The sequence below is a fragment of the Gallinula chloropus genome (genome assembly GCF_964237585.1).
Source record: "Gallinula chloropus genome assembly, chromosome: 2".
Taxonomy (NCBI): domain Eukaryota; kingdom Metazoa; phylum Chordata; class Aves; order Gruiformes; family Rallidae; genus Gallinula; species Gallinula chloropus.
Genome location: NC_140086.1, coordinates 113,875,681 through 114,164,038, shown reverse-complemented (window position 1 = coordinate 114,164,038; position 288,358 = coordinate 113,875,681). Strand labels below are relative to the sequence as shown.

Here is a 288,358-nt window from a genome sequence, read left to right as displayed (position 1 = left end):
GTTTAATAGTCTACTGGAGCATTAGCAGCAACTGATCCTTGTTCATAAGATCTAACTAGCCTTAGGTTACATCAACCTGACAGACAGGACATTAGCTGAGGGCAGCAACTCTTCCATTAATTGTTTATGCAGATGACCCTGTGGTGGAAAGGTGGGCATTCTCTGATTTGCTTTGGGCAGTGTAAACCAGCCTGAAAAAGCCATCGCAATTACAGGATGTTAATGAGGAAGCAAAGAGAAAGCGGGTGGCATGGAGAGCTGCTACTGTGAGCCCAGCAACAGCAAGGGTTTTTTCTTGTTCCAACTGCAGTCAATGGTCAAATCCTTATTGATTTAAAGAGGTGAAGGAGTCGCACTCCTGGCTGAGATCCAGCATGATAGCTTCCCGTATCTCATATAAGCTGCTGTCGGGGCATGATTGAATGATGTTCTGTCCTGCCACAGGGCTGACATGGTAGATGACTGTTCTTTTCTCTAATTGCTCTTGCTACAGACATTTGGGTCATTAAAGATGCAAGGACGAGCTGAATGTTTCTCTGCCCTATAATGTTTACTTGGAGAGTTAAGGACTGAGAATATTGGTCAGCTCATAAGTTGTGAGCAGTGAAGGCTGTGGTTCTTTTAACTTGCTGGAGGAGATGGCATGTACTATTACATCCTCTAGTATCCAGAGACAGAAGTGGCCAGGTAGCCCTGAGGGAGTGCTTCAGCACTTGTCTCAGTCCATTCAGCTTGCTGTGGTATCTGAATCTCCCCATCGTGGAACTGTTTTTGAGGAAGAGTTAAGAGGATTATCAGGAAGAAAACAGGTAGACCAAGAATAAAATCACCATGGGATCAGGATGACATACCTGTTGGCAGAACTGAAAGCAGTGTAAAAACTGCCTTCCACATTGTGAAAAATGAGTCCTTAATTACTTTTGTTTCATTTTATCAGATCAGAAAAGCAAAGAGCTACTGCCTGTTCTGAGCTCTGTTTTGGGTAAAGGTGACAACAAAATTAACTTTTGCTCTGTTAAGCAGTGTAAATCTAATGGTATTTCTTTTTGAAAGAAAAATCAAATTTGTGCAGATCTTAGTCTTGTTTAGGCACTGGAAAAGTTGATGCCATGCAATTCTGAGATTCTATCAGCAATCAAATACTGTAGTCAGCTTTACAGGAAGAATCTGGAGAAGGAGATTGCTAACTATGTGCTATTTATTTTTAACATGCAAAATTTTGAAACTGTTCCAGGAAGCTTAGGTTCAAATTTTAAAAGATTCATTCTCTGTTCCTGAAAGTTTTCAGATTGATAGCCATAGAGATTACAGTTTCCCAGGAAAATCGTAGCCAACTCCCTGATGTGGTTTTGTTCTAATATTCATTGTGCTGCCAAGTCCAGAAGGGCCTCACATACAAGACAGTTTTGTGCTCTTACAGTTATCCCCCTCTTCGACAGAACTTTGAATTGTGATGATCCATGTCCCTTCTTCATCTATTTATAGAGGCATTTCCTTTTCTAGTTCCAAATAAGCAGTCCTGAGCACTTGCACACCCTTCAGTGAGTCTGGCGTACCTGCAGAGCCTGAAACTTCAATTTGCAGGGAGAGATTTCATTTTAGCAATAAAATGAGGATTTTGCTAGGGACGGTTTGTGTTTGGATGGACTAGATGTTAAAATCAAAACTGTGAGCTAAACCAGCTGCTAAACATCACCTTTAGCAAATGGTTTGCTTTTTCTCAGGAGTCTTTTTAGTTATTCTCCGTCCTTAGATGATGAATCCTTCATGGGCAAGATGGCCTTCCCCCCGGCTCATCCCCAGGCCGTGCCCTCTGGTCCTGCCCCTGGCACTAGGTGACATTCAGTGGACTGCACACTGACAAATGAAAATCGTACTTGTAAGAGAAAACATAGATAACTAGTAGGACAGGTGCTGAACTCACTTTCTACAAAGGCTGAAACTGGAGCAAGACAAAATATTTAATGAGTAAACAAGGCCTCTCTGCTGAGGAAGTAACATAGGTGGTTTCTCTCACCCTTCAGAAAAGGACATTTTTCCTGCTGCAAAATGTATCTCCCCCACCTCCTAACAAGCACATCTATTTGATAAATTTTATTAACTAAACCCAAAAATTTGTCTTATACCTGCCTAATAAGAGCAGATCTCTACATTGCTGAAGCTGGGGTAAGACTTCCTATGGTTTTCTTTTTGCGATTCTGCACTGAATCTATCAAGTGACAGCTGGCTACATTGAATCTTGGGTTGCATATCCAAAAAAACCCCAAAGAAACAAACCAGTCCGAGAGGGAAGGAAAATTCCCTGTGCATAATCCAGAAATACTGAAGTGAGACATTCAACCAGCTCAGATCATTCCCTCAGCCTGCACTCAGCTGGAAACACAGCTAATCTGGTGCAGGGTAGGCAAGAGGAGGTGGCTAATAATTGCTGGCTAGTCTGTACCTTCAGTAAATTACTGTCAGACAAGAGGGGAATGGTGACTCAGCCGTGTGTGTCTGAGTCACAACGCCTCCTGGGTCTGCTCTGCCAATGTCATTTTAGTGCAGGGTTTTAGGGTTTGTGGGTTCTTTTTTTTTTTCTAGCGCTTTTTCAGAGCTGTGCCTAGAATCAGACACTAGCTCTAGTGCAAGTTGCTTCATAACACTTTCTCTTACCTGCTTTACAAGTGAGTGAGCTGTATAAGGAGAGGTGAAGAGTGTTTTCTTTAGCATGGCAGTAGTAACACAAATGATTTAGATACCACTGCTTTATACTGTAGACTGAGGTTAAGTGCAGTTGACTGGTTCAATCAATCAGAAGTGCAGGAATTAATATAAATGGACATCATAAATTGGACATTTCCTAATCATCTTTAAGGAGCTAGTACATATGACATCTGTTCTCTGTCACAATTGCCTCTAAACTGTGGTCCTTAGGGAGCTAAAGACCTATGGGTTCAGGTTCACTGAACTAAAAGTCCAGGTATGTTCCTGCTCCAAGTGTTCTTTACTTCTTGTGGCCTGAACAGTTGAATGAGATAGTGGGACACACTCTGCACAGGGTTTGAGTAGCATATAGGCCTATGGGAGCTTGACTGCAATTCTGGCTTTTCTTTTTTTTCTAGTTGTGTTTCTAGTCCATCCCTTCTATTCAAAAAAGTACCTGGGTGGTTATACAAAGCATCTGGAAAGAAGGACCCTGTGTTTCTATTCAGCTATGGTTGCAGTAAAGGAGAATACTATAGATGCTGCCTGTGATGCAGTCAAAATACCTGCAAAATTCTTACCTTGTCTCTGTCTACACTGGTAACAGAATACCTCACGTTCATAAGGATAAGGTGGCTTTTGTCAGGTAACGAAGAAAGCCGTCATGGCCCGTTTGTACTAGTACTTGCTTGTCCTTCAACCTTTTGCATATACAGCTTCCTCCAGCATTATTAATAGTATACTGGGATGATGCAGCCTGTACACTTACTTACGACTGGCACGTGAAATATAGATTTGAGGGTGCTAGGAGTGACTCTGTTATAATTCCTTCACACTTCAGCTTTGAATCACAATACATAGATATTGGAGTCCATGACATATCTTGAAAGTTTGGGCAATGTTAGCGTGAAGAGGAACGTGATCATTCTTGTCCATGTTCTCGGTTCCCACAAACAGCAGATTTGCATAGGCTCATTTGTTGAGATGGGATGGGATGATTGGACACTCCTACAGTGCTGGCAAGGCAGGAATCTGAAACAAAGTCCTGATCTCCTGATTTCATTTCATGATTATGTTACAAATTCTTTATGTTTCTGCTGTCTGGGTTAAAGCAACAGCTTCTACTGTTGCTTCTTGTGGGTTTGACTTACGTGACTCAACAGACTGTAAAGCTGGCAACTGTCAGAATAATCTTTCCATTAAACTGATGGTCCTTTTTAATGTAGTCTGTTTCCTTTTAGTGGTAGACGGTATAGCGGTGCAATGGAAAGCAAATTATTTTTTCTTTTTAGTTTAATCTTCTTAGGGAAAGAGGTAATCCTCTGCTAATTTCCTCCATCAGAGCAAGCATATGTCTCAATCACATTTGTAGCTGGAGCAGAACAGCACTCAGCACTCAAATTATGCTAATAACCATTTAGATTACTTCTTCTCTGGCATTTATTCATATTGGGGATCCAGCAAGTAAGTCTTTCCACTATGTGAATTTGTGTGTTAAACCCACGTTATTTTCATTAATGCCTCTGCAAGCTTTGGCATGCAACTCTCCAGCTCCTTGGCCTCTTGTCAAGTACACATGAAGCAACACTGCAGCGCTACCCCCAATGCATCCGAACCCCAAAACCTGACGACTCAGTCTTTTTTACTTCGACCTGGTAGAGAAAAGTCTGTGAGAGGGGCTGCTGAGCGTTGTCTCAAGCACCGAGCATATTTTATTAAGAAGGTTATGGAGGTAGATAAGGTTCAAGTCATGTGGTTGTGGTGTTCATGTGAGATGGTACAGTTATGTCATCCGAACTGCTAAAAGAATACTGAGGATTGACTGCACTATGCTTAGAAATGCATGTAGAAAGCCAGAAGAACAAGAGTTATAATCTGTGGGCGAGAGTATCGGTTCCCGTGCATGCTCAGTGCTTCATTTGGAGTACTGAGCTTTTACAATACAAACTTTTACAATTTCATTTCTTCTGTGTCTAAACTGAAAATTTATTTCTTCTGACTGGTTTTCTTATCATTTCTAAGTATGAACATTGTTGCATGCATGTATATATAATACAGTATGTTACGAGTGATTGAGGCTAAGTCAATAGGATTGTCACTCATGTTTTGATGTACCTTTCCCTTTCTTGTCAACTTCCTCCTCTGAGCAATTCTTGATGGATTTGTTCTGCCGCTGATAAGCACAGCTGAGTAGTAGCTGGGAGAGTGACACTAAATACAAATTTCTCTGCAGCATCTCCTTAACAATGCAGAACAACAGGTATCAGTCATTTGTAATTATGTTCTTTGGATGAAAGATCTTTTTTTGGATCAAGGTGCACATGAATTGCTGAACTCCAATACGATGGGTACAAGGATCAGTTGTCATAATCCAGGCATTTTATTTTTTTTTTGAAGCTGATGGATATTGAAAAACCTGACCTGAGGGTTTAAGGCAACTGTGTATGCCTCAGAAAAGGCTAGGTAGAATTTAGGGAGGATTTTCCTTTACTCAGACTAGGCTTCCAAAAGGTACACTGAAGCCAGTTACAAGCTCTCTGTGGAGTGAAAGGTTCTGCAATGAAAATCTGTGTTTAGAGCTAAACTTAGGTTGATGTTTCTGCATGTATACTTCAGGCCCTTGGCATTTTTATGTACAACAGAAACGGGATACATCCTTTGGCCAGAAAAGTTGCAGACTAGCTCTGACCAGACAAAAATATGCAACGAGGACACATCACCACCAAAGTTAATAGGAGGGTTGCCTATAAAAACAAGATAAGGTTAAGTCTTTGCAAATGTGTAGTTTTTTTAACCTCTGTTTCATATTTACTACCTCTCTTTTTTTCTTTTTTTAAGGATTAACCGTTTGAAATCTTAATTGAATAAAATACTTGTCTTTATTTCATGCTAAAATTTCAAGTTAATTGAAACAGTTTAAAATAGTTGGGTTGCTATTCTGTAAATAATTATTGTTTAGCCTTCTTTTCCCCCATAATATTCCAAGTCAAATCTTCTGCAACATTAAGAAGTATTTTCTTAATTATGCTATGAATAAAGCATTAGATATACTTTGTTGTTAGTATGTCTAAGCTGTGAAACCATTCTGTATTTCTTACCATAGGAGCAAATCTTCCTCTAAGACCCAAGATCAACAAAACACTTAAGCAGCTGCTTATGAGATGAAATCCCATCCCAAGGCAGTTTTTAAAATACCACTTTTAATCATCTTCTCCAGGATTCTCCGTTACTGTTTTACTTAGGCTGCTTGGGAATGAAGGAAAACAGAAAACTTTGTCACAACGTTGTTCACAGATGCAAAAAAAGAATCCCTGAGGAGAAGCACACCAATAGTTTCCAGTTTCATTCCAGTGCTGCAATGCTTAGATGAATGGATGTTGAAATACAGAGATAATTTACTGTACCAATTACTTCGTTCATTTTATTTTTTTCCAAATGTTCCATCGAGCGAGTCCACTAATAATTTCATCAATGGTGTTCTCTGTCTCTCAGTCACTAACCTAATTCTTCAAAAATTTGCTTTTACAATAGACGAATTGGGATGAAGGATGCATTGTCAGAGATGATTTATGTTGCTTTGGTACTGATTCAGTGTGCTTAGATACTCAGCAGAAATTTACCTTGCTCTTTCCCTTGCATGGCATACAAGGAATCACCTCCTTGCATTCTTGTGTGATAACAGATCGTATCCATTAGGTTTATTAATGTCTCTACCAAGGTAGCCGAAGGCTCTGTCTAACAGCAAGGATAGGGACAGATGACCCTGGTTCTGAGGAACTTTTAAGATACACTGACAAAATGTGGGCAGCGAAGCAAATTAGGTTTATTTAGGCTTATCTAAAATCACAGGTAACTGGCAGAGTTCAGGTGTCTTCTCAGGGCATTGCCTATTTTGGACAGTCATGTATTTCCATCTCCATACAAACTCAATCTATGCTGATGTGCAATCCTGTTCTTACAAATTGTTCTCTTTCTGAGTATTATAAGGATTATCACATCCTTAAGAGGATGACTGAAATACCCAACGATCTGTTAGGGGGTGCCAATTAAAGTTTTAATGCTGTAACAGCTGTTGTCTGCTTGTAAATGATTTCTCCTAATTTTGGGATTTTCTGTTAGCACATAAAACGCTTTGTTAATAAATGTGAAAGTCCCCAAGGAATTCTTTGCATTAAACTTTAATAATTGAGGAGTGCAGAGGAGCAGCTGAAATAAAAGTGACTGCATTATAGAGCAACTTTTAAAGTGTGCCAGATATGATATCTTTAGCATAAATTCCCATGATACAGCGTCTATTTTATTTTGGTTTGGTTTGCTTGTTTGTTTGTTGTGTTTTTTTTTTTTTAATTCTGGAGTGATTAGCGCTCAAATCCTAGAAGCAAATTAGCCAGGATAGATTATTTGGAAAATTAAAGTTCCCCTTTAAGTCTGAGTCTAATAAGATATTCTGTTACCTTGCAGTACAGGTCTACAAGCTTCAGCAAAACTACAACTATTTACATCATCAGAAAACTTGACCCATTGTATGCATAAGGGTAGCTCTCATATAATATTCAACTGATGTCTTGAGCAGTCTCCTTTCAAGTCTTCTTTTCCCAATTCCTTGAACTCCTCACATCAAGTCAAATGTGACACAGTGCTGGGAATTGCAGCCTCAATGAGTGAGTAGCCTGTAGGTGATATGAAGTATCCAGCAATGAGGATTACTACGGGTAAAAAGTTTCTGTATCGTAAACTACCTGTAAGGAAGATTAAAGAGTCAACATTTACGAATGATTCAGATGACCAGGCTCCCCCATGTTTCTTTAACTAGGCATTTTATCAACCTCAGGATTTGCAGGGGCTGTAGAGCTGTATGATGCTGATGATGATAATATTGATAAAAATAACAGTAGTTATTATAACAATGTATAGTTAATATAGCTATAATGTAACAAGGACAGTAATAGGATATTAAGAGAAGTAACATAAACAAATGTAATGAAATCCTGTGTATTCCAGGCTTATGTTATCTGCAGCCAACACAGGACTCTTGCAGGGCTGCTCCCTGTATTAGCAGACACCAGCCTCACCCAATAACATCACTGTTCTCTTTGGGCCTTGCTAGCAAGGCTGGCCACGATTATGTATTTATTTTTCCTCAGAAGTTTGTTCGCCTTGTAATTCAGAGAAGTTTGCAGCACTAGCTGTTGCCCTAGGAGATGCACCTCTGGATTGTTTCCGAGGGAGCTCAGCATATTACGTGCTCAACAGTGGCTTCAGAGTGATTTTAATTTAGGCGAGGTGGACTGGTGCGTATCTCTTCCGCTACAGCACTCATTTGTATACCGCATCATCCCTGTCTCTACGCTCGTCACATACATTATGCATATAGTACATGCTGTCAGATCACTGCGAGGCCCAGAGGTAACCTCTCTTAGATAGGCTAGCAGGTTTGAAACCACCCATGCTTGCACAGGAGCAGCTTCTCTGTGAGAATCAGTGCTTGAGTGGATCTCCATCCATACGCTGGACAGCTTTGTCCCCCTATGACTTCGGAGGAGATGTATCCTAGGCATGGGCAGTAGCGTGGGGCACTGCTTTTGTCCCCTTCTGTTCCTTTGGCAGAAAAGCAGCTCAGCAAATCTGCTGCTGCATTGCCCAAAGGTGGGGTGCATGGTGGAGCTGAGGTGGGCTGGAGCCACTTGCTGTGCTCTATCAAAACAGGCACTTGAGGAGCTGCACTGGCAGAGGTCATTCAGAGCAGTGGTTCTCCACACATGGGGAATTTCATCTCTTCAGAAGTAGTGTTTGGGGCATTGTGAAATGCAATTGTACACCAGGTTTGCAATTTTGCCTTAGAAGCACATGTTTAGGAGGGTACTTTCTTGCAGGGGCTACGCAGAGGAAAGAGAAGTGTCTCCTAGAGTGTAAAGCCTTGGAAGGATAGACCAGTCCAAATTGAGAGGACGTTCACACCTTCTTAACGTGACATAGAGGATGTTTGTTTGGGCTGATTTCTTTGGTTTGAAGAACAATCTTCTTACCTTTTTCAAATGGCATTTAATTGCACACTTCAAAAGCTTTTACTTTGAAAAAGGAAATTGTTAAAGAAATAACTTGATGAAGTAGCTTTTATTTGACTTTTTTATAGTTAGAACAAAAACAAATCAGCCCAACAGTGTAATTATGTGTTAATTATTCTAATAACTTTCACTTTCGTTTTTTTATTTTTAATCTTGATTTCTTTTTCTGTGCTGAAGTATAGGAAACAATCTAAACAATGAATTAATTAATTACTCTAAGCCCCTTGATCTCTTCCTTCTTCTTTCCACCCCCTCTTTTCAGATGGTTAGAACTATGAGATAATCAGGGCAAGATTTAATTTGCTAGCTCAATCTTTTTCCCAACCCCTCAATTTTTTATTTCTCTCCTCTAAATCCTATTTTATCTCCCTCTTTTAGGCACACCTTCTTATCTATAAATAAGTTACTTCAAGAGCTGGTAAAAAAAGGAAGAGGAGTAAAAAAGACCCCTATCTATTATTAGTTTCTCAGTGGGTGAATATCCCCAGTTTTTGATGTAGCCTATTGAAGTCAATGGAACTCTACTGAAATGTTCTTGGGGATCTCCTGTCTTCATTAGTGTTGTCAGAGACATCGTTGTGCTTTGCCATTTGGAGCTGCTGCATGTAGTTGTTGTGTAGTACTGAGTGGAGGGAGGGAAAAATAAACCCGTGCCCCCCACGTGGTTCATAATTAGCAGTACTCCTTCTTTGTACCTGCTGCAGCTTTCACCCTCAATTTCCGCTCCCTGGAAAATGGGAATTAAATCTGGTGATGGAGAGGGAATTATCTACTGCCTGTAGCTTTGTAGCACGGGCTTATTCAGACACATCAGATTAAAACTTCCTTTTCTCAGCAGACTGCAGTGGGGAACTGTTGCTGGTGCTGTGCAGGACCAAGGGGTCCAAACAGGATCTGGAGCGAGAGAGGGTTGCTGTGCTGAACATCTCCCAGAGCAAATAAATCAGACCAGTGAAAAGCGACAGGAGAGAAAGACAGGAGGGTACATTTGCATTGCCTTTTGCAGGCAGGCACAAGCATGCTCTGCCTGTGCTCCAAGTGTACTAATATATTCTATGTTTTGCTGGGCCTTTGAAGCTCGCAGGCTGCTTCTGTTTCACAGGTGATTTAGTCAGGGACTTGGAGTTGCTTGGGCAGAGCAAGCTCATGCCTGTATCTGCAATGGGGACCCGAACACCGTGGATGCCCGAAGATAGATATTCCTGGGGGTAGTAGCAGCATCAGGGCTAGTGCCTGAGCTCTTCTGATGCACAATTTACTTACCTTGTTTCTACCATGCACATCATAAATAGGTAGTGAAGTTTCTCATCCACTGTTTCAACTATTGGTACTTGTACCTTGAGACCACTTGAAAAAAACCCAACAGGATCCCTCTGCCATCAGTTTTACAAACACTTTAAGCTGCTTAATGCAGACCACCATTTCCACTACAGGAAAACATAGTTTCCTCTCACAGGCTGACATTCATTCCTGACTCCATGCTTCTCCCTCCCTTCAGCAGCATGCTTGTGCAGCAAATTGAAACAGAGCACCAATTCACATTAGAAACCATCCAGCAAAAAATGGTTAGGTGGACTTCTTTTGACAGCGGCACTCGTGCCATCTTGAAGTGTGCATGAAAATATGGTTATAGTTTTGCTAGGTAGGACAGTGATTAAAGATCCAATTAGTCTTGTGTTTCCTTTTAGCCTGTGCTCTTTTACTGGGAGCACTGAAATATATGTCTTTAATGTAATAAGTTATACTGCTGTAAGCTACTTAATATATGTAGCAGTACCTAATGATGCAGAAATTCTGAGCCCATTACAGCCAAAGAGAGTTTTGGCATTAACTTCAGCGAGGCTAGGATTTCACGTGGAATTTCTGTGTTGCTGAAAAACAGATGAGGATAATAACTATAAATTCAGCTGGTAAATGGTGAAATCTGCAAATCCCACTCAGCATTTACTGTGATATACTTTTTGCCTGAGTAAGATTTGCAAGGTTTGACTCAAATGAAATTCATATTAGCTTGCAGTGTTGTTGTTTAGATATATTTCATGGTCTTACAAAGCTGTCATTATGTAACTATATATATTTTTTTTTCAACTCTTTAACTTGTTTGTAGCATCCTTCTCATCTTTCCTCTTTGACCCTATGGAAATATTCTTCCTTTCTCTCTTCTCTGCTGTCTTCTTCTTTTTCCCTTCTCCTTATCATCATTCTGTCCCTATTCTCACCTCACCTCTGCTCCTCTCTTGTCTTGCTACTTGAAGAACATGCACACCTGTGTGCTAAATCCACAGCCAGTATCTGAGTAACTATATTAATTGAGACCATATTAACTATATTAATCTGAGTAACTATATTATTTGAGACCTGTGGTTTTAAGGGACGGTTATGATGTGTTCTGTGAAGAGCCACACCTATACAAGTCACACTGACATACGTGTGTTTTAAACATTGGCTTAACAATGTTTCTCTCTACTGATAATTATAGGCCCAGTCCTGGACTGGTGGGCTCCAAGTTGCTGAGCCAAGCACCGATTACCAAATCCCACTGATGTGGAAGAAGAGGCACAAGATATGTCGGTGTCACCCAAAACCCCCTTTCACTTCTGATCAGAGGGGTGTATGAAATTGCTCACTTACCATGGAGTCGATAAGCAGATCTGTCATGTTTCAATTTATAATGCATCTGATGGTGGGTTTGCATTCATTTGTTTTAAAAATTACTCTACAAAATTCGGGGTATTCTGTAGGAAATGGCAGGTGCTTTTTGATACACTTGACTTCAGTCTAAAAGTACGCATTGAATAATGAGGTTTTTTTCTCCACTTCTGCTTTGCATTTCTCCAATATACTTCCCTGGCATACTTCTTCAGTTTCCCAGTCTAACTCTACACTGAATAGGCAGGGAGGAATAAACATTGAAAGAGGGCTGTGATTGCTGCTTACACAAGTTACATCCAACCCAAAGATTGATTTTAAAGTGAGAAAGAGTCTGCTAAGATGACAGATAACTACAGCTTGGCTTCTGAGCCCTTGAGTGCTTCCCAGTGCTTTGTGGCAGATTTGGAAGTGAGACAAGGCTGTGAAATGGTGTTGATAGCGTCATGAGGACAAGAGGGGGTCAAGGGACTAAGGGTCTCACTTTGTGGGTGGGAAAGGGGATGCAGGGACATTGGAAAGTCATAGCCAGATTAAAATCATGGAAGGCAAGTCTTAGGGTCAGGAGCTTTTGTCCGCTGCCTGGGTAAATTAGCACATCGTTTTAGCAGTTTTCTAAAAAAATGCTGCTTTTTAGGAAACTGCAGACAATTACTGAGGTTGAGTCTTGAAAAATCAGAAAATTATGTACATTAATGCTGAAATTAAGCTATTTCATCTGTGTCCCGTCAAATTAAACGTAAAGTGATATTTTTCATCTTTGAATCTTGATAAATTTGTATTTTTGCAGAACAGAAACTATGTAGCATAATAAATCTCTTTCTCGAGTATTTGAGCTTATTAAAATATTGACATCTAAATTTTGGATCTTTTTAGGCAGATGAAGTCAATATTTGTTTCTGAAATGGCAGTTATATTTGAGCTTAGGTTTTTCCTCTGTTATTCTGAAATACTTTTTTCTGTAAAGAAAACTGGTTAGAGTTTGTCTTCATGAACAGCATTCTGTTGGATTCAGACAAAAAGTAAATAATTCTGAATTCCAACCACTTCCATACTCTTCCAACAATCTCTGTCTTATATTCCAATGCCTTTGGGCCTGGCAACCAGTTTTAAATGCCCTTGCTTAAGCGGGACATCTGACAAGATGACCTCCAGAGGTCCCTGCCAACCACAACCATTTTGTGGTTCTGTGAATGTGGATTTTCTCTAGGCTTCAAGTCATTGTATTGGACCTTTGCAATTGATGGAAGAGCACGATCTAATTAAGACATCCATATCCAAATACTTCAATCTGATACCGTGTTTGTATTTGCAAGTTTTTGGAGAGACCAGCATACGCTAAATCACACTAAGGTGCTCTGCCTTCTTTGCCCTTCTCTCTCTTTTTTCCTGTTTATTCTATTGTTGTCTCTTGTTATGTCCTATTTACAGTTGAATTGTGAAACCTTGAGGGCCTAGGATGCATCTTCTCTTCTTGCTGACAGCTAGTCAGAACTTTCCATAATGATCCATCACATTGCACCATGCTTGGAGAGAAATGCCAGGAGCGGAGAAGCAGCAGTCACAATTACTGTGTGTGCCGCCAGTTTTGGTGGAATCTTCTATCTGAATATGAAAGATGCACTTGCCAAAGTCAAGAGTTTGCTGCAGTATCTTCAGCAGGGAAAGGCCTGTTCTGTCCTTTAGCACTTACTTTCTGTGTGATTACAGACAGGTCATACGGTTTCTGCTCCTCAGGTGACAAATCAGCATAAACCTCTCTACTCCACAGGTGGGTCATGAAGATCATAATACTAGATTTTTGGTGATACATAGGGTCTAAACACACTCAGTATTGTTTATCTGCATCATGGAAATGCCTGTGAATTGAGACTGAGATCAGAGTCCCATCCTGATGAACACATCCATCAAGGGAGTCAATCCCTAGGAACTCAAGTCACGAATCCTGAGTCTTGATCTTGACCTCTGGCAATACTGTATTCTGCCTTGGCAAAATGACAAAAATCACAAGTATTTGGACACAGAGCAATTCCTTCTGGGATGCCTTTTAATGAAAATGTTTTCATACATATAATTGAAAAGGTAAATCAACCAGACAAACAGATATTCAGAGAATGGATAGAAAATACATCTTTCTCTCCTCTTTTGCATGTTTACATTTCTTTGCTATAATGATGCCACCTGCTTCCTTTTAGGTGAATAACTGTCTTTTATTTGCAAAGCTTTTTCTTGAACATATTCCAGTTCCAGGAAGAACATGTTCTTATGCTTCTGGTAAAAAATTCCTCAAACTCAGGACTTACGTATGTGGACAATCTGTCTGTCAATATGCACCAGATGTGTTGACCATAAAGTTGATTTAGTATTCTGCACCCATATTTTCTCATGAGGCGGACTAATGAGAAAGGAAAATAGATAAGGGAAATGTCAAGGAGAATTGCAGTGAAAATTTAGATTGTTTTGCAGACAGGTAAATAGAAATGGGGATAAAAAGCAGGAACTTTCATTCTGCCACAATTGCTTCTGCTGTACAATACCAGACACTTTCAAAAACAGAATTTGTGAAGGAAAAAACCCCTTCGTTATAGAAACCTGGCTGCCTCCATCAAATCTGTAGCTAAACATATTCTTATACTATGCTTGACAGGAGAGGTAATCACAAACATGACTTGTAGCAAATATATGTTATTATCAAGTATATTCTAGTTCATTTATGGTGGGTATCCATGAGAACTTGCACAGTTTTAAAGAATCTATTGTTGCAGCAAAATTCTGTATTGCTGAAAATACAAACACCATAGGAAATGGTGCCATCTTCAATAATGGACAAACTAAATGTTACTGCTGCATGGTTCTGAATGCTGACTGATGCTCAAGTTACTTTATTGGTCATCATTCAAATGAAATTGCATACTCAGACAGGATGTGCTAATGAAATTATTTGTTGCCCCAAAATGATACAATGTAATTGATCACTGTATGCTGAGTAACTCCATTCTTGTCTTCCAGGTTGAAAAAACATATTTCAGCCTTTTATTACAGGAAGATAGTGTAGAGTGAAGGAGAGAGCCATGAACTAGGATGCAGGAGAACTGGTGTTTATATTAAGCTTTCCCACTGATCTGGCGACTGATCTTGGCCAAGTCAAGTGGTCTTTTTTGCTTTTTCTTTTTTTTTTTTTTCTTTTCCTGTTTCCAAGATGGTGATAAAGATACTGGCCTCCTTCAATAAGGTGCCTTGATACCTATTTGCTGAAGACCCACATAATGTTAAAGTCGGGCATTTCACCAGCTATGCAAGGCAAACAGTCAGCTCCTGCTGTTCACGGTCCCTGAATCCCTCTGACTTGAGCTTAAAAAGTTAGATTAAAAATAAGCGACAGTAGCAGACAACCAGTTGCCTTATTCATGCATACATACATAGATAATCTCAATCAGATGGGAATAAAGAACAGATGTTCCCTAAACATATGTGCAAACAAAAAATTGCAAGTGTGAATCTTCATGAGCAATGAATAAACCAAGAGAAAAGAAACACCATATGATTTCAGGATGTAACTATTTGCGTGGCCTGATTTGGAACTTTTCAGGTAGCTCTAAAAATGTCCCATTCAAGAAAATGAAAGGATTTAGGAATGTATTTATTTTTAACTCTGAGCCATGAGGACTTATGTCTAAGTCTCCTCAGTCTCTTCTGAGCAAGAATGCTAAAAGGACATTGTGCCTGGACATGCATCTTTTTGCATCTAGGCTTCTATCCACACAGCTGAGTTTGTAATGTAGACAAAGAATTAACTTTCCATATTCTTTCAGTGCTAACTTAATTTTTTCATGATTTGGTTTCAGCCACCTTACAGCCTTCTAGGACATTCTCTTTTTTTCCAAAGAAAGCATTAAAATGACTTAGTAAAAACCCTACTGTTCTACTACTGTTTTCCTTCCTTCAAAAGATCTGGCTACATTGGACTCAAACTTTCTCTTACCTGACTTTTAAATTATTGTATCATAATGCCATTCATTTCAGGATAGATCTACAACATCCTGCAGAAGAAAATTGGGGTAAAGTCAAGCCTCTCATTGTAAAGGTATTTTTCTACTACCTGACAGGCTACTCATTATCAATATTACAAATAGGAGATAAATTGTTGAGCCTGGATTAAATGTTTTAAATCATGAAATGCTACCTTCTTTTGTTATTGAGTAGAATGAAAAACAACTGTGATCTTTCCTGAGATATAAAGAAGATACAAAACAGATGTAAGGTAAAAAAGGTATTTTTCTGTAAACACAATTGTGTTTGTACTGTTAAGGTGTTGATCTTGTTCATGCTTCTGGAATTTCAGAGACAGTTGTGTTTTTGTTCCAAATATGCAAAAACAAACCCAGAAGATGTTGTTCTCTCCCATAATATGCATTTATAAAATGTCATGAAAATATGACTCTTTTGAAATGATGCGGAGGGCATGCCTGAGACGTGTCTGTTAAAATACGTGTCGTTCTCCACATCCTCTCATGCAATTACAGTTTTTCCTTTTGGTTGAAGAAATCCCAGATTCCAAGCAGGAACAAGTGTTTTTTTCCTTTGATGCACGCTGACTTTATAAGATATTTCACCCTCGAGGAACTATGCGCACGATATATTGTGTACACCATCGGTAGCCAATTCATCTCAGTGAGCATTATTCTCTCTACTTAGAAATGTTCACGTTTACGTACAAAGGCTGCTTTGTGAGGTCAGAGGTACCAGTTCTCTTTTCCACGCTAACTTAAGCAAAGCTGAAAGCTGTAAAATATCTGCAAGCTTGCTTGGCAGCTGATCAGCTCTGATTTACAAGGATGCTCATGCTACTGTTGTCGTATTAATATATTTGCACTAGACTGCTTTAATTTAGATGTGTTCCAGACCAGTTAACTGGAAGAGCTAAATAGGTGTTTAGTGTCTAATAGATATCATTATTAGTTTTATTTAAGTAATTAGTAGAACTGGGTAGAAAATAGTTTTCCTCAGCCTCTGAAGTTTTTTAGATTTAAGAAGAATGTTCCTGTGCCACAGGAGGAAAAGGTTATGTAGTCTGCTGGGGTGTGCATGTGTCTCCATGCACACACACACACTGTCCTTGTAGGGAAAGAAGTTGGTGAAATTCTTGATGCATAGCCTGCTGAGCAAATGGGCTGAATTTAGGTATTTTTTCATGTCTGCGATACTAAGTACTGTGGGATGGGTTTCTCTCCTGTCTGCTCAGGAGGTCTGCACTGTACCAGAGGGCCTCTACCTGAGAAATGCTTAGTCATAGCCATGCTGTGAAAGGTTTCATTTCTGTGAATCACTGAGAAAGCATCTGTTTGAAACAAAGTCCCAGTCATTTCCATTTAGTCATTCGCTCTGGTGATAGTTTTCTTCTTGCAGCTTCCCTTCTTTATCCCCTCCCCTCAGAGGAAATTTTAACAACAGTGTTTCTTCAAACATCTGGCACAACATCTGGACTTGGAGTCCTGAGAATAACTAGCACCCTCCCTCCTGTCCTCCTCATTTGTACTTAAACATCAGAAGGGGTATCTTGTGTTTTTTCTGCTACCTCTCATACATCATATGAGAAACTCCACGAGACAGAAGCCCGCTTAGAGAAGGTGGACAGTGCTGTTGGGATATTGGTCCTGGCATATCGTGTGCCACCTCTGCCTCTGCAGCAGCTCAGCTTTTTGCCCTTGCTTGGCTTTCCTCCTGCTTCGTCTTGTTCCAGCTGCTTTTCCCATCCCCACAATTGCAGGTGGCTCTTGTGTTCAGTTGCTGCCTCTGATTCTTCAAAGTGGTTTCAGCCTCTTGTTTCTCTGTTTTTTCTTCCATGTTGTGCAGCTGCAGGACATACACAGGAAGGTCCAGGTTGCCAGATGTGTCCAAAAGCCAAGTTTGTCCCAACAGCCTTTTTTTCTGGTTGGGCTGAGCTAGCTATGCTTTTTGTTTCCAGCCACATCAGCTCATCTGTCCAGGAAGCGTTTTGCATGGTGTGCTTTAATGAACTCACAGAAAGCTTCAGGCTGGTTCATCATACCTAATTTAGCTAACTTTGCAGTCATTACTCCTCAGTAGACAATGCCATGATGTCCAAAACTGATGAGACAGCTGCTTTTCCAGGCCAAACATTCAAATCTTCTTAGAAGAACAAAGCAAAATCCATTTCTAAATAGCTTTATTGTTCATATTTACTTCTTCTGAGTAAGCCACATGCTTAAGTGAAGAAATGTGGTTTGTATTTTCTGCAACTTCATTTCTTCATCTTAAAAAAACAATAAGAAATTCCAGTATATTTCCAAAACATAGCGGGTTTTGTGGGTGAATTCGGAAACGGAATATGAATTTGGTGAGAAGGCAATGAATAGCATAAACAGAGAAGATTGTACTGTACTCTCAGACTTGAGTGAGCATTAACCCTCCAGGTTCAGCACACATTCTTCTTCCTAAACTCACCAAGCCATGGATCTTACCTTGCTAACAAAGCTAAGTACCTTGAAACCACCCTTAAAACACAAGGCAAAACTGTTTGTATAGAGTTGACCTTGACTAGACACCAGGTGTCCACCAAGCTGCTCTGTCACTCCCCTCCTCAGCAGGACCAGGCAGGGGAAGAAAATAGGATAAAAAGACCCCAAACCTCATTGGTCAGGATAAAGGCAGTTTAATTTAAAAAAAAAAAAAAAAAGGCTGCATGCAGAAGCAAAGGAAAACCAAAAGATTTATTCTCTACTTCCCATCAGTAGGTGATGCCTGGCCACCTCCCAGGAAGCAGGGCTTCTGTACACATAGTGGCAGCTCCAGAAGAAAAGTGTCATACTAATGAATGTCCTCCCTTCCTCCGTCCCTCCCTCCCTCCTTCCTTCCCTTCCTTCCTCTCTCCCTGTCTTGCAGCTTCTTATTTTTGGGCAGACATCACATGGTACAATATATCCCTTTGGTCAGTTTGGGTCAGCTGTCCTGGCTGTGCCCCCTCCCAAGGTCTCACTCACCCCCAGCCTGCTGGTGAGGGGGGATATAGGAGAGACAGCCTTGGTGCTGTGCTCAGCAGCAGCCAAAACCCCGGTGCGTTACCAGCATCTTGCTCCCTACACATACACAGCACAGCATGATAGGGGCTGCTGGGAAGACAATTACCTCCATCTCAGCCAGAACCAATACACTGGTATAAGTGTGTATTTATTTAGTGGGCAAAAGAGGCTGTAAAGTTACCAGGTTTATAAAGGCACAAAAGATTCAAACAGTTAATTTTATTTTTTTAAGAGCTGTAACATTTTATTCCACACTCAACTGACAAAACATTAGATGTTTACAAGCTCCTGGTCAAGAATCTTGTTCTTAAGAACCTTTACTGCATTCGTGGGAGAGTGTTTGAGTTGGGGACAAATGCTTATTTCTGAACTTCTCCTTCTCAGTTGTTAACCCCCCTCTCTTGTTTGGAAATGCTAAAGGCGAAGCAAGGGCAGTCATGACATGCACTTAGCTAAACTATTAGCAAGCAGTACCTTACTGAGGCATAAAGCAGCCTTGTCTGTGTGGTGAAGCAATGAGCAAGTCCCAGAGAGGAGCCTTTCCAGACCCTGAACCTTGTATTTCACATCAGCCTGGGAACTGACAGCCAGCTTCTGTGCTTTTGTAAAAGCCTAACTCATACTTGTGATACTGTGGCACCACCCATTTGCCTAATCTGTGGGGAAATTGTCACATGTTCACATTGGAAGGACAAAATTAAGAAGGTTTCTAAGAAACCTTAAGAAGGTTAGAAAAAAAAATTATATATATTTTGAAAGCATCTCAGCTATGGTGCCAACAGAAAACTTTGATGGTTTTCAGGCACTGGTGTCTTCTGGCCACTGCTTCTTCTGGTGTTCGTTGCTCTCTTGTGCTTTCACCATCTGTTTGACATTTGCTTGTAGACTGTTAGGTTTAATGCTACGCTCTTTTTGGGGATGGCAACATTTCCACTGCTTTTTGTCCTCACAGTTCATAGACACAGCAGACTTCTAGGTACTAACACATGGACGTGTATGGGTTTACTTACATATTTATTTCCAAACGTTGCAGATCTAGACAAAAACCTTCACCTATTCTATTACGTTCCAGCTCTCTCCTGCTGCCATCTACATTGGAATCGGTGGTTTAAAAGTTTAAGATTGAACTGTTTTTTTTGACACCTCGCCCACACACACCCAGCAGCCCCAAATCCCATATAGTTTTTGAAGCCACTCGGTCTCTTTCAACAGCTATGTCATCACTTGGTCAGACACAGTGTGTAGATTAACCACATTAACATAATCCACCATCGATAGCTGACACATTTTGCAGCCGTAGGATGGATCGCCGTGCGTATGGCTGGTGTTTATCTCTGAAGAGATAGGAGGAGAGAAAGGGATGAATGGACATAAAATTGTGAGCTCTCCAGCTCTCAAACCCAGAGATTTTAAAATCAATAATTCTACTGTCTTCCTCTGTCTTCTGAAACGCCTACAGACAACAGCAGCGAAAAGCGTATGTAGAGACTTGCTATTGTTAATAAAGCTGTGCTAATGCGTGTATTATGAAAATGAGTAAATGACTAAGGGAGCTGCCTTAGTTAACCTGACAGAAGTGTGAATCAAACACTGCTCTTGACCTCCTGTAGTCTCCTTGCCTCTGTGTTTTAAACATCTGAGGACCTTTTTGTATTGCACATTGTACTTGAAGAAGTAGTAAACTTTGTGGTGGGGTTTATCAGGTCAAAAGCCACAGCTGATGCCAGGCTCTCTTTCTCAGCATGAGCGCTACAAGGCTTGTCTTTCTCCTGCCTGGAAAGATCAAAGGACACCTGTGGCATCTTATTTTTTCTTATCTGTGCTATGCCCACCTGCTCTGCCACCACTTTGGTGTCACCAGTGTGCTGCAGTGCGGTAGCTTTGCCCTGGGGCTCAGCAGCATCTGCAGCTGGAAACTGACTGGTGCCAGGGACAGTTCTTACCTTGTGGCACATGTCTGGTGGCTGTCAGTGGTGTCAGCATAAGCACCTCACACATGTGTCCCTCAGTCATAGGCGCAGCATTCTCCATAATCTTCTGTGATTGATGTGAGACATTTTACTTCATGCCTCAGTGTCTGACATCCTTGTACAGCTCTTTCTAAGTAATCCTGGGTAGGAATAAACACCAACTCCACAAATGACCCTTTGTATAGTGTTTTCAGGGTCATTGAGAAAAAATAACAGGCAAGGATCGCCTGTTGCCACTGTTGCCGTTTTAGTCATGTGTTCCTTTAATGCTCTCTAATAATAATCAATAAGTGTTAGCTATTCCTAAGAGAGAAGCAGCATGAAGAAAGGAGTGAAAATACCATTGTTTGGTAGCACCAAATTGCTCATCGCTGGAACTGTAAACATGGATTGATTATTTCTCTTTTTGTTTAACGTGAGGAATTTCAAGTTTTCTAGCAAATAGATCATATTTCCTCTCCTCTTAGCTGCATATACTGTGTGCTGCTTTTAAGCATCTTTAAGAAAAACTTACATTTTTTTAGTATATTGTATTTACCTTACGAGGAGGTAGTCACCGTGTACATATTAACAGTGAAAAGGGATACCCAGAGAAATCCCAAATAGCTTAGATATCCTTAACATGTGCCTTAACCCATTTCCATGAATAATGTTATTAGAGACATTGCTTTAAAAAATATAAGTAGTCTAACAAGGGAATAATAAGTCAAATATTTTACAGGGAAAATCTCAGTATAGGATGACCTCTGTTGTAGATTGGAATGTGGTAGAATGAGGAGTCCATCAGGATCAGTAGAAATGACTAACGGGTTGGGTCACATTTTTCTCTTGTCTAGGAAAGTTGCCATATCAGGAAAAAGCTGGACATATGCTGAAACACTCTGAAACTGGAGCTGAAATAAGTCAGCTCACACTTTACCTGTGCTTTGGCCACTCACTGACATCCTATTGGAGTATGCATGTGTCTGAAGAGAAGTTGAGGCGATGGTGCAAAGTATAGACAGCAGCAAAGGGCAGAATGAGGTGAGAAGACAAAGTGAGACATTAGGTGGGGATGTGGGAGGTAAACTTTCACACTCAGGTCTACAGGGATCTAAAGGCAACTAAACTTAAACCAGTGCTTAAAGGCTTTACTTAAATGGGTCAAGGAGAAAATTGCTGAAAAATGACTTAAAAGAGAAAGGAAATGCCTGCGGAATGTGTGACTGTGGTATAGCTCTGTTCCTGGGTACGGAGGGTGTGAGTCTACATGAAATTTCCTATTATACATAGCCTGGACAGGCTGGAATGATGTTTTTGTTTGTAAATTATGTTTTCAAACAAGGCTAAGCCAGACTAAAGCTATTTCATACAGATTTATGATTAGTGTGGAGAAGAGTTGTCTTGTAATGTCTCCAACCCAGGCAACACACAAAAAGGCAAGCCAGTTTCTGTACTATTACTCTATCATTTTTAAGCTGGTATTAGCACTATGGAGACACAGATTTGCAGACATAAGGATTGCCAGTGCCGGATTGGAGACCTGCCTTAAGAGCAGAAGTATGGAATGAATCAGGCAGGAAACAATAGGCACAAGTTGGGTTCTGTCCTCCTAGCAGAAATCAAATAGCATGTCTTCAAAGTGCAATTAACAGAGCATGTACACTGTGCCTCCCAGGCCATTAAATACTGTATTCCATAAGAGGCAGACCAAGTGTATATACTGTTGCTGTCACAGTACAACTGATCTCTCTGCATCTGGATGTGCTGAATAAATTTGAAGTTTAGGCATTATTAGTGCTGGGTTTATCTTTTTTTTTCTTTTTTTCCCTTTCAGTAGTATTGTAATTTGATGTTCATGTAGCATTTTGTATTCAAATCTGTGCAGAACATCAGACCAGGCAGTCCCTTGCATTGTGTTTCCCTGGAGTATTTAAACGTCTGTCTAATGTTGCATTTCTTTTCTCACAAACAGTGCTACATATATTACTAGGGCATAGCACTAAGTCTGTCTAGTACAACATACAGCTGTTTAATCAACACTGAAATTTTGCATCATTATAGAAGCAAAAGCAGTTCTTATTTTAATTAGGAATTCCTCTGCATACTTAGAAGGGTTTTTAACAGAGGCTGTATCTTTTGGGGCATTTGATCTCCATTTTTTCATGTTACCGTTTCACCTGTGGAGATGACATCGTCTTGGCTCAAACATTGCAAGGATGTCTGAGGTATTTACAGGGAAACAATTGGAGAAAGTCAGAGCTATTGAAAAGAAATCCAAAGCAAATGGATAACAGAACAGGATGAAGTGGGTTGAAAGGAACTGAGTCAAAAAAGGGGCTAGGACTGGGATAAAAGACAGTTTGGAAAATGGCTGAAATACTTTGAAAGACAGAGGAGAAAACTGAACAAACAAAATATAGAGGGGGAAAAAGAAAAAAAAAATCAGTAATGAAAAGAAATGAGCAAAATACATAAAAAATATTAAAAGTGGAAAGAAGGAAAGAATGAACATGGGAGGGAAAATAACTGAATGGATTGATGACAAAGGAAAAAAGAGGAAAACAAGTGGATGGGTGTTAATTTGGAAAGCGATTATGTCCTTAATGTTGTCACATCGGCATTATGTGAATTTTGCTGACAATTTCTAAGTGAGGAAGGAAAGAAGAAAAAGGAAGAAAAGTTCTATACTCTGGGCAACAAAGATATATGAGTATTCAGGAGTCATAAAGTATAGATAAGCTTGGTGGTTCAGAACTGATGGTGTCAGGTTTTGGAAAGAGTATTGTGAGATATTTTTTGCATCTGAAGGAGAAAACAGATATACTGTGACCGTTGCCACTGTTTTGTTTTGGCAGACAGAATTCACATCTCATGCTGTTCTACTAATGAGTCAGTGTTTATAGTCTGTTTGGACTTTCTTTAATAAATTCTGCAAAGGGAATGAAATTCAAAATCAGTATAATTTTTGAGCTTGAGAAGACTTGTGTTTCTTGAAAGGTGTACCTTCAGTTTAAGTAATCCAGGCCTTACCTAGAGTCACTATACCCTCAAAATTAAACTGGAAACATCCTTTGAAGGCTGAGATCAATGTATTTAGCAAAAAAAATTCCAAGTTAGTGTTAGGGTAGCGAGTCTCATATGTAAGATCAGGGTTGGAGAATATCTCAAAGAATATTTTCCATCCTTCAGCTGCTCTAAGTGGTGGTTTGAAAGAGCCCAGTCAGCGTATGAACTTTATTTCAACACAGCACAGTGATTTTTTTTTTTTTTTTTTGGCAGTCTAGTGGACAAGAGCTGTTGTCCCCTTTTAGGAAAGTCAGACTTGGAGTTCTGCTGGTTGTTGGTGGACAAAAAATGCAAAAATTCTATTTTCCTAAACATACAAATAATGGAATAGGGCATATTTCTTTGCCAACAACTTTTAGACATAATTCTGCCCAGATGGTACTCTTTCTAGACTGTTCTTCATAGCTACACTCCTTTTTCAGTCCATTACCTTCACTTTATTTCTAGTTTGTGCTTCCCTGAGGCTTCTGCTGCTCGCATAAGCACCTCTGCTAAAAATAACTGTCCTAGAACCCTGTTGTATGTGTGCCTGGTATGTACTTCTCTGTTGGCCAGAACTTCATGTTTTGGAAGCTGCAAATTATTCCCATCTTTTTTGCTCCATGAGAAAAAATATTTCTCCTGTTTGTTCCTTTCCAAATGAAGACCACTTGTTAAATCATTAACTTTGTAATAGAATTATAGTGAATCATGACAGTACAACAAAGATCACTGTTAAGCATTACTTTGTCATTTTGAAATGCCTTCTCTATGAATGTTTGTTACCAGTTTTCCAAATGCTTCTCTCAGCTCTTTCTAGTAAGAAGAAGGGCTGAGCTTTATGCTGAAGTCGTGACTGAATTCTGGGTAAAATACCACCCTGGTTGCAAGCGACATCAGACCAAGAATTACTTCCTTTATGTCTCTAAGCCTATATATATATGTGTGTATATATATATATTCTTTGATACTTTAGTTCACAAGATAAAAATGCAAACAGTCGTTTTCTCCTGTTATTTATATTGACCTTTTAAACAGTTTACTCTTTCCCATAAATATTTGGACAGGATAAGCTCTGGTTTATCTTTGGTTATCTTGTACCCGGGCATAATTCTCACAGGCATTTCAAGGCCATTGTCTTCCTGGTACGTAATATAATGATGGAGGAGTTTTCATCTTCTCGAGAAAACCTTTGGGCAGTCGCAGATGAAGTTTGAATGTTTCTGAAGTGAAGCGCAGAGCTGGTCAGGTGGATAGATGAGTCTCATGAGAATATCGTATATACATGCAGTTTACTTAGGAACAGGCTCCCTCATGAGGTAATCCCTCCTGCTTCAGAGCTAGGTAGTAGCGCCACAAAATCAGCCTGTCACTGATGTGTGATGATTTCAGCTATTTGTGCTGGTTGGGATTCAGTGGGAACTTTTAAATGCAATATACCAGTAAAATAAATAAATCACTAATTTAACTTAATTCACTGTTGCTCACTCTCTACCTGCCTTAGGATAGGGTTAATATTTTTTTCCCATCAGGACTGCAGTGCATTTTAATTAACGTTGGGGATACTTGTGCAGTGACTGTGTGCTTCACAGCCACCTAGACTTCAATGCTTTTACGCTTTCACTCCTATTAGAGTCACTGTTCTTGTTGAGGAATGGAAAAGAGCTCTACACTATACCTGTGCAAATTATTTAGTTTATATTGATTTCAGAATTGTTTTCTCTTAATTTCTGCAGCTTTTTAAATGCCTCCCCGTGCTGCTGTACAAGCAAAGGGGCTTACTTTTTTTTCTTAAACAGACCTTAACAGTTCATCATGCTTTTGAATAACAAGTGGTTGATCATGTACCTTAATTACAAGAGCAAATTGAAGGCAGTTGTACTATTCATCAAAATAAATCGCATATTAGTTAACTAATGAAAAAGTCAATAGACAGAAGAATAATACCGCAGCAATGTTAGTAAACACAGGGGCAAAATTTGTAGCTGGTGTAAATCAGCATGACCTCAATCTCTTCAACTGAGGTGTGCTGGAAGATGCCAGGTAACGATCTGACCTTTTTTTGGGTAAATGTGTAAAGAATTATGTGCACTAATTTTCCTTCGGGAAATTAGGGGGCAATATTCATTGATGCTTGATACTTAGATGTGGCTTTTTATCTGTCCTTTTAGATGAAACAAAGAATGATGTTGCTCATACAATGGGAGACTTTGGCTTCTATGCTGGAGAATGTGATTTGCAGTTCCCATCTTACAAGCCATTTTGATATGCTTACATACAGAGATTAAATGTCTGGAATCAGGCAATTCAGTCATTAGATGAAGCAAGAAAACTGTGAGTCTGCAGATATAAGGTTTTGAGGTCTAGCTAGATAAAAGATTAAAGGCCACAGTTATTCAGTGTACAAGAGGACACACATTTCACACATAAGGATAATTATTTTCTTTTAGGGGAGGAGTGGAATAGCTGTTCTTGGTGCAGTGCTGGCTCACATAAACTGGAATGTTTTATCTAAACACTACTTGGGTCTCTTGTTTTTATAATTTTATTTGTTGAGAATAATTCCAATGCTGCAGGTGCTTTCCAGATGTACAAAGTTCCCGTCCCTCCAAACTTCAGCAGTAAACAGAGGTCAGAGGAAGGAAGTAACAAAATGGATTTTCTATAGGAATCAATACATTGTGCTATAAAGACAGCAAGGCAGAAAATGGATTTTGAAGCAGGGAGAGAGAACAGAGGGCAGAGGCAGCTTCCAGATAAATCAGTAAAGGTCAGCTGATGCAGAGAGGGACTGTAGAAGGGTGCCACAAGGTGACTCTTCAGGGGTGTCATAAACGGGCAGGAAGAGATCGATAGTGGGGCAGAACAGAGGTAATAGGAAGGGCAAATCTGTTGCAGGGAGCACACAAATTTAAAAAGACCTTCAGTGCATTTGGTTATGAGAGTATATACCAGCACTTTTAATGTAATGCTCAAAGAAAGCAACACAGTACTCATAAAGGTGGACGGACATTTTAGTGAAAGGAAGTACCCTAAACCTCCCCTGCATGGAGAAATATAGAGTGAACAAAAGGAACGGCTTTAGGGGTCAGGCTAAGGGTTTATCTGACCAGGATTCTGTCTCCATACATATTATTGTATGAAATAATACCTTCCCTAGCATATTCTTCCAGTTTCTGTCAATCTGCATGATAAAATGGGCAAAACACGTACTAGATGCTTTTCTGTTTTTACTAAAACGTACACAAGTGTAGCTACTTTGGAAGTTAAGAGGGAAGACTGAGGAAGAACAGGCTGAAGTACCTTCCATTCAACATTCAGATGTCATATATGTATGACCTTGTGTTTGAGCAATAGACATCTTTACAAAAGATATACTTGGCTGCTTTGGCCACTCTTTCTCAAGAGCTTCTGATTTCCATGCATGGCATTGTCAGTGACTATCTGTCACTACTCGGTGAACAAATATGTTGAAGTGAGTTGCATTCCATCAATAGATGATTTGTGAACCTAAACAATAGGTGATACTGTCAAGTTGTTTATGATCATCTATGAAAGAATAGGAATTTAAGGCAGCTTAATTTATCAGCTCAGCAGAATCATTGGCCAAGTCTCGAAGATATTTCCTTTTAAGATTTCCTGCATGAAATACTATTTTGCTGTATTTGAAAATGGCTATTCAAGTAATTTCAAAGATTGTTCCTGTGAGTGCTGCATAATCATGAACATTTGTATAGGGCAGAACTAGCAGATTCATTTAATTATCCTTTTCCCCTTCCTTTATATATCGGAAAGCTTTGCTTTGTTTATATCGCTTTTTCTTTCTCACAAAGGAGAAATGTTTTAGACACTGGTAATAACTGATGTTTGTGTGAAGAGTAACCCTGATGGTGTTTGGCCGTCTTGAAAGCTCCTTTTGGTTGTAGGGCTTCTCCACTCCTGGAGCAGAAACAATACCCTGTGACTTAGACAATCAATCACACAGCATGAATAATGAGCAAACACTCAAAGCAACAGTCACATTTGCATAAACCATTCATTCCGTACATTTGAATAACCACCAAATTAATGAAAATCAAAAGGAGTCCACGGATCATTTGCCAACAGGAAGGAGGGCTAAACAGTTGAATAGATGGCTTGCTGAAAAAAAAAATTACGTGGCTCTGGCTTTCTAGAAGGAAAAAGAGGAGGCAGATTGGACTGAAAATTATAAGGAGATGAGCCTGTTCTTGCATTCTGATGACAAGGTTTCCCTCTGTGTAGTCCCTCCGCATGACTCGGTTTCTTCCCTTGACTGTTGTTTTCAAGGGAAAGAAAATAAAATTAAAAATCCAGGAACCTCACTTTGCAGCAAAGTCGGAGAAAAAGCAAGGAGGTAAAAACATGAGTTTAATTGACTTTTTGCAGGTGGAGAGCCAGATGTAAACATTGTCAAGAAATACTCGTTTCCACAGATGCTTGCACTAATGAGGGTGTTTGGGGTTTTTTTTATAGTATGCTACATGCCTGGCAAAAACAGTTATACGAGGGTCTCTTTAGGTATGTTCAAAACAGGACAGTTTTGAAAGAAACTAAAAAAGATGCATACTTTTATTTTGTCTATCCAATTTCTTATTTTCCTTCTCCTTGTTTTAGAAGGTGCTGACAGTCCACTGCCAGGAGACTATTCAGTATGAAGAAAGCAAACTCTTCCATCTGTCACCCCTGAAAGCAAAACCTAAAATAAACAAATAGATTATCAAGAGGTGCTTTTCTCTCTGCAGTTCCTACCACTGCTCAGGCTTTCCATTTCTTAATAATTAGAAATCTTTTATTTTTTCATTTTTTCCCCCCACAGGGAAAAAGAAATCCTCAAACCATCCTAACCTCACCCCAACAAGAACAAAAAAAACCCCTACCAAACCTATGCAACATTCAAATATGGATGCAATTAATTTCAGTAGGAAATTTTGTAATCCTGACATAAGAGCAATTCCATGTAGGATAGAAGACAAAATAATGTGTTTCTCTGACAATATTTAAATTAAACAAACCAGTCTGTGCATCGTTACTGGTTGCTGAACTCTGTATTACATGAAAACGCTTTCACCTGTTCTTCATACCTTTACAATATGATATCAACAGAGATTTCATGCATGCCAAAATAATTACCCAAATTACAAGACACATGTTTATTGCTTTGGTAGCTCCCGTAAGTAAGAAGAGAGCTAGATGTGCTTCAGAGAAGTCAAACCCTATCAGAAACAGCTCTACCAGACAGGCTGGCAGTCTATGTCTCTGTACAGTTCTTCAGACCCAGCTCTTCCACAACGTCAGTATTGATGCTCTTCATTGCTTATAGCAACCCGTGATACTACTTCCAGAAGATTTTTTCCCCTTGCAGCACAGGCATGTTCCATGACTGTTCCAGAGAGAACTTTTAATGTAAGGCCTGTGTTAGCAAGTTAAACAGGTCTTTGGTTCAACAACCAACATCCCGTTACAGCAGTCCCTTGGAAGGCACTAAGCCTGACAGCCTGCAAAATCTGAAGAGCCACCAGTTCCTTTGGGAATTCCATTTGGGGGGAAATGGGAAAAGAATACTTCACTCAGGAAGTGCTTGCTCACTCCTAGAGCAATCTAATGTGCCTCATGCGTTTGGATCTTCGCATCATCTTCTTCACTGCTTCTGGGGTTCTTCTGGCAGGTGCTGTGTTTGGTGATTTTTATTAAGGATTATGCATGGAAATACAACATGCCTTCTTTACCGTTTGTATCAGTACAGGCTGGAGGATGACCTGTTGGAGAAGAGCTCAGTGGAGAAGGACCTGGCGGTCCTGGTTGATGACAGGTTGTCCATGAGCCAGCAGTGTGCCTTGGTGGCTAAGAGAGCCAATGGGATCCTGGGATGCATCTGGAGGAGTGTAGCCAGCAGGTCAAAGGAGGTGATCCTCCCCCTCTACTCTGCCCTGGTCAGGCCCCACCTGGAGTAATGTGTCCAGGTCTGGGCTCCTTGGTTTAAAAAGGACAGGGATCTCCTGGAGAGAGTCCAAAGAAGGGCTACAAAGATGATTAAGGACCTGGAGCATCTCCCCTATGAGGAAAGGCTGAGTAAGTTGGGACTGTTCAGCCTTGAGAAGAGAAGACTAAAGGGGGACCTAATTAAAGTTTATAATTATCTGAAGCAGGGGATGCAGGGGGAATCAGCCAGCCCCTTTTCAATGGTCTGTAGGGACAGGACAAGGGGCAATGGCTGCAAGTTGGAGCACAGGAAGTTCCGCACCAACATGCAGAAGAACTTTTTCACAGTGAGGGTGACAGAGCCCTGGGACAGGCTGCCCAGGGAGGTGGTGGAGTCTCCTTCACTGGAGATATTCAAGACCTGTCTGGATGCCTATCTGAGTGATATGTCCTAGGGAGCCTCCTTTGGCAGGGGGGTTGGACCCAATGATCTCTCGAGGTCCCTTCCAACCCTTACAATTCTATGATTCTTTTACGGAGCTTGTATGGGCACAGTTCACTTGAATGAACTGGGTCTGTCCCTTCACATGCTCTCAGTAAAGGCCTTCGGTTCAGAGATGTCACCACTCTCCCTGGCTTGTTTGATTACTGTTGTTTCTGCACCGAAATCTCTGCAGGGTCAGTCCCCAGAATCATGAACTCCTCTTTCCACAAAAAGAAATAAGAGATGAGGAAATCACCTTCTCATATATTTTATGTGCTATTCTAACTATAGCCACCTGATGTAATGTTCAGTTCCAGCAACCCAGAAATGAAATGGTGTAAGAAGTCATGCAGATTTCTCATTTTAAGCTTGAACTGCACAGGCCACTTTTGCTTTCTCTGTAGGTAAATCAAAGGCTCACTGATCTAACTGTTCCTTCTCTTGCCTTATTTCCTTCACAGTCAGAAAGCAAAACCTGTGCCATCTAAATACCAAATGCTAATGACTGCATTTTGGGACAAGTACATCTTAAAATGAGTGCCCATGAAAATCAGTTGAGTTGTAAGTAATGGAGTCATATAAACCAAGCTGCCTGTAGGTATAAAGCAGGTGAGTTTTTGTGGCTTAAGTTGCTAGAAACATAAAGTTATTGACATCTGGAAAATTCGTTGTTATTATGCTTTTAATATGTTAAACTAGATCATAAATGGGATATTTATTTATGTTTCTTTGCTGTTTGTTCTGCAAAAAAAAAGCTTGCTGAGATACATACCAGATGTCTATCTAGGTCCCATATGACTATTTCTCATACCTGCATTTGCCATGGCTTATTGCTTGCCTGGCTGCTACTTTCTGTTGATTTCTTGTGTAGTTTTAAACTTTTTTGGGTCATATTCTTTGATCTCACAGCTGCTCATCACTCATCTCAAAAGATATGACTTCTAGGTGGTGCCTCTCTTAGTGCTCATGTCCTATGCCTCTGATAGCAGAAAGATAGTGGAGGTTTTGCCCACCTCCTGCATGTCCAATGCTGTTCTGATTGTAAAACTTTAGGTCATCATAAGTGAACTGTTATTATCATTTCTTCCTTGTCTGCAGCTGAGGATTTCATCAGTACATCTTCTTTTGCACTCCCAGAACACAAGTGTTTCAAATCAGCAAAGCACAAATGAGAACAGTATGGTAGAAATCAACAGGAGAGCTAGAAGAGGAGTATCAGTAAAACAAATAAACATAAATGAGTCACCAGGGGACTGGTAGCTCCAGGGAAGATTCCAGCTACCTGAAGTCATACCCACCTTGTCCTCACAAAGTCTCCCTCCCTGCTGCAGAAGATTGAACTCACAGTTATGGTTGGTATGGTTGTCCATGGCCACCTGACCTCTCTCATCACATATCTGATACCTCTGCAAGCAACCTTAGTTAATACCGCCTTTCTTGCCTACTTTTTAAACTGCAATACCCCTGCTGTCTTTGCCTTTTAGGAACTATCACTTTCCTTTACTATCCAGATTTGTTTTAATTTCCTGCTGCATCCATCAGCTGTGCTTTTTGTTTTGCCACTTTAGCATGCCCTGATGCTCTAGTGCTTGTGAGGGGATCAGCTGGCTTTGGTGGGGACTCCCCAGATTCTTCAGTGTCTGCTCCATTTGGAGGGTCAGGTAAACTCAGCATCCAACTTCCTTATCAAACCTATCAGCTTTTAATAGGAATCCTTCGCCACTGGTAACTTCCCTGATTTAACCTTCTCAGATTTAATATTCACACTGAAAAAATGAAAGACTTTTGGTTTTTAAGTTAATGCTCCCTATATAGTAATGTACATAGTAAAATACATTGCTTTGTCCCACTGTAGTCTCTGACTTTTAGCCTCCCATATGCTCAGATTGAGCCCTAAAGCTGTATGTTGCTGTCAGAAATTTTGGTGTCTGTATGAAAATTCAGAGAACCCATACTGGTTTTCAGGTTCTGTTGAACAGCATGTAGGACCAAATCCTTAAGGCAGCAGTATCAAGAAAGGTCTGTCCTACTACTAAATCATAGAATCACAGAACTGTAGGGGTTGGAAGGGATCTCCAGAGGTCATCGAATCCACCCCCACTGCCAGGGCAGGTTCCCTAGGACAGGTCGCACAGGCAGGCGTCCAGACGGGGCTTGAATATCTCCAGAGGTGGAGACTCCATGACCCGCCCTGGGCAGCCTGTCCCAGGGCTCTGTCACCCTCACTGCATAGAAGTTCTTCCACATACTTGTACAGAACTTCCTGTGCTACGAGTTGAAGCCATTGCCCCTTGTCCTGTCTCCAGAGACCATAGAAAAGAGGCTGGCCATTTCCCCCTGTGTCCCACACTTCAGATATTTATAAACACTAATCAGTCTTCTTTTCCCAAGGCTGTACAGCCCCAGTTCATTCAGCCTTTCCTCGTAGGGGAAATGCTCCAGGCCCTTAATCATCTAAATCTATGAAATAAATGGAGTCAGAATAATGTGAAGACTTTGTCAGAAATCCAGAATAATGTGGAGAATTTCGACACATCTCCAGATTGCTTTGAGATGGAGCCTGTTCCATGCCATGCCTGCTCTTATTTCGACCTTCCAGCTCCTTCTTTTAACCACTTCAGTGCGTTTCTCCATATTCTTGGAAGCTGCACAGTAGATAAAATCACCCAGCTGTATTTGTTCTCTCCCTAGCTAGATACTTGTCTGAATCTTTTACAACCATCTGCTACCTTTTCAGCCATGTAACAGAGCAGAACATCAGCAAAAATTAGATATCTGTGCTAGAGATTTCAGCTTTATTCTAAGATCAATGAATAGTTTTATAATTAGTGATTTTTTTTCAGTTTAACACCATGAGAGCTGAAGGGCATGGTATCATGCAGACTTCATTCCCCCGTGAAAAGTGGTAGTACTTCTAAATATTCATGACATCATTATGCAGTTTATCAAATCCAAAGGTTTTGCCAGCTTTTAATTTAGACCACATCTCAGTCATATTTCACTTATAGCCAGAAGTGGGTTTTATTTCTTCTAATGTTTGAATCCAAAGTATGCAGAATGGGTAGACTGTGAATTTTAAGCTTCTCTCGTTTCTCCTCAGATTCGTTCATTTGCACTATTTTGGTTTTATTTCTTAAATAGATTCTGTTTTTGAGCAACCAATCAACGCAATTCAACAAGATATAATGGGAAAGCAGTTCCTGACTGTTACTTCCCATTTTTCACATCCATAGTTAGGTTCATCAGAATAAAATCTTCAGGCTTGAATGATAGGTTCTTTAGGGAATGAGATAGGTACTTACCAATGAAAACTCAACCTACTCCAGTTTAATCAAGAAAAACAGTTATTTGCTCCAGTCAGCCCACAGCAAGGAGAAAATGAAACTTAGCTGAAACCAGTAAGAAAAATATCTTTATAGCTTACTGGTATCCGAACTACTGCAAATTTTTGCAGCTCTACAGTCCAGAATTAGCGATGGGGATCTACTGTTGCTTCTCTTCCTGTGTGAATTTCTTTTTTATTTCCAAGAACCTGGAAGGTATGATTAGGTTAGGTATGTTGGCATAGGTGGACAGCAGCTGTTGAATGTTGCCATATGAACATGGGCAACAAGGAACTCTGTGATTGTTTTCCCTGTAACCACAACAGCAGAGCTGTTATGAGCATCTGGGGGATTGGAATACACTTTTCATACCGTGTGGAGTTCATCTATCTCCTTCCCAGTTTATTTTTCTTTAATAGCCTGGGAGTGTGAGAAGTAGGGCCTTTCCAAGCAGAAGACAATGATGGATCACGTAGAGGAAGGGCACCACTGAGTAGTGTAATAATCTTGAGGCTTTATGCCCTGTTTCACTTTGGGGCACAACAGGAGCATTATGTTCCAGTTCTGTTTTGGTAGGTAGAGGAAGAGTGAGCACATTGTTTTGAGAGGACGTGTGGTTGTGCTGTCTTTTGTCTGCTTGTGTAATTTTACATCCATATCACTTGAATGCCTTCATCTGAAATCAGGTGCTTTGAATGAGCAGAGCAAAGGATGTCCCCTGTCCTTTTGTCTGAATGGACAGAACAGTGGAATGATGTTAGAAAAGTTACCACAACCACATCCATATTACAGATGGAGAATTCAGGCATAGCGGTTGCTGAGTTTTGTTGACAAAAGGCCACCCGTGACCTGTGACTACATTGACAAGGCAACTACGTGAGAAGCAGCAGCAGAGACACGTTGCATGTATAACAAAAAAGGGGGTGGTAGCTTAACAAAACTGCTGGCCAAGACTGAAATCACTATAACACCACCACATAACAAATACCTGGTAAGAGTGTAAAATCAGCAAAACTGGTCCCATGGGAATAAATAGAGGTTGTCTGTTTACTAGGTAAGGGTTGAGGGTGGTGATGGAGAACTCGTGAGGGAACAAAAAATGTAAAAAGATTGTATTAGGGTACAATTGAAACAGGCTTGATGCTTATGAATCTTAGGTATTTGTGACTGATCACTAATCTTTGGTTTCTGTGACAGCAGCTGTGGCTATTCTGCAAACACAGACAAGTCTGCATTGCGTCAAATCATCAGCAGTGCCTCAGATTGCATTCTACCTTGAGAAAGTTTATTTCTGAATCCTCTAGGATCATCTTAAAAAGGTTAAGCTGTTGCATATTGATGTCTATGTTATTTTTGAGGGCTTTTACTTTCTATAGGTCTGAGGTTATGAATTGCAGTGTTTTTTTGAGGTTATGAATTGCAGTGGGTTTTGTACAGCAGAGCGGCAACTTCAGATACGCATTTCGGGGTGCCTTGTCCAGTCAGGGAGAGAAGGATCCATCCTGTCTCAATCCCCTTCAGGCTTCCAGAGTTTTAGCATGTACTCTTGATGCTGAGTGTGACCTTTTTTTGGCACAGACAGTTTGTATCTGCTTTTTAAAACGATTGCCTGTTCTTTTGGAAATGGCTGCTATGCAGTGCAAAGACCTCTGAAGTCCCTTTGCAATCCATTAAGAGATTGGTTTATTTACTGTCTGCTATTGATTATTACTTAATCTTAGACTTCTTCCCTCAAGGAAAAAGAAATGGTCTTTGCGGAGTTTCTTGTTTGTTCTGTGGCCAGAGAGAAGGGAGAGCTGTGATGTGGCTGACCAAAGAGGCTGCTCAGGTTTGAATCAAAGTGCATTCGTTTTCATTTTCTAGCTGAGTTACATCCCAAAAAGATTTATTTTGAGCTAAAGTGTGGTGAAAATTGCCAGATTGATGTCCCTAGGGCCAATGTTCTCTGTTTACCTGTAGGACAGGTGCAACCAAGGCAACTCTGGCATGTTATGTTCCTCAGATCTCCTTCCCCGCTTGAAAGAAGAGCTTTCAGGTTATAGACCATGCTTAAGCACCCATAGTCTGTTTAGGCAACCAGAGAAATGACTAACTGTTGCTGTTGTGTGCCCCCCACTGAAATCATATGTGGTTCCCACACTGCTGTTGCTTTGAACACTTGGTTGCTGCTGATGGTAGGTTTGGTGTAAGCAACACGGTCTACTGGGCAACACACAAAAGCAACCATTTCATTTTGCTTTTCCCACTGTGCTGAACAGCTACTGAATGGCAAAGATCTATGCCAACCCTGTGGTGGGCTAAACTTTCACTGCCCCTTTGGGGAGGAATAAGAACCCTCAGGACAGAAATTTCATTTTACAGCAGAGGGGAAAAAAATCCCCCTAAGCTACAAAGGTTAGTTTGTGAGGAGAAAAACTGAGGATGCTGACTTTTCTGTGCTTTTGTGTACTAACCCCTGTGCTCCTACCCACCAAAGGGGCTCCTCACAGGCTTCTCATGACCATGCTTTCCCATGGTTCATACTCCTGTTCCCTGACCACCTGGTGAGCAAAAAGCTGTAGGTACGGGGCACAGATCAGAGAGATACACAGGCTGCCAAGTTGCAGAGTAGGTAAACTGCTGGCTGAGCGTTGGCAGGTGAAGCACAATAGATGAGGGTTAAGTTCATCCTGCAGCCCTTTTCCTCCCAGGAATAACTTGCTTGGCTCTCTCCTCAATCCAGCCAGCCATGAATTTGTACGAAACTCTCAGGAATGTAATTATCTTTAAGATTACTGCTACTTCGTCAAATTTGCTTCAAGTTAGCTAACAGGTCCAAAGGTTCAGAAAAAGAAAATAGACTGATGAGTAGAGATTGCTGAAGGTTTTGTTCCTTAAAAAAACAAGCTATCAAAAAAAAAAAAAAAGAAAAGAAAAAATAAAAGGAGAGGGTGAAACTAACAGTAGAGATTTAATTACTGGTAATTTTCTTGTCCAAAATTATTCTTGAGCTGCACTTTGTATTTAATTATGACAAATAATTCTCAATATTTCTTGTAGATTTTGTGCAAAGATTGTGATCATGTATTCTATGGCCTGAGAACGATAAAAGCAAATCTGAGCAGCTTGACGCAATATTTTAATCTCATAAATATGAAAAACAACTCATTACCCATAATTATGAAGCACAATAAAGAATAACAACTATTTCTATTTCTATAGTTGGGTTTTTGTTTTTCATTATTTTGTATGTTGTGGGTTTTTGTTTTTATTTTTTTCCATAAGTGGTGGTTTTAAAGGGCTCTTAATTACATACTTGTAATGTACACTAAGAAAGCTGGCAGCTCCTTCGCATCTAGCAGCATCCCACATATAGTTGTAAAGTTTGAAAGGGGCTTTTTTTCCTCCCTTCTATTGTCTCTAGGACCCAAATTTGGTAGATCTTCTGTCAGACATTCCTAGAGACTGAAACCCTTTATTTCCTAAAAGAGGGGTGAATTATCCCATCTCTTCTAATCTCCATGCCCCAGCTCTCCCCTGGGCAGATGGAAATGTCGGAAGTGCTCGGCACTGTCCCAGCTCTGCTCCCTCACAACTAACAAGGGTTGCTGGTGACAAAGGATGTAGCTGAAAGGGACAGTCTCAAAAATCCCATCTCTTACCAGCACCCCTGCACTTACCCAGATGTGTAAGGAAGGAAGGAAGTAATGGGATTTTTCTACCTAGAAGAAAACACAATAGCAATAACCCCCCTGTATTGGTAGAGTTCAGAATACTTCCCCAATCCTGACTAAGGCTTTAAATCCTGCTGGTTTGGTTTCATTTTTCTATCTCTGGGGTCACAGGACTCTGCCAGGCAGAGCAGAAGGGGATGGGCTCAGTAGCTCTCACTGGCAGGTAAAGGATAAAATAAGATGCTGATGAAGATAGCAGAGATACCCATTTCCCCTTCAGGCCACTTACTTATTAATACTTTATTCTCTTTCAGTATGGAGTATTAATAAGCAGAAAGCCTCAAGTCATTTGCTTAGGAAATTTTTATGAAAAGTAAAATCTGCTCTTCTCTGTAAGTTATTAAACATAACTTTCAGGAAAAGATTGGCATCGACTCTTTCAAACAAAATTTACAACCTCTCCCTGTTACCTAGATGCGGTTAACATTGTACCTAGCAGAGTGCTGTGCTTGTGCAGTGATGGCCAGACCTGGAAGGGCTGTTCTTGTAGTCAGTGAAACCTTTCACAGTGTCATCAATTAAGCACACATCTGTGAGCCTCGCAGTGTATTTACTGCAAAGGAGCTGAAGACAACCCTTTCTGGTTAGTGTTTTCTGCTGGAGTGCATGAACTCCGGATCATGCACTAGAAAAGGAACCACCTGGCTGCTCAGCCCATTCCCTTCTCTCCCTTCCCCCTTACCCCCCACAGCACCTGGGCTTCCAGCTGTGTGAGTGAGAAATTGTGGGAGCCAGCCCAGCTCTGATTCTGCATAGGTCAGCATTACCTGTGCTGTTATTACATCTCTTTTTTCTTTTTTTTTTTTTTTTCTCTTTTTGTGAGGGGGAGAGGACTGGTTTGTGTACTTGCTTTACAAGCCTTCATTTTTCTTGCAGCAGAGAAACTTCCAAGCAGATCATTCTAGACAGAACAGTTTGTTAGTTTAGCGAGATATTTTCACAGCCATCTCTGCAGCAATGGCCCCAGGTAACCCTGATACTCTCCAAACCCCTCAAGTTTAATGTGAAAGTTGCCAGACTGTGGCTGTGACCATGACCAAGCACTGATTTGGGATGTCCAGCCAGGCTGCAGGATCATAGGGGGCTTTTTTGTGGCAGGCAGCCCCCTCAGTGCTTAACAAGTTAAAGCTGTTCCCACAGGACAGCTGGAGCTATGTGTGTGCAGCTGAGCCTTTGGGAGAGAGAAAGAACACTGCAACTATGAGGCTGCAACCACATTGTGGGTTGGTGGAGGATATTGTGTGTCTCTCTGACTCACAGCCAGGAAATCCTACAGGAATGTGAGCACCTCCTCTGATCCTGGTAGCCAGGTAAACCCCAGGCAAAGATGGTATATTGCAGCTTGTTGGTGTGCAAATGTAGAGTTTAAAGCCTGATTTAACTACTTGCAATGTTTCTGTTCTGCCCTGTACACAACTTTTCTTCTTAGGGTACTACTTATTATCTCTTTGTATAGCTTATGTATTTTTGAATCTTATTCTTAGATATCTAATTGCCTCTGTGTACTGAACAAGGAGGGGGGAGGGGGAAGAAGTAGGAGTGTAAATATAGGTAGACTTGTGGACCACCTTAAGGCACCTAAAGTAACGCTTAAACTAAGATACTTGTTTAAAGTACCTTGCCTAGCATAGGTTACCTCTTATATCCACTAACTCTGTATGGATGCCCCAGAAGCCTAGGGATACCTAAAACAATGGCAGATGCTTGAATCTAGAAACATGGGTCCCGCTGTGGAGGTCTGCCTGTTATGGATTTCACTTCAGAGGTCTCAAGTTACTTATTGGGGGCTTGGTGGGCAAGCCTGTGTGCCTTTCTTGGATCTAGCTTTACTACTAAGGTGCTGCTGCTAATAAGGGTCGTGTATCCCTCAAGTTAATCAGGTATGTACCAGAGCAGCACCTACTGCTCAGAGTGATAAAATTTCTCAATTTAATGAAAATATCCATCTATCAGCTGAAAACCCCCCTGATTTAAATGTTCTGCCCCAGTGCCTCCAGCTACTTGCTTCATGATCTCATTTAATGTCCCTAGTCAAGTCTGCCTATTAGAAAAATTCTGTCATGAGGTTCTTGGAGAAAAAAGGTGAGCTTTTTTAATTCCCTGTGGGGATCCTTGACCCAAGAAACACAGGGACTAGGTAAGAAAAATTATTTAACGTGCTGGAGAAAGCAAATGGAGCTCATACAAACTTTGAGGTCAATAGAAAATCCATATGTATCACTGTGATTTATTAAGAAAAATGTTTTAGTAAATAAGTTTTCAACAAGTCAATTATTGGGTTTTATTCAGGTGAATGTTTGTAGTGCTGCTTTATTGTGTAGATGCTGCTGCATTACTTTTCAATTTGATTTTAGTATAAATTAACTTATCTTCTTGCAAGTGGCTTTAAAGTGAATAATCCAAAAAGAATTAAGATTAGAAAGTAATGCTATCAGTGACAAAGCTCATTAATGGCTTTTTATCACTACAAACTGGTGAACTATAACGAAGATAATTGGCATAAACGGAATATATGGTTTCTTCAGCCAGGTATCCTTTACTCTACTTTACATTAATTACTTCAAGGTTTTGTTCTGGTTAAATAAAATTTGGATGGCTTGTCCACCTCTTTTTCTGAAAAGCTGAGCAAATGTCAGGTGTGCTGCTTTGTGAAGTCAGAAGGGGTAAATCTGCAGCAGGCAAGATAAGGAGAGCCAGAGGAGGTAAATACTAAGATGTGAACAATTGCTGCTACTGATCGCTTTCAGCAGGCTGCAGGGAGATTCAGGCAGGATATTCCCATGGAAAAAGGAACTTGGCTTTCCAGAAGGAAAAGGTGCTTGAGTCGGAAATTGTACTTGCATTTTGCTAGTGGATCAGCTCTCAACTCAGGTTTGTTGGGGGAATAGGGATTTTTCCTTTTTTAAAAAAAAAAACCCTTCATAAGAATTATGTTACTATTTTGTAGGTGTTTTGAAGTCCAGTAAAGGCTGGACTGCTACTGGCTTCTCTGAGAAAGCACCAAAACAGATAGGTTTTTGATTGTGGACCTAAAAGTCTTCACTGAAGGAATAGCCTTCTCTTGTAATTCCACAAAGAAATTAAAGCATAACATGTATCAGCATGCTTTGATGCCTTTAAGAACCCCTCTTGGGGGCCTGTAAGCACTAGATAAAGACCCCTGACCTAAAGAAAGAGTATTCAAGTAAACTGTCTGGTCTCTGCCTGGAAATACTGGTTTGTGACACTGGGCAGGCTGAAGGGACATATGCAGGTTTCTGAACCATTTTCCTGCCAGTAATTTCTGAAACTGCTCTCCTTATAGCACACATTGCAGCAAACTCACATTGTGTAACAGCCTCTGCTTTGTCTTTTCTTACGTTATCTAGCTTCATGAGGTAAGAAGAGCTCATCTCTTTTGTCCGCTTAGCTGAAATACTGATTATTGCTGTCTGGAAAATGGGATTGCGTTCAAACAGGAGCAAACCAAAGTAGCAGGGCATCCTTTTCTTCCCTTCTCCTCCTCTCCAGTCTAGATTAGTTGAGGTGAGGGAAACTGCTTTGCCATCTTCCTGCCTGGATTTGTGCCCCACTTGACAAGCAGGAAGGATGCTATGGGGTTTAGGTTTTGAAGGCATAAGAATAAACATTTGTATGCTACTGCTTCGTGGCAAAAAGTGAGAGAAAGGAGATTTTTGACTAGTTTAGAGACTGGTACAGTACCCTCTTATTTTTCCTTCTTTTTGTTCCACTACCAAAAAAAAAATTAAGCTGGGGGGAAATTCTGATAAATATTTTCTGAAAGTGAGCACAAACTTCTCCTGAGTGGGTTTTGTTTTGTTTTTTTTTTTTTTCTTTCCTAGTTTATTTAGGAAAAAAAAAGTATTGCAGGGGTCGGGGGCATAGTACACTCTTCCAAGTTGAGCCAGCTTTTACTTTGTATTCTTGTGGCATTTCTGATGGGTAATAACTCAAAGGGTCTATTTCTTCTCTGTACTGCACCTCGTTTACTGAGCAGCTCCTGCACATGGCAGACAAATCAATTCTAGACCAACGGATTTCAGGGAGGTTTGGTGGCGTGATCTATGCATTTTTCAGCAATTCAAGTAGAAAGAGCTCCTTAACCCATCCTAAAAGTTTGCTGCATTAGTGCAGTACCCCAGTGAACACCCTGGGACTGAGGACGTGTCCAACTAAGTGGAATGAAATAGGTACTTAAAGATTCATATAATGCATTAACCATCTTTATAACTTAATTCAAGGCATGATATATACAGCTGACATCAAAAGTCTTTCATAGCTGTTCTTTAATTTCAGCTTCAATAATGAATATAGATCCAATTAGAAGGGAGCTGATACACACTGAAAAGAATTAACAATACCCCTAATTTCCATGTTGAGGTAATGGCTGCTATTATGGACTGCTTGATTTTAATCAGATGTTCCCAAAAAAGACAGCGGATGTGGATTCATAATGCTCAGCTGATGCTACAAGGGATCACACTCTCTTTGTCCTTTAAAAAATAAATTAAATCTCACAGGCATAGAACAAAAGCTTCTTCCATGCGTTACCTGTTTTTATGGCACAACAACATTTACCAAAGCAGATGAGAAACAGCATGTCTGCTGTCTAGGGTGGGGTTCCAGTGGCTGTCCCTAAACTCCAGCTATGCTAGCCAAAAGTTTAGTCAGGCTTGTTTTGACCCTTGCTGAATGGTTTACAAGGGGTGGGTGGGACTATCTCTGAATCAGATCTGAGGTTCCAGGTTCAAAGCATTTTGTCTTTTTGATATTAAAAGAGATATCAGAGCAGTTGTCACAACTTAAACTGGGCCAAACCTTCGTGACATTTGTGCCACCGACTGCAGTGACTGTGGGGAAAAGTGCCCCTCTGAATTGACATTTTCAGTAAATGGCAATGTACCTAGTTTCAGAAATACATGGTAAACTAAACTGGCTGAGAGCCTTACAGTGATGCCGGATTACTCTCTGTCCTCTTTGTAAGGCTGTGTGCTAGAAATCTGTCATCAGGGTTGCTCTGATTTCTATAGTTTTTGCTGGTTCAAGTGAGAGGAAAGAATTATGTGTAAATGCAACACATGGGGAATGAATCCACTTGCATGGGTTTTCCCTCTCATCCATCTATCCTTCTGGTATGTCTGTGTGACTGCCTTTACCTGTGCCTTTATGTAGCCCTTAGGATTTGGTATTGCAAGGAAGCATATACTACATGAATAATTGCATGCGAATAAGCTTTTTGATACGGGCAATATCTAAGGCTGCAATGTGAGATCTCTTCAGTTTGGCTTGTTTCTCTGATATTTTTGAGTTGGTCTGTAAGGCAGCTTTGGTATGCGTGGGAGAAGGTGTGGTAGGTGGCATCTTGGGTAGAGGCTCTGGAGAATATTGCATTTTCGGAAGCAATAAAGCCAGGCAGCTTAACTGGGCAAATAAACCTATTTAGAGGAATTGAAAGTGTACTGTTTTGTTGTCACTGAAGAAAAATTCCCCAAACAGTCTCACCTTTTAATAAGTGCTTGACTGACGCACAAACTCAAAATGAGAGCTATTGATAGTGTCTGGCTGCAACATCTGTAATGCAATATGGGATAAATCCATCCGAATCTGTGGTGGAGGATACCTTGCATGCAGCTGATCTGTTAATCTAAAGCATATATTAGTCACAGAATTTTAATCAAGTAGCTTGAATTAGAAAATTTCATCAACAGGGACGCAATCCTTAAATTGAGAGCGATATTGCACGCTGCTGAATGGATGTACTTTTGTGTTCAGGTTTAGCTCCATTTACAAATGGCTTTTAGATGTGCTGCATTTATTCCGGTTATGAAGCTTCTGTGGGTTCTCTCTGGGATGTGTTTTCCTTGTCTTGGCAGGCATTGTACCCCATAATTAATGCTTCCTACCCCAGTGCGGGCAGTATTCTTGCTGCTTGCTGTTCCCATGTTGTTGTGGGAGAAAGTAAGATAAAGAAGCCTTCATTTGTTATATGAGACGGTGCAGAGATGGCCTGGCTTGTGCCTTTGTCAAGAGCCAGCCTCAACACTGTATTGAACATGGGTGGAACAGAGGGTAGTGGATACACGTGGGCATAGTGTCAGTAGGAAACAATGTGGGGAAAGTGGCAGCTGCATTCTGCATCAGCGTTGGGAAACAAAAGTATTAAAGCTTTATTTCCATTTAATAATACTAATGCATATGTCTCTGGTACTTGGAGAGGTGCTACTTCTACATGTAGCATGCTTGCCGTATGAGATGTGTAATTTGGTCATATCCAGTGTTGTGTCAGACATGTATGAGGAAAGAGAGAATATGAAGCTAATTTTTTTTTTTGAGCAGGTTTGTTAGTTTTTTTTTCCTATCAGGCAGTGAAAATATGCCTGAAAGCAAAATTTCTGAAGGAAGATAAATACTTGATACAGGCTGATATGAGCCTGTAATGGAAACTCTTAATTCCTTAATATATTTCCTTTCCTCTCTGTCCCTTATTTCATGCTGCATTGTGCACAGCATCAATTCAAGTGTTTCAGTAGATTTCTGCTTAACCTTTTCTCATCTCTTAGAAATTCACAACTAACTCAGGCTCTTACTCTTCTTGTGCTCTCTTTCAATCTCTCTACTATTTTCCAGTTCAAAAATGCTTCATTGTTACTTAAATCACTTACCTGGAATATATTAAAATTAAATCTGTTTTGTTTTGTGGTTTGGTTTTGAGTTTTTTTTTGGCAAATCTGTGAAGCAATAACATTTGAGTGGTGTTAATATCCTCAGGAGTTTTTATTTAGCTTTCTGGCAAATTCTTTTAATTTGGATTCCACTACCCTATTTAAAAATGTAAAACTCAAACTGTTTTGGAGATGTTTCTTTATGCTAAACAAATATTTGGAAAGAGTTATTATTAATTCATATTGAGATGCATGAAAACTTAATTGTTGCTGTTAAAGGTTTGTATCTCAGGTCTTGTTTATAGCATGACTTATAAACGTCTATTTACAATGTGCACAAAGGATCTCCTGTCCCTCCTGATATTGTGACTGTAATGTGTGGGTAGATCATCTATCATAACTGTATTAGCTATTAGAAACATACCCTACATATAAGGAGTGATTCTCTAGCCATCAAGCTTTAGTAATTGTTCCTGTTGAACATTGGTTCTTCTATCTCACATACTAATATTTCCAGTAACCTAAGACTGTACGAGAAAAAAAGCCCCAAACCAGTCACAGATGAAAACCCAAAGGTCACAGATGAAGAAATAACATTAAGATTTTGGCTTAGGTCGGAAGACTGGAGACAACACTCTGGGTATGGATCTACTGAAATTGGTTCTACGTGCAGAATTTAAGATTAGCCTCTGTTGCCAAACCATTTCATACCTAACTTCCTTTCTTGGGCATGTGTTCTAGTGTTGATCTATAAGAGGCATTGCCTGTGCGTTCCTTTTCATGCTTGCTGTATCTATCAAAATAGCACATCCAAAACTTGCCAGACTCACCAGAGATAAAACCTATCCTTACTGAAGGCTGAACTCACAGTTTACAGTAAAATTGAAGGCCAGGCTTTCAAGGTTGGAAACAAAAGATAATAGGTAACTTGGTGAATCTTCATCTTAGTCCAGTTCTTTCCAGCTGCATGCCTCTCTGTTTGCATAGCCTCTCACATTTCCTCTAGCTAGACTCATGCTATGCAGCTAAGAGACTCTGTTAATGTTACCTTAATGTTTTCACCATTGGATGATGCATCTCTTCTCTAGGGCCTCACTGCCTAATCTTTATCTAAGAAAATAACTGCAGTCATGTAAGATATTCTTTTCTGTCTGGCTATTCAGTGAGAGGAACCCTATGTCAGAGTCAAGAGAGAGCAACAAACTGCACCTCAGCCATTAAAATTCTGTCAGGTGTTGCAGTCCAAGACTATTTTTGCTGGGGGTTTAAGCTGGTGTAGTGAACGAAATCAGTTTTCACAGGGACAAAATGTGTGGCCCTTTCCATAACCCTCATAGTCTTCTCATTTCTGACAGTCTGGTTGGGTCAGAGACTACTGTGGACACGTTTGCCGAGCGTCCAGCTCAACATTCATCCTTCCCAGCTGAGCTCAATGATGATGCCGTATCACCTGAAGCTCTAGCAGATATCAAGACAGTTATATTCAGCCTGTTCTCAAACTGCTCGCTTGAAAAATTCTGCAGCAGAATTTTTCTCTAAACTCCAGATTTGGAATGGATATAAGCAAAAAGAAATATGAATGTACAGACATAAATAGCTGTACTGGAAACCAGACTCCAGAAAATGTAGGTGGCTGTCATGGACACAAATATCTGGATTCAGGTTAACTTTAGGTGTTCAACTTCACCACTAATGTAAGAAGGCTCATTCTTCTGGCTTCTCTCCAGACAAAGAAAGGGAACTGAGGCAAAAATGGGATGCATCCAGGACTACCAGATTTATCAGGTCAATTTATGCCAACCTGTTCAACTTGAACATATCTTAATCACTGGACTGCTAATATTTATGGAGTTGATCTGACAATATCTTCTCTTCCTCCTCAGTCAGAGAGGAGTTTTGTCATGACTTTGTTTTATTCTTTTATCTCCTCTGCTCAGCAAATAGAGTGAAGACTGTAGATGGTATTTGTTTCAGATCTGAGCCTTCAAAATTATGATACATGGCTTAATTTTACTATTATGCAAGGTCTCACTGAATCCCAAGGAGATTACTCATGATAGGGGAATGCAAGACAACAAATGCTTGCAGGATCAGGGGCTGTCCTGCAATGAGAAGCATTGTTGTTTTATTGTGTGATGCTGATGATTGGTCTGCCTCAAAAGTTTTTCTCCTCCTTTTTACGTATTATACTTCTTTGTAAGACCTAATTACTGTGCTTTTCCTTGTCAATGCGTGGGAGTCAGGACTCAAAGTCATGCTGCATTAAATGCTCTAACCAAGCAAATCTGCATTCTGATGGTGTTGCGCAATAAGCAATTAAGCTTCGCTGCTGGGCCCAAGCAGGTGGCTCAATTCAAACCTAGCAGGCTCGGCGCTTTCCTGGGTCAAGGGCTCCCTGTAAGTGCTCTGGTGCAAGTTCCCTTCCTATACCTGCTGGGCTAACTATATCATTCATTAACTACTCTCATCAGCTTTCTTGCTCTTTGGCATGTATCCTTTATCTGCGCTGTCCTCGCTCAGGCGCTGTCGTTTGTGTCCAGTTCTGGGCTCCTTGGTTTAAAAAGGACAGGGATCTCCTGGAGAGAGTCCAAAGAAGGGCCATGAAGATGATTAGGGGCCTGGAACATCTCCCCTATGAGGAGAGGCTGAGTAAGCTGGGACTCTTCAGCCTTGAGAAGAGAAGGCTAAGGGGGGACCTAATTAAAGTTTATAATTATCTGAAGCAGGGGATGCAGGGGGAATCAGCCAGCCCCTTTTCAGTGCTCTCTGGACACAGGACAAGGGGCAATGGCTGCAAGTTGGAGCACAGGAAGTTCCGCACCAACATGCAGAAGAACTTTTTCACAGTGAGGGTGACAGAGCACTGGAATAGGCTGCCCAGGGAGGTGGTGGAGTCTCCATCTCTGGAGATATTCAAGACCTGTCTGGACGCCTATCTGAGTGATATGTCCTAGGGAGCCTCCTTTGGCAGGGGGGTTGGACCCGATGATCTCTTGAGGTCCCTTCCAACCCCTACAATTCTATGATTCTATGATCTTCAAGGTGGAAAAAGGATGTTTTTCCCCAAGTAGAAACCTCTGTGCTCTTTTCTCAGTAAGGAGAAATGAGGGCCAGCTTTGAATGTGAATATTAAAATGTCCTTTCTTGGATTTAGCGCTGTATTTAATAGCAATGAAGAAAGATATGACAAGCTAGTTTCTCTGGAGGGGAAATGCTAAACTTTCAGTAGGCAAATTATGTCAAATGATGATAATCAACAGGCTGGGGTGTGAAAAGACTGATTTCTTTTGGGTGCAGTGATATTAGGTATTACAGCAGCAATAACGAGATTTTTAAAATTTTTATTCTTAAATGACCGTTCTTAGTCTTAAATTTATTCCATCTCTAAATCAGCTTTGTCTAGCTGCAGATCTACTGTTTCAGCTCACACCATGGAAATGTGAATGGAAGTATACTGTTCTTGAACTTTTGAAGGGGGAAAATACTTTGGCAACAAGTGGTTCAGAGCTCTTGGACCTTGGTGACTTCCTCTAGAGATTTTTGTTTCTGTTTTCTTTCTTTTTCTTCTTTTTTTTTTTTTTTTTTTGTAGATTAGCTTTGGAATATGCTTCCTTTACTGTTAGTGGCACCCTAACTATCAGATATATGGTACAATTATTGCAATGTCCTGCAGATAAAACAGAATAATTTCACTGAGCCAAGAAAGCAGTAATTGCTCATGCAGACAAATTGTCAGCTAAGAAGAATTTCTTATGAGCATTTTCAATTTTTAATGTCATGTAAATTATTCCTACACTAACAGAAACAGGAAAGCGAGCTATGATTTTCAGACCCTTTTGAGTAACATTTGCTCACATTTCTTTCATTCACCCTGTGTTTTTATTGTACCACCCAATAACAGTTCCCCTCCCTTTACCACCCCGTTCATCTATTAACGCATAGATAATGACCTCATTGCATTGCCACGAAATATGCTTATCGCTAGGATTTGTTATGCTGTCATGGCAAGGCTATTTTTAGCCCAGTTTCCAGCTGGCAACTGAGAAGAAACATAGGAAAGGAAATTGCCTCAGGTGCTATTAGTGCTATCTAGTTGCCTGTAGTGTCTATCGTTTAATGTGAAGTGCCCTGGAGTGCATGGCTCTAAAATAAATTGTATTTTATTTCTTTAGCCTAAGAAGCAATATACCAGTTGGGGACAGGGGGGATCAAAATAACAAAAAAATAATGCACAGCCTTGCTTTGAGGGGCAACACTTCAAAGCTGATCAATAAGGGCACGTATAAAGATGTCTGTAAACCAGAGTTGTGGTTGGGTTTGTTCCCTTGCTGTTGTGCACCTTGAGACTTAGCTGTGCTGGGCACATGCTCACCTCAAGTTGGTGTTGCCAGATGGTTGGAAGATGTTTCTCTGGGCACTTGTGCTTGGGAATGCCAGATAAATTTTGCATCTTTATTTTTTTCACAGCATTCAAATTTAGTTTTTAAGGGCTCACCTGTAAAAGGTTTTCCTGCTGATGTCAATTGAGTTACTAATATCTTTAGTATTGTGTCCTATCTGGGGAAAAGAATCTGCAGAGATTCTCCACCTTGTCTGACTTATCCCTCTAGGTGTAAGCTTTCAAGTGGGCCCATTGGTTTACTATTTCACCAACAAAAGGTTTCAGGATTTACTAACTCCTGGAGTAGAAAACTCACAACTCTGATCTGCCTTTAAGTCAGAAGAGAGTGAAACTAGCTGCCATGTGCCTGGAAGTCTTGCCTTAGGAAAAAAGGAGTTTAAAGGCAAAAATCCAACCAATTCACCACTTCCAATAGAGAAGGTAAATGAGTGTGAAACATGAACTACACTGGAGAGATCTTGGTTTATTTAGGGAAATATTTTGGAGCATGAACAGTCTTTCATTGCTCCAGCATGTAGCCTGGGTCACCTCAGTCCAGGATTCTTTCTCCTGAAGAAATATGTGGGAGCAGAACTTGATTGCTTAAGGTGTTCTGGTCAACAATTTAAGGTTTTTATCCTGATTCCTTATATTGCTAAAAACATTCATAAAATTGAGGTTGAGAAAAATTAAAATCTCCATTAGAAGTACCTAATCTCACACCAACCTGTGGTGTATAGTTTTTCTATGGAATACACATTAAACCTAATTATTTTAATACAGTCCAAATACCCTTTTTGAAAGCATAATTTAAATGGGATATATATGTATTTCCCATTTAAACCTTCATGGTAAGGTTTATATATTTATATATGCATATATTTATATATATGTTGGAAACCTTCATAGTAAGGTTATGCATACAAAATTAATTCCACTTCTAGCTTCAGTAGGGCCTGAGAGGTTGGGTGAAAGGCAGGAACTATATAACAGAAGAATGAGCTTGGACACAACACCCATGTGCAAATCTGTCACCAGTCCTGCAAACCATGCTGATGCCAGCCAGAGACTGCAACTCAGTAGTGCCCATATCCTTATGTCACTTTTTGCATATCAGAGCATGGTCTGACATGAGTGTGCCTTGTGACTCAGTCACAACCCCACCCTGGATCATCTTCAACATCAGACTCAGGTGGTGAGAGCTCTTCCTCTTGAAAATCCATGAAACTGCAGTGTGTCTTCATGGAAATTAGTTGGATGATTAGTGGATGAAATTCACCTCTAGATCTTCTTTATTCAGTGTGAGAGGTTATTGTGCTTCTGCAATCCTCATGACTAGCTTGATAGATGTGGCATACAACCTGCATCAGGGGCTGTGTGCCCCTGGGAAGAAAACCTTATGCCCACATGAAGTGATTTTGAGACATGTTATTAAGAGAGGAAGATAAGCATTTACAAAATGCAACTTTATCCTGCTGAGACGCATGGCACCCAAGAAATTTAAAAGTGCATTTGTTAGGGAGGGGGGCAAAGGGAACTACCAATTATTTCTGAAAATTGTGATAGTAATAGGGTCTGTTTGTAAAGGCCGCTGCCAGCATTTGTTTGTTGAGTTAAATAGAACTCCATGCTTTGCCTCAGGCATCGTTACTTCCAAACTACTCTAAAATGACTATAATATTCTCCATTATATCCTTAATTAAGCATCACAGGACAAATAACAAAGAAGCTTTGCAAACAAAGAACATTTCTGTGTGAATTGTTGTGGAGGAGGGGATTGTTGTGCATGGCATCTCCTCATTGTTCTGGTAAAGCGTGACGAGGAAAAAAAAAAACCACCACTCTTTCAATATTTTTGTAAAAGGTTTAATCATATTATGTGTTATGAACCTGTGACTGGATAACGGCTTGACAGTGACTGTTGAACTCTAAGGCGATTACGAAAAAACAAAGTTTAAGGAGATAAATAGAAAACGATCACTATGTAGAAATCCATTGTCATTAGTCCAGGGATGTTAAATAATCGGATTTAAACAATAGGCAGCGAAATATTGTTGAACCAACAGCCTGTTTCTGGATTTTTAAGCTCCTAGAAATCTCATTTGGCAGCAGTTTTGGGGGTGGGGGTGGGGGGAGGAACACACAAATGAATTTTAAAATTTAGACCATTTAAGACCAAATATTAACCCAGGAAAGAAAACATGTATTCAAGTGATGAATAGAAATACTCCAACTGGCTTGGAAAAAAAAAAAGTCTTTTTCTTTCAGACACTTGGAAACTAGTATATTCATTAAAAAAACAACCCAATCCAATTAAACTAAGCTAAAAATATGTTGGTTTCCAAGTAGCTAAAATGCCACCATATTCTCTGTGCTCTTCAAAAGTTCTCCTCTAAATGAGACTGGCTGCACTTCTGCTTTGGTGCATGTTTGGGTGGTGTATGAGGCAGTAATGCCTGGAGATGCCAGCCAAGTCTGTTCCTCGTCCTGTCAGGCTCATGCCCGAGAAGGGAAGCAGCCTGTGCTGAAGAGCTCATGAAGTAATGGAACCAGAGAGGCAAGGGGCTGTGAAATGCATATTTATGAATGTATAAGAAAGTATAAAGGCAGAGAGGAAATAACAGCAGTTCCTTAACCTGGAGTGGGTGAAGCTCATCTGGAAAAGGCAAAACATCACATTTTGCACCTGTGTGGTCCAAAGGACCCCTGGCAGAGGAGCTGCTAGGATATTTCTGGAATGACTTAGGATCTAGCTAGGGAAATGGAGGCTGTTAAACAATGGTGGAAACTCAGCAAACCCCAGAACACTTCCTCCTCCATTCAGAGTTTCAAATGTTATTCAGAAATTTAAATAGGAGGGAGAAAAACACCTGCAAGGTGCTTCAGGGATTATATGCTAGTCATTAAGAAATCATTCAGTGGCCTTTGCTAATTCAGAGCAGAAATAGATTATTGAAAAATGTGAGACAAAAAAAAAAGCAATTGCAGCTAATAGTTATATTTAACTATTAGATTTCAAGTAGGGAAGTGGAATATTCCTCATCAAAACCTGATGTTTCTGAGGAGTTTCTTTTTTCTCAAAGTGGATTAGAACTGCTTTCCGATAGTCCTTTGCTTTAAGGCAGGTAAATCGAGGTATTTGAAGGCTGTGCTGCATGTGAACACTTGAGGTGAGTGCTGTACAGCCTTGGGGCGCAGCTGGAGAGGGTGGCTGCAGTGCACCGGGTACCCATGTTCATCCCAGGCTGTTGTAAAGTGGTTGTCAAGAGCAGAAGAGGAAGAAGGATGCTGGGGCTCTTCTAAGAGTTTGTATGAGGGGGGAAAACTAGCTGGTTTACTTTATGAAAACTGGGGAATGGTTTAAGCTATATCTGTCGCAAAGTCCAGGCTGGTTGCAAATATTGATATGAAATTAATGATTCAAGATTTATTTTCACTGACTAAAATTTCCTGTTTTCACCTAAGAATTAAGCTACAAATGGCCATAGCTCACTGATGATTTTCTGGTTCATTTTAGCCTGGCTTTTTTGGTTTTGGTTTTTTTTTTTCAATAGGATCATTGGGATTTTCCTGAACCTCTTTGCTAATTTTCCCTAACTTTATTAAAGGCATGGATATCTCAGAAATACAGATTCCTGTGCACTGAGTGAAACCTGATGAAAAGGGAGAAGGGCTTACTGATGCCTAATAAAGGGAAAAAATACCCAAACCATTATGCCTGCCACCTACGAGATAAGACCAAATGTGGTCATAACATGGTCTATTGAAGTGTAATCAATAGCTGAGGGATGTAGGGAACAGCAGAAGGATTGGGGGGCATGGAGGAGGGGAAGGGCATGTAGCAAGGTAGCCCAGGAACAGGAAACACTCAAGATAGCTACAACTGTTAAGGGCAATATGGTAGCAGTAACGTGCAAATGTATGGCAAAACCCCTTAAGAAAATGGGCATCGTTAATTCTGAGGCGTGCAGCAGAACTTGTTCTGCATCACGTTTCTAGCATTAGCAGTGAATATCTTTATTACCAGGGAGCTCTGTTGCACTGTGCTGATCTGCAGTTTGTGTTACATTGCTTAGCTCTGACTGGACTCGTGAGTCACGTGGTATTTTTCCTGTCTCAAATCAGATGAAAATAACTCCTTGGCTGTCTGCAAGCTTGTCCCAGCATGGACATCCCATGGTGCCTGCCTCGGTACATCCCAATTGAGTTTTCTCCAGTGTTTGCTTCAAACGATTAGCAAGCACGTTTTCAGAATTAATGTATTTGCTGGCATCACTGAGAAAAAATGAATGCAACATGCAGCTGGAACGAATTGTTTCTCTTCTTTCAGTGACTGTTCCGTGCATACATATTTTCCCCAAATATTCAAAGTGCATAATGTAGCTATTGTGCTTGTTTAATTTCATCACCTAACAGTTTGTACATTATAGTCATGTTTCATGAAACCAGTAACTTGAATCACAAAGAAGAATTTTATTTTTCTTTACCCCCTCTGGTTGATTGAAAAGCTCCTGTATGTGAATCTCCCTGGTTCTTCCTCATTGCAGCAAGAATCAAATGAGCAACTCGCTGCCTGCTTTTCTTTTCTGACATTTCTGGCATGTCCTTTCTTTCCCCTATTTTGAATGATATCCTGAGGTGTTATAGCTGAATTTTTAATATCTAATTATTTCCTTTAGATAGTTGTCCACAGCAACTTGTCTTGATTTAGAATTTATTTAGGCCGTTATATTGAGGGCAGGCTAGGATTGAAAGGTCAGAGTTGAGCAAAAGTCATGCTGCAGACAGATCTGCTCATTTCAAATCGTTTTCCGTATACTTCGGTGTGGTTTAGAAGTCTTGTCCCCTTAATAAACCCTCTGCTATTTTTCTGACTTCCCATTCCTTTTCAAATTGCCTAAATCTGTCATGCTGAATTGAAATGGTGATGCAGCATTACTGGAGGGGTGGGATTTTTTTTAGTTCATGGCTAGTGTTTTGTTGTTTTTTTTAAATTGGGGTTAAAATGTTTGAAAGTACTACCAAAAATAACAAAGAAAGAAAGAATCTACCCCCATAATATAAAATTTTGCAAATCTCAGTGATGAGTGAGGTTACTTATTGTTGTGTGCAGCTGTGGGATGAGGAGAACTGTCATGTCAGTGCCTAATGTACTGAATAATGGGCCTTCTACATAAAGTGCATTTGCTTTGTTCCTATAGTGACAGATGCAAGGAATTAATTTCTCTTAGCAAGAAATGTTCATTGAAGATAAGGCCTGAAATAAACACTGACACACGACTGTGAAACGCCCTGAAACTCTTTCTTGGTGACAAATTACTGCTGAGGTATATAGACCCTTCCACAAAAGTGACACCTATTGAATTTATTAGACAGATTATATAGAGAGGACTGAATCATTTTTTGTCCTGTTTGTAGGGCTGACATTTACCAGCTTCTGCTAATGAATTGGGTATAGACTGCTGAAAACAAAAGTCAGATGGTTATGAAATCAGTTGGACTGACTGCTGTGGATCACACAGCCACCGACAGTGTTTGTGCAGGAGCATTTTTTGTGTGGAGGTGGACAGACCCTCAGTTGGATGTTTAGGTCTTTCATCTTTTAATGGGAAATTGTACAGGAGTTGCAATTGGAGCCGTGAAGCCTCAGTGAATACCGTGAGGCATGCAAATGGTTTGTGCATTGCACAAGCTGAGGCTGGATGCAATGACCGTGGTGCAGCAAAGGAGGAACCTGGTGAGCCGAAAATCATGCAGTGGGCTAGTAGCAAAATTGATTTTTGCCAAGGGAAGGAGCCAATGCAGTTAGTGAAGTGCAAGCTGGTGTGTCAAAGTCAGGTTTCTGTGGAGGAATATTTGCTGCAATGAATTTATTTTATAGGTGTTTGTCTTTGGAGACTTTTGTTAAAACGCTGCTTTTGGCAACCAGTCAGCCTGAATGTGGGCTAATCTTAAATTCTGTCTCTTACTTACATGTAGTCAGAAAAGATTGTATGTGGTACTTCTCATCACTACTTTGCAAAGGAGATGAGTATGATTTCTGGTTTACCGAGAGGGAAAGAGATGCAGAAAGTGACTGAGATGCAGTCGTTCCCACCTCCCTGCCGACCTGTTGACAGAATCAGCAATAAAACCAAACCTATTGATCACAACCCTGTGTTGCTTTCTCTGGCCCGGTTTATATAGCTACAGTTCATTTTAGTCCTCTAATCCTGTTATTTTGGGATTTGAGTCCAAGTTGCTGTGGCAGAGGGAATAAAGGCTGTATCTCCTGTATCATCATGTCATCAGTCACCCAAAGTTTAAAGATCGTGGCAAGGGTGGCTCAGTGTGCAAAGGCACAAGTTCACTCAATTGGTATGCAATTAATCCTGTACTTAAAATGCAAGTGAGCAAGCTCCTAATTAAAAGGCTTCTTTATAATTTGCAAAAGCATAGAGAATTTCCCTATTGCACCTCCACCGAATTATTATCAATGATCTTTTAAAAGGTAAACAGAGAAGTAATCCTCCCTCAAGGTATTCTGAAGGAGAGGAGAATAAAGTATCCTTCAGCAGCTTAGGAACAAAGCATCCATGAGACAAACAACTTCTGGTAAAGGCAGATTTGTGAAATTATCTCTGCTCTTTCCTCAACAACTTTGTGGGATTTTTTTCCCTTACTTCATATTCCCCTTCTGTACAACAACCCTGCTGTAAGAAGTATCATACTGACAGCTGGGCATGAATGCTTTGTGGAACAAATTATACTGATCATGTACTATAGATGAGCATCGCATGACGTGGCCCATGGTAGTAGTTTCCCAAGGGTTAAAATGACCCTTGCTTGGAATGCTTGTAAACCCAACCGTCTGCTTTGATCCTGCTCTCCTGCCTGGTTTGCTGGAGTACTTGGGTGACTTTGCCCCCAGGGTAGGCATGGAAGGAGTTGTGGTGAATAAAACATTACAAAGAAGTATTAAACAGCAAAATCTTACCGTTTACCTAATTCAGGGTCATCTCTGCAAATAAACAAACTGCTGACTTGGGTTCAGCTTGCTAGCATGGGAAGGTTTGTCTCACTTGCAGACTTCTGCACAAGCTGTCCACAGACGTGTAGGTGACGCAAGAGTATCTGAGTAGCACGTCCAAGAGGCTTTGGGTCTCTTTGGCTTGATGTATGTGAACACCACCTGAGGCTATCCTGTTTCCACAGTGAAGTGCTAGAAGAAGCTCTCCATCATGTTAAACAAAGAAGAGAAAAATGTAACTCAGATCTCTGTTTTATTCCCCTCAATCCTCCCTACTTTAACATCAGGGATCAGCTAGAATTTGTCTGTCTCTGCAGGTCCTACCTCTTTTTTTTGTCTACTCCAAGGCATCACCTGTATCAGGGAATTGCAGAAAACTTTTTCCTTTCAGCCTAAAAGCTTTCTGAACCCCAAATCTCTCTGCCTCAGAGGGACTTTGAGGCCGCAGCGAATCTAACTAATGCCCTCTGTACCGTTGCACTTGAGCAAGATTGTCCATGTATCGTGCAAAGTGGAGGAAAAAAGAAGGAGAAAATTTCAGCCTAGCAATGACAAGCCCCAAAGTGCTTTGGATCTTGAAAAGGATTGTTTTGATATTCTGCCGTAAGTGTAATTTTAGTATTTTTTTTCTCCCCAGTGATTTAAATTAATTTGAATCAAATCATTAGGCCCCAGACTTGTACTGAACATAATGACTCATCCCTAAATTAATATTGTCTATCCTGAACTACTCCTGTCTAAATCACTGAAAGATTCACTCTCTTCACAAAGTCAACTACACTCAAATGACTTCTGCAACAGTTCGTTAGGTAATGATGTAATTTATACATCTGGGTCAGCAAATGTTTTCCTGCTCTGACTTAAAATGGACAAAGTGTAGATAACTAAACAGGTCTTTTGTAAACTTTAGACATTACTTACAAAAATAAGTAGAGCCTGAATCGAGAGCAAGTGCAGCATAAGGTACCACAGGAATTTCCAGCTCCAGCCTCACTTGTTCCATGTGTATCTGGCATTTTATAATAAACCTGCCTTGCTTTCAGCAAATTCTGCCTTATAAATGATGTGCTTGACACCAGCACTTGACAGGGGCTATACTAAAGGGATCTGTTAGCATGAAGAATAAATGCACATAATTAGACTGAGTTCAGTGGTCTAGGTGAAACCTTTGTACAACCAAAGTCAGTCATTTTCGGTGTGTGCTGTACATTGGGACCTCTTGCATGCCTTACATCACTGTGCCACGCGCTGTGCTTCCATCATGGGAAGAGACTGGAAACAACACAGTAAATGCATCCTGCAGATGCTTTTCTGTGGCGATGGAGCCCACACGTTAAATGGTCTGCAAGCAAAACATGAGGCAATTTATCTTCTGAAGGTCTTAAGTAGTATGAAACTGACTGAGAACTATTTTTTTTATCAGTTGAACATCAAATCTTTTTTTGGTTGGTTTTAATTGTGGGCTTTTAAAAAAAATTATTATCAATTTTGGGCAGTGGCTATTTTTATGTATTACCAAGCCTGTCAGTAGATGAGTTTCTTTCCTGTACACCTATGTTGACAGGGTGCAACATTTTAGACTTAAGTAATCTTGGCCTCCTTAGGGGAAGAAGCTGTCAGTTGTTCCCTATAATGAATGGTAGTTTGTGGTATGAGGCACTGCCTGTAGTATTAAGCAGCAAAGAAAGCATGGCTGTCCTAGATTGTAAAGTGCTGGCTTCTGGTTATGGTAGCTGCAATAATGAATAACTGCATGATACGACTTGACAACTGCCCCGTTTTAGAAAAATGTGACACTATTTTTGCTTAATTTCTCTGTTTCCATGAAGGCTAGAACTCCCTATCTTCTTCACCCAAAAAAAAGAGAGAAGCAGCAGTAATGGAAAAAGAAATAATATAATTATTTCCTTCTGCCTTCCCTTTGCTGGCATAAGGCGATTATGTAGCCATTGAATCCTCTAATACAGGTCTCTTCTGAAACAATCTCGTGGTGAATTTTTATGATCAGCCTTGCTGGCATCACTTCTGTAACCTGAACACGCTGGATGCAGCACGTTTATTTCTTTGTGTCGTTCTGTTTGGAGGAAGTGAAGGAATAATGATAAAAATGAGTGACTGAGCTGACGGAAGTCACATTGGAGGCAGCAGTTCAGAGGGGTTTGGAATAACTCAAGTATTATGAATGTGAATCATACCCAGATCAGCAGATTTGATGTCTCGAAGCCGGTTTACTGAAACTCTTACCCAGTTGCATCTCTGTAGCTTCTGGATTGTTGGCGATTGTGCAGTCCCCAGGGCATCTGGGGATTGGCTTACAGACCACTTTTCATCCATCTGCTCTTCTCAGACCACTCGCCACCAGTGGTCCTGTCTTGCTGCCATCCTTTTCAGGGTATTGATGTTTGAAATTTCTTACCATACCAAGGAACAGTCCTGGGGCTATTAGTAACAGTTATTTTCATGATAGATGGAATCTACAAGGACCCTAAATCCTTGAAAAATTTTCAAAGTGGTTTATACACTTTTGATTCTGTTTTTTTCCTAAGGCTTCCTCCATTTCCTCCATGTGTCTGGGCTTCTTGTGGTTTTTTTTTTTCCCCAGATCAGATGTGTTACAGAACTGAAAATTCAGAGAAAAGTTAAAAGAACATTTTTAAACACTCAGTAAGAGGTTACTTTGTATATTAGGCCTAGAAAATGAGCAATTACTTTTTTCATTTGTTCTTTGTTTAACAGGAATTTATGAAGTATGTGTGGTTGGGCAAATTGTTGGACAGATCAGAATAAGCTCACCGATTAAATTTTTAAACAAAACACTAAACAAATTCATTAGTGAAATGTTTTACTTTGATTCTATAAAAGCTGTTGTTCAATCATGTAATTTTCTCCTTTGGCAGATTTTCAGAGTTTTCAAAATATCGATTGTTCTGTAATTTTAGTCTCCACAGCTGTGGCATAGAGTTAATTTCCTTACAAGTGAAGCCAATCTGCATAATCAAGATCTGAAACAATGGTATTTTTTTTTTTCTGCTTTCCCTGCTGAATGTCTGCCTAAACTAATTCTTGTGCTATCATAAACTACTTGCAGGAACAGGGAGCATAATGTGCAATAGAGAAGTTTAACATGAAGAATAATATAGTGAATGATTTAACGTTCCTGCAAACTGATTGTATGCATAAATGTATGTACTTCTAGTACCACTGGATGAATAGTTTCTAGTGTTCCCATCTCCCAGAGCGACGTTCTTTACACGTAGACTTCTCTTCTGCTTGAAATCCCATGCATCCTTCATTTCCCACAGATGGCCCAAGGAAGAATCCCACTTTCCCAGAGGTGAGGAAAGAATTATATTTATCCAGATGCCCAAGAAAAGCCTCTCTTAGAATATGTCAAAAGAATGACAGGCGGGAGAGCTGACAGGTGTGTGCTGCAGTGAGCCTCTGTGAGGTCTCAAACACCCCAGCTGGTGAAAGCAAAGTAGTAACTGGGCAAGATAAAGCAGCGACAATAAAAGAACTTAGATAATAAATATTCCTGCATACGTGACTTGCTGTGCAATGTCAGTGGGGACTGGTGAGATGCAAAGGGATGAAAAAAGCAGGAGAGCGTTTCTGGAGTGCTGATGATTTCTGGGCAGTTTCTTTTGCAACAGAAGTCCAGGAATCAAGTGGCTTCCCCATGCTGAAATCAATGGGTTTTCCTGGCTTGGAGATTTTGTGCCAAGGTTGCCTTGTTTTGAGGACCTAATTGCTTCCACTCAAGGAGCTCACCACCAATTCAATATAGGTTCCTTTTCATGTAAAGAGAGAAGATACTTAGCAGATAGGCTTTTTGTCCACTATTTGCCCTGTGGCCAAAATTGAAATCTGTGCCTGAGACAGTTGTTGAATTTAGGAATTAAACATATCTTGGGTCTTAAAAAATAGGCAACTAAGCCTCTTCTCATGTATCTTCCTCTGCCTAATGTCACACATCTAATGACATTGTCCTGGTTCTGGCCAGGCCAGAGTTAACCTCCCCAAGCAGTCAGCAAAGGTGAGCTCAGTCTTGGGGAGGTTTACTCTGGCCTGGCCAGAACCAGGACATAAATTTGCAAGGATGACTGGAGTTACTCAGCTGTATTCTCAACCACCACTTTGAACAGCTCCCCATGACCTTTTGCTTTCTCTTTAAATACTGGAGGAATGTAATAGAAAAGATACTTGGATTTCTCTTTCAGGCTGAGATTTGCCCAGCAGTGTTCAGGGCAGAATATGTTTGTGCTGGAAGCAGCTGTCCTCTGAGGGCTGGGTGCCCTTCATGCCTTTCATCACTCTTCTGGGATGGGTGGCTTGGTCTATCAGAACCTGGCAGTGAAGTGGGTCCTGATTTTTAAGACAGACATGAGTAGAGAGGTTCATCATGGTTCCCACTTAGCCGTGTTTTAAAAGATCTCTATGACCCATTCATCCTTTGGTGAGCGTCACTATGAAGAATTCTAGTTTAGAGAATATATGAATGGCAATGGATACATACACATATATGTCTCTGCATGCATACATCTATTCATACATACACGACAGCCTTGACAGATGTGAGCAATAGGTGCTATAGATGGCTGTAGCATGTTGAAGAGATAGCATTACAAATTGTGATAAGCCTGATCTGCATTTTGATTCCACAACAAGCCGCAGCAGTCGAACCACCGTTTTCAAAGCTGTGGTTAAGAAGAGCAAACTGCATCTAATTCACACCACACATGGCAAGCTAAATCTCCAAAGCAGGAGAGAACCAAAGAGCTGATTCCTAAAAGGGAAAGTTACAGACTCTTTGGAAAGCAAGGGGGAGGGAAACAAACCACAAAACCCAATAAAAAACTTGAAAGATATGAGAAATCTCTGTGTGCAAAATGTAACTCAGAGGTAATTTACATTGTGGTTACCTGAGTAACCATATGAGCTCACAGTGGTCTTTCAGAGCCTAGTGCAGCTCTTCCCATGTTTCAAGAGTTTTCACTTTGGAAAGCAAAAGCTATTTGGGTTTAGGAAGTGCTGAGCTTGACATTAATATATGCATTAATAAGCCTGAGCACTTTACAGATTCAAAGTTTTATCATTCCTATGCTACAGTTGGGGAAACTGAAGCACTATGAATATATAAGAATAGAGGGTGGTGGTCAATGGCTCCATGTCCAGATGGAAGACTGACAAACGGTGTCCCCCAGGGGTCTGTGCTGGGACTGGTGTTTTTTAGTATCTTTATTAATGATATTCACAGTGGGATTGAGTGCACTCTCATCAGGTTTGCTGATGACAGACACCAAGCTGAGTGGTGAGGTTAAACTGCCAGGGGGACGGGATACCATCCAGAGCAATCTGGACAGGCTGGAGAAGTGGGCCTAGGTGAACCTCATGAGATTCAGCAAAGCCAAGTGCAGGGTCCTGCACCTGGGTCAGAACAACCCTCATTATCCATACAGGTTTAGGAGATGATGTGCTTGAAAGCAGCCTTGAGGAAAAGGACTTGAGGGCACTCATGGATGAAAAGCTGGGCATGAGGCACCAATGTGCATCTGCAGACCAGAAGGCCAACTGCATCCTGGGCCGCATCAAAAGAAGCGTGGCCAGCAGATCGGGAGAGATTCTGTCGTTCTGCTCTGGTGAGACCTCATCTAGAATATTGTGTCCAGCTCTGCAGCCTTCAACACAAGAAGGACATAGACCTGTTAGAGTGTGTCCAGAGGAGGGCTACAAAAACAATCAACGGGCTGGAACATCAAAGGGCTGGAGCCAGGCTGAGAGAGTTGGGTTTGTTCAGCTTGGAGAAGAGAAGGCTTCTGGGGGACCTTATAGCAGCCTCCCAGTACCTGAAAGGTGCCTGTAAGAAAGCTGGGGAAGAGCTGTTCACAAGGGCATGTAGCAATAGGATGAGAGGTAATTGTTTAAAACCAGAAAAAAGTTGATTTAGGTTTGATATTAGGAAAAAGTTCTTCACTGTGAGGTTAGTGAGAGACTGAAACAGGCTGCCCAGAGAGAGTAGTGGAGGCCCCATCCCTGGAGACATGCAAGGTCAGGCTTGATGGGTCTCTGAGCAACCTGATCTAGTGAAGATGCCCCTGCTGACTGCAGGGGGGTTGGACTAGATGACCTCTAAAGGTCCCTTCCAACCTAACGCATTCTGTGATTCTGTTCCCCATTTAAGGTCACAGAAGGAAACTGTGACAGACCCAAGAGTAGAATTCAGCTCCTTCCTTATCATGATGCTTTACCCTCTGGATTATTCCTCCTTCCTGAAATACAATTGGTTCATTCAACCTGATACCCTGGCCCAGTTTCTTCCATTTTTCTTCCATTTTTACGATTTTGCTTGTTGAATTATTTTAGATTTTGGGATTTTTTTTCTTTGACAAAGATTGAGACATGTATACTTAATGTAAGAAATAAAGCAAAACGGCCTTCAAACTATTATTGCATTTTAAAATAGTCATTAAATCCCAGGATCTCTCCAATATGGGTGATCCTGCTCTGGCAGAGGCGTTGGAATAGATGACCTTTCGAGGTCCCTTCCAACCCCTAACATTATGTGATTCTGTGTGATTCACTGTTGAATATTCTATTTATCCATATCAAAGTTTAGGCTTTTACTTGATGAAGCTGAGCTGCTCCCTTTTCAAGTTGTTTTAATATATTATTTTAATTGACCTAAATAATTGAGCCGCTTTGCACATAGAAATACCATTTCTTTGTTTAAATTCTGTGAAGTTTTTTTTTCTCCTTCATTTCTACCATAGCTAAGATCCAGAAGCAACTAGATAAAACAGTGTTAGTTACAGATGATAAAAGTTGAAGCCTGTCTCTTTTTTTCTGAGCCTAATGTGGTTGCAGCACCACTCATTAATTTCAGTTTGCTGGTGAATTTAAATATTGAGTGTCATCATTATATCCGTGTCTCCTGCTGCTCTCTGCTGTCCCACTTCTTGAGACAGCAACAGGAATCTGGTAGTGCCTCCATCTTCAGGGACATGATGTATTTCTCTCAGTGAGACACCATTGTTGTTCCTGTGAACAAGAAAGCAAACAAACGCAACTAAAGGGTTTGGGAATGACTTTGGCACTTAGGAAAACAGTCTCTATCCTGCTCATGCCATTTTTTTGTCAAGGATGTAACTCTAAACAAAATGTCATGTTTTCAAAGGCGTAACTCTGAACAGAAAGGTTCTCTTTCTCTTATCATTGCTTTGGGATTATAGTGATTGTCACATTCAAAGCCAACACTACAGGGATTCACGTCTCCTGAAAGGCCAGGAAACCTTCTGGAGGCTTTACTTCTGATGGAGAACTGATGAAAAATATACAATGCTTGGAAAGGAAAGCAAAACCTGTTTTATTGTAAGAGCGAGGAGGGGACTGCTGTCCACCCTCTTTCATTAAGAAATGACATTTGGTGAGTTCATGTCAGGGTTTGTACCTGCTGCACTAACTTTCTGGCACAGCTAGACATGCAACAGTGTCTTTAACCTCATCCACAGAAACTCCTGCCTTCACTGCATGCCTGTATGCCTCCTGGCCTTTATATGTGGTTTCACAGTATTTGGTATACATGAGAAAAGGTTGCTGATACCTACAAGTTAATACATAAGGGTGAAATTTTTAAGCCTGTTTGGGCGTGTGGAAGCCTGGGGGTGGAGAGGGACATGGTCTCCTGCTCATGGCATTAGAAGTCTTGGCATGTTGGGAAAGGAGGTGAACAGTGGTGGGACCTATTGGGTCAACCAGAAAGTGAGCTTAGCTGTGATTCTTAAACTGATCTAATGAGTTTTAGATGCTAAACAGCTTTGCCACCACATAGGGCATTGCTGATTTACAAGAAGAGTATGACAGAGCTTTAGACCTGTTAAGCTAAAGGTTGACCCTGAGCACTGTTTCTTGGCATCTGTGTGCAGCATGCTTTTTGGAAGTGATGTGCTCCAGACATCACTGGGGATTTTGCACATCTAGGAGTGTACTAGTCTACATGCCTGCTCTGACAGCCCAAAAGCAGGGGTTTGTCTTCAGATTATATCCTCAAAGACTGAAGAGTATGTTAGGCTACAGAGATGGTTGCAAGAACCTGTTAAATGGTGATTGTGTGGTAGGTAGCGGTGCCATGTTCAGTTCCTTAAATATGAGTTCCTACGTGTAGGTCCTCAGCTTGGGGCTCACCGGGTCACAGGACCCCCTTCTCTAGCTCCTCCTGGCCTTGTCCACGCTGGTTGGCTGCCAGAGGAAGGCAGCCTGAGAGGGTAGACCCCAAGAACCATGAGCCCTGCTTTTGATCCCCACTCACCCCAGGCCCAGTACCACTGGGTAGGGTCCACCAACTCCCTGGAGACCAGTGTGGGACATGCCAGGGTGCTTTCCTCACCATCATCCACAAAAGCCTTTTCAATCCATTTTTCAGCCCTAGATCCTTTCCTTTTCCTCATTAGTTCTCTAGTCTCAGTTTTCAGCTAGCCTGTTCTCATCCCGTGAGGGTTTAGGGATTCATTAGGTGGCAGCGAGACCCTTGAAGGGCTGTGGTGAAAGATACGTGCAGATTGCCAGTGGAAAGCCTTTGCTCTCATTAAAATCACAGCTGAATCACAAGCGTGCTGTCTGCAGAGGATGAATTTCCTTTCTTTTCTGCTTTCCCAGCCCCTACCCGTGGTACAGGATGCTCGACTCCTCTGCTTTTCAGTGCTGCTGTAGGACCATCAGGACTTTTCATTATCCAAAAATGTCCCTCTGTCCCGTTCTGCACACCCTGGGAAGCTTCAGACCGCCTGCTGCTATACCACTGTGACTTTGAGTCGTGCTGTTTCCCTCATCCTCCGCTGCCTGGCTGGCTGCAAAGGCGTATGTATTATCCACTCCCGCAGCCTCCGAGTGCGGCAGGGTGGGCAGAGCTGCTGGTGGAGTTTGCTTGCAGCTCTCGGGGCTGAAGTGGTTGACAGATGTTTGGAGGATTTCTTGTCTCTGGACCAGCGCTTCGTCTGTTCTGAGTTATTCAAAACACAAACAGTGGGTTGGCAGGAGTGAAATATGCTCACAACCAGGACGTCAAAACAGGAATATATTTTTTAAAAGACAAGTGTCAAAAAAAAAAAAAAAAGAGGGGAAAAAACATTTTTTAAAAAAAAGGTGTCCACGCATTTTATAGCAAGATGTATTTAAATTGTTGAGATTTTCTTCTTTTAACCCCTTGGGCTCCCACCTGGCATGCTGTTTTTCTGTATCTATAGCAGTTTCATGCTTAAATGTTATCGAGGGCATTTTGAGTCCCAGGTCCCTGCTCTGCTGACGGATGGATTGGTCACGGTTCCAAGGTGTTTGGAGTACTAGCTAACAACATAATTTGAGAGTATCCTGTGAGTGATACTGTTGAACGGAGTGGTGTAAGGGGGGCATTTACTGAGGTGTAAAATTGTGTGAGGGAAGAGACAGGGAGGGAAGGATGGCAGAAGGAAAAGAAGGCTTTGCTTTAGAGGAGAAGTGAGGCGGTTCTGTGTATTTCAAAATCCTAATGAGTATAGGAAGAAGAGTTTCAAGGTCCTGTAGCAGAGACAAGTTACCTGTGGCCACCTTTGGCTGCAGGTGCATAGTAAAGCCAGGGTGGTAGCCGATATCAAAATGAATCAGCAGCAAAGCCCTCTGAAAAGGTTTGTGCTCGTCTGGACGAGTTGCTGCGGGCCGGCTGGGTATTAGTAACTCCAGTTGCCAGAGAAGAACAAGCATTCCTTTGTGAGATCTCTGGAAAATAATAAAATTCAAGTGGAAAGGCAGAATGCAAATGTTTAAATAAGCAATGGAAACTGAGTCACAATACAGAGGATAAAAGTGAAATTATTTAAATTACATTTATATTTTCTCTTCTGAGTGTGATGATTGTTTGAAAAAAAACCCCACCCTCCCGAAAAAACCCAGAAGACCAACATTCCAAGAATGTTGAACGTTCTCATGTCCTGCCCAAATATTATTTGGTCAGCATAAGAGCTGTTTCTATTAGAATAAGAGTAGCATAGGATAAGGATATAATCTTGTTATTGCTCTGCACTAACAAATCAGCACAGTTATGCTTTGCTGGCATTTTCCAGTTGCAGAAATAGTTCTTTCTTCAGCTATTGATGCCACTAATATGGGTATCATCCACATCATTTTTTGTTCTGGCTGTAATCCTTGTCATCAAGGACAGAGTGATGCAGTAATACTACCTGATCTCGCGATAGTCTTTGACCTGTGAATTAATCTGTTGCTGTGGTTTATTTTGAGCACGCTTTGGGTGACAGCATATTCTTGCTGTGTTGTCACTGCTCATTGTCATGACAATGTGCTTGGTAGGAACACTGTATTATTTTTTTTTTAAGATTTCTGTTCTGAGGGTGGATAGTACCAATGCTCTGGTATTTTCCGTTTCTGTTGAGATCTGATGTGAAACTGAAGGCTTCAAATGTACATGCATGGTAGATTTATGAATTCTAGTTTTGAGCTTGCAGCACTTTTATTACCTTTATAACAGTCTAGACCATGACTGAGTGCCCGCTCCTTTTTCTTTCCAACAGATGGATGACTGTGCAGCCAGGGCCCAAGTTAAAAGTGATGGGTCCGCTTCTCTTTTTACAGTAGTGTAACTCAGCTGACTTTGGCCCAGATGAACTTGACTCATATTAATGTCAATCAAGAATTGAGCAAAATCTGCTTGTGTTCAGTGGACGTTTTACATATTTCTTTAACATCCTAACTTTTTTTTTGTTAATATAAGCTGATTTTATGAATTCTTACTGTCCATAAAGACAGCACAGAGCCAGGGAAGATACTGCCTTTTTTTTTTCCCTGAAATGAAAAGGGTGATATTTATCCATGTCAAATTTGTAACGAAGGCCAGTTTTGATCTGGTTGTGTGCATTTGAGGGTGAACAATACTTAAACATGTATACTTGAAGCATTAAAACAGTTTGCAAATTATTGTGGCCTGGGGCATAGCTACTCCTACCCAGCTAGTGTAAGAATTGGTGATAAAAAAGTAAATCTGGATGATCTGTATTTCACATAATTGGATCCAAAGAATGATCTGCTTTTATACTTGCCAAGGCCTGGGTGCTTTCTGTCATTAGAGGTATGTTGGCTTGGACTGCTGTAGACCTGAGGGAGAGATGGTTTGTAACTGGCTGTGTTGCCAGTTTCTTGGATGATCATAGAACCTGTTCCAGTTTGGGTCACTGGACAGTTTTTGAGGCAGACCCAGCAGTCTGAAGCTTTGATCTGAGTATGGAATACGAATCCATCATGTTGGGTACAGACTTCTAACATGGGAAGTTAGAAGACATGTTTACTGTGAGAGGGCCCAGACTTATAACTCGTGCTCTGCCATGGAGCTGGAAACTGGGGCCACTTTCTATTTCTGTCTTGGTGGCTGGCAGTACGCCCCTGAAATGTCACAGTCCACACCTAAAGTGTATTCTGATCTTTTTTTTTTTTTCTGTTGTTGTTGTTGTTCCCTTTTCATTCATCTTTCTTTTAGGAAGACTTTATTTTAAATTGATTTTGTTATTAGTGGATCTGCTCAGAGGCAGCGCACCTGTTACATGTATTGAGAACCTGACTCCTGACTCTAGCGGCAGCAACTGACAATGTTTTAAATTAAGCTGTCCTCCCTGCAACTATCCTTCTTTCCTTTATCTCCTCACCCAGCCATAAATAACCAGGCAGCAGAAGGCAGGTAGTGTTATAAATTGTCAGGCTACACAATTGCCTCATGTTCTGCATTCTGTTCCCTTTCCCCACTATCATCCATTTTAAACTAAAAGTTCATCCATGTGTGGTTCTGCTATGAGAGGGTGTGAAATAAATTGATACTGTAGTGTTTAAAAAGTATTAAAGTATACAAATATATACCAATACACTGATAATGCTCAGCAGCCAAAAAGCCTACTACTGACTGGACAGTAGTGCTTTACTACTGTCATTTAAAGACCAAGGGGAGTCAAGTATAATATGGGGAAGAGTGATTATTACTTGTGGTCTCTCATTTAGAAAGATGAGTGCTGGTTTCACTCTCTGTAGTGGCCCATGATCTATTGGCCCTCTGTCTCCCTTATACAGTAGGTGCTCTTCCACTAAAGAGCTCACTATTTACTTCTAAAATGTCAGTGTATCATCCATCCCATGTCTTCATGGTGGTTCTACTAAAGAGATGCAGGCAGGGGCTGTAATGAGATACGTCCCTCATGTTTTCCTAAGCACTCAGCCAGAAATGCATGGCACAGCATCAGCCAGGCAGTCGAGGCGGCTGGCAGGGGCATCATTCTTGGCTGGTCCCATCTTGTTTTTGGGTTTGTTCTTGCTCTCCATTCTTTTCTTATGGCACTACAGACTGCCTCACTTGATTCTGCTCCTCTCAGCTGGCGCACTGCTGCTTTTCCAGAGGTGGATTGTCACAAGCATAGCTTGTTTTGCATTGTGGTTGCTTTCTTAAACACAGCTCCACCATCATGTAATGTACAGTGATTAGATCTGAGTTGCAGAAGTGTGTTCACGCTTGTACCTAGAGCTTGTTCCCTACACTGGGGCTATGAGGTGAGTGTGACCTCTCAGGAGGAGAAAGAGACAGAATAACATCTAGCCCTGTTAGAAAACTTTCCACACTTTTACTGTGCAGGCTATGACTGACATCTCTCATTTGTGTCTCAGTGAGTGTGAGAAGACAAAGAGGGGGTCAGAACCTGCTGTCAAATGTCCACTGTTTGCCCTGAACAGTCCCTTTTCCTGACACAGCAAATGCATAGGGGACATAACTGGTAAGGAAAGGGGACTTAATGGGGGAAGGCAGGTGGAGTTTTTTGGTAGGTTGGTTGGTTTGTTGTAATTACTGGAAGCTTCTAAAATATCTAGTCATGCATTAAGAAACCAACATTTTTTATCTGCGGTGCCATAGATTTTTCTGAATGATTCCTATTTTGGCACAACCTTCAGGCATTATGCAGGAGCCTGCAGACCGTATCCTGCTATCTGTGTTAGAGCTGAACTCCCCTCCCATTGCTGCTGTAAATGGAGGGTGGCGGTTCGCATAAAGAGCGATGGCACAATATGGTCCGTGATCTTGTTTTAACAAATCAGGCTGACTGGCCAGATGGGTTTCTACTGTTGAGAGCAGACAATGTCACACTTGTTGTGTCTGATTTTTGGAACTCTGGGGATGGAGATTAAAAGTACTGTTATTGAAAGTAGTCTGGCACTGGTCAACTTCCCTTGCATCTTCTGGAAATTTTTAGAACTCTGCATGTTCTTGATAGGGAGAAATTTTGCATGCATATTTTCTTAAGCAATCCTGAGAATTAAAAAATAAAAAAAAGGAAAAAATGTCTACTTTTGCATACTTGGGCAAAGCTTTGAGCATATCTTTCATGCCTTCCTTTTTGTGCAGTGCCAATCTCAAAAAATTATACAGAGCTGTTGAGAAAGCAAGCTGTAATACATTGCTGCTGCTCTATAAACTAACATCTGAGGGAGAGCATGATCTGTTGGGCAGCATGACACTCTTCGTGTTCTTGTGATTTCAGTGGTTAAATCATAGCCTTCAGAAGCGACTTTCACAGAAATAGTCAGTTATAAAACCAGCTTCAGTAGGAGGATGAGAATAAGCCTTATTATATTTGTGCTGCCAACTTCCAGGAGAATACAGAACCATTTAAATAGATGCTCTGATTCCATGTAAGGAACCTCTGGCCATGAGATATGGATACCAGGATGACAGCAATGATGTATTCCAGGTTGGAGATTAATATGTGTTTGTCCAATTCAGTTTTAGTCTTGCTAGTTAAGCTGACTAATGACAGATATACAAGGATTTGTTATTCACTGTAAAAAAAATCTTGTAAACAAACATGTGACAGAATAAACCCCATGAATTGGGGAAATAGATATTTTTAGAGACACAGCAATGCCTTATTCTACCCAAAACTGTAGGCAGTCATGCTAATGAGTGGGAGATGATTGTGATAGATCAGAAACCAAGATTGGAGTTAGTAATAATCTTTGTTTGCTCTGTTTCTTGCCTGCAAGTAGGAAGCTTACTAAGTAGGGAACTGAGTGGTAAAATGTTAGTTGTTGGCCCTGGAAAGTGATGCTAAGGGTGGATCTGGCAGCAGCATGGGATGAGCCTCACGCATAATTTGGGGGCGGAAGGGAGCTGTGAGTGAAATATAATTATGGCTTGCCTGGCTGGTAACACTGCCTTGAAGTTGCTCTCCTCCCTGTATTGTGAAGACATTTTCAGTGCAGCTGGAAATGCTGTTGCTAACCAACACACAAATGTGAACACTAAGAATATAAAACCACTGGCATTTTAGAAGAGAAAAATCTAAAGACTCTTCATCTGGAAGATATTTGTACTTGCTAATAGCTTCTGACAGTGATAAACTTGTGGGTAGTATCATTTCACGAATGAGAGGTTAAAAATTCCAAAGGATCCTCCAAACAGAACCCAGAGTGTGTTTTTAAGGTTGCTGTCAGCGAAGAGGTCTAGCCCAGCCTGCCTTGCCATCCAAAGAGGGACTTGCTCATTTCATTGCAGACCTGCCTTTTCTGCTGGTGAGAAGTGGTATGGGGGGAGAAGAAATTGGTAGTGGTTATATTTCATGCAAATACATCTTGCTTATAAATAAACGGCTTGTCGTACCAGCAACAAAGATGCATCTAGTAAACGTCCTTAATAAGCTCCTGACATTCTGCTTCATTTTTGCCAGACGTCAGCCAGACACAGGCATTGGAAATGAAAATTGCCCTTCAAAGCTGGACCCCTCTGACTTACTGGCATTTCACCTGCCTGTTCTGCCAAATGATTGTGCTGTGCAGGGGCCCACCTCTGCACAGGGACTGACTTCTTGCCACCCTGCTAGTTTTCAGTGTCACCTCTCCCCTCGTGACTTACAGAGACTCATCCTGTGTTACCAGAGGAACAAAGAAGGGCATTATTGCAGTATGGAGATGTCTGAAGAGCAATTGGAGCGATCTATTCCTTTATGTAGTGTTGTTTTCAAGTCCACATTCTTTTAAGAGACAAAAAAATGTCTCAAGGTTCTCCCAAATGTTTTTGAGAGACTGAGAATTAACTAGGTTTGACCTAAAGTTCTTTTTTTATCCTCCCATCATTCAGAATAACTTCTTTCTGCATCTGTTCCCTTGTATAAAGCAGCATAAGGTATATGTAAAAGCAACAGGAACATACACACACACAAAGAAGTACTTGTGTAACAATGATACAATCCTGTTCCCTACCAGGCAGATTTCAGATGTACCTTTTCTGGTTAATCTTTGGTTGCTAGCACCTCATCTTTCCACCCTTTGGCTTTGCTGGCAGTTTGTATTCGTGGAGTGTTGAGGCCAGCCGCCTGAACCGAGCCCCTGTGCCGCACTGGTGCTTCCTATTCCCTCTGCTCATCCCTGAAACCACGTCTGCTCTCTATCTGGGGCAATTCAACACACTTTCTCCTCCTCCTCCTGCCAGGACTGCAGCGCTCCCTGAATCCGGGTCTGCAATCTGGGATAGCATCATGGTGCCTGTGGTGGGTTATCCCAAGTGGTCTTCCCCAAAACCTCTGCTGCAGCAGTCTGCCTGTCTCTTTTCTGGGTGAACTGCTTTGTGAATGGGCTGGGGATGGATGGGGGGGTTGGGGCACAGGAATGTCCACTTAGGTATCTGTAAGGGGGCTAGGTGCACCCCCATCTGTGCTCATTAGGACTTCTTAATTCTCCCTTCTGCTTTAGTTAGGCTCTGTCATCATTCAAGAGCATTTTTAGGTACCTTTCTGATGACAAGCTGCCATCATCTGATTTTTTTTTCCTAAATTTTCTTTTTTTTTTTAGCAATCCTTTCTGTTTAGGGTGAAAACAAGCTGTGCTCAAGCCCTGCTTCATGTCTCTAAAAATAAAAGTTGGCTTTCTAAGTGCACAGCACTCTCCTCTTTCTGCCTCCCTCTCCCCCTGCTTCCCTCTCTCCCCTTGTGTCTTTCTGCTGGAAAGACTGGGAGGGGGGCATTCTTGGCAACTACCGAAGATGGATCCTAAGCGGTGCACAAGCGCACACATAGCAATTTGGCACACAGCAGGGGCTGGGGGTGGAAGGCATTTTGGATTTGTCAGCTCATCGGCACAGCTAGGTTCTTGTCAAACAGCAGAAGTTGCACAAGTCCCTGGTGTCTGAGATGCAATCGGCGAAGCTGTGTTGGTCTGGAAAAGCAAAGATGTGAGGCCACAGAATCATTTCTACCCCCCATGCAGTATCAGAATTTACAGATCAGGTGTTAACTCCTCAACACCCATTCCTTTTCTGTGTGTCCTAAATTTTATGTCAGTTTTGATATCTGTTCTCTGCCCACATATCTTCATTTCCCTACCCTTGCATGTCAGCAATTCTTTTAATCATGATTCTGTAATATTAATCCTCAGAAATTTTAGAGATCCTTATTGTAGTCAGCACAAGTGTGTGCCTGGAAAAGCTTTTGACAAGCACAGGAATTTCCAAAAGGTGATATGTATACCATGGGGGTTACACAAGCTGCTGCAAAGCAGTACCCAATGCAGGGCTGGCCCAGGAGTTGCCTTTGCCAATAACACTGCTGCTATTGATGCAGCATTAATGACCTGTCAAAAAGTATATAAAAATTAACTGTATTGCATTCTTGGTCAAGGATGTGAATATATGCTGCATAGCATGACACAAATTTCCTCTGATGGGTTACTCATTGCCGGCTACCACAGGTTGCCTTTTACTTTCCTAACTCCTTTTCTTACTTTTCTTTTCCCCTTCACTGTATTTTTGCATGAATTGGAGACACATTTTGTATTTGGGTTTGCAAGCAAAAAGCGTCAGAGCTTTTTACCTCTATGCTGCTTGGGAGATCCACTTTCATCTGCAGGCAAAATACATAGTGTAGTTTTGAATATACTTCTCTCTCTTCCATGACTGTCAGTTGCTTCAATTCATGCTATATAAATTCCTTTAAGATATCTCAGTAACAGACCCATGTAACTGTGTGATTAGGTTCTTGCCTTGACCTCTGCAGTTGTAGAAGAGGAAGGGAGCATGAGGATGCTGACAGATCCTCGCTTCTGTGGGTTCATAACAATTACTCCGGGTGCAGCACTGCATTCTGAAATACTGAGGGGCTGATTCTCCCAGAGTAGGTTCAGCAAAGTCCTGAGGAGTTATTTTAGAAACCATTAAGCCAATGGGTCACCTAAGGCTTGGCCTGGAATTCAGTTTGCGCTAACCTGATGATCAATCCAGCCTTCCCCAGAGCGAGAGAGATGGCATAATTACAGACTTCTGTAGGAATGGAGCTAGGATGTTCTGGAAACCTTGCTTCAGGACTCAAGCAGTTCAGAGAAGCTACTGCTCAGCCTTATCTCCCACAACACAGCCCTGCACATCACAGACGCCATTCTGCACACTGGATGGAGAACTCTGTGTATTGCTTTTTTCCAGATGAATTGATAATAGTTAAACATCAAGTTTTTGTTCTGTTTCAGGTTTTTATTAGTAACCAAAGATGAGACTAGATCTGTGTGCATCAAAACTTTCAAATTTTTGTTTGGGTAGTTAAAGAGTGTCTGGCAGAGTTAATCATTAGACTAGAGGCTTATTTTTTAAGGCATTCTGCCAAGTTGAAGTCCTGTTGCGGAAATACGTGAATATTCCTTTGTATATATAGACTGTCTGGAAACTCACATATTGCTTTTGTCTTGCTCATAAGAATTTATTCCGCATATTCTAGTGAAATAGCAAGAGCCTGAAACTGCAGACATCTGCAGAGTGCTTTGTAACTCTTGCTTGGGGAGTAGTGCCTTTTGTTGGGTTCAGTTCCCTTTAGACAGAGAAGGGAACCTAACTTATATTTTCATATACTGGGTCACAGATCTAACACCAGGTGTTCTGGAAAAAAACAAACCAACCAACCACAAAAAAAAAACCCAACCCAGAGAAAAGAGACACAAGCCGTAACCTTGATTGGCCTCATCTTCAATATAAACCACGGTTCCAGCTGTTTAGTACTGCTGTGACAAATTACAACTGAGTGCACCTGATTGCAGCACTCGGAAGAGTTGTAGTGAAAACCGGAGGTGCCTCTGCAACACGGCAGAGGCCAGGCGTGGCTTTTGAGTGTCTAGCTCTTGTGGATCTGATCATATCTGGTTTTGTCCTCTTATATCCTTGGGCGTAAGTTTTGAAGGTTTTGAAGGGCCAGACTAAAAAATGCTATTCCTTTCATTATTGTAATATTGATTCTTGTGACAGTGCATAGAGAGCTAGGTGGAGAACATCACAGGAGAGTGTACACTCACTAGAAAATCTGTGATACTGTATACACAAGAAAACTCAATAGTAGGGTAAAATCTCTGTAGGAATTGCATGCAGGCACGTCCAAGCCCAACACTCGCCCTCATGCTGGAGCCTGAGCAGCTTGTTTTATGTTGTAAGTGCTCACGCAATATTGAGTGATGATACCAGCTGTGCCTCAGGTTCTCCAATTACAACTGGACAGTGGCCATAAGGGCACCCAGCGTGCCTGCAGGGATGGCTGGCTTGCTGCTAGGCGAAAAAGCAGAGGGCTGGAAGCTGAGACTGAGGAAGGTGTAAGTAGTTTCCTGAATCTCTCTATTTATTATAACTCTCTTGGGGAACATGGCTTTGCATGTCAATTATTTGTTCTGATATGCTCACCTTCTCATGGTATATGCTGGCATATTGTCCCACGTACAGTACAGCTAAATCCCAGACTGCTCAAAGGTGAGAGAGTCTCTTACCTGCACTCAAGCTTTACAGCTAGATTTGGTCTCCTCTTGATTTTGCATTATTTGCCATGAGAAGTCTAGCTAAGAACATGCATTTCCTGAAATGGATATGTGCCTCAGCCACAAACAGCCCTCACGAAACTGATCTCTGGTGCCTTCCTCTTTCAAGGAAAACTGTAATTTTCTTCCTTGCCTTCAACAGAAACCAGAGAAAGCAAAGAACAATTAAAGTTATCTGTTTATATAGGTGGCCTCACACAGTCGCTTAAACTGATTGTGACATGTCAGGACAAAGAAGCAATCCCATGTTCCAGTTTGGTACATATCATAAGGGTTGGATGAAGTGGATCTGAATCCATGTTCCTTAAGAGAAATGTTCCCTTCTCTAGTGGGCTGGATTGCAAACTTTCATCACCTGACAGTTTTTCTCTGAAAGGCTGTAAAATGCAAAGCAACTTTTCCAAATCTACCAGTAATGCTATTTGAAAGGTTTAAATTTGAAATATTTGATATAAAGATCTAGAATAAACAATGATATTCTGATTAAATTGGTTTTTTGTTTTGTTTTTTAAAGCAAAAGATGTGAATGGTTAATTGGGGAATGAGTAGAGAACATTGCAGTCTGGTGAGCTGATCTTGATTTGGTCGGGTAAACAAACGATGCAGTTAGTAGGGAAGGAGAGATCCTCTCCAAACCTTGGCCCAATCTATATATTAATATAAAAAGAAAGACTTGTCTGTGGAAATTAATCACGTCGTTTTTCCCCAAGGATCAAAGAGGTTACTCAGAGGATGCAAGGCGAATGTTGGGATTCAGCTGTGTCACATTTTTCTCTCTAATTTAGCTGTCTAAGGAACCTCCCACGTTTTGCAGAAGTGGAAACATCCAGTCTCATTTTATCTTTCTCAGACTGCAGCAGCTCTCTTCATCAGGAGCCAAGGTCTTTCTACATTTACTTTTGGTGTTTGTCCCTTTAATTCTCCCACAGTTTCACAAATGCTTCTGTGGTATTTTTAAATTTTAGCTATAATCACATTTTTTTAAAAGGCACCATCTGGTCCCAGACGTGGTTTAAAATAACAATCCAGCCAGCATGTAGCCAGCAGAGAGACTTTATACCTTTCCCAACCCAGTATGAGAATTTCCCCCACCTATATCTCTCCACACACTACCACCATTGGGTCCCATTCCCTCCAGATAGGCCTTGCAGCAAACAGGGCCTTGCAGCTCTTACTTTCCATCCATTCTATCTTGAACACTGTTGTTTTATGGAAACAAAATGGATGCATCAAAGCAGCTTACAGCTAGGACTGTGGAAGATCTGCTGTAAACTGCTCGGTCGGTGCATTAGGAGTAGGATCTCACGTTAGTATTTAAGCTGCCCTCTGGTGCCTATCGCCGATGCCGTGCCTGCCTTCATCCCGTCCCACGGTGCCTGGAGACTTCTATAATATGCAGGGAGCAGAGGGAAACAAGCACTGCAAAAATTCCTTTATTAAAAAAAAAAAAAAGTGGCCCAGTTCTGTGGGTGTTTTATTTTAAGCAGGATGTTAACATGCTGTGTTATCATTGCAAGTTATGCAGGGCGGGAAGGTTTTCTGGATTTTGGTTTCTATGAGTCACTTGTAGCACTAGCTTATTTTACCTTCTTGTTCTGTGCAACAGCACTGTCAGTCACGCTGCTTGCCCCGTAGCCGCAAATCAAAGCATGCCACCAAGTAGCGCGATCGTGTGACCAGCGCCCTTGGCACGGCTGAGGCTCAGCCTGGCTTTTCTCTTTTGACCGTTGGAGAACCTGAGGTTGTCAGTGCTGAGGTAGCAGAGACCTGAAATACAAATATACCCTTTCCTATTCGCAGACAGCAGTTTTGGAAGGACCAAAACCACTGCTGGAGAGAAAAGCAGGCTAATGTGAAGAACAAGAAAGGACTGTGTAGGGATCTGGGACTTGTGAGTGTTATTCGTCCAGTGGGGATGAATATTCACTCTTCTATGTGTTTTCCTTTTTAACTAAAGACCGAGACGGACAATTATTTCCCTACAAGCTGCTCTGTGTCTGGATCACACTCCCATCCCTGCTGTGCTTCCCCGGTGCCGGCAGCGTGGGTGGTTAATATTAGCTGCGCAGCTGATTGTCCCGGTCGGTGCCCTGCGACAGGTGCAGGACGGCCGCTGCGCTGGAATCCCGCCCGGACCGATGCCGGCGCTGGCACCGGCCTTCCCATTATATCAGGAAGGGCTGCGTCCCACCACCGCAATGCCCCAGCCCCCCAGGCTGGCTCCAGCTGTCCGCAGGACGTGGAGCTGGGCAGTGGGTGCCCAGGGAGGCTGCTGCGGGGAGAAGCAAACTGTGACTCCTCCGGAGAGCAAAGCTGGGAGACTCCTGGATGGGACTACTGCTGCTGGGTGGACGGGGTAAGGAGAAGGTCTCAGCAAAACTCCAGGCTGGTGTTTCTGTGGTGCTTCTCTTAGATGAGGGAAAGGTTGCAAAAAAAACCCCCAACCTTAAAACTCAAGTGCCAGCACCGTGAAATGAGTGGATATGGGTTGCGTTTGCTCATTTGTTGGCCATAGTTTCTTTCCAGCGCAGCACTTTGGGTTTGCATTAATTTTAATTGGTGCTCTCTAATTTTGAAATGCTCCTGTGCAAAGTTACTTTCAATTCCAGTAGTGATTAGATGGTGATGATGGGCTTTAATAATAAACACGGGAGAGATATTGAAAAAGGAATTGAATGTGCTGACTGCACTTGTTGGGAGGGGAAGAAGTGCTATTGCTCTGCTCTAAAAGTATCTGACCTGTCTGCTCTGGGCTTAAGGTTTCCCTTCTCCTTTCTTTTTTTCTCTCTCTTTTTTTTTTTCCTTAAACCATAATAGCTTCTTTTGGTAAAAGCAACAAAATATTTAGGTGGATTTAGCATAAAAGCTGGAGAGAGTAAGGGGGGAGCCGCAAGGCTTGTAATGCTTCATGGGGTCATTTCCAGTGTCCTGTTCTCTTCATGTGAGCCCTCTCTGTTAATGGTGTGAGGGGAGGCAGGGCTGTCAGGCAGATCAGAAGAGATCCGTGTGCCACAGCATGACTTTCTGCTCAGTGATGTGCGCGTGTGCCCACATGGAGCCTATTGCTCATGGATGGAGAGAGGCAGGTTTGCTTAGGAAGCCGAGCAGGCTCTGCCTGCAGTGTGATGATAGTCTGCTGTGTGCTAAAAGCCCAGTACTGCTGCTGCTTCTAAAGTAAAGAAGCAAAAATAAAAAGGAGGCTTGTCTCTGTAATTCAGCGATTTTCAGTCCGAATTGGAGTGCTACTGAGGGCAGGAGGTCAGCCCCAGCAGCGCTCCTGGAGCGGTAGATTGATGCAAAAGGCACACAAAAAAGAAAATGAGCGGTAATCTCTCCCGTGGCTTTGGTAGGCTTTGGATCAGACCTGTTCTCACTACTTTCATCTACGAGTAGCAGTGAAATAGTTTTCTGGAAGTTGTGGAATAAATACGTGCTGTCTGGGCCAAATAACTACAATGAGGAACCGATGAGGTAGCTCTGACTTCACAAGTGTCAGATGTCACAGGCGTCAGGTGCAGTCCAGATCTGAATTTCTTTCCAGGACAGGTTTTCAGTTGAGTCGATTAAAATTTGAACATGTTTTTGACAGAAAGAGAGAGAAACTACCTTTTCTCAGTGCTGCTGGTGACAGTTGTGCGTGGGGTTGTGCCTCACAGCGTGCTGGAGGCCCTTTGCTGCAGGAACTGTAGGGTCTTATGGGGGTTGTGAGATCTTTCCCAGGCTGGTACCTCTGGCTGAGGACACCGCGCTGCTGTGTGTAACGTTATTGCTGCCCTGCTGCTCCCGACCTCTCGGCAGCCAGCACTGGGCTGGGGACTTGACGTGGTTGGTTGGCAATGAGGACGCTATGTAAACTATGATAATCCCATACATCTCGTAACACCCTGACTCACGCTTCCAAGCAAACCTTTCTCCAGCTCCCTCTCTGTTTCTCACTGCCCATCCACCCACCCTGCTTTCTGTTTGTCTTATTCTGATATGTGAAGCAGAATTTGCTGTGCCTCGAACCGGTGCTTCAGCCATGGCAGAGCAGGGATTGGCCAGCACCTGGGGCCAGTGTTTTGCTGAATAGAGATGTGGAGAGGCACAGGGAAAACACATGGCTATCTCCCTTTGAAAGTCCTTTACCTGTGGCTTTGAGAGTGCCTCTCTCCACAGCTCACGGAGAAGCCATCTGCAAATTCAATGTTGGTTTTTAAATGCAAGATGAAAGTGGATTTCACTGCCACTAAACTAGGCAGTCTTTCAAGAGAGGTGCCGCCACCTGCATCCCTGGAGAGCCAGGTCTGCTGCTTTGCAAAGGGTCTTGGAAAGGTGGAAATGAGCACATGCATCCCCAGCGGTGCTGAGGACGTGCTAGATTAGAAAAAGTAGGAGACCCAGGACAGCAAGTTAATAAAAACTTGTGTTTATATTTTTTTTAAACATTATGAGAAAAAGCTCACAGTAACAAAAGTCTGAGAAGAATAAAATGTTTCTCCTATTTTGTACACAAATCACTGATCTTGAGTAGAAGTTAGAGGGCATATCTAAATAAGTTTTACAGTTGACCTTTCATAACCAAGCAGGTCATGCAGTCATTGCTGTATCTGCACAATTTTATTTTTTTTAATTAAAATTATGTATCAGTTTCATAGGAAACTGTCACCGTGGTTTTATGGGCTCCTGTATTACATTATGCACTGCATCACACTCATAACTTATCCTCCCATCATTCTAGTAACTTCGTGGACATTTAGCTTGTAATGACACTGCAACATGTGATGAGAAAATCCAGTTACATTTCTAAGCACTATGGGAATCCCCTCTGTTACTGCAAACACATTACCTGGTCAGAGCTGTTTTAATTTGGTCATAAGGAAATAGAAGAATGTATGCTAATGATGTGCACATCTAGTTGGCAAGGAAGACAATCACTTTTGCTGCTTCAGTTATTACAAACATCTGCTTTTTATGACACCCTATGAGAGAGTGTGTGTGTGTATACATATATATGTATAAATCTCTGTGTGTGTATATATATATGCATGCATTAAAGAGTATGATTTCTATAACCTACAAAAGCATGGGCTAGCTACTCCTAAAACTGACCCTATTAGGATCCTGCCAATGCTGCTGGTGAAGCTGGTGATAACTAGGCATGCGAGCAAGGTATTCGATGGCCACGTATTGACAATCCTGCACTTCTGTGGGTTTTTAAAGGAATGTTTCTTTCCCTTTCTGGCATAGAAAATTCTGATGATGGTCTGTCCCTTCCCCACCAGGGTCTAGAGATAAAGAGCAAGGGAGAAATGCTGTTTACCAGGGAGACTGGGAAGAGAAGACTGGGACAGATTTTATACCAGATGCTCCCCAGAGCAAAAGACAATTTCCAGGCAACAGCTATGGTTGTGTATTGTTTACAAACTCTCACCTCCTAAAAAGCAAAAAAGGGAGGGGAAATTATTTGAAACACAGAAAAAGAACACATGAACAGTCTTACTGGAGGCAGAGAGGGACTCAAGTGAACTGCATGACCCATCCTTTGGGGAGGTCTGAGGAGGACATACCTATGTGGAGTTGGGTTTGTTGCTATCCAGGTGCCTCCTGTTCTTGTCTTACTTGTTACTGACAAACTTCATTGGCAAAGTAGGGTAATGTTACCATGTTATCACTATTAGCGATTACATTTAGATGTCTTTGTCTTGAGTCTAGATCTGTCTTAGATCTCCCTGACACTTGGTTTCCTTTGTTCCTTTCCTGGCAAGTTCAGTCATCTCTCCAGGTGTTTCTTCTTAATGGAAGAAGGAGGTGAGGTGTATGTGAAACAGGCAGGTTGACATCTTCAATATCAAGGGGATGTTGATAGGGAACGCTCATAAAGAAGGTGCATTGTTGAACCCTCAGCAACATGATGGGAGCCCTGGACAGGCCAAATGACAATGGAAGAGTGACGAAACAGAAAACAGCAGCAGACCAGGCCACTGGAGTCCACACCGGCAGATCCCCATGCAATGTAAAGGCCTGCAGTGGGAGTGGGGTAGATGCCTACCAGTGATGGATAGTTTTGAGACCTCCAAGGGAAAAGATATAGTAAATGGTTGGTCTGATACAGTAAGAAATGGTTGCTTAGAAGCAAGATTGTACAAATAAGATTGTATTGCTGTAGATCCTCCAGGAAGTGCTGGAGCAAATATACTCTCTCTCTTTCTCTAAGACAAAAAGGGAGGGAGGCAGGGGCTCTTATTTGTAATAGCCAGGCATGCATAAAACTCTGTTTGCTGCATACAGTCGGTGTAATCTAAAGCTGATCCAGATCCAAGTCAAGTACTGCTGCAGCTGTAGGTTCTCAGTTGTCATAGCTAAGGTTACAAAACAACTTCCCTTGCAGCTTGTCTAATGTCACTGTCTGGAGCTGAGGCCCCACTGCCATATCTGTGGTTAAAGCACTGTCTTCTCTTGCACTTGTTACTGGGTTACAGCACCGTCTTTTCTTGCACTTGTTATCAAGGCTGCCACAAAGATGGGGACAATCAGATAGTTTGCCCCAGGCATTGACTCGTTATATGTGACACAGGGTAACACACAGAGGGCCACAGGTTCAACTTCTGCCATGGAGTTTGAGTCAACTTTCTTTTTTTCCCTTCTTCTTATATGAGTTTTTCTCTCTTTCTAATTTTCATTTGAATACCAGAAAATAGACCTCTATTGCTGCTGCTGCAGTGGTCAATTAGGTAAGCTCTCCATGCTAGTTTTTGCTGGGTAGATAAATATTACCTGGATGCAGCATTGCAAAATAAATAAAGATTTTGATTATTAGATTACTTAATTTATTTTGCAATTTGGAAGGGATTGTTCAAGAAAGAGGTTAGCACCTCTTGCTTAAAAAAATGAAAAGTGGGGGAGAATACTCTGGCTGTGGCTTTAACCTATTGAGGTAGCTTCAGAAGTCTTACTCACAACCCTCTGAAATCAATCAAACAATGTCCCATTCTATTCATTTTCCTTGTACTTGCCAAAGGAATGCATACGAAATTTCACACTGAAAACATCTTTTTCAGCATGTGTCTGAGGGTTAGTGAGCAGCCAGGGAATGAGAGTACTAAATCTATCTGCCTAGCCTCAACGTTTAAGGTCTTGTACGAGGCATTTCAAAACGCTTTCTGCAGGAGGTTTATTTGGGTGGCTTTTTTCCTCTCGAGAATCCCACTCCATGTAACTACAGCAATCCAGCTGTCTGCATTTAAAGGACAACTATCCTGCAGGAAAAATCATATGCAGAGTGGCTGAGGGAGCTGGGGATGTTTAGCCTGGAGAAGAGGAGGCTGAGGGGAGACCTTATCAGTGCCTACAACTACCCGAAAGGAGGTTGTAGAGAGGTGGGAGATGGTGTCTTCATCCAGGTGACAGGAGATAGGACAAGGGGAAATGGCACAAAGCTGTGCCAGGGCAGGTTCAGATTAGATGTTAGGAAAAAAAAATTCACTGAAAGAGTTGCTAGGGCCTAGAACAGGCTGCCCAGGGAGGTAGGTGAGTCACCATCCCTGGATGAGTTTTACAAAAGGGTAGATGAGGTACTTAGGGATATGGTTTAGCATAGGACAGGAACAGTTGGACATGATGATCTGAAAGGTCTTTTCCAACCTTGTAGTTCTGTGATTCTGGGGAGAAAAAAAAAAAAAAAAAAAAAGCCAAAGCAAAAAAGCAAACAAAAAATCCCAAGAAAAAACCTCTTATACAAGTCAAGTTCTACTTTCCAAAGATTATACTGGAAAACTGTGAGTTCCTGTGAGCCCCTGGTCATAAGGATGAATGGTGTTAACATATAAGGGAAGAGCCAGAATAGCATTTAATGTCCCCTCCCAGATGAGGTGCTGGTGTCTACAGTGGGAATACTGGGGCTGTTCAAAAGAGTTAGCACTCATAAAATCAGCGCTGGTGTTAAATGGAATAGTATGGGTGGTTTTGTTCATTTGTAATTTTAGAAGCTTTGTCATTTCAATGCCTTCTTGTGCACCTGATTTATATCTCCTGTTTTCTTATCCATGATAGGTGTTTCTGTGACTTAAGACTTGGCAGGGAAGGGAGGAGGATTATTTTGGAATAGTGACCTATGAATTGACTTGCAATATTAGGCAATGGCCCAAGAGGTCTCTATAGACCTACTAAGTACCAGCATTTGGAAAGTGAGTTCTGCAAAACAAAACAAAGCATTTTTTCCTAAATATGTCCCACAACTATGGTAGCTCAATGTGACTGGATAGATTATTGCTATTTCCTGTGCTTCTGCAGTACACTAAACTTAAACTAACTGGATTTTAGGATTACTTGCTGTTCAGTACACCACTAGCATCATAGGATTATAATGCAGGATTTTCCAACCATGGGAGTACACAATATTAAATCCTGCAACATAGTTTCTATGGTATTGCATTACATTCTCTCCTCATTAATCCATTGTTACTAAACCCTGTATTTTTAATGATCAAACAATTGTTCTATTACAGATAAACCTAATAGGGCTAAAACTAGTTGGTAAACCAGACTACTGAGATTTATGGAGAAGAAAAAAACGAGGGTGGAGGAAATATGTGGGGGAAGTAGATAATTATATACAACATATATCGGTTCCAGCATCATATTTCTCTTAATTATAAAGATTTGAAAGAGTTTCCCTAGAAGACAGCTAACTGATAGCAAGGGGGCTTTCTGGATTCATAAAATTGTAGAATGGTTTGGGGTGGAAGGGGTCTTAAAGGTCATCCAGTTCCAAACCCTTGCAATGGGCAGTGGCACCATCCATTAGACCAGGTTTCTCAAAGCCCCGTCCAATCTGGCCTTGAACACTTACAGGCCAACTATTGCCCATCTGTTGATAATACTATTCCTTTTATTTCTAGATTTTATATGCTGGTCGGTTATATGAGTGGTTGCGCATACGGTTACCCCCACTTTACAGGTGAGGATGATCCAATTTCTTGAAGATCAGAGAAGTTAGAGGGAAGCACTGGGTCTACTGTCACCTATGCTATGTTCTCTTCGACTTTCTGAAGAACATTTTCACAGCCACCCATAACGCTGCTCCCCATTGCAGGCTCCAAACAGTGCACATGTGTCTGGGGCTTGAATTTCAGCCGTACTACTCTCCTTTTGCTGACAGCGCAGTAATGAGCTGAAACACCACCACACTTTTCCCAGGGCTGCATGGACATTGCTAATGCCAATGAATAAGTAAAGCTTATTTGTTGTGACAAGGTGATACTTGTGTATTATGCCAGATTTTATGCTGTTAAACAAGAAAATCTCCACTGATTCTCATTTCACTTTGAAAAAAACCCAACATACTGAGGAGGGAAAAAAAAAAATCAATATTTTCAAACTGGGAATCTGTGTTTATCAGGTTTCTGAGAGAGACTGAAAGCTAAATACAAAGCCTCGTGTAACAATTAAGTTTGAGGATTTTTTTTCCTCAAAATTAAAAACCTTTCCCTTTTTGCACCTCTAGGCACCGTGGGCATAAGAGCAGCATCAAGCCAGCAAGTTGGGGAAGGGCAGGGAGCTGACATGGTTATTATCCTCCAAACTGTTTATCAAGCCCTCAACAGCATCCTGAATTTAAAACCCTGTTGGATGTGTGAGAAGATGACATGTGTAGGGTAAAGAGCAGTTCTTTTGATTGGCACCAGTTATTTGTAGTGGTGGTGTTGGTAGGAGGCAATGCCAAGTTTCAGGCCTCAGCTTGCTGAGATGAGTGAACAGACGTGAAGAACATCATTGGCTTTGCAGCGGTGCAAGTGATACAATCATAGTCCCAATGTCCTTTACTAAGTCAGGCTGCCAAAAGGTGGGAAGATTTTTTTAGAGGAGGATGTAAGTTTGTGCTAGAAGAAGTCGGTCAGGAAAACTCAAGATCCCTCTGTGGATGTTTAAGCTGTGCTTGATTATGGGAGAGAGGAGCTCTTGGTGTGTTTGAGAGAAGAGGTCTTGGTGTGGACCCTCCTGCTCTGATAGTCCAGGGGATTAAAAAAAAGGGACCTGAGAGACTGCAGTATTTAAACCATGTGCTGTTAGAGCCTGAACTGAAGTCCCAGGATCATATAGCATATTTGGATTAGTAATATTTCTATTTTTACAGCAATACTTTTATCAGGGGGTCCATATGCTTGAGAATTTGCAGAAGAGATTGGAATGTCTGTTTTATGGGATGGGGAAACAGGGAGGTCTCTTGCTGGTCACCAAGGCAGCCTGCTCAAAGTCTTATTCTGACTCCTCATAAAACTTTACTCTGCATTTCAAGAGGCTTCAGTGAATGCCACAGCTGAGATGGGGATGGTTTTGAGTGGCGGGTTATGGGATAAAATTATCCAACCAGAGCTTTCGTGAGCAGCACAAGCCAGAGTAGACATCCTCACATCTGGCCTCTGGAAAGGGAGATATATCAGTCTTAAATGGGCAATTTTATTGACAAATAGCTCAGTCTGTGATGTGTGAAAGATCTGGTGCATTTTACTGAGGGAAACTGATCTGAGTGCCAAAGGAGCCAGATGATTCACCACACAGAAAAAATCAGAAGCCAGAAAATGCCTTTGTGACAACTGGCCAAGTGCAGCACAGGTCTGATCCCCTTGGTGTGCTGGGAGTTCCCCTCCAGGTCACCTGCCAGGGTCAGAGGCATTTCTGCACGGTTCAGATTCGGAGCCATCAGCTCCACAGCTCAGCCCAATTTTTCTGTTTGTTAACACACGGTGAAGAGGTTGAAGACTATGTATTTGTCTAGCTTGGGATTCCAGGGAACAGCAGGGACTCTGGGAAAGAAATAAGGCAGAAGTACAAAAAACTCCTCTCCAACAGCTCCTCACCCTCAGGCATTGAGAGGCCTTCCTGAATGATGTGGCCCAACCATCTTGTGGGTTAGATGTGTCCTTCGTGAATTTGTCTAGCCCCCTTTTAGGTTTATTTTATACTTTTGGGCCTCTGCAGCATCCTGTGGCTGTGAGTCACAACTTAATTACACCTTGTGCGAGTAGGTTCAATGCTGCACTGGAACTGGCAATTAGTACTTGCGGTGGTGATGCAGAGAGACATTTTCTGTGTGAAATGTACTTTTCATCAGCACTACCCCATGAGGGGAGCTGCCTGTTGAAGCTTGCAGGAGATAGCAGTTTTGAGGGGGGAAGGGGCCAGTGCCAGCCATTGCGTCGCCGATGAGCAAGAGGAGATGGTTAGGTACTGTCAGCATGGTGCCACACACCTCATGCTACCTGGCACTGGAACAATTAAAAAAGCCATGTTTCTCGATGAACCCCAACTGCTTATTTGGTTTGCTGTGGCCATGGAAACTCCTGATCTATTTACACCTTCACCAGAGTGAGTGGCGGTTGGTAGAAATGAGGTGGGAAAAGGGGGAGTGCTTTGAATGTGGGTTTTGGAGACTTTTAATTAAGATGCTGTATGTGAATGAGCGTGTATGCATCACTGTAAGCCAGAGGAACACATCCTGAGCAGGCATGGGGTTCCTGTGTCAGGGCATCTGTGGCATCAGGTACTCCTTCAGCAAACACGATCCTGTGTTTTGCATACGTAAAATAACGTTTAACTTCTCATCTGTCATTCCCAAAGTTATTTTTTTTCATGGATTTCTTGGGGTTTATGGAAATATATTCTCCTGTCACTTTGACAGCAAACTACTTCATCCTCTCTCTACCAGTGTTCATCCCTGCAAATGTTCCTGTACATAGGAATCAGCTTGCTCTACCCAGGAAGGAACAGAGATGAGTCTCATTCTGCCTGCATGCCTTAGGGCTCTCATCTGCTCCTTGCCCATCTCTCAGTACAGCCAGGAGGATGGGAACAAAGAACATAAAGTTGTTTTGCCACATCAAACAGAGCAGGAGATTTCCCTTAGTTGCAGCTGGGGCTTTTACTTAGGCTTGAAGATTCCAGTGACAGGATAATGCTGTGTAAGGTGATGGAGCATGGGTGCAGCAGATGTGAGGCTGAGCTTCCAAATTCTGTTCTTCTGAGGGTGCATATTAATATAAAAGGGCGAATTAGGTTTTAGAATAGCAGTTTCCTGAAATGAAGCCCTAGCTAAAAGGAGATCTTTTAGAGAGGGTGTGAAGGAGAACTTTGCAGATACAAGATAATCACGGTGCCTACTAAGAATGAAAGGAGCTCCAAGCCTTTAAAGTTCTGTTGGGAAATCTTGAGGAAGAAAGGATGCTCAGATTTGATATTGGTGAGAGAGAGTCTTTAATATCTCCAAAGCATCTGATTAATAACCATAGTATCAGACCTCGGGAATGCAAATTTAGTAGCTCTTTAAGATGAAAGCTCCCCCTCTGTAAGCTTTTTATGAATTTTTTTGATTGCATGTTTCAAAACTATTCATGTTCTGGCAGGTAACAGTTTTTTTATCCTGAAAGTAGGGGTTGACTGAAGAACAAACTGTGCAAATTCTGTTCTCAAACACCAAAATTAAATAGAAAATACCATCTGTCTCCTCTCCAGCCTACTTTATCTGGTTCCAGTAATGCCTTCTAGTGGAAAAACAGTCATGAAGCTACCAAGAGGACATGTGGCAATCCACCATCATGCAATGGTTTGTGCGTGTGGGGATGCTGCTGCTCCTCCCCGGAGGACACAGGTTGGAAGACCTGTCCTGGGCCAGATGGGGCTGATGTTCATGCTGCCCTGTGCTGCTGGGCCCCTGCCTGGCCTTGGTGAGACTCCTCTTCCTAGGCAAAGGCTTTCAGGTGGTGTTCCTGGGAGCCTTCTCCTCATGCTGCTACAGCAATCAAACTGATGGAGCTTTGACAGCAGCTGTGACTCATTTCAGGAAGAAATCCACTTGAGGGCTGTTTCCTTCGCCCTGGGAAGCCAGTGCAAACAGACTTGCTACCTGGAAGCTCCTGCCAGAAGCTTTGCAGCTGGCTGTCTTTTGTTTCTGACTTAATTTTTTTTCTTTTCTCTCCTTCTTGTCCTTAATGGCTGTCTGGGTTTTGGAGACTAGTTACACAACACTGTTTTCTCCCTCCTCTAGTATCGCTTAGCAGATTTCAAGGCTGCGGAGGAGGGGGAGGAGAGACTGATGTGCTGAGCCACCTTTGCCCATCCACTTGTGACTGGGGTATAATAGGTACAGTTGATTTGAGACTGCCAAGAGTTTGCTGCCAAATTGAATTTTTCATAAACTGATTATTGCAAAGTGCTCTTGGCAGAGGAAAGTTTAACACCTTTCTAACAAGCTCAGCTCAGCACAGCTCATAAGAGGAATACTGTAATAATAATCCCCTTCTGGATCCTCAGCCAGGATTTTGGATTTACTGAGAAACTGTTTCCACCCCCATTCCCTCACCCACGAGTAAACACATTTAAGGTTTTTTTAACAGCTATTATTGGTGCAGGCATAGGAAGACTACTTCTCTGTTGGTATAAAGTAGTCTACCTCCATTGATTTCAGTGCCCTGAGTTACTTCAGTACTGTGGGGGTGATCACATGGTTCAGACACAGTCAATAAAGTTGATGGTAATCTACCCTCGATAACTTAATCTTAGCATTTTCCTCCAGAGAGAGCTCTGTAGTGAGGGAAAGGGGCTGGCTGAACTGCTCAAAGAATTTATCTCACAATTTCTGCCTCTCATTTTCTGCTTGCATAGTACCCATCCAACATTTCTTTTTGTTCCTGATCTGTCTATTCTTCATTTTGTTTCAGTGGGTTAATGGAACAGGTAGGTAAATCTGGTTTGGTACTCAAGATGTAACGTTGCCTTTGTCACCTGGTAACTGTCACCCTACAAAATGGGAGAGACCACTTCCAAGGAAGCAGGACAACCCCCTACCTATGGGCGAGTAGACATGTGCTAAGTGGACAGAGTCCCCAGAATATACTTATCTTGCATGGGCATTCAGGGAAGGATAAACGGAAAACAGCGCAGTTGGAGCAAAGCTGCTATTTCCAATTAGCCTGAATCACATTTACAGCTCAAAAAAATGCATGCCAGGAGTATTTCTTTTTGCGCAAACTGCCTCCCTTCAGTTCAGCTGCCCTGTGGTGGACCTGATTTGTGGTGGGGGCATGATGTGAACTCCAGCCAGATAGTCTAGGGTCTGGGCAAGGATCCCACGGTGTGAACACATCTGCTTGCCACACATGGCCAAACAGATGCTGGGTGTAAGTGATGCTTTTTTAAAAAAAAAAATCATAATTTTAAACCTCCCACCCCTGAGATCACCTTTTTACCAGGTACTCCTAGTTCAACATAAATAGTACTTTAGCAGTAGCAAGCAGGGGAGAGCACGTCCTTACTTATTATTCTATTTGCTTTGCCTGTCCTTAATATTTATATTATTAAAACATGGCAGGGCTTCACAGATGCAGCAGAAAGCCCACACTACTCCAAAGGGAGTGGAAGCACCAAGGAGCAGAACAAAGACTTGAGGTGCCTCTGGGTCCACCACCAGCAAGTGCCTGTGAGGAATAATCCATACGATGTATGGGAAACACACAGATAACACGGTCACAATTTAAAATGATGCCATCTGTTTAGGAAATCTGAACATTTTTGGTCTGCCCCTGAAACAGAAAAAGAAGTAGAAGTACCAGAGCTTTGATTCTCTTTGGTGTTGCAAACAAGAAAGACGTTTCCAAATGTCTGAGCAGACCTTCTTCTGCTGGGAAGAAGGCGGCTGTGCTGGTTCATGGAGCAGGAAGGGGAATTGGCTTCACACTTAAAAGAATTGTGAATGAATTAAGGCAATGTTGACATTTATAATTCAAAAGCTTTTGCTGTAATTATTTACAAACATTGCATAACTTCAAAACATTTTGAAGGCCAAAAAGTTTCTACAAAAACTAGGGGCTGGGGGGGAAACCCAAACCTACATGAGGTCAAGTCAGGGATTCTTTTTGTTTTCATTTTACCCCAGGAAAATTTCTTTTTGCTCTCCATTAATATCCATTTTGAAATGAAAAGTCATTTGGATTTGAAAAATGAGCTTTTGTAATTAAAAGTGGATTTCATGAGACGTTTTTAAATGATGCAATATATTCTCCGAAAATGACCTACAGCTAAAGCCAAAACTTCTCAAAAAATGCTTCATCGAATACTTTCAGCCAGCTCTTCTCAGCACATAGACATTATCAATAGCAGTAGGAGTCTTGGTGTAAAACAGAAAGTGCATATAGTGAAAAACTGTTGTTTCAGTCAGATAATTCATAAATATTAAGGATAGTTGTCTGACTTGATAAATGATAATTGAAAATCACTATGTGGTAGGAGAGGAAAAATGGCAGCTGTGAATGTGCTATAGTTAGGTGGCCAAAGACTTTGGTAAAAAAACTGAAGTATTTGCTGATTTAACAGGAAAAGCTGTTATATTCTGGTTTTAACATTTCAGACAGACAATATGCCGGCAATGAAGATCTTTAAACAAACAAGAAAGCCAGTATGATCAATCACTGATGTTTTGTTGTCGTTCCAGGGCAAAGATAGCAAAGATAGCTGAATGTAGGTTACCTCTTCTGGGGGTGAGAAATTTTGGGGGAGGGGAATAAAAAAAAATCTGTGTGGTTTTTTTTTTTTTACAGACATGAAAAAAAGTTCATTTTACTCTGAAAATAGTTTGAGGTTTTTTTTTTCCTTGATTTTCTCTTTTAATGAATTAAAATGGAAAGAGAAGCTGCAGTTGCAAAGTTTGACAGTTTCGTTATAAAAATAATTTTCAAAGATATTTCATTTCTTCAAAGAACGTACTCTGCTCCTAAGCAGCAGTGTATGAAGATGGCCCAGAATAGCCAAACCTTCTGTTGCTTCTTTGCAAGAACTCCTGTGTCTACAATGTAGCTTGAGAGAGATGCGTGTGTGTATATCCGTCTCTGTGAATGAGGAGTCTGCTTCTTTTGGTGAGAGCAGGGTGAGGAATATTATGGCACATTTCACTACTTGCCATCCCTCCTTCCTGACCCTGGTGTGTGCATATACATAAAATGCATTTTGAGTTGGTCTGTAGAAGGAGGGTGCCTTGTAAGATGCAGATGTCAGGACGTGCCCTGCCTGGTATCCACATACCACACAGTTCTCTCATTGAAGGAGGGGGTAAGACCAAAGACTAAGATGCTTTTTCTCTTCACCCACAACTATCCTTATGAGTGTATTGCGGGAGCAGAAGAAAACAGGTCTGTCTGGGAAAGGGCCTGCAGTGGTTTCCATAAGCTGTTATTTGTCCTCACTGCTTTGATCCAATCTCCTCCCTGTCTCCTTACCTCCCCCAGCTGGTCTGGGGACACAGTACCTATCCAGAGTCACTCAGGTATGGTCAGGTGAAGCAGGGACCGTGGCATTTTGGGTGTTCCCACTCTGTCTTTACTAGGTCTGGGAGAGAAGACAGCCAGTGATTTGGTTCTTCAGGTTCATTCATGTCATATCGCCTTTGTTAACACAGATATCAGATTTAGGGGAACGAAAAACACTGTTCCATATTTACTTCAGGGAAAAACGCTCAAGTGTTGTTTTCATTCTGAACTGGGAACAAACATGCTCTTGACTTTCTCAAGGCACAGAATTCTAAAAATTCACTTAATGTCCTAATTTACTGGCTTTTCAGTTCTGAATTTATTTTCTGTATTCTCCTCTGGTATGTCAGTAGCACACAGTGCTGGTTTTCATCTTTCATTTGGACTTTTTTTTGCAATAGCTGAAATACTTATTTTAATTGATTCTTTTTTTAAACCTTAAGAGCAGCTGTTACTTGGTGTTGACTAGCACATCTTAACATTGCTTGTAGATCACAGAGTTTCTTTTTTACGTTATAGCTGAAAGTGTTTTCCACTTAGCTTCATCTTTTCTATAGGTATGTTTAGATACCATTCATTTGGATTTATTAAAAAAAGAAAAAAAGCAGGCTCTCTATTTTAATTTGCATGGCATTATTCTCTTAGACCATATAATGTGGCATCAAACATTTCTTTAGACACATGCCTTGCCTAGTTTCATTCAAAGCATTCCTCGGCTTGGAGGCATCAGGCAGACCCCTCAGGCAATTTGTTTCCAGTCAAGAGATATTAATGTTTCTGTGTGATAAAGTGGTGTTGTTTTCTTCAGCTTCATCTTTCCGTGGCATCAAGATTGTAAATGCAACAAGTGTTGATGAACAAGGCGCTTGCAGAGCCGAACAGCAAACCCACGCCAGTGAAAATGGAGTGACATGATGTAGAGACAAGAGTCATCTTTTGATCTATTAATATATGCTTTGTGTGCATGTATAGGTTGCTGTATGGGGCAGGCACCCATTAATACATACTTCGTGTGCACATATAGGTTGCCAGGTGGTGTAGTCTCATTTACTGGCTGGCTATATAACAAATGTGGTACCCGTGTCATCTCTGACCTGTGCCTATGGAAAATGAGCTTTTAAGCTGTGATCCTACATATATATATATATACATATATATATACAGCCCAGTTTGCTGCCAGAGGATGCTGCATATGTGTATGGCATCATCACCTGACAAACAAATTGTTTTTGCAGTTTGGCCAGCATGATTAGTAAATTAGACCCTGGCTGTTCAGGCACCTGGAACAAGCCATGGGAATTTAAATTCTTCTGATAGAAGGATTTATTTATAATGAGTCTTGCCACATAATGAGTTCCAACCGGGGGAGACTGACCATTAGCGGATGACTCACAGCATTACCGTAAAGATCAGAGTCACATATTCAATTTTATAAGACTTACATGCGCTCGGTGAGAGCACGGATTCTAGAAACAAATCTTTTGGCTCCAGTTTTTTTTTTTACCACGTTAAATTTGATGCAGTCCTCCCTATGCCTGAGAGTAAACACACAGGACACAGCAGACTATTTATTTTATTTCATTTTTTTATTGCTCTTCCTCTCTACAGTTTCAAGAGGAAAAGAAGCTGAGTTTTTAATATTGCGAGACTGCTCAGCCCTTTTCAGCTGGGAGATGTCAGAAGCAGCTGCAGACCTAAATGAAAGGAGCTCATCTCTGAAAATTTGCTATGCTGTAATAAATGCAGGGTTCTGCTGGTGAGCTGCTGATGGCCCTTTAATGTCTTTATACTTTAGCAGTACTCAGAGGCACTGCCGTTCCTCCTCCTCCTCCCTCCCCAGCCCCAGCAGCTCCCTCCCCACCCCCCGCTTCCCTGCCCACCCAGGCTCAGGATTTCATCATGTGAAGGCGAGAGTTCACCATAACACGTTCAAGGGCTATGCTGAATTTGAAGGAAAGGGCCATGCCTGTTTTTATCATCCAGCCAGCAGCTTCCCTTCAGCTCAGATTGATGTTCTCCCTTACTGGCATATTTGCTTTAAACATTTGGCTCCCTGAGTCACGTTCGTATACTGAGCGTTGTTGGTATGCAACACAGGGGTTGTTATCTATTTATTTTATTTAAGTAGCATATGCTATGCAAGGGAAGAATGTGTTTTTCCAGCATCCTTATGATGTATTTTCACAATTAGAGGTACACAGCACGTTAGATTAAAAACCAGGAGCTACCTTTCAGCCTCCATGTCTCTGCTCTTTTTTTGCACTAATCTGTGAGCATTGGCATCTGCCAGTCTGGAGACTGGGGAAAGTGTTAAGAGCATGACAGATTCCCCAAAAAACATGTTTGCAGCTGGGGAGGTGAGGATAGCGTGTGTAGAGCTTGGTAAGAGTATCTCAGAGTTTGAAGGAGGCTCTGGGAAACCATCTGGATGTGGTGCAACCTGCTGTTTAGAAACCTTAGAAAGCCGTTTATCCTTGAAGTTTGAGAGATGTTGAGTCTAGTCACGCTGTACTTGAGCGCAGGGCACACGAGGTGTAGTGTTGTGGGTTGGTGGGTGAGACCCCAAGGAAAGGGGGGAAGCACGATTGACGGGCAAACCAAACGTGTCCTGGAGCAGCTCTGGAGAGCTTGGGCTACCAGACACTCGTAACAGCCCAGGGAATCACTTGGAGGCAAATGGGCATGTGCAGGCAGATGATAAAACAACAGGACAGTTTGGATTATTTGGAGATTATCGCAGCTGAAAGGCAAGAGCTGTTCACTGCTGGGTAGCAATGGGACTAAACTCAGCGTAAAACCCCAAATTCCTCTGACAGAGGAGAAAAGAGACAAATTGTTGGGATCCTTCTCGGCTGGAGCAGAACACAGGGATGTTTCCAGGCATTGATGAAAATATGGTTAGAAAAGAAGCCGTATGGGGTTTATGAGACCATAACGAATGTGGGGCTTGGGGCCCTGCAGGAGGCACTGAAGCTGGCAGTGCTGCGGTCATGAGCCGTCAGTGTACTCGTTAAAAGCAACAGTCCCCGTTACAGCAGGATGCTGGCCATTTGGAAAAGCCGCATTTTCAGGGACAACAAAGGATATGATACCAAAAGCAACTGCAGATTTACAGCAGTTGCCATCAGTTGACCTGCCCCTGGAAGGCACAGGTGAGAACGTGCACAGTGAGGAGGAGTCTGACGTGAAGGCACGCAGGCTACTGTAAAACAGAGGCGTCAGACAACCTGACAGTGATAAAACCAATTTCCCTCAGGCAAGTAATGCTCTGGTAACCTCTAACACTGCACTGCCAGACCACGCCTGCGTGGGAGACTTAGCAACAACCCCTGAAGACAGAGGTAGTCCCTGGAGTCCAAAGGAAAGGATTTAAGTGGTGGGAAGACCGCCCGTGTCCCCACGGTCAGCAGGTGTAAGGCAGTCTCTACCTCATGGAAAAAGCTCCTTGGAAAAAGCTAATTTTGTTTTAGAAGCTCAATGAGCTCACCTGAGCTTGTCCAGTGCTCAGCTGGCAGGTGGAGTGCTATAAAGAAAAGAATCAGCAATCATCATTATAATGAAACTTCAGTTTTTCTATCACTTGGAATATTGCAGTAAAATACCACCAAAAAGTGAGCTGCTATGGCTGAAATCATAAGCATTAACTCTGGGAAATCATCTTCTGTCTTAAAATTCCCTCACTTTTTTTTTTTATTTCAGATGCTGTTTTTACATCAGTTTGATTTTTTCCAGACATAACTAGTCCTTTATATAAGACTTTAGCTGCCCATTTTCTTCTGAAGCTGATCATTTGTTCTTCTTCTATTGTAGAAAACCTGTTTGTAGCTAGGATATGCCAAGAAAATAAAATGGTCCTCTTGCTCCTTTTTCCCAGCATGCTACCCAGCTGTCCCAAAATCTCATTGCTCTTTAATACTGAAGATTTCAAGGCAGAGAGAGATAAATAGAAAGGAAAAAGTACCTTTATATGGGGCAGTTTGCCATTTGGCACAAGCTTCAGTCTGAGTCAGTGTTTAATTGTGTTTGCCGATCATATTTCTGGCCTGGATATTTTAAAATAGATGTTATCTATTTAAGAAAAAAAAAAAAGCAGGGAGAAACAGCAGAAAAAATCACAGTGTGAGGTTCCTGAAATGCTTTTAAAATTTTATTTTTCCTTTTAAAATAAAAAATCCTTGGAAATTGAAAACATCCACGTTACATTAAATGCAAGTAGAGATTTTGCAGTGCCAGTTTACCACATACGTGCAAAATCCAGATGTGATTCATCCCTGATGTTGCAGCCAGGATGAATTTATTCCAAGATCTATACAGAAACCTTTAATCCCCTGGCTTGACAAAGACTGGCGAGCAGCCAGGTTGTGTTGGATGTGCCAAGCATTTTAGGCACTGGTTGCTTTTTTGCCCAAAGTGCCCCCAGTGACCTCATCATTGTGAAGTATTTTCTGTGGTATTGTATGCATGAGCGGCCAACACAGTCCATTCAGTGTAAAATATAGCCATTAGCTAATGCTGAAAGCTTTTGGGGTTGAGTCCTCTTTTTTTTTGTTTTGGGGTTTCTTGTACTCCTTCAGCCTGTGATCCCACAACGTGAAATTCCTCTGCCAACCATGTTGTGAGAGCAGTGCACATGCCTGTGATTTGGAAGCTGAACTACAGAAACATTTCTGGGGCTTTCTTTCTCTATACAGCTTATTAAAGGGGTAACGTGCATTACTCAGCTGGGATGGAAAGCAGCCTGTGAGTGAAGAACTGCTGTGGAGCGCAGTAGAAGAGGCAGGCTGATGCTCCCAACTCCATGCTGCTCAGAGAGCCAGCACCACTTTCCATAAAAGTTTGGCAGGTGAAGTGTGGCTCCCAGCAGCCTGAAGTTTCTTAGTGGAGTGGTTTATCCACTCCCCCCTTGGGGAGGTCCCATGCAGGTGTATCACACTCGAGCAGAACAAGAATCCAACTCTTTGTGGCTAAACTGCTTCCAGGTGCGGGCGGCAAACTCCACGCTTGGTTCCTTGTGCTCTACCTTCCCCAGAGCCGCCTGCAGCAGATGTAGCAATGCTGCCAAAAATAATAATATTAATTGTTTAAAAAAAGCTGTCCATTCTCCATAGTTCATTTTCTTTCAGAATTAATAACGGTTGTAAAAAAAACCCAACCCCTGAACAAAAAACCCCACCAAAACCCACCCAGAACATCAAGCTCCATTTCATGTGAGTGTGTTTGATAGGACAGTTCTCCCTGTGAAAGTGATTCCTGGCTTTGTTTTCTTATTTTCAAACTTAGTCTCCAAAGGAAGTGTGAGGAAAAGAATAGATCACGTATAAAATGCCTGAGTGGAGTGTCGCCAGTTTAGGTCTTTCATCCTCAAATTGACAAGAACGTTGTGAGTTTCATAAAACCTGAAGGATACATCTGTGTTCCTCCGGCAGCACAATAATGAAATCAGCAAAGGCTGATGCCACTGCGTGGATACATCGCTCACAATAAGCATTTGAAAGGCATTACGTCTCTCCAGTAAATGAGGCTGTCAAAGAAGGCCACTTTCAACAAATCATACTAAATTATGGCATGTGAAAAGTATTGCAGATTAGCTACTTTTACTTCGTTCAGCCCTTAATGGCTGGTCTTGAATGGAAGGCAAGAAGGAGGAGGCTGGTGGTATTCAGTGTTGTATTAGATGTGTAAATACAGGGGAGATGTCGGGAACCTAATTCTGCTGCTGCCTGTCCTGAACCTCTGGAATGTAAGGGAGCTTCAGCCGCCTCCGAGGAGGTTGGCAGCAAGCACTGGAGCAGGCTCAGGGCGGCTGGGGCACACCGTGCTCCTCACTGCGCTCCCCCTTTGTGGAGACACGTCGGGTATTTTCCTCTTCCCTGATCTCATCGAACCCATTCAGGCTGAAAATATGTTTTGCTCTTTGTGTATCGGTGCGACGACCAGCATGAATGTCTCGCCGCTCTCAGTGTTAGCGGACGACCAGCAGCCATCCATCCCTGCCCACCTCTGCCCCCTCTTCTGCCACCAGCTCCCCTTGGTTAAAGCAGCCCTTCTCTCTGTTCAGGGCATGTGCCAACTGGCGCTCCCAACACCTGTGTCTATTCGGGTATGGATTGCATGGATGAAAACCTCGATAGAAAGGATTTATTAGTCTTTGTGGAGTGAATGATTAGTATTTATAGTGCCTCTGGCAAACTCTGCCTTTTAAAGGAAGTGCCAATAATTAGTTAGGGTGTTTTAATTAAAGAGAGCAATCTGTAATTAACAAAGGGATGCTGTATTTTATATCTGATTTTTATTATTTTTATTAATCAGCGGTACTTCACAGATGTTATATTTTCAGTTCCTTGTAATGCTCTTTTGCATATTTTTTCCACTTAAAGGAAGAATAATTGGGTGAAGTATTTTTGTCATGCTTTAAGACATAGTCAACCTGGTGGGGAGGCTCTGTTCTTCTCGTGTTGGTGCTTGCGGCAGTGTTGTACAAGTTACTTTGGATGCTCTTGAGAGTAAGTAAATTTCAGTTCTTGTGCTTTAAGGTTCAGTCCTTTGCTGCTTCTGTGGTGCAAGTGACCTGCTGAAAGTAAAGCATGTAGGCTATATAGAAGCTTAGTTAACTATCCAATTTCTTCTTGCCTGAGTGGTTGTTCTGTTAACAGGTTAGACGGCATCATGCAATAATTAGTCTGATCAGAATGTGTGGAACTGACCACAGAAAAAATATTCTGTTTGGGTTTTTAGGGGGATTTTTTTGTTCTTTTCTGATTAAAACAATAATTACCTGAAGTTTAGTTTTGTGATTAACTCAGATATTCTTCGTGATGACAACTGTACATCTCAAATGACAGATTTGAACATGGAATATATTTTGTTCTAGTAAAAGGTGGTTCTTCATGAGTTTTATCTTGGTGTGAACAGATTCAGTTGGTATTAAAACCTGGTAAGGGTACAGTGATGACACCTGAGCAGCTTTCAAAGAGCTTTATTCTTTATATTGCTTTGGAGACATGTATTCAATTGCAAGTGCCTAGCTCAGAATGGCCATGGACATTAATTTCCTACAGGATGTTTGTGACCATTCATTTGTTTGTGTGTGCTGTAGAGACAGCGGGAGATACAGACTTGAGGATCGTGTGCTCCTTAAATAGGTTGCTTAGCTGCAAAAGCTGGCAGAAACATTCCTGAACAGCTTCACACTGTTGGCATTAGCAGTTAACACCCTTCTTGTGTATGACAGGGCATGTGAAAGAGGTGTATGGCCACCTAAGCTCGCTGTGAAAAGCAGAGTAAAATGGTTCAGAGCTGTCAGTACTACAAGATTATATCCATTCCTTGCCATTGTGTCCCACACACACTGTGCAACCTCTGAGCTGATGGCCCCTGGATTTTAATTTTCAGGCTACGTCCCTCGACGCTTTCACAGGCCTCACAGCTTCAGCAGTAGAGCTGTTCCTGCAAAGTGTAGTGTGATGGAGAGGTTGTAGCTGCAGATTTAGGCTGAATCTTAATGTGAATGTGAAATTGATGTAGAAGGGCAGGGCGAGGGGAGGAAGGTATTCTTTTTACAACCAGAGATGCCTCTGGCCAGGTGAAATTGGTGTGATCCTACCAGTTTCCTGCTAAAAAGGCTCTTGCTGGGGCTGGTAGAAACAATGACCTGGCCTCTACCTTAGAGCAAGATACACGTACATGCACTGTGTATCCATCCAGGCTTCGGGGGGGAGGGGGAAGCCTTTAGCCGCCGTCTTCTTCTGCCTCTCCTCCCTCCCACAAATCTGCATCTGGATCTAATTGCTGTTATTTGTTTTGAAATCATTTGGGAAACTTTTAAAGCCAAAAAGAGTTTAGCATATCACTATTTTACATCATCCTATATTTCTTTATTTATCTTTAAAGGTATCATTGGAAAGAGTTAGCCAGGATTTAGGATGCCCATGTCAACTACAAGCTGAACCTTCTTAGATATCCTTCCCTCCTACCTCCCCTCCTACCTACTGATTCAAAATAAGAGAGACCTTCCTTGAGGGGAGTGCTTACCTGTGCTTAATTAGAGATTTAACTATAGCCTCAAATGCTTTTCCAAACAGGAATTGTCAAATGAATCACAACCTTGTGAAAATCCCTGGCAGGGAAATGTTATTTCTGAGGCTTCCAGATGGTTAACCATGCCCTTGTTTTGAGCTTCGCTGAAGGGAGCATGAAAAGACTCACAGCTAGAAATACTAGTGCTGGCGTTTATTTATTTATTTTATTTCTGGCTATACTCCTGTGCACACAGGTTTGAAACGAGATTTAGTGCATGTTGGCGTTTGCTAAGGAGGAAATACTTTATTGCACCAACGTGTCTATAAGCTAACATGGATTTCCAGGGCCCAGGAGGGAAGGTCCTGGAGTTCCCTCTTAGTTATTGTTGCTGAAAGGAAGGATGGAAAAGTAGAGGAAAGATAGCAACAGATAGAAAGGGGGGGAGAAAGAGAATTAAGAAGCTAATAACTGTGAAAGCTCACTGCCCGGGCTATGCCTCTTGCTGTGTTTGAATGATTTTCCTTTGTAGACAGCTTTGCATGGCACTATTTTTAGAATCTCTTTAATAATTGAGCTGTAGCGATTGTGCTCAGCAGTTAGAACAGGCAGGGAAAACAGCGTCTCAAAGAAACCCTGCGCCAGGGTAATAATTTAAATCAAACCGCATTATACTGCGCTCCCCTCTCCCCCGGAAAGGTGAAACGCTGCAGAACGCTGAACACGGGGGGAAAATGAAAACCGGGCAAGTTTACAGCACGTAATAAAACCCATCAGGAGAGTTTATGTTTTAGAGGTGGAGCACAGGAAGCGGAGATCTGGTCAGCTGTTAACGAATTGCCGTTACCAAGGGGTTTACGAGGGGAGCGCCTCAACTTCCCACCACTCGCCGTGAATTAGGAGAGAGCAGCCGGCCTCTGCCTTGTGGTGAGAGAAATTCTCGTCAGAGGAAAAAATATCTGTCAAACCATGCCAAAACAAGCACAAAGTGCCAGCCCAGTGAAACACAGGTGCCTTCAGTGGTACCCTTATTGTTTGGTGAGTTTGACTGGCACCTGGCTGTGCAAACACACCCGTGGCAGTCACCAGCACAGAGCCGAGCGCCCACTCTGCTCCTACCAATGGCACTGTAAGGGCAGGTTTGCCCATACCAATTGCAACATATTGTCCCTAAAATCTCTCCTTGCAAGCAGCAAACCTGTGGACAGTAAAGCCAGGATAAATGAATCAGTGTCTAACATCTCTTGAAAATACAGGGACAGCAGCTACTATGGCAATTTGTAGATTAATACCACACTGTTTGGTTTTTAGTGAGCCCTGTCCATCATAATACTCTTATTTAAAACACAATTTGATAGTTTTTTTAATTTTATTTTTCATTATATTGTCGTAATGTTGTTATTACTTGATATGGCCAGGCTGATGGCATGGTTAAGTCCTCTTTAAGGATTTTTTTGGTATTTGCTTTGCATTTCCAAGTTGGTTGTCTTGTTTTATTATAACATGCTTCATTACTATACAGACAGAAAAATTCTTTGAAACAGGAAAAGAATACGAGCATCATGATTAGCACTAAGTAGCAGCTGTTTTTAAAGATAGAAAAATAGGAAAATTTTGGTTATTGCCTCACAGTGTAATATTACAACATGGAAAGAATTAGAATCCGTTTCTGAACAAAAATGTGTGTACTTGCAACAAATTCAGAATTTCAAAAATTTTAATTTTACAAACTCCTACGCTCTAGAATTTTTTCTTAACTCTCTCTTAAGCAGACTGAAATGAAAATACTGAGAATTTTTTATCAGTCAAAGAGTCTGAGTGTTGACGTGATCTGCTCAGGATGCCTGAAACACAATAATCCACTGGATTTGGGAAATTGGAACTTTACAGATGATGACTATAAAGAAGCTATACTTGTCTCTTAGGAAGTTTGATTTTCCTATCAGCACATTGAATATTGCCTCCAGCATTTCTTTATTCAAACTTTTAGTTACTAGAATTTATTCTTTTAATATTTGTACTCGGATTCTTCTCTCATAACACCTTCTTCTTCTGCTTCTTTTTTGTATAAAATAATAATATTGACATTGTTATATGAGAAATATCCCTGTGGTAAAAAGCTGATGTTGAAGTTACAGCTTCTCTTCAAATTACAACAACATGGATTTCAGAATGAAAAGACTGTTTTCCAACAATTATAATAGCTTAAGTGATAAAGGTCCATTCAAGTATTAGAAATATAATTACACAGCGTTAGCCTTCTCTCCCATTCTGACCAAATTTGGAAAGGAGTCCCTTCTTTGTGCTGTCTTTGTTAGTTGGCTATTTGCTTTTTAAAAATGGCGTGTGCTTTTTGCCTTCCTTGTTAAAGGACTGTTTTTTAAAGAAACTCAGTTGCAACTAAATTTTAAGCTCCTGTTTTTTGACCAGATTGGAGTTGGTGTATCCTAGTTCATGAATTCTGTGTTGACCTGGTTCCCAGAATATTCAGTTTAATTTGGGAGCTGTCAAGAAGAGCAAAAAAGGAAGGGAGAACATGTCTCAGGATAAGTTGCTCCTCAGTAAACATGTAGATAGCATCCAAATTGCTAGTGCTGAAGTGTCTATTGCCTGTCTGCAGGCAAACTAGTTTAAAAATTAAAACCAAAAATGTCACATTCATAAATAAAATAAACCTAGCAAGCTTGTGGAAGGGGTTGTGTCAAGAACTGGTAGTTTGGAGACTAGGCTGAGACTGTGACTGCTAGATCCAACTAATATGGGCTTGAATTAGTAATGCAATGTGTACCTAAGGACAGAGTGTGTATTTTCAGATATCTGCGATGGTCAGGCTGCTTTGAGGCTGAGATGTGACTGAAGGACTCTTTGTTAGGCCTGTGATCCATAATTATCTGACATGTCATCATGGGAAAGGGTTATGTCATGTCATGACATGCCATCAAGGTTGGATTACAGCACATCCCGCTTTTGCAAAACATGAGCTAATTTATTTCTGGGTTGGTTTTGGTGGTGGTGGTTGGGGTTTTTAGCTTAGAAGTACTCTATGCTTTCCAGTGCTAACTCAGAAATAAAAATATTGAGCCTAAAGTGTTTGACATTGCAGTGAATTCATTAGTCCCTGAAGAACAAAATGGCTTTACTCAAGATTTCTTCTTTTATCATCTGTCTGCTCCTTAAAGTGTCCCCTCCCTGTCCTCTCTGGTGCTCCTCACAGGTAAGGGAGATGTGTTTGGGGCTAAAAGAGTTGTCTTTGGGGCTGACAAACACCACTCAGCTGCCTGGCCACTACCCAAAAGAACAGACAACAGCCAACTTTTACCTGTGTGTTTCCTCAATACAAGCAGTGACATGGGCTCTACCTACCTGCCCTTGTCTGTGAAACTTATAGGACCCTAAACATTTGAGAGCTTTGTCCCAGTGGCCAGGAGGAGTTTGTCATTTCTGTGGGGAGCGGAGGGAAGAAAGGGAATGGCATCAGGCAGCATGCAGGTAATACCATTGCGTGATCAAATTGGTCTCAAAAGTACACCAAAAGACAAATTTGGTCTTCAGTTTTAGAAGATAACTTTTAAATCTTGTTAGTCATATATAACAGAATATTTATAGCAGTCTCTAAATGTTGAGCAGAGAGAAGTATCATTGCTAGACAGTGGGCTTTTATATGAATAAATAAAAAAAAAGTTTTTGGAGACTTACCAGCTGATAAGGAAAAGTTACTGATGTAGTAACTGACGAGTATGAATAGACAATAAAAATTAATTGTACTGTTTTCTTTTCAGCCTCATATTTGATTTTATGCTTACTGAATATTGGTTTCTATTTATTGTGGAGCGTTAAGTGCTGGAGTTATATCTAAATATGAAATATATTTTTTTAAATAAAATAGTAGCATGAATTCCTTGGCACAAAAAATTCATTGTTTATGGTTTACAGGTTGGCTGATATGCAAAGAATATGTGTGAGTAACATCTCTCCGCAGAAAGATAGAAATATACATATATCATTATACTTGCAGGCATTCAGCAGAATGGCAATTTTCAACTTCACAGACTTTCCTAAAGCTCAGCTGCACGAGCCAATTGCACCCATGAAATTGAAAATGAGCTCAGATTGGTTTGGAGGGATTAGAGCTACAAAGAGCATCCACAGAACAGTGAACTTGGCCTCCCTGAATTATATGAATCCAACCTCAGAAATTCTAGTTGGAAACTTCATTTGATGGAATTTGCAGCGTGATGGAGACAGTCAAGTGGACCTGTGGTCCCAGAGGCGGCTTTGTGGCTTAAATGTTGTGAGCTCTCAGCTCTAGCCCCGCTCCTCTGAAGCTTGAACAGATCTATTCAGTATTTGGGGGTATTTAGGTGGATTATATGTCAGCTGGAAAGTCCATGAGTCCTAACTGCTCATGTAAGCTTCTAACTCTGCTTCTGGTCTTCTTAACCTTCTTCTTCTGAGTTTTGAGTGATGGGAATTAGTGTTTTATTTATTAATTTTGTTTTCAGTGGAGGGAGAAAAGGAGGAAACTAGCATCTCCAGTGTTCTCTGTGTAAATACAAAGACATCTACCACCACAGATTTCTAAAATAACAACAGTAATACCTGCTTTTGCTACATCCTGGTGTCCCCACAGTGAGAAAATATCTCCGGTGAGAAAATATCTTCAGTAAGAAATACGGTGGCTGAAATACTGAAATACCTCTGTCTTGGTGGCAGAAATAAAAGCTACCTGCTGCTGGGAAGACACCCATTGCCTTTTATAGTGTATGACATTCTCATCTCTTCAGTGTTTAGCCATTAAGGTATAATGAACTTCTTAATGTCCCTTTGTTTATGGAGACGACTGACAGAGGGAACATTTAATCTGATCTTCAGTGTATTATTTTAAAAGCAAAAGCCTACCACTCTTCCTACTGAGATCTTTTCTTTGTGCAACTTGCAAAGGCTGCTGTCCTAGAGAGAAAAAAGAGCTTTTTACAGATTTTAGGATCACTTGAGTTTTTAAATTGTGACTGCCAGGAATTGTATCAAAGCAGAACTCTAGTCACAGCTTCATTGCACCATCTGTGCGTTTCATGAAAGACACGTTCGTTTCAGGATATGCTGAAAGGGAGAGAGGTAAAAATATGAAAGACTCCTGTATTCATGGACAGTAGACTGCGTTAAAACGCAATGGTGTCTTTGTATGTAATTTCTACATTAAATCTTGTTGCCAGTAGTTTTATTTTTATGAAAAAGATTAAGAATTAACAAAATATAACATAGTCTATTTCCACATATGGCTGAATATCTGTCTTTCTGCAGAGGCTCATGCTGCTCTTCCCCCCTACCCTCCCCAAAAGCTTGAGAGAAGCTCCTGTTTTCATAACAGCATCTTTCTGCTGTTGTTTTTAATCAGGCTGTCCTTAGCTAACATGCAATCATTATCCTCTCTTATGATACCCATTACAAAATGCCCATTGCTTTCTGTGTCAATCAGGAGAGACTGAAATTATTGTTCATCTGATTTTTAGTGGTCCCGTAGCAAAAAATAAACCTTTAGAAATGGAGAGTAATGGCAAGAAAATGACCATTTCATTCTAGCCAGGTAGACACAGCAGAAGACATCTGAGTGCTAATTACATAGGAAATGCAAAGTCTATTCATTGTTATGTTATCAGAATTGCTTGGGAAAAGGCAAGAGGCAATAGCAAGATGCTAAATTTACTGAAGGATCCATTCCAAATTATATTTTAATTTAGAAACTAATCAACAGATTTACTTGTAAACACATGGAAATATCAATTATGTTCTGAAAGTGAGAGTACATCAATATTAGGAGCCGGAGCAGTGTTCTTCACATGTGGTAATGTAGTTAAATCCAACCTGAAGTGCAACAGTCAGTTCAGACTTATCAAGGGGACATATGAATAAGCTATCAATACAAGTATATATATACTTGCAGAGTATGTACAAATGGATATTTTTGGTGCTTTGTATGTACTCACTCCTTTGTTCTAAAATGTTTCTTTGAAACAGGAGGGTATTATCAGACTAGTAAGCAATTTAAGACTTTGCATTACATTTGGGCAAGTATGTACTTCTTGCTAATTTATTTTCATTAGATACTCGGATGTATAACTGCACTTACAGCAAACTTACCCAGCTTTCAGGAAGCAAAAATTGCCTCATGTTGAAGAAATTTTATGGTACCATTAAGGGTGACCCTAGATAACTGGTTAGGAAGGTTTTATGCTATCACTGCACCACTGAAGGTAAAGTGCTAACATGGCATTGTTACGGCTTCTGCAGTTAGATGGAATTCCTGATAGGTCTTTGCAGTTATGTTACAGTTGTTATTCGTTAATATGTAATGATCAGATCTTGCATGCTTCACTATCGGTACTTTAAACAGAAACAAAAATAAGGGATTTAAGAGCACCATAAATACCCAGCGCTGACATACCAGAGTGCTAATACACCGTGAGCCAAATTTTCAAAATATTTGACATTCGGCCTAAATTCTCGAGTTATCTAGATCCCAGGCCTACACTTCACTCAGATAGCAAAGCTGCAGGGGAAAATCTAGCCCCAGTAACCATTCTGGGGAGAGAACCAGTTTAGTTTGGCTGGAGCCCCCATGCCATCCCAGTGTAGTGACCAGTGGCATCACCTAGCAGTCTGGGGAGGAAGGAGGAATGCACAGTCATGTACCACAAAGGCACTGACGCTCTTTCTTCGCTCTGCTAAGGTTAGGAGTACTTGCCTACAACTTTCAAGGTTCGAGAGCAAGACTGAATTATTAAGTATTAAATAAAGTATTAAGTGTTAAGGAGCAATTACTTCCTAATTCAGCAAATTCAGGAAATGTGAGGCTTTAGACCTAAAGTGACTTTTTAAAACAAATATGTCTTCAGATAGTGCTTATGATGGATCTCTATATAAAAATACAGATTATGACTATGGAAGGAAGGGAGCAAGGCTTGTAGAACAACCTCTTGATCCCTATGCTATATTGTTGCCTATACACAAATTCATGGAATAGAAAGGCAAGAGTGTTTGTATTCGCAGCCTTTAGCTAACAACTAAGAGGAAAAGGAAACAGAAACCAAACTTCTGACACCTTCTCTAGTACAACCCTCAAAGCACTAGCCCCAAATTGCCACAGCATTTCTTCAGAAACTGTATATCTTGTACCATAAGGAAGACGACCCTGAAATGTATGCAGCCACTGTCATCCAGTCAGATACTGCTGGATAAGGGTAAGGTAGAACACTACCAAGGGTAGAACCCTTGCTAAATAAAACTCTCTTATTTTAGTTGTTAGTAATGCTGCCTAACCCTTTGCCATCTTCTGGATAGAAACCTTCCAAAGTGTATGCTTCTGGCTTCAGTGCCATACGGCTCTTTCTAAGAACAAAGCTAAGCAAAAAGCTGGCTGTTTTTCCTGTACTGAAACTGAGGAAACAGAAGAACCACTCTGACAGACTTTCCTGAAAAGCTCCATTTCCCCAAAGACCTGAATCAGATCTTTGAAAATAGCAGTTGTTTTGGAGATGTGCGTTTCTGCTCTTCCCATGAGCATCCGCTAAAATCGCAAGTTTTGTAGCTGCTGCTCAGACACGTGCAGTAGAGATTTCTGTAATTCTAGTAGCTAATTTCCCTCATGCTTTCATAACATTTTGTAAACTAAATACTCTAAATAATTTAGCTGTCCGAAACTGCAGCTACAAAGTGAGTTTAAGCAGCCAGTCTTGGCACCGCTGTGGATCTGTTAAGGAAATACCGATGGACTATTGATTTTCCGTCCCTCTCAGTCTGTTTTTGGGTCATAATTTTCTGCACAGAGGTTTTGGATCACACTGTTAGTATTTGAAACTACCTGACATGCACAGATCATATATGCTATGTTACTTGGGAAGGTCTTTTACAAGTCATGGCTTTCCCAAGAACACAGTATGTGTGTTTTGTCAACTCTTTAGCATGTGTTGCTGCCTATAACATGTTTAATTATCTGCACAGATTTTCAGTTGGTCTTCGTTTACTTGAAATGGTTGATCAGTCAAGTCACTGACAACCGAACAGCTGTGTTTACTTCTGTTGGTACTTTGTTTGACCAATTTGCTTTGATCTCTCTAACAATGAAAAAGACATTTTGATTCTGGTTTTGGCTCAGAAAAAATGAGTTTGGTGAACACAGGCCTCTATCCTAACTACAGCTCTGTCCTCCAGGCATATCTCAGATGGAGGCATGGGTGGAGGAAGGTGGGTCTCAGTCCCTGTCCCCTAACATTAAAAAGATGTTGGAGGAGCTGAGAGGGACTCTCTGGATTACCAGCAGTGACAGAAGGGGAGCCAGTGGGGGTACAGCTTAGGTGAGTAGAAATCAGTCTGCAGGAGAAGCTGAGGAAAGTCTGCAGTGAAAGGGAAAAGACCAGGAATAACTGGTCTGTGTACTCTAAAGGGTACTCTAAGAATAAGCTTGCTATAATTGGGATTTGATGAATATTAGGACACTAAGAAAGAGGAATAGATCTGTCGTAAGTCTTAGGTTTGGAGTCTGTGCTTAGCTATGCAGGGAGAACAGTCATGGGATGAGGAGTCCAGCTGGACAAGAAACAAGTCAAGGTCACAATCAGGAGCTTTTAACAAAGTGTCACACTTGGATCCATGCAAATGCACTGTTTCGAGAACCTGAAGTGGTACTTCAAGGACTTTGGATACAAACTTTGCTTTCAGAAATTCCTGTGAAGTTCTCCTAACCCCAGCAAAGTATGTGTTTAATTCCCTTTCAGTGTTGTTGCATCTGAACAACGCAAACCTACTACATCTCCACTAGGAAATGACAGAATTAGCTTTGCCTGTGCCACTTTAATTAGCCCATCCCTGCATTGCACATAAATAATTTACTCCTTGCAAAATAGCCTTTAACTGCATGATCAAATTTTTCCCTCCGGACTCATGTTTCTTTCATTGCAAAGAATAGATCTGATAAAGCGACAAATATGTACTGTGCAGCAAAGGATGCTGTTTATCTGCAGATCCCCTGCCTCATCTGTTGCAGAAATTAGGGATTGTACAGAGGAGCTGAAAACGAAGAAAGAAAACTACCACAGCAAAATGCTTTCCTGAAGGCTTTTTTTTCCACTTGCCTCAGCCATGTTGCTCTGATGCAATATTAATTAAAACAGGACAAAGGCAGAGAAGCTTTTACAAGTCCCATTTGAATAGTTACACAAACGGTTGCCTTAAAACAGAAAATGCTGTCCCCTTAACTGAGATTCAGCTGCTGACTGTGTGCTATGGTACTGTTTCATTGGTTGTTACTGCAGTGGATCCATTGAGTCTCTTCTACATTACACTGAACAGGAACCTTAGCGCTTATGTGGTCACCTGCTCCTTCTCAGCTGAAGGCGTAGTAGCTTCCACGTAAGCTGCAGTAACTGGGAGCTGAGAGGGAGTAACATCAGAAAAGACTTTCAAATTCAACTGCAGCACCTCACTGAAACCAATTGTTCAGTTGGGAGTGAAAGGTCTTCACTGTACCGGAAACCGGAGGGTCTCATCTCTATGAGCATTTGAGGACTCACAGCATCAAATGAAATCAGTGAGAGACGTGCTTTAGACATAAAAAATGCCACTGAATGCTAAGTACACTTAAATTCTCTAAGCAAGTTGGAAGCCTCTTTAAAAAATAAAAATAAAAAATTGAGGGTGAATTCCTGTAATTTTTAAAATGGAGTTAGTACCACCATAAATCTCCCACACTTTTGAAAATAAAACAATAGTATTTCCAAACCTGCTTAAATACTATAGTGGTACGTGCCAAAGAAAAGCCTATAAAAAAATGTTAACGTTTAATGTACAAAGCCAAACCATTAACACTGATGTGAAACAAAAGGCTGACCAGTTCAGTGAGTGCCACCCATCTGGTGTGATCAAAAACTCTTTGGTAAGGCCTTCTCATAAAGGGAGCAAGCACACTGAAGTTGCACAGGCCATTTGAAGCTGCTCAAAAAAAAAAAAGCACAGGTTGGAGTAATTGATAAGGTGCAGGTGAGCATGCTATTTTTAACACTTCTTTGCAGTTTATCACATGGCTGTCATTGCTACACATGCAGGCTTACCTGTAATTGCAGAAGACTTTTCAGTAAGATTCTTTCTTTACGAGGATGACCTCCATTTGTCTTGTTGGGTTTTGCTAACTGTGACTCTTCGTGGTGAGTTTTTAATGTCTGCCTCCTCTCAGCATCACTAAAAAAATTTTTTCTTAATGAAATTTAGTGTTACTTTTGGAAGAAAATAAGGAAATCCAAATTTAACCATTATTCTAAGTGTGAATACTAGAACCTGCTCCAGCTCTGCTGTAGGCTGTTTTGTAATAAACTGTTCTAATTACAAGTAGTCTTGCTGTCCATGACAAAATTCCATAATTTTGAGTGTGACTGATACCTCTGTGTCTCTCTTTCCCTGTTGTTTTCCTTCCCTGGACTATACTTTTGGCAAGCGTTGTGTACTTGCACTTAGTTGTTTCAATGTGCTGATGTCATAATTTAACCCCAGCCAACAACTGAGCACCACACAGCCACTCATTTGCCCCCTCCCCACAGCAGGGTGGGGGAGAGAATCAGAAGGTTAAAAGTGAGAAAACTTGGGGGGTGAGATTAAGACAGGTATGGGTGAAGCAAAAGCCACATGTGCAATTAAAGCAATCCAAGGAATTTGTTCCCCATTTCCCATGGGCAGGCAGGTGTTCAGCCATCCCCAACGCAGCAGGGCTCCATCATGCATAAAAGTTACTTGGGGAGACAAACGCCATCAATCCAAATGTGCCCCTTCTTCCTTCTTCTTCCCCAGGTTTATCTGCTGAACGTAGTGTCATATGGTACGGAATATCCCTTTGGTCAGTTGGGACCAGCTGTCTTGGCTGTGTCCCCCCCAACTCCTTGTGCTCCCCCAACCTCACTAGTGGGGTGAGACGCAGAAAAGGTCTTGGGTCTCTGTAAGCACTGCTTGGCAGTAACAAAAGCATCTCTGTATTATCAACTCTGTTTCCAGCACAAATCCAAAACACAGCCCCATGCCAGCTACTATGAAGACAACTAACTCCATTCCCAGCTGAACCCAGCACAGCTGAGCAGCTGGTGCTAATAACCAGACAGTGAGTAGGTCTGAGTGTGTGATTTTGGAGTTCAACCTGTGGGGTAACACAAAGGAAGGTGAGGTACATGAGGGGAAAAATAATCTCACAGCATTAAAAAGAAAACCAAAACAAAACCAAAAAACAACATAAAAAGGTAGAAGTTCTCCCTTTACCTTCTGCATCAAGTTAGAGTTCAGGAGACAGTGTTGAATAGTCTGTTACTGGCTGGAGTGCAGCAGAAAAGATTAATAAATTTATGCAGTACTTCAACTCGTCTCCCAGCCTAAGCTCAAAGTCTTGTTTAGCTCCTTTGAACTAGGAAGTACTTTTATTAAACAACAGATAGCATATCATTACTCATGTTAGGTTTCTATAACCAGAGTGTCCAGACTACTCAATACATTAATTAATCTAAAGTTTTTGGTTTTTTTGAGGCTATGGTAATCAAATGCAGTATAAAACAGTAAATAAAGTCACTCTGCAATTTTTCTGGAGCTTCTGAGTCCTCTCTTCCTTTTACACAGCTCTATTTTCTTTTGTGGGAATGTGTCAGGACTTAATAAAAAGGGTAGGAGCGTTACAATTTTGCTTGTGATCGAGGGAGACAAGCAAAGCAGAGGTTGATATGCCAGGAGTGATAATGGCCTATCCCTTTCAGTGAACGAGCCTTGAGTAATATTGTCCTGTGAGTGAGATTAAAGTTTGTTTTAATTCCCAGTCAGGATCACCTGAGTATTTTCTGCCACTGGGTCTAGTGATAAAAGGGAAAAATAAACAAGGCAACAAGAAACAGCAGGCAATGCGTGAGTGTGAGTATCATATGAAAGCCAAAACTTCCTCTAGGTGGTTTGGGTTTTTTCCTCCCTAATAACTGTCTGTTCTCATGATACCGAAAGCCATCTCTGCTCCTGTGAAGAATGTTTGAGAAGCCATGTCAAAGAAAAGCAGAGCCAGTTTTATAATGAAATTTGTTGGCAGGTAAAAACCCTTAAGAGAAAAAGGGTTCTCACAAGGAATATATATATAAAAAAGTACTTTTTAAAAAATGAAATTGATTTATTTTCAGTTAGCACCTCTTCTGAGAAACGTTATTTGCATAACAGCTGATAGCATAGAAGGCTTAGGTGTGCTCTCCAACCATCAAGCATTGCCCACAGCACAATCAGTCATTAATATGGTCGCGTTTTAATTGTTTTAGGAGTTAGTTCTAATCATGAGATTATGGAATATCTCAAGTTGAAAGGGAGCTATAAGGATCATCCAGTCCAACTCCTTGCTCTTTGCAGGACAACCAAAAACTAAACCATATGACTAAGAGATTTGTCCAAATGCTCCTTGAACTCTCTTGTACACATTTACCTTGGGACTAAGGAAGAACGCATGAAAAAGGCTAGAAGTGACCACTTTACAAGATACACTGGACCTTCTTGATTTCTTTCTATGGAATTTTTGTATCTTAATGTTATTAAGATTGGTAAAGGAAAAAAAAAAACAATAGACCAAGCAACAACAAAATACAGCCCCAAAACAAACAAACTGTAGTTATTTTTCAGTTATAGTACAATCTCTGAACAATTTAGACATCAAGACCTAGTTTCAGCTAACCTGAATTGTTCAACATCATAACAGGATCCAGCAATTCTCATCAGGAGGTTGGATACTTTTGTAGGCAAACCTAGTTTGAATATGATCTTTCACGCCTTCTATGAGAGGCGCCTCGTGTGAGGGAAGCAGTGCTGTTTAACAGTGGGAACACAGAAGATGCAATAGTATTCAGATTTCCTGTTAAAGATTTTCAAAACCTGGCCTTTAGCAATGTCATTACCACAACCTAAGGATATTCTCATTTCTCTGGCTTCACAGCTCTAGAGATGACTATCAATAGTAGAAATAGCTATCAACAGAAAATTTGGCTCATTCCCACTCCTTTTGAGCTGACCAACTCTTTTCAAGCCCCAGATTAGACTTTTGTATGGCAGTACTGATGGACTCCACTGGCAAATCTAGCCTATATGCAATGCAGGTTTGGCTTCTCTGGTAATGTTTCTGTACAGCTTCCTGGGAAATTGCAGATTGTATTTAGGCAGTCAACGGTATTGTGCAATGCATGGGGCCATTGTAAGTGCAGAACTTGGATGAAACCAGCTGTCACCCTTTATTTTGTCACTGTTCAGGTAATCTGTAACCTTCTTGGACGTTCTCTGTCACTTGGCAGTGTAATGAATGTGTAGCAGGCTTTTTTCTCCTCTTCTTTTCTGCTGGAACAGCATTACGGGAGGGTGTTGTTCTGTCCCAGAGCATCTCTAAGGCTTCCTGTCCACTGGTATCAATACTCCCTTCCCTTGGGGCTTATTTCTCTTGGCGGGACTGGTGAGTTACCTCAAGTAACCTTCAGATCACCATTCAAGGCACATCTGTGTCTTTTTCTTTGGGGCTTTGAAAACAGCATACATAATTCATGTAGCAGGTGCATTTTTTGTTGTCATTGCACTACAATATGTTGTTAAGGGGTAAAGTAACAAAAAACACTGGAAATTAAGAGGCTACGGTGGGAAGTCAAAATACGTGGATATTCTTAGAAGGTAAGCTGGAAATGAAATGCTGCAGTTGTACGCTACTACTGCCATTCATGGTGTTCCCTCTACTTATTTTTCCTGTGCGTCATGCGCTGAGGGTCACCTCCACCAATTAAGAGTTTAATTGGATCATGTAATAGAGTTGCAAGCTTAAGTTAGCCACAAATGCAGAGAGACGTGCTTAAAAGTAAAACCAAGAAAGTAAAAAAAAAAAACCTGGAACACAGCTTAAGATGCTTTTCAGTTGCTCAGGGAGGCAAACAAGTTCCAGAGTATTAATTAACATTTTAGGGCAAGCTGTATCTAAATAGCAAGAGACTGTATGTGTGTACATGTGTGGGAGGTGTTATTTCACCGCAGAAAGATAGAATTAAATAAAAATGTGGTCATTTTCTGAAAAGTAAGATTTTACTTACATGGTACATTGAAAAAGTGATAAGCATGTTTTTACTATCAAATGAAGAATTTGGGTATTTTGGCAAATGGTATTAGAAAAGTGGAGAACTAGAAGTCGAGGAAGAACATGAGGTGTACGTGCGTGTTGCTCTCTCCTTCTGTTGTTAATTGCCTCTCCATGTCTTTGGCAAACAAGCTCTCCCTCCTCTATTTTACATGCACGGAAGATGCCAAGAAAAGTTGCTTGGCCCTTTCCCCTTCACTCCACAGATACAAACACTGAGGCCTACAGTGGGGCTTCTGCTCCAGCACAGAATTTAGGTTTCTCAATCAGTGAAGCCTCCCTCGCGGCGATCTTTATCGCCCTGTTCATCATCAATCTCCTTTGCACACTGATCACTTGCATCCCAACCGCATGGCCACAGATACCAACCTCAGCCCCTTCATGCCGAGATTCCTCTTTCCAGTGCCTCCCCTGACACGTGGAACCTATGTGTTGGGGAGGTTCACACAACTGCTCCCCTCTTCCAGGTGTCTTGCTTCGTTGGTCTCTTCTAGACGCAACATCTATTTTCTGGAAAGGTCATGGATAGATGAAGAAGTATATCTGTGGTGGAAAAATACCATGAAATCTTTAAAATACTTGATTACCATTTAAAGTACAGTTACCACCTCGCCACATTTGTTTGAGTACATTTTTTTATGTGTGTGTGTGTGCTTTTAAGCCCTAAACTTGTGTTTTGTTATGCCAGGATAGTTATTTACAAGATAAAAAATATTCAGTAGGTGTTCCTAATGCAGTGGGTAGATATTTTTAGCATCTGGCCATTGCAATGATCCCGCTTAGGCAAATAAAAGGAATTTGGCATGAACTGAAAAAAAGCTGTGACTAAGAAAACATCAGTACCAATGAGCAATTGAAAGCAGTGGATTGTAAACATGAGGAAGGAAATTTGCCTTGCTGGAAACAAAAAAAAAAAAAGGCAGCTAACTTCCCAAGATTTAGGTAAGTAATAAAAGAAATGGTGGACAGAATAACTACATAATAAAAAGCCTGAAGAGAAATCCTGGTATCAGCAGCAATTACATATTTTAATATGCTATTTCTAAGATAATGGTGTTGATTAGGACAGGTGTCTGATTATATATTCTGTTGATAATTAAGCCTTTATTTGGTATCACTTTAAAACCAGACAATAACAGAAATTGGAGAACGCAGCAGCAGGGTTTTTTTGTAGAAGTCTATTCTTTGTGAATCTTTGTGGCCAACTGTGTATTGATGTCTACAGTTTTGTTGTTAAAGAAATCATCAATCAGTCATTATCATACAACACTGGATGTACTTCAGCCTTACATTCTTACGTGTTATAGAAGTTAACCAACAATTCAATAACTCAGCAGCTTCCTTGAACATACACTCTCCATATTGTCTTGCTCTCCTGAAGCAAAGTGGAAGGAGAAAAACCCAACTGAGATGCTGCAGAGTTCCAGCTAGCTTTCCTGCATTTTTCAGGAAATATTCCAGTGAAGTGTGTTAGAAAGTTAAACAATAGAAAACCTCATCAACTCGCGCTCTTCGCTCTGCCATTGTTTGTGCCAGATTTGGGTATAAAGGGAATTTTCCAGCTTCTTAGGATTCTGAACAAGAAAAAAAAGAAAGGAATACTTTTCATTTAACTGAAAATGTATGCACAGAGCCATCTATTACAGATCTCTGCATCGGACAGATTATGAAAAAGTAGAAGTTTCAAGTCAGAGCGCATGGTCTAAATTCAGAAATCTGAATGTAATTCTGAAAAGAACAAGAAATGTTTTTGAGAATGGTCTGTTTACAAACAAAGCAGTTAATTATAACAAATGTTATACCTTTTAAATTATCTTTAACATTTCTGATGTGTTGGACTGATGAAAGCTAAAGCTCTTGTAAAATTTTTAGAAATGGTGTTGTGCTTTTAAAAATTTGTTTTAAAGATAAATAATGAAATAGGTGGCTATTAAGAAGCTGGTCCAGAGATACATTCCAACAGCGTGACTCAAGCTGCTAAAACCCTTTCTGTGCCTGATACATCAACATTTGCTACTCTACATAAGCCCGGAGCTTGCCTTCTATTGAAAGATGGAATAAGACTTTTAAAGTGAGAGATAGGAGACCAGATTTTTGTGACATGTATGGCAAGATCTCCAGCTGATAGCGTTAGCAAAGATTTGCTGAGGGTTTGGAAGGACTGCTGCCAGGCTGTTAGCACCGCTAAGCACAGCGTGTTTCCTGTCTCGGAGACGGCACCGCACAGCCGTGTGTTAGAACCGCCAGCCATGAATAGCAAGCCTGGTTCTGTGTTCAGGGATACACAGAAACTGGGCTCCTTTCTGGATGGAAAAGATAAGCTGTGCTGTGGTGCCAAACATTTGCATGATGACTGGGATGGCGTGATTAAGCAAGAAAAAGGAGGGGGAGTTTCTACCTTGTCTTTGCGCATGTGTTTGTGGGTATGTACTCACATCCGTATGTCTACACCAGCCTTCAAATGCGCTCTTCTGCCAGAAGGTTTGGAAGTCAGAAAGTAAACAAAGATGCATTTTTTTATCTAAAACATCACTAAGTTGGTTGAATAGTTACATTTTGGATCTCTGAACATCAGGCACATCCATAAACACTCCACTGAGTTGCTACCATATTACTAACTGCCTTTGGTGAAGTCTGTGTTTCAGTAAGTCACAAAAATAATATAGTAAGTAAGTATAGATTCATGCCAGGATTTTTTTTCCTAAGCTGTTTCACATGTTCCTCCAGCCTTAAATGAAGGTTACCTAATACAAACGCTATGATTATACACACAAGATTTTAAAATGTCATTTAGCAATAATTAGTTTTTATGAAACAACTGAAAGCTAACAGTTTTCTCTGTAACTCTCTCCGGAGACAATCAACTGCTTCACTAGAGCTCAGTCTTTGCTGTGAGTTCATTTTCCTTTCATCTTTTGCCTCACGGAATGAAAATTAAAAAAATAAAAATTGAAAAACACAGAAAACTTTAATGTTGAAAAAGTCACAGAGTGAACACTTAGCACACAGCCAGATTATATCAAAGGGCACTGGCTTTATGTTAAGAATGTCACTGGTTTCTCATTACCCAAACCCAACTGTTTTAAGAAAAGGCCATTTTGACTATTTTGTTTAAAACTGTGTTTTGTATGAAGGTTAAGTTCAAATCTTGCTGCATTATCAACTTCCCTATATTCAATACTAATGTATATATTATATACATTATACGCGAGACAAAGAAAAGATTTGTTCCAAAAATTTGGGCTGAAATTGCAACATATACAACATAATAAAATAGTAGGAGGTCTGCGAAAAGATCTAAAGAACTGTTCATAAAAAGAAAATTGCATCTCAGTGATCTGTTAGTCTTTATCAGAGAAGAGAGAGAGAAAGAGACTAAGTTGGGTGGCTTTGCTTCACTCAGGCAATGATCCTCTACAGCAGAGCCACTGGTGGCTTTATGGTCACTGGGAGACCACGAAGACCCTCAGGAGAACATTCAAGCTTTTGTGTCTGGTTTGTGCAGCTTTCTCTCATGTTTCTTCCTTGAAATATTTGAGATTCTTGAAGTGGAATGTTGAAATCTTGGCAATCTTGAAAAAATTGCCTCGTGTTTACTAGCCAGCTCTTACAGGATTTTTGCATTAATTAGGAATGTGATGAATTAGCAGTTGTTAGGAATGTGATTTGGAATGGTAAAGATAAATGTTGACATGCTGTTACATGGCTCATAAATACATTTTCACCTGCAGTAACCTGTATGGAACAGGTCTCGGCATTAGAGAGGATTCTGTGGGGTTAGAGGGTTTTTCAGAAAAGAATGACGACAATGAATAAAGGCATAGGAAAGTCCTCATGTGAAGTGAAACACATGATTACTTTAGGAATAAGAGAACTCGGAGGTGGCATAAAAGTACATAGAGCAGTGAATGGTCATAAACAGGTAGATGAGGAGACTCTTTTTTGCAGTGCGGGTGGAATTTATAAATGGGGATATTCAACATTACAAAAGACATACTCTTCACCATGACATCTGTCGTGGCTTTACCCCTGCCAGCAGCTAAGCTGCGTGGCAGGATGGGGGAGAGAACTGGAACAGTAATACTGAGAAAATGAAATAAAGATGGTTCAATAAGTGAAGCAAAAGTTGTGTGTGCAAGCAAAGCAAAATGAGGAATTCATTCCCCACTTCCCATGGGCAGGCAGTTGTCCCCAGGACAGCAGGACTCCATGAGTAATGGTGACTTAAGAAGACAAACATCATCACCCTGAATGCCACCACCCCCTTCCTTCCTCCTCCCCCAGCCCCTTATGTTCTGGAGTCAGCTGTCCTGGTTGTGTCCCCCCCAACTCCTCACTGGTGGGGTGGTGTGAGAAGCAGAAAAGGTCTTGGCTCTGTGTAAGCACTGCTCAGTGATAACAAAAACACCCCTATATAACAAAAAAAATCTCTGTATTATCAACACTGTTTCCAGCACAAATCCAAAACACAGCCCCATGCTGGCTTACAACAAAGAAAAATTAACTCAATCTCAGCTGAAACCAGGACAACATCAAAGTTCATGTTAGCAAAATTCATACACTTGCGTCTTGGCCATGTACACAGATAAAGAAAAATACCTCAAGTTTAATGCTACAAAAGAGCTTGGGAAGAGTTATTTAAATGTTTCTTTTAGTTCCCTTCAGGATCGGAAGTAGGATTCTGGTAGGATCAGATCCACTATGGTAATTTCTATGTGTGTGTATGCATGCATGCACATCTCACAAATGCCACTTTCTTTACAGGAAATATAAATGCACTAAACCAAAAAAAAAAATTGTTCCCCTTTCCTGCACCTCCCTCCCCACCCCCCACCAAGTAGGCCGTCATAGACACCTTATTTTTCTAGTTTTTTACCTAGAGCCAGAAGAAATTTCTCAGTTGAAATTGTTCCTGAAACCAGAATATAGCATGGTATAGGGACTGAGGTTATTTGCTGGCCATAGAAGAGGCTGGACAAGACGACCAGTATCACTTACTTCACTTATGAAATCCTTTAATCCTCTTGAGTTGGTAGATGCCAGGAGTGTGACTGATTGCATCTACATAATACACAGAATCTAGTTTGAATCTTCACAGGCTTCCTCTGGCACCTCTTTGGCAGAGACATGCCTTTTTTTGAGGTAGAATAAATCACCTAAAATGAATAAAATAACAAGAAGGTAAAATCACAGATAACCAGAGAGGTGATTTTATGACTCGATGCTGCGTGTGCACAGTGTGGCATGATGGTATGATGAGTTATGTGGAGGATGAGAATAGCTGAGATAGCTTTGGAGCTTTTCACCACTCAAATTTGGTGCAGTGTAGGTTCATGTTCTCTGTCTGGAGCAGGCACAGGCTCAGACACAGATCCTGTAAAGGGAACCCATCACTGGGTTTTGTCCTGGAGGGAAATGATTTACTCCTGGAGAAAGCTATCCTTTCTTCCAGCCCAGCAGGGAAAGCTCACCTGGTTTTAGTGGTAGAAACAGAGTATGTTTCCTTCTATTTCACAGTCCTTTTGGACAGAACAATACAGAGGGGGAAAAGAAAAAAAAAAGGAGATGAAAGTTCATAGCAGGCCCTTTGCAAAAATGAACAGATGGGGGGAAAACTTTCTTACGGCAACTGATATCAAATAATAACAAAACACTTTCTGGAAGGCTTGAGCTGTGTGGGGAAAATGAACCCCTTCGTCTTCTCAATGAAAATGTACAGTCTGCATTATATCCCAAGAATATTAGGAGCCTCTTAGAATATGAAAAATTAGAAGGTGAGACATAGCTAAATGTTTCTTTTTCTGCAGAATTACAAGTAAAATGCTCGGATTTCCCACAAGCTGCAACAACAAAAAACACAATTTTTTTTTTCCTTTGGTGCAATAATCGCATGGACTGTGTTTATATTGTATGCACGACATTCCAGCACATTGTTCTTCTTTGTTCTCAAATTGCTTTGTTTTTTCAGCAAAGCTTGGCTTGTTAACAGTGACTTGTCATTCATCTGAACTTCATGACTGATCTTGTCTGCCTTTGATGAAATTATATTTGAAAACATACTTTCAGTTGGACTTTTGTAATTTTTCCAGCTGCTGTTTCTCGTCTCACCAGCTTGCTGATGCTATTTCAAATGTTTTTACTGGAAAACAAGTCTCACGAGACGTATCACATAGCTAAACAGCAAAACAAAGGAGAATCTAATTTACCTGAGGGAATAATCCTAGAAGAACATCTATTGCTGAGTATCGAGTAATGGTTTAGTGGTACCCCAGATCGACAAAAGAATGCATTCCTCTGTTCCTGGGACTCCTATGTGCAGGACATCACTGGGAGAGGCAGAGCTTGGGAGTTTTCTGATTCCATCAGAAACTGAGGTTTGTTTGCAAAACTGGTAGTTCTTCTATTGCAAAAATAATATCACCTTCTAATTCACGTGCAACAAAAGCAGTTGAGGACTGACCTGAAAGAAACCCCAACTAGTTATTACGTCTCCAAAGTAAGCTGCTATAAACATTTCTGCCATTTTACTGTTGGAACTGAGCAATTGTTTTGGCCTGTAACCCATTGCTTTTCTTTCTTCTATTTTTCCTTCCGGCTCTCGGAGAGGCCAGCAGTAACATCTGTTAGAGTTAAGATACACTGCAATGACTCTTCTGATATTGGAGCCCTGTAGCATATTGGCTATGCAGAAGCAAGGAGATAGGCTCTTCTGTCTACATGATCTATAACACTGTGCTGCTAATTCAAGAAGAGTGAACTATTTTTAGAGGTTACCAAATGACTCAGAATAAAGAAGCAATTGTATAACAGATGCAAACCCGAACATTCAGATTATCTGGCTGTTAAAAAAAAATAAAAAAGGAAGAAATCAACCTAATTTCAGTTCAGCTGGAGGCAGTAGGCATCTTTAGCAGTACCCAAAGTTAATTTAAAGCATGTTCCTGAATATAGAACCTTTGCTATCATGAGCTACAGGTGCTTTAAAAACAAACCATCCCTTTCCCCCCCTTCTGATGACAAACATGAATTTTAGTGCAAGAGATTTATGCCAGTCTTTGATGTCGACCGCATTGCACCTCAAGTTTTAAATGCCATTAGAAACTGCTTATCTTATTAAATGAGGACTTTAATAGTATGCTTGGATGGTCGACAGCCAAAACAAGATCAGCACTGTTCTCACAGAATAGGAAAAATGATAAAAATTATGATGACTGAGTACGTACTAAGTGACAGTTTTGTCAGGATCATGGGCTTGAGATTGAAGTTTTAATATAATATTTATCAAACCTTATTGATTGCCACTGCTTAAAATTCACAGGTTCCCCTCATAATGCTTCAGGAACATTAAAAATGTCACTACAAACTCAAAACCCGGAAAGTTTTGCATTAGAGTTTAAAAAAAAAAAAAAATCACTTCAGTGTTTACTCTTAAAAAACTGAGACAACCTAATAGCCTTAATATTTCAGCAGTTTTCTGTGGCAGTTTATGAGGTGCACTGCATGAGGTTAAGACAAAAGTTTTTCATTGCATAACAGGAAAGAAGCAATTTTAAAAACTTAGCCAAAGTTGTATAATACTCCTGTAAAGATGGGTGGTATATAAAATAGGCTCAGGTGAAATCAATGGCATGGATTCAGCAGGGCTTTGATTTCGCCCCAGCTGCCAAAATTCTGCTTTCTACTACCAGATGCTGGCTTTAGAGGAAATACTGGTAGTAAAGCGACTCTTCCTGTATTGTAAGATAAAGTAACCTGATGCAAGTGTGCTGAGGGGGGAACTATGGGATGGAGTCAGTGGTGATTACCTTTGCATCTCCAGGGGAGAAAAAAACCCTCAACCTGCATACACAGGATGAACTAGAAATGCTGGCAGAGTGAAGGATATACCCTGCTTTGGCTGAGGTGAGGGCTGACATCAAATTTGCACTGATTGAGTGGTGAGGTAGAAATTTTCCTGCTGTGTTAGATGTTTCAGGTTAGTGTGGTGGAGCTCCTTACTGCTTCTGTGCTAGAAGCTGGGTGTTAGAGAAGAAACTAAAGCTTGCAGGGCAGTGACAGTCACTAGAAATGATCTTGGTGTGTGGTTTTTGCATTTATGATACCTAAGTACAGAGAAAACTCTGCTGGTGAAATGGGGGAAAAAAGAGTTGCATTGCATTTACTTTTTTTTTCTCTAGCTGGCTTTCCAACTCTAATGAATGAAAATTCATCTGGAGAAACACTAATTGGGTTTGACACCACAAACACAGCGGTAATGGAAGCAGGTTTCTCAGCTAAGGAATCTGATGATCTAACAAGCTGTCTCAATGAAATTAGCTAGTTTAAGGTCTTGTGACATTATTCATTAGTTTTCTAACACAGTAATCTTTACAGTATGCTTCCTAATTTGATGCTGCATCTCCTTCTCTAGCTATGGGCTCTGTTCTTTTATACCCAAGATAATGCTTCTTGTTAATTCACTGACCATCAGCAGTAAGAAAAACCCAAGGGAAAAAACCATACCCTGGCACTTTACCCTTATAATATCTCTGAGGAAGCTTGTTTCACATTGATGTCATTTTATTGTCGGGCAAGGTGACCAGATGAATTGATCAAGAAGGCATCAGTAAGTATCTATAAAGGGATATCTGGGAAATTTGTGAATGCTAAAATCAGTTTTATGCAAGAGAGCTGGATGATTATTATTGTTCTTTCAGGAATAGTCAGAGGAAATATCAAAATTCTGTGATTCACGAGTTCTTTGTTCATGCCAGCACAGGAATATGAAAAAGGCAGGAGGGTCTGAATGTCTGCAGTTCCATGGTAGATTCACAGAATCATAGGGGTTTGAAGACACCTCAAGAGATCGTCGGGTCCAACCCCCTGACAAAGCAGGTTCCTTGGGACATATCGCACTAGTAGGTGTCCAGATGGGTCTTGAATATCTCCAGAGCAGGAGACTCCTGGGCAGCCTGTGCCAGGGCTCTGTCACCCTCACTGTGAAAGTTCTTCCACATGTTGGTGCAGAACTTCCTGTGCTCCAACTTGAAGCCACTTCCCCTTGTCCTGTCCCTGCAGACCACTGAAAAGAGGATACATGAGCATGGCAAACGAAGAGAAATAGAACTAATGGATGTGTCTGTAAATAATACTGGATGTGTTTAGGCATCATTAGGATTGCAGCGAAGTATCCTCTGTATATTGTCAGACTTTAAAATCATTTACAGTTCTTGTTGTGATGACTCTTACTGCTGTTGGTGATAATTCCTTATCAGCATGAAAAATTCTTAGTATTCAAAGCAAGTATGTTGCTTTCACATCAATGTAAAATAGAACTTAGTTGCTATCACAAAATAACTGCATGTAACTGAAAGGGCAAATACTAGCTTCAGTTGCAGGGACACAGGAGCTGCAGAGAGCAAATCTGCCATGTTACTCCTTTGCTCATCACAAAACTGTAACATGGAAGAAAAAGTGTTTCATATGCGTAAATAAAAGCCAACAAACAAAATGCATCTGACAGTATTTGTTTGTCTTGGCAGTTTCACACATTTCTTCTTTTATAGTGCATCATAATATGAGTGTAAATATCAATTCCCACCTTTCAGGAATTAGAAAGTTTCAACCACTACTTTTTGTCATTTGCTGTGCAAATGAACACTGTGAGTATCACAGGAAAAGCTGTTGATAAATGGAGCACTCCTCGGCTTGGAAGTGCTCTGTCCTATATGGTTTTATTTAGGCTATACCTAAAAATAGAAATGAGCTGCTAAGAAATGAGTTTACTGTGCTAAATCATACCGTTTCATCTTGCTACCCAGCTAATCCTAGCAAGGCTAAAAAATGGTTAATAGGCAGTCTGTAAGATCTTATAAGATGACATTTGGAAATCCTGCAGTTGTATTAGTCATTAGCCATGGCAATATTCTGCCATAAGGCAATGAGTCAGACGATTGATTAGAGAACCTCATCATGATATACCCTCCAGCATGAATATGGAGAGAGAGAAAAGGAGAGAGTGCATGGGACGCAGGATAGGAACACAGAGGAACAGAAAAACAAAGAAATTGTAAACGAGCTTATTTTTTAGAGGTAAAGGGTGATGGAGGTAATGGAAAGGAGGCAGACAGCGTAACTCACCAATCTTTAGGGCCAACGAGGTGTGCTAGCCTCGTGCTTTCTGAGCGAAGTCCAACATCACTGGAAAATATTTTTTTCTTGTGCTCTTAGCACAACATCTTGCTTGAGACATTAGGCATCTGCCAGCCACCTTCCTCGCAGGTGCTGAATAAAAGTCGTGGAGAAGACAGGCATCGAAACACTGCCTGGTTTTGATTCCGCCCATTTCCTCATGTGGACATGTGGATCCATGTGGTTTTACCAGCTCTTGGCGTGTTTGCTGAGGAGCAAAACAACCGAGAGCCTGCAGAAGCTGACAGAAGGTCCATAGGGACACTGGAGAAATGCTCACCCATGGAAAAAAAAAAAAACAATCACTGGGCACTGCACTTAAAATGAAAGAGCTCTGCTGTTTAGGGGGTTGTGATGCTTTTACTGGTGGTGGTGCTCGGTCCCCAGCTGCTGTTTTGGAAATAAGCACACTGCTTTTTGCTGCAATGCTCAGGTATGCAAGGCTGGGTGCCTGCACCATCTCCGCAGTCAATCCAAAAAGCTGCCAGCTCCTTTGAAAGACAAAGGCAGGACACTGAAAATGCCAATATTCTATAAATGGTGAGAATGACAGACACAAGACAAAATCATTGTACAGCATAGATTTTACTGCAGCATCTATTTGTTTTCAAAATTCATCTCCCTAATGTGTGCTTTTCTTCATAGCAGAGTATGATGACTTAAGGACCTTACTTTCAGTATTTCCAAGTGTCTGGGTCTATCATGATTCATTCTGAATCAAATTTGTGTAGGTCATCAAGTGATGCACAGTTCTATCAAAAAATGGTGAGCCTTGTAATTTTACTCCTGCAGATTTAGTACCATTCGTCCAGTGTAGTTGTATTATAAACAGTCAGAGGTAGTTGTGCCTTTAATGAGAGGGAGATACAAGATACTTTCTGTGAAGGCACTATCTTCTATGGGGTTTGCTGGCTTTCTTGGTCTGTAAGGCTCATCTCTTTCCTCATGCGTTTCAGGAAAAAGGTTCCCAGTTTTGTTTCTGTTCCCAGGAAAGTGATTAGAGTTACAATACAAGGAAAAACTGTTCTGTTTGGGGATTTTTTGGCTTATTTTCTAAGTATTCTGATTTGTATGAAAATATTTTGCCTGTGATAAACACTACACTACTTTATAAATCAAAATGAATAATTTATTGTTTGTGCTTTTAAAAACCGTGTTAATCAATACCAAACATTTCAAAAGAATACATACAGATGATATTATTGGCAAACGAGATTGCTGCTGAGATCAATGTAAAATTCCCATCATCTTCAATGAGACTGTTTTTAGACTGGGATGTAGGATGTTACATTTTTACAGGCTGCCATTACGTAAACTCATATTGATGGATAGTCCTTTCCTGAGAATTACAAAAGCCACAAGAAAACTCAGAAGAAACAGGTGTGAAGAATAAACAAAGGCACTGGGAGATGGATTGAACTGCTCAAATATATCTGTTAAATAAAAGGTAGAACCAGGATCAGAACCCTGATATTTGAAGGCAAGACCTGGCTCCTGCTTAATGATGTTGCTTCACATGGAGCTTTCTCAGGTGATGCACAGCTCATCTTTCTTAGGCTATGGAGAGCTCATATAGTGTGCAACAACAAAATCAATTGTACGAACAAGCTTCAGCAGATTACTCCCCATCGCCACTAATTACTTTTCAGAGTGGCATCTCTCCTTTCTCTCTGCCCTATCCCCATGCTTACAAAGCGTTTCCCCTCTCTGTCAATTACTTATGTGAGCCGTGAAGCTCTCCCAACACTGACAGAAAAGGCAAGGCAGAGAGACAGCTTCATGCCTCGCGTGCTCATATAAGCAGTGGTTCACAGGGCCAGGTAATAGAGCTACAGAGGAATCTCAGAGGGCCTGTGCCTAACTCCTTTTGGGGGGAATGTGGCAATACCAACACATTTAATTATCTTAACTAGAATTTCATAACATAAATATTGCAATAAACAAAATGTTCTTGAAAGCTACATAGCATAAGGATAATGCCAAATGTCACTAAAATACATTTATCTTTTACTTGTCATATTAATCAGATGATCCTGTGGGCTGTAAACTTATCACATGTTTGGGCTGTGTGAGAAATGGGCCATAAAACTGTAACTGCAAACACTCATGCCACTTACTAACCTGTGACTAATTTTACCTGTTCTGACATTATCATCAACCTTCTCCAGTTGTTTGAATATCATTGTATAAAGATTAGCTTGACTGTTTTATTGTGTTTCTGCCTTGCTCTGTGACGTCTCATTTCTTTTGTGTAAGTGCTGTTACTAATAGTCAAATACATGAGGAAGTCCAAGGACTATGCTGTTTTCTTTATGTTCCTGGATAACGCTGGGAAAAGCATGGGCTTCCCAGATGAATGTGTCTAAACACAGAAACTATTTTACATGGAAAGAATCATCAAAATTAACGGCTACTGTAGTTCATTACTTGCTGTGTTTTAAGGAAGGTTATCTGCAACATAAACCACCAACAAATAAAACAGAGGCTAGGGTCACAGTCCAGTCTTTAAAGAGCATATAGGACATCTCTTGTGCCATTCAAAGGACTTTTTGTGAGCATATATTCAACCAACTCTCAAACAGGATTGTTCTGAAATTTCTTGATGGGCACATAAATGTGATTGAGGAGTATAATCTGGCTCCTTGTGAAAACCTGACACTCTCTGCCCAAAATGTCAGGAGGCTTTGAATGTGAATTTACATATCCTATAGATGTCCAGTGCTCTTGACCCCAGAGTCAGCAACAAAAGATGAACAACCTCAATAGCCACAGAAAGCAGATGAATCTTGGAAAAAACAGATTTCAGGAGTACTCTATCTATTTACATGTAGCACTATGTAAAGGCAAATGGTGAATCCTTTAATCACGTGTTAATTAAAGCTGGAATAGCACCAAAGTTGCCCAGTTTTCGTGAATGCCGAGCAAAGGAATTTTATTAGAACCAGAAAAGTAATGTTATTCTGAGACCTACTGAGCCTGACTTGGGAGCCTGACTGCTCTCTAAAGCCTAGCTTCTAGTTACAGATTTAAAGCAATAATAGTAATGGTTTATAGGGGTTTTATTCCTCCATAATGTACTCCTTATAACTTGCAAGATATGCATCATGCAAAACAGCATTAAAGAGAATGGAAGGAACAATTTTCAATTCCTTCAAGTTTGTTTTTTTGGGGTTTTTTTGTATTTTGTTTGGGTTTTTTTTTAAACTACAGAATACTCTGTGTTGTTAGAAAACTTCATGATTCACATAACTGAAATGCTGATAAGCAAGCACTTTGGCATCGGACCTTAACTGAAGATAGTAGGATGATTGTATAGTTTAATCTGTGGGCCTTGGATTGGGCCCCAAGAAATACTTTTTTTTCCAAGTTGTTTGCTGTGTAGGACCATATAGTTGCCAAACCCATCAAGAGGTGTTTACAAGCAGACCAAAGTATGGTTATTGCCTCAGGATTTTTGCAGGGCTGGACCTACACTGCATCATTGCGTTCTACTGAACTTCCAGGGAATTACTATTTTAATATGCCTTTGGGATGTTCTTTGACACTGGAAACTGGTTAGAAATTTAAAGCATATGGTATTAAAAAAAGAAAAAAAAATCCCGAATTTGGAACAGCAGAGGTTTTTCTCACAACAAAGCCAATTTTCTTATCTGTTCCACCAGCAGATCAGCAAGACGAGTTAACATAAAGGCAACACATAAGTAAATGGCTCTGACAAATGAATCTCCATCTTTCTGTGTGTCTCACGCTTTGTTTAAGTGAATATGTCACTGATAGCTGGCTATCCAGTCATTCAGCCTTGACAGGATGTGCTCTTGTCCCATTTGGGACTGTATCCCTATTTGGATTATGTATATATTTGCATAGATGTGGGCTTCTGCTTTACCAACAGGGGAGAGGCAGAAAAGAGAGCTTCTCTTGGAATGGCAGGAAATACATTTTTAATATGCACAGACAGGTTCCCCATAGTCTCAAGGTTACTAGCCAGCAAACGGGGTAGGAGTAGCCATACTTTGTAATTAACCCAATTTTTTTCCCCATGGCTGTCAGTAAATTTACATTTGGCTGCAAGAATCGGATTTCTGTCGGCAGCAGGGGCATCGCTTGCTCAGATTGCAGCCTCTATCGGTGCTTAAATACTGAGCTTTGAGTTGCACTGCTAGGATGTTCGGTGCCCCCACAGTGACTTTCAAAGTCTTCTAGGCTCTAGTTTATTGTATTACCTTTGTCAGTCTGAAGTGCAGTAATTTATATTTCTCATGACTGCCCTTCATCTGGTGCAGTGCAACCTTGGACTTTTTTGTCTTGGCTTTTGTATCAGTGGAGGAGTCCGGTATTTTGAGTAATTAAATCCAGATAAACAGTTGATCTTGGCGTTACAGCATGCAACACTAGGATGTCTTATGTAAAAGCCATGTGTTTTTACTTGTACCGTCTCATTTGCTTGAACTAGATTAAAAAATTGTTGTCATGAAAAATTAAAGATGATAATAATAGGCATTATTATCCTGTTTACTACATGCTGCTAATATAGAGAGATTTAGATTTCTCCTGAGGAATGGTTTGATGTATATTTGTTTTCAATTAAATTTGCATATGCCGCTTTAAAGAGAAAGATACTCTATTTATCTCTCTATTTGCTTTTGCTGAAGAGGGAATGAAAGTTCCATGCTTCTCCCCCCTTGCTGCATCACTGCAGGAGCGCCCTGTATTGTGTATCATAAAGAGACTGGGAAGCTGGGTAATTAATCATGAGCTTTTATGTAATAGAAAGTTTAAAATTCATTAGCTTTATATCAGAGTGAGTGTTATGAGGGAGAACATGTTGTGAATGAGAGGGAGAGCCTTATAATTAAGGAAGTGTGTAAATAATAATGAAAGTCATTAGTGCCATTCAGTTTGTAAGAATGTCATAATGTAATTGGAGCATTAAAGTGAAATTTGCGATGACAAACATTAACGATACAAAAGAGAGAAAATGTGGTTATCTTTAGTTTGACAGATAATGTCAGCTTTCTTGCAAGGCCCAGATGGTGCACAGGAAAATGTTATGAACAGTTTTATTTTAATATTTTTATGATGTGAAATTTGGGAATACAATGTCACAAACACACGAGGAGGTTTGCATTTGTGAACCAATACTGCCTTGCAGAGTACGGAGTCCAATGCCGAGTGACCGAAGCAAGAGGTAGGGAAAGTCTAGTCACTGCTGCAGGATCGTTGCTGCAATAAAGGTGAGGCGTGGTGTAGCACGGTATTATGAGGCCGTTAAGTTTTCTGTCTGTCTCTCTCTGGATATGCACTTTGAATCCTGCTTTCCTTAAAAAAAAGAGGGGGAGGGAGAAAAGGAAGAAAATGATTTAACAATTATGCGGGAAATTATATGATGCTAAAATTGTACCATGTTCTGCTCTTTCAATGAAGGGACTTTCTACAGTATTGCATGTTGCAAAGGCTATAATTTTAGGGCGTGAAAAAATGTAGATTCCAAACAAAGGAAGATTTAAATATGTCTAGTGGATAAGGCACGGTGAAACAAAAAGAAGGCAGCTGGAGAAAATTTGGGGGAACTGTATTATTTTAAGGGCAGTGACTGAGAAATAACTATGCTTAAGACTCTGCAACCTGAAAGCTCCAAGACTTCAAAGTGCTGGAAGCTTAAGTATCTGTGTTCAGTCCGGGAAGTACAGCATCATGGCATTTCATACTATCCCCTTCACTCAGTGTTGAATGGACCTACTTTTTATTACATAAGCAATCATTCATTCTTTACTGTCTCTCTTCTGCAGCCCACCAGCCAACGCTAAAGTTGGTTCCAAAGCGTTCAAGAGAATCACTGCAAATCGCTAAACTGATGCTAATCAAACTCATATGCTGCTCAGCGTTTTAGGAAATGAGCAGTGGTCCCGAGTGAGTGAAGCCGGAGAGGTGAGGGTGTGTAGGAAGCAGCATGCTCTGCTCACCAGCACGGGACACCTGCTAAAGTGGTAACAGCAGTCAGAGAGGGGAATAGAGAGCCCATCAGGCCAGCACAATGCCACAATCCCCACGCCTTATCAAATTACCACCTCAGTAGGATTTTAACTTGGAGCTCTTGGAAAAACCTCCAAGGCTCCCCGATTACATGACAAAGGCCAGATTTTTGCTACTTTTATCACCACTGACAGAACTTGAGAGCACTTTCAAATGACACGTAACAGTATTTATTCTCTGCTTATTTACTGTAGGGCTGCCACTACTGTTGGGGTTTTTGGGTAGGACAGCCTAAAGTAGAGTCACGGTGATTATACTAAATTATGGTTATGACTGTGCCTTTTCCGATCACTGTCACTGAGCATAAACAAAGCTAACGTGGTGACATATAAGCTGCAAAAAGAGGCTGTCAGATATATTGCCTCCAGTAGTTTGTAGGGGGCTGATTTTGGAAATCATCACTTAGCACAGGTTGGGGGGTTTGGTTTTTTGGGGTATTTATTTTTTTCTGGGTTGCTCCTGTGCTTTGGCACATCTGCACACTGCACATCTGCACACTGTTTTGCACATAAACACGGTGTGGCCTTAAAGGGGACAACTATTTAATTTCACAAGGATTGTGAGGGGAACTGATCTGCCAGCGAGTGATGTCATGCTCTTAGCACCCTCTATTGTAGAGAGTCTCCTCATCTCCTCTTGAGCAGCGTTCGTGACCAATGTCTGCTATTTGCTGCTTCTCTAACTGAACAGGCTAATAAACCTGAGGCTTGGGAGTGTAAGCACAGATGGCCACGATTTTACAGAATAAGAACAAGCCTTTCTTTTTTTTAACCTTTAGTGCAATTCCAACCTCTGTATCAATTTCTGTACAGATTAGATTTTGAGAATTAGTCTGTGATCTGGCAGGTTCATCCCTGTTTAGGTAAGACATACTTTTTTGTAGACTTCTCTTCTAATTATTTCTGGTATAACAGTGTTTAAGACTATCCAAAATACTAGCGACCACATCTTGAAGTTATTATACTGTTTTCACCCTGTTTAGACTCAGACAGCGTCTCTATTAACTTGAGTGGGAGTGACCTTAGCAAAGATAAAGCCCAAGCTGCTTCCACAAGTAGACTTCAGGTTGGGGATGCTAAAAGAGCAATACTTTCTGAGCCTCTTGAAAGTGATGTACTGAACTCCATCACTTTGTATTTATGGTACTGAGTTACCAACGCAGCCTTGCAGTGGCATCCTCAGGACGTCTGAGGCAGGAGTGGCTATACAGAAGTCAAGGCCAGTGCCACTCTGCCCAGGAGGACTCCAGTTTGCTTCCTCTATTTTATAGTTCAAACACAAGTCAACACTTAAGTATTGTGGGTGGCAAGAATGCTTGAACTCCCAGGGTTAATATATGTCTGTGTTCTGTTTATTGGAGGTCAGTGTTGTGGCTTCCTGGCCAGTGTGAGCCTCGGAGCATGCTGCAGTGGGGTGTAGGGTGTGCTGCAGGAAAGCAACACATCCAGCTCACACAGATGCTGTTGCCAGGGTCCTTTCTAGAGATTCTGACAGAAGATAAACCTTATTCTCAAAAAGAAAAAAACCAGAAAAATATTATCTGGTTAAAGAGAATCAACATACTAGTGTGGTATCAAGTTATTTGTGAAAAATACCTGCAAGGTAGATCTGTCCTGATGTCACTGTGTGCCTTCTCTTAAGCTGTTACATTCAAAACATGCATTTCAGAAAAGACTGGATGTTTCTAGAAGCAAAAGTTAAGAGGGCAACATGTTCAAGGGAATTTCAGATGTAGAAATAGGTAGTTGGTGAGTACTCTGGGTTACAGGAGCTGATTTTCTTCACCTCCAAATCATTTGCCAACTTCAGTCTCTAGGTTTTCATACGGTACCTGATGTATGCAGCAGCAATACTTATTTAACAGACAGCGTATGGAGTTGCATCTATGTGCCCTGACTCAAACACAGAACAGAGATGTGCTGAACATTACCAAGAGCCAGGCTCCTCACTACATGAGATAAACTGCTGAACTAGAACACCTCACAGATGGTAGGATTGTCTACTTACAGCTGGGATGATGGTCTTCTCTAAAATATACTGGTGTTGCTTTTGAGTGTTAAACCAAACCTACAACTCCATAATAATGTCTACTGTCATTTTTAGTATTTCTGTGGCAGGACTTCTAGAAAGTAGATGGGGATTCCTCTTGAGATTGCTTTTTTTTTTTTTCTTTTCTTTCCCCTTTGTCATTTCCTAAATCTGCTTCCTCATCCACAAAATTCCCTAGTCCCCCAGCTTCCCTTGTCCATTAAGGCCAGATGTAGGTCTAGTAATGGTTGAGCAGTAAGAGAGGCACCATATATTTTTGAAAGCTTGTACTACCCACATCTTGCTGTGGTAGCTGAAAATTGTCATCAAAGCTTTTCTGCTCTTTAGGTGTTCTGGAAGGAAAGCTATGGCTTTTCTTGGTGAGATCTTGACGGGAAACTGTTTTGCGCTAGTGAAGTTGTTTGTGATTCTTAAGGTTCCTATGCTGAGGACTGTAAGTACCCCCCTGCAGATGCTGTGTTTGTCATATGTCTCCTTAGAGCCACTCATACTTGTGAACCAAGCAGTTCCTGGGCTCTTAGGTGACCCTGAGCCGCTGGATTATTAAAGCTCATAAATCTTATTGAAAGATTTTGGAATTTCCTCAGCTTGATTTCTTCCCTACTCTAATATGTGTAGGTAGCACACATTGCCCACAATGAATCACAGATTGCAAGATAACCAACTCCACTCCCTGCCTGGGATTCTCCCTCCTCCTCTTTTTCTCACCATTTTCTCCCTGGCCCATCTTAACACCACAGCTCATAACATTCTTGCTGACTCCCTCTTCTTCCTGCTCTTTCTCTTACCATTCTCTGCTCTAATGTGCACGCTGCACAGACATATTGTAAAACACACCGTGATGCTAAGTTCCTACATCAGAGATGTGCTTCTGTCCAGAGCAACTGTGGGCTGCCCGCTGCCTGAATTTCTCAGCCTGTGAGGTCTCTGAAGGTCTGTGATGTGACTGAGTAAGAAAGATGCTGGGCTGAGCCCTGCGTGGCTTCTGGCTTACCTCGGAACATCCTTTATCAGCAGCCAACCACCCTTTAGCCCACGAAACAGCCTTCTGTTCCTCCAACGCTGTAACCTGGAAGTCCCCCAGTCGTCTTGCCTATAAATACAAATTGAGGAAAAGGCTACAACAAGAGAGACCATTTGCACCAACACTGTTGAAGCCAGAGTTCAAATTCCTGCTCATTTTCCTCTGAGAGTCAGAGCTGAGCAGGAACTGCAGTTTCTGGTCTTGGGGGAGGAGGGTGGGGGAATCAGACTTTTTTTTTTTTTTTTTTTTTGGTGGGGTGAGGAACTCCACACTGGAATATCCTTTTCAAGATACACAGATATGGCACATCAAACACTTTGGGATTTCTAAAAGAAACTAAGAGGGGATTTGAAATGTCAAACACAAAGAAATGACGCTTTGCTTTTAGTGGGGAAAAAAATACCTTCCTCAGCCCCTCTAGCAACAGATTATATTTTTAAAGGGTTGTTCATTGATCTTCCTCCAAAGAGAGACTCTTAGACTTAGGTACCTGATCTTAATCCTAATGAGGTCCATTGCAAAATTCTCGCTGACTTCAGTGGGAATAGCATAAAGCTTCATATTTTTTTTTATCAAATCTGAGCTACTAGCACAAGCTGTACACAAAGAGCTTAGTTAATTTGTGATACTGTAGCTGGAATAAATATTTCCATCTCTTCCTGAGAAGTGTTTGAAAGTAGAACTATTTGGATATATTTACATATTGTAACGTGCCATCCTAAATAGAAGTGCTGTATTTTTAAGTCCATCTGCAAATTATGTATGATTAATTTGTTTGTAACACAGAGGACATAAAAATGGAAAAAAAGTTTAAAAATAAAACCCCAAGCAACTGAGACTAATCTCTTTTACAGATGATTATGATAAAATAGATCAACAGTTTGCTTATCGTACCGCTGTGCCTCAATCTGAATCACTCCCTAAATCCAAAGCACTTTATATGCTAGCTTTGTTTCACTGAAAAATGACTACAGGCAGCAGAAATGTGCAACCAGCCATGCAAGCTTTTACTGAAGTACTAAGTGTTACAACCCTGCATGCCTTCTACTACAGGAGTCTCTTGTGATCGCAGAACTGCATGAAGCTCAGTATGTTTGTCCGACATCACAAACTTCCAAATCTGACATCGGTTTCCAAGGTAAAATACCTGGACCTGAAGCGTTCAGTGTTGCCTATTGTAATTTTGCAAGTGTAGAGCAGATGTATGGTTCACTGCAGCAAGGGTGGTCCTGTTGCGCAAGGGATTTCCCAAGGCCAGTCCTAGAAAGCCTGTGTTGGAGGATAATTAAAAATGGGTTATTACAAAGAGCTTTAGAGAAGTAAGTCCTGTGCCTTTTTATTTTTCTTTTTTTCCTGCTTACCCCTGAAGTCTGGCTACAAAACACATGGGAAAAGGTGTCAGAGGTCTGAAAAGTCCCTCAAATTCTGCCTGTGCTTAAACACACTGCTTCTGCTGGCTTCCATGGCTTAAATGGACAGTTAGCCCTGTGTGTGTTTACAAAGCAGCACAGGCAGCAGTGAACCACTGCCACGGTTCCCCACTTCTTGGATGATTGTGCAATGATTGCCATTTTTCTTTCCACCAAGAACAGTCCTGAAGAGGGGGATGTAGGATGCATATTCTGTTAGATTCGTATGTGATGCCGAGGTCCGAGGTGACTTCTCAATGAAGAGAGGCAACTTCACATCTTTGCACATGCTGTGTTTGATGCTGCTTACCATTCTGAGCTGAAATACTAGCTTGCACGATACTGGGGTGATACTTGAATTTCCCCCCAAATACTTCCTTTGTTCTTGCGGTAGCTGGCATCTTTTAGCATTTGGTAATCTGCTCCAAGCACATCCTACCACACAGGAGTGAGTGAACTGTCAGGACTACAGCTTGGATGAATCTTTATCTACTTACAGATCTGACATATAGCTTTGACGCTTCCCACTCTGAAGACACTGGAGTATCCCAAGGGTGGGTGACGAGCTGTGGACCCGTGGCTGTTCTACTCGTTGATTGTGTCTAGTGACTGGGGTAAGGTTTTGAAATATTTGTTCCTCTCATGCCCTTTCCTACTTCGATGAGTTCCAAGTTGCCTAGTGAAGGCGTGACTGGGTACTCCTTTAATGTCCCAATGCAGGTGGAGTTCTCTCCCTTAGCTGTGTATCCTGCTTGGGAGGGAAGGGATGATGTCAAGCAGTCAGGTGAGGTCCGTGGCATTTCAGTGCATGTTCAAAATAGTTTTGATAGCCATTTTGGAAAATGAACTCTGGTCCACAGTGTAGACAGCTGAAAGAAACACTTCAAAAGCAAAGAATGGGTCCTTCCCCCATCGCCAGCTGTAGCACGCTTCAGTGCAGTGCCATTTATAGCCTTTCTGTCAGTCTTTTTGCTTTCAGATACAACTTGTAGCACACACTGTGGGGGTATGTTAAGTCATGAAATTAAAAGTAGATGGAACCCCACGTGACCCTCCTTGGAGTAAGCCGCATCAGGAGGCGCATTAGTGGAACAGGTTTTGGTGTGCCTGGCTGAATGCTTCTGATCACTTGAGGCGTGCACCGGGAGCCTGCTAATGCACACCCTGTTGTGGTTCATTGCTCGCTGTATTCTTCCAGGCCGATTCCAGCCAGCGGTCCCTGGTAAAAGCAGGTGTTTGCTTTTGAGGGGAAAGAGGAATTCCAGGGGTGCCAGGATAATACCTGCTCAAGCAAACGGTGCCCCCCCGCCACTGCCCCAGCCCTCTGTTTATTTGTCTGTGTTTGGTACACTAGTTCTACCATGTTCACTAATTGTGGCAAACTGTCTTTTGTAACAAGGACCTTCTGAAAGTACATAATGAAGGGAGTGCATTTTTAACTCTCTATTTTAAATAAGAATTGTCTGTCTGTGGGAGTTGGGCTATTTGTATCGCCGCAGACAGAAATGATCAGCGTGCTTCGTGGGACCTTGCTGCTTTGTACTTATTGACTGTTTATTTTTCATCTATAGGATTACTAATTGCAGCTAGTACCAGACGCTTCTGTCTCCTTTCAGGTTATTGTAGTAGAGGGCATTGTACCAGATGCATGGTTATTCACAGAGCATGCATTTCCAGCAGCTGAATTGCTGGATCTGCTCTAAATGATCTATGGCAATTACATTTGGCGTTGTACGGCTATAATTTTACTGCATATTAATAGCCACCTAGCAAAGAGGTAAATGCCCTTTTCTCGGCTGGGTGCAGAACCAATGCCTGGATGTATTCAACTGGGTAAAACGAGGCTTGGTTTTTAAACGGATAGCAGGGGTTTTATGTATTGGAAAAGCGTGTGCTGGTGAAATGTCTGTGTTCCCTCCGCCTTGATGGTGTGCAGCGAGACTCCTGGAGAAACAGCATCAAGCCAGATCCTCGATGGAGACATGCTGGGGAGGGAAAGGGGAGGGGAGAGGGAAGGGGATCATGTGCCCCATTTTAAGCTGCTCATCTGCTACCACCCAAAATCTTCTGCTGTTTTGGGGTTGTTTTTTTTACCCCTTTCAGCGGTTCAGCTCATCAGTGTGGATGCTGTTACGTTTCACCAGCAAAATGCTAGTAATTAAAACTACCCTCCCCAGACCTTCCCTAAAAGCTGTCCTCTGGAGTCAAGGGCCTATTTTCTTCCCTCTGTTTTTTCGGGGGTGGGGGGGCAAGTTGGGGGCGATGGGGATCGGGTGGAAGCAAGTAACAAGGAACCAGAAATTTACGAGCTTTCTCCTTATTAGCGCCGCTCGGGGGCTTTGTCTGTGCTCCTGGCTGGGGATGGGCTGACGGGGAGGACTTGGGGGGGGGGGGGGGGGGGGGAGGGTGAGAGGCAGTGTGACTGAGGGGGGCCGGCGTGCGGGAAACCACATACACGAACGGACGGACGGGCAGACAGCCACTCAGCCGGCCATACCTACCCCACACACAGAGACACAGACTCAGACCGGGCAGCTCCTCGCCCCGGCGGCGTGTGTCTGTGTGGGGTGGGGTAAGGGGGGCGGTGGAGGGGGGAGAGGGAGGGCGTTGAGCGCGCGCAATGGCGGCGGAGCCAACGGCTCCTGTGAGGCGGCCGAGTCAGCACGAGCCGGAGCGGCGGCGCTGAGCGCAGCGAGCGCGGAGCCGGCGAGGAACGACACGAAACGCGCCGCTGTCTCCGGTCCGAGGCGCACCACGCTGCGTGGGCGGGGAGAGAGAGAGAGAGAAAGGGAGAGGGAGAGACTCTCAGATAGACAGTTACAGCCGGGGAGCGCGGCAGATAAAGGACAGAGGACGGGCAGAGAGAGAGAGAGCGCGGAGCGAGCGGGGATCCAGTCAGGCACCGAGAGAGACCCAGGGCGAGGACAGGCAGCGCCAGAGGCAGGGCAGGCGACGGCAGCCCGGCGGCGGACCAGGGCGACGCGAGCGGAGCGGGGAGAGGCGAGGCAAGGCGAGGCGAACCGGCCCGCGGCGGGAGGCGGCCGGAGGGTCGGGCGGCGCCGCCGCGGCCACCGCGCCCGGCCACCACCGCGCCGCGGCGGATCTCCTCCTGCGGAGGAGGCGGAGGCGGAGGAAGAGACAATGTCTTTCAGGAAGACAGGCACTGTACTGTAACAGCAGCGTTATCTGCAGCAAAATAAACAAACCAGCCAACCAAAAATACCAAACAAACAAAAAAATAACCCGAGCCACCAAGACGCTGGGGGCAGATCCCGTTTTCAGGCAAGGTAAAAAAAAAAAAAAAACAACAAAAACAAACCAGGAAAAAGCAGCCAAAGCAAAACCAAAGACCAAAAAAAAAAGCCAAAGCAGAATCTGTAGACATTTGTGTGGCGTGATGTTCTTTGTTGTTGCGATTTTTTTTTTTTTCCCTCCTTCCAGCATGTGTCTTCTGTCATTTCGTTGGAGTCATTCGCCCCCATTCCCCCCCCCCCCCCCAACCCCCCTCCCTCCCGTGATCTTTTAATTTTTGAGGTCAGGGCAGCTTGAGCATGTGAAGTGAAGGGAGAGGGGAAATAGGAGCTGTGCATGGAGCCGGGGCTTGCGTGTGTTACATGCGGTGTGCAATTATTTATAGCAACTGCAGGATGCCGACTCTTCAGATGTGGTATTTACCAGAGAGGGAGGGAAAGGGGGGAGGAAAAAAAAAGAAGGGGGGGGGGGTGAAAAAGGGATATCGTTCATATAGTCTAGTGGGGCAGGATGGTATCGGTGCTGAAGCCGGAGCCTCGCACGGGATCCCGGAGCGGCAGGGTAGAGGTGGCGAAAGCCAGGTACGGCGTGAAAGGGCTTTGCCGCGGGTCTCGGCGCGGTCCGCGGGGCCGCCTGCCCCCGCGGAGGGCGGCGGCGCTTTGCAAAGTTTCCGCCGTCAGGAGGTAATCACCCGGAGGCGCTTCGGGCGGGGGAGCCCGGCCGCCTCCCCCGGCTCGGGGCGCGGAGGGTCGGGATCGGGAGCGGAGGTGAGGTTGCCGGAGCTTGATCGGCGGGGGAATGGTGGTGCCCTCGCCTCGGAGCCGGGTGTCCGGGAACCGGGCTTGAGGCTGGGGAGGCGAGCGAGAAAGAGGGCAACTGCGGGAGGAGATCTTTCTCTTCCCAACGGCCGTTTTCGCTTAAATCGATCAAACTGTAAAAAAAACCCCTAAAACCCAAACAAAACAAAACCCCAATTTGTTTTTTTACTCAACGATTCGTGAGCAACGTCGAGGGATACTCTTTAAGAAGCCGTGCTGGAAAGCCTGGGCTTGTTTGACTGGCATTGTTCTTAAGGGTGGCGATTGGAGGGTAACAGATGTGTACTTGATGCTTCTTCCTTAGCGTGTGTCTCTGGGGTTTGTTTTTTTTTTGCATGCAGTGCAGGAGGATCGCAGTCCGGGACTTACAGTCACATTGTTAGGTATCCTAGCGATCTGCTGCCACAAAGAATAGTTAAGGTTACTCAGTTGGGTGCAATTCTGCTTACTTGTTACGTGCGTTTTAACAGTATCTTCTAGACCTAAAACCGAGCCGTGCTCATCCTGTGCAGCCATTGCGTCTTGTTTAATTGTGGATGGTTTTTTTTTTTGTTGGTGCTGTTGTTTGGTGGTTTGTTTGTTTTGTTGGGTTGGCTTTCCTCTTTTTTTTTTTTTTCTTGTTTTCATTTACCGTTTCAGCCAGCGGGGGCGGGGGGACAGGGACGGACACGCTCAAATAATTTCGGGTGTATTTTGCCGTGCTATAGGTGTGTCTTTGAGCCTTCGCTCTCCCTCGCGTCTTTGCGCTTCCAGGTGTGTGCGGTTTTGCTTAAATTCATCCCCGCTGTGCTGTGACATCGCTGTAAATGTGTCGGGGGGGGGGGGGGGGGGAGAGAGAGAGAGAGAGAAAAAGAAAAAGAAACAAAGGCATCGGAGAGGAGCACAAAGTGTTTGTCGATCACCTGTTTGACTTCTCTACCATTGCGCTGAGCTAGATGCATGCCCGGTGTGCATTCTTCTAAATGCCGTATGCAAATTTTAGGCAAGTACAAAGCAATTGAAGCTGAGGGTGATGGGGAGGGGAACAAAAAAAACCTAGTGTAAACTGACCTGCAACTTTTCAGTGGCATAATTTAACTGCACGCTGATTTTTTTGTTTTAGCAGTTTTCGTCACGGATCGAGGCGAGTTTGTGTGCACAATTAGGCTTGCAAATTGCTAATCTCGCACTGACTTTGCTTCTCAGTTCCCAGCTGGGCATGGTTACCTTGAGAGCTGTGGTATCAGCACTGTCAGAGCATGCTCCGGTGGGGAGATCGGGTGTGTTCTATTTTTAATCCTATTTAATGAAGATGCTTCTCACTCTGCAATATATGAAGCATAATGGAAGAGCAGAGAGATGATTGGTTATGGATACTGGAAAAGGAAAAATGCAAAGGTAAAAATGGAAATCCCTCAAATATTTCTATTAGATTAATGAAAGAAAAAATTTAGCTGTGCAAAAAGGTGATCAATTAGAGGGTTTAAAATCAAACTTTTTTTAAATCGTCTTAAGTTCTGTGAAGGAAACTGTAGATAGGAAATGATTTTGTGCTGCTGATAAATCTGATTGTGTTTGGGTATGCCTAAGTTGAGAAAAGAATATTCCACTCTTAAGTCTGTTTTTACTGTCTTACAATGGAGTAGTGCGAAGAAACATCTTTAAACATTTTTTTGTCTAGGGCTAACCAGTTCTAATGATTAACTATTCATATTCCTACTGGTAGCATCTCGAAGCAAGAGTTCTGAGTTTTGATTCCTTGCAGTTAAAAGTTAAATTGGGTTGATACTGAAAATGGCTGTTGCATGTAATTCTTGCAGAATGCAAACCTCTTATGATATATATGTAAAGGAAAATACCTATAGGTAACTACCTTGTATGCTGTTGTGTAGGATGTGTGTGGATACTTTGAAAAACTACCTTGTTTAGTTCCGCGTATCTGTAGTCAGTAATGCATTTATTAGCTGTTTGCAACAATCCACACGCTCAAAATCCTAGAGAAACTCACCTTGATTAAAGATACCTTATCTAAAACAACTGTATATTTCTCTCTGTTGCCTACAGTTTTATGGGGTAGTACTGTAAGAAACTGCTGAGGAACTCTCCTGCACAATCCTTTCTCAGGCAATTATTTTCCTGCGATGCGCTAGTCCTTTTAACTGCCCCAGGGCTAAGTGTACAAGTGAGGGTTGCTTGTATGAGTGTTGCACTGCATCGTATCCTTGGAGGAAAAATTACTTGAGGAACGTATAAGGATGATAGAGGAAGCATAATGAGATTTTTACTACTGATGTAATGATAGCTCTCAGAGATAAGAACAGTGCAATAGTCTCTTTGAAACTTTATCTTGTTGGAGTAAAGCTGTTGGCCAAATCACGTTTCTCATGGTGCTGCTTTTCCTGTGGGCTTCATTAGGGTTATTTGTTTGATTATAGTAGATTGGACTTGGCCTGATAAATCGCTGTTATTAAACAGAATTTCTGGGAATACATAAAAGAAACCTAAGAACTTGTGAAATGTACTGTGCTTTTGACTTCCTCCCAGGTTACAATTTTATCAACTGACTTTGAACTTGGAATGAATGGGGGTGAGAAAGTGCGGTAGTTCTAGGATGGCTTGCTTTCTGTCTGCCTTTCCTCCTGTAGGCATCGCTCTTGCTGCAGTCAATGGGAGATACAAATTTGGAAGTGTGTCCAGGGTTTGGTTCAGTGGCTTTAACAGCGCTAAAGAGAGACACAGGGATGAATCTCGAGCAGCTGTAAATTGATGTAGTTCCATTAGTTTTTAAGAATGTTACAGATTCATACCAGCTGATAAGTCCCTCTGCTTGTAATGTACAGGATCTATAACTTCATTGAGTGGTATTATCAATTTTGATGGCATTAATTTCAGAGTAGGAAAATGATTTTGTCAGATTGGCAAATCCTTGTTTTATAGAGACTACTCACAAATGAGTGACTTGAGCCAGTGAGTAGTCCCAGCTCAATTTACTTGCTCAGTTGTATAGAGAATTTGTAACTTTCATGATTAAAGGAAATGTTATTCGTGTTCAGTAATCTATTTTCGAAAATATCATTAAAGATTGGCCAGTTGAGAAGTAATGTAACTACAGTGCAATAAAGTTGCAAAATCCATTTGTCCCCCGCTCATTCATTTATTAGATTTGAAGTTCTGTATTAATGTTCTCAGCAGGTAGTAAGTCAAGCAAATGGGTCACTTTTTCTTCTAGAAGATTGAAACATTCATCAAACAAGTAATACATGGCGCAGACTCTGTATGTTCCAGTGGACAGCATTTGATTCTGAAGACTTGAAAATACTGTGTATGAACATCTTTGTATCTGTATGGTAACATGCATTTCTAGGGTGCATTCTGTTTTGATGACGAACTGCAGACCAGGTAAGTGGGATTTTCCCCATTTTGAGGCTGAGCAAATTGAATTGCAGATAAACTATGCAAACCATGTGAGGTCATGCATCTGGTTTTTGACAGCCATCAAATGAGACCTGTCCCAGTCTTCCATGGGTCACTGCTGGATGATAAGTCTCCCTGATTATTTGCTGGATTTTGTTTTTCTTTCAAATTTTCCCATTTTATACATGGAATAGTGACTTTCAGAAACATGTAGGTGTAAATAAATTTACATGTTTGTTTGTAACGGTTACAAATATTTTTAAGTAACAAAGGGTGAAGCTTTCTAGCAAGGAAAACTTCAGACCAAGTACAAGGAATGATTAATGTCTGGGTATTTTTTTTTTTTAATATATTGAACATGCCAATAAACTTGGGTAGATGTACTGGTTACTTGTTCATGGACAGGTGTTTTTTTTCTTGGGTCCTTGTTTAAGAAGGACACTTAAGCCCAAATCATCGTAACAGCCGCTATGGTTTGCCTGAGTGTGTCAGTGTGTGTACATGTGAACTATTAGAAAAATAAAAAAGACATTGCACTATCAAACTACAGTATGTTCTGTTTTAATGAAGACTCATTTTTTGATCAGTAACATCTGTGATGGGTTCTTGCAAGTCCTCATTTGTCTGTGAAGGTATAAGCCACCTAGTTGTAGGATTTAGGAGATAAACTGCTCATTGTTTTCTTAGATGCTTAAAGGAGCTCCTGTTGTAGATTTCATGCTACACAGTGGTTTTACAGGAGGTAAACTTGATGATGCATTGCCAATGAACCTATGTAAGAGTGCTTCCTGTATAGGGGTCTCTTATGTTTTTTCTTAGCTTTGTAAGAATATGTAAATAATGTATGTTGATACTTAATGTGGGGCATGTGCAATTCAAAGTTAATGAACTGCATTACTTCAGGGAAAGAGGATTGGAGATCTGTGTCCCTTTTAGGGAAACAGCTCATAGCAAACGTTTTCATAATGTCCTACTGCAATTTCCCTCTTCAATCTGTTAATAACGTCACCAATACTTATTAGTGCTTCCTTTTTCCCTGTTGTGGTTTCCAGGTTTACACATAATGTATTTCTTTACAGTTTCTTGGAAAAAGTAGTTGTGGAGAAGGTGTCCTTTAATTCAAATGTATCGATTTTTAGTCTTATGTTGAAGTCTTCAAACCATTTTAGATCATTCCAGATTCCTAAATAATAAGCTGGCTTATGGAAATGCTACATCACTTCTTCCCTACCCCCTCCCAATCCCATTCCCTGTTATTTAAGAGAAAGAAGCGGACCAAGTATGGGGAGAAATACAGAGAAACAAGTAGTAAGCAACACATTTTACAGGAGTTCATAAGGGCTGCTTAGATGAAGTAATTGCTACTGTGATAAACATGGTGAAAAATACTAAGTATCAGAGATCCCATGGTTTTCTTTCTGTTGAACATATGAAGTGTGAGAGAGTGATAATGTCATACAGAATGACTTAGCTGAAATGCAGAAGGCATACTTAGGCCGTGACAGCTGGGAATTTTACATTTATGATTTGGATATCCAATGACTTTCTGAAATGGGGCTTTAGAGTATTTTCTAGTCACTGGCAATATATGGAGCCAGTAACCATTTAAGACTCTTATGAGGGCAGACTTGTTCGCATAGCATATGCTGAAGTATGTAAGGTGGGAAGTGGGTTTTTATAAGTGAAAGAAACTGTTGCTCGTAGAGAAACTGGGATGCTTTCATGCTTCTCTCCAAATAAGATGTCTCCTCTTGATCTTTTCAGGATGAGAGTCATAGTTAACAAAGAGTACCATGAGAAAGCAAAGTTCTCTGAAAAGTATTCTTGTAATTTAGTGCTTTCTAATGCAGTTCTTACTTAGGCAATCCTATGATTTATTTATGAGCTGTTTATGCAGTGTCCGTGTCAAAATTATAGAAGCTTTGTAACATCTTGGAACTGATAAGGATGTCTTATTTATTTATTTATTCCTAAGTTGGATGTCTTTAAGCTTTTGAGTAAAAGGAAAGCCTCAGTGATCAGCAGGATGGTGTTAAAAAGTAGTCAGCAATAAAAAAGCCCCAACAAACCAAACCAAACTCCCCATGTGCCTCCCCCCATCATTAATACTCTTATTTCTCAAAATTTCCGTCTTCTGTTTTAATGTTATGCTAAAACATAAAAATAAAATATTTCTCAATAAATTATCATACCCCAATTTTTATGGCCACCTAGTGAAATTTTTTTACAGGATTCATAAAATCAACAGAGCTAGTTTTATATTCTAGGAATTGAATTCTGTAATCAAAACCATGCCTGGACAGCTAATAATTTTGTCATTAATTAATCCTATTGCGGTACTTGTGTTTTTATTGCCTTGTGAGTTAGGTGTCACTGCCTTCCATACAGAAAAGATTTTGTAAATTTTCATGATATCATCAAATATGAGAGTCAGATTGTGGCGCTTCTCAGGGAGCGCATGCATCTTGGTTTTGTAGGGCTGCAGAGCTGATGGTGTAATGCTTTATTTACTGCAAAGAAAGTTATCACAACTTGCTTCTGAGTGGAAAGGAATGGCAGGACTTTCTGGTTGAACGAAGCTAATACAGATGAACTGCTGCAATGAGAAGCATGTTATAAATACAATTACATTGTTGTACAGTTAAATGTTCCATGCTAATACTGAACTCATTGGGAACGAGACTTTGGTGTTGATGCTGTCATATGAAATAGGTACAGTGTGATGTGCTTCTCAAGAATATGCCTCCTTTGTGGTTTTTGGGTGTGTGTGCCATTGAACTTAATTTGAAATACTTTGCCTTCAGTTCCACAAAAGTAAATAGTAAATTGTGGGGCTTCAAACTAAGTTGTGGGGTTTTTCCGTTTTCAAGTGACTGCTCTGTTTCTGAATACATTGCCATTGGCATAACATTTAGAATCATTTGAATGAGCTTGCTTAATGTATTATAAAATATTTGTTATGGAGTCAGAAATGTTTATGGTGTCATGAAAGCTTTAGGAGAAGCACATCAAATTGGTCCACTCTAAAGGCTCACTACAGATTTTTAATGTAAGTCTGGGAAATGCCTCCTAGCTTTATAATTTATGTACTTTATAAGCCATGAAATTTGAAGTAAGGAGGTCTGAATTTCAAGCTTTTGGGTTTTTTACTCTTGTAAGACAAATTCAGAGCTTTCTTTTACCACCACCAAAAAACCCCAACAAAAATTTGTGAACATAGGTCTAAATGAAAAGCATAATGAGTAACTTAGGGCCGCATTGAGTAACTCAAGTGCCGCATTTCATAACACATACTACCAGGAAAGAAAATGATGGCAAAAGCGTTTTTGATTCGGGTAAGATTTTTGAAAAAACTTTAATTCCCTGAAAACAGGTTTAACTGAATTGGAAGATACATTGCATTTACCAGCTCTGAGTATCTCAGTATGCTTTTCCACTACAGTATAGCAATCTGTTCTGTATCTGAGCAGCAAAATGGAGTGGTCTCTAGTGACAAAGAACTGTGGCAAGCGGCATAAGAATCCTGTTAGATACTGAAGGCAATGAATTATTACTGATAGGTAATGTAACTCCAGTTTAATCTCTGTACTGATGAAAATGATGGCATTTGAAAGTCCTTGAATGACCTGCTTCTTGAAGTAACCATCTCAAAATCAGAATCTGAGGGAGTGGTGGGGCAAGGGGCGTAATGGAGGATTAGCGGCAGTGGTACTGCTTGTACTGTGAATCAGGTTATGGGGGCATCCGAATTAGGAGGACAGCAAAGGACAGGAGGGCTTTCCAGAGATACTCCATGAAGATGAAGTTAACTGGAGTTTTGGATCACCCAGGGAAAGTACAGCAATGTATAGTCTCCTTTCAGTGTAATTTGGTTTCTAATTTTAAAAAAAAAAAAAATATATATCCTTACACATGCGGCGTGTCTTTGCATGGAGAAACAAGACAAAGTGAGCACTCCATTGCAACCACACTTGATCTCCTCAGATCTGAGGTTATAGGAATTTTAAGTGATCTGCATCTTCCGAAATTTGCTGTTGCTGAGTTGCTCCTCTCTGCCATCTACCTGGCAGAACAGGAAGGAAGATATCCAAATGCTTGCCAGGGTCTGAGGGCAGTTACACAGCAGAGTGCACTAGGAGGCAGATGATGCTTAGCGTGGCTTAATGTCAGTGCATGGAGCTGGTGGGTGAGTCCTGGGGCAGCACGCAGGACTGTCGACTCTCTAGTATGTAGCCAGTTCTTCTATGAAAATAAATGGGTTTTATCTCTTGTGTGTACGTGCCGGTACCCTCATGAATTAGGTGTTTACTAAAATAGCATAGTGTGTTCTGTGACTACATAAATTGGCACTTTTTTGGTAAAGAGCTTTGTATTAATAAGGAAGGATTGGCAGAAAAGAGTAGATTGAGTCAGAAATCTTGATGCAGTGTTTTGGCTGCCTGTGGTAATGCTACTGGTAACCACACAGCCATAATCGCGGGGCAGTGGTTTCTGCAGACACCCTGTCCACTCAGTCTTTCGTTGTGATCGTTTCCGCAATGCGGGAGGAAGATGCGGCAAGCACCTACCTCTTTCAAAACCCACATATTTCTTTAATGTGTTTGTTACTCCTCAGGGTTTGTTTTTTTTTTTTTTTTCAGAAGGAGAACAGAGAACATAATTTGTACTCAAGAAGGCTAATTATAATTTTTCCTCTAAAGATCACTTCTAAGCTGTATGTTCAAAGAACTGCAGCTAACTCTTTCCTGCACTACCATTCAATGTCCAGGCAACGAAAGTCAAAACCTAGATTTTTTTTTTTTGGCATCTATTCCTGTTTGTGTTTAATAACATACACTTGAATTGCATCTTTATTAATGTTGTCAGGCACTTCAAAGCCATCTGTAATAACTGCATCACTGTAAGAGTGCGTCAGAAAGAAAGACGATAAAATATCGTCGCTTCTTAACAAAACATTTTCTTGAATAAACAGCACAATTTCTGTGTGTGGAAAAATGAAATTGGTTCTGATTATTTCAGTACTTTTGAGAATGACTGCAGTAATACCTGACTCTCTTACTTGCCTAAAGAATGAGAACAGACTGAGCAATTTGGTTGTGTATTCTGAGCAAGTTCTGTGGCACAGAATGTGTTAGCTAGATTTGCATTGACCTGAGATCAAAACAAAGGAGGAACAAAAGTGACCCAGGTACTTCTGATGCACAGTTAAAAGATACCACTTATTACCTAAGCTTGGTAGTTGGATGGGGCTGGCACATAATGGTGTGGTGTACCAGTGCTCCTCAGAACATCAGGTGCATAAACAAACAATTTCAGTGTCTATTCACTGCCAGGTAGATTACTTTAATAGAAGGAATGCAAGTGTTCCACGTTAACCTCTGATGGCTTATTTTGGGGCCAGTAACTTGAGCTGCTGTTATTACTAAGCATTGTAAGATCAGAAAATGGAGGTAATTTCAAGTAGCCTTGCAACCACAGCAGAGAAAACAAAAAATATAGAGGGGAGTCAATGTTACATTCTTCTGGCAACAGCAGGGTGCGTCAAGTATAAGCACACTGAAGTTAGGAGACTTTGTGCATCTTTAGGTATAACATTAAAAACAAGGGATCTTCCTTAAAACAGTCTATAGTTGTGACCTAAAAGTTGCTGAAAACACAAGAAGCTAAATATTAGGACTTCAGTGAATTCCTCTAATAGAAACCCTTCCTTTCCTTTACTTCTTGATATGTGTACTTCATGTTTCTTGCCTCTGTTTACATCAGTTGCTTGCATGTGTTTTGAAATGGCTGAAAACTTTGAAAACATCCCACAATAGCGCACTTCTTAAAATAGCCCAATTCTGTAATAAAATGTTACATAAAGCATAAAATAATGATTCAATATGCCAGTTCACAGATCTTTTGGAATTTGTTTTGGTATCTCTGAAGGAGGGAGTGCCTAAACACCTCTGTTTACATCTGTCAAACAAAAGGTGTTTAGGTAGAATCTAGGAGACTTTGTGCTTTTTGAACTTGACATATACAGTTCATATTGGTGTACCTGGGTCCCTTTAGGGTCTCCATTCAAATTCAGTAGCTCCACAGAATTGTGTGTATGTTTGATGCCCCTGCAAAATACATCCTGAACTCTCCATATATTTGCATAGCTTGCTTGTTTGGTTTTTTCCCTTGGTTTAGTAATATTTTCAATAAATTGCATATTCATTAGAAGATAATAAAGCATCATCAATAGAAAATAAAGCATAGTGGAAATGACACAAATTTAAATGCCTTTGACTGACAGTGTGTGGTGTTGACGACTTTTTACATGTTGGCTCTCTGACCTTTCAGATGGACTGCTGTCTGTGGTGTGAGCAGGAGGTCCCAACAGCTAGCTTAGCTTCTAATACATTAGCTTAGGTGCAGTTTACTGTGTTGTTGGGTTGTGTAATAAAAAGAGGGAAAAATGGATGTAATTCTTTTTGGAGTAGTTAATTCATATTTCATGTCTCTGCAGTTGTTGAATAAGCATGTAAACTGCACCAGAATGTTATGTATTCTTATCATAATGACTGTAATGGTTGTGTAGCCCCTTGCCAAAAGTAGAGGGTACTGATTGAGAAGATGGTTACCAAGACATCTAGCTGCCTATATTTGAGAACCTATACCAAATACATAATCCATTTTTGTGAAATGCATATATAGAAACTCCTTGTAAAGACAGGGAAGTAAAGGAATTGTTGGCCAAATTTTCTGACTGAAGTGGACGACCTGTGGGTTTGAAAGAGCGTGGTTTACTGCTGTCATCTGAAAGTTGAAATTTAGTTTTCCTGGAAATGTAATTTTTTTTTTCTTATTATTGCTGAGAGATAGCAGGAGAAGTGCCTGCATTCAGCTGCCAATTACAGATTTAATTCAGCTATTTGTTTTTCAGTAATCTGATTGCCATTAGTGCCTAGTTCACTAATTGCCCTCTGTTCTCTGTCAGTTTATTACGAAAGTAACATTCCAAGTATTCCAAAACCTAATAAAGAAATGATGACAACAGTCTGAACAGATGAGGTATACTAGTTCTGAACTGCTTTTTCTTTTTTTTTAATGGGCTAATCCTCAGACTGATGGACAGTCAGCTCAGTTATATCTAAGGCAGCAGTGAATTAAAGAAATCTCACCAGTTAAAGACAAAATGCTGTGTTGTGTGAAGTTATATGATGCTTTAGGGGGTTGTCAGACAAACAAGTTGTTTATTCCGCAAGTGGTGGTGCCAGTACTCTCCTCGGTGTACTCAGTGATAATTGAATTCTTGAGTTCAGTTGTTTGCTAAGAAGATGATTTGTGATTTTTACAAGCTCGTGTGACTTGGAACACAGTGAGATAGGCTTGCTTTTTCACATAGCCTAGGTTTAAGTTGACTGAAAGAAAGCTCTTGCTTTTATTGACTTAATTCTCCAGTCTTAATCCACGCAAACAAAGGCGTGAAAATGTTAGTCCATATAACTTTATTGCTGCAACTCAGAGAAACAGTGGAACTGGAACCTACTTCTGTAGCGGGAAGATGGTATGGTTAGAGTATCATTCCAAAATGTGCACGCACATATTTTGCGCTCTTCCAGGTTTAAGATACAACACTTTTATATTCTTGAGCAAAATTAAAATTGGGATATTTCCCAAATGACTATTACTGGCCTGGTGCTAAACTGCCCTTCCAATTGCAGCTTCTTGCTAAATTCAGACATTGGAACAGGTGAACTCCTGTTGCATGGTAAGGGAAGCCGCAATAAAAGTAATGTTTTGTGGTTTTCAGCCCACCAGAATGACTGTAGATGCAAAATGTGGGTTTAACAACTCCCACTTCAGCTCACTCATATCGGCTAAATGAAAAGAAACTTTATTGTTGAAAACCTTTTTTTTTTTTTTTCCCCCCGTCGTTTTAGTAAAGACAAGATATGGGGAAAAATATCCAACCAACTAAATAAAAATTCCCAAGCTTATGATGAGTATAATACTTTTTTCTTCCCAACACGCTCCAGCATTGAATTTCCCTTTCTCACCCTCAATTTTAGGAAGCATGGATGCCCCCCGTGGAGGAGAATAGGCAGCCAGCCATCGCTCATCTGGGCAAAATAATAAAGACTGTTTTTTGGGAGTGGAAGGAATTGTTTTTAAACAAAGAAACACAAACTACCTCCGACCCCCCAAATGCACTTTAGGCATCATTTGCACTCCCCAATAAAAAGTAAGCTGTCCAAACAGTAACTGTAGTCATCCAAAGTAAGGTTGTGCAATACGTTGGTGGTTGTACTATGTGGTGGAATAAAACCCGTGGTCTAAGTGAATGTACCTGTCAAAGATTTGGAAAGCCTTGGGAACAAATTCTAACTTGGGTAATGAAAGCAGACTTAAAGTGAAATTGAGCTGATTGTCCCTACTGATTGCCTTGTTCAGTTTGCAGTGATACTCTGTAGCGTACTTTAATGGGTGCACAGCTGATGTATGCAAGCATCAAGATACCCCAGAGAAATACTCTTGAGCAAGTGAAATATAAAAAGGAGGTTTGAGAAGTGTGGGCACTACTAGTCAGGTTAGCAGAAGAAATGTGAAGAGTAGAAGTCCACTTTTGATACTGTGTTAGTTGTAAATAACTAACATGCCATAATCTTAGTATTTAGATACTGATAGGACTACCTGTTTTCCCCAGGATTTATTGTCAGTGTTGTTACGCTTATTTCTAAGTTCATTTCTCTTAGGAAGTGAATCTGAGCCATTATTATAAATTACTTGTGCTATTTCATTCCAATTAGATTTATAACAAAATGGATTCCATAGACAGATTCTTGCATAAATAAAAGCATTTATTTTGCTCATTCACTTTACTACCTACTGTCTTGTAGTGGTACTTCCTGAAACAGTTTGATCCAGCTTGCTGCAGGAGGTCATACAAAAGAAACATGGAAGGCTTTTTTTTCCTGACTTTTGTTATTGTTTTAAAAATGCTAAACTTAGAGGTTTTTTGGTTACATGACCTATGTCTCCATATGTGACAAAAATTGTTTTAAAATATGCATACAGTTTTGTTAGTGGCTTATTTTTATATGATCACGTTTGCTACCTGCCACAAAAGTGCCTGGGTTTAAAAGGGGGTATGATGGCTGTGTGTCTGGGCAAGGGGATATTGGTTACCCTTCTAGCCCTTGTTTTGACCAACTTCATTGCTCATTTAACTTCTGTATTCCTCAGTGACCTCACCTGGAAGGAAATTTTTTTTTTTTCCTTAATGTGAGATTCTGGTATTTTGAAGCCTTTTATAATAAAGGAAATATACACTTTGCCTCCATTCAGCTAATACTGGCAGATACACTCAAGTTATGGTGCCTTTCCAGGTTAGCTGGGTCACAGTTACTGTTTGTATGTGGCACTTCAATCCACAGCAAATACCATGACACTTGCTTGCCTGTTGCTGCTGTTACTCTCTGCCGTCAGAGTTGGGTATTGCTGCCTTTATTCAGTGATACTTTTCCAGACAAAACATGTGATAATGTGTAGTTTTAGCAGGTGATAATGTTGAAGAATTTAAACAGGTACAAGATAAACAGAATTAGGAAAATAAAGTCACCATATACTTTTAAAAAAACCCAAAACATCACAATCATGTTAAAATTGAAAATTTTTTTGTACCTGAGGCAAAGTTTGAAAGAATTTGATAGGTTTCTTTCAGCTGGTTTATTTTATATTCTAAGCTTAGAAATATATGCTTATGTGTGGCATGTATATGAGGATAGCCCTTGTCGGGATAGTTTTTTAAACAATTGTATGTGGAGGTTTTTTAGTGGTTTTTTTTTTTTGTTTTCCTTTTTTAAAATCTGATGATACGTACAAGTAAAAAGAATGCATCCCCAAATACCAGTTTTAAGTGTTGCACACAGCTTTCACTTGAAGTACATAATTTTTTATTTTGCTGGTCAAAGTTTAATAGACAAAACTCTGAGAGGGATGCTTTTGAAAAAGTTGCAAAGTAGACATGATTGGTTTTGTTAGAGGCATGTGAATTTCTTTCTTGTGTCTTTACCTTTACTTTTTATAAAGTGTTTATAAAAGTTCATCCCTCTTTAATAAACAATAATTATCTATAATTGCTGATGCTAAATGCTGGTCAGTGTTTCAGAAATTCTACTTGCGTCATGCAGCTGTGATTCTGAAGTAATTTCTATTTGAAAGAATCCTTTATGTTCTTTATTGTTAGAATGTAAATGTTTTACTAAACAGCTTAAGTATATCATGAAAACATATGATATTGTAATGATTGTGTAGGTATACATAAGAACTTAATCACCTTTTACATCTCTGTTTGCACTTTGGAACTTTTATCTTGAGGTTCTTTCTATTCAAATCTGTTATTTTTCACTTGATGGGGGTTTTCTGGAGAGTTACATTCAGAAGTGACTTAAACCCAGAGGTGGTCTGGTTTTCTGGGCTCTATGGTGGGGGATCCTGGCTTTTGCCTTTAAAGCTTCCACTGACTTGCGTGTCACTCTTGGATGTGGCCTGGACATCGCTGAAGTTTGTGTACCAAGATAACCACTTCTCCATGTCACTGGCTTGTACACGTGGGAGCTGTTTAAATCGGTGGCTTTTGAATTAAAAAAAATATAATTTTTCTTCTTATTAAAGCACTTACTACTTCTCATATAACTGTACAATGCCATTAATTTTAGGCTTTTTTACTGTCGTCTTAGTGCTGTTGTAGGCTCATTTTGAGAAGCAACTTTGACTGCTGTGCAGGTACCCTTCTTTGTGCATGGCCTGTTTCCTTACTTATCCATGATGAGCAGCTAGGACAAGTGTGTTGATTGCTTTTCCAATTTTGTTCTCATCACAAAAGAAGGGTTTAATTTAAAACAGGAGTTATCAGTTTTCTTCTCCAGCTGTCCTGGAGCATAGTGCCTGTCCTGGTCTCCAAGTTTTTTCTCACTACTGGAAATTTTACAGTTTTCTGCTGGCTTCAGCCAGTCTTTCTTTTTGTTTTTTACTAACACCCTGTTTCTTTACCTCTGAGTGCCTTTCAATTTTTGATATTTCTGCTATTGTGAGATTACCCATTTCCCACGCCTCTGTGAACCAGGGAACACCCCTAGGCCTATTCTGTCATCCCTGTCTTGTGCAACAGCAGCTCCCCTGATACAGAGGGTTCTTTGTTTGCTTCCTTAATAGTTTCTTATGTTGTCAAAAATGTGTAATGCATTTTAAGTTTTGGAAAAAACAGATGGCTAGAGGCATAAAGTCCAAACCCAGATTTGGTAATAAAATAAGCTCATGGCAGCAGTAAAACATTAATGTATTTAGCATTAATTTGCTCTTTGAAAGGTAAGATTGTCTGATAAAACCTTCTATATCAACCAATAGAGCCAAAAGACAATGTTTTATTACGATGGTGAAGCCTAGGTGGAGTTACAGATTGTTTTGTAGGTTCTCCACTTGTCTGAGAACATACATCTGTCGTCTGAGCAGTTAAAAGTATACTTGCATTTTGGAAACTTAGATTGGGTCAGAAGCATAAATTGTCTTCCATATGTGTCACTATTTAGTCTGCATGTGTGTTTCTTTAGTAGGTCTCATCTGCTAAGACATGAGTGAATGTTTTAGTGTTAAAGTATACGTGTGTGTTAGTGGTTAAAGGACACCACTATCCCAGTACAACAGAGCTAAGATCAGAGGAAGGAAGAAAAATGGTTAGGTTAAATTTAACCAGGTAAACGTTTAAATGGTTTTTTTCTGGTTCTTAAAAATTGTGTGATGTACACAGTAGTGCACGTCATGCATGTGTAATATGGTGTTTGGGGGGGAAAAAAAAAAAAAGGAAAACAGTATTGTAATATCACTGTTCGTGAAAAAAAGAAGGGCCCTAGTCAAAGGATTCTGTTTCTTTACTTTCTAAAGACAGTCAAAGGCTTCAAAGTATCACCTAAATATTTGGTGATTTCACCAAACTGGGGTAGTAGGTGTCCACAAGCATTCATTTCGTGAGAGAAAGGTCTGTAAGTTTTAGTGTACATCATTGAGATAAGACTTCCCCAAAGGATAGTGCAACAGTGAAAGGCAAATTGTCTCCCTTCGGTTCCTATTGAAACTCCTAAAGGACCAAGAAAACAAAAATGTGGTAGTTGTAAAGGTTTTTTAGCATCCTCACTTAACATCTGGAACCAATAGTCTATAATATAGGAGCAAACCCCAAAACAAAGAAAGCTCCAACCTGAGATGCTCTCTTGGGATGTAATTTTGAGTTTGGAACGTACTCAGAGAAGTGCTTGGCAGAGGAACTAAAGATCATTGAAAGAAGTTTTATGTTGTGTCTCTTGAAACAGAAATAAATTTAATGTACTGAAATTATCCCTTCAGACCTCAGGCTCTGCGTTACTAGGCAATTCTTTTTTTTTTCTTTTTTTTTTTTTTTTTTGTTTGTTTTGTTTTCTTCCCCCAACTCCTGAATTGTCAGAGATTCCAGCTAGGTATATGAAAGTTGTACTGGTTCACATGCTTAGATCAATATAAGTATTTAACATAGTAAGTTAACAGGCTATTTCACAGAAGATTATAAAACCTGAATAAGTGGATGTAAAAGAAAATTATGCAGACATTTTTACTTTCAGAGAACTTTTTGTTTAAGTGCTTTGTTGTATTTCAGTTAGCTTTGTTGGGTCGCTCGTGCTAACAGTTTAATGCGTGGACTTAAATTGAGGAGAGCTTTGATTTCAGTAGAAGGCGGCCGGGTGCGTTCAGGATAGAGGAAGGTAAGCTGATCCTGAGGCCCCTCACAGGGTGTATAAAGCATGGGTGGAATGAGAGCCAGCAGCCACACAGCACTGGTGTGGGAGGCTCGGAACAGTAGCTTTGCCAATCACAACTTCAGCTGAAATACCCCTAATTCTGCTGTGGCCAGGAGTCGGTGCAGTCTGATATTTGAACGGATTGTTAGAAGATACTAAATGTTCGCATATTGAGAAAACTGCTTCCACTGAAATTGAAACAGGTTTCTCGTATTGCATTTGAACCCTTGACAACCCAAATAAAGTGGCTATCCAGAAGTTAAACACTTCAGAGATCTTACAGTACAGAGGATAATCGTAAAGCATCTGTTGATGGAAGTGAGTCAGGTCTTCTAGTAGTGTGTGCACTACCAGCAGTATGCAAACCATCTTACAGTGGCTCTGTGAACACAGTCAAGCATCCAGGGAGTAGTCTGTTACAAAGCCAGTGGTGGTATTTCCCCCACCTCCCCGAAATCTAATTGCCCCTGTCTGAGCCTTCATGCTTCAGAAGTTTTTGTACTTGGAAATGCTTTGAGGAGAAAAAGTCTTACAAATTGTTTTAAAAGACTGATTCTAGCCTCCCTGATTGAATATTTGTAAAAGTTATATTTTGCAGATGTGCCTAGAGTTTAAAGCCAAGATCACAGGCTTATTAAACTCTTCCCTCTTGAGTCTCACACACTGGAAAAAAGGGGTCCTTTGCATTGAACAGGCATAGGTGGGAGGTGAATGGGGAAGTAGAAACACAGATCTCTGTCCATGCAGCCAGATGATGGAAGTAAGATGCATTTGTAGCATCATGCTTTTTTTGATGAAGGTAAGTCGCGTTCTTCCTGAACTGTGAGCGAGAAATTGTTTCTAAATTAATTTGCCTTCATAGCTTTATTGTGAAATTTTGAACCTGAACTTACTTAATTGATTTGTGGAAAGTTACAAGAGTAAGAACGTATTAGAAACACTTGTTCTACATTTGTGTTTCTTGGTTTGCTTTTTAATACTACACAGGATTCTTGCCAGTAGCCGTAGTTTTGTATATCATAAGATAATGAGTATTTTTAGGCAACGATATAAATTGCAAACTGATGTGTCCCATTTATGTATGTGCAATGAACAAAATGTCAGATACTTCATTTCTTAGCCTGCCCTAAGTATGAAAATAACAATGTGCTCGAGCCTCCAGAATAGTAGTAATCATGTCATGCTGTGATTGTAGCTAGGACATGAGAGATGAGATTTTTGGATAGAAGACAAGACAGCAAAGAATCAGGTCAATCCTGATAAGCGTGAAAACTCATTGTGGCACTCTGGTCTCACCAACTTAAAGCAGCATGGGTCAGAATGGCACATGGTAGAAACAGTATTTACAAGTGTTGGGCTTTTCTCCTTCACAGTTGGTTTTAAATCTGTTTTTGAAAGGATCTGTAATTGCCTTTCTTCTGCCATGGCAATCCTTTCATTGATTTTATAAAATAGGTGACAAGCTGCTTGCAGTGAAAGAAGCTTGATGCTGTTAAAGTTTGTGGACTGGTAGGTAAATATCTTGGGACATGTTGGTTTTCTAAAAGTAGTTGTTTTATTGATCAAAGCAACTATGTTTGAGAGAGATGTTGATTTTGGTAGACTAGTGTGACTAGAGCACATTTCATTTAGCCAGCATGCCCAGTGAGTCTTGCCTCCTGCCTTGTGGCTTCACTTTGAGTCGTCAAGCAATCAGTATGGATGCTGGAGGTGGGTTAGTCCTGCCTTGGGAGCTTTCAACTATGGCAGTGCCTTGGCATTTTGATTTCAAGAGGTCTGAATGTTTCCAAGAAAGGAGAAGGACCCTTTGTTGAACGGGACAGTCGAAATTTGGGCAGTTCTGTCAGATAATATCTTTTAGTAGACCATTAATTTTTCAAATTCTAACCTTTGGTTGAATAATAAAAAAATGCAACATCAAGCATAAATTTACATGCCAGGAATTACATTTGGCAGCCTTTGCACCTGTCTTTGGCTACAGTCATAAACAAACAAAAAGAGCCTCAGACCATTTATTCTTAGATCTGCAATTAGGCTGGAGCTAGGCTAAAACCTATCTGGATTTAAAAGGGGAAGGATGTGGATAAGGATTGGGGAAAGTCAGATGAAGAAAGAAAACAAAAGAGGACAATAAACTTTCTCTTTATTTCTTGTTCTTCATATATACATCTGAAATAAAAATAGATCTATCTTTTGTGGCTTGGAAATGTGAAGTTTCAGAAGGCAGTAGTGTGATTATTTTTTTTTTTAATTTTTTTTTTTGGTAGAAGACAGACAAGGGAAGACTCTTCAGTGACTACAACTTTCCTCTCTAAGAATTGCTGTGCATACACGTGGTTGGGATACTTGATGGGAGGGGCTGCAAAACTTAAAGGCAAAGCTCTGAGCAAGAAGTGGTGGTGGTGTATTTGGTTCATGGAATCATAGAATATCCTGAGCTGGAAGGGACCCATAAGGATCAATTCCAACTCCTGGCTCTAAACAGGGCTGGACAAGTCAGAGCATGTGACTGAGGACATCATCCAGATGCTTTTTGGAACTCAGACAAGCTCAGTGCTGTAACCCCGTCCTTGGGGAGCCTGTTTCAGTGCCTGACCACCTTCTCTGTAAAGAAACTCTTCCCAATACCCAACCTAAGCCTCCCTTGTTGCAGCTTAGTGCCATTCCCTCGGGTTCTATCACTGGCCACCAAAGACAGGAAGCCATAGACCGCGATAAGGTCTTCCCTCAGCCTCCTTTTCTTCAGGCTGAACAAACCAAGGGACTTCAGCCTCTTTTGTAACACTCCCCCTCCAGACCCTTTGTCATCATCATTGCCCTTCTCTGGGCACTCTCCAATATTTTTGTCTTCTTCCTGTACTGTGGTGCCCTGAACTGCACACAGCACTTGTGGTGAGGCTGTGCCAGCATAGTGTAACGCAGGACAGTCCCCTCCCTGGACCTGTTTTAGTGTGATGTGTGTTGTTTTGGCAATTCATGTTTTTTTTGGGGGGTGTATGTGTGTTTTGGGGTGGTTGGGTTTTTTTTAAGAATGATCTCCTAAGCTAAAAAATTACAATGATTAGTATTCACAATTATATTACTGTAGACCTAATAATTTCCCTTTGGCCAGAGAAGATCTTACTATTACCTGCTAATGGAAAATGTGAGGTCTTTAAGTTGACTGAGAGATAATAGGTCTTTTCTTGGCTTGCTGCATAGTAGATGAGATCACAATAAAGAGGATCTGAGTTGGTGTTAACGTATGTTGGACTTGACATAGTAAAGTAGTGTGTAAAGTAGTGGATTTGCCTGAATGGTGTTTTAAAGGTGAATTAATTCAAGTACTGATTTTCCTGATGCTTGGCATTTTTAGCTCTTTTAAAATATGTGGTTCACTGTGGACTAAAATAATTAGAACATACAGAAATGATAATGTTCCTCTTCTTTTTTCTTGCCCTATTTCCCTGTATTTTTTCCCTTTCTTCTCCTCCCTTGTTCTTGAAACAAAGAAGGAGATTAAGTACCAAATTTCTTTTAGTACAGCGCTGCAGTTGAGAAGGAAATTCTCAGGATGGCTGCTTACAGTTCCACAAGCAGTCATAACTAGGCTAAATTACACATGTATTAAGACATAAAACATAGAATATAGAAATACAAAATATTCCTTGTAACACATAATGCATTCGGTGGGAGCCATCACTTTTGAAGATCTTGTCTTCTGTGTTTTTTAAATCTCTTTTGAAATGTAACATTAATGTATCTTTTTCTTTTTGAATGTAAATTTTTTTACTGTGCCCGCTGGTGATAGAAATCAGGTCATGAATACCATCTTGGTATCCCTGTGAACTCTGTGTTAGCAACCAGTCCTTTGCTGCAAAAAACACTAAATGAAGGAGAAAACAGATACCAGAAGAAATAAGTAACAGCATGCAGTGAAATGGGAAGCGTACAGCAGTGAGCTCCCATTACAGCCACATTACATCTCAGGAAGTTCCAAATGATCTCTGATAAATGTTATTAGAAAAACAGATTGAAATATTAGTTCCTTGGTTTACAGGCACCCGTAAAGTGGTACTTAAGTTACTTTTCTATTCTGCTGGTGGGGAAGTGGATCGTTTCTCAGTCTGGCCAGCCTTTAGTTCTGGTACTGCTGTACAGTGAACCGTTCTTGCGTGAAGCCTACATCATGTAGGTGTCAGGGGGTAACTAAAGCCATGAACCAGGATGATGTAAACTTGCAGTGATGATTGAAGCCAACATCACCAAGCTGCCAAGGCAGCATAGCAAGCTCTGGTCTGTCCTCTCAATCAGTGGTAGGACTTGTGGGCTTTTGTCATCTCCATCTAGCCTACTTCTAGGCTTACCTACTTCTTTATCCTGTTGGAACTGGTTCTGATGCTTGAATGTTTTAGCTGTCAACCTAATCAAGACTATCATATGAAACTTAGCCAGGAAGATTGACCTGAAAGTGGTTATGCAGGGGTCTGATTATTTCTACTGAGTTGGAGAAGAGAGCTCTGTTTTCAGTGTTGGCATTACTGTCGCACTTCGGGTTTTCTACAATCATCATCATCTTATGACTCCCGTTGAAATCAGGAGGAGTTTGTATGAAGCAGCAGGATAGTTTGTAATCAACAGCAGGATATTGCATTTACAGTGATTTTATTTAATTTGCTCTAATTGGAGTTGAAGTGCAGAAATCCTGTTTGGTTGTATATTAGGAGAACTCCGGCTTCTTATCCTAAGGATCTGTAATATTTTGGTGTCCAACTTTCCTTGGAGGTTAATGAATGTTTGAGAGTCTTTATTGTCCCACATTTTGAACAGCTTCAGTTTAACACTGATTAGCAGAATGCTGGTAGGACTCTTTTATAGTTTTAATAGAGATTTGGTTTTGTCCCTACATGCATGTAGCACATTGCTGTTTTGGCTGACGGACTTGTTTGCTGTATTATAGTATCTCTAAGCCGCTCCAGTCAAAATTTAACCTGGAGGATGCTGAATAAACACAGGTTAAAACCAGGATGCAATCTCTTTCATTTTTGTAATTCTAGCTAAAATGACAAATTAGACTTTAAAATCATGGTGTTACCTGAAATACTTGAAAAGCAGCTACATCTTTTCATGGTTTCAGAGGTGTTATCTTGGCAGCTGATGATAATCTTGCATTGGAGCTGCAAGATGTACTGCTAGATAGTGGCTCTGACAGCACTATTTCAAGACTGCTTGATCATAGGTCAAGGTGAGGTTCACTGTTAATAAAACCAAATATTTTTGTTGTCATAGAAAGGAGGTCCTAACTTGTATGTTTGTTTTTCTATGATGTGTCTGTCTGACTCAACAGCTGTCTTCAGTGGAACCAAGATGCAGAAGAGCAGTAGAAAGAAAAGAGAAGTATTTAAGTTCTTTGGGGTTTATCTATAAAGTTCTCTGGCACAAAAAGTATTCCTTAGATGTAACAGTTACTGAGTTTATAGGACCTAAGGTGGGTCCAGATCCAGGCATGCAGGAGTTTCTGAGGATCAGGGATTTTCTGGCACAGTTCTCAATTCAAAAAAACCCTAGATTTGCTGCTGGTGTTTAGTTTAGGCTTTAGTGTATTGGCCTGCATGGCAAAGTTACATTGTTGGTGGGCCTGTTCTTGGTCCTTCCAAAATGATGGAAATTTCATAAAAAGAAGTTCCTTAGTTATTCAGAGGACACCCTTTACTGTGCCCACAGGTTTTCTGATCCATGATAGCTATGGACCTATTTAAAAGTAAATTGCAGCACTGAATTTACTACTGGATGCTTTAATTTTTGAGATATACAACAGTTTTATTAATTTCTGTTGCACTTATAGGAGAAGAAGAAAATTAAAATTGTCAGGTTATTCTGTCTCTATTGTAGATGCATATAAAAGCAAATGCTCATCTGTTAAGATCTGTGAAAAATCTATGCAACATAGAAACCTGGGAAATAGCAAAAGGAAAAAAATCTTCATCCCAGTTAATCCTGTTCAGCACAAAGAAATCTAGCTGATGTTCTGGAATTCTGAATTTTAAGGAGAAGAGAGAACATGTTTCAGCAATACAAGTATTATAATTAAAGTATTCTAGAGAATAAGCTGCTGAGGCAGCTGATGCTAATTTCAGATATGTTTTATTATAAAATTATTTTTTAAATTCTTCCCTTAAATTCGCTTTAAGATATTGCCTTAACTTTGATACTGTCAGGTGATAAATTGTTAAGTCAAAAAGAGAAGTTTCTTAACAGTAAAGAAAAGCGTTGGTATTTTAGATGTGGAATTTTTTCATTTCTATAATGGGATGAAAGATTCCACTCAATCATATGGGTCTGTTTGAGAGTGATGCATTATTGAAAGTCCCAGTAATTAGCCAGTAGAGCTGATAGTGTGTGATTATTCACACTTGCTCCTGCTGATATTGGCCAAAACTTGAAATATCTGTAATTTCTTATAGGCAGGTGCTGATTATGAGCAAGTCCATGGGTGTTTTAACCTCAATTTGAGGTGGAGCGTATTTAACTAGGGGTTTTGAAGGTTGTTTGGGGTTGTTTGATTTTTAATTTTTTTTTTTTTTTTGGTTGCATGTTGTGGTTGATTTGGTTTAGTTTGTTTTTTTATTAGTACTTACAAACCAAATTTAGTAATTATTGTGTGTGATTTTGAAACATTGTAGCGCTTGCAGTAGGGTATGTGGAGTAGTTTCATAGAATGGCATGGGTTGGAAGGGACCTCAAGGATCATAGAGTTCCAACCTCCCTGCCACAGGCAGGGAAGCCAGCCTCCGGCCTGGACCTACACAAGGTTGCCCAGGGCCCCATCCAACCTGGCCTTGAACACCTCCAGAGACAGGGCATCCACCGCCTCTCTGGGCAGCCTGTTCCAGAACCTCACCACTCTCTCTGTAAAAAAACTTCCCCCTAATACCTAATCTAAACTTTCCTTCCTTCAGTTTTAATCCATTCCCCCTTGCCCTGCCAGCATCTACCTTTAGTTTCTTTGGTTTATTCTTCTGTATGAAACTGCAATTCTCCCCTCTTTCCCTCTTCTCAGTATTTAAATTTTGCAGTAGATATGGGGTTTTAATCAATATTCGATTAGAAAGTTGTTCTGCTATGCACTTTGTCATAAATTAAGCAAAACATACAGAAAGGCAGTTTTACTGCTTTTATTGTCTTTTGGAGAAAGCTCTCAGGCAGGTAACTTAATGTCAGAAGAAATGACAAGGGTATAAATTCTTTCCCTTGCACTTTGACACGTTACAACAAAACACATGAAGGTTACGGTCTCTTTTTGTTGGGAAGGGTGATTTGCAAGAAAGATTGCAGTTCTTCAGAGCTGAAGTTGGTGACAGGAGTGGTTATTGACTTGCCCTTTCTCATAGTTGTGTCATGTTTCGTCAGCTTTTGAAAAAATCTTGAAGCTGTCAGAACAAATCCTGACGCTCAAAGTGGCATAATGTTACGTGTTAAGAAGTATGGAACAAACTGATTTTATGCTGTACACAAAATGATAGTTCTACTTCTTGCAAAGGGAAGGTTAGCCTAGAATCAAAATATGATTAAATAGGTAAAAAATAACTTTTCACAGGTGGAATTCTTTAGATATTCAGAGAAAAAAAAAGAGATCACTGGATCATGTGGTTGAATACCACAAAGATACTCTTAACTAGTCAATATGAAGTTTTAGTTACAGAATTTAGGGCAAGTACTCATCAAATTCTTAAATGTTAGAGGTGCCTTCTTGAATTTTTATGAAAGCCTTTTGTATTTTGAAAAAACTATTAAATGAAAGTCCAATTTAAGTCTTGCATAAGGTCCAGGCTGGGACCCAACCTTAGAAATGTCTTTACTTCAAAGAATCCGTAGTGTAGCTGTATCTTCCATGTATGTCATAGTCAGTAAAGTCCCACCACCTCCTTTTTTCTTCTTCAAATGTCATAAAATATGTTTTCCTCTACCATTTCAATGTTTTGCTTTTATAATCATATTCTTGTTTGCTGTCTGATACTGAGCATAGCAATGAAAAAAAATATGATGCCATTCTGCAGTGGAAATGGAATATATTACAGGCTACAGAACTTCAGTCCCACACTTCTCTCCTGCAATTTAAATCTTAGTATTTTTAGATCGTTGATGTAGTTAGTGGTTTCTAGTGCCAAGTAAGACAGATTGTTTCACAGCAGGTAAACACTATTTTGGTTATTACAGAAGCTTTCTTAAAATTATATTTGAACTTACAGAGACTTCAATCTGTATAACAAGATTTCAAGTACTCAAAAAAACCCAACAAAAACCCCACCAAAACAACCCTCGCTTCTTTTCTGATATTGTTTAATGTTCTTTTTGATTAAACATATATCTTTTCTAGTTCAAATTTAATAGGACTTAGTCCTTGGAGACATTGGCTTGAATATTGGATTTCTGCTGTGTGTTCATTGCTCTCCTTTATTAGTTCATGTGTCATGAAGCTTTCTGCCTAGGTATCTGTGGAGTGGCCAATTACATTTTTAACAAAGCTGCTTAGTTCTCTGCCATATGTACGTCATAATTTCTTCCCTGAAAAACACAAGCAGACATAGAAACACTTTTTCTGCCTTTTCTTTTGTTTGAAATACTGTATGGAGCCTGGAATTACCCACTGGAAAAGGCAAAACATAATGCAGAAGCAGCAGGGTATCTGGCAGGGTGCGCTCAGAAGCCAAAGCTGTGAATCCATGAACTGGCGCTGCCCATTCTGTAAACTTGGGTTTCTGCCTCTTCTCCCTTGACTTCAGTAACTGCTTTTGAAGGGGATTTCTTCCTCTCGCTGGCTGTTACAGTGACATTATAGAATATCTGATTGCTAATTTATAGTTGGATCTGTTTAGTTTCTTCAGGAATTGATTGTGATGTCTAGTATATTCTACTGATGCAGCCAATGAGGAAATGTGAGGTGTATCAACATGTATCTTAAGATGGGTTTTAACATAGGGGAAGAATCTATAACTGTTTCTAGAGATGCAAGGGAATTGATGAAAGATATAAACATTGATTTCCTTGTTAATTTCTACGAGTGAGCATAAGGCAAGGGTATCTGCCACTTAAGTGCTTGGAGCGTTGTAGAAGAATGTGTAATGGTTTCGTTTGCTTTTATAACATGCATTTAATCGTTAGGCATTTGCTTATAATTGGCATTTTTCTTCTTTTTCTTTTGAAACCGTGGCAATCTAGAGCATTGAACACATCCCATAGTGTGATTAAGGCGCTTTTTTTTTTTTGGTAATATGTAGTATTTAGTATTTAACTCCATTGCCTAAGACCAGCCAAAATAGGACCAACAAGATGGGATTAATGTATTTATGGAAAATTATAAATACACATATATTAAAATTCAAAAATCAGTAATTTAAGTACATTTTAATATGAATATATAGATATTTTATAATTTTTCTGTAGTATTGGGATAGCAAGATAACACCTCCACCTTAGTTTTCTTCAGAAGGGCTTAAAAAGTGTGAAAATAAGGATGTGGATCTATCAAGAAAAAAGTAGTCATTCTCAGGAGAATCAAAGCTAAAACCAAGGGGCATCTCCAAATTTGCTGGAAAATTGCCTCTTGAAAGATGCTAGACAGAATAATGATGTCTTGCAGAATAAGCTTGCTTGATGAGATTTTTGTGCATGTAAACTGTTCTCATTGGATGTTGCTCTCCTAAGTCTGTTAATATCCAAAAGAAGCCATTAACTAAATATGTTATATTTTTTGATAAACAAAATCCAGAAGAAATTTTAGGACTCTTCCTATGTTGATAAAGATAATAAAACAATAGATTAAAATAATAAGATTACATTAAGACCTTCCAAAGGGTCTAGCCTTTGATGCCTTTTGTAGAGCAGACTTGAGCTGTAACTATCCAAATCAGTTGGAATATGAACTTGGAAAGCATACTGTGCATTAAAACAAGCTTGATACCAGTTGTCTTTTGAATTTGGAGAGTAGAATTGCAGAATTTGTGAGCAGCCAAGTTAAATGAGGGGGGACTATTCCATAATGTGTGATGGGGTTTGTTGTTGTTTGGGTTGTTGGGGGTGTTTTTATAGAGTTACAGCTTTTTTCCCTGGAATTAATACTTTTTTTTAGCTGCAGTCTAGTTTTGTTTCAGAAAATGGTATTAGTACAAATAGAAAGAGCTACTATGTTTAATTTCAGTAATCAACAGATACTTTTGGAGGGAAATAATGTTTGTTTGGGTTCTTTTCTTTCAGTTCTTAGGTGAAAGCTTTTTCCTGTTTTGCAGCCAGTGTTTGTCCGCCAAGGCGATTCTAGTGGTTAAATGCAGGTCTGTTTCATCAGCATAATGCTGTTTTGCTGTTAGCAATTATTTTCTTTTAGGGTTTGCCAATTAAGCCAGCACTAGTGAAAATGCACCTAATTTGTCAAGAAATGGCAGGATGAAATATGGGGGCCATTAGAATAGTTGGGAAAGAGAAAAATCAGGAAAAGCATACGTGAGAATTGGTGATACTTGATCGGTCCCTACAGCATTTTTGTTCTGGTTATGCCTTCATCCACTGGGGATGATGGAAGAAGTGTAAAGAAATTGGGTGTAAGTTATGGGTCATCTGCATCCTACTATATATTTAAAAAAACGTAAAAAAATGCTTTGGAAGAGGCTGCTCAGAAAGTTTTGTGCAAAACTATGTTAGTAGTGTACAAATTGCTTTCTCTTGTTTAGGTGATTTTTGTTTTTCAATTTTTTTTCCCCTTCTTGTCTCAGCAGGTTCATGTTTGGCACAATTGGTTGTTAGTGAATGAGGTTATGATGGTTTAGCTGGTCACCAGTTTGTTACCTGCTGTCTGCGTAGACGAAATTTGCTCAAAATTCAGACTTACAAATTTCAGGTTTTCTAGTAAAGTCCTTAAGCTTTAGAAGGAACTGAGTAAAGAAATAGGTTAAGCTGACCTTATAGCTGCTTTCTGTAAGGTAAAATGAACTTAATCTGTGGTTCCTCGAAAGGGTAGAAGTGTAAAGAGAAGGCCTTGAAGCAAGACAAGAGTAGGGATGGCTTGACTTGGAAAAGCAAAAAATGTTTCAAGAATTCCTGCACTAAATTAATATATATATATATATATAAAATTTCAAATTAAAATGATTTTAAGCTGTATATTACTTCAGAATTCATTATACATAACGGCATATCATGGTGTACCGCAAATGGCTTGAATTTTCTCACTTGGAGTGTGCTTGATACCTGTAGTCCCACAGCTGCTGCCTGTGACAGCTCCCAGGCTCTACAGTAGCTCTGATTTCCCTCAGCACAGCTGAGAAGACCCCTCTTTGAAGATCCCAGGCTCATTTGTACTACGGTGTTAATCAACACTTCTTACTAAAATTATCACAAAAAGGAATATCATAAACTTATGATACTCTCTTTAAAGTGGTCTCTGTGAAAATAAAGCTCCTCTGGTGCATTCACCACTGTGCATGAATGGGTGGAGGAATGTCTGCAAAGAGTGCAGTCCTGGTGGAGGAGGAGCGTGTGAGAGATATAAGGAAATGTTGAAGGAGAACGCGAATCAATAGAAATTAGACAAGATGTAGATAGTAATGGAAATAGCATGTACAGGTTTAACTGGTGATTGAAAGGAATTGGCTTCTTTATCCTAAAAGCCAGTAATGAGGTGATGTACAGTCATTTCCCACAGGAAGAAAGAACTATCAAGAAATCAGTAAAGCTATTTAAAGAAAAGAACATCTATTGGTAGAAGCAGAAAAATGTACAAGTATTTGATGTATACAGTGGGGTAATGGAGAAGGAGTCCTGCCAAAACAGTGAGGTTCTGGAACATCCTTTACATAACGTTACTAAAGCATCCTCCCTAGAACCCCTCTAATGTTAAAATAAAGCTGATAGGTCTATAAAAAAGACTTCGTGGTACAATTTTCTTTGATAGCTGAGAAATACACCAAATTATCAGGAAAGATGAGTTTTGGTCCTGCTTTCCCTTTGTATTTGTCTGTGGTGGATATTGTTTTCCTGACAGGATTTGAGGAAGATGAGTTTTGTGTATTGCAGGACTTGCATGTGTTGAAACAGTGGCTGGGAACCACTCTGTCTCCATGTTTGGAGTCACAGGAGCTGTGCTGTTTTCCACCACCAAACTAGTTAATGACTTGATTTTAGGGAAATTTGTCCATTTTGTGTCTGGGAATGAGATACAAATTGGTGTATGTGTTTGAAATACATGAGGTGGTGTTCAAGGCTGGGCTAAAGCAAACAGCTTGTTCCAAGGATGCAGATTTGTACACTTGATTAGCTTGTTAAAAGTTTGGATGTTACTCTGTTCTTAATAAACTTACATGATTGGCATTTATTAGCTAGATCCCTCAAAGCTTCCTATCTTTTCATGTTGATCCTAGGAGACTTCAAATGGTCATTGTGACAGATAAAAGAGCAGTTTTTTTGAGCCTTTTCTTAAGTATTAAAACAGGCTTTCCCTACAGGCCATTTATCTTCCTGTGTAAAGCGTCTAGCTTTGCAGAAATACAGCAAGCTAGAGGGAACATCGTTGTTATTACTTGGCTGAAGATAATGACATTGACTTGAGGTCTTCTGACAGGGAATGTGAAAAATATTAAAGTGGAAAATATTGGTGGCAGACCCTTAGAAACAAAAGGATCCCTTGACAAAAAAAGGGATTGGGTGTAAACAACAAAAAATGGCTTCTTTTCTGTTTTGTGGTGGTGGTTGTTAGGCTGCCCTCATCCCTCCTGTGCTTTGTAAATACTGGATTTCACGTGCGGATTGGGAGGAAAGGCAGTGCTATTCCAAGATAGAGCTTTCAGCTAGGATACTGCTCCTCATGTCATCTAGTTGCTTCTTTTAAAAGATACCTGGTTCTCGTCTAGGATCTGAAGTCTGATCCAATATATTTCAATCTGCTGTGTCTTCAGCAAATTTGGCTACAGTTGCCGCTGATGGTTGGTTGCTGGGGTACTTAAGGTGAGTCAGTGGCCTCTGTGTTGGTGCTTGTCCACAGATGCTCAAGTTTCTGTAACTCATGGAGAAAATAACTTGCATTTGCTGACAGTCTCTGTTAAAGTACCAACAGTAAATGAGTCTAAATACCTGCAAAGGTCTGTGGCACATAAGAGCAGAAAATGTAGGCAATCATCACAGCTGTTCTTGTAGTGATGAGCAGGGACAAGGTGAAGACAAGAGAAGGCAGCAAATAAGACTTTCTTTTAAAATATTTTCCCCTTGTTTGTTAAGGTTTAGTCTTCGGTCTTGTAACGGTCAGCGACCTGATAGAGTTCTGTGTATTTTGCAGCCTTAATTTTGTATATTTTTCTCATACTAGAGCATTTTGGTGTGAGGATTGGCATGAATTATTATCCTGCAATGTTAATGCACAGCAGCAAACTTGGCTTCCAAATGTGTATGTGTAGTTCTGTGGGAAACATAGGGAAACTGTGAGGAGTATGTGGTACTGCCTCCCTAATGATATAGGTTCTTCTATTTGGTTTGTGTGGCAGGATTTGGGGACGGGTGAGGGGAAGCTACAGAGGCAGCTTCTATGAGAAGCTTCCCCCATGTCTGGCAGAGCCAATACCAGCCGGCTCGAAGACAGACCCGCTGCTGTCCAAGACCAAGCTCATCAGCAATCATGGACTACTCTGGAATAATGGTGCTTAAGAAGAGGAAAAAACCTGCTGTGGAAGAGCAGCCAGAGAGAGGAGTGAGAATATGTGAGAACAACACTACTGCACTAAGATCAGTGAAGTAGGAGAGGTAGGATGTATGCCAGGTGCTGGAGCAGAGATTCCCTTGTAACCACTGGAGAAGACCATGGTGAGGCAGGCTGTCCCCATGGAGGTCCATGGTGGAGCAGATAGCCACCTGCAGGCTATGGAGGACTCCATGCTGGAGCAGGTAGATGCATCTAAAGGAGGCTGTGACCCAATGGGAATCCTGCGCTGGAGCAGACTACTGGCAGGACCTGTAGGCCCATGGAGAAAGGACCTCACACTTGAACAGGTTTGCAGGACTTCTGACCCTGTGGGAGACCAGGTTGGAGCAGTCTGTTTCTGAAGGTCTGTATCCCACGGAAGGGGCCTAGGCAGGGGCAGTTTGTGAAGAGCTGTAGCCTGTGGGAAGGACTCTCGTTGGAGAAGTTTGTAGAGGACTGTCTTGTGTGGGAGTGACCCCAGGCTGGAGCAGCGGAAGAATGTGAGGAGCCACCCTCCTGAGGGGGAAGAGGAGGCAGACACAATGTGTGACAAACTGACCACAACCCCCATTCCCTGTCCCCAGTACTGCTCCGAGGTGGGGATGGTAGAGCAATTGGGAGTGAAGTTGAGCCTTGGGAATAAGGGCAGAGTTTTTTCTATTTTAAGGCTTGGTTTCATTTTCTTATTACCCTACTCTGATTTGATTGGCACTATATTAAACTAATTTTCCCAAATTGCATCTGTTTTGCCAGTGATGGGTGAGTGATCGTGCCCTGTCCTTATGTAGACCCATTAGCCTTTTGTTATATTTTCTCTACCTGTCCTCAACTTAGGAGGGCAGTGACAGAGCAGCTTTGTGGGGCATCTGGTGTTCTGCAGACTAGGACTGAAAGCTGAGTAGTAGCATGTTCAATCTAGAACTCCAGGATTTATTTTACTTGGCTTTTTTTGGGTTTCATGGTGGGGTTGGGTTGTTGATATTGTTTGAACAACAGGTTTTCTATCCTGAAGATTTTCTCTGAAGCCACCACAGAGTTGGAGCTTCAGGTTTCAGTGTGAAACCTGAGGTTTTCATAGATTTACTTGATGTGGGAACTGGAATATTTAAGTAAATGTCAAGTAACAGGATGTTTATGCTTTAAGCCCATGAGAGTTTGACAATATTGAGGCCTGTGTGTACTGATAATATTAAGGTAATGCTGAAGTCCATTTCCAGTGGTTTCTAGGAATCTGATGAGTGAGTTGGCAATAATGAGTCAAATCTGTCTTTGTACATACGGATGAAGTGTATATTGTGAAGTGAAAGTCGTGACTGACATCTCAGCTTCCAGCTCATGGGCCCGTCCATTCTTGTGAGCCATTCAGGCGAGCAGAGGATCATTGTGGGATTAGAAGAATCCTGGCATGCAGGTACTGCCAGCATCAGCCATTTTTCAGTTACAGGAGCTGTTCAGACTGAAATGATTCTACCTCTGTGCTTAGCAGCTTTATTTGGAGAAAAGAAATCAGTTTTCATTCTGCCAGGTTTCAATCCTGTTGCTGTTTGCTCTTGGTTAAGAGCATGTTTGGCCTTAAAGTCTGCTCCTCTTCTCTTCGGAGAGTGGAGGCGTTAATACTTACTGGGAGCATAAGGATCTCAGAATTCCCGCATCAGAATGCGATACCTTTGAGACCATTGAAACGTTTCCTAGTACATAATTTGGAAAGGTCTTGGTCTCTTGAGGGTAGGCTGTTAGGGTTTTGTCAGATGTGTCTCTGTTTAATTTCAGTTGGCAGTCAGCTATCAGATGTTCATTTAGGAGGGCTTTCTAATGCTCTTGCTCATTTTCCTATTCTGTGCTTTTTTGACAGCTGCTCTTCTAGGTATAGTTTTTAAACTCTTGCATTAAATTAAGTGTATTCCTTCCCACAGACTTTTCTTGGAATCTGCGTGGTATGCGTTGTATGAACATATATGACCATGGGCATCTTCTTCCGTGTCTGTATCTTTGAGCTCTGGCAGTAGCTGCTCAAGCTCTGTAGGACCCTCAGCTTCTAAAACAAAAATACGGTTAATAAAGAAAGCAATTTAAGGAAAAAAAAAAATAAGTAGAACAAGAATCCAGCATTTCCATTCCACGGTGTATATTGATGATCTGATGCTTATAAATCCTGTACAGTCTATACTTCCATTACGGTGGTTCTACAAATGGCTTGGTGGCACCTCTATTTTCTGTTTCAATGTGGTGTGCAATTTTCAAGTTGCTTTAAGGATTTAGAGGCTGAAATTCACTGCAGAGTCCTGTAGACCACTTCTAAGATCCCAAGACCCCTATGAAATTTTGCTCGCTTGCAAATAAAGAGGGTGGTTTTTGCCTAGCAACAAGCTCTGCAGTTTTTACCTGAGGATCAAAACCACAAGTGTGTTTGTTCAGCCTTTTGCGTCACTTCAGTACTGAAGATTTTGACAGTCAAATCATCGCTGACATTTCTGTTGATGTGCAAGAAAGAGAATAATCCAGTATGTTTTTCCATAGCATTCCTGTCACTGTAGGGCTGACAATAGAAGAAAAGTGCATTCATCACTGCATGACCAGATATCCTAGAAACGTGTGGAAGTGAGATGCATTTTCAATCCAAATGCCTCACTCTTAATGGCTATTTTCTGACTGATTCCTTTTTGCTATTTATGCTCTCCCTGAAGTATTTTATAGAGACCCGAGTCCCTTTGACAACCCACCCAAACAACCAGAAGTGTATTTTACGTATTATAGTATGTAAATGATTAGTCATCACTTGTAAATTGCCTAGGAGAGGAGGGGGAGGAAATTTATATTAAGGGAAGGTGAAGAGCTTGATTGTGCTATATGTTGAGTTCTTCCTGACGTTTTAACCGCCTCCCAGAAGATAATAATGAAGGATTTATTTTTTTAAGAATCATCCTAAGAAACACTGTCATAGGTCTTGAAAAATGTCAGCTGCACACTGTAAGCTTATTTTCTAGTTGGTTGTGTTTTCTTGGGGAAATTTATGGGGTTTTTTTTGTTGTTTTAATTTAAGATTCTGTGGTCCTTTCATACATTGCCAATGAATAATGATGTTGGCTTCGGAGATCTTAAGTGTAACAATATGAGGAACTCCGTTTATGAAGAAATATGTCTTTGGTAAAGCATGATAAGATTATGTTGAGCATCTGTGGCACAAGACCAGAAGTGCTGTTTATTGGAGTCTTGGCAGATCATTTCAATTGCTGGATACGATACCCTTTGTTTAGTTGGTCTGTTGTCTGTTTTTTGTTTTTCTCTGTCTGTTTGTCTTCTGAATAGTTAATTCACAACACATGGTAACAGTGAAGAATCCTGAAATTGGGGGATTTTTTTAGTCTTCTGATTTTGGTACAGCTATCTGTTTTTCTATTTTTCAGTTAGCTTTGGAGGTTTCTGATTGCTCTGGCTGGAAGTTTTCTTGGTGAAACTAATACGCTGTATTTCCTTGGGGCTTTTGGTTTGTGTTTGGTTTTGCTTGATGGATTTGTTTTTTCTCTTTTGTAAAGTCTGAGGCAATGGGTTAATGGAAGGGTTAAAGATTTTTATGTCTGTGGTTTATTTGCTCTTTTCTCTCTGAGTATTGGCTCCATGAAATACATTTGCATGTGCTTGAGTCATTAGGCATAATTTTCCATATTGTTCCTTTGCCACTCCCATCATGATCCTGTAAGTATGCTTGTAATGAGATAAAATTTCTGACAATGTCCAGTGAGAAATACCAACAAGCGAGTGGGAAGACATTCTTTTGTATTATTCTGTACAAATTTAGTGGTTTGAAGATATATATGTACCACTATAGTGATATTTTATAGAAATGCCTGCTGGTCCCCTCTGTACGCCTGAGCTCCCAGAGAGGGCAGGACTTGATTTTTGTGAAAGGCTAAATTACATTTCTGGCACATGAATTCAGCAGCCTTAACGAGGTGAGTTCCAGTGCGCTGCCATGTACCGTACAGCAATTGCAACCCTGCACAATTGTGCCTCAGAAGCAAGGAGTCTGATGCCAGAGTGAGATGATTTTCAGTGTGTTTGGGGTTTTTTTTTTGGTTTTAGTTTTTTTTTTCCCTCTGAAGTAGAATGATACATTTCCTCTTGTTTTCTGTTTTTGTGTATTTGCTCTAATTGCTTCAACTGTGACTCAGGAGCAAGCCTTGAGAAGAGGTGCCTGTTGTACCAGGACAGTCGGCACACAGCCGTGGCTTGTAAATCAGTCTCACTCATGCCAAAAATCTCCCTTTTCTGTTAGAGACAGCTTTTCAGCTGGCAAGCGCAATCCTGATGAACAGCATACATTGTATTGCTAAGGCAACTCTTTCTTCAGGTTTATTTTCTGAACCATAACCTGGAGATCTCCTTTTTCCTCATCATGCAGTACTGCAATAAAAAGTTTTAGGTTGTTTGGTTTTTTTTGGTTTTTTTTTTTTTTTTTTACTGGTGGCTGTTTGAGGAATAGGATTTTTTACTTCTCCTTCCCCCCATTCTTGATCATTTCAATTTTTATTCAGCTTATTAAATGAGCATCTTGATTCACCACCCTGGTGAAGCAGGTGACTTTGCTGCTTTTTCACTAGCATTTGACTACTGAAATTTTAGTTGGAGCAGAACCTGTAGTTAAAAAGCGAGCAGGTCCTTTCTCCTCATACCCTCATTGATTTCTGTTGAAGCAAACAGATGAGCTTATATATAAATATGTATATATGCTTTTTTTAATGAAAAGTGCTGGAATTCTCTAAAAAAGGTTAAAATTGAAGTGAGTAATCTTCAGTGCATAATGCAATTGTTAATTTTAGCTCCTTGCGTAGGAGCTGTTATGACTTGAACAGCCGGCTCTAGCCTTCATTAGAGAAGAAGCAGGCAGTTTTGAGACAGGTGGAGCTGGATCAAGCTGTGAAAGTGATTTGCTTGAAGCTGGTCATTAGTGTTAGAAATCTGGTCCTATCTATTGCATCTTTACGTTGTACCATGATCGTTACCGTTGTTATTTACTTTTCATCTTTTTCCAGGTTGACTATGATCCGTCAAACCCTCTGAAGGACCAGCATGGAGATTGGCGCTCTGAACTGTTAATGGGGACATGGGACTCACGTTGTCATTGATCATTTGTGTGGACTTAACCAGTGAAGAGCAACAGAAGACGCTAGAAAGACAGTGGGAATTATAGCAGTTTTTCAGGTAAATGGTTGCTTCTGAGTGTGATCATTTTTTGTGAACACCGTGTAAGCATGTAGATGATCTGAGGGGTATTGTGCCCATAAAGAACTCATGCATGCATGTGCCTTTCTTCAGGATTCTCACCAACAAATTAAGGGTTATTTAACAGACCAGTTCCAGGTCCTGCCATTCATCAACTTTTGAATTTTTAGCAGAGCGGTTCAAGTTTCAGTTGTAGCTGTGGAATAGCCAATACCATGGGACTTCCTGGGGAGGGCGGTGGGAGGAAGGGGGAACAACTCAAAGTTTGGCTTGGCTTACTGTGGGCTAATTTGTGAGCTTCATATTCCAGTGAGTTTATTTATGAACTGTGTAGCTTCATTTCTTCTCCAACGGGAAGAGTATGTGGGGAAAGGTTTTGTTATTTTATTTGCTTACAGTGTCAAAACAAAAGCAAAAATTGGAAGAAATAAGTTTTTAGAACTCTGTATTTTATTTTCACTTAAAACAGAGCTTAAAAAAAAGAAGGTAAGTGATATCAGATCTGTTGAATATTAATTACAGGCTGTAAAAAAGAGACATGCTGAAGTGTGGGTTTGCTTACTGGCCACTGTTTCACTGTTGAGAATTGGCAAGGTATTGCAAAAGACTCTTTCTCAAATAACTCCCTTTCTCAACCACAGTTGTTTTTTTTGAAGATACTTCTTAAACCAAATGGATGGGGAAAGAAAGTTAAATTATTCATGAGTCTCATTTGACAATTGATCAGTGGGGGAGGCTTCAGGAGGGAGATGGGGGGGGGGGAGAGAGGAAAAAAAGAGAGAAAATAATAATAGGCTTTAACTTTGAAAAGCCTTTAAAGCTTCTGTACAACAACCCATTGTGAGCTGAGAGTAAATGCAGTTCAGCTAAGATATCTTCATTAGAAATACCTGCCAAGAGCTTCCTGTAGGATTTTCGTAGTGCTGGAGAGTGACATGGGGTTTGGGAAGAGGCTTAGGATTTTAATAATGGAGCTGTCAGTTTGATGCCTGAAAATGTTGACCCTGAGAGCTTTATTGCCAAATTTAGATTTCATATTTATTATTGAATTATTGCCTCTTCAAATATATAAATTTTTTAAAAACTGGTATTGAGCACCATGGGCTTCTGCTATGTAGAAAAAACATGATTGAGTGCTAAAAACAGTCTTGTTTCTCATGCTCAGTTTTTATTTCTGTTTTGTTTTGTTTGTTTAACTATCTTGTCTTATTTAAAAAGAAAACAAAACCAAAAAATCTAGAGGAGGGGAGCACTGCGATCCTAGAGACCTGGAAGTCTGAATGGGACCTTCCTGGCTCCTGCTGCTGATCTCTGCAGCAGAAGGTCCCTTGCCATCCCTTCCTGCACCTCGGCAGTCCTGGGGCTGGGCTGGGTTGAAGAAGAGGGCTGAGGGGATCTCAGCACCTCACCTTAAATCTGCTCTCTGCCAAGACTGTGTAGCTCAGAGCTCTGCTTAACAATTCTTTGTTATCCAATATCGTTGATTCGGTACATCTCTTGAGCTGGGACATATGTAGCTTTCCACTCCCAAGCTGCATATTTTTGGTTTGTTTATCAGAGGAAATGAAATTACTTGGGAATTGAAAATAAATAAATAAAAATTCACCTCCAGTGTTTTCTTGTGTGTATGTTTGTGTCGTGATATCTTGACCTTTCAGGTCACCAAATCTTGTTATTTTAATTTCTGTCTGGAAGAATGTCTGAGCAAGGTAAATTGAACCAGGAGACAGCAGAGGAAGCTGCAAAAGAGCAGGAGACTGCCATCTCCGAAGCGAACCAGGACAACTGTATCCTTAATAAATCTGAAAGCTCGGAAGTAGAGGAGAAGGAGGAGAAGCTGAGCGATGCCAAGACAGAGCTGCAGGTAAGACAAGAATAGTGAATGGGTGCAGTGAATGTCAATGTGTTACCATCGCCCTCCCAATTGTATGACCTCTTTCATTGCCTACCCTTCCCTTGATTTTTTTCTCTCATGATTTTGAGACTGCTTCTCTGCTTTATTTTTTTTAAAAAAATTATTTTTGATTCTATTTTTGATCCTTTTATCTCCTTATAAAATAAATACTGTTATTTATTTCACCGCTCAAGCTCTCTAGGCTGCTTTCTGTGTTGTTAATATTTTTTCTGAGAAGTTAATTCCTAGACATCTGTTTAAATCTTGGTGAAATATTTGACTGTTTTCCCTCTTTGGGGATTTAGAAAACTACGCTGATCTCATGAATTTACAGGTAATGCTAATGAATAATTACTTAATGTGTGGTTTGGTTTGTAGGTGTTACTGCCAACAAAAACTTGTTATGCAAAGCCTAAGAAGGTAATTTGATAAGAAGAATTTGTCGGATGAGGGGGGTTTAATCCTTTTTGCTCAATCAAATATAAAAATAAAGGGGGAGACTCCAATTTGAGAGGAATTTGGAGACGGGGAACGTTTACTTAAGCATGCCTTTTTTTTACATTTTTCTTCTATCCAAAATCACAGAACACCGTGCAGTGTTCTCGTTGTTTATGCCTGTTCCTAAAATGGATAAAGCAAACAGAGATGATTCTTTGTTTTCTCTGCTTTCTAGAGGGGGTTTGGGGAAGCTGTTTTTGCTGTCATCAACTGATTAAAATATCATTTAGGAGTGATTTAGTGTGTCTATTGGTAATGGTCTTCTTGTGTACGACTTCCCCTGAAGTGACAACTGCTTCTCTTTTTTTGCTGTACCCAGAAACGAGGTGCAAATCAGAACCAGCAGAAAAAGAGATCCAAGGTAAGAGTCCTCCATCTCTGTTTGGAATTGCATGCCATGGTGTATAAAAAAAATTCAAGCAAAAGGCTGTCTGCAGTTGAAATAATAGTCTTTCATCATTTGTGTGGGGTGCTTTTTCGCTCTTGGGTTTTGGGGTTTTTTTTTTTGGTGTTTTTTATTTTATTTGGTTGGGTTTTTTCTCCCCCTCATCCCATAATCTTGTTGCATAAATACAGAAGACATCCACTAGATAAAAACGTGTCAGTCTCCCTTTCATTTATCCATCATGCTTTCATGCTGCTGGGCTTGCTGTGTGTTTGGGTTAGACAGCTTGTGTGCTTGAATGTGCCACCGGGGAAGGAAAAAACCTCATTCCTTTTGCTTTAGTAATTAACATTTTTGTTTGAATTTTATTTTAATGGTCTAATCTTTACATAAAGAAGCAGAGACTGACTAGCTCCTTGGGGAGTGGGTAGGTGGGAAAGGAGCTTCTAGGAACAAAAAAACCCAAAAGAACCCAAACCCCTTATTTTAATTTTTCAAGTGCAGAGCTATAAAACTTGTGCATTTTATTGCCCCTGTTCCTTGGATGCAATACTACTAGAAGAGGGATAAGGGGAGAAACCCAAACCAACCAACCAAAGCCAAATGACAGAAGGAACCTTTAAACTTTATGTTAAATTACCTGTATCTGTTCTTTGCCATTACAATTTTTGGTGGAAGTGGGTGAACTGTAGCAGAAATGATTAAAGGCACAAGGAACCTACCACCTCCCCTGCGTGGCAAATGGCTCATCGCTTAGAATCCTTTTCTATCCGCACTGAAGGCAGATAGGATTTGGCTGGCTGGCTGGGTGGTAGTTATTTGGGATGTTTAGGGAAAGCTGACGTGTGCAGCTGATGTGACTTGGGGGTCAGTTTGTTCTCTGCTTTGTTTTCTTTCTCTTATTCAGTCAGGAGCTAAAGGAAAACTTGTCCGGAGTCTTGCTGTGTGTGAAGAGTCATCCCCTCGCCCAGGAGCGGAAAATATTCATGATAATCAGGTACACTTGCAATCATTGCTGTTAGCTGCATGGTTGACCTTCGCGTTCAGTTGCATGATTATGTTACTTAATTGGGCATTTAGTAACCTCTTTCTTGGGGTAAAGATTACTTCCAACAGTGAACACATTTTTATGAAGTTATCTGGTTTACCGTGAACTTTATTTTGAAATACTAGTTTTACACTATATCACAGGGTGTTGTTTGCTTTTTTTTCCAGACCCCCTGAAAATTTCAGCAAATGGAAAAGAATTCAAAAGAATTCAGATTTTAAAACTTTAAAAAAGTAACAATCAGAAAGAATATTAATATGTTCTTTTCTCTAAGGCTATCACTTTTGAGGCTGCACCAGACACAGTTATGAATATGCTCTGGTTTCTGGTTCCTCTGAGACTCCAGTTCATATCAGTGTCCCCCTTCACATAAAATTCACAGGTCCTTTTTCTCTCCAGTACACTTCAATAGAGCAAAGGATGCCCCTTACTGACTGGCATTCATTTTCTAAACTCTCGGTGTAGATTTTTCTGGTATCAAAAAGCGTGTATATGAGTTTCTGTACTGGTAGTGTTGTATTCCCAGCAGCTGGTAGAGTTCTGTCTCCTGCACCTCTTCACCATGGACAATAACGCTGGTGGCAGTCTTTGTAGACTTAACTTCAAAAAATACTCCAAAAAGCAAAAATAAAAACCTCAAACAGTATTCTTGGCTTGTATGGCAAGAGCAAGGCTTAAAAAAACCATCCCAAAACCAAAATAGTATGAGCACTGCCTATAATTTCTGAGATGTTTATGTGCAAGTGAGATCAGCCATCAAGAGAGCTTGAGCAAGCGACTTCTTGTGAGCTTAGCAAAAAAAACCAAACCACGTTTTTTAAGTGGTTTCCTTTTACAGTTTCCTTTATTGACTTGAAATAAAACAAATCCAGCTTGCCTCTTAACTCATAAGTATAGACAAGTCTTTTTTTTTTTCTTTTAAATTTTTTTCTTTTTTTTTTCCTTTTTTTCTTTTCTTTGAAAGAGCAAAAACCAGTTGGTTTTGCAGGGGGACGTCTGCGTGTTCTACTGCTCTACATTGATGCTTGTGCAGTAGATGAGCAGGTTATTTTATCAGTTGTTCTGTTGTAGGTATATGCTTTCTGCTTAACTTGCATTACTCAAGATGCGTGGTGCTCAGTCTGCTTTCATTTGTATTTTCTATTGTTTAATGAGAATGAAAAGGAGACTAACACAAAGAGATTGTATGAAGCATGGCACGGTAGTTTATAATGTACTGCACAGGACCGGTGTTAACTGTCAGAAAGACTGGCAGGATTAGAGGTAAAATCCCTGCCCGGATTGCACCCCAACGCCAGGCAGAGGAGGCGTTCCTGTTAAAAGGACAGCCTCTGGTCTTAAATCTTTGCTATGGCTGGTCAAAAAGTCAGGTTCTTTGACCATATCAAAACGTTTATGGGAGATAAAATGCCCTTCCTGGACCACCAAACTCCCCCACACCCTCCCAGTGGTTCTTTCCTAAAGACACAATTGCCTTTGTGTAATTAATTAGATAGGAATTGCACTTTTGCTGTCCTTTTACCATTCCTTTGCCATGGAACTTGCAGGCTCCTCCTTGGACTGGCTGAAGGATACAGGAGGTTTTGTGTCAAACCAAATCGCTTTGTTTTCATTTTAAAGGACAAAAAGCTGATTTTTTTTGTTTTGTTTGGATTATTTTAAATTTTTTTTCAACTATTATTTTATCTAAATGGTTTACAAAGCACAGGGAATTAATTACCAGAGAATGTATGGTACATTGCCAGAACTACTGAGTATGGATTGTACTGCAGACTTGATGTTTGTATTTATATTTGAATACTTGCCTTCTTTTTCCTGTATAGGGAAAACACTTGTTTACCTGTATTACTTGATCTTGAACGCTTACCTAAAAAGAATGTTGCCTTTAATGTTATACTATTGACCAAGAAGTGTATTATTGCAATTCAAACATCTATTTTGTTGTTCACTATACTGACCTTGTATTAATGTATTTATTAACATTGTATTTTATTATTGAGAAAAATCAATAAAAATCTAAGAAAATATACAGTAGCTTGCTTTCACGACTCTATAGCCCTTTTGTGTGTTTCTTCTAGTGCAAATAGATACTATGTTCCATGTAAGACAGTATCTACTGTGTGTCCATACATGTGCTTACATGTAAGGTCTGCCGTATTTCTCTCCGTAAGGGCACTTCAGCAGCCACTGTGAAGGTTAGGATTAATGTCCTGGGAACTGCATGGCCAGTTACATTTTTCTCCTGTTTTGAAGAGCTTATGGGCACAGTCACTGCTCAGGGTAGTGCAGGGCATCAGGAGTTGTCCTTTGGGGTCTTTGGCAGTAGTTGATCCAAAGTTGTTTGTTGAAATGAGAAATCGGACTGCCATTTGATGTGAAAGAAAGCAGGTGTCACGTTAGTCCTCTGAGTGCAACTGAGCAGGTTAGCAAACATTCCTTCTGTGTATCCTTACCTTGAATGAGCAGGAGTTCCTACTCTTTCCCTCTTTAAGTGGAATTTTTCACCAATACCATCAGACAAAGCGAACACAAATAGGGATTAAGGGCAGTAGTTCAGGTTAAATTTTGGCTCTAGGGCTTTGTTTCTCTTTTCAGTGTTTTCCATCTCAAGTCTTTTGTGCCACATTTGAACTTCGCAAAAAGCCTGTAGTGATTAAGCAGAGAAACAAGTCAATTTATCTCTTACTGTGGCATGTTTATGCTGATGCCGCCTTCTTCAGGTTCTTGTCTTACTTGTGTTGTGGTGGCTGATTTGTAGTTCTTTTAAAAAAAAAAAAGTTCAGAAACCTAAAATTTGTAATAATCATCAAAAGAATCTTTCAAATTTATACTGTCCGGTTACTTGAAAAAACACCCCTTACTTTAAAGTTTTGAACTGATCTTTGAAAAATTGTACAGGAAAGGAATTTGATGGAACTCAAGGAACTCTTGTTTTCTTCAGCATTAGTGAATTTGGTTTTCATTAGCATGATGCCAAAAAATTATCAGGCATGCAGTACTCTATTAAAGAAAACTGCATTATCGGGGAGTTCTGTGACAGTTTAATTCAAATATGCATTTTCACATTACGTAAGCATATATTATAGCCATTTTTTCTTCAAAAGAATATGAACACAGAAGTATGCTTCGTTCAGTTTTGTCAAAACAGATTGCTATTTCTTGGGATATGTAAATGATGCTGTGGCAACTTCACCAGAAAACAAGTTATGCTGTGTTAAAACAAAGCCAATATAGTGTAATGTTGTAAGTGAAGAATAGCAAGTTCTTTAAAGCAATCTGGAAAACCCAAACCAGCTTAAATTCTCATTTATAATTAAATTTTTAAATCTGAAGCATGCTTTCAAAGGGACTCAATCTTGGAAATACTGGAAGAAATGAAATGCCTTGAAGTTCACTTACCACAACTTGTTTGAAAATCTCAGTACACATTTTACCCCTTTTGCTAAATGCATGTTTGCATATGTCTTTATATTTATAAAGTACCTGATAAGTAAGGAAGCCCTTTTGTATACCACTGAGTTTATAATTTGCTGGCACTCTTCAGCTGTCAGAGCCCGAAAGCTCAGTCTAGCTGATACCATAGGGAAAAAAGTTCATATGAACCTGCAGGATTTATTAACGAGGGGTTAGAAATAACATTTTTCAGGCATCTATTCATTGATCATCATTTCATATGTGTAGTGTTAATTATATAACTACTTAAGAAAGCACCTACAAAATGTATTTCACAGTCTTAGAAGTCTTAAGTGAAAATTACAGAAGCGTAGAATAATACAGTGCCTTTAATGTTGGTAGTCTAAAAGTTTATAGTGTTCAAATATCAGGGAAGAAATACACTTACCACTAGAATTTGGCTGCGAAGATATCATTTATACTCCTGGAAAACAAAAATAGGAAAGAAATGTATCTGGCTTCAGCTTTTCTAGCTGCACATAGTTTTAACACAAATCTCTGCAGGTTGGAAGCCATGAAAGCTTACTAAATCTGACCCTAAATTTATCTCCTTTTTCTTTTTTTTTCTTTTTTTTTTTTCTTTCCTCAGCAGGAATCAATCCAACTACAGCTTTCAAGTTTTCCTAGCTTGCAAGAAGAAGATAAATCTAGTAAAGATGACTCCGAGAAAGAAAAAGAGAAGGATAAAAATAAAGAAAAAGATAAAAACAGTGAAAAAACCAAGATCAGAATGTTATCAAAAGGTGAACTTAAAAGTATTTAAATTGCTGTTATTACTGTTATAAAGATAATTGTGTCTGGTTTTATAAGCATACTTCTGTTTGTGTATAAATAAACAAACAGTAGAAGTGTTTTCATACATTGAGAAAATTCAGAACCTGAAATGTGTATGCATGAGTGATGTCAGCATGAAAAACGAGCTTTGAAAGTGAAGAACCCATCCAAATTGAGGTTTGCTATTGAGGTTATTAATTTCCCTTTAATGCAAAACCAGTCTCCTGAATACTTAACCATGTTGGTATAAACACACATGCATCTATATATATAAATATACGTATGAGAATACACTGGCACGTCATTTGTGCAATGTAGGCAGCAGAGTAATCCTCTTCGCTATTGCTCCTCTCTCATGGAGAATTTCCTTATAATGCCATAAGGGAATTCCATCCATGACCTTTAACCTGCTTTGCAACCTCCTTTTATTGCCTATGAAGACTCATTCAGAAAAGACTTTTCCAAAATTTGGTATTTTAATAATTACTTCTTTTATTAATCCATGGCACAGAGTTGCAGTGTAATCTCTTAAAAATAATCATTACCTACCTGGATGCAGATCCGTAGCTGGTGTGAATTGTCAGTTGGCTTCAATGGAGCTCTCACAGTTCACGCCAGCTTGAGGATCTGTGTGTACTTTTGAGTCAGGCGATATAGCAATGCTGAAAAAATTAATTCTGACTATTGTCACGCATACCTATTACCCACCCACTCTCAGGCGTCACTGGATTTCAGTCTGTTAATGCAAATAGAATTCCCACTGGCACGATGCCTCATTTGCCATGTGTACGGTATTAATATTTAAGTGATGCAGAGAAACGGTGATGAATAAACCTTTTTTTTTCTTTTTCTAAATTTTATTTAGTAGTTTAAAGGAAGAACTTGGCAGGGTCTTGCGTGGCATTGGTGGTTTCCTGTGACTTTTCTCAGATGACCAGCAGTTTCTGTTGGTGTCTAGTTTTGGCATTGCTTTTTCAGTACAATGGTACAGGAGAACTGTGAATGTCCATCTGATGTTTCTGAGCATAAGTCTTTTTTGGCTGAACTCCAAATGAACATTTTCATTCAGAGCATACACTGGAAAATGGATTTTAGTTTATTGCATAGCTTAATTGTAACTGTTGGAATGAAATAAATCTGTGTGTTTGGGTTTTTTTCAGATTGCAGTCAAGAGTATACAGACTCAACAGGCATAGATTTGCATGAGTTTCTCATTAATACATTAAAGAATAATCCCAGGTAGGTATTTTCTGCATTGCAGTTGGCAGTCTTCAAGTTCCCATAACTGTACACTGTGTTTTATATAGCTCTCGAGATGGTTATGAGAGAAAATGCAAAGGAGGTTGGCTGTTAACAGCAAGAAGCTATAAAAAAGTCATCAACTTCTACTCCCTCATCCAGTCACCTGTTGCTTAATTTCACTTTCAGCAACATCTGGTCTTTGTTCTTACTTTCTTACATGTAACTCTGCATGATGTTAGCGGCAATGTGTTAGAACAGTTGCAGTTGGAAATTTGTATATGAATATAAAGTAGTCATGCTGTAGATGAAACCCTGTGCACAGTGCCAAAATCTTATCTCAGTATTCCCAGTGTTCAGTTGGAGCAACGAGTTAATCTCATCATCGAGCTGGCCTCTAAATGTCTAAAGAAGGAACTGTAACATTTTGATATGTTATGAGTTTCAATGTTCATTTCAATTGAGTTTGTTAAACAGGGTCCATATAATACTGTAATTGTAGGAGAACGAGGAATAATTGGGTACCAAACAGCTTGTGTAACCTCTTGTATAGGTAATGGAAGGTCCTTGAATTGCTTTATCTGCACAAAATGAGAAGGTTCGAAAGAACTGAGGAGTGACAGACTCTGTCAAGCTTAGAAAAAGAAAATTATCTGTAGAGATATATTGGGGAAATTTTTGAATGATTTTGGGAGGAGGGGGGAACATCTGAGACCTTCCTTCCATCTGAAAACAGCATTTTGAGTGAGAAATGCTGCAGCATTTCCTCCAAGGAGCGTTGTTCTGCGTTGTGCTCTCTAACTAGATTAGATGCGTCCAGTCTTTTCACCTGCAGATCAGTGCCTCGTGGAAGATCAGTCTTGGACAAAATGTTGAAAAATTCTGTGGTAGCAGCTCATTTTGTGAAAGAGCTAGGTTTGCTGGAAATCTCATTTTCCATCCAGAAAAATCCAACCAAAACCCTAGGGCGAAAAAGGACCGAAGCTATCCATAGCAGTCAGCCTTTCTATGCCAAGGCATTGATTGCAGCCTGTTGTGGCTGGAAGCACTCTCAAACCATATCTGAACTCAAGGAAGAGCAGTGAAGGTGCAGCAAAGTGGGCTGCGATCTCCTCCAGGTGCACCAGTGTTTTGTTTTTAACCACGGTGGCTGACAGTGCTGTCAGAGTTGCCTTAGAAACATTCGTATGTTCATTTTTCCATCTAAAATGTCTATTGTTGGTTGATGCTAGAAATCCTTGCTTTCCTTTTTGACAGGGACAGAATGATACTCTTGAAAATGGAACAGGAAATTATTGATTTTATTAGCGACAACAAGTAAGTTGAGCTCCACGCTTGGGTTATGAAGTCACGTGTGTATGTGTGTGTGGCAATGCGAGCTGTGCAAGGGGATATTCTCATATGGCCCACAGTGCTCCCGACTGCTGTTACTGATGCACTGCAAGATCAGGCTTTTATTTCCTGGCACATGGTAGCACTGCTGAAAATACAGGAGGTATAAAGGAAGACCTTTAACTCTTCATTGCATCACAATTGCACTTGCTCCACTCGTTTAGGTCCAAAAATATAATTAAAGCTTCCAGTGCAGAGGGTGAACAGATATGCTACCTCACGGGTTTTCCTGTGTGCTGTGTAATTCTTATGTGTTAGAAAATAAAACTTGACTGGAGGGATTCTTGGTACCATGTGTTCTTTACAATAAAACGTTTCTGTGGCTTTAAAAATAGAAAGTCAGAATATTAACAGAGGAAGAAATTATGCTGATGGGAAATAAGCATTTTGTCAGTGAGAGAGAAAAAAAGGACTATTTGCCAAAAGATTTTTCCAGCATCGCCTTGCATCTGACCTTAGGGAGAAAGGCAGAAAGCTGTTGCCAGTATCTCAGCAAATCTGCAGGATCGTTTGTGCAGGGAGCACGAGAGAGGGGTCGGGGGACAAGTTCTTCCCAATATATAGACTATTCAGTTCATACCATGAAGCATGAACTTTGTTAGTCTCAGTGTAGTGCATGGAAATATCCTTATTAGAAACTCTAATTACCTTTTTCTGCCTTCTCATAGCAAATGTTAATGTGTAAATGCACAGAGGAGAAATTTTTGGATTTCTGTCCACTGAATTATTAAATGTATTGCTATTTTCATTTAATTATAGCTCAGAGGGAAATGTAATTATTAGTGCACTTTGTTTCCTCTTCTTCCAGTAATCACTATAAAAAGTTCCCTCAGATGTCGTCGTATCAGAGGATGTTAGTGCACAGAGTGGCAGCTTATTTCGGAATGGATCACAATGTGGATCAGACTGGAAAATCTGTAATTATCAACAAGACCAGCAATACAAGAATGTAAGTAGCAACACTGTTGTGTTTTTCCTTGTTGCCTTTCACAAGAGCTGGTTTGTACCTTGACTGCGTGGTGTAAATTTTTATTTTAATATTGTTTACACTTTTATATTTATTTGATCTTTGTAGGAAGAGTGAGTGCTGTTTACCTTTTTCTAGGGTGGGAGGGGAGGACAGGGCTTGCGTTATGAGGTTAACTAAGGATATAGAGATGTATAGGGAGAAATCACCCCAATTTGTCCCTTGCAAGAAACTTAACACAATGTTATCTTCCCTGACTCCTTCGTGCCACCACTTTGCTAAAGAAATGAGCCTGTTGCCTTCCACATCACCTGATACCATATGGCTGTATTCCTAAATAACCCAAACATATTTGGAGGGTTGCCTCTTCCCTTGTTCTGGCACGCTCTGCTTTAACAGCCGTTTGCTGCCCAACCTGATTACTTAGGATTTGGTTCCCCTCCACCACCCGCCAGAGTTAATTCCTTCTTCCTCCTCTTCTCCCCTCCTGGTTCCACTTTATTTTCTCTTCAAATCTTATCATTTGACCACAGAGTTTTTTGTGGGATATACGTTCCTTCTGATGCATTGCAGAATTCCTGGCAGGTTAAACTTCTGCTGGCATCCTTTATGGTCTCCTCCATGATCCTGTATAAAGCTAGCGAAAAGCTCGGTACAAAGTTCCCTGGCAAATTCAGCGAAGATACAGTTCTGTGTCCTTCCCTAATCAGCATCAGTTGTTCCGCTGAGTGCCACATGTGTATTAACCATGATGGAACTGTAGCCTTCCTCTCCCTCTTTTACCTATAAACTACATAATGAAGAGGAAGTAATTACAACTGGGTAATGAAGTTTTCGTATCTGGTATTGGAACAGGAAAGCCCTATTTGAAAATTGTGTGCTTCCTGTATTCAATTAGTAGGAGAAATAAAAACATTTATTTTGTTTACATATCCAGTGGCTAGGTGATTTACTTAGACTGGATTGCAGAGAGTATTTTTTTATTTTAAATGTTATTAGCTTCTCCTGTGGAAGGCTAGAAGGGCTACCTGATTCTGCAAGAACGAAACATGAGTCAAACAGTCACTGAGCCCTTCATGGGTGAAGTAAACTTAAGCTGATGGACAATTTATTTTAGACTCTTTTCATGATCTATCCCTGAAATACTTGGGCATCTGCAAAACAACACTTAATCATCAGTATTTTTAATGATTTGAATAAAACATGCTCTACCAATCTGATTTTCAGAAGTCAAGCGAATTGCTGTAGCTCAATAAAACTAACACTCAGGCTGCTAAGGCAATCAGGTAATACCTGCCCCTGTGCAAGGACTATGTTTGGGTATGAATAAGAAAAAGTTGGGTATGCAGTACACTGGCATTCATTTTTTAATTGTAAATGAGGAAAAAAAATAAGTCTCCTCTTACACAACACACAATCATATTAATGCTTTTTAGATATTCCTCTCTTTACAGTTCTCCCTTTTTCTTTTGTGCTTGCATCATCTCTGTAGTATGCCAGCTGCTACAGACTTTTACTCACAGCATTGCCTTCTGCTGGTTGACTTGATAATGTGAGAACATCACATTAATATCTGATAATGCTTTGCTTGGTTGTGTGACTGTGCGTCACGGAGCTGGGTAGCACTGAAAGTGCTGTCGGAAATGCTTGTACAGTATTTGTGGAGAGGACACTGAAGCCTACTTCAACAGTCAAAACTTTGAGTGCTCCAGTGAAGCTGTGGCTTCTTGCATGGTGGGTATGAGCAAGCAAGGCTGTTCACCAGGCATGAACTGGCACCCTCATGGGCACGCTCAGCAAGCAGGACATTGCAGGGGGTATAATGGATCAAATGACCCTTTCAACTGTGGTCTTGCAAGCTGGAGGTGAGGCAGGGAGCCAGACAAATTGGGTCTGACACCCTTCCTGTGTAGATCTTCCATAAATAAATAAAGTCCTTTGCCACTCTGTTGACAGTGAGTACAGCTGTTTTGTAAGCACCACACAAACTGCAGATTTTTTTCCTCTTCTGCAGTGATTCAGTGGTAACGGGATTATACAAAGCTCATATTGCATCATGGTGCTTGCAGTGTGTTATTTAAATTATTTTGATACTGCTGTAAAATAAGGCTTTGTAGAAGTAGCTTGCTCTTTTCACAACTGGAGGAGAGGGCATGTTTTTTTTTAAAAACGTCCCTGGCTCTGACAGAAAATGCATTGTCATTATCCAGCTTGAATAAGGGCTGATGAGATTTTATTATCCACAGCAAATATTGTGGAAGTTCCACATCTGAAAGCGTCCAGCGTGATTCATGTGTTCTGCATCTCGGTACTCTCAGAGGAGACAATTTTGTGCAGTTCAGAATCAACACCCAATACTGTGAATGTGTTGACTCTATTAATTACTGCTTGGAAAGTATCCAGAATACCAGAGAACCCAGAGAGCGGCTGAAATGCTGTTCAGTGTGGTTACACTGTGCTGTAAGCTTCAGCCTTGATAGTTCTGTGCAAATTTATAGAGGGAGCCCCACAGACAGATGCCGCGAAGATTTGCTTTTTGACAATAAATTATCTTTTTACGGCATATGGTTTCCAAAGTACTTCAGTTGCATACTGCAGAGAAGGAAGAACATTCCTGTGTACTCGAGGATTCATAAATTCTGGCTGGCGGTGACTTCTGTCTCTGGGAAGAGCATATGACTCTGGGCTTGAATAAGCACCGTTGTGGCTTATTTCTCTGGCTGAGGGAGGGTTCGTGTCGCATTTCTGCTCACGCTTGCAGGCGATGTGGGGTTGTTCCCTGGCTCCGGGCGGCGAGGTGCATTTAGTCGGTTCAGCAGAGGCCTCCCGTGCTCGCTGCCGCAGGTGCACGGAGGCACAACTGTCAGGAGAGAGAATGGCTCTGAGATGAATGAGCTGGTTGGGAAAATTGGGTAACAGCGCTGCCTTAAGACATGCTGTGGTACGGAGTAAGGCCTGGCAGAGGGGCGTCTAGGGTATGAGTGGAGAGGGTGGAGGTATTTAATTTCTTTCAGCATATGGCCATCTTCGGTCAGCGTATATCCATTTCAGTGTACCTGGGCATATGAAAGAAATCCCAAGCAACCCTGCTTTTTGAGGGCTTGGAATTTGGGAAAGTGCTTACTGAAAAGGCTGCAGCAGGGAAGGAGGGCTGTGGCTTGCATGCTGCTTTAAAGAGAGGGGAAGAGGGGGCTAAAACGAACTAGGACTTGAATTGTTCTGGGGTTGCAGGCCTAAAGCTTTAGTGAACTATTGGTGAAATCTCTCTCAAAAGTACAGTCAGACCACAATGACAATTTTGCAGTCTGAAGAATATTTATGATGAGAAGGTTTTGGTCTTTCTTTTTTTTTTTCTTAATTTTATTAGAATGTGAACAAATAATTTCAAGCTTTTTAAAATGAAATTTTAGAGGACATAGAGGTGACCTCAACTGCCCAAATGTCTGTTAACCTTCATACAGCAAAGTTTCTCTAATCTACCTCTCATTAGAGAATACTGGATTAAAAAAAAAAAACCAAAAAGCAAACAAACACCACCTTTTCATATGATTTTTGAAATTAAGACTAGGTTAAAAAGGAGAGCAACTTTGAAAAATAAATACAGTTTTTCAAGATTTCATATCTTACAAAGTCCCCCCCAAGTGAATTGTCCAAATTTAAAAAATCTTAGCAGTAGTTGATCAGAAAATGAGGGGAGGGTTTATTATTGTTTTGCTTTCACAAAGAGTTCAAATACTACTTAAAATGGGAGGTCTGCTTTGTTTAGTATGAAACCACTCTTGTGTCACCATTGTAGTATACATTTGTCTGTCATCTGTGTCTGCCTGTCATCTATCTAAAGATACTCTGAAATGCATGGGGAACTTAAGACAATGAAATATGATATAAACATTGAAGTTTGGAATTGTGGCATTATTTTAGACAGGGCATCCCAAATTGGAGCAAAAAAAAAAGAAAAAGGTGTGTGTGCACGCCACCTTCTATCCCATCTATTCCTCATAATTCCTGTCAAACAACTGGAAGTACTTCAGAGGTTTTGTGCAGAACTGTTCATCTCATTACACGTATCAGTTCAATCAGATTCATTCATTTGATTATCTATATATAGGTGGGGAAATGGAAGAGAAGTGTGTTTGGTGTGCTTGGTAAATGAAAGGGGTTTTCATTTGGTTGAGATCATTGCTCATGTAATGAGTGTGTCTGTGTTACATCCTACACATGCATTCATGTACGTTTTTATATAAGTGTGAGTGGCAAGGCTTCTCAGAATTGAGAAGGTGGAGTGCTTAGAATACATAATGGTTGTATTTAGACATTTTTATACATTCTGAGGGTGTAACATACCTATTATGAATATACCAATACTCACATCTTCAATTATGACTGTGGGGTTTTTTTTCCCCAAGAGCATCATGAGTTATGATCCTTGTAATACTGTTTTCCTCTTACTCTGTTAATATGTAAATGTTAATATAATACTGGCCCAATCAGAGGGTTTTTAGCTGTCTTTGGGATGCATTAAAGACTTTGCACAGAACTAGGGTTTTACATGTATTACAGCGGTTCCTTATAATCTTGAGCTGAACTGTATCAGCAGAAGGAGACATTGTACAGTATGTACTTGGCATAATCTACAAGAACTTTGTAGCTACAACATACAATCTGTCTCCTCTGTGTTAGGGTGGTTTGAATCGCAAACAAAGATGAAGATTTCTCCTAAGGGTTCTATTGTTTAAAGACTGCGTGATCTTGTAGTAGATAACATCTGTGCTGTAGAGGTGTGCTGAGCCAATTTCACTATCTTAAAAGATAAGGTTCTGAACTTTGATACAGGATCCTACAGACATGTCAGTAAAATGGCATTCACTGAACATTGGCAATTTCAGTGAGGAATAGTTTTCTGAATTTTTTTTACCCTAGGTTGAAGTGCCAAGAAGACTTCTTGAGATGCCAGATGTTACAGCCTTGGAGCATGCAGAAAAGTATGCCTTGCTCTGCTCCTTGGCTGAATGAAGCATTTGGTGTAAATGACTTTAATTTCTTTAAGCGGCTGTTTGCTGATAGGGAAGATGTGACATTTTCCACTTGCAATTGACAGCAGCACTTTTTTAGTTAGGTATATGGCAGCAGTTACAATTGTGCACTTGAATGCATGTATCTCATAAAATCTTAGTGAAAGCAGCTCAGTATTTGCCTGCCCGAGAGTGTGAGGCACGGTTTTGGGTTGCCACCCACCTCTCCCCCTTGGAATACGAAATAGTTCTCTGATAAACGGTTTGCTGTATAACACTGCAGCTGTATTTAAACACCTTATAGTAGCCTTGATTATGTATGTGTAATGAGTTTGGAATCATTTTTATGAGCTGCATGAGGCAAGAAAACGTATGTGAATGTACGTGAACACCATTATTTCAGGTTGTGGGGTTGTTTTTTTTTCTCTGGAGCCCTGCATGTCTTTTCTTCAAGGGCCTTACAAAGTTCACTCCATTTCTGTTTCCTATCCTAGTTACCTCTTTCCTGTCTTCACTGCGGAATAGTTTCCCCTCAACTACTAATAGATAAGTAGGAACTGTGGAGCTGTCTGCACTTACCTCTGGTTTAAAATTGCTGTTGCCCAGTGAGTGCACCAGTACCATATGTCACCAATGTGTGGGGAAATAGAAGGGTGGGTAGTAGACGTACGTGACTAAAGTGGAAAAAACCTGTATAACTGACAAATAATGCTGTAATTGTCAGAGGCATTTTGTTCCAATTTAAGCTGAACTAATACATTTTGCAACTAAGAATTTAGTAAGATCTAAAGTAAAGCAATAAATAAAGAACCATAATAAAGCATTAATGTATAATAATGAGCTTATATAGCTACATAGTAACATGGAGTTTCAAAGTAACAAGTTGGTTTTCATGGATTTCATTTCTTGACTCTCTCATATAAAAATAATCTGTATATTTCAATTTGGGATTTAATTAGGAGGTGATTAGGAAAAGCATTTTTAATGCAATAGTAATCGTGTTTAGGATGAAGAGCCCAGTGACCCAGTTGTTGTGATGCTTAGGTTTTCGCTGTTAGCTCTTTTTCTGCCCTTTCCCACTGCAGCCCAGAGTTGGGCAGCATATCCAAATGTGCTGCAGGCACTTGTTTCAGACAGAATGTTGCCACTGTTAATGCTGAATGCATTATTTGGGGTCATGCACGTTCATAGTTTCACTGCTTGGTGGTCATCTGGAAGAGATTGAACTTTTTTTTCCTTGTTTATTATTATTTTTTGTGGTTCTTTTTTTTTTTTTCTTTTTAACTATTGATTTCCCTTACTGTAATGATGCTCAAATTGGGACGGTCCTTTTTCTGAGCAAGCACTATCTCATTTTAGTGACATTTCTGTTTTATGTGGAAGGTACAAAAGGGAAAAAAATTAACTGCTTGGTACACTTGAAGTTGAGCTGAATTTGACCCTTAAATACTGGCTTCATTCTTACTTTGATCAGTGTAAGCCATGTATACTGCACCCATGGAAATGACTTACTATATAAATGAGATGTTAGGGTTAATGAACCAGTTCTAATATCTCTAGTATTAAATCTTCATCTCATGTAATTTATCAAAACTAAATTGTTTATAATTAAAGTGGACATGTACTTTACAGCTGTTCTAATGAAATAGTAGTTAAGAATTTCTCAGAAGACATCTATGGTATTTCTCTCTATTTTTAATTTCTTTTTTTAAATTCTTACAATCACACCACTTAATAGTATAATACACCTAGAAGGTTATTTTCACCACCCTGTGTGGGTAGATGGAAGGCTACCCAGGAAGGGAGCTATGATGTGAAAGTGCTCATTAATCAATTCGCTGTTCAGTCATTTATGCTTTCAAATCACTGGAGGTAGTTCTGGTAGTCTGAAACAGCACCTGTGCTTTCCTCGGAGGTAACTGCACGTCTGCAGTAGGTGAAATAATCTCTTTAAATCTGGGCATTTCAGAAATGAGATGCTAATATATAAGCAAGTGAATTTTCTAGGTGTTCCAAATTGGTTTTAGTAATCGCCTTTCTTCTTCTGTTGCCTGCTTCATGTTTAATGTGGAAATGTGGCTTGACCGTTGGAAATGAAAAAAAGCATTGCAAGTTTTGAGAAATCTTGATAAGCAAAGTCAGTTGTTCCTGCTCACTCTTTCCAGGTAGCCTCTGACAGCTTATTAGAAACAGGCACTGCTGTTCAGGCCAGTGATTGTGCAGGACATGACTTCTTGTCTACAAGTCTTCCTGCTGGAGACAAGAAAAATGTTCGTGGCCTGAAGTAGAAGTGGACACAGGAACTGGCTGTCATATTAATTTGTACCCATGGGTCATTTCAGGAGGACTAATAGTTTCTTTGTTAGCCCATCAGCTTTTGGGGAGCTATCTTGCCTTCACTGGTGGTCTTCAAATCTTGAACTTATTTTCTTTTTGTCTCTCTCTTCCTTGTTATTTTTTGAACTTCTAAGCTAGAAAAATATAATTTTAAATAGATCACAGCAGTTATGCAGCACTCTAATTTTCAGCCACTTACAGACTATGCCACATCCTTAAAATCAAATATTAATGAATTCCATAATAAGCAGTGGTTCCAATTATGAACCTCTACTAGCTGGAAATAAACTGGTGTTGTGCAAGATGTTTAGATCTACTGTGTTTTTGCATCCATAGATTAAACCAGGATGACTTTCCGGAATTAAGCTTTGGGAAGTGCTATGATACCTCAACATGAGATAGGTACTTTAAATATATTACACTTTGAAAGCCTTCAGGATCTGGCCCCCTGCTTGGTCCACACACAGAATAACTTGTCATGCAAGAGATTCAGTGTGCATCGCTTCTATCCGTCCTGCAGCCTTCAGCTTCGGCGTAATTTTCATAATGGGAAACACTACTGGTGCCAGCCCCGCTGTAATTGCTGGGACTGAGCATCTTTTCATCATAGGATAAAACGCTGGACATGGGCCACCAATGTGCATCTGCAGCCCAGAAGGCCAACCTCATCCTGGGCTGCATCAGAAGAATTGTGGTCAGCAGATCAAGAGACATCGAGAGAGGTGATTCTGTCCCTCTGCTCTGGTGAGACCTCACCTGGAATACTGTGTCCAGCTCTGTAGCCCTCAATGCAAGGACATGGACCTGTTGGAGCATGTCCAGAGGAGGGCCACAAGGATAATCAAAGGGCTGGAGCACCTCTCCTATGAAGACAGGCTGAGAGAGTTGGGCTTGTTCAGCTTGGAGAAGCGAAGGTGCTGGGGGACTTTATAGTGGCCTTCCAACACCTGAAAGGTGCCTGTAAGAAAGCTGGGGATGAGCTATTCACAAGGGCGTGTAGCAATAGGACCAAGGGGTAACGACTTTAAAGTAGAAAAGGGGAGATTTAGGTTGGATATTAGGAAGAAGTTCTTCAATGCGAGGGTGATAAATTACTGGACCAAGTTGCCCAGAGATGTTAGTAAAGGCCCCAATTGCTGGAGACATTCAAGGTCAGGCTTGATGAAGCTCTGAGCAACCTGATCTAGTTAAAGGTGCCCCTGCTTACTGCAGAGGGGCTGGACTGGATGGCCTGTAAAGGTCCCTTCCAACCTAACACATTCTGTGATTCTGATCTTGAAAGGGTGTTAAGCAATGAACCTCTGTCTCAATGAAAAACCCAGGGGGATGTTGTTTCCGTGTGGTGTTACTGGCTCTTCCTTTCAGTCCTGCCAGATTTATATGCAACCCTAATTAGGTGGGAAGAATGCATGTCAGAATAACTTGTGACTTGTCACATCCTTGTTGTTTAGTAATAAATACAGAAACATGGTTAGAGTCCAGAGGCTGTTCTGAAAAAAAGTTAAAGAATATACTTCTTTACCAGGGAAAAAGTAGCATTTGGCTTTTGAGGGTTGTTTTTCCCCCCCCCCCACCCTGTGCTACAGAAAAGGCAGCACCTTGAAGGAACTATCTTGCACCAGGTTGATTTTTTTGTTTTTCCCCCCTCATGGATTTTGATGTACTTTAGTCATTATAATAGAAGTTCTTAGTGACTCATACTATAAAAGCAGCAGTCTGTTAATGAGGCATTTACCTTGAAATGCTATCTTGAATGGCTTCAAGTATTAAGTTGTGATAATATAACTGCACTGTACTTTAACAATTATCTGTATTTAAATTCCCACTCTTGACCTTTTTTTTTTTTTTTTTTTGAAATTGTGTTTTAGCATCTATCAACCCCTGAATACACAAAGTCTTTTTGAAGGCTGAAATTCTGGGCCCTCATTCTCAAAAAGTACTACTCTGAGAGAATTTCATCAAGTAATTCAACTTCTAGGTCTGGAATGCTGCCTTTCATCGTATAGTTGGGGCCTTTTGACAATGATGGTGTTTGCTTCCAAGTTCTGTAAATTCTCAGACTCTTCAGAATATGTTCCCATGCCTCCATGATCAAAAGAGTAACTTCTACTGCAGACAGTCAAGTTTTGACTCACAAGGTAAAGCAAGGAAATGATACTGCTTATGTAGGTGTACTGTGGCGGTAATGTAGAGCCCTAGGACAGCCTCCAGCATAAAACCAAAAAAAACCACAGCAGGCAGGTGTAGTAGATATTCACAAACTAGCAAAGCAAGAAAGGCCACCATACTGTGTCCAGCAAGCCTTCAAAATAGAGGCCAGCGTGATGCTGGACTGAGCAGTCGGTTTAATTAAAGACAAGTGCAGATAACAAGAAAACACCGTTAAGCCATCAGCACACCTGCATAAGAGCACCATAAATCTTCACAACCTCTCCAAATCTCAGCAGCAGCAGCGCTTCTTCCCTGCTCTCACCATCCCATTGCTTTACTGATCCAAGAACAATTTTGTCATTTGCTCATTTTGTTTGCTAGATGATGATCCTCTAGGTACCTAGGGGTGGTGTTTTCCTTTCTCCCAGACCCTCTTCCTTTCTTCTAGACTCTTTCACTTCGTATTGCCTTTCATTCAGGAGAGGTATAGTAATGTGCTGCCCCCCGTTACATGCATTAAACGAACATGGCGTTGCAAATGCGGTTTGTCCTGGGTTTTTTTTTTATGCACACTACAGCGATCTCAACTTTTGAACTCACTTTCCTATATTGCATTCCTTCAAACAGCTGCTTTGCTCTTACCTGTGAGGTTTTGCGGATGACATAGACCACAGCACTTGTTGGGGGTTTTTTTAGGTGCTGTACTGGCAAGCCCATCTTTTCTACACATGGTGAGGTTGTTGCCTTTGAAAGGCATCTTGCATCAGCCTGTGTGCTGTGGTGCTGTCAGAAACACATGCCTCATAATAAAGATTTATGTGCTGTATATAAGTCAGCCCAGACAATACCAGACCGTTTGTGTGCTCTGCTAATGCAGTGAATAATTCTTCAGAACCTTAACGTTCAAAGCTCATGCTTGTTTCTTTCCATTTGTCCTTTTGGTATGGCATCTGTGTTTCCTGTTTCTTAGCCAGTTATTTCAGACCTAATTAACTTATTTTAAGTGAGCGCCGTTCCTGCCCCCACCCCTCCCATCCCCCCTTAGTATTTTGTTTCTTATCTCCAGTGCAAGTAGAGGTCTATGAAACTGCATTAGTTTGCTTCTAAGCATGGCAGATGCAATGTTGAAGGAAGAAATGCCCCATGACTTCCTTAGTGTGTGTATCCTGATAGCTATTACCACTGCAGTGTCTTTTTAAAATATGTGATTTGATTAAATGGCGAATACCTGGCCAAGGTACTTAGGGTTCAGAGTTTTTTTATTACTACTTACAATGGTTGACTTGGAATCAAAAGCATTAAGTGAGCATGTAATGGGGAAATCTTAAAGGAGTCCGTGTAAAAAATATGCCTGAGGGGCAAACTGTTTTTTGTCATACAGAGACAAATTGAAAGGAGCTCTACTGAAGTGAAAGGGAGTAGCTTGCTTTAAAATCACCATAATGATGGTAGGAAAAAACCCCTTACAATAGATGTTGCTATCAAAATCTTAACTTTTTTCCTTTCTGACACACAGAAATGTTTTGCTGCTTATCCCAGCTTTATAATTTTTGAAATACAGGGTTCATTGTAAGGAATGAGTCTATAAAAGCATCTTGGGGAGACGGGAAACATTTGCTTAAGCAAGGACTGCAGATGGCTTTTAGGTAACTGTAAAATGAGAAGAGTAAACAATAATGGCTAACTTGCAAAAAGAAGTAAATACACAAAAAAAGCCTGAAAGAGGTAGTGATGGAGCTTTGTTCTGCTACTGATTTCTTGCTACTGTTTCACAAAATGACAATATGGTTGAGGTTGGAAGGGACCTCAGGAGGCTGACTTGTCCAACCCTCCCTCCCTGCTTAAGTGGAGCCACCTAGAGCCACTTACCCAGAACCATGTCCAGGACCATCCCAAGGATGGAGACTCCACCACCTCTCTGGGCAACCTGTGCTAGTGCTTAATCATCCTTACACGGAAAGTATTCTAAGCACAGAAAAAAGAAACTTGACCCATGTCTGGAAATGGCTGTTATAATAATCTCCCAATGCAAAAATGTGCCTGAAAGAGTTGAAATGATCATTGGCTGCATGAGAAGAACAGCCACTAGAAATGAGAGAGCAGTAGTGCCCTGAGATTTTTACCTGAATCCTCTGAGTCTGGACCTGGTGTTGCAGTGAAGTATGCTAAAGCCCCCCTGAAACAGGGGAAAAAATGTTGGGCAGGAGGCTTAATGACATGTATACTGTGGCTAGCAGTTGGGTAAATTGATCACTCATCAAAAGGTTAGTTCATAATCCATCTTAAGTCTTTTCACTGTGAAAGGATATGGATGAGGAAAATGTTTCCAAAGATTCTGAGTGGTGGGAACAGATTTTGACTAAGTCCACTCATGCTTAGAGTTTCATGATGCTTTTCATGATGAAAGGTTTGGGTGCTGTAGGACACCTTACTGAGTTTGGTTCCCTGTGAGGCAGGGTGGAGGAGATAGGCTGTCTTGTCTGCTGGAAGGGCCTACGCTTTCAGAGAGGTACAGGGGTGGTGAGAAGGGGGCTGTGGGCCAAACAGAACTTACTCCAAGATCCATTTCTCTTAAACACATGTAGCACCAATCAAAAGCTTTACAGGGAATGAGAAAATACGCTCCGTGTTTTGTTCTGGAATACCTTGTCAGAAAGATGACTGACCTACCTGACAACTTTCAGGAAACATGAAATTAGTTCATCTGCCATTGTGTTTTTGTGAAGTTGTGTTTTTAGGTCACAGATGTTTTTCTTCCATCCATACTGTCAAACACTAAAAGTTTGGAAGATCAAAAGGTTCTATTAAATAAAATGAAAACAAACCCCAAATTTGACTTTTTTTTTAATCTATGATTTCCCTCTCCCTGTGCTTTGGCATTTCTCAGGCTTTAAGGTATGATCAGGTCATATTCCCTGGTTTTCCCAGTACAGTCCTCAAATTGCAAAAATCCTTAAAAGGGCATTAGTATTTTCCTCCATAAGCTTTTTTGGAGTAGTGGGGTTTGAGGCTCTGAGGTGATCCACTGATTCCAGACATGGGGGTGGGGGGTGTAAATGAAATGCTAAATGTCATACAGCTGGGCAGCACTCTTTGCAAGCATGCATCTCTCTATCTGTTTTCTTGTGCCTGGTTGCTAGCACATAGGTGGGTGTAACATGTGGCCAGGGTCAACCCGCCAATATCAGGTAGGTATTGTAGGTTTCTTTGGTGGTTCAGCTGGGGTTTTTTTCAGAAGATCCCTAAGTACTCAAGTTAGTGATAATGTCTAGAGAAGAACTCAGTGTTTCTCGACAAAGGCTTTGCAAATCCTACATGTACCACTTTGGATATGAAGATGTAAACGAGGTACCTAGTGTGGTGATAGTGAATAAATACCCAATTTTACATGAGTTTGTAATAATAACAGCCATAAACTATGGTTTGATTTGAGTAAGATCTTAATTTATGCCAGTACTGAAAATAAGCTTGATAAATTCACTCCCTTTCGTGCATGAACGCAGTTTGATATATTGTGCAGATTCTGCTACTGACAGTATCAGGACTATAAAATCTTAGAAGGGAAGTAAATATGATTGTTATTAATTTAGGACTCACATGAGATGAATTCATCTTAACTGCTGTATTACTGTAATTATACGCTGTATTAGTATATTGACGGTATACTATATCTTACTCAAAATTACATATTGTTTTCCTCCGTTTTCAAGCAGTTGATTCACCTGCAAATTCATAAACTATAGCAACAAATTTCCTCTGAGTAACCACAGTGTCTCTGCAGCCTTTTAGCAAATTTATTATGTGATTACAGGGAATTTCAAAGCTGTGAATGTGAAACTTGCCCTTACTTCCATCAGAGGACCAAACCCAAATGTTTGCAGAATCAACTGCTGCTCCACCCAAATGATTGAAGCACTTGGTTCCACTTACTGGTTTTAGATGTTGCTCACCATCTGTATCCTACTAACAATACGTTTTTGCAGTAGATGTTAAAAAAGAAAAAGTAGTGAGGGGTGTTGAAGAAAAGAATACAAATATGTGAATATCACTGGACTCTGCTATCTTCTTTAAAATACTTCGTATTTCTTTCAACCAAATGTCTTTTTCTCATTCTTAATGTTTGAGGGATACTTATTGCTGCAGTTACCCTATTTCTCAGTTCACAGTTTTTCCTCTGGATTTGCATTCGTATTAACTGAGCTGGTCATGCCTGTTTGCAACCCCACGGGTAATGGTGACCCCGTTGCAGCGAGAACTGGGAGGGAAGGACCTTCCTCTGGTGGGACCCTCTCATGGTGCTGGTAGTACCGCAGCGCTCCGTAATGCTCTGCACATGAGAAGAGTCCCTCTGCCCAATTGCAGATTCATTTTATTACCCGGCACGTACAGGATCATTAGACTCATGGCTTGATCTCACGCTTCTCCTATTCTCTTCTGACAAGTGGAAACATTTTATAAATAGTAAATGAAGTGAAAATGGGGATTAAAAACATGAAAATAATGTTATGAAGTATCAAAACCACGCTGCTGTTTAAACAAGTTCATAGTTGGAGGAGATGTTTTCCCAAATTGCTTTTTCAAGCTTTTTTTCCCTCTCTAAATTTTGATTACTTTTTCCCCCTCTGCATTCTAAATTCCCAGTTACTTATTATGCTTGGTATATAGTGTTGGTATTAACTATCTTGGCAGATAGTTTACAACTATAAATTTTACTCTGATAGCACATTTTCAGAGATCTTGTTTGTGTTTTAGGATGTAAAACCACAAAAGTGACATTGCTCCGCTGTCAAAACAGAATATTTGAGGGAATGGATCTTTGTTTCTGACTATGCAGGCACGATGCTCCTTAATGGGAGCTAGGTAGAACAATCTACCTAGCAAGGAAACATTGTTAATGACCTGTTAGGTTAGAAAGCTATGCAGAGCAGTGCCATGCTGCCCTGGGCTTTCCCAGAAGAAGGATAGTAGGGCATCCCAGAGTATCCGCTAATTTTCATGTGTCCAGCCCTGTATCTGTTAGTGCCGGGAGATGGACACAGGCTTCTTGAATTCTCAAAATCTCTGGAAGTGGGGCAGGTATGTTTTGTGCTAACTGTGAGCAGAAGTGGGAGTCCTTCAAATTCATACAGAAAGAAAGGTAGGAGGGCTGCTGTCTCTCGCTCCTGTGTTTCCAGCAGTTCACTACAAATGTTCTCCTGTGCATCTGACAATGAACTGTAATGGAACCATAATGATGGCATGAATATGTGCTGTATTCTGATTTGAAATCCATTACTAATTAGTTAAGTGCAAATCTGAATGCTGTAACAACAAACTGTGGTTGATTTTGTGCATCTGGTTTAGTTTTCCAGTCTGAAATAAGATGAAGCTGAGGATTTTATTTTAAAGTTTGTAGAAGACTTTTATTTACCCAGTCACTGGCTTCTGTAAATTCCACCTTTTTATTTCTTCATGGTTGGTCCGTTGATGTTCGTGTCTTGTTCACGTAGGCCTTGTTTATGCAGGTCTCTAGACATTTAAGCATCTCCTACCAGCTCCTTCAGCACAGAGTACAAAGTTTGAGTTCCCAGATAGAAACCTCAATGGCATGGCACAGCATATCATGCTTTTAATAAACAGTTTCTGCATCAGTAGTCCCTCAGATGCGTATTAGCATGTGAATCCCAGCTCAGTTCTCAAGGTCTTTGGTCACCCATTAGCATTGTTGGGGCTTAAAACATTATGAGTTTGGTCTGGGAGTGGTACAGTCTGGGGTATTATTTCTTGACAGCTATGAGCGGTTGGCAGTGACAGGCTCGGTGATGTGAGATGCTTCTTAAAAGCTTGTTTTTTGTGTAAGGTGAGAACGAGGAACTGCATCCTACCAGTGTATAAACCTGAAAATGTCAACTTTTTAACCAGTGGGTCTTGGCTTTTAAAAATAAGAAAAGTATAAAAAAAAATGTCTGGATGGGTTTAAATCAATAGACTGATTGATACTCTATGAATGTTCTGGAGTATTTTCCTCGCTTTATGATGGTGAGGAAGTGTTTTTGTTTAAGCAAAAGATCAACAGTCCCATTACTGTTTTTATTTATTAGGAGTAAGGAAACTCGGGTTTGGTTTTAAGTTTTCTATCAGTTTTTCCTTACTTTTAAAGGTGGATAGGCTTCACTAAGCGGCAGCGTTGGCAGAGGTCACAGCTACTGAAGGAAGCAAATTAGCATACAGTATGTTAATTTGTTTTCCCTGTCCTTCAGTCACAGTGAGGAGAGTCTAAATATTTCAGCGACTGAGACTTTGGATTCCCGCTCCTTGCTGCACAACAACAACAACAACAAAAGTTATTTATAGCAATAACAGTTAGCAGCGATACAGCAGCCTCAGACAGCTATAGGCAGTGTCTCACCATGACCGCAAACGTTAACTGCTTTTGCACTGAATGCCTCTGTGAAAACAAAAGAGCACTGAGAAATAAAGATCAAAGCAAAACCAAAAGAAAGATTTTTTTATTGCTATGTTTTACTTTGCTGGCAGACCAGAGCAAAGGTTTTCTGAACATTTAAAAGATGAAAAAGGTGAAGAATCCCAGAAGCGATTTATCTTGAAGCGAGATAACTCTAGTATTGATAAAGAAGACAATCAGGTTGGTTCTCGGTTCGAGAGTTGCTGAAATTTGTTCTGTTTTTGAAGGTGGGCTGACTGATGTTATTGTTGTTCTTTTGTTGTTGCTCTCCTCCTCCTTCCCCTCCTGCCCTCTTCCCTGCCTCCTTTGGCGTACGTACCACCGTGGGTAGCATCGAGCCCCAGCGTGGCCGCTTCAGCCGTGGCAGTGTGTGGGTTTGCATGGGTGGTTTGCTTGGCGCAGGACTTGCTGCATGCCCACGGGAGGGGGAATGCCGGCGGCTCCGGGCTGCGTGGAAGGCTGTGTCAGTCGCATTTCTCAATGTCTTGCCTAACTATGGCAGTTGTTCCGCTCCCTTACAGCTTCCTCCTTCTGTTGTACCCATTCAGAGTTTGATTTCAGTGTAGACTGTTGGTAAACTGATGTAGGCCAAAATGGAGAGAGGAAACAGGAAAATCAAAAATGCCACAAACGTGCGATGATGGTTGAGGCCAGGTTGAATTTCTGGGTTTGTTTTCTTTTTTAAAAAAAGTCTTATATTAAGTTTTGATCAAAAATAAATCAGTTTCACCTTTTTAGATTCCCTCCTTCCCTCCTGTCCCCTCACCACCTTTTACTGTCTGTGTAATTTACTTGCTTGTTGTGCATGTACCGTGGCAGACGTTCCCCCCCATCCCCGTGTTGCCTGTGCCATAACACTACCTTACTGGAGGTGAGCCCAATGAGCAAGGGGAGCGCCAGGGAAGTGTGTGTGTTTGTGCTGCCTTTAAAAGCGGGTGTTGTGCTGTTTCAATCCAGTGCAAGCTGTGTCTGTGGAATTATACTAACGACAAAAAAAAATTAATAATATGGGTTCTGACACGAATAGCTTTTCTCACAGGTAAGAAGACAGCATATGCTTTCTTTGCTTAGGTTTTATTTGTGGAGGGACCTGCCAGTGAGTCTCTCATTGCTACTCTCCATATTTTCAGTAAAGGACTGATTTTTCCTTCTTTCTTTCTATACCCTCCCCTTTTTTGACTTTCAGTTGTACATGGCAGCCTTGCCAGTTATGCTGCATCCAAGTTGGCTTCCAAAACAAACCCTAAGCATTTTCAGGGTGTGGTGAATGTTGGGATCAGCCAAAGGAAAGCAGCAGGACCTATCTCACCAGGTGCTGGGGTGCAGGGGGAGAAGTAGCAGTACTTGAAACCTGGTTGCCAGTGAAGCAATTTTTGCTGGGGATCCTCTTCTCTCCTCTCTCCCATGGCACAGTCATTTCTGGCACTGCGGTTTATTGAGAGGCACAAATGGCCCATCTTTTCCCAGTGGCAGCTCAAGTCAAGAGTTCCTTATGGTGTGGAAATGGTTATCACTGTCGTGCCAAATATTTGGGACTTCTCCTCCTTGTACACACATAGAGTTTGGTGGGTTTCTTCTAGGGCTTGTACCTTTGCTCTGGCAGTCTAGTTTCCCTCTTTTCTTCCTCAGTTTCGTAGGTAGCACAGTGCTGCCTGCCCTCCTGCTCCTTGCAGCCCAGCCCATAGGAGAGCTGAGAAATCTTAGCAGTCGAGAGCAATGGCACTTAGGTTTGGGGTGAGAACACCCATTTTCAGGATGGTAGGTCTACAGAAGCCATGCAGAAAGCCTTGTTTTGGCCACTCGGTCTATGAATCCCCATGCAGTATCTAACTGGAAACCCTGGGGTGCTCATCCTCACAGGGTGCTTTGTGTAGGGAACGACAGCTATCGTTTTCATGCTTCATTTGTTAAGTGAACATTTATTATTCTCAGCTGACAGTTACTTAATAGCAGTTTTTAACAGCTCAACTTATATAACCCTCCTGGTTTTCTTTCTGCTCAGCAAAACAGAATTCTTCCATTTAGAGATGACAGACGAAGTAAATCAATTGAAGAGAGAGAAGAGGAGTATCAGAGAGTGAGGGAGAGAATATTTGCACAAGATGTGAGTAGTTGTTTTAATTGCCTCTTTAGTGCCATACCTTCGCCGGTAGTCAGACAGTCATGCCCCCCTCCAACACAAAAACCACAGCTGATCTTGCCCCACGAAGCTGGAGGCGACAGGGAACACAGAGGGTCCCAGAGGAGCTCGAGAGGTGTGGAGGCTGGATTTAGAGAAGGAGGTGATGAGAGTTGCAGAGAGAAGGGTAGAGGAGAGATCAGGCCCAGCATGTTGTCTGAGGAGCACTTACCCGTTTCTTTGAATGTTCGTGTTGTCTAGGTTTCCTTCTCTTTTCCCTTTGTTGCCAACCAAAGAGCAGTGATTTAAATGGGCACTCTCTTTATAATTTCAAATAGCTGCGTTATTTCATATTTGTTTCAAACTGGATTAAATTTTAAGTGTCCTTCCACAGAGCCTCCTCGTGGGTTTTATTTCTTTGGGCCTGTCCTGTAGCACTAAGACACTGAGAACACAGAAAAGCCAGAGGTTAAATATGAAGTTGCATGGGCTTTTGAAATGACCGATGAAGGAACTGTATTTCTGCCATCAGAGTCGGTCATATTATTGATGACTTTATTCTGAAAGAAATAAAATGCAATAGCAATAGGAATTACAAATCCTGCCTTAACCAAAACCTCAGAACTTAAGCAACAAGCTACATTGCTAGAGCAAAATATTTAAAACCGAATCACCTGTGAGGAATATACCTCATGCTCCCAAAAAAGGAAGAATATCAGTTTGCTATAATACTCTAATGAAGGTGTACTAAAAGAAAAGAAAGAAGTCAGAGTTTTTATTGTTTTAATCTCTCATCTCAGTGGGAGCTCTGCCACTTAGAGGAATATGGGAATAAACCCAATTAAAACTATTACTGAAAATCATATTTGGCTGTGTCCTTTTAAATTAAAACTGTTCATGTGTTGCAGGGCTGATTGTTATTTTAGACAGCCTTTTATTTTTGCTCTGGTTTTGGAGTTGCACACATTGAAGTTATTTTTCTTAGGCAAAACACATTGTATAGTCTTGAGGTATATGTTGTCTCATTTGTGATAAGTAATTTTGCTTTTTTAGTAAGTGGCTTGCACTTCTAAGTGGTTTTAGCCTTGTTTTTCCTTTCATGACTGAGACAATTCCAGTATAAGCAGAGGCTCTTTAAGTTTACCTTTTGCTTTTAGCATGTGGGGCTGATGTAAATGCTGTCACAGTATACATGGTAGTTACCAAGTAGTTCGAGGGCTTCAAAAGCCCCTTTGCAACCTTTTCCCTATGTGAAAGTTGCTGTTCCTGGCTTGGAACAAAGGAGCTTGTGCAAAACCCAAAAACCTGTGGGCTTTGAAGGACACTTCAGGAGAGGCAAATCGTTGATTAGTAATACTGTATGAAGAGTTGTTACCAAAACAATGCAGTTTCTATTGCAAGCAGCCCCTAGAAGAGCCAGGCTGGGAAACAGAGGGGGCTGGAAAAGTGTGCTTAACTCGCTCTGCAGTCTGTGCTGCTGTTTTTATCTTCAGATACGCTGAGTTTTTGAGACAGGCAAGCATTTTAATTGCCCACAGCAGGAGGTGGTTGTGGTCCATTGGGTTAGCATCTCCGAGTGGTACTACCTAAGTGACAATGTGGTTGGTGGCAGGCATTTTTAAATGGATTGGGAGCGAGCGTTTTTAAAGATCAGCAGCATTAGGTATCTCTCCCTCTCTCTCTCATATCCACTCATTTGTGCTCTCTCCCTGCTATTGCAGGTGTTGGTGAGCATTGTAGCACAGTGAATTTCTGCAAGCTGTACTAATAATATTAACAGGAATATATGTCTTAGCTGAGCCTTTCTGAGTGGAGTGCTCCTCACAAGTATTGAGTGTATTTAGGGTGATGTCAGTGGTTGTGGACAACGTAGTTTTTTTCAATTTTAGGAACGAGAGCAGTGCCTTCCTATTATAGATAGTCACTTATTGCATGTCAGGCTTTATAGTTTTTAAGCCCTCTGCAATTGTTAATTAATCCAATTCTCCCAAGGTTTCTCTGAGGTAGGTACCTTTTTATCCTGGAAATTATAGATGTAGAAAGAGAGACAGGGAGGGATTAATCATGTGGTATTTTTACATTATCTCTATACTGTTTACACTGCTGTAGTCAAGCCTTTTATCAGGACCTTACTTATGAACCTTAGCAAATGGATTAGAGATACTTCACTTCTAATTAGAGTATGCATGAAGAGAGCTTGGATGAGAGGGCAGCCATGAAGGTCAGAAACTGCTGTAACTTGTTGCACCTAGCACCCCCCAGCCCCTCTAAACACGTTTGAGCTACCCAGAACCTCTTTGGATAACACATCAGCCTAAGAGTCAGAACTTCAAACAAAAAAATGAGGAGGAAAAGGCAGTCTGGTTACAGGGGCAAAGGATTCTGTGCATGTTTCAAGTGCTGTGAAAAATGTCTTAACCTGGACCCCACATAGCAACCAGCAGAAAGCTTGCTTGTCCTTCCTTTGATTTTGCAGCACTCTGGTGCACCAGATATCTTCATTTACAGGTGGGAAGGTTTTAACAAAATGTAGATGAATAATGTCATCATTATGATAGGCCTTATGATGATTAGCCTGGTATTAGTCAGTTTAAATTACACTTTCTGGCAAGTTTTCCATCTGCCGTGTTGGCTATCATAAATTTTGACAAGGGGAGCTGGAGGTTTTAATGCCTCCTGTCATGCGTAGAGTCATAGCAAGTGGCAAGGATTGAGAAGCATGTTAATGTGATAGCTTTATAAAAGAATTGGTGAAGAAATAAATAGTTAATACATGTGATCGTTCCAGCTCACTGAAATAAGAACTACAAAGTGCATGTCAAACTTTTCAAGCCACTACCAGTAAAACAGCTGCATGAGCTCTGTTACACTGAAAGTTTTATCAAGGTTATCTTTTAATTGCAAAACCATGACCTTTCTTTTTAAAGCACATTTTTATTGGAAACTTTAGTTTTACAACATTTTGTGAATTTTACAACCAAGTGCACTGGAGCACTGGTCTTGGAAAGAAGTTGTTTCTTGTCTGAATGGCTTTGGTTGCTTTTATAAAGTCAGAAAGTAGTTGTCCAAGAAAGGCAATCTAAAAGAATTTTTTAAAAAGTACAAGTTGTTCTTTCCCTGTGCATTAATTCAAATCATAGATTTAACTGAGAATCCCAAATGCGTGCATAAATGGTACACTCTGTTTGGCTTTTAAGCATGCAGAAAATTGATTCTGAAAACCAGCAATCAAATTACATGGGGGAAATTTCATTCTTCAAGGTTAACGCAATGTATAAGCTCATGAGCCAGAATCACGTAAGGACCATCCATTGTTCATAAACATATTCTCTAGTAATCATTATGTATTCACTGAAAAATGTAGATGTTTTCTTACTTACACAAATGCTAGCATTGCCCATGGTACACATGGAACTTATTAAAGGAAATACCCCATGCTTTTTTTTGTTGTTGTTGTTAATTGTTATGGCTATTGTTGACTAAGGAGTGTACTCTGAAGAGCCAGATCCATCAGATAAAATAAATCACCATTCCTCTCCTTAAGAAAACACCGAGGGTCTTGTTTATTCTATGATTAAAGAGACTCATGAAAGAAATATTTGAAAAGATGGCTTCAGCCTGTCCTATCCTCCTAGTAGGAAAAGCTTAGGAAGAGGGCTTAAAATTTAAAACAAACCAAAACAAGGACAGGCCTCATGTTGGCTGCCATAAAATCATAGATATTAAAACTCCTGTACTTGATGTACAGAATCTTTTGGGGGTTTTTTTTGTGGCTGCAGATCAAGCAATAAGCATTAGTTGGAAGCCTGTGATCCATCACGTCTTGTTAACTGACGTGAACATGATTACCTGATGGTATCCACTGCAGGATATTGCTGTATGTTAATAGTAATCTATGTTGGCTAATGTAATTAAAAATGAGAGCAGCAACCCCCAGTATACCTAGTGCACTGGCAGAGCTAATGCACGTTTTCCAGTTGAGACTTTAAAAGGTTCTGGGAAATTGGAAGGGTGAAATAGTCATTTCATAATTGACAATTATTCATAAGGAGCACCCTAATGGAAATCTTCAAGGTCTTCAAGGAGGCAAATTTGTAGGTAATCTTACGTAACTTCTTTTTGTAGGTTCATTGCCAGTGTCTTTGAGTATGCAAGAGCCAGGAGTTTTAAGAATGTTTTTGACAACAGCTGTGCTGTGTATTTCAGCTTTCATGGTGCTTTAAATTGATGCTATAGATCAGGAAAGTGAGTCCTGACCTTTTAGTAGCTGAACTGCTATCTAGAGCTGCTTAGCCATCTGAATTTAACAATAACGTAATAAAAAGTGCCTGTCTTCTCTGCCTCTCAGCCTCACACCTGTACTGAAAAGCAGTTTCAAGGGATTGTGTGGCCCTGTGCCAGCACCATCAGCCAGGAAGTTAAATGGAGTTATTACTGACTCTGTTCTTAGGTCTATAGTGCAGTTGATAGTGATTCCCATCAAGACATTGAAAAGAGACCAGACCTCTCCACTTTATATGAAATATAAATGCCAAGTTCAGACTGGTCCATGATCCTTTGCTTTTGTAACTTTGTGGGGACACAACCAGTACTCTGGTGTAAGCAAAGATTGTTACTCCCTTGTTCTGGAAGTGTAGCTACAACGCTGCTTTGGAAATGTAACTGCAGTCAAGTCAATGCACAAATGCCTATCATGAACCTCAAAGTGAAGACCCAGCCCCACAACTGAGATTGTACAAGCTTATGGGCTTATTTCGCTTTGCTCCTAAGTAGTCAGACTAGGCAGAAGTCTGCACAGCTACATTTGTTAGTGAAACATTGCGAGCAAGGTACCTAAAATGAGAGAAGAAATAGTGTCGTTCTACAAAGAGTCCCATTGGTTTGATGTGGAACAGTTTATGTCTTCTCTCGGCCTGGGGTGAAATCTGAGGTCTGCTGTAGCTGATGGGAATTTGGTCCCTTGCAATGGAGAACTTGCTTTTGATATCCTGAGGCTTTGTGCAGAGGAGAGGCATGCTTGCCACCAATGCATCCCAGAGCCTTGCATGTTCAGTGTGAGTGCAGGGTGGGAGCTTGCCTGGTAAGCCTGTGGAGCTATCAGATGTTCCCTGATGTGGATGCTTGGTCGGTGAATTACAGCTTTGTCTTCTCAGGGCTAATCTCCTCGTTTGTGTAAATTGAGGGGGAGGCACTGGCTGTGCTGCCAAGGGAACACTTTGCCCATGCATCTGCTGGAGCGCTGGGAATGAGCAGGGTGTCGAGTCTGGTGTTGGCCAGCGCTTTTTGAGTGGGTCAGCCTTTTCAAAACAGAAACATCCCAAATCCACGTATATCCCATACCACTAAAATCTGACACAGCTAATTGCGTCATTCTTTGAGCTGAGTCCCTTTGTTGCAGAAGTAATGGGCATGATCTCTGGTGCCCTCCTCCCTCTGCCTGCCTTTTGTTTAAATTCAGTGCCAGTGCTGACTGTCTTTTCTTCTGCACCTCATGGAGATATAATCCAGTGACAGCTATGAGGCACTTTGTGTAGCGAACATGAAAAAGGAGGGAAATGAAAAAAGCAAGGAGGGAGAATTATTCATGGGAAATTGAGCACAGCTTCGTTTCTCTGCATAAAAAAATAATAAGTAATGCTAAAAGAATTATACGCTTGCCCACAGGATTTATTTCTTCTGAGCCCTTCACCTTTCTCAGATCTAAGTCCTCCAGCAGAGAACCTTTCTGCAATAGGCTAATACTGTTTTTAATATTGTTATTGCAGTGGTTATTATCATTTTATCTCTCAATGCGAGTGTGACTGTTTTCTTTCCGACTGCAAAATGTGAAATCGCGCAGTATTTCTAAGTGTTGCGATATCTTCTCTCCGTTTGAAGAGCTTTGTCAGTTCTGCATGCTTTCCTCCTGTTTGTCCCTCCTACCTGCAGCTCTGTGCTATTCTGCAATCCTGTTTTGAGGTGGTAGGGCAGAGCAGTGGAACCTTACGTAGGTAAAATGTTTTTCCCCTCCTAATTGCCAGTATTTTGTGCATACCGTCGCCTTCTGATCTCAGGACCGAAAAGTTTCAGTTTGTTTCCGAACTGAGACCCCTCATTGGCAATGTGTTGTAATGCATGGAATTTATTTTACTGGCCTGACCTTATTCTTGCCCTTTTTTCCCTCTTGTCTTCTGCAAATGCAAATGATGCATGAATTGAAATCCCCTTAAGCCTGAACAGGGGAGGTAATTCTAAAATCAAGGAAGGAATTGGAACAGCAGAGCATATCTAGAACGTCTGATACAATGCCTTTTTTATTTTTCAGTCAGTTTGCTCCCAGGAAAACCTTTTTGTGGAAAACAGGTAAAAAATAGCTCTTTTTTTTTTCTTTTTCATTTTTTTGTGTCAAACTTAGATGTTTCTTTTATTTTGTCTATATATTTGTAGTCCTATAGTTGTTTATGCTCATGCGAAGACCTTTGAGCAAATTTGTAATCCGTATTATCTACAACGTGTTTGCGCTTTAAGGGGGCAGGAAAAGAGATTGCCTTGCAGTATTTTATCTGAGCAGATAAGGTGTAACTGCTGCTTTCCCAAGACTTTGCATTACAGACTAAAAAGCAGATTGAAGGAGGGAGGGGAAGGGGGGGAGGTTTCATTTCAAATGACCAATTTGTCTCTGGAGTGCCTTTAGAATTTAACTTATTGATCTTTAAAAAGCACTCTAGCAGCGGCTGGGTGACCGTATTTATGAAACACCACACTTGTTTCTGCTGTTTAACCTGCTGTCTCATGCAGCTGAGCAGCAGCAGTGGCTTTACTTGTTGCTTCTGAAGGCTCACAAGTCCCCCAGATAGGGTTTGCTTACCTGTTCCATTTTAGTATTGACACAGTGATACCTGAGCCAACTGTTCTTTTGCATTATTGCGTGATAGTTCTTATGGATGTTCTTTTTTATTATAAATCCACTTAAAGGGAAGAAGAAATTGTGTTTGAGGTCTCCAAACTATGAAGTGTTGGCTCCTTAGCAGCCATAAATTAGCATAACTGTGGTGAAAATACTAGACATTGTGCACCTTTATGGCAGATAAGGATTTTTATCCAAATGCTGGGAATTTCACTGGTGACTGTTTGCCCAAGTCTGTCCTGTGCAGGTTTTTAAACTGCCCCTTGAAGATGGGAAGGTTATCTTTCAGTGTTTCTATCTCTGTCCATCCTTACGTCTGTCAGATGCATTTATGGGTAAAGTTTTTCCTATAAAAAAATGACTCCACAGCTATGGTACAAACCAGCTTCTCCAACGGACAGTCCAGTAAGTGGAATGAGGGAAGGCCCTCAGGAGGTAATGACCACTGTCATCTAACCACCTCATATTCTGAGAGCCAAGGATATTTCCTCAGCTGCTTCTTTTATATTGTGACTATGGAGATATGTTTTATCAAAATAAACCAAAATTGCAACAGAGGAACCCAAAGCACAACAACTAGATGCTCCCATACACCTGCTTGTCTCTCTCCGGAGAGATGGGACAATAAACGTGAATGACGTAGTTGTTCATACTCCCAAGTCAGTATGGAAAGTGCACACGTGCCATGCTGCTGGGGTAGGGTGGGGACCTTTATGGGATAAACCACGACCTTCACAGCCAGTCCTCCCCTGGTGTATGTGTTCAATCTCATAGCAGCGCACAGGGGAGTGTCATCAGTTCTGATGTTTGCACATGGTTCTCTGCTCAAACCTGTGAGCTGGCTGACCAGCTTTCCTGGTCTGAGGATGCATCACCAAGTGGAGACCGGTAAAAGGCCAGGTTGGACACTGGGCTTCTGTCAGCTGCCTGCAGTGGTGGTGTCAGGAGGGAGGCTTCAGCTGTGCTCTCAGAACACTGCTTTTTCTTGCTGCATGCCTTACAGCCTTTGATCAGGTCAAGCACTTAAACTCATACTTACATCCATGTGCACAAGTAATCGTGTTGATTTGCTGTGTTGGAGGTTGGATATGTGTTTAAGTGCTTCGCCTTTCTTTTTCCATCGGAGAACCTGAGCATTCCTCTGAGCTGTGGAGATCTCCAAGCGACTCAGCGAGGGCTTGAAATCAGTATTTTGTTGCCATGCGATTTTTCTTTTTAATGTTTTTATCAGGTGATATTTTTCTGAATACTCTTTTGGATGTAGAGGTATGGTTCCTCAGCTTCTGAGCATTGCCTTGCTCGGTAACAGGAAATGTTAAATGGCCTACAGCCTCCCTGGCTGACATTTCCTGTGTTCAGTTGACTGCACGGTTATGGGAGAGGGAGGGGGGCCATTTTAGCCTTGCTGCTGGTTGTTTTTTTTTTTTAAATATGAATCTAATGCAAGTTTGAAGAAGTTGCTAGAAATTAAATATAGCTTTACAGATCAGATAAATTTGAATTACAATGTTTGTTACCGTAATTTTTCTTTTTATTTTTCAGTAGGCTGTTGGAAGATAGTAGTATATGCAACGATACCCATAAGAAAAGACAACTGTTTAGGTTTGTATGACTCTATTTAATATTCATTTCGCAGTTAACTCGCACTTGGGATTCTGTCAGTGCCCTTGCTGAGGGAAAGCTAGATAGGTGTGGGTATGTAATTTTTCTGGTTGAAGAGGAGCACAGAGAACAGAGTTCATACCCTGCTCATGCCACAGTCTCTGAATGGAGACAGCACAATGGAACCCTTTCCTTTGGTTTTACAGATCATTGGCTCAGAAACCATATGAAATTTTTCAGCTGCCCAGCTGATCAGACTGCCAGAATTTGGGGGTCACTATGACTGTTGAAAGTTCATTTTCCTCCAGTATTATAGGACAGACACATTTCACAGACTAGTGCCCAGACTGACCTTTTCTTCCTTTCATTGGTTATTAGAAGCTGAAGTAAAAGTACAAAGTGAAAAGCAACTAAAGTTCCTTTATCTACAGCAGCAATGTTTGGAAACTTTTTCTCTGAGAACTTTGTCTTCCAAACTCCAACTCCTGCCCAGATACCATTCAGATACATCCTGTATTGCAGGTCACGTCCTAAGCCCCAGGGAATCAGTAATAGTCAGCCTGTATTTTCTTGGAGAACTTTTTTTTTGTCAGTTGACACATTGGATCAGTGTAAGACCCAACCTGGTGGCGACACTGTTCCCCTGAGAGGCTTAGAAAGGCTGTCTTCCCAAAGCTTACACAGCTTTGGTTCAAATCAACAAGAGTTGAGTGTTCCAAGTCAGTCAGCTGCAACAAAGCCTTAAGCAGAGTGGGTGGAAGTAATGGATGCTTTCAGAAGCACATCCTTCATCCAGTAAGGCTGAGTACAAGTAGGGTGGTCACTGGATGTCTGTATGCATTGGGATTTGCATATGCAGTGGTGGTAGTTTTGTGTCACTTCAAACCTTTATCATTGATAATCTTTCATTATGAGGAGAAAAGGATGTGGGGTTATTTGACGTGCAGTTGCTGACCGTGTGTGTCAGCACAGCAGTCACAGAGACGATAGTGAGACGGCACCAGATAAGAAGCAGTGCTGGAGCATCTGGAGCTGCATCCCACGGCCACATGCGAAGGCAGAAAATCTTTTCTCCGTGCTTTGTCCTAGCCTTGATAGTCTGAGAGTCTTGAATTGGGTATGCAGGAGGCATCTTACAGACACAATAATTAATATCTGTTTGGGTTTGGGGAGCAAAAAGGAATGTCGTGTGACACAAAACCACTGATAACTGGGATACAAAAGCATTCTGTATCTCTCCCACTTCTCTACTAGAATATAAATATATAAATGTTAATTTCTAAGCACAAGAATGGAAAAAGCCTGTAAATAATATACTTTCTTCTTTTCTTTCTAATTAAATTTTAAGGACAATTTCTTCTTTAAAATCTTTTTTCCCTTTTTTTTTTTAATGTTGTTGCTTCTGTGCTGTTTCTCTTCATGCTTTCCCCCTGTCCGGGTCTAGCAAAGGTCAACAGCTTAATACTGCTGATCACATCTGTGAGAGGCTCTGATCACAGGCAAGGAACGCACCAGCCTGATCCCGCCTTTGACACGCTGCTCCTTCTCGTCCCGAGTGACACAGCTCGGCAGGTTCTCCAAATAAAAAGCAGGAGCCACATTCATAAGGAGAAAGGGGACCAAAAAAAATTAAAAATTAAATACAGTCCCATCCTTTTGATTTGTAGAGAGGGGTTGGAGCCTGCAAGGTACTATACTGCACAATTAAGACAGAGGGGCAAAAAATACCTTTGAAAAGCTCTCCAAAAGCCAGTGTTGTTAGCATCACTTGGGCTAACAGTCATGGCATACTAAGCTGTGGTAGGCATGCTGGTTTTATCATTTTAGCAGCACATTGCGAGCAGTTCACCGTAAGTAAGCCAAATTCTCCTCCAGATTTTGCTCACAGTGTACTGTGTTGTTGCTCACAGTACGCTGAGTGCTCTGCAGCCGTTCAAGGACAGACAGGCTCTGCCCAGAGTTTTGTGATTACTGTATGCGGGGGGGGGGGGGGGGGGGGGGGGGGAACACCCACCCTAACTGGTGGGTCTGTAGGTGGAGTGTTAGCATTGAAGAGTTTGGGGTCACACTGGGAGGACACATGTTTAGGGGGAAGGCTTTGGATGACTTAACAGGGCAGATGCCGAGTGGGGACAAGGCGCAATAAGAAGGATGATGGATTTGAAGACCGAGGTAGAGAGCAGGTGAAGTCAGTGAGAAAAACATTACAGGTGATGGACAGCAAAGGGAGAAGTAGCGAGGGGTTTGCTGAGGAAAGAGACCTGTCAACAGGCAACAGAAATACTACGTCAGTGCTGCATAATATTGCTACATCAGCCCCGTCCGTTGAAGTGCTCTTAGGATATATGCAAAAGGGAAGCGGTGGTAAGTGCTGTGCATGTAAAAGGGTAAAGCAGTCTTGAAGGCAGATGGGTGTGGGGGTCAAATCCCCTGTCTTAGGCATGCTTTTGTAAATGTATTTCCTTTTTCTTTGTTAGGCTCACTGCAGGGTACGCTGAGATAGACTCTTCCCTGGCATGCTTTTGTTTGTGTATAAATCTTTGTTTCCTAATGTCCGTAGGGGTAACAGAGACAGTACGGGGAAGGCATCTGGCAGTCGGCAGAGCAGTACAGAGAACGAATTGAAGTGGACAGACCACCAGAGGCCGTGGAGCAGCACAGACTCGGACAGCTCAAATCGCAATTTGAAGCCAGCCATAACAAAGACAGCCAGTTTTGGTGGGATAACCGTCCTGACAAGAGGAGATAGCTCGTCAAGTAACAGAAGTACCGGCAAACTGTCTAAAACAGGTAGCTAGTACTGTATTGGGTTCACAGTACGTCTTGCTGTGTGGTAGTAAATGGCTGTACTGCTACTTACCAGATTATGGTATATCGCAGAATGGTTTGGGTTGGAAGAGTCCTTCAGAGATCACCCAGTCCTAGCCCCATGTTTGGACTAGATGGTTAATTACATGAACACTTGTATTTCCTGCGCATAGCAGATGTGCATGCCTATCTATGTCTCTGGGTACCTGGGATTGAGTTTTTAGGAATCAAGACGAAAACCTGGTGCCTGAGGTGCACTCATAGGTGAGGTAGGCTTTTCCTGGAGTAGAGTGTGTGCACATCCTATCTGAACACTACCTGCACTTGTAGCCTGAAAAAGTGGTACTCCTTTCAGAAAAAGCACAGATTTTACCTTTTTATTAATAGTAGTCTTTGTGAGTTATGAAGAATTAAATGTCATGTATCTGATGAGAAATCCAATAACATTTTGTTGTTCTTGTTGCTAAAATGCAGACCATCTGTATCGGGGAGTACAGCCTTTTCCTTGCTGCTGGCAGATGAGGCCAGTGTGCTGTGGTGGAAGCAGGAAGAAGCTCTGGATTCACTGCGGGGGGTCCCACAGTCTCTCAATTTTCTTGTTTAGTTCTCATTAAATTAAAGCAGCATTTAAGGAGGCTAGAAACCTGTTGGGAATTCTGCATTTATTTGCATTAACTTCACCATCCCGTGAACATAAAAATGAGTCACAGGGTCTGCTTCTAAATAATTTCAAGCCTTGCCATTAAGCTACTCTATTATATTTTTGTGTAAAAGTGCATAATAAATAATGAGCCCATCAGATGATTCCATCAGTTTAGTTCATTTGATAAATATAGTACAGAACAAGTGGTAATCAATACTTAGCACTTAGTGCTCTTTCAGCTTGAGAGTGTTTTATGGATGGTACTTCATTTAAATTCAGTTTATCAGACCTGGCTTGGTCAGATTTCACTCCTGTTCCCAAAATTGTACAGTAGCCTTTGCCATGATTCAGGGTGCCGGGGAATGGAGCTTTCAGAATAAATCGATAAAACCCTTGACTTGATAACTACACTCTGGACCTCCAGATCTTGACCGTAGTTTAAAATGTTGTTATGTTTCACAACTGTAATGGAACCTGGCTAGTTGAAAAGTTGCTTTTTCAAACCCTGCTGGTCATAAAGCTGCTGTGAGCTTTTGAAATATCCTGCCTCTTCTTAATGCTTCTATTTTATGTTTCTTTTGAGATCCTAGACAAAACTGTGTTTTATCTTCAGATTCGTAGAATCATAGAATATATCAAGTTGGAAGAGACCCATAAGGATCCCTTCCTAAAATAAGATTCTCCTTCATCTGTATGTATATGAAAACCTAAGGAACTAAGACATGAATTTAACTTTGAAAATTTGTGTAGTTTACCTCTGACTTGTTCCTGAGCATGACCATCCACAGCAGAGCAAAACCAGTGTGTGTGTCATTTTGAAACTACACTCTCCTTTATATTTTATTTGTATGAAGACTGACTAGGCTATGCAGTGGGGCCTGAAGTATGCAGTATACAATGTTTCTACCCCCAGATGTCTTTGTTTCCTCTAAGTCTTTCCATCACATTGGAATTCAATTTGATACACATGAATTAGGAATGAGGAGGCACAGGTTTCTGCTGTACTTTTTTCATACTGTTTACCTTCAGTAGAATGCAGGTAAATGTATTTCTCTGCAGTATTGTATTGCAGAGGTGCAGAGCAGTTAAAATGAGGTCAGGGAATTCCAGTTTGGAGAGTTGAAACATCTAATTGCAGGAGGGTAATACTTTTAAGTAGCCGTTTCAGTGTTAAAATCAAGCCTATTAAAGGGTGCACTTAAAAAGGTATTGAAGGAGAGATCTCTGAAGCATGCCAATACTTGTAAATGCATCTGCACTCTGCCTGCACCAAACCCAAAATTGCTTTCAAATGAAAACCCTTATAATACATTTTTAAAACACCGATGATATTAAAATTTCACAGCCTTTGCAGAGCAATTACATATTGTAAGTGCTTTGACTTCTTTTTTTTTCAAGCCAAGTGTTTAAATTTGAAAGCTAGTTGAGGCACAGAAAGAGTAAAAAAGAAACAAAATAAAGGGAGGCGGTGGGGGGAAAAAAAGAGCAAGGCTGGACGTCAAAAACAAACTTAGACCTTCAAAGCCAGGACACAAAGTCAAACTGTCAGCCAGCCTGGGGAAAGTCATAGGAACCAATTTCTGTGTTGCTCTTTACATCCTTCTCTCTAAGATGTTGTTGAATGGCATTAAAACATAAAAGAATGACTTTTCAAAAAATACTGGGGAAATAGGCCTTGATATAAAGTGTGTTCATCAAAAAACACCGGGTGCCTTCATACAGCTGTGTCGGAGCCCCGGGTGCTATTTCCATATGTTTATTAACTTATATTAAGTACCATCGCATGTTCTGCATTGGATCTGCCTTGCTGTGGTCATAGGCAGTGCTGGGTGTTCTGCAGGTACGTACACATCTAAAGCTTGGTGTTTATTTGGGGGGAAGCTGTTTATTTTCTCTTGTCTTTATTACAGTGATTGGAATGGGATGGCAGAGGTGTAACTGCAGATATGAGGCATGCTGCCCTGGTAGTGTGGCAGAGCCTTGTAGGCACTAATTCTGTCCCACTTCTCTGCAGAAAGTACTAGCTTGTTCTCAGAAGTGCTTTATGATTCACAGTAATAAATTTAAAACACTTTTGAATTGCACATAGCATGTATAAAACCAGTCTGAAGTCATTAGTTGGTCAAGATGTTCTTCAGTGGCTAAATAATGAGAAATGTTTGTGACCATTTTAAATGCAAAAATGTTTCTGCATATCTGATGGTTATCCAGAAGCATTGTCAAACACCATTTTTTTAGGCATGGGCATATTAAAACTTCCAGGATTTTCATGGGTGGCTTACAGCTGCCTTTAAAACTATATACAGTAATGCAGTATTAGCATTGTGGCCCTTCTGGATCGTTTTAAATATTGTCACCTAATGAAATGTTCAGCCCTTAACCTTAACTTCTGATAAATCAGAAATTAGTGGTACATACCAGAAAACTCAGCTGAAGCACAGAATGATGCTAGCCTGTCCTTAGGGAATGACAGATAATGGAATGTGCTGCTCTCCACGGTGCAGTCCAGTAGTGTCAAATAGTCTTAAACTTTCGTTGTATTCAGCAGCACAGGCATTAGAGCTAAAAGGGGCTGTGTGAAACCCATTGCATGGTTATTTTACTGGTTCTGATGGTGATTTTCAGGCACCTGTTGATTGCTTAGAAACCCCCATTCCACTGGAAAGCACAGATTATATGTTGCAAATAAAATTTTCGTCTGTTATTCTTAGGCTTAATAGATATATAGAGATGTATTAAGATATGATTCAGTATGGAGTGAGGAGTTAATAATTTAACAAATTGCAGTCAGGTTGCATTCCTACAACTTAGACAATGTTGTGTATGATGACCTAGCTTAGATTTCCAGTAATTTAGAGAACATTCCAGGGTTGACTAATCTATATAGAGTGAACAATAAGTGCAATAGATGTCCCTGTAGGCGTCAAAGATGTACCTGTTCAGTCTCCAGCACACTCATGGAGAGAGAATCTAGCTCATCAAATACCACATTATTTTCAGTGACTCATTACAACAGATTTTAATATACATTATTGGGGGGGAGCAATGACAAGATGTGTTTCAAAATGTCCTCTGTGTACCTAGATGTCTATTTAAATAATTGTTAGAGGAGTAAAAAGATGTAACTTGCATCTTTAGCTTCTCTTAATGCATTTTCCATTTAGTGGAATGCACATCTGTTGGAGTGTGTTTCTTCCCCCTCCCACCATTTATGAGAAGCTGGCTGCACTGGGGTATCAGCTGTGTTGATACAGATCTGTAGGGATCCTTAACTTCCTTGGCGAGGCTCCAGGTAATTGGAGACACAGTCTAATCTCTCCTGTTAGGTGTTCATTGCTATTCCTGTTGAAGAAAGACAATTTTTATTTATTTATTAATATATATAAGTGTCCTGAAATGACAATTTTGTCTCGGAGTTTTGGAACGGTATTTCTGCTTCTTTATGATTTGCTTTAATTTGGCATTAGCCTGATGGATCTTGTGAGTCCAAGAGAAGCTGTAGGAATGTTAATGTATGGGTGATAAATTGTGAGCCAACTGCTTCCAGTCATATTCTTCGCTGCCAACCAACTGTGCTGAAACATCAATCTTATTTTTAGACATGCAGCTTGCAGAGAAATAATCATGTTCACACGAGCACGTAACATTATCGTAAAAAACCCACCCAAAATACATGGTAATATACAGAAGAGCAAGTGACTTGCAAAGGCAGCAAATAAATATTTGTAAGACAAGAAACTACACACAAGACAAAAATACTTCCAGAAGTGATCAGCGCTCTACTGTTCCTGAAAAATTGACTGTCCGGAGCAAGTAGTGGGCAGATCTTGAGAGTCCAGTTGATAAGAAAAATTTACCTTGGGCTTGTAAGGTGGGATAAGCAGAGATGTTCAAAGTCATCAGATGCTGAATGCTGCCTTGAAGAAAAGAGAGAAGGACATCATGCATCTCTCAGTAGCTCTCAGAATATTGGAAAACTAATGGTATCTCCACACTCTCCCTCCAAAAACTCTCTAAGCTATTAAGACTTTGTGGTGATTTTTCTGTCTTCCACCACTTTGAACTGCTGTATCTTTCAGAATACTTTAAAAATATATTAATGGAAAGGTTATTATTATGTCAGCTGTGAAGCAGCAGGAAAATTATAGAAGATTCTGGAAGAAGTAACCATCACTGGATCACGAAAAAGGTTGGATTGTGTAACGGGGGCAAAAATCTCATTTAGTCAGAGTTCCTTTCAGAAGTCTTCAGCAAGACATCTCTTAATGTGTATCTCAGTAAAGTCAGATAGTTCATTTTTTTCCCATTTGCTACAGTCCTGAATTCATTATGTCGTGATTTATTATTCCAAATTTGGACACCGTGAAAACAGCTAATCAGAGCTACAAAGACAAGATTAATTGGTGTTAATTTCCAAACATTAGTATTGGAATTTACTTGGCTTAGACTTGTCTAGACTTGAAATGATAGGAAATAAGTTGTAGTGATAGAAACAAATTAAAATAGATCATTCTTATACAGGGTAAGTGAGGGTAAATTGGTTAAGCAGCTATTTCTGAGGTTGCTTTTTTAAATATTCAGAATATTGCTGAAACTGTTTTGTGTCTTACTTGTGTTCTTTCAAAATCACCAACTTGATCTTCTGGCATAGGTGAGCAGATCTCTGATCTTTTCAGGCAGACGTTTCAAAGCTATCATCTTGGCCAGTGTGAGGTAATAGCTCCAGAGGCTTTTCCACTGCTTCTGCCGAACATTTGAGGAGTAGGGCTGAATTAATTGGGTTTTAATATTCAGAAGCTGGTGATGATCAATCCGTGATTCTGCCATAAAGACAGCTGAAAAGGGAAAAAGAAAATTTAATTTTGAAATTTAAATTTAAAACAATTTAATGTCAGAGTTGCAATCTTCTTTTATGCTAATGGCCTTTCCTCTGTGTAGCACAAAATGGGGAGAGAGAAGTCTGAACTTGGGCTGGATACTACTTCGGTGCTTAGTAATAACAGGAGGTTTATGAAACCTCATCCCCACTGCTGCACCTCTGGGTAGCTTTCTAACCCGTTGAATTCAGTAGGTGATGGAAACAAAGGAAAGTAAACCAAAAAATCAAAGATAACGACATGAAGTGCGTGTAGAGGGCCCGGGAAATGCAGGGAAGGGCCTGGTAACAGCCGTCAAAAGAAAATTAAACTCCAGAGGTTCCATTTAAATTTGCGAGGACTATGCCAAACGCTGCTTGCAGCTTGATGAGGATGACCTCCAGGAATATCTCTGCAGTTTCTAGTAACACTGAAATTGGAAATGATCCAATAAATAAAACTACCCCAGCCGGATTAATCCTTTCTACGTTTCCAACCCTGATCTACAAGGAGGGGAAAAATATGTATCAACTAATGCAACTTTGAAGTATATTTTTAAAAAAATTAAGATTTCTTCTGACATCTCTGTTAATTTTTTGATTAGGTACTGAAGGATTAGATTTAGGGCCCTGCTGATGTCACATAGTGCACAGCTCATTGATGACTGTCTCTGTAGTAGCTGCCATGTGAATATGAGGTTTGAAGAAGATGGATAAAAGTGTGTTTTACACAGGAATCTGCAGTAATCACTGGAAAGACCCTCTTCTAAGTAGCAGTATACTTCTTTTTCAGATGAAATCTGTTTTGTTCTAATTATCTGGGGAAAAAATTAATTCTAATGTGGATTTGACTGAAAACAAATCTCAAGCTCTAAGCAGTCTATGGCAGGGTCCTACTATAATACCCCAGATATGAAGGGATGTAAATTGCTTTCTAAGAAAGAAGTTTGCTAAAACCTAAGTGTGAGTTCTGTCTTGTCTTTTTGTCAGTATTTAATGTAAGGTGCATTGACAGTTCACAGAAGTAAAATAAGAGAATTTGGAATTAAAATGCACTTGACTTGTGGGAGGAAGCATCCACAGAGACAACTGCTTTCACACCTCCCTTGTATTCACCTTAACATCCTGCTTTAAGGAAATCCTTCATCTGATCCTTCGCATTTTTATAGGAAGCAAATTGAAATCTAATCTAGGAAAATCAAGTTTGGAATTTTTTTTTTTTTAAATTATGCATCTCCCCATCCTTCCAGTCACAAGTATGTTTTAGCAGGTTTGCTTTATCTTGCTTGATGAATTTTAATAGGCTAAGGGCTGAAAAAAAAGTTGCAGAAGTCTTAGGCGTCGCCCCTTTGGTAGTTTTAAGTTAATATGCATATGGCACAGCTGCCTTTTTACTTGACTGACAACTCAGCTGCCGATTTATTTGGCTTCTTTATTTACAGAAAAGGCTCAGTGTGGTTTTGTGTTGTGGGTTTTTTTGATTACTTTTTCATTTAAACACCTTGTGTTTATTTTTTCCTATGCCTTATGAGCTGATACTTTAGCATTATAAACACACGCTGGATGTTTCATGTTCTGTTCGATAAAGCTATATACAGGCTAGAAGGGAAGCAGATGTTGTGAGAGGAAAGCAGTCCACTGAATTGTAGAAGAACCACTGGATACTGGATTCATTAGAGAGTGAGAACCCCTCTCTGACCAGCTGGGCATAGACTAGTGCTTGCCTGTGCAGCCTGCAAAGGCTCTTCTCGCATATGTGCTGTGTCTGATGGGGACCAGGATCCCTTGTAACCCCCTGTCGCTGCCGTTGTGTCTTTCTGCTAGGCTCAGAGTCTTCCAGCAGCGCTGGCTCCTCAGGATCACTGTCACGAATACATCAGCCTCTCCAAAGTGCATCTCTTGTCCCCGGGGTGACAGCCAACTCTTCAGGCAGTGTGTCCTACCCTGAGAATGGGATGAGCGGCCAGGTGACCCCCAGCAACACCAGCTATATCATTCTTCCACTTGAAGCTGCAGGGATACCACCTGGTAGTATCCTTCTCAACCCACACACAGGTCAGTACGGTCCTCTTCTGCCTGATGCTGCCCATCAATGTTTCCGATGTCATCTGGGGAATTGGAAAATTTTGTGTTTCTAGAGATATTTTCCTTGAGACACTTTCTGAGGAAGCAAACAGCAAATATATGTGGAAATGATATTTGGGAGGTGTTTTTTTCAAATCTGCAGGCAAAGCTGTACTGGCTTTCTGAGGCTGTTGTGGCATAGGTGGTGGGACATGATGTCAAACACGTGTGCATGGTCCCAGACAGTGTATTTATCATTTTAAAGTCCTGTTACTCCCTGGCTGTGAATTCTCTGAGATTCCATTAGCTTCAGTGAGGGCAGACACTTGTCTATATCAAGCATGCAACTGAAATACAATGCCCGGAGTTTTAGAGATTGTGCTTCACAGCAGACTTTCAAAAGTCTTAGAGGCTGCCCTTGAATTAGCACTTCAGAGTTAATTTCCTTATGTGATTAGCAACTATATTTAAAATTTTGTGATAAAAAGAAGTTGCAATGTCTGTATCATGACCCTGGCAGTTAGCAGCGCTGGGGCACTTGAACGAGGCATTTGCAGTTGCTGTGGCCAATTCAGAAACCATTCGGCTTGAACTTGAGTGCTAGCTGAAAGTTAAAGGCAATTTGTTACCTCCTTGGCCCAGAAGAAGTCTGAATAGCGGTATGCCATGACTCCCCACAGTATTGTACAGACAGCCTTAAAGTAGTTCAGGGAGGTTGAGACTGTGATGCTGTTTCAGCGACCATGACTAGCTGTGCTGTTGACCCTAACTGAGTTATGCTGACTTTAAAATAACAAAGCCTAGAGTGCAATGTATTTTCCATTATACTGGGACCTGAGAGGTGAACTCCAAAATATTTTTTGTGAATCCTTAATAAAGCACTCAGGAGCTTTTCATGTGGAGATTTTTATTTACAAGCAGTACGTTACGTATATTACACACCTGTGTTCTAATGTTTTGGTGCAAATGCGTAAAGTTTATTTGCGAGTCCACTGCTACAAATACTTTTTTAGTCAAAATTTGGTCAAGAAAACCTGAAGTTTACAGTGTTTAAGGAAAAACATAGCCTTGACAAACTATTAAGCCAAATTTTCTGTGGATATATTGAGATAATAATATCTGGGGTTAATTAATGTATTTGGGTATGTATAAAATCATGGAGGAATTCTGTTTTATTTAGATTCAAATGTGGTAAGTTCTTCTTAGAGAGGTGTCTTGGAAAAGTACACATTTGTGCAAGTTACTAAAGTTTTTGTAATTTATGTGCACTTCTTTCCAAGCTGTTACATTATTGGCGTGAGAGCTTAATGCTGTCAGCATAAACATGGATTTTAGTCATTTCTTAAAATGACACAGGGTGGAGGACAAAATGGCCGGTGAGCATAAGGCAGAAACCATTGTTGTTAATTTACTCATTTCTGTTGTCAATTGGAAGTTGACAGTTCTGTCTGTGATACTGGAATTTCTTGGTCAGTACAGAGAGCGGCATTTTGTATGTTATGTGGTCCACTCCTGTACAGAACTCAGAAGGCCATGGCAGAAGTCCACAAGTAATTCAGGTGGTAGGACTGAGAGAACCAAATCATGGAATCATCGAGGTTGGAAAAGACCTTCAAGATCATCAAGTCCAACCTAACCTCTAAACCATCTCCCAAAGCACCACATCTACCTATTTTTTGTAACAGCTCCAGGGACAGTGATTCCACCGCCTCCCTAGGCAGCCTGTTCCAATGCTTCAGCACTCTTTTGATGAAGAAGTTTTTTCTAATACCAAATCTAAACCACCTCTAATGCAACTTGAACCAGGGCGCAGTTGCTGGCTCATGTTCAGCCGTGTGTCAGTCAACACCCTCAAGTCCCTGTCTTCTGGGCAGCTCTCCAGCCACTCTTCCGCAAGCCTGTAGTGCTGCCAGGGGTTGTGGCTGAAGTGCAGGACCTGACGCTTGGTCTTGTTGGAACTCATACTGTTGGCTTGGGCCCATTGATTGAGCCTGTCTAGGTCCCTCTGCAGAGCCTCCCTACGCTCAAGCAGATCAACACTTCCACCCAGCTTAGTGTTTGCAAACTTAGTAAGGGTGCACTCCATCCCCTCATCCAGATCCTCAATAAAGATGTTAAACAGGAGCAGCCCCAGCACTGACCCCTGAGGATCACCACTCGTGACCAGCCACCAACTGGATTCATTTAACACAAAATGAAAGGAATCGCTGCTGCTTCGAGCCCACCAACAGCTGAAAGGTTGTGCTCATTCCTGGCCACGGCAAGGATGGAAGCTGCAGCTCACCACACTTGCAAGCCAGAAGAGCTGTTTAAGAAGAACATCTCCTACTTCCTTTTTGTACACTTAGCAATTAGCAGCTGCTAGCTGATATTTTCCCCTGCTACCTAGGGAGTCTTTCTGCTCTAGGTATAATGCCTTTCAGTGCTGTCACTGGAGCAGAGCACCTAGTCTTCCCTCCTAGCGTGCCTCATTGCACAGGCATCATCGAGATCTCTGTATGTGTCAGTACATTTAACATGCATGGAGCAAGTGGCTGTGTGTGTACATATAATTCTGTGTTTCTTTCAAACCCCACGTCTTGTTTCTGTAGCTCCCTTGTAAATACATCCATAATAAAACAGAGGCAGTGGATTCTTTCAAAGCCTGAAATCCTTGTCTCAGACATACAGCTTTGCGCTGCTGGAAGTCAGGCTGTACTGCAGTGTCTGCTGTGTTTTTAACATGCAGCAAAACACACGCTGCAAATTTGCCACTCTTTGGGCTCAGAATCTTTGCATCTTATTAGGGTAACGTTACAAAAGAAGCTCCGTAGGGAGGAGACTTAGATTGCTGGATGCTGTGATCGACTATCAAAGTGATGGATGCTGTCAGAAACATAGATGAAGAGAAGACAGTTTAAAGAAAAGGAAAAAGGGGCTTTGTTTCCTGCAATGAATAGATTTTCTTTCCCTATGTAACACCATTCTTTAGCTCTTTTTTCTCCTCTTGCAGAGTGGCTACTTCCAGTCTCTTTCTCTCTTTTGATCATAACATCGTGTCCTTTAAAGATCTTTGCTTCCTTTCACGCTACAGTCACTGACTGTGCAAGCCTCTAATGGCATCCACAGATGCTGTCAGTAGCTCTCTGCTCTGATTATACCTCTCAGCTCCTTTTCAGGTGTTGGCAGTCCACACTTTCTTTTCCATGTCTGCAGTTTCCTTTGTTTCCTCTCCTCTGCTTTACACTTCTTCTTCTCCAGATAAAGCAGGTTCTTGCTTGCTTTGGGAAAGGACCACTTATGTGTCTATGCTGCTTTAACTCTCCATTTCATCTGCTTCGCCAGTCTGTTTTACCCTTTAAAGGATTCTTCTTGACACATTCTCTGACCCCTTTGACAATTTAAGAGCATTTACGGTTCGTCCTTATTCCTTTAAATGACATTGCAATCTTTGCCCTTCTCTCAGGGCCACAGGTCATAACTTACAAATGTCTTCTCTGTTACTGTCTGATCTTTCCTTTTCATTTCATATTTCAAGATTTCTTCATGAAAGGTCTTTTTTTTTTTTTTTCATCTTTAAAAGCACTGCTGGACCTTTTCTCTTTCAGTTCTGTCATCCTTTGCTGAACCATGGCTGCCCTTGAACATCTGGCCAGGCTTTTGGGAGCCTGTTATCCCACTCACCCAGTCTGACTCCCCCAGTCTCCTAAAGTACTTCTGGAGCCTGAAACTCCCAGATCTGGGTAGTCCATACTGTTGTCACCTGGTGTGTTCACAGCAAGAAGCAGGAAGTCAGCTAATGGACAGAACTGCCCTGTGCTTCTCTTCCACTCATTCTACTCATGACCTTCCTCACTGTGAGCATGAGACATGCCTGGTATAATGCAGTGATTTCATCTGGAAAGTCTTGAGGGTTTAGAGAGAGAAGGCAAGATTTCTTTAACCAGTTCCCCTCATACATTTCTGACCATCATTAGTAAGAAGAAGGAGCAGGCAGGCTGAGGAGCAGATAGAACAGGTAGAGATGCTGGTGGTATATAAATCAAAAGTTCATTATTTCACTATTTGCTCTTGGTCACTGAATTCCTGCAGATCTCCCTTTTAATCTCAGATATTCATACTTAGGTACCTTCTCTAAATGTTACAGCTTCAGTGCTAAAATTACTTTTTCTTCACAGAAACATCTGTAATTCCTTTGAGATATTAATTTATGATGGAAGTGAAAAAAGACCAGAGGCCATGGAAAAATTTTTCCTGCAAAGAAATGCCATTTCTTTTTTGTTTGTAAGACAATGACTTGCGTGAACTTTTTTTTTTTTTGTTTAACCAACATTGCTTTTGCAAGCTTACTTGCCCCAGCTAAAACACATGAAGCAGAAAGAGTTCAAGAACAAATAGAACTTTGGACAGAATTTGTCCTGTACCCAAGAGATTTTTATAGACATCTAAAATGTTTATTCCTTGATAATTCCCAGTGCTACTGCCTCTAGTTACATGGGGAACAGCTTTCCAGAGTACAGTGCTATATTACTGGAATGTGTAAATAAATTAGTAACAAGGATGGGTTTGACTCTTTTTCCTTTCCATGCCAACCAAAGCGTGTCAGGACTGCTGCTGAATGTCAGTAAAATGTATGTGAATATTCCTTGCCTTCGGAGCTCAGTTGTAGTGTAAATTAATTCATCATTGAATGACTTCAAGTTATGATAACATCTGAATCATCTTATAGCCATGGTAACCTTCCAGCCATTCCCTGGAAAATCATGCTGCCAAAGCAAGTATCTGCTGCCTACCTCGCCTGCAGGAAGGAAGGCGGTGGGCGGGGAGGAAGATGGCTGATACTGTAACAAGACATTGAGAGTGATAAGCACTTTATGGTTGTAGCAGGTCAGCTAAAGAGCAATCACTTAAAGCAAGGCTGTATGATTTCATACAGCAAACAGCATGACCTTAAAGGCCTTAAGCAAAGGCAGGGTGTTCTGTTTCAGGTCAGCCGTTTGTAAATCCTGATGGGACACCGGCAATATACAATCCTCCCAGTGGCCAGCAGACAATGAGGAGCCAGATGGTGGGACAGTCTCAGCAGCAGCCTTCATCCCAGCAGCCTCAGCAGGTTCAACAGCCACAGCAGCAAATGGCAAGTCACCTTGTCACACAGGTAGGTGTGGTGGCCATTGAAAAGGGAGAAGAAGCTATTGGGAATATGAAGAATGACCTAAAGGGTAGGAGGGAGGGGTGCAGCTAGACAAGGTATCAGGATGATCTTTTCTTTTGAAACAAATGGGGCCCATGAGCTGTGTTATCAGATGGAGAAACAGATGGAGAGGGAAGATTCCTTTCTCAATTCCATCTGAAGGGTGGCTTCATTTTGAAAAGAACTCTTAAGTGAGTTGGTGTACGCCTACAGAAATCTATTTGGCAATAATCTTCCATAAGTAAAAGCTGAAGCATTCATTCTCAAACTAGTACGGTCTGTAATTCTCTCCAAAGACCCAGAGACCTTTCCCTGTCCCTTTTGACAGCAGTGGATCAAAGTTGCATTGCACTTGAGTCAAAGAATCAAGTGCAATGCAGGGCTTTACAAACTCTTCTGTGTCCTGTCATATCAGGCCCAACCTACAGGTGGCCTGCTTTCCTGACCCAGATTGTGGGTCTTCTGTGTTCATCCCATGTTCTGGCTCCGACCATCCTCTGAGCTAGAAGCTCTGGAGCTACAGCAGGAGAGGCGAAGAGCATCACAGTTTGGGCACAGAACCATGGTATGTTGGCTCTCTCGCCCATGGGCTGGCCATGGTGCAGTCAGATGTGGCCAAGCATGGGAAACAGGGTTTGGGTCTGGTTCAAGCTTCATTTTGTGCATTGTGTGCTTGCTGTCTGAGAGCAGGGCAGGCAGAGCGAATTACTCAAGCAAGAATCCTGCTTACTTGCTGAGCAGCCAAGATCTACTGTGGTTCTTGTACAGTTTTATAATTTGGCATGTCTCATCCCAGTTTACACAGAAATGCAACATTTAAATTCAGAGAAGTTGCTTTGATTTCACTGGGTTTGGACTTAAGGGTTTGCAGCTCTTGCTTCTTGGTTTGGTCTTAGCAGTTTTAGGAGACTGAGGTAGTACCAAACCTGTGTTAAGACTCAAGTTCAATGAGACATTAAAATGAAAGGAATAGTAAAGCTATTCCAAGGTAATAGTGCTGTAGAAAACTCTTCTTTCACTTAGATGAACATCTGCTCCAAGCTAACGGGTCTTTCTGTTGATAATTTGCAGCCTGTTCTTTGTCAATTTTTTTTTTTAGCTATTGTGTTCTGGTAAAGCAGCTTTGCAATCATTATTCCTTTGCCTATGACATGCTTGGAGTTAAATCATTCATTATCAGCAAAATTCAAATATGCACTTAGACTGTTCTGCTCTTCCATTTTATCTCTGTAAATTAAATGTAGATTCATAATTTGGCTTTGCCTCACATCAGTAATAAGATGGTGTAGCTTTGGCTTTATTTAATCTAAGAGACATCAAATATATGAAAATAGGAAGAAAAATCTGTAATAAAGAATTGTTTGGTATAAGGCTAAAATGAAGACTAAAATCCCAGTACCTGACCTCTTGTACTTGAGCTGGTGATGAATCACCTTCATTTTTGAGAGCTGCATTTGAGACCTTTGTTCTCGGTGAAAGAGGTGGTGGTGGTGATTTTCTCTCTTTCTCTAAGTAGGTTGTATTTATTGTCTTTCACTGTGTTTATTTTGCAGCCTGTTCAGGCAATGCAGCCATCTTCACAGTCAGTCCAATATCCAGCAGTTTCTTACCCTCCCCAGCATCTCCTGCCAGTCTCTCCAACGCAGCAGTTTTCTGTGGTACTAAAGATTTTTTATCTTTTACCTTTTTTTCTTCCCTTGAAGTTGGGTGTGTGAGCATGAGTATGCCCAGGAGCCTCTGGGGAGCACTGTGACCTACGGGAGACCCCCACCTAAATCCCCACTTGCCTTTAACACTTTTGGTACTGACAAGCTTTTTGTAATAGCATTCCCACTGATTTTGGTTGTCTAACCTGGAGGATGATGTTAGGAGCAGGGCTCTCTACCTGATTAGCAGAGCATCCAGATAAAATATTTTGTGGTATCTGTGATAGGAGCATGTCTCTCCCCATTTTATGTCAAGGGAGCTTAAATCAAGATACCCAAGTTAGCAATTTGGGTTATCCCCCATTTTATGTCCACAAACACTGGAGAAGAGACTCTAGAAAACATAATTTTATTTTATTTTCTCAATATACTAAATCCACTGCCTGGGTTTATTCCCTGATGGTACTGGAGCACATGGAAGACAAGAGTAGCAGTGAACCAGCTGCAAAAGGTGTGGTACGCGGTACGTCATGACAAACCACCGGTGGACTCGTGTAATAAAAATAAATAGACTGCTCTTCTGGAGTCTGAATCTGGCTTGGTGCTCACAGGGCTAAAATTATACTCTTGTAAAATGAAGTTGGCATTTTAAGAGGCAATACAAGATTTTTTTTTCCTGTTACTTTCTGTCTTGCTCTGGTGATCTTGTTTATGGCTGATTTTTTTTCCTCAAGGTAGAGATGTCACGTAGTAACAGTAAGAGATGGAAACAAAGCTGAATGGATCCTTGCAGCTAAAATAATACCATTAATGCCTGGTAGCATTTAAAGGACAATAAAAACATGTTCTGCGCTGTGAGTTCTGTATATCAGTGCTAATTCTCTTGAAAAGTGTCTTGCAGACTGTTCTGGTGGTAGTTACAGGAAAGACGGTGTTTTTAGTGGCTAATTTAATAGTGAAACTCCACCTGAATTAATGTCTTCGATGCACGTTATGATATACAAGAAGTGTATAAATTGCAGGAGTTTGAAGCTCTTGGTCTCTTATTGTGCAAATCCAGAGACATTCCAGGCTCAATGAAGTTTCTCATAGACTCTGTTGGCAGTCATTCGCCATCCAGGTAATGAATACCCTAGCTTCTTAATGAACCAACTTCAGACAGACAACTTATGTGCCTGAATGCAGATGTAGGGCAATGGTAAATTTAATAGCATTGCTCTCTTACACCGCCTGAAGATCTGCCAGGAGTGTTTAGAACATTGGCTCGTGGTGTCCGCTCTCAGGGTGAGAGGGTGAGTCTCTGTGCAGTCTGTGGCAGTGCTTACCAGAAACAAAATTCTTTCCCCCCACCCCCTATTTTGAAGTTTCCTGACAGTAAATAACATTGTGCAGGGTGGCTTTGGAGAATGAACACAGCAGGGATGTGAACAAAACCAAAGAGGTTAATTTAAAATAAAAAGAAGGAGACTCTAAGGGAAAAGTATTTTTGTAGTGCTTATTCCCAGTCTGTGAGGGGGTATAAGGAGGGGACAGTAGTATTCACACAGCGGAGTTTTATGCCGAATTTATCGCCGTACAGAGTACGTTTCGATGTTGAGTGGTTAGTAGTATTGTGATAGGGGCACAAATGAAGACACATAGAACCGGGTTTGGAAATCTTCGACCATCACAGAATAAACTTGAGAGCGTTGATTAGTGTGGATCTTTTTGCAAGACTGGATAGATACTGTCTAAAATCCTTGTATCACTACCTGCGTGTAATGGAACTTAGGTCCATTGGCTTTATTTGGTGCATTCATCCTACAATAGATTTATTTTTTTTCCCCCTCTAATCGAATAAAGTACTTTTCTCTTTCCCACACTGAATAACCAGCCTTGAAATAGCAACGGAAGGCTTAGCTTTTTTTACCTTCTCTGTGTTTGCAAACCTGGATTTTCAAAACAGTCCAAAAAGGAAAAGATCTGCACCCGAATCCTACTGAATTCCTCTTGGGATCATGTTGAAACAGGTGAAATTACCAGCATGTGTTTGGCTGACAAATTCTGTGGGAAGAGGTATTTGTGATGGTATTTTCATGCCCTTTACATTTAAAATGTCTTCTTTTGAACACTCTAAAGTTCACTTGTCATTTTGGAATAAAAAGGGGGGGCAGGGTAAAAGCCAAAATAATTGGCTTTTGTGCCAAGTGGTGCCATTCATCTTTCAGTCTGGAAAGTCTTTGTCAAAGCATTGATAGTGATTTTCATTTTAATTACCTCCATTTTTTTAGATATCCTTGCAAAGGTTGGCATGTGTTTGAGCTGAATGATTCCCTTTCCCCTCCTCCTCTGCTTGAACCTACTTTGTTTAGTTAATTCGTGTGTCTACCGCAGACATCGTGTCTACATCATTTTCTACTGCCTTTTGCCCTGCAGCGAGATGACATGACAACACAGTTTAACCAGATGAGCTTAAGTCGTCAATCATCAGGAGACAACCCCGAATCGCCTTCTGGTCCTGTCTACCCGTCGCCTATCTTGCAGCAGCCTGCCCAGCAGACGGGTTACATTATGGCTTCTCCAAGTCAGCAGCTTCCCCCAGGAAGCTTTACAGGTTCAGGTCCACCAGTGTCCCAGCAAGTGCTGCAGCCACCGCCCCAGGGCTTTGTGCAACAACCACCGCCACCTGCTCAGGTAGGCAAAACCTTCGCTTCCCCGTGCTGCCAGTTTGGCATGGTGCTCGTTATAACATCAGAAAGACAAGACCAAAAAAGAAAAAATATTAATATATATTTGGATTCTAGATCATTTGTTTTTCCTTCCAGTAAAAGCTTAGTGGGTTTTCAGGCAGCAGGAAACTTGAAAAGCCTGTATCATTTCCTGGGTTTCAGAAATTCCCTCTCTATCCTCACACCATTTTCTGAACATATGTTCGTACTCTGGGACACATCTGCACATGAATATGAAGGAGGAGGGTGAGTAAATATCCACAGTCCTTTTTCCCTGCATGTATAGTGAAAGAGCAACATGCACATCAGCCCAGGTAGTCGTTAATCATATTTAATTGACTTGAACATGTGAGGTGTCACAGATCAGTAATTTTAACTGTCTTCCTGAAGACTGATTATGTTTTACTGTTCACTACCAAACATCTCTACTTGTCTCCTGGGTACCTTTACAGAATATTGAAAGTGATTACTGTCAAGAAGTAAAATGCACAGATGACTTTCTGGCCCATTTTCAAAGCATACACTTTAAAAAGCCAAATTCCTTTATCCGATTATAGATAACTTCATTTAAACTCCACTTGAAAATGGTATTAATAGTATTTTTCCTTTTTTCATTGTATCTTTCGTAAAAATATTTTACAAAATAAAGTGTAAAAACCTAAAGCAAATAAACCTTTTCTTCTAATGCAAAAGTAGCGTAAACCCTGCTGGGTTTTTCTGTTTGACACTTCTTACTGAAGATCTCCAGTTGTGTTTGTTACTGGGATTGTCTGTTGCCACAGCACTGAATAATTTATACTCTTACAGTGTTTTAAGATATCTAGTTAATTGATTAGATCACTAATTAAAAAAATCTGAAGACTACTCGATACTCATAGCCTGTAGAGGACTGTGACATCCATAGTTTCTGTAGTTGGAAACTATCCAGCCATTTTTCTGAGAGAAGGCTTTATAAAAAAATAATTTTTAAGGAGATGAAGTTCAATATAATGTGATTTGTGTGGGGTTTTTTTAGTTGAAAAAAAGTTCCACTCTTCGCCAAATATAACTTTTAATTTTTGGAGGAAAAAATGACCTGAAGAACAGACTTCCCTGGTGAGTCTGTTCCTAAGTGAGTAAGTAGAAGCTGTCTGGGCTTGTCTCCTCGTGTACAACCCCCCAGTGCCCTCAGCGTTTTCAGGCATCATTTAATCAAACCTCACAACACTTGTAGTGAACCAGATAAATGCAAGCACCTCCATTTTACAGGGTGTCACCGCAGGGTCGAAGCGATGTTTTTCCCCAGCCCTGCCTGCTGCCGTTTGCTGAGGGAGCTGCAGCACTGCGCTACCACCTGTGGCGGGGGGACCTCCTGATGCCTCCTCTGCCCCTCCTTGGGTGAAAGCAGATTTTCAGTCTGCCCTGGGGTCTCCCTTAGACACCCCCCTCCCCCCCCCCACCCCCCCCGCCTTGGTTGACTTGGCAGAGGCTGCTTCTGCAGGATTGCTCTGTCCTGCGAGTGGCTGAGCTTTCATCACCTGGGGCAGGAGCGTTTGATTTCATGCTCACATGTGCAGCAGGGGTTTCACTCAGTCTGGCGTAGCATTACTTTGTGAAGTACTCTGTTTTACCTCATTAATACTTACTCTGGTGCTACTGGAGAGGCAGATGAGCTTCTTTAGAGGACAAGTTATAAGGAGGTGTCTTTTCATGCATGGGCTGCTGCAGGACCAGTGCTGTACTGGTGTATCTAACAACCACTGTGCCTCTATGCATACCCCAGATACTGTACATACAGGTACTTTCTTTCCCTCATTACAAACTGGAAAGTTGCTGAGGGCAGAAGAATATCCTTTGGGTTTGCAGCAACTTCATTGATTTCACTGGGGAATGATTTGACCTTGGGGGGGGGGGGGCGGGGGGGGGGCAGGGGAGCGGGAGGGCTGTAGAAAGGTGAGAAATTCAGTGCTGTCAGCTTCCTCTGCATCCACTGCACCATTCATCTCCAGCCTGTTGCTGCTCCAAAAAAAACCCTTGTGAGATACTTGTGTGGAAGAAGGTGTGTGGGGCTCAGTCCCTGCTGCTCACGTGCCTGTCCTTGAGGGAGAGGCGGCAGCAGCTCTCTGTCCCTATGCGCAGATTGGAAATCAACACTTCAAGTTCTAATTCATTCTCTTCAGCCCTAGAATGTGGCACGGTGGTTTTGGTTTTGACTACTTGTAGAGCACATATGACAAACAGGGGATCCCTTATATGAAAAGATGAGCAAAGCTTTGGGCATCAGTAGTTCCTCTGCCCTTAACAGGCTTTCAGGACAGGGCAGATAGAGACCAACTCCTTGTCCTGCCCTTAGCAAAACTTCACTTTGGCACTGGCTTTTGGCTGTCTGAATCATCTGTTACTCTTGGGCTTAGATGCAATAGTAAAGCTGCTCTCAGATGCCAAAGAAGGTGGTCTGAGGCAGGTTTAAAAAAAGACCTAAAAAAGGCAATAAAATGGTAATGCATGCAAAACACTACATGATGCATTAATCAATGCAACGCAATCAGTGTAAAAGCACTTCTGTTTCTTGAATGTTGCTATTGAATTTATAGCAGTAAAAAAGAAGCTTGACTCTGATGGCTAATTAGTTCCTGTAAATGCATTGCTGATATGGTTCTGTATGCTCTTGGAAAATAGTAGTGAAAAATTAGGTGGAGGTCCTGTGATCATGATCATTTCCTTTGGGAGCTGAAAGGAGGATAAAGAAATGCCCTCTGAGCCTACAAGCCCAACAGCACTGCATTTAAATTGTTAGCTTTTGTATTAAAGTTCAATTAAACATGGCTCTACAGCTGCTCTCCATGGTTCCCTCTCCCAGTCTGTATCACAGCAGAAGCAGACTGAGTTTGCAATGACTTGCCTAAGAAGTGGCAGGAGGACCCCTGGAATTTCTTTCGCTGCTTCCTTCATCACAGTTTTATCCCAGCTTGACAACAAAGCCATGATTTCACCACCTGAAAATATCAATCTTTCTTCATTCAGCCAGTTGTAAAAAAATATTTTTTTTAAAAAACCCCAAACAAACCCAAAAGCAAACATTTACTTGGGGTTTTTTGAATGGGACTTTCAGCAGCAAATTCCCGTTTTCTTTCTGTATCACAAATAGCAAATGTATGTCCTTACTTTTGCTATTCTCTTCTGTTTTCAATTTTCTGTTCTTTCTGATGGTTTGTTCTATAGCCCTTATGGACCTGGGCACTTAACAAGGGTGCACATTCAGTTTTTGCAGCTCTCTTGTCTTTGGTGTTTGTCATTGCTCTGCCTCTGCAAATAAAGAAATGAGAAATCTGTGAGTACTGTGCCAATGGAACAGAATATGCTCTCTTTAAAGTTATTTTCACCTCTGACTCATTCTTTGTGGAAGCTGTACTGGCAAAAGTATGTCAAAAAATGAGATGGCATGAATTCTTGAGGGAGTGCTTGGAGAAATGATATGCATGTTAAGAGATTTTTTTTTTCCATGTGAATTAATTTTGCATCATCATTAATTTTAGTTGTCTCTTTGCAGAAGCCCCCTCCTAGAGAGTCCATAGCTACCATAAGACAAAAATCTTTATGTATAACATGTCTCTTCTAGGAGACCTGTTATGAAAAAGGCTGGGGAAGTCACTGACAATTAAGTGGCTCTTCTCTTGAAGTTCCCAGATGGTAATATTGAAGGACATGCCTGTAGTTCTACACAGGCCATTATTTTTTTATACTGTTATTATCATTATTGTGGAGGATGGGGGGCAGAGGGGAGAGAAAAATCCTTGAAGAATGATTGATTCCAGTCAGTTAGATATGGAGAAAGAGCAGTACCTCCCTGGGTCCATACATCACTGATCTCCGTTGTCTTCACTCCCATTTATGCAACTCTAGCTGCTGGTAGCAACAGAGTCAGCATCGCTAATCATCTGGATGAAGGTGTTAATCCACACCTATCTGGTTGTCAGCGATGTTAGGAGAAGATAGAACACCAGTTGGGCAGAACTGAGCTGTAAGTCAGTAGGGAGACAGGCTAGAAGAGCATTATAAGTTTTGAAGATATATGCAGTCTTCTGTCCATCATGAGGAAATAAGCAACATAACTGTGAATTTAATGGTTGTTGTTTGAGAGCAGTCCAAGGGAGATCTGGCTCTGGTAATGGGTTTCAGACTATATAGGTAGAACCAAGCAGAAAGGCAAAACTGTTTTGAGTCTCTGCCCATCATCTAGAGGCAGAGCAGAAGGAGGAAAAAGGCACGCCTGTTGATGCCATTTGATGAGTGTGTCTGAAGTTACGTGCCCGGGGTCCTGCTACAGTTTAAGTTAAATAAAACAATTGCTATATATGAAAGAAAAAAGAGATGTGTTGAAATGGTCAGACTACAAACAAGGAGGGTATTCCCCTTCAAAGAGAGATGATTTTTCACAGTGTCAGGGATTAAGATTAAGAAACAGTGTTTTTAGACTAAATAAAGCAGCGTTTATTTAGGTTGTAGAATGCCATTTTAGAAATATTTATTTATTTAAAATAACTATATAGTTGTGTTGGCATACTTCCTGGTTCTGTAAATGACATAGGTTCTACTAGCAGAAGGTCCAAGGTTAGCTGGTGTGTTCACATGGGAAAGCTTTTCCAGTGTAATTTGACATGCCAGTAAGATGCTTACAGAAATGTAATGGGGTTTGTTGAAAAGCACATAAGCAGAGGTGTTAGTAATGCTGATGTAATGAGAAACTAAAAAATTCAAGAGGGTAAGACTAGGCAATGTAAGTGATACTTGTTATCTCTGATGCCTTTAATTCCACTGTTCACTAAAGTAGTATCAGGAAGAAGGAATAACGTGTTTCAGCTACTGATACGGAGTTGTAGTCAAGATAAATGAAAATGGATCCTCCCAGACTTGTCAACCACCAAAGACCTATTTTATCCATGTCTGTATTTCACACCAAGCCCTTTTAATGTCTGATATTTTTGCTCCATTGTCTTCACTCCCATTTATGCAACTCTAGCTGCTGCAAAAATAAAAACCAAAAATAAATAAAAAAGAAAAAGCAAAAAAAAAAAAAATGCTCCCCAAAAAGCCATACCAACCAATGGGGAAACCCTCCCCATACCTCTTCTTTGCAAGTCATGTGTGCACAGTTACTGGCAAATTCACCCATTAATCTTTCTAAATTAAATTCTTTTCTTACCCAATACTCCTGCCATTAATATTTTTCAGGCTTGATAGATGGCAGTCTGATAAGCTTCTAGATGGGCTATATAACAGATGTGTTCCAGTGAATGGAGAAAGGGAGAAAACCCTTAGACTAACTCTAAAGTGTTAACTGCATGATAAAAAGAAGTGTTTCCAAATTATTGCAAATGCTTCAGTGTATGTAGATGTTGTTTTGCTAAGCATATTCGACTAAAAACCTATACTTTTAGGCAGTCTTTTAAAGTTAAAATCTACACACTCTTTCTAGAAGAGAGAATTCGTGTTGTTCTCATATGCTCCTGTTTTTTCAAATATCTAGGGGCTTGTCTGCTTGAGGAAAATGAGGAAGTTGAGGATAAATCTAATAAATTTAAATCCTTTAAGTGAGATTAAGCTGCAGCCAGGAGAAGTGAGAGTATCTCCTGAGGGGTTTATTATTCTTTAGTTCGTAGACTATGGTAATAAAAAATAAAGCATATTTGAGAGGATGTCTACTCTGTTCCCCTGCTCCAAGGCAGTTCATGTTGCCTTTACTTAGGCTGAGTCCTCTCACTTCCTTCAATTGCAGAGGTTTCCATATCACACTAAACTTGCCTGATCTGTTATTTGCACTGCAATGATGCTTAAAGAGGTATTTTTGCACCTTAAATGTCTGGGTCAACTTTCCCACACCTTGTTCTTTGCAAGGAAACAAATTCATCATGATTTTGGCCCATTTTGCAGAGGCATTTTGCTTTCATTACTTTAGTCTCTAATAAAACAAATGACTCAGGGCAGGTGTCACTTGTTATTGTCTGGAAGGAGGAGGGTTTACAACATTTTCCAATCAAACCTTGCCTTTTTGGCATTGGTTTGAATTTGGATGATATTATCTGGGGGAGAGAGAAGGTTCAAGAGAAAATTAGAGCTTGAAGAATGAATGGGTATGCAACCTTTTGATTGACAGGCGATATTGACTGCCCGTCGATCTGGGGGTTCTATTGATACTGATGCTTTTCCCACCACAGTTACCCATTCAGTAGATGTCTTGCCAAATTGTCCCTCCATGGCCTTTTCTCACCTGGTCTTTTGTATCTGTGTTGGTTCTTTCTCATTTGATGTAATCTCTAGGATAATTTCTGATGTCTCCCATGATTTTCTAACAGTTTACAAAAGGATGAAGTTACCTTTACTCTGCTAACACTTTATGGGTTATTAAGCTGAATGAGTTTTTTTCAAGAATATTTCCTCCATGCAAATACAAGTGGAATATTTCACATGTAAAATAAAAGCACTCGGTATGACTTTGTGCATATGTCTGAGCAGGATAAATGCTACACACATTCAAAATAATTGTATTATTTCTGAAGAAATGCTGAAGGGTGGGGCAAAAATGATGAGAGAAGCAACATTCTTCCAAGCCAGTTACCCAGTTTATTGACACCCCACACTGCTGAACCTACAGCATCCACCATATCTGAAAATGAAAAGGTTCAAGTGCTTTGAACTTGACCAAGGGTCAGCTGAAAACTGTCTAGCTCAAATGTCTCAGTAACGGGGGTACAGGGTGTATAGGAAAAAAATCTTAAGCTCCAGTCACCCTCAAATGTCCCTATTCCCCTACGTGATAAGGCGATGCAGTTACACATTGCTCTGTAATGACAACAGTGACAGAAAACAGAAGCCCACCTGGCAGAACTTGCTGACTCAGGGCCTACCCTCTGCTTCTGGAAGAAAACAGCTGGGATTTGTTTTTTGAGCTGTAATTGTGTTCACACTGAGTGTTACAGGGAAACATGCATGTAAGGAAAGATGCGGCTGTTAACCAAACAGCAATTTCTTACAAGCATTAAGACGTGCAGTCCGCCTTTCCCTCTCTTTTGCCTCTGCATATTTTCACTCTGGGCTGTCCTTTGCTTCCAACTATTTTTTCCAGAGTTCACTGGCTGGTTCGACATGCCTGCCTGTATTTATTATATTCATATGGGAGCTGGTGTTTACATCTGGTTTTCTGCAGGATTTGGTATTTCATTATGATATCTTTGGTATATGTATGTATTCTCTTTTTATATGTATTCAGTTTTGTCTCAGTTTAGATTTCTTCTATGTCTTAAAGCATCTGAGAAGAAATTTGGGCAGTGATAACCCTTTTCTTAGCAAAGTTCAAAGCAAACAGCATTTCTTGGAGAGAAACAATGCAAACCTTTCCTCTTGCTTAACGTTGCCACTAATATGCTTTACTTCTGCTTCTCTTCCAGTTTCTTTTTTTTTTTTTTAATTTTGTGAAATTTTGAGCTTCAGAGCCTGCAGGTAGCCGCTGTTCTCTTTCTTTGCAGATGCCAGTGTATTATTACCCATCTGGTCAGTACCCTACCTCAACAACTCAGCAGTACAGACCCATTGCCTCAGTTCAGTACAATGCACAGCGGAGTCAACAGATCCCACAGACTGCACAGCAAGCAGGTATTTGCATCTGTTATTCATTTCTTCAGCTGTTCACAGTGCCTTTGCTGGTGAAAACCCACTCGTGTTTTAATTTTGAATTGGAATAGCAGAGGAGAAAGCTGTTTGCTGTTCTGTTTTAAAGTGCAGTGAAAATTACAAGTTGAGAAACCGTTTTCTTGGAGATACCGAGTGGACATTGTGTTCACCTCTGCTCTCCTGCATGTGGTGCCATGCCCATGGTATCTGTGCTCCATGTGACAGGGTACAGAGGGAGCTGGGAGGGAGCTGGTGTGAGCGGTCATGTTACATGTTCAGGCCAACCCTCGTGGTTTGTCCTTCATCATGTAACACTCTTTGTAAGACTCTGTACACTTGTAGTGATGCAGAAGGGGCTGATCATGCTCCACGCCCGCATCCGAGGAGCGGCGAGGTGGTCCATGTGGTTGATGCCCATCGGGACCGGCTCCCCGCAGCTACGTGCGGCTGGAAGGGGGGCCGTTACACTGTAAGAGAGTGAGTAGCAGGTCTCACAGTGAACCGGTCTCTTTTCTTGCCGTGTCATGCCGCTCCTGAGGACGCCAGGGTAAGAGGGACTGAGGAAGAGTTGGGTGGGTGCAGGCTGAGGGAGGGCAGAGGTTCTGTCTGTGAAGGAGTACTCGGTTTTAAGGGAATACACAGTTCTGTTTTGGGAGATATTTATATGGTTTAAATTATTGATTGTCTGTATCTTGAGTGCACACCTCCCCGGTGTTCCAAACATCAGCTCCAAGGTGTATAGGTGGGGGTGGTGTTTCCTGATAGGGCTTACAATTATAGGCATGCCAGGGAGGACAGAGCATTCATCATTCTGTCTGGGTTTGGCAGAAACCCTTCTGAATGACGAAGCAGGTTCCCTGCAAAGGCATTGATACAAAAGTCTTTTAAGATGCAAGTCAAGAACCCAGACATGACACACGAACAAGAGTTATGGGGCCATCCAGCCCATCAACCTGTCTGTGTAACCTGACTGCGGGCACTTTGGCAAGTTTGTTCATGCTCCCTCAGGTGCTCAGGGGAAAAAAAAAAGTCACAGCAAACACAGCTACAATTAAACAATTTATTACCTTTTTTCTTTTTATTTTATTTTTTTTTTAAAAGCTGTTCTATGTTCTACTAAAATTGGTGGTGTTTTGGTCAGTGCCAGCAGTGGCTGATTATGTCTGGTTTCATACTTTCATATTTATACCTTTCCTGAGAGAGAAGGTGGTGAAATACTGCACAAAGGTCATCTGTCTTTTCTAGCATCTCCTGCCTGGCAGTCTGGACCGTATTTATTACCTTTATATAGTGGGTCTTTGAACCTAAGTGCAGATCAGCTCAGATAACATTGTCTGGGTCTACCGTGGTGTTAGAAAATTGTATTTATCCATTTAATGCCATGTCTTATAGCATAGTGGAATTTATGGTAAATGAAGCGCACAAGATGATCTGAAGCACTTAGGTGATGTTCTAGAGAAAATCCAGCTGTTTGATTTTGAAGAAATCCTAGTTTTAAACATAGGTTGGAGCACAGGATCTGTTCTGCATAAGTACAGACGATACAGAGATGCAAATGCTAGTTTTGTTTCTGTGTTTACAGCATCGTTTTCCTTACATGTGTGGAAAACATGAGTCAAGGAGTTTGTGTAAAATCTTCAACGCATCAGTCTTTTTCTTGCAATTCTCTCTTTCAGCTGCCTGCTCAGTTGGAAATGTTATTCTTATCTCTTGTTTAAAAACATGAAAACATTGTGACTACAGTTTAGGCTCACTGCTGTGGCAATGATGTTAAACATTTAGCTAGTCTCAGATCTTGAGACTTGGCTGAAAAACAGATTAGTCAAGCTGGTTGGTCCCTTTGGGCTCAGATACATGCTTTCGCATAGTCCTGGTCCGAGCATGTGATAGGAGTGTCAGGAAGCAACTTGCAGTTTCCTAGAGGTCTTTACTCAGAGATGGTGTAAGGATCATTTGAATTTATGTTCCACTCCATCTCTTGGTATATGGAAAATAACTAGCATCCCAAAATTTCATGGGACCTATGCTGAAAGAGAAATTAAAGTATAGGAAAGCATGTTATTTATGCTACAGATTTATAGCAGGAGGCTCACTGTAAGCACTGAGGTACCAAAACCCCAAACAATTCAATGATAGTTTCAGGGTTTTTTGTGCCTGATGTCACCACATCTTCTTTTCTTGCCATGAGCCTCACCACAGGCATACATTTCGTTCCTCCTGAGCCCTGTGGCCTCAGCACACCTGCAAAATCCTTATTTCTTGGCATGACTTTGGTGCCCAGTACCTGCCACCTGGGCAGGGGATGGTGTTTCACCACCACAGCAGCTTGGCTGATGGCACCTAAACAGAGAAAAGAACTTCTGGCTTGTACTGCAGCCATTTGACAGTGGGGCAGGTGAACGGGGACACCCCTCTTCTCTTTCAAGCCATTGATTTTTACAAAACTTGAGAAACTTTGGGAGCTTTCAAAGGAGCAGGGAGGAGCTCAGATCTTACTTTCTCCACTTTGGGCTGCAGAGGTCAAAGTTTGATCTAATGCCAACAATTTGTTTTCATTTTTCTTAGAAAAGGTCTCTTCAGGAGCGGGGGGATATTGATGATTTTAACAGCAAACAGCTGAAGTAAAATGTCAGCACAGCATCTGTGGTGGCTAAGGGAGCCTGTACTCTCCTGTGGCTCTGGAAGAAGAGCAATATTAAGTTAAAATGGCTCCAGGGCAGAAAAAAAGATGAGCTCACCTAAAATTAGATTAGAGCTCTGGCAGCAATAAATCATTTGGAGAGGATGAGAACTTTTTCGTGTGTTTATTTACCTTTTTTTTTTAATAATTTTTTTTTCAAGTGCTGGCTTGCATGAGAACATAAGTGACCCCTTTCTGGCATAAGCTTGGTATAAAGAGAACATCCGTGAAGATTTTATAAAAACCTCTGCCGTTTGAATTACATTCATTTCTGTTCAAGCTGAAATGTGTTATCTGATGGAGTGGTAAACTACTGTAAACAGAAATACTTTTATTTCACTTAGATCCGTCTTCTTCATTATCCTTCTTCTGCACCGTTCTTCTGTCCACTCCTATGCAATGCAAAGATTTAAGTGTTGCCATTGAGTGGGGCCAGGGTCAAGCCATTCAGCGTGTGTCTGTGGTGTGTTGGCTGCAGCTGGACACCAGATGCTCTGTCACTGTCCTCCTCAGATGGACAGGAGAGAAAAAAATAACAAAAGGCACATGGTTAAAGGACAGGGTGAGATCACCCACCCATCACCATCATGGGCAAAACAGACTCTACTTAGGGAAATTCATTTATTACTAATCAAATCAGAGTAGGGCAATAAGAAAATGAAACTGAATCTTAAAAAAGCCCACTTTCCCCCTCATCCCTCCCTTTTCCCTTTTTCCCAGGTTTAACTTAATTCCCAAATACTCTGCTTCATTCTTCCCAGTAGCACAGGAGGACAGGGAATGGGGGTTGTGGTTAGTTCATCACACATTATATCTGCTGCTCCTTCCCCCTCAGGAGGAGGGCTCCTAACAGTCTTCCCCTGCTCCGGTCTAGAGTCCCTCACCCAGGAGACAGTCCTCTGCAAACTTCTCCAATGTAAGTCCTTCCCACAGGCTGCAGTTCTTCACAAACTGCCCCTGCCTGGGTCCTTTCCATTGGTTAGAGGCCTTCAGCACCAGACTGCTCCAGTGTGGGTCCTCCATGGGATCACAAGTCCTGCCAGCAAACCTGCTCCACTGTGGAGCAGTATGGAGCTCCTCTCTTTGTGGGTCTATAGTCCTCTCAGGAGTCTGGTCCAGTGCAGGCTTCACACAGTATCATAGCCTTCTTTGGATGCTCTGGTTGTGGGCTTCTTCACAGGCTGCTCTGTGTGCTGCATAGAGACAAGCCTGCCTCACCATGATCTTCTCCAGGGGCTGCAGGGGAATCTCTGCTCCAGAGCCTGGAGCATCTCTTGCCCCTCATTTTTCACTGACCTTGGGGTCTGCAGAATTTTTCCCTTTCACGTACTCTCACTCCTCTCTCTGCCTACTGTTCCCCCAGCAATTTTTTTCATTTTCTTAATTCTGTTAGCCCAGAGGTGCTACCTCTGTCACTGATGGTCTTGGCCTTGGCCAGTGGCTAAGCGGTCCTTGAAACCAACTGACATTGGCTTTGTCAGACATGTGGGTGGGCTTGTAGCAGCTTCTCACAGAAGCCACCCCTGCACCCCCATCCCCCCAAACCTGCTACCAGGATTTGACTGTGCAAACTCAATGCACTATCACATCATGGCATGCATAGGACTTTGTAGGCTATGCTCAGGCAGCTGCTCTCAAAAGCAGTATGCTCATTTTTCAGACTATATGGCTATCTTCCTCTTACTTGTTTCTGTTGTCTACAACAGAAGATGCTTCAGATACTGTGAAATGCCATGTTGTGTAATCACACAGAAGAAAATATTATTTCTCATCTAGCGGTACTGTGAATTGCATGTCTACTGTCATCAGTATTTCATTCTTCAGTAATTCTCCATATTGATAATTTTGAAAGCTTGCAATCCTGGTTACTGTATTTGAATAGAAAAAGAGGCGTATTGATGATAAATGGGTAATGTTTTTATTCCTATCATGATAGAAGAAATCAGTGATGTTTTATTTTTTTTATCTGTGTCTGTTTTCTTTCATTATAGCAAGTGCTCTGCACTCTGAGGATTTTTCATCTTTAAAACACTTCATAAACCCGAACTGGATAAGTACATGAGTATTACTTTGGGATATGCAACTGCTCTTACTGCCATTCATAAATGAACAAGTCACAACAAATTACATTATGTTTTTCCTACCTTGGTTCATTGTTGTATATCTGCCTCAGGTTTTCCTGGTAATTTAAAGTCCAAAAGAAATTTTATGGATAAAATATTATTTAGATTGTTGTTTCATCCTAGTTATAAAAGGCAGTTAGCTTGGTTTATTGCACAGTTGTAAGGTAAAAATCCGTGGCATGTATTTTTGCATCAGTAATGGAAATCATCTTTTGAGGAGACAAAAGCTAAGACCTCTACTATGTGGTTAAAAAGTCTTCCAGCCAAAAGTCTACACTATAATATTTCCAAAGGACATAAGGTGATATTTGGCATAATTGGGTGCAGTTAAAGTAACAATTTTAGGATTTCTTGTACATTTGAGAAAATGTTGCCATTATAACCTGCTTCAGTGCTGAGATAACACAAGAAGGCTCCTAATGCATAGGAAATCTCTGCTTTTTCCTAACAGCAGTAAAGTTGATCGTGTACAGTAGCCAAAGAAAGTTGTTATGTAAGGAAAGTATATATTTCAACAGTGCTTGGCTGTAGAATCCTTTCTTAATAACTATACATAGTTCTTCTGTAAACAGTAAACATTTGTCTTGAAGGGAAGTTAATATGTCTGATGGTGTACTGTATTATTAGCCTTTACAGCTTCCAGTAGGAAAAAGAGGTAATTGTCTCTTTAATGCATCTTGGAAACAAATTTTAAACGAAGACATAATGTTCCTTAACAGAGTCCATAAATTTGTTTTGGTAGAAATCAGAGTCAAATTGACAATGAAATACCGATTTTTTTCTTAATTTAATCATTTTGGTGTCAGCATAATTGAAGAGCGTTATTGTCAAGTCTCTCTCATCCTCTTTGTCTCCTGAAAATATTTGTCACTATAAACTGATACTGAGAGGAAAACACAATGGGGGGAGGGAAATTTGCGACGCTTAAAAAAAAATAACAAATGGTTTGTTATCGTGGTCATTAGAGAACCTTATAAAGAAAGATTGCCACTTTCTACCTTCATTAGCAACCTGACAGGAGCTCATGGTCCATGATAGATCTGTTTGCATAATTCTGTCTATAATTTCTGTGCTTATATAAACATAAACAACTTCAATTTTTAAGTATCTAATTATCTGAAGAAACTATTTCTCCAGCAGTAATTGCTTACTGTGTTAGTGAAACATATCTGCACTGAAGGTGTCCATCTGTGTTTAATGCTGTAATTTTTTTGCAGCAGAAACTGCTGCTCCCCAAAAGCATTGCAAAGGGGAGCATGTCTCATTTTTACAGTAGCTTGGCAAGAATGGGAGGGGTGGAGCCCTACTGTTTTTAATCCTTAAGTATTGTGCTACATTTATTAAATTTCAAAGCCTTACATCAAGATTAAAAGCATTTTATGAAATAGCAGGGCTAAATCAAGGAGTTGTTTGTAGCAATTGCAGTAGGAAGACTAAATTCCAAATTGTGATCTTGAAGTGATCCATACTGATACTACTAGTTTCTGTCCAAGTATTTTATGTTTAAGTTCAGAAACACGAAGCTTTACCTGCAAGCGCTTCCTTATGGACAGTATCGAGTGTCTCAGACTAAGAGCATCTGCAGAGCCCAGCGCTGCTCCTGGCAGCTGCCTTGGAGACTTGTGATGGCTGTGCCATGGAAGTGCCTGTAGCAAACGTCGGGGACTGCTCTTTGGGCTTGTTTGGGTTTTTTTTTTTCTTTTTCTTTTCTTCCTTTTGCCCTTTGATTTTATGATCCAGTTCCAAATTTAGGCACTCCCATGGCTTGAAAGACCTGGATGATTTGGCCTGAGAGGGTTTTAACCCATGTTGTACACTGCAGGGGAAATACTCACTGGGATGCTGCTCAGGGATGTTCTCCATCTTACTAACAGTGCTTTCTTTAAAGTGTGAAGGAACAGAGAATTAAGTGAAAAAGAAGGGCATAAAGCAAGAAACTAGCTTTGTTCTGGCTATATATTTTATGTTCTTTGTTTCTTGCAAGTTTAAGGTCTTCCTTTTATAGCATTTCCCTATTGCATACGGTGTGTGATCAAGATTAGCTCCAGGACCCATCCACCTCCTCGGTATTTCCTATTAGCTACCCATAGGGAGTTTCCTACCTAGAGCTTCACATCCCGAATTTCGTTCCCCTACTGCTGGAGGAGGATTCTGTGACTAAATATCCCACTCAAGACTTTTCAGAAGCTAGCTGTGAGAGCCAGGACTCCAGCTTTAACAGTTTTTAAATTACTAGTCTTAGAAACACTAAATCCTGTTGTCATCCTGCCATTAAGTAATAGTGCTGCTGCAGTACTGAACCAGCCTTCAGCTTTACAGAATATCTGTAATTTAAATTAGTAGCAGAATTAATACTATCACGCTCCCTGCAGCATACTTAATTCTGAAAATTAAAAGGCAAAATTGCTTTTGTCAAAAAGCTTTGTTCTTCCTCAAATGACTTGTTTAATTATTCAGCATTCACACTAAGAGAGAGCAAATATTGAGGAAAGAGAACACCAGTCGGCTTGACAGCCGTAAGAGTCTTAAACAGGCATTTAGTTGTCGTTTTCTTTCAAGGCTTCTCAAGTTTTGTTCAACTTTTCTAGCACTCGTTAAATTCTACACCATTTGTGACAACGTTCTTATTAAAATACAGATTTAAAAATTGTTATTTTTTTCCCAATAATTAATATATGTTAATCTCATATCAGTTAATGTACAGGAGCAAACAGAGAGAGAAAAGATTTCTAATAGCATCGTGCAGTAGATAAGACTTTGAAATAGGCTCTGCAAACTGCAGAGGCCACACTAAGATGTAGGGAATGCTCTAAGACTTTCAACTATGTTGACAAAGCATCTTTGTATTTCTGATGCTTTTTTTTTTGGCCAAAGAGCGCCATACATCATCTCTATTGCAAATTCAGTGTTGAATCAATGCACAGTGCTCCCACTTCTTGCAATAGAATCTTCCAGCATTGAATAATTGAGAGGTTTATATTATAGCCCTTGAGAGCTAAGACAGATTTCAACGGGTTTTTTTCTCTTTTTTTCTTTTTTCTCATACTGCCATTGCTAAAGCTACTATAGCCCCACCATTGCCAGAAACGCTTGAAGGCCTTTATAGAGAGGCCAAGGCTATCTCTAGCTCTGCTTCAGGTATGCTGCTCACCATAGGTCTATAGCTTTTGGAGCTCAGCTTTCTGTAACTTTCCTGCAGATGAAAGCCTGCAATGGGATGGAGAAGTGCAGGCAGGCCTTTGGGTCTGAGCTAATAACTGAAGAACTGCTTTGGATGCACACCAGAGATCTGCACTGCAGTTGGCTTTGGCCTTGCAGTAGCTATTGATTGAGGATTTAAGAATCAAAAGATCACTTTGTGGCTGTAAAACTTAATAGAACAGGACGCTTAGATTGGGACACAGCAGAAGAGATGTGTGAGTATGAGCTGCCTGGAAGAAGGGCCACAACATGGGTTCAGTGTTAGGGCAGGGGAACAAGAGGAAGTCCAAGTAACTGAAACGGTGTTCTGCTAACCAGCCGTTGTACATGAAAAAGTCTCAGTGCCTTCACCTGAGTTGTGTTCAACCTTCATTACAGTCAATTTCTGTTGCCTACGCTGTCCACCAGAACAGCATCCCTCTGCAAAGCGCAAAGATGTTTTCGTTTTGACTCACTGTTCGATTGTATGCATTTGTATAGCAAGCGAGGAATTGACTGACTTTGTCTTTTGTTTGATGCAAGTGAAATAAAGATGGTGGTGTGGGTGTTTGAAGGAGGCAACCCTTGAATCTTCTCAAAGAAAGGAGATGGTTTCCTTAGCAACATGCAAGGATACATGACACCTCTCCAAATAGTTCTTCACCTCTACCCCAGGTCCAGCTCTGTGTTGCAGCTCGCTCATTGTGCACCAGAGCAGGTAGCATTCCTGCAGCATGAGCTAATTGTAATGCCTGATGGCTGGTAGCTGTCATTGGCATTGGGCAGAAAAATAAAATTAAAAAAAAAAAAAAGAGAATTGAATTTGCTCTCTGAATGCCTGGTTCTACCAACAGCTTGATTATTTCTGTTATTGCAAGTGATACATTGTCCCTGCTGAGGTTTCACTTCCAGTGGGTATCGCTGGCATTTATCATTATGAACGATAAGGATAAACACGGGTTTTCTTGCTGTAGGCTCTGGTGAGAGTTCCTTGATGGCTGATAGGATGTAGATTGAGAAGGGGAAGAGGCGTTTCTTTTCTTTACTCAGTTGTTGCTGTTAGTGAAAAGATCCTAGCTGTAAATGTAAGTAATTTTGTTAATTCACTTCTGAACTGACAAATAGAGGTCTGTGAATAATTGTTAGGGCTTCTGTTTCTGTGCTGGTGGTAAGTAATGACTATATCCTCATTGGTAAGTAATGACTATATCCTCATTGGGTATCTTATATTCAGGATGGAGAGACAAATAAGCACAAATAATAAGTTGAACTGAAAAATTCAATTATTTTATAAGTTTGAATCCCTAACCCAAGCATACCCAAATAGTGGGAAGTTAGATAAGCTTTTGCCTCAGTTTATCTGGAAGGAGCTGAGATTGGAAGCATTTCAACACAGATTTTCCTTCTGTATTTCTGCATGTTTTACATAATTTTTGTTTTCACTGCAGTCCCCAGGACCCTAATGTCTTAGTAGCAAATGCAGTCTTTTGATTACTGTTGAACAAGTGCTTAAGAACAAGGAAAGGAAAAGAGGCCAATCTGCAATAATGATTTTTATACCACATTCGTACCAAGAAGCTACAGCTAGCCATGAGACCCCTCTGTGCTTAGAACTGCATATATAAATATGAAGAGATTTTCTTCTTCAGTCCCAGGATCCAGAATAGAGCTTGCATACAGGGCTAAAAGAATATTAAGGTGGGCACTGTGGTGGCTGTCCAATTCAGGGCTGCTGTCCATCTCTAAAAAGCTTCTTAGACAGCTTAGGCATATCAGAAAGAGAAAGAAAAAAGCTTTTACTGGGGCAGGTGTTCATTCATTCATGTTAGACACCTGGAGTTCCCACTGCAGCTTTTGGGGTTGTGTAGGATCCATAAGTATGCTTTCCTAAATATTACTGTTTGGGGATAATTCACATTTTTGCAAGCGTTTGAATTTCTCATCATCTTTAGTCTTGGTGTTCCTTATATTTGCTTATCCAATGAAAACCCACAACCGTTGTGAGAAGTAAGTAGTGGACTTTGCCTGTAAGAGTAACAGCAGTATTATGCATGTTGTGAATAATTTTTTTCTGAAAGACCTTAGCCCTTTGGCATTACTTAAGGGGAAAAAAACCCAACCAAACCCCAGCTCTTTCAGAGCAAGCAAAAATTTAGGGTCTATACATGGTTGTATAGATATAAGGATCCTTGCACTTTTTGTCGGCCTGTGTTATCAAAACAATTTATTATGTGCTTCAGCTCTGTCCTCAGGGCTGCCAAGTAGCATGCTGGTAAAACAGAACATCTTCAATAGCATCTGCTCAACAGTGCTGCATTTCCAGTTTGCTCTTTGTTGAGAACTACCTTTCATCAGGTACTGGGTCTGCAGGAGTAAAAAAGACCAGGCTTTTACAGGTCCTACAAAGGAATCTCCACAAATTGAATTTTTAAGCTCACCAAGTACCATTTTGTAGAATAAGCAGAAGAGGGGAAACGTATTAAATTGTAAGAAGCAATGTGCTACTTCAGAATGATTGCTGCATTAATAGTTTGTATCAAACGGCAATTTTAATTCTGGCTCTATTGGAGAAATAGAAAGCAATTAATCTTTTGTAGCACATTGTGAAAAATAAGAGCTGAGACAGGATCTCAGTGAGGCTGTTCCTTCACTTAACCTTGAGCTGGGCAATAAATAATTATAAATGCAGCTACATCACACGGCAAAAGTAATTTGGTGAAATAGAATTATCATGTAATGCAGGAATTAAAAATTTGAATTAGGTTTCCTGATGTTCTTTGTTCCAGAAAAAGTATGCATTTGCCTGTGATTTGTGTGTAAAAGAGTGGATCTGGGTTTTACAAAGCACCTTTTATACTCAAATGAGTTGTGTTGCAGTGCTGCCATAGTCAAATGCTCAGCTATAATTCATGTAGAGCCTCTGATGATAGGGCTTGTTTTATGGAGGGAGAAGGTGACGCCCAAGGTGCATTGCTGTATTAACATGTTTCAAATAATTTCCTGCTCTTCAGTCAGGGCAACATGTCATCAGAGCTGCCTTTCATGAAACTTTGAGTTGTACCACACTGTATGAAGTTTCTGCTTCATAGTGGTGAGCTGCCAAGGAGACTAAAGATGTAACTCAGAGCTGCTTTATGCTGAGGCCTTCTCTCCTGCCCATGCAGCTTCAGGGGATGCCTTCCCCTTCACGTGTGAGTCCCCCCAAGTCCCACGCTGCTGTTCCATACAGCTCTCATGCATGCTTTGGAGATCCCAAAGCTTTGTAACTAACATTGCTTCACCTTGGTGCTTCTCAGCCAACTCAATGGAAGCTGATTAGTGAAAGGATCAGTGAAGCATCTACCTCATGGGTCATCAGTTCATATCATGGAGCAGTGTACAGAATGCTCTGACAAGAAGAGGCAAAGGATGTGAAGAACAGATAATTGGAGGAGTGAAGAGAGCTTTATTTTTCTATTCCAGAACTGTGCCTCACTGTACTGGCCCACTGGAGCAATAGGCAGGAGCCATTCATGTCCCTGGCTAGCTCCATAAAAAATGGGGAGCGATGAGTTTGTTATGTCAGGGTCATGTTAAGGAAGAAAACATTCCTAAGTAAAATAAACCAAATATTATACTGGTTTCTTTTCTGCTGCTCATCAATATAAGGAGCAACAAACTTGCTCCTAGGAAACACCGCTAGCAATCCACAACGCGTTTGTAGGGCGTTGTGGAGTCTGTGTGCTGATCCCGCTATTTAGAGGTACCGTATATCTGCAAGGAACCCCATTTATACTTCCGTGGTGGAAATGTCACAGGGATAGAGACTTGTCTGCATTCCCCTGTTTTGTCTGTGTCGATAGTGAGCTATGGAGTGTTTACAAGCTAAAGAGATTTCTCGTTTTATAGAACTGTCAAAAATGAAAGTAATGTGTAATTGCGCACACGCTCTTCATTTCTTCTGTTCAAATTTGAGACTACAAAGGCTGACTTGATATGCTTCAATTTGACTTAAGCTAAGGAAGTGTAGCTTAAACCCTTTTCCCACCCCCTTTTCTTCCCTGCTTTGATGTCTTTACTTGTTACATGGTAAGGAAGAAAGGCAAAGTGCAGAGCTATTCATTTTTACTAAAAGTTGTAGTCAGGTTAGCAGTGTGTGGTAGGGACTGAGTCTTTGTAGTCCTCAAACAAATCAGTTTTCTGAGCAATTTAAAGCCTGGAGGAGGGCACAGTTAGTTCAGTTTCTGTCTGGTTGTTCTACTTGGTCTTGATTAACATGTTATGTGAGTTTACAGAGGTGTGTGAAATGTATTAGGTATCTCATTCATGCTATAATGTGCCCCATTGTATAAATACAGAAAGATAGGATTTTTTTTTGAGAAAATGGGTGTGGGCACCTGGAAATACAATTTGACTTAGAGCAAATTGTTTCTAATTGACTAGTAAAATGCTGTTTCTGAGTAGGCCGTAATTAATCAGCAAGAACTCTTTTCCTGAGTTTCCTCCTGTAAATGAACAGACTCAGCACATCCATCGAGTAGAAATTGAGAAAATAAGAGGTGGAAAAACCTGAGTCTCCAGTAAGCAAAGTGGTGGTATTTCTGTGAAGCAATCCCAGCAGGGTGCTTTGCTAAGTGATGGCAACATTGACTTTGGAAAGAAATCCTGAATTTCTCATTTCTTGTAGGTTAGTTAAAGGTTTAATACACTTCTGGTGGCTACTGCACGTCAAGCAGCTTACTGAGGTGGGTCAAGAAGAATGAGGGACAACAATGGGGCTGGTAAACCAAACCCTTTCTCTGAGACCCCCTTTAGTGGTCTCAGGTTTTTCCTCATGAGGGACAACAATGGGGCTGGTAAACCAAACCCTTTCTCTGAGACCCCCTTTAGTGGTCTCAGGTTTTTCCTCATCATCTTTTCATTACATGGTGGTGTGCAAGTACAGTGGTAGTTACTGTAATAGCTCTTACCATGCTGGGCTCACCAAGTACAAAAATGAATATCAAAAGCTTGGTTTGAATATCTGTTTTAAAGCACCACTGTTACAAGGTTTTCAAAATCTTTAGGTCTGAAGATGTTTAATCTGGAGATGAAAGAAATGATAACCCATCTTTTATATAATGTATTATAATTTGAAAATCTCAGTAAGTTTTGATAATCACAAATGAGATCTAACTTGATTTTTTTTGTACGTGTTGCATTGGTTCCAGACCTGTAATGCTGAGAGGTAGGACTTCACCACGCGCACTGTGCTGGTGATGGAATGGGGTTGGATATTGGCATATCTGCTGTGCAGGTGTTTGAGTTCAGACTTTGCTTTAGTAGATTTAATAATATCTGATTTATCTTCTTGTTCAACAGTTTGAGAATGAGATAGTTTTGGGTTTTTTTAATGCCTGAAAGTCAAAGGATTCCCAGCTATCCATTGTTTAGTGCATGGAGCTTAGTGGTTTGAGAAGGATATTTTGCTGGGAAAGCTTCCTGGATGTGGAAAAGGGGGGAATGTTTGGGTGTCTGTTACGAGAGTCAGCCCTCAGAAAACCACCTGCTTAATTTTTAAGAGTTGTCTTATCTTCAAAAATCTGAAGAACTGGCTGCTTGGAATGAAACACAGAAGTCCAACAGTTAAGTGGGGTCATGTGTGTAATTTCAGCCTTGGGTTGTGCTGTAAATGGGCAAAAGCTGTAATGTCCCAAATGGTTGTCCAGTTCCTTAGCTCTAGGTCCTGTGTCATGTCTTTCCAGTGGTTTTGAAACTAAGGATAATTTTATATTCGTTTTCCAAGAATGCCCATGAGTTGCTTAAGAAGTTACCTTAGCATTGCTTCACAGCAAAGGTACTCAAAGCACTCCCTCAGGATTCAGAGTATCAGCTGTATTTTTACCTTCGCTCAAGAAGTGGCTGTCCAAGCATTTTCTGTTGCTTTCTAAAACACAGAGCTTAAGAAGATGATACTGAATCTGTCCTTTCTAAAACCTCCTTTCTCAGAACACCTGCCATTCCTAGAACTCACTCTGCTTGTCGTACTGCAGATACAGGCTGCTGATGGCCTGCGGAGGAATCCTGTCGACCCCGAGAGCTGCCCTTTGTTGCATGAATGTTGGGAACTTTCTAGAACTGGCAGCTCAATCTTTGAAAAGTACTTGAGGTTTGGGTTTTTTTTTTTTCTTGGAAACAATTTTGTGAGGTTAAGAGCAGTCACTGCGTGATAGAGGGAAAGGTGAAATAGGCGAGGCTTATTGAAATCATTTGGCTGCTTTCATGTGAAAACCAGCTGCCTCCTCTGACTTGTCCCTTTTTCCTTCTCAGCGGAGCTGTGGGCCGCTGAAGTGCATACTTACATCCATTCCTGTTCAGGTCACTGTTTCAGGGATGAGGGTTCCATCTTACTCAGTAGAGTTTGCTTACATATTTAACATGCTTTGCTGTATAATGATTCCCTGCCCCGTATCTGAGGCAAGAGCATGAGCAGAACTGAGCACTACTTCTTACTAAAGGAGAGCAAACTGTTCTGATCCCAACTGACCAGCAGTTGATTTTTTAACACCTTCAATACCCGTTCTTTGGGATGACCCCAAGACCAGATAAGTTTTGTTTTTTACCCACTTATTTTTCAGTATGTTTTGTGTCAATCTGTTTCTTTCCAAAGATGAACATCCTTCATACAATTAACAAAAGCCCCACACTTGTGACTTTTGAGTATGAGGAGGACATGCATAGGCACGTATATTCTTCCTCGTGTGTTTAAATAAGGAGGAAAGAAAACTTGTGGCTTCAAGTACCAACTCTCCCTGGGGCAGGATGTTAACATTTGACAACTGCCCTTTTGAGGTGCTGCAGCAAAAGCCGATGCAGATTTCATCAAGGCTTGATCTTTTGAAATTCACTTTGCCTACTCAGCGTACTTCTCATGGGGTTTTTCCCACAGCTCACAAAGGATCCATCTGGAGAAAATTGCTAGCACCAATTCATCTATGCGCTTCGATGTCTAGACCTGTGTAAGTGCTGAGGTAAAGGCTTTATAAGCTGTCATGCTCAAACCCATTTTGAAGTCTTCCTGTGGTTCACACTATAGGAAATAGGAAGATTAGAAATTCTGCTGGAGGGCACTTCAGCAATTTATAGGGGAAATTCTGTTACAGTACATATGATTATTATGTAATTAAATAGTGTATCTCATTCCTTTATGCATAAGTCGCTTGAATTAAGGTTGTAGTTGCTACTTTTGCATTTGTCCTGATTTCTGAATATATAATCGTGCCCACAGTGCTCTCTGAAGTGGTACATACACACATGCATTGACCCATGTTCCTATTTTAAAGAGCTGAAAATGTGACCCCTTCAGGCAGTGCAGCTGCTGACAACTGTCCTGGTTTTGGCAGGGATGAAGTTAATGTTCTTCCTAGCAGCTAGTTAGTTCTATGTTTAGGAGTTAGGATGAGAGTAGCACTGATAACACGCTGATGTTTTAGTTGTTGCCAAGCAGTTGAGGACTTCACAGTTTCTCACACTGCCCTGCTAACGAGAAAGGGGGGTGGGGGGTGCACTCAGGAAGCTAGAAGGGACCACAGCCATGGCTGGTGACCCTAACTGGCCAAAGTGATAGTCTATACAGTATGACATCATGTTCCACATATAGCTGGGACGTGGGCTGTGAGGCAGCTTTGCTTGAGAACTAGCCGAGTACTGGCTTCTGTTGGTGAGCAATTGTGTTATGCATCACGTGATGATAATGATAATGGTTATTATTATTGTTGATGCCTTCCATTTCTGTCCTATTAAACTGTCTTTATCTCAGCTCACAAGTTTTACCCTTTTTGTTTTTCTCTTCTTTTTTGTTTTTTGATTCCCTCCCACATCCCACTGGGGATGGAGTGATGAACAGCTGTGTGGCTGCTTTAGCTGCCTGCTGGGCTAAACCACGACACCAACAGTGACAAATTTCTTCATTTTCAGTGCTTGACTTTAATTTGGGGGGCCTACCTGTCTCTGTACAGATTTCTATGTGTGCTTTGCTCCAGACACTTTTCTCAAGCTTTTTTCTTACAGTTCATGCATCCCTGGCTTTAGGAGTAACTCCAGCTCACTGCTGCAGGGTCCTGTGGTAGTAAAACTGCTGTGATCACACTGTGGAAGAGTGCGGCTGGCACAAAAGGAGCTCTGGGGGATACGGGGCTTCTCTTTTCTACAGATCTTAACCTTCTGCTGGTGTGAGCTCACATCTGAGACACGTGCTTCTGCACAAACCATCCTGCACCATCAGTTTTCTTATTTGTGTGCAGGGCTTGAGAGAGGACAGTGGTGCATGACTAAAGGGGTACATAGGTTTTCTATCCTGGCCGCTTCAGCCTTTGGTTTGAAAGGAGGTCATTATCTGCCGAGTTAGAACTGTATTTGTATTTTGGCAGTACATGAAAATAGAGCCTTAACAAAGGGGTACCAGTTGTCCTTGCTTGAGCAATAATATTGATCCCAAGAAGATGGAGAAGCTTTTGTCTTCTTGTTATAAAAGTTTGTTATATTGACATAACAGAAACTGAAAAATTGAACATAATATGGGGTAATTTTTCCTTTCATTTGAAGGGCAGCGACTGCAGAAAGACACTTCACAGTTACTAGGCTGTAAAAGCAGATGGTAAAATACTGGCTTTTACACAGTATTTACATTTTATGGCAGCTTTCAAGGACCACTCTCTTAGGCCTGGTAATCCCTCTACTATATCCCTTCAAGACCTAGGGAACATGTATGGAGCAATTCCAGTTTTCATGCTGAATTGTTGCTTGTGCTAACATAGTTGCTAGAGCCCTTGAGTAGAGCCATGGGTAGGTATTTATTAAACACCTAGGAAAAAGGAAAGGGGAAGGGGTGGGGGGAGGACACTACGTATCTCAGCAAGTTTCTGAGGAGTGTGGAGAAAATGGGGAAAGGGAGACAACAAGGAGCAGATGGCCAGAGCAGAGACCACCTTATCTCCTTCCCTTTCCATGGTGTTCTTTGCTTAGTCTTTGTTTGCAGACACTCATGAAATGGTAAGTCCATCACACTCACTGTGTTACAAGATGCTGGGTTTGGTTTTGTAATGAGATCTCGGAGGCCCATGAGACCATCCTTGTTTTCCCTCTGGAAGAAAAATGAACTGCCACTGCAGCAGCTAGGCTGGCTGCTGTGGCTGAGAGGCAGTGCAGTGCAGAGAATCTGGGAAGCTGTCAGAGGAGATGGAGCAGTAGTTTTCTAGTAAATAGGCTGCTCAGACAAAGAAACGTTTGCGCCTGCATGGAGTAGCCTTTCAGGGAAAATGTCCTGAAATACATTTTGAAGACTGCAACATAGAAATGGATTTTTGGGAAAGGGCAAGATTTGGAAGTCTGAAGAGTTTAATTTTCCAGGGAACAGGAGATAAAGTAAATGTTTGCTGGATTAGAGGACGAAATAAGCATTTTCTGGTCACTTTTATTGCTCCAGTTAATGGAAGGCTGTGAGGGTAACTTCGTTGATTCAGGATGACAAGCCACAGGCAGGTGGTGTGTTGGGGAACGGTATTCTTAACTTTATGTCAAGGAAATCAATCAGGGGCTGTGGTGATTACTGCTGCCTGCTACCCAGTTCGAAGTTGAGAGGGGAAAATCCCACCACTGCTTAGAGGTAAAGTTTAGCAGAATATTTCTAGTCTTTTGATAAAGTAGAAACTGATGGGATGCTTAAGCGTCAAATTTAAGTATACCTGAACGTATGGACAAGAAAAAGAAGGGGCAAGAGCAACTTCCCTTTTGCAGCTTCGATATTCAAGTTGTTACTGAAGAAACAACGCCACTCCCTTTCTTCTCCCTTGCCTGAAGAAATCTATTTCTGCCTTGTACTTCTATTAAGTGGTGTTAAAAAAAAAATCATAATTACAGTGTACTAAACTAATTCTTTTACACTCTATTGAGCTTAAAATAATGTTGAATCCATATTTCCATTAGCTAGCAATGAAAAAACTATTAAGAATAACACTTAACACACAATCGATTCAATTGCTGCAAATGTTTCTAAAGAAGAATGGTGCCGCAGAGCCATAAATAAATAGAAGCGATAGCCTGTACTATGCTGTAATGGCTCTACTACCCAGAATTTCAACTCAAGGGGAAAAAAAAAAAAGTTCTTTCTTCTAATCACTGGATTAGAGCTACAAAACAGATAGAAGGACAGGTTCAAAAAGTATCCAAGTTCTTCTGTCCCATAATGCTTTTGGCAAACTAGAAAAATAACTAGTAAGTTTTTCCACTTTTGCATCTTCTCCAAGTCTCCATTGTAGGGGAAGTGTTTACCTAGCCTACTTTCCAAGTATCAGTCTGTGCATGGGAGTGTTACATCATTCCAGTTACCGTGTCACTGGTGCATTTTTCATAGGGAGACTATAAATACAGAAACACAACTCTCTCAGGCATTTACTGGCATAAACTCAAGAAATTCCCAATTTGTACTAAAAAGTGATGTTAACTCCCTCTGTAAGTATGCAGTATATCTGAGGTCCTCAGGTTATATGGTAATGGGTGTCGTACAAATAGATAGATATTCATTATTACTTCCCAAGGGAATATTTTGGATTAAACAGAAGTTTAAAATGCCCACCAGAAACAAACTCTTTGTTAAATGTGCTTTATCTTTTGGAGATGAGCCGATTTCAGTATAATTGCTGATAAACTTCTTTCGATCCACAGGAAGATGTAACTTCTTTGACTGAGTCATTAATTTCTCTTGTTGCTCTTAATTTAGGAGCTTTAAAGGCACAGAAATTTGCTTTCTAGCGTGTCAAAATGGGAGGAATGTAATAATTGGAGGCAGATACAATTTGTTGGGCTGAGGTGGGTAATATGATGAGAAGAGTCTGCAGCCTGTTTCTCCATGGCATTGTCCAAGGACATGTTCTCTTCAGTGGATGCCCTCTGAAGTCCATGCGTACTGTAAAGTCAATCTTGGTCTGTGCTAGTATGTCATAAGGTAGAATTTAGGCTGAAGTGTCTTAAAATAATGTTTTCAATACTTTTGCAGTAGTAGAACCTTGATGTGGGCAGAAGACTTTGGCATTGTGCTTTTTCTATGCTCCTTTTTCCAGTGCTACTCCGAGCTATGGGTAGAGCATGGCTCTCACTGTGGATTTGAACTGGTGTGTGACCAGTGTACCCAGTAACTTGCTTCCTTCACAGAAGTGTGATGCAGGTTCCCAGCCTGGCCGTGGTGACCTCACTGTGGCCCAGTCCCCATCCCATTCTTCACAGCTGAACCACAGCAGCACTTGGGTGGCTTTTACCAGTCCCATTGAAGTCATGCAGCTGACAGGTGTGGGCAAGGGCTGTGGGAGGTTGTCAGCCTGTAGGTCTGCAACTCGTGGTTTGTTTCAGTGCCTGCAACCTGGAAGCAAGAGGCAATTATTTTGCAACTTTCGCCTAAAAGGTAGCATCTAAACTGTGACCTCCTGTGCCAAACTTTGTTCCAGAGCCAATTTGTAAATGCTCTGTATGTCAGCTTTAGCAGGGAAGTCTCAGTCACTCTTGCTGTTGTAACGTTATCTTCCAAAAAGCCAACAGAAATACAGCTTTGATGTGTTTCTTTAGGTGCTCAGATGCTGTTGCATGTGAGGTATTATCATGAAAACCACATTATCGCGGTGATTCAGGGCCTTTGGGCATCTGATGTTGTCAATTGCCTTCACTTCTTCCTGGTATGTAATTTATCACCGGCGTGGCCTACCCTGCTAAAACACACCCTTTGTGGGCAGAGGCGAAGCTAATACACTTTCAAAGTGTATTTGAATTGCTTCAATAAATCACAGCTGTCACTGTGAGCAGTTTTATCACTTGCCAGAATAATATGTTATCTTCATGCTTTATAGTCTTGATACTGTTCTGGACTTCTATTTGTGTACATTGTAATGCACCATAACTTATTTTATCAAACAAATTGGAGCAGTCGTAATTTTTACTTTATTTTTTTTAATGGAAGGTTTCTCTTGCCCTGTAAAGGAGACAACATTTTTATGGGATGTGTTTTATAGTTGTAATTATTATTTTTTTATTATGAAATAGCTCTAAGAGCACTTGCAGTTTATTTTCAATTTGTTAATTTTCATTCTTTTAAGCATTTTGTTCAGCTGGCATAGCTTTGTTTTGTAGCTCATCTCCTCTCCCACTCTGTTGCTTGGCAGGAAGAGGGGCTACACAGTCATCCAGGGCCGTGGAGTCTCTGCAGCGAGTGGGGCAGTGGGGGAGATACAGGAACCTTCTTGCCTTGTAGAGGTTTATTTGCTATCAGTGAAGAGTAATATCCACCAAACTAATCAGTTGTGTAGATCCAATATCAAAAACCTCCTCAAGTCCAGAAAGCGGTTGCAGACAGGCCTTCCTACCAGAGACCTGCAGGGGCAGCATAACGGGAAGCCATGAGCCGAAGGCATAACTAGTTCCTTCATTTGGGAATCCTTCCCCTGACTCGCAGAAAAGAGGCAGAAGCACAAGTGGCATGAGGGTTTGTCAGAGTTGCGATGTGGAGCTCAGGCACGGGCTAGCAAGAGGGAAAGTTGTGTCTTGGCAGCCAGGCCTCTTCTCCTGGGCAAGGACCAACTGTGCTCACACCGTCTGCCCGCTCGCTCCCTGTCTCAGGTATATTGGGTGGAACTGCTCCCATCCATCAGCTCGGCTGTCCCACCAGGAACAATCCTGATAATGTTACTGTAAGAAAAGACAGACACAAGCATGTCCATCGTATTTTTCTTCTCCTGACACAGCAGGAGAATTCTCAAGTGTGACCGGTGGCTGCTTCAGGACCTTGCTGTTACTTGGAAGCTCCTTGCAACAAGAGCCTCTCTCAGCTTGTCTTTCTCAGGGATGCTCTGACATTAAATACTCTGTTTCCAGGACAGCCAGTAAAATGACTGCTTTTTATGGCCAAGCCTAAAATACCAGTGAATATTTATGAACCAATTTGCTATGGCTTCTCCTATGATGGGGGAAAAAAGTGCTTTTCTTTTAATTGATGCAATAGCTCATTCCAGAATATGAGAACAAGGTCTATAAAGTAGTCAGGTTTTATAATTAGAAAATTATTTATTTGCAGCAGATATATTTGCTAAAATGTGAAGATTGTATTAATCTGGTTTTTAGCTTGAAGAAGTTATGCTAATTGTTTAAAATTGAACAACGGCTCTACTGTAAGTAAAATCCATAGGTATAGGTTGAGTTCCTTGTTGTGATGAGCAGCCTAAAGGTGTGACTTACATTTGTCCTTACTGTATTACAGAAGTTTGTGTTTATTCTCAAGGTTAGCACTTGGAATGAGCAGCGGTTGCCAAAGAACATTTTGCAGATGTGTTTGCAGATCCTGTGATTTTTCTCTTTTCAAAAATTTTAGCTACACAGACATTTTCTGCAGATCAGTTACTGCTTCAGAAATGCCTGTTGTCAGTTTTACATGGGAAGACATTTCTGGCAGCTGCTTGGCACTTTTACTTTCAGCAGCCCCAGAGGGAAGTGTATGAAATCAGTTACCCCATCCAGCAAGAAACACATATTTTAGCCTAAGCTCAGCTTGCCTGATGGTGCTTCATTAAATTCAGTTACTGTATATACAGGAATGCATATATACCCCTGCCCGCATGCATGTATCATTTCATAGGATCAGAGGAGCTAAGGATGGAGGGTACTTGTGTTTCTGTGAAAAAACACTAAGAAACCAAACCTGCTCTTCCCACAGAAAACATCTCTCTACCTTAGCTGAACTGGTAGATTCCTTTCAGCAAGCATTGCAAAGCCTTTGCAAACCCTTCCAGGTTAATTTCAGAATGCCCATTTGTAGTGGTTTGTTGGCAGATCTCTGATTTGCAGAGACCTGTGAGTGAAGACTTGTGGTCTGACAAATGATTCTTAATTACGTTCCTTTCCTCACCTTCCTGCCAGTATTGGCAGAGCTTGGGCTCTGGGAATTTGAGCCTACCCTTGCCAGGTGCTGACAGAAACAAACCAACAAATATCTTTTTTGGATCATGGTAAGGTTCTTCATCCAACTGAAAATTTTGCAAAGCTCTGTATGCAACTCAGCAAATTCAGCACTCAGAGGTCTCTTCATTCTCTATGACTATATGAACCACAACTTTATTGGAGACCATTTGTTTCTCCATTGACTTTATCAATTGAGTATATAGCACTTCTCAGAACTGTTTGATTTCAGAATGTCTCATGAAGCAGTCAACCCTCAAAGCCTTCACTTACAGATAAGAAAACAAATACACAGAAAGAAGTAGTAACTCACTCAGAGGGTACTATGCCCCAGGCAAGCAAAAGCCTATCAATATTTACAGTGTATGCAAGAAGCAGTTCTGCTGCCAGGTCTCAAATATACCTTGACCACACACACAGGTTGAACTTCAGTATTTATGCTGAGTTAAAGACTCTGTGCACTTACGGTCTTTACTGTGCATTCTCCATAGCTCTGAAAGTTTATCTAGCATTGCTCCTGAGTTCAGACTTTGCAAATACCTTTGGCCATGAAGACTGTAAATACAGCTTTGCTGGGGTTGCAGGCTATTAAAAGTGTGCTGTTTGGCAGCAAATGCTCCGTGGAAGCTCTGACCCAGTGATTCTGAGAGCAGACATCTCCCCAGAGAGACACACAGCAGACAAAGCACAAATATTCAGACGACTTTACTACATCTAAATTTGTGCTGTGTTTTGGGTTTTTTGCTAATGAAAGTGAAGTTTGCATCGTTTACAGTCACACAGTTGGAGATACCTTGAGGGAAGATAAAGGAGGTCGGGACTGATCCTCTGGGTCTCACAGTGTAAGTCTGCTTGCAACACTTTGCCTGACAGATCAGCCTTCTCAGGGCTGTTGAGCTAGTTGGGTTAATCAAAATATCCTCATGCAACGGTAACACTGCACCACCTTTAGTGGGGATTTTCCAACTCGCTAACATGCTCTCTAGTGAGAGCAGGGGATGAGCAAGGGCAGAGAGAGGTTTATTTCCACGTAGCTGAAATAAACTATGCTCTATCCAAATGTTTTGATGCCTGTTGGCCACAGGTCTGATTCCAGGTTTGCTTGAGCCCACGAAATACCACTGCTGGTGGAATGACATCTGCCCATGTCCCGACTACGCTGTCAGCCTGTTGGCCAACTCAGTGAGACTCAGGAATGAATGTAAAAACAAAGCAGTCTCTTCTGAAGCCATCTCTGTCTTCCCTCTCCCTTTTCTCCCACTCTGTTTGGGACAAGATTTCTTGGCACGCAGCTGTGCAGAGAAGCTTGCTGCTTGCTGCTGACAGTGTCGTATCTATTCATTTCTTTTGTGAATACGCAAGGAACTTGAGACCCCAGGTGTTAATACTCTGGTTTTTCAAAAGGGCCACTAGCCCCTTTTTAGAAGAGGCAAACATCCACCATGCATTCCCCATTTTTCTTTTTAAAAACCCCAACATAGTTTGTTTTATTCTGCCCACCCAATGCAAGAATTGAAGGTACATTTGCTTGTGATACAGAGATCGGCATGCTTTGCAAATTGAGCTGCCTGATGTATGAAAAGAATTTTTCTAACTGTATGAATGAGCTGTTTTGCAGATTCCTTAGCCAATTAGAACAAAATTGCCAAATTCCTTTGAAACGAGACAATCCCCTTGCCCTGACCGCCACCCTAAGGCAACCCAAAAGACGAAACATTGCCTATAGACAATTAAACTGTTCCATCTCATTTGAAACATTCTTTTAAATGTAAACTGAACACAATTTTTGAAGTCTTAGATATTGGGAGTGTTCTGTTTGAAATATCAAAAGGGAATGGTTTTACTTTTTCAGACATGTTTGGATTTTACTCATTCCCTCTTTTCTCAGATAAGTAATTTGGCCACAGGTGAAGCTAGCCAGGCACTAGAGTGACTACCTCCATAGATTTTGCTGTTCACTTCCTTCTACAAATGAAGTTTAGCTGGAAGATACAGCTTGGTTTTAGTGCATTGGGGGTTGGACCCGATGATCTCTTGAGGTCCCTTCCAACCCCTACAATTCTGTGATTCTGTGGTATGTTGCGTTTGTACCTATGGCAGAACTGCATTTGACATTTACATTTCTGTGGTGATACAGAATGGAAAGGATGCCTAGAATAGAGACTGATACAAGGTATGAGTAGATACTTTACGCGTCTTTTGCCTTGCACTTCAAGGGGTAATGGGAATGGAGAGTCTTAATGATAACGATAGCTTTAGTAGCAGAAAAGGCCTAACCCAATTTCTTTAACAGCACTTTTTAATTAACAAAGGCAAGAGAAGTTAATTAGGGTCTACTAGTAAACTAGAAAGGTTTTAATTGCAAGGTAAACACAACAGGGAGTGCTTTGTGCTTGTGCCGCAGCAGTGAAGTAGGTTAGGTTCTTCCCTGGTTGCTGTTTGTTTTATTATTTGCCAGTATGTCTTGGTACGCAGCCAATGCTTATTCTAATGGCACTTTGATACACATACGTATATGTGCATCTGGCCATGTGTGAATGAGGGCTCAATTGCATCCTGCCCCACTTCCCCGCTTGCGGATTAAGCAGTGGCTGTGCAAAAAGAGAGCCAAGAAGTGATTTGGTTTCACATATTGTGGACCTCAATTCTGTTGGAATGGGCACCTTTTTCCTTAGGTTAATCAACTATCTGCCTGGTCAAGTTTCTCAGAAGCCTTTTAAAGGATGCTGAGACTACATTGTGAATAAATGTGGCAGTATCTCTCCCATTGGAGATCCTGTCCTTTAAGGGGCTGAATTCCCTGGCCTCAGTCCAGAAGTGTCTTCAAGCCTGTAAATTACTGCGCTGAAATCAAGAAATTGGCTCATGCGCTTAAAAGTTAGAAAATGCTTAAAGGCTCCGCTTAATAGGGGCCAGAGCTATCATTATGTTGCAGGAGAGTGCTCCTTATGTGGTGCAAAGCTGGTTAAAGTTGATTGCTAACCCCAGCAGTATTTGAATTACGTTCTGCATGGATACACTTGGAAGAGACGAGATTTTTGCCGTTGGACCCATATGGGCAGACATATGCTCACCAGAGTCCCATTGGCTTCAGTATCGACCTTACGTCTGTTTGCATCTAGCCAAGGTATGTAGCCTGTAACTTGCTGTGCCCTTTACATTATAGGTAAATAAACAAACACAAGTCCTTTTGCCCAGTGATTTGATACATTAACCTATAGGCATATACAGAAGCAGCGGGGAGGAAGAACACCATCAGGCTGTGGCCTTGCCTTTGTTGCAGATGCTGTTTACAGTTGGTGTTGTGTTTGTGAAAACCCTTCTTGAGGCTGAGACACAAAACAAAGCCCATCTTTTGCAAGGCTGGAGTTCATTAGTGACAATTTGTGGTGCTCGCAGTTGTTTACTCTGTTCTGCGCTCAGTAAAGTTCAGCAAGTACAGTGAGCAGTGCAGCACCAGCACGCTGCTGTCTTCCTCCAGTACGTAGGATGTGGACAGGAGCATGGACCTGAAGCTGCATGGAAGCAAACAGCACGGCAGAAGCAGTGAGAACACATGGACCATCATCTCTGTGAACGTGCTGGTGAGCAGCAGCCTGCCTGAGTGCTCCCTGCTCAGGATGGGGCTCTAAGCACTGTTGCTCTCTCGGGCAGCACACAGAGGTTTTGGTTTATTTTCATGAAAAGCTTTATGCAGTGCTGCTGGGTTTTGTCTGGGCAAGTTATTTCTCTTGGGTGCTTATTTTTCCATCTCCAGCTGTCCTGTCCATTCAGGAATGCTCCATCTTCAGCTCAGGGACTGCCGCTATTCCTTGTAGTGTGGACAGTAGCTGGCATGGTGGAAATTCACCCTCGGGCTTGTGCTTATAGATACTTCACCAATATCAAGAGCTAAGTTAGAGATCAATACATGGGGAATCAGCAGGTGTTAAGTTATTCAGGGGCAATCCAGAAAATCAAATCAGTGTAATGTGGAGATCAATCTGCTCAAATTCAGTGTATCAGGAAGTTCACAGCTTGCACGGAAAATCTGATCCTGTTGGTTTTGTGTTTGTTGGGTTTTTTGGATCACACTCTTGCTTGGGTGGCTAGCTGTCCCACAGCACATGGTTCTTTGGGATCTGCTAACAAAACCAATGAATATTGCAAAAAATTGTTACTCTGTGACCAGGAAATGTTCTGCATAGCAGAATGCACGCAGACACAGGTACACAAAAGGAATATTGCCCAGGGTACTAATGAGCTATGTTGGCTTTCCATACATGCTTCCATCCTGCTCTATGTGTGAAGGCTTAACCCACCTCCTGCTTTGCCTTGCATTCAGCACAGAGCAGTTGTGCACACCCAGTTCGTGCAGCCCAGATGATGATCAATAGCTTGGATGGGTCCCTTCCTGTATCTTGAGCCCTCTCACTTGTGCCTGCAGGTACTTTGGGCTGGAAATAACAGCTATAAGTCCACTGTTCTTCAAAAAGCCACTGGAGAGAATGATCATATTGCCACCTCACCCAGGTGAAGAAATCATTCCCATGCAATCACAAAGAAATGTCTCTGTAGTGACTTATCCTGAGTTGATGTTACTTGACTGCTTTCATTATTTATACGAACTCTCCTGGGCAGCCCTGTACTGGGTTGCTGCATCACTCAATCTGGAGCTGTCACGTGCCCTGCATCCCGCTGTTGAAGCGGGTGGTTAGGTTTGAGTTTAGTGGTTGTAGCAAATGGGCAAAGGTTTAACATTTTTAGCTATTTTGTCTGATATTTGTTCCCACTGAGACAGATACATGTGTGTGTATGCATGTGTACACCTGCATAAGTTAGTGCCAATTTTTTTTTTTAAATAAAGGTTTGAATTTATACCAGTGAATAAATATATGTAAGTTTGCACTGGCTACAGCACTGATATTCCTGCCCTGAACTACCATTTCAGGAAGTTACCATTTCATATGAAAATATTCCCATGTGAAGATGAATAAATTGGTAACAAAGGTTACATTATGCAATTCTGTGAAGTACAGTTTTCTGTGTAGAGAGATGAGAAAAGAGCTGTTTATTCTTGCAGTTTTCATAGAACCATAGAATGGTTTGGATTGGAAGACACCTTAAAGTTCATCAAGTTCCAACCTCCCTGCCATAGGCAGGGACATCTCTCACTAGACCATGCTGATCAAAGACCCTATCCAACCTGGCCTTGAACACTGCCAGGGAGGTGGAAGCCACAGCTTCTCTGGGCAGCCTGTGCCAGTGCCTCACCACTCTCACAGTGATATTTTTTTTCCTAATATCCAATCTAAATCTACCCCCTTTCAATTTAAAACCATTCCCCCTCATCCTGTCACTACATGCCCTTCTAAAAAGTCCATCTCCAGCTTTCCTGTAGGACCCCTTCAGGTACTGGAAGGCTGCTGTAAGATCTCCTGGGATTTCATCCAAAGCTATTTTTTTGGTTGTGGATTTTTTTTTCTGAAAAGAATAGCAATAAGACAGTTAATCATGTGCTTAATTTCATCACAGTTCACTGTGGATCTTGGCTTTAAAGAAAATTCACGTTTTCCACAAGAATGCATGGACACCATCTCTCTGAGTTCAGCAGAATCCTGACCGTAATGTTATGTAGTCACTCAAAATTAAAACTCTTACAGTGCTTTGCTGGCAAGGGCATCTCTCTAGATGCCACTTTTCAATGTAAGGCAAGACCTACAGTGCGCCATATGCTAAAGGAATCTTGCTGTCAGCACTAATGATCTTTCACATTGGCATTTTAGCTGTATATTTAAATATTCCATAAAGGGGAGTTGCAGCAGACAACAGCAGTGTAACGGTCTATGGCTGTAGTAAGGGCTGTAACTGGACTTGCATGTCTTTTGGTCTTTAAGCCGTCAAGCTCTCTTAAGAGCAAGCCATAACTTCTCTGTAATGTTCTCTTGGCCTGTCCACAGGTCTGCATTAGCTCTCATTAGCATCAGGGGCCGGGAGCAGAAGTATTACACTTGTTTTTTTCCCTAGCCCTGTTTGCGACTTTGCTAATGTCACAAGAACCGTGCACCAACTTGCAATGTGTTCCTTCAGTGCCTTAGCTCTGTGGGGATGAGAAGGCTTCACCCCTCTCAGAATAATATTTGCCAGGTCCCCACAGGCACCTCAGCTGGCATTTTTTACACCGCTCCAGTGTAAACCCTTGCTTGTCATACTGGCCAAAGGGAAATGCTTCCAAAGCCCATCTCCCTAGAGATGGGGAGATGGTCTCCAATAAAAATGGTCTCCCAATAAAATGCAGAAGCCTCAGATTACCAAAACAGCTGCACATGCTTTGTCTGGGTTAATGCATTTAAGTCAGGCTCTGGGGTCTGGGCAAGTGCCAAGATCCTGGATCAGCTGCTTTACCAGAATTACGCTGCTGTAATGGAGCCGTGCATTATTGTGTTGCAATTATTTTGGCTTGCAGCTGGCTGTTCCCTCTATATTTTTACTGAAGTGAGATAAAAGGATTTTGTCTCAAAAATAGAATTTTCTTTTCTATATCTTATGGAAGCTTTGTGTTATATACCGTGTCTGCAAGAGGTGCTTCTCCTTTTATCTTCAGATATATCTTTAAGGAGAAGAGCAAAACAATTTGTGTCATAGTTTTTGAAGAACGGGAACGGTGCTAAGTGGTCTCAAAATATAGAATAAAAATGTCTTTAAAAGGGAATAAAATAGGCGATTAAAGTGTCATATAACATGGTTTTAGGTTCTGATCAAGAACAGGTTTATTTTCAGCGTCAACTAGTAGCAAGTCATTCTTCAAGCTGTCCCTATAATTTAGAAATTCTTTGTGTAGTGAAGTAAATGAATAGATCCAGATTTTAAACTGAAGAAAAAAATATTTCCCCAACCTTGAATCTCCTATATTCGTATCCATTCAAGCTCTCTTTGATGCCTGTTTATATACATTTCTTGTCAAATAACAGCTCTCTCAGGTTCTTCGGTTGATAGCAAAAAGTAAACTGAATGCAATCGTTTATCTTTGAACTGTTCAACTGTGCCCTTCTTCATGTTCTTGTTAATAATGCCAGGTCTCCCAAGAGCACTCTCACGCAATTTTATCACATAAGCTTTTTGTTTGACCTTACCTGCTGTTCCCTGGGAACATAGCAAGGGGAGGGGGGTGCAAAAAAGCCAAAATGCCAGCCTGCCTTAATTAAAATTTTAGTCTCAGAAGATGTTACAGTATGTGATTTCATTAGGTATGTAATGAAAGCATTTAATCATACCTCTTATTTGTCTGGACCTTTTTACTTGGTAGTAATGTCACCGAGTTTTAAACCAGCTCTCCTAAAGTGTGGAAAAGTAACTGAGGGCTGGGTATGCATATTTAGGTGATTCATAAATTTATCATATCCATGATTTTGTCTGTTTGCCATTAAGGTGGTTGCTCAAATGATAAAGTGGAAGGCTCTCAATAACAGTTCAGTGCTCCTTGCAAACACATTTTTCCCCAGCGGGACTGCGGGCATGCGTATAAACGGCTCGTCTCCAGCAGTTGGAACTTGAGGTCATAGAAAAAGGGTAAAAGAATGGATGTTTTTTTGATATGTAAGAAGCTCTGTATCTCATGTGTGATACGCGGTGTTACTTTCATCATTTCTCATTGGCATAATCTCTACCACCACAACAGGAGGTTTTCTGCCACCCGGATGAGGCCATTCCTTTTATGCAGTGGCTGTCAGTGCACAAAGCACTCTCTCTTACCTTTTGTAAAGATACATGTTATTCTGATTTATAAAGGATGAGCAGTTAAAAAATAGGTTTGTGAGGCTCTGATCCCACACGTCTTTTAACTGGGAAGGTTTCCACTGCTAGGGAAATTGTGTTACTCTCCTAACTTTTCCCATTTTATTAGCAGCAGAGAAGTGCCCTCCATTGGCAGCAGTGTCTTGAGTAGCAGAACATGAAACCATCCATGCTTCACGTGCTTTCTGCTTTTGGTTTCTTTGAGCCCCTAGGTAATATCAGGATTTCATGTAAGTTTGGTTTGGGGTTTTTCATGAAGAATGAAAGAGTGTCCTCTTTCATTCTTCATGAAAAACCTTCATGAAAAAGCTTCAGCTACATAAGACAGGTCCTGCTCTGGCAGTTGGAGAGAACTACCCAGATGGGGGATTTCAGGGCTGTTATCCACAAAAAACAAAAGAAGTCATGTGTATTGGAGTATTTTCATCAGCATAGGTTGCTCTGAAATCATGCAAAATTGTAGCAAATTTCTAAATTTGATTTCTTCTTCTGAAGCTGGGTAAAGGTATTGTTGCACTATTGATTTTGTGGGATTTCTAATTTTTTAAACCAGCGAGAAGTAAGAGGGGTGGGGAAAACAAGCTGTCTTTGGACCAGTATCTTTCTTCTTGTGGTAGTAAGGCTGACTGGCTCATATCTCCGATGCGTATACATCTTGCTGAGTTCCTTAATGCAGGTGAATACAGCTCTTTCTCTGTGGGTCTGCCAACAAATGTGGCTGTTGGTCTGTTACCAGGTTTGTGAAGCATGAATGTGCTCATAGCAAAGCCACAGCAAACGTAGGGACCAGGGAGCTACAATTCTGGCAGGAGTCCGTTCCAGCCCCTACAATTCTGTGATTCTTTGAGTTAAGTTCAAAATCCTGCAGTTTTATAACCCCAGCTCTGCAGAGAATTATTTGAGTTGCTGTCATTTTAATCAGTTTAGGAATATATTTACTGCGCTGTGTGTTTTCTGTGAACATAACTGGAGTGCCATTAGCTAAAAATTGTTTTGATCTTGCACGACTTGAAAACATCGATGTCATTAGTTGTAAATTTTGACCAAAACCCACAACAACAACCTAGCGTAATACCCCATGCTTCCTCCAGCAAGCTGTACTGCTGGAACAGGATGTGCTTTGACCTGAAGTGAAAGAAGTCAAGCTCGAAGTCACTTAGGTGAAAAGGCTTCTCTTGTTTTGGGGGGGTCTGAGCCTGCGATGTGCCGTGGGGAAGGCGTCTGTATATTGCTGTGGGTTTTGGCACGTGTGCTGTGCTACATGTGCTGTAAGCCACCTCATACCTCCAAGTTACCTGTTGCTTCTTAAGACTCCATTATTTCAGGCATAGGTATCCTTGTTTTTTCCTTTGTATGTGTGTGAAAACTAAATGACGTAATTTCAGAGTCTTCTGTTTTGAGGGGGAAGGGGATGAATTTAGCATTAAGCTCTTACATGTTTGACCTTTTAGCTGACATGGTATCCAGTTCACACCGAGAAATTATCTCCGATTTCTTCAACTGGAACAGAAAGCTCAAATATCTTACTAGGTCAAGACATTTTTATGTGTATTGCAGTGAGAAAGCAGACGCGGTGGGAGTGGATTGATCAACTGCAGCAGATTTGGTTTGCAGTATGCCTTGGATTTTAAAGCCAACTACAAAATTGTTTACAAAGTGTTTTGGATTCCAGCTACATGAGATGCAATTTAAATCTTCATAACTCACAGAGAAAATGACACACCAGCAGGGAGACATTAATTAGTGTGTCTTCTGCGGGAGTCTTCCAAACTGCAGACACTTTGGGGTGAGGCTTAAATCAAAATCAGCTTAAATTTATTGCTTAATTTTATGTTTTCCGTGAGACTTTTAGTCCTCCATCTGCAGTGAAACTGGCCAGGTAATGACCTGTGTAATGAAACACACACCCCAAATTTCTTCAGCAGCCACCCAAATCTAATGGGTAACGTGGGAAGCCAGTCTGAGCACAGCACCATGGAGCAGCACTGCTCTACAGTGAGCAGTATACAGGGAGAGGTGTTAGGACGTTCACATAGGAGGTAAAACATCTGATTGCATTCCAATACTTTAGGACCTCAGATGAGGAAAGGAACATTGGCAGGAGGGGCTGGTGGATCTCTGTAGCAGAGCGGGCTTTGTTCTGGCTGTTAGAAGCCTCCTGCCTCAAATTCCTGCTCCCAGTTGTGCTGGGAAGGGCTTTCAGTATACACCTCCCACAGTTTGGCCAGCTGTCCTCACGCAGGGTTCTCCAGCCTGGCTTCCTTTCCTTGTATTTTGCAGATAGCATTTAGGGTCTGCTTGAGAATCTAAAGCTTCTTTGTGTCAAGACACAAGTGTTTGATCTTGCTAAACTTCTTTCCTCGTTTTCTTTCTTCCTTCTAGTTTTGCTGGTACTTTGGGATGAACCAGCTTAGAGCTTTTGGCAAGTGAACAAGGTGGCAAAAACTTTACCAAATTTACTAATGTGTGCATGACTGAACTGTGCTTTTACAATGATATTTTTCCTTCTCTGATTAGTAACTTCTTATGGGTCTTGTAAGTTTCTACGATTATAGAGTAAAAGCTGCATCCAGCCATTTTAATACCTTACCAGGAGCTTATTGTAAAAAGTGAAGGAAAATGCAGCCTAGAGAAATTGTGGGAATAGATACCCATCCTGTTCTTCAGCTTATAAAATCTACTGAAATGAACTGTGTGTCATTGCAATATGTGATCTGAGGGAGGGAGATCTGGGAAGATGATCCTGTCTCACACGCGAAAGATTAGTCCTTTTTTCCTGGAAGACAGGAAAAGTGTTAGGAGCTAACTGGCTAACATTTTCATTAAGTATTTCAGGTCTGGAACGTGTGATATAATGCTCTGAATAATACTGGACACAGAGCACACACTAATCTTATCTTTATTCCCAGAACTTCTTATTAAACTGATTAATATCTTCTATGAAGCTGTCCATCCTCATTTTAGAGGTTTCTGGTGATAGCAAACATGCTTCCTCTCTGGCTTAATTGCCCCCTTGTTACTTAGAGGGTCTGCTGAAACTTTGAATTTCATTTCTAATCTACAGTTCTAGGTTTATCTTCAACCATGTAATTTTATTACACCATGTTTGATTCTGTTCAAGATCTACTTACCAGCATATACCTCTGCATCTTTTGAATAAATTTAGCAGTGTGGGCTCGTTAGGTCTCCCAGAAAAAGGTGCAATTTCTGACCCCAGATGATTTTTGTAGCTCTCTTCCCATCTCTCTTCTCTTACCAGTCTTGGGCAGTCTTCTGCAAATGTAAGTCCCTGAAGCGAGCACAGCACTTGGGACTGGGTGCAGAATCTGCTGCTACCCCATTTTTAGTGCATCACAGAGTATTCCCTTGTGTCTGTACATGGAGGTTGGTGCTCGCTCCCTTTGTTTTTCCATGGGAGCTCAAATTCAGTCCCTCCCCGGTGCTCCTGTGGCAGCTGCCTCAGAGGGTGAGCTGGTCTGTCCTGGGGGCATAGGACAGTGGGAAGGCACTGCGGAGCAGGCAGGAGCATGACCAGATTTGTGTAGCTTTGTGTCCAGCACAGTTGGACCCACTGAAGTTTTCCTTTTGAATTTATTCTGGGGTTTGCTGCGGCGTGTTGCCGAGGTTCCTGCATTTTGGGTTCGCTGGTGGCAATGGCTTGGCCTCTCCTGGCACTACACTGAGTGAAGCGGGAAGGGAGAAGATGAGCTCTCAGATCACTTCACATCAAAGCCACCGTGAATTTATGCATTTGCATCAGATGGGCTTAGATGCAAGGACTCTGCTCAAGTGGTAGGAATACAATAAGGTTTGCAGTTCAGGGACTGGTGCCAGACTGCAACACTTGTCAGCTGAAGAGCTGATTACTCTTTACCCGGAGGGCTGATACACGTGTTACAAAGCTATCTTGCTAATAGATGCTTCACGTCTAACATGAGCAATGAAACAGTCCCTCCAAACATGGATGTGCCGTTCGTGAAGGATGTATGCTGAGGCCAGGAGAGTGCCAAACATGCTTTAATTACGGCTCTGGCTGATGTTGCTGGCAGAGGTGTAAGACCACCGTGTCTTGTCTTTTGAGCTCCGTAGCCTCATTAAGGAATTAAAACATTTGTGGGCCTTTCACGCAGTCTTTCTCCCCCTGGGATGTTTAAGTTAGCTGACTGTCAGCGTGGTGATGCAGGCTGCAAAGGTTCAGAGAATTACCTTGATGGTATGACAGCCTCTTCCATTTCGACTGCAATCCAAGGCTCATTTTTCCTCTGAGGCGTTCATTGAAATTCTGTGCACGATTTGTTCTTCTGGTTGTTTAACAATGTCTCTCATGTTTGCCCTGATTTAAAAAATCCTCCTTTGTAGCAGAGATAACATAGAGCAGGATGATATAATTGCAGTAAAGAGGCCCTGGAGCTTGCAGTAATAGGATGGTTCATCTGATGTGTACTGCCATTAGAAAATAACCCACGTATGTACGTTCCCAGGGGACAGTAAAGAGGCTTTTAAGGATTACACTTTATGTAGTATGAAAGCTAATGAGCAAAAGAGCAAGTATGAAGAAAACTATTGCCGCAGAAAGCATGGTGCCACTTCCTGTTCTCGCTTGTTTCCTGACACCTATGTAGCTCCAAAACATCCATCTCTGCCCAGTGGTGCATGGCTTTTCATGCATTACCATCACTTCCCAAGACTTTTGAGAACAATGCATTGTTTTCATTTCACTGAAAAATAAATAGCGTGTCAGAAGCATGGCAGAGCTGAGGATTGAAGCTGCTGTGTGTGCAAAAAATAAGTAATGGGGGTGGGGAGGATAGTGATCCCTGATAGTCTGTGCCCTCAAAAAAAAAAAAAAAATTGCTGTGATGACATAATTTAATGAACAATGCTGAAAGGTTGATTTGTTATGACTGTCAGTTACGTGGAACTTCCATTCTCCCACCTCCATTTTTAGCCTTGCCAGTGCGCAAAGCCGTGTGAAGGTGCACGGTGAACACTGACGGATCCGTGTCAAATGCTGCATGGCATGCAGAGTCAGACTTGCAGAATTTGGGCTGCGGAGGCAGGAAATTCAGAGCAGCTGGTTTCTGATATTATTAAACAAGTTCTTGTTCAGATGGATTGCCACATTGAATGACAGTTTCTTCCCCTTGCGTTCGTATTTAAACAGAAGCTGTCTAGCAGAACGAACTTGGGCCTCTTTGTTTTTTTACCACCCTTTTCACTTATAGAGCTGCTTGTAGGCAAACTAATTTGCCTTTTAATAGTCTGCACACTCTCTGCACTGCTGGAGGATACTTTTTCACCTTACCAGATTTGTATGTTGAACGGAATGCATGGACTCGCATCTTTCTTCACCTATTTAGCGTAGTAAAGGGTCAGACTTTGCTGTCAGGTAAAGAGGCATAGCTTTACTTGAGTTGCAGAGCTTAGAGGATGCTGGATTTTGACCAAATACTGTACTGAGGTTCTGCAGCAAGGTCTGACATCCGTAACTTCATTGTATTCCAAAGGGCAGTGATGATAAAAAAGAAGTCCATGAGGTGTATATAAGGGAGAGATAACAGCCAGCATCTTTGTGAAGATACATCAGGACAGTAATCTCCTTAAACATCCCAGTTTCCATCCACATGTCAAGGAGCAAATGGTCCAGAGACCACAGTACTTCCTTCTGGACCAAAGAGGTGACTACATTTCCCTTTACAGCAAAGAAGTTTCATGAGACAATGAGATAATTAATACTTCTTTACTCCCATCTAATTGCATTAGAAGTGCGTTAGGGTGCATATGGCGCATTTATCTGCTTGTATTGAGGCCCTCTCTGTGTCATCAAGTGTGTTGTAAAGGCCTCACCGAGGGAGTAGGAAAGGGGTCTTCTCACTTTCAAGGGTGTGAGCAGGATTCTGCACGTTGGGACAAGGGTGAGGGGTGAACAGGCCCTGTGGGCAGGAGAAATTGCTGAGGTCCTCGAAGAATAGTAAGATTGCTAAAATAATAATCCATAGCCTAGTGGACCCCAGCTCTTCTTAACCTGTCACCTTTTTGTATTCCCGCACCTAAGCGTGGAGCGTGTTTGTGTCGTGTACTAAGCAGTGTTTGCTAGTACGGAGATTTCCAGGGCAATAGCCCCATGAGGTGATGCTTACACACTCAGTGTAATCGTGTCTCTGTTGGACAGTGAATTTGTTGTATTTGGAGAATCTGGAACGCCAAGTTGAGGTGGAGAGACAGCTAGCTCTATGCTCAAACGTACACACCAGAGTATCATCAATAGTTGGGAATGTGATTGTATTTACTGGAGATAACAGAGGGGGTTCTCTCAACCCCATTGGTGTCTGTCTCTGCAGAGCACCAGTCCACTGCTCTCTGCCAGGGCATCTTGGTCCAAATCTGTGAGCCCAGATCCGATATTTGATTGCATTCCCCAACTTATCATCACTTGATCCCTGGTCCACCATCAATCTTTCATTTGTTACAACATCTGGGACTAGCTTTGATGACCCTAAAGTGAGATGAATTACTGTTGCTGCTTCTGCTGTCAGTTGACTCCCCTCTGCTTAAAGTCCCAGTCATGCAAATACTGGAATAGGAGGCCTAATTTTTTTTTATTTCTGTCCTTTCTCCCCCTCCCCCAACTCCCCTGTAATTGGTATATGAGAGCAGAAGAGGACTTGCAATTTTATTATTGCTGTATAAGCCTTCTGTAAACTCAGTTACAGCACTTCTGATGTTGGTAATTTTTGTGACTAAAAATATGCTGACACTCTGTTTGTGCATAGGAAAAGAGTAAATTTGAATGTATAATAATGTGGTGCATTTGGGAGATGTTTGATGCTATATCCCAGCCAAGTTAATCACTCATGGAATTACTTTTTTTTTTATTATTATTATTTTGCTCATTTGACTGGAGACATTAATCTCGTATCTGTGGAAAGGCATCTTTAATGCCAAAAAAATTGATCAGACATACCCAATATTTCTCTGGCATCACCAAAGATTTTGAAGGAAAGCGATCAGTTGACATTAGACCAGCAGAAACAGAGATACTCATTACTTTATTTCTCTTACGTAATGAGGAAATACCCAGGTGATGATTTCCAATTCGTGAAGTATATTGAACTGTGTACTGTGTTCATGAATATAAATTGAGCAAACGTGACACGCATTTTTCATACAGAAATACTGCGGCGCTGCTCCTCCTGGTAACTCTTTGCCTGAAACACTCTTATTCCGAGAGCATCGCTGTGGAGTTAGTAGTGCGCTGCGTAACCGGGCGTTAAGGAAATGCGAGTGCTAAAGGACGCAGGGTGTCTTAAAGAGAAATTGTTCTTAGGTTCATAACAACTGTGGCTGGCTGCATTCATCAAGGACAGGATCTTCCTGCATCTTCCTTTCCTTTCCTGCTTTTTTCCGTGAAATCCTTCATCTCTAAACAGCGCTGTCACCCAGACAGACCACTTCCACCCGGTGAGGCTCATTCTCAGGCTGGAATCATGTGGCTGCTAAGCAGCGCACCACTTCCCAACCATGCTTCTGCCCCATTAGCAGCTCCGCCCTCTAGATCATCCAGGCTTTGGCCATTTCTCCATTAGTCCTAAAGGAGCCACCCCAGCAGAAAACCTGCAGTGTTGTGGTGACTTTGGTCTTGAAACAGAAGCACCAACTTCTCATCCCTGTGCCCTCACTTGTGTGTCAGCAGAGTTCCCACTGACCAACGGGAAGGACAAGACACTTCCTAATTTATCATTTTCTTCTTTAGCCAGATATGAAGTTAGTAGGGTAGAATATGACCCTTAATACGCTGTGATCATATAAAAAGCCTTGCAAGTAGGAGCCAGTGTGTATACAGATATCCTCCTTGATTAAATAAAGCCTCCTCTGTTTACACTGTGCTAGGGAGCTGCAGTACAGGAAAGGTAAGAGAGTAAGGTAAGAAACGTGAAAGAGAACTTCCAGATTAGACTGTGAAGGCCAAATACTGGTGTCCTTGAAGCTGGTGGGAGTTTTGCCTCTGAGGGAGTAGCCAGAAGGCCAGGACCACCCTGTGTCCATTCAGGGCTTTACAGGGCATCCCTTGGGGTGGTCTCTGCCACAGGGCTAAAGAGCATGAGGAAAGTACGCTGCCCGTGTGTGTTAGCCTGCCAGGACCACCAAACTCACAGCACTCATTTATTCCCCTTCAATTTTCACTTCCAGCAATGCTTCTCTAGAAATCGAGCAACGTTCTGACAACCACAAGGAGAAGCGATGACATCATTTGCTGTTCCTTAAAACAGTTTTAATTTTACCCCTAAAAGCGACAAAGTATTTGAAGCTGTCTTTTCTTCTTCCAGGTTATCAGCCTGTCCTGCCGAACCAGCAGCAGGGGTTCCAGGGTCTCATGGGAATGCAGCAGCCGCCCCAAAGCCAGAACCTGATGAATAATCAACAGGGAAATCAGGTGCAAGGCATGATGGTGCAGTATCCAGCCATGTCGTCTTATCAGGTATCGGGAGCTGTAAGGAAAGATTCCTTTTCTCAGAGAGTGTGTGGTTGGATTAAGGTTTTGTATTGCAGAATGGTGTTTATTACTTCGTTCGGACAGTGTGTGGCAGGAGGCCTCCTGATGAGTACAGTTCTAAGTCAAACTGGTTTCCTGTTTACGTATTCTTAGAATTCCTGATTTTCATTCTGAATAGGTAATACTTGAAATGAACTATTTATTACAGCCTGCAGCATGGGTAAAATGTCAGAAAGGATGAAGGAATTCTACTTCTTCCTGTAAAGAATATTAATTTAAAAAAAAAAAAAAAGAAAAAAGACAGAACATTGTCCTTTTTTGGGGTTTTTTTTTTGGGTTGGGTTTTTTTTGCCAGCGCAGTATTGTTTATTGTAATGAAGTCGAGGGCTTTGTCTGATTCAGTTAAAAATTACTCATCTGTGGAGACTTCTGCCAAGGATCTCACCATGTTTTCATGTCTTCTTTAAAAAGATGTAGCCAGATAGATCTTTGGTTATTGGGTTTTAGGGAGAGGGAAGGCAGGGGCTTGATTTTTTTTAGCAAGTCCTTAAATTACCCAGAGTTACTTCCCCAACTTTATGCCTGCTTTCTATGAGATACACCGCTAGCCCTTGCAAGGTGGCCTGTGCTTGTATTTTCTTCTTGTCCCTCTGGAAAGTTAAAAAAACTAAACAAGATCTAATTCATTTTAATAGATTGCACAGATTCAGCAGGCATTCACCTTTTCCCTCAGCTTCCCTGAAAACATTACAGAAACCCAGATGGAAATGGGGGAATTGCTCGAGGGTAAAATTTTCCCCCTCCATCTTCAGAACTGCTATATCGAAAATGTGTTTTAAAGGTTAATGATCAAGTTAAAGGTTTAGACCTTTTAGGTGGTGTAGGTATACCAGGGTTGAGCCTTCCGTTTGCAGTGATCCCAGAAATTCATACTCAGCTAGATCATGACAGACCCGCTTCCTAGACCCAGGAGTAGAGGGTTTTCTCATTAACCCTTCTCTAACAAAGAAAAGCCTTGGGCACAAGAACAGTTCTGAGCAGCAGAAAGTGACATGTTCTCTCAGAACATCTTGTATGTTCAAATTCAGCTAGAAGAAAGTTAGGGATGCTTGGGACCTACTTGAATTTGCTTAGTAATGACTCTTTTTTTTCCTATGTTTCACCACATTCGTACCTAGGTGCCAATGACCCAGGGTTCTCAAGGATTGCCGCAACAATCATATCAACAACCAATCATGCTACCTAATCAATCAGGTCAAGGAACACTTACAGCCACTGGAATGCCTGTCTACTGTAATGTCATACCTCCTGCCCCACAGAACAACCTACGGTTGATTGCCCCACACTGCCCCTCCAATAACGTTCCAGTTATTTCTGCCAGCTGCAGGACAAACTGTGCGAGCATTAATAATGCAGGGTGGCAGGTCAAGTACTGACACTGTGGCTTAGTGTGGATATACGAGGATAGCGGTGCATTATTTGACAAATAACTCATGGCCTTCAAAGGAAGAGGATCACAACAGGATAATCAGTTGAGGACATAAGTACTGACTATGCTCAAGTGATTTGCTGCTGGAAAAATCTGTAAAAAAAAAAAAGAAGTAAAATAAAATAAATTTTGAAAAAAAAAAATGTTTGCTGGTTAATGGTGCATATTTTTGTCATGTCTGCTAGGTATGCCTTTATAGCTTAGCTAGTGACATGAATTCATTGAGGTAAGATTTTTTCCTACCACTGAACACCACTGTGTAGATTGTAATATCCCCGATTCGGATTAGTTTTGTACTTTGTGTTGAGTTTGTGAAGCTAAAAGTATTTAAAAATATAATAAAATCACATTGTACCAAAGCTGTAATGGAAATGAAAAATTGAAGACAAAAAAAAGAATTACTGAATGGAAGGAATAATTTATATACACTATAGAGTTTTTTTATGGATATATACTGTATTGTAGTGCTTAATCACAATAAAGCTATTTGACCTTATGGAGAAAGGTCATGTTTCTACCACCTGCTTGGTCTCCTCTCTGTTTCTGAGTGAGTGAACTCCCCTTTGTTTCTGTGTTGTCTTGTTTCAGGGGAAGCTAAGGGGAAATGATGCTCAATGGGCTTAGCATGCAGTACCATAAACAGCTAAACACGCTTAGAAATAGTAGTGTAGACACACAGAAAGCGATCAGTGAGCGATGGACTGGAGTGATGTACAGTATCATCTTAAACTAAGCTTGTGCATCTCCAATCCAAAGGACCAGTAATATCACAAACATAATGTGCCACAGCTACAAGCCTCTATCAGCTAACTTAGACCTCTTCAAGAGGCCAACCAGCAGCTGCATGTAAGACGACCTACATGTCCTATGATATCCCATCCATTGGCTGGAAGATCACTTTACTACTGAAGTAGCAACCATGGCAGTTACTCTGCTGTAGAGGTGCTCTACCCAATTATTGCTATTTGCAGCACTAAGATGACAACTCCAGAATCTTGTCCATCATGTTAAAGTAGTGGGGATGAACAATATCTTAGGGTTATTGGCTCTTAAAACATGCAGCACAGTGGTTTGCCAGAAATTTTTAGAATCCTTTTTTGAATTCCTGTGGCATTGCTTGTTATTATATCCATGTTCACTTGGATTCCCAGCTTGTTCTGATAAATTATTCTTCATTCATAAATGCTGCATGGAGTTCCTCACTCTGCTTCAGTGATGACAGCATTCAAGTAGCAAATGTGTTTACCAGACAAAAGCCTGTGTTGATTTCCACTTAAACTGCATTTTTTTAATCAGTTTTGAACACGTTTAAAATAGGTAGGAGTTGAACCCCCCAGAAAAATGTCTATGCATCATGAAAACGCCAGAGATCCTTCTGTGCCTAAAATTTATGTGTGTCATAGTATGATTTAGATAGACTCAAGGTGACAGCAGCCTACTCTGTCTGTCCTTGACTGTTAAAGTTTTTATTTTTCCCTTTAAGAGGGGTAGCATTCCTGTGGAAGCAGGAAATGGAAGGGCTGCAACCTGTGTTTTAAACAATTTAATTTTTTTTTCAATACAATAAATCAATACCTTCCTGTGTCAAATCTTTCTCTTATTTTATACACATGTGTCTTAGAAGTATGAAATTCCTACTGAATCCAGTCTTGCAGGATCATAAGAAAGCCAAACACTGAATTTTATATGGTGTAATCACGATGCATTTGCTGAGAGACAGTCAAGAACATGAGCAGGTAAGTAGACATGATCCGCTCTTCAATTAGAGGTGAAATTCCTTTGGAAAACATACTGATTGATTATTTTTGTCCTATTTTAAACCAACATACTGCATTTGGATTTTGCCTGTGACCCTGAGCTCTCATTTCAGATGACCTGCATTTCACAGCCTATTTCTTTTTAATGTTTCATATGCTATGGGGGTTTCTCTCCTCACATTGTTACAGTTACACATAATGGGGTTTGCTGAATGACTGGTGTCTGAATGAATGGCTCTCCTCTGTCAAGGCTCCTGAGTTCCATGGGAAGGACCCACAGGTGACACTACGTAGGACGGGTTGTATGTAGCCTGTAGCCCAGCTGAATGAGCAGGGAGGGGGGACAAATCTCCATGTGAAGAGACCCTTTGGTAATTGTTATATTCAGGTCCTGTTTCTTCTTTTCCCTGAAGCACTACTGTTACTGTATTGATCTTCCTTCTTGTCAGGGAAATATGGATGAACTGCCTGGTCTTAAAAAAAAAGATCAAATCTGTTTTCAGCATCACAGGTCAATGGTAAGCTGGACTGGAGATACTCTCAGTAGCTATGGGGAAGGGAGTCAAAAAGCAAATCCTAAGAATCTTGCTTCTATAAAGAGAGACTCTTGTCAAGACTTCAATGCCACTCTTGGTCGTGTCCTTTGATGAACAGCATTATCCCATGGCAGACTGTGGCCACAAGTTCCCATGATTTACCTGTCTCCAGCCAGCCAGTGACTGGCTGGTGCAGAACACGTACGTAGCTGTGGGAGCAGGTGACCTCTCAGCCTTGCAGCAGCAGCAATTACTTGCATGTTAATGAGACTTCTCATACACAACTGAGCAGTTTCAGGAGGAGGTCACAGCTACCCACCCCGATGGATGTAGGATGGCCTACTTCCTGATTGTCTCCCTCTCCATGGAGTTTGAATCTCCTTAGGCGTATGGGGGAACTGAATGTGATCTCCCTCAGCTAGGAAGAATGCTCTAATTATTAATGTATTATGGACATGGGGGACACACCTCACAGGGCGGTGCACATGTTTGCGTTATCTTGGAAGAATGTATTTGTAGACAAGTAATGCTGCTCCTATATCAAGTGACACACTTTTTTTAAATCACAATATGTTTTTTAATCATACAATATTTTTAAGCCTTTCCCCTAATCCTTTCGTTCATTGATAAAAATATTCCAAGCAGGATTGCTTGTCCGCCTTCTGTTATTAAACCAGAGATGTTTCAGCATTGGCAGAAGGTGAGGAGAAGGCAAAAAGAAGTGACCTGCAACTACGTATAACAAAAATGGGTAGGTGAAGCTCAGCTTTCTTTTCTCTATCCTTTGTTATACTTTGTAGGCAGTCTTCATAAGAGGGATGCTGTCAGACACACCTGGCCAAGCGTAGGAACTAAATTCAAACAAATCAGTCACCTTAAAATCAGAGCCCACCTTGTAGCAGTGAAATAATTTACAGGACATGCTCCTTTCTTGAGGAAAAGTTGCTCTGTCACAGTGTGCTTGTTTTTCCCTAGTCTTCCCCTGTAATTTGGCAGGGTCAGGCAACTGCTCATGTGGTGCTGGGGACTGTTCATTGCATTTTTCCCTTTACCTGCTGCATACTTGCTTTGGGAATTGTATATTGCTTCCTCCTTTTGTATATTCTGAAGCTGATAGAGTTCTCACAAGGCCCTGCACATACTTAATTTGCCACTTTTTTTTTAATATTTCACTGAGAAACTAAAGAGGCTGAATTATCCTGAATTAAGCTGACTGCACCAGTGACACTGATTGATAGGCATTTTGGATGAATCTAATTCATTTGGACTATAATTTGAAGAGACTATACATCCTAACAGAAGCCGATGCCATTTGCTATTGTTTTGCCCTTTGTGCTGCCCAAGAAATCAATGATTTCCTTCTGAAAAGGTATTCCCTTTTTGAATAGTTCTGTGTGAATAGCTTCCTGTGCTGAAGCATGACCCCATACCTTATCCCAGCACCAAGGAAGGAAGCTGCAGCATGCCCGGATCGTCTTGCTCTCTGCCCCGTTAGGTGCTATTTAGTGTAGGGACCAGTCCTGGCAGGGCCATTGGGTGCTTCAATGTGGTTGTGTTGCTGTCATTCCCAAAAGCGATGTTCAATGCCCTTTCAGCCCACCCATTCACAAGGCTGTGGAGCTGTGGCACGTGTTGCCCTTTGGGCTAACTGTGGAGAAATCAGTTTCCTCCCTTAACACTAACTCTCCAGTGTGGAGAGTGATGCCTGCTCAGAGCTGGGAGCTTGGGTCTCCCAGATCTTCTCTCTTGACTGGAAAGCACAGAGACTATGATAGAATCATAGAATGGTCTGGGTTGGAAGGGACCCCAAGGATCAGAGTTCCAACACCTTGCCACATGCAGGGCCACCAACCTCCAGACATAATCTAGACAACATTGCCCAGGGCCCCATCCAACCTGACCCTGAACACCTCCAGGGATGGGGCATCCACCACCTCTCTGGGCAGCCTGTTCAAGCACCTAACCACTCTCTCTGTAAAGACCATGCTTTAGAAACACTCGCAGCTTCAACATGGGCTCAGTTTGTGTTGTCTAAAACCCTATTCCTGGTGTAGGACATCACCATCTAGTCTCAGGCAGTGGCTTAGGGCAAACATGGAGGAGCCCAGTTCTGACCAGCGCTTTGACAGCAATCCTGCAAGCCTCAAGCGTTGCTCAAAGCTGCATGGCAGGCAACAGAAATGCCTTGAGTGTTTTTGTGGGGGGGGGAGAAGCCTCACTGCATGCACATTGTTTGCACTTACTATACGTAATACAGGTGATGCAGCAGCTTTTGGGATGCCTGCTCCCAAACCATGACCAAAGCCCCTGGTTTCCCATAAGGATGATCTCTTCCCTGCTGGTTCCTCAGATTCTTCAGAAAGGCAGGTATAATGAGCCTTTGAGGCAGTGGACTGGTGGTTAAATAATTAATGTCAAGCATAGCTTCTGAGGATGGTTGGACCAGCATTCAGTCAGTGGCTTGAACTGTTGGCTATACGGCTGTATGTTTTGCAGAGTTCATCTTTGGGTTGAATACTGCTGAAAACACTGCTTTCCAGAGCATGTCAGGGGTCGGGGAGTCAGACACTACTCTTCTGGCTTTTTTTATAATCTCCTACCAACTGTGCAAGGGGATGACTCCTCATTACCTCTCCTGATACAAGGACAAGGGGACATAAGAAGACAGTATTTCTAATTAAAACAGGACTCTCCAAACAAAGACTATACTCTCCCCAGAAACTATATAGACAACCTGTGACATTCCTTGCTGCAGGATGTTAGGTGTGGTTTCAGAAACAGGTGGTCAAGGTCAGAGAAGAAAGCTGAGGTGTAGGCTGTTAAATACAGCCAGTGTCTTAGCTCACAGAGGCAGAGACTGACCTTGAGAAATCTCACCGTATCATTACCCCATCCTGAAACCTGTCCCCAGACATTACTGGAGACAAGTATTAGACTGGGGATGAAGCTCTGTCCTGACAGTAAAGGGCAAGTTCTGTAAATCAGTATTTGTTGCCCATACTTAATAAGAAAATTTTCAAAAATAAATAAAAATCAGGATCATCTGGCAAAGTCCATCCTGTAACAAAACCTGTAAGGATCACAAGGAGGTGAGGCTAACCTTGGGTTAATTTTCTTCATGTTTTATTAGTGTTAAATGCCCCTGCTTGCATGAGTAACAACAACTAGCCCTACGCAGCTGCTTGTTCTACTATTCGGAGTAGGCTGTAATACCGTGCTGAGGATGAAGTAAACCTTCTAGTGGAAAGTGCCTCATCATCTTTCATTTCTTCCTTGTAGCATATAATGGCTCATTATTGTTGTAAAGGTTAATTATGCACAGGCAATGCTTTTGTGCTAAGAGTTGTTTGCTTTGGTTGATAATAATTGACGTTTGGGTTGTTTTTTTTTCAGATGACATTTGTATATAAACTGTTCTTTCGTGTCAGGAGTCCTGGCTTTTCTAAGCATCAGGTATAGCTGCTACTAAGAGTGGGTTTTTTACACTGTTTTACTGCTGACCTAACAGAGGTTAATTGATGTACGAATTATGGGAATAAACTGCAAGAGAGTGCCTGAGATTAGCTTTCCAGGCAACGAATAACAGGCGTTCTGGGTAAACTTCTGGCAAACTTGTTGAAAAGCAGTATTGAATTCTTCCCCGGTTTTCATTTGGAGAGATGAGCTGCAAACCTCCACGTGCTTAATGAAGCACTACCTCTCAGATTGTCCTCGTGTTTTTACAGAACAGTTTTGGGTTGAAGATTGAGGAAAATAAGTTTAAAAAACCTCCAGAACTCCAAAACTTTGGCTTTATGTTGCAGACAATTCTAAAAAGGATATGTAAGCAGAAGATAACATTATAGCAAAGATATATACTCCCCCATATACAGAAATTATCTCCATTGAACTCTACTAAATGTATCCCTAGGGGAACACTTTAAAAAGGTCCCATCAAAAAGCGGTGTGTATCTTGAGATAAAAAGACTTCACTGTTCCCAATGCTGCTGCTTTTGGTTTTTTTTTTTTCTTTTTAAACCCTACAAGTGAATCATACGGGTGTGAATCAAGGTACTTGCCATAGCCAAGGTTTGCTCGCAAATCCCTACCAGATTCATCTTCTCCATCACAAAGAAATGCTTTTATTTCCATGGAAAACGGATGTGAGTGAAACGCTTCAGTAATTATTGTTTTGTTGGTAGTGGCCGCCATGTCACTGATGGTGATAGGAAGACCAGATAAATGGTTATAAGACCAGATGGCTTTTTCTACTTAGCTCCCAGTAACTGTGATCTCACCAGGATCAAACCTTATGCCAGGTGTGTGAGTGAAAATTTTTGTGGCAGAGAAAAACATGTGCTTAGTTTTGGTTTTTTTTTTTTTTCCTAAAGCCTTTCAGTTAAAGGGTTTACAAAACCTCTCATGAGCTATGCTCCTGTTTTTAAGTTAAGTGTTGCTGATTCATTGAGGGCACAATTTAGTCACGGAAGGAGATGTCAGGAGGTGGGTGGTCACAGTACAATCCTTTGATGTGCCAAATTTCATGCCGTTATTTGCACAACAAATGATCTTATCCAAGAGGGAAAAAAAATGACATTGAGATCAAACCTTTCAATGGTAAATCTGCACAAATTTTTGCCTCTGAGATAAAAAGTTCTCTAATACTGTAGAGAATACTGCTACAGGGAAATCACAAGTAAATTACTCTCAACACCTCAGATGGTGCCACCCATTGTAAAGGCCAGGAGATCAGACCTTAAAGCAAAATGCTGGAATATTTGTAAGCTTCCTATAAATAACAGTTTAGAGCAATTCACACATACCCTCTCAGTTAATCGCATTAACAGTAAGTAAAAAACAGAAGGGCAGTCATCACTGGGAATGTGCCTGACCTAAATTTTCGTCAGGATTCAAGCCTTGCCTACACTTCCACATGAGGTTCTCCCACGCAGAGTGAGCAGGAATGCATTTGCATGAAGCTCACATGCGGCACTTGAACCAAGCTCCTGTGTGCTTTAATGACCACCCTTTCATGTTGTTTCATCTGTACAGATGAAACCCTGAGACATAAAGCGTGCTGCAACTCAGACACCACTTCAGGCGTCCACAGTCCTGCTCCCCGTTGGGTACGTAGGCCTGTTGGGCAACATGTTCCCATGACTATGGGTTATGCACAGCTTGATACTTCTTTTATTGGCATGGATATCAGAAAACCACATGTCATGGGGCTCGCTGCCATCTTCCACTAGGCTGAAATTATCAGGGAGTGTTTCAGAAACTACAAAGGGCTTCAAATTATATGGAAGACACTCAGCTAAATCTGGATGCTTGGATAAATCTGTATCCTTCCTGCTGTCCTAGGCATGGGGGGAGGGAGGAAGGAAGGTCTGCTTTAAGTGTTTTTTGAACAGATTTTTATCTTCCCAGTTCATTGGGACTTGACAATTATATGTAGTTGGTGTGTGCTAGAAGGAGTTACTGCTGATATGTGAATAAAGATGTAGACATCAGAGCTGTCACACAGCAGTGGAATGAGCTTTGGACATGAAGCTTTCATGCAGCATAGGAAAAATTTTGATCTGAGAGTTGTTCTATTATTTATTCATGTGCTTCTATGCTCCCCTGGACCGGGGCTGCATTTTTTAGAAAGCTGCCTAGCATTACACCAGCTCTTCTGTGGTACAGAACTAGAAGCGTCGCTCCTCTTTGCCTAAGAAATAATTGGAGTGTTGATCAAATTTGTTTTGTTTTGTTTTGTTTTTGAGAAGGCTAATTGTCTGAACAGATGTATGAATGTGTTCAGCAAAAGAAGTCTGCTGTGAGAGTAACTAACATTGTCCAAGTACAAGTGTGCAAAGGGAAGCTGCAATATTTTTTGGACCATTCATCCAACACAGGACCCTTCTGGGATAACTGTAATGTATGACCATCCTTCTCATCATCAAAGCATGGGTGGGGTTCTTTTGTTTAAAAACAAATGGTTTAGGTTTAACTATGAAGGCACCAGTGTCTCTTTAAAAACATTTTTGTGTGAAGAACTACTCACCTTTTTTTTTGTGAGAAATTGAAGATCTCTCCTGCATTCAAATGCAGCAGGTACACCCAAAAGCGAGCTGCAGCAGCAAGGCCTTTGTGCTCAGCTCTGCTGTTGTGAGCTACGTGAATGATCCAAGACAGGTATGACTGGCTACAGGAGAAATTTTACTGCATCTTTCCCCCCCCCGCTTCCCCTTCCCCATCCTCTGCACCACCCAGTTTTCTTCCATGTAAATAAACCTGCACTGCGAGGAGCCAGGGTTAAAGGGGCTCTGAAGCATCGTACACGGAAAGCAAGTGGCTTGCAGATTCAGTGGGAGAGGTGTGGCAGCTTCTGGAGCATGTGAGGAGGGTCAGAGGAGATACTGCGTTGTCGTGCACTGAGCCCCCAGAGATTAGTGTGGCAAAGTCTCTGAATCTGCTGGCTAAAGCAAGGAGCCTGCACTCGTGTTTGCTTGTGAAGGCACGCTGGCACAAGCGTGAGAGACGTGTGTGACTTGATACTAATGTGGCTTGCAAATGAAGTCATCCCCTGGCTGCCTGTTCTCTGTGCCTATTATGGACAGTGCTGTAGCTCTTTGTGCTGTAGAAGCATGAAAAAGCCAGCTGCGGCCATACACAAGGTGCCAGGGAGGGCATTTCTAATATCAGCAATGAGTGTAAGATCAGTAGAAAAAGGATGCCTAACTCTCTGGTACCCCTGAGATGCAGAAGGGAGATGAAACGGATGCTAATAACCCCACCACAGGGGCTGGTTCTGTGGGAGAGAGCCCATCTTTTGAGCTCACACAGAAACACAGGCAGAAAAGGCACCATCAGAGCCATTCTCAACCTGTGCTGCCAACAAAGAGTATTTCCCTTTGCTTCTGCTGCTTTCATTAGAAGAAGAGCTATTATCCTCAGTGTTTCATGATAAAGACATATCCTTTAGAGACACCTGTGAGGGTGCAATATTCTGGGGTGGAATGAATCGCTCTGTGCGGCTCCCCGTTCCTCTCTCTGTTGACAATAGGGGAGTCAAGATAATTAGTGCAGCTTGACGTCTGTCTTCCAGACAGCAAGAAGTGGGATAAATGATACCCAGGGCACAGAAATCATTCCAGGTAGACCAATGACAACTGCTGGATTGCCAACGCCCTGTGCTGACTATCACTAAAACACATACCCCCTACCCCGATGTTTTACCAAAGTGGAGCGCAACCTTTTTAAAATGAATTAGTGTGGTGTTGTCTCATGGGTAGTAGTAGGAGAAAAGGGATGTTCTCTCACAGAATGACTTATTTCTTCAGAATTAGTAGGATCTTGAGCTGCGGAAAGGCCAAGGGGAACAGCTCAGATGTGATCTTTGCTGCTGACAGGCAGCAGAGCAAGGACTTTCAACTCAGTGTCTGTGAGTCCCAGAAAAACAAGGGTCATAGCCTTTCTGTTTTGCAGCCTTTCAGTGACTCACTGTATTTCTTTTTGACAGTCATTTATCTGTGTTTGGCTTCTTGGCTGGTCCATTTCAGAGTAAACCAGTGACTGGCAGCTTGTAAGAGAATATGGGTCCCACACCAGCCTACGCAGGAGTTAAGACCCTCACAGCAGAGACCTGCATTGTCGGTGGCTTTCAGATAGCAGCAAATGTCATATGCAGGCCCAACTGCCTCAACAGATGCACATTCCTGTCAGTCAGCTTCGCTTCACATCCACATTTAGCTTGCAAATAGCACCTAATGCCGATGGCCCTAGACATGCAGCTATGTGACCTTCTGGTCACTTGTGTGCATAAAGCCACCCTGGCATCTGTGCAGCTCCAAGTCATGATAAAGCAGGCATCCTGCTCAGTAATCTGCTGTGACATTTAATCCTGCATTTGTTTCTTGCTTACTTACATGGGTAGAAGTGGGCATTAAGGGCCACCCCCCACTGTCCTGCGCCTACAGCGCTGGAATCTGGAATCAGGTGGCATTGCCTCCTCCCAGCCAGCACTGATAACCACGTGTTGGCAAAGTCCGGCGCAGATGTAAACCAATATGACCAGTATAAATATTGCACACACACAGCTTTTAGAAGAAGCAGAGCCCTCTAGGGAATGGACAGAACGACTCTGCCTGAGTTATTTTTCCAGTCTCAGTCAGAGTAGACGTGTTCTACCCAAAGATGTGTCCTCGCCTGCAAACCGGAGCAGTGAATAGATTGGTCTGGCTCAGCCCAGGGGACGGGTGGCAAGGCTGGCCAGTGCAGGCAATGCCTCTTTTTCCTTTTAAACATCAGCTTGCACCACCATTCACCAAGCACTAAATTTAGGTCCCCTCAGGAATGGTGGACTGCAAACTAAGGGAGCGAGAGTGGCACCAAAACAAGCTTGTGTTTAATGCACTGGATACTATTATATAAGGTAGCAGCATTTTTGTCCTTTATCGGGGTTCTATATCAAGAGGTAGGACATGTACAGAGTTGTTTTACACTGACATTAAGTCCTTCTGTAAACCCAGCTCATTGAAATTTCCTTATATTCCAATTTTGT

General features: G+C 41.1%; 1 protein-coding gene across 9 annotated transcripts; it reads left to right on the top strand.

Annotated features, from left to right (window-relative positions):
* Positions 1–76,026: 76,026 nt before the first annotated feature.
* On the top strand, positions 76,027–278,052 carry ARPP21 (cAMP regulated phosphoprotein 21). 9 transcript variants are annotated; one of them, XM_084260259.1, is made up of 21 exons: positions 76,027–76,161; positions 171,917–172,085; positions 173,765–173,970; positions 174,818–174,859; positions 175,791–175,880; positions 179,977–180,127; positions 181,319–181,397; positions 182,655–182,714; positions 183,598–183,738; positions 199,773–199,881; positions 201,704–201,805; positions 208,125–208,162; positions 210,249–210,308; positions 212,869–213,098; positions 220,439–220,669; positions 225,646–225,815; positions 227,405–227,509; positions 229,913–230,170; positions 237,708–237,834; positions 275,886–276,037; positions 277,231–278,052. In XM_084260259.1, the coding sequence occupies exons 3-21, from the start codon at positions 173,803–173,805 to the stop codon at positions 277,486–277,488; spliced, it is 2,571 nt and encodes an 856-aa protein (XP_084116385.1). In that variant the 5' UTR covers positions 76,027–76,161; positions 171,917–172,085; positions 173,765–173,802; the 3' UTR covers positions 277,489–278,052. The 9 variants fall into 9 exon arrangements, with proteins under 9 accessions (XP_084116385.1, XP_084116380.1, XP_084116383.1 ...); XM_084260254.1 differs by lacking the exon at positions 201,704–201,805 and having other exon boundaries at positions 173,802–173,970; positions 179,974–180,127; positions 212,869–213,101; XM_084260257.1 differs by lacking the exon at positions 201,704–201,805.
* The last annotated feature ends 10,306 nt before the right edge of the window (positions 278,053–288,358 follow it).

Bases quoted from the DNA above. Each gene is read 5' to 3' on its own strand.
- ARPP21 (XM_084260259.1), top strand. From the start codon at position 173,803: ATGTCTGAGCAAGGTAAATTGAACCAGGAGACAGCAGAGGAAGCTGCA. The intron at 174,860-175,790 runs GTAAGAGTCCTC...TCTCTTATTCAG, and splicing joins AGCAGAAAAAGAGATCCAAG to TCAGGAGCTAAAGGAAAACT. The intron at 181,398-182,654 runs GTAGGTATTTTC...CCTTTTTGACAG, and splicing joins ACATTAAAGAATAATCCCAG to GGACAGAATGATACTCTTGA.